At 39.0% G+C, this 232,225-nt stretch overlaps 13 protein-coding genes across 43 annotated transcripts; 9 read left to right on the forward strand and 4 right to left on the reverse strand.

Annotated features, from left to right (window-relative positions):
• Positions 1-2,039: 2,039 nt before the first annotated feature.
• On the forward strand, positions 2,040-14,051 carry LOC101175251 (MOB kinase activator 1B). The gene is made up of 6 exons (XM_023960795.2): positions 2,040-2,382; positions 4,334-4,500; positions 8,506-8,599; positions 8,756-8,889; positions 10,389-10,552; positions 12,164-14,051. The coding sequence occupies exons 1-6, from the start codon at positions 2,369-2,371 to the stop codon at positions 12,239-12,241; spliced, it is 651 nt and encodes a 216-aa protein (XP_023816563.1). The 5' UTR covers positions 2,040-2,368; the 3' UTR covers positions 12,242-14,051.
• A 7,793-nt stretch (positions 14,052-21,844) lies between these two features.
• dck (deoxycytidine kinase) lies at positions 21,845-27,777 on the forward strand. Its single transcript, XM_004074515.4, has 7 exons — positions 21,845-22,073; positions 22,326-22,441; positions 23,566-23,759; positions 23,857-24,004; positions 24,092-24,207; positions 24,380-24,479; positions 27,558-27,777. The coding sequence occupies exons 1-7, from the start codon at positions 21,971-21,973 to the stop codon at positions 27,582-27,584; spliced, it is 804 nt and encodes a 267-aa protein (XP_004074563.1). The 5' UTR covers positions 21,845-21,970; the 3' UTR covers positions 27,585-27,777.
• A 384-nt stretch (positions 27,778-28,161) lies between these two features.
• Positions 28,162-66,876, forward strand: LOC101175009 (electrogenic sodium bicarbonate cotransporter 1). 11 transcript variants are annotated; one of them, XM_023960586.2, is made up of 27 exons: positions 28,163-28,497; positions 32,517-32,590; positions 33,969-34,139; positions 41,177-41,309; positions 42,174-42,334; positions 42,419-42,598; positions 44,246-44,341; positions 44,779-44,855; positions 45,675-45,832; positions 45,910-45,997; positions 48,714-48,868; positions 51,862-51,987; positions 52,250-52,424; positions 53,539-53,672; positions 55,365-55,627; positions 58,377-58,438; positions 58,549-58,734; positions 60,127-60,240; positions 60,734-60,895; positions 61,445-61,623; positions 62,352-62,424; positions 63,053-63,121; positions 64,314-64,487; positions 64,555-64,719; positions 64,836-64,926; positions 65,121-65,188; positions 65,279-66,876. In XM_023960586.2, the coding sequence occupies exons 1-26, from the start codon at positions 28,478-28,480 to the stop codon at positions 65,162-65,164; spliced, it is 3,330 nt and encodes a 1,109-aa protein (XP_023816354.1). In that variant the 5' UTR covers positions 28,163-28,477; the 3' UTR covers positions 65,165-65,188; positions 65,279-66,876. The 11 variants fall into 11 exon arrangements, with proteins under 11 accessions (XP_078812085.1, XP_023816354.1, XP_023816353.1 ...); XM_023960585.2 differs by having other exon boundaries at positions 28,164-28,497; positions 65,121-65,192; XM_078955959.1 differs by lacking the exon at positions 44,246-44,341 and having other exon boundaries at positions 28,162-28,497.
• Positions 66,877-73,544: 6,668 nt separating this feature from the next.
• Positions 73,545-78,388, forward strand: LOC101174760 (neuropeptide FF receptor 2-like). 2 transcript variants are annotated; one of them, XM_004074667.4, is made up of 4 exons: positions 73,545-73,696; positions 74,529-74,864; positions 74,948-75,047; positions 77,017-78,388. In XM_004074667.4, exons 2-4 carry the CDS (start codon positions 74,537-74,539, stop codon positions 77,909-77,911), a joined length of 1,323 nt encoding a protein of 440 aa, XP_004074715.2. In that variant the 5' UTR covers positions 73,545-73,696; positions 74,529-74,536; the 3' UTR covers positions 77,912-78,388. The 2 variants fall into 2 exon arrangements, with proteins under 2 accessions (XP_004074715.2, XP_078811635.1); XM_078955509.1 differs by having other exon boundaries at positions 73,565-73,696; positions 74,755-74,864; positions 77,017-78,046.
• Positions 78,389-82,963: 4,575 nt separating this feature from the next.
• Positions 82,964-96,982, reverse strand: LOC101174518 (SWI/SNF-related matrix-associated actin-dependent regulator of chromatin subfamily A member 2). Of its 2 annotated transcripts, none has more exons than XM_020707504.3 (6): positions 96,875-96,982; positions 90,147-90,376; positions 88,589-88,694; positions 85,292-85,393; positions 84,943-85,087; positions 82,964-83,737 (listed from the first exon to the last, which is right to left on the reverse strand). In XM_020707504.3, exons 2-6 carry the CDS (start codon positions 90,341-90,343, stop codon positions 83,625-83,627), a joined length of 663 nt encoding a protein of 220 aa, XP_020563163.1. In that variant the 5' UTR covers positions 90,344-90,376; positions 96,875-96,982; the 3' UTR covers positions 82,964-83,624. The 2 variants fall into 2 exon arrangements, with proteins under 2 accessions (XP_020563163.1, XP_004074714.1); XM_004074666.5 differs by lacking the exon at positions 96,875-96,982 and adding an exon at positions 95,102-95,355.
• A 6,755-nt stretch (positions 96,983-103,737) lies between these two features.
• LOC101174279 (KN motif and ankyrin repeat domain-containing protein 1-like) lies at positions 103,738-117,863 on the reverse strand. Of its 5 annotated transcripts, XM_004074665.4 has the most exons (12): positions 117,648-117,863; positions 117,460-117,536; positions 113,843-116,287; positions 112,267-112,458; positions 111,216-111,318; positions 110,399-110,548; positions 110,227-110,314; positions 108,270-108,489; positions 107,196-107,338; positions 105,944-106,144; positions 105,188-105,283; positions 103,738-105,111 (listed from the first exon to the last, which is right to left on the reverse strand). In XM_004074665.4, exons 2-12 carry the CDS (start codon positions 117,494-117,496, stop codon positions 105,049-105,051), a joined length of 3,738 nt encoding a protein of 1,245 aa, XP_004074713.2. In that variant the 5' UTR covers positions 117,497-117,536; positions 117,648-117,863; the 3' UTR covers positions 103,738-105,048. The 5 variants fall into 5 exon arrangements, with proteins under 5 accessions (XP_004074713.2, XP_011479792.1, XP_011479791.1 ...); XM_011481490.3 differs by having other exon boundaries at positions 108,270-108,486; positions 117,460-117,695; XM_011481489.3 differs by having other exon boundaries at positions 117,460-117,695.
• Positions 117,864-121,920: 4,057 nt separating this feature from the next.
• Positions 121,921-125,682, forward strand: fbp1b (fructose-1,6-bisphosphatase 1b). The gene is made up of 8 exons (XM_004074514.4): positions 121,921-122,220; positions 122,384-122,546; positions 122,649-122,741; positions 124,545-124,685; positions 124,777-124,914; positions 125,025-125,144; positions 125,242-125,431; positions 125,560-125,682. The coding sequence occupies exons 1-7, from the start codon at positions 122,051-122,053 to the stop codon at positions 125,428-125,430; spliced, it is 1,014 nt and encodes a 337-aa protein (XP_004074562.1). The 5' UTR covers positions 121,921-122,050; the 3' UTR covers position 125,431; positions 125,560-125,682.
• A 5,145-nt stretch (positions 125,683-130,827) lies between these two features.
• LOC101156752 (growth arrest-specific protein 1-like) lies at positions 130,828-133,611 on the forward strand. Its single transcript, XM_011481488.4, has one exon. The coding sequence runs from the start codon at positions 132,531-132,533 to the stop codon at positions 133,320-133,322; it is 792 nt and encodes a 263-aa protein (XP_011479790.1). The 5' UTR covers positions 130,828-132,530; the 3' UTR covers positions 133,323-133,611.
• A 5,415-nt stretch (positions 133,612-139,026) lies between these two features.
• On the reverse strand, positions 139,027-148,277 carry c9 (complement component 9). The gene is made up of 11 exons (XM_004074512.4): positions 147,984-148,277; positions 147,810-147,900; positions 146,958-147,108; positions 146,735-146,876; positions 144,516-144,654; positions 144,212-144,433; positions 143,871-144,111; positions 143,666-143,794; positions 141,944-142,119; positions 139,500-139,734; positions 139,027-139,423 (listed from the first exon to the last, which is right to left on the reverse strand). The coding sequence occupies exons 1-11, from the start codon at positions 148,058-148,060 to the stop codon at positions 139,266-139,268; spliced, it is 1,761 nt and encodes a 586-aa protein (XP_004074560.1). The 5' UTR covers positions 148,061-148,277; the 3' UTR covers positions 139,027-139,265.
• Positions 148,278-155,270: 6,993 nt separating this feature from the next.
• dab2 (DAB adaptor protein 2) lies at positions 155,271-164,153 on the forward strand. 7 transcript variants are annotated; one of them, XM_004074664.4, is made up of 15 exons: positions 155,271-155,506; positions 157,012-157,265; positions 159,142-159,281; positions 159,346-159,444; positions 159,521-159,652; positions 159,731-159,814; positions 160,022-160,048; positions 160,119-160,169; positions 160,867-160,929; positions 161,639-162,205; positions 162,586-162,715; positions 162,796-163,407; positions 163,483-163,670; positions 163,767-163,836; positions 163,911-164,153. In XM_004074664.4, exons 2-14 carry the CDS (start codon positions 157,127-157,129, stop codon positions 163,818-163,820), a joined length of 2,286 nt encoding a protein of 761 aa, XP_004074712.1. In that variant the 5' UTR covers positions 155,271-155,506; positions 157,012-157,126; the 3' UTR covers positions 163,821-163,836; positions 163,911-164,153. The 7 variants fall into 7 exon arrangements, with proteins under 7 accessions (XP_004074712.1, XP_011479789.1, XP_078811641.1 ...); XM_078955515.1 differs by lacking the exon at positions 155,271-155,506 and adding an exon at positions 156,021-156,188; XM_078955514.1 differs by lacking the exon at positions 155,271-155,506 and adding an exon at positions 156,222-156,372.
• Positions 164,154-165,359: 1,206 nt separating this feature from the next.
• Positions 165,360-185,851, forward strand: zgc:162472 (uncharacterized). 5 transcript variants are annotated; one of them, XM_023960569.2, is made up of 28 exons: positions 165,360-165,497; positions 167,328-167,519; positions 167,594-168,233; positions 168,309-168,412; positions 168,485-168,550; positions 170,238-170,402; positions 170,483-170,616; positions 170,701-170,795; positions 170,873-170,927; positions 170,998-171,129; positions 171,220-171,432; positions 172,887-172,950; positions 173,030-173,228; positions 173,308-173,420; positions 174,398-174,731; positions 174,864-174,998; positions 177,359-177,395; positions 177,488-177,601; positions 177,706-181,981; positions 182,077-182,189; positions 182,277-182,413; positions 183,572-183,626; positions 183,711-183,855; positions 183,938-184,029; positions 184,664-184,729; positions 184,812-184,980; positions 185,057-185,270; positions 185,343-185,851. In XM_023960569.2, exons 2-28 carry the CDS (start codon positions 167,335-167,337, stop codon positions 185,436-185,438), a joined length of 8,148 nt encoding a protein of 2,715 aa, XP_023816337.1. In that variant the 5' UTR covers positions 165,360-165,497; positions 167,328-167,334; the 3' UTR covers positions 185,439-185,851. The 5 variants fall into 5 exon arrangements, with proteins under 5 accessions (XP_023816337.1, XP_023816338.1, XP_023816339.1 ...); XM_023960570.2 differs by having other exon boundaries at positions 184,815-184,980; XM_023960571.2 differs by lacking the exon at positions 174,864-174,998.
• Positions 185,852-186,119: 268 nt separating this feature from the next.
• Positions 186,120-229,954, forward strand: LOC101173562 (rhotekin-like). 5 transcript variants are annotated; one of them, XR_013659251.1, is made up of 13 exons: positions 186,120-188,116; positions 188,900-189,099; positions 190,006-190,052; positions 190,135-190,188; positions 190,285-190,402; positions 190,481-190,711; positions 192,118-192,212; positions 192,296-192,402; positions 194,483-194,608; positions 196,711-196,855; positions 201,842-201,935; positions 208,276-208,363; positions 214,627-214,869. XR_013659251.1 is itself a non-coding variant. In XM_078955518.1 (13 exons), exons 1-13 carry the CDS (start codon positions 188,099-188,101, stop codon positions 229,834-229,836), a joined length of 1,350 nt encoding a protein of 449 aa, XP_078811644.1. In that variant the 5' UTR covers positions 186,120-188,098; the 3' UTR covers positions 229,837-229,954. The 5 variants fall into 5 exon arrangements, 3 of the variants coding, with proteins under 3 accessions (XP_078811644.1, XP_023816840.1, XP_023816841.1); XM_078955518.1 differs by lacking the exon at positions 214,627-214,869 and adding an exon at positions 229,815-229,954 and having other exon boundaries at positions 201,837-201,935; XM_023961072.2 differs by having other exon boundaries at positions 201,837-201,935; positions 214,627-216,163.
• On the reverse strand, positions 215,858-219,359 carry arid6 (AT-rich interaction domain 6). Its single transcript, XM_020707499.3, has 6 exons — positions 219,182-219,359; positions 218,718-218,869; positions 218,210-218,262; positions 217,968-218,065; positions 217,755-217,884; positions 215,858-217,660 (listed from the first exon to the last, which is right to left on the reverse strand). Exons 2-6 carry the CDS (start codon positions 218,860-218,862, stop codon positions 216,509-216,511), a joined length of 1,578 nt encoding a protein of 525 aa, XP_020563158.1. The 5' UTR covers positions 218,863-218,869; positions 219,182-219,359; the 3' UTR covers positions 215,858-216,508.
• Positions 229,955-232,225: the final 2,271 nt, after the last annotated feature.

The raw sequence follows: 232,225 nt of genomic DNA on the forward strand, positions 1-232,225 counted from the left end.
CTAAACCGGCTCCCAGAATGTTTTACTGTCTACTAGTTGTAAAACAAAAGAAAATGATAAAAAACTTTTGTAAATGTTGTTAATATTATTATTGCAGCTTTTTTTGTTTAGTTTTAAATGAATTGGTTGTAGTAATCTTGATTTTTTATTTATTTACACACCAGCTGATATAAACTCATAAATAAACAAAACTATACAGTATTATGTATTTTAAATTATTATTTATGATGTGTTAATGAATATTTCTTTAGTAATGGATGATTTAGAAGGTTGTTTTAACTGATTTTATGACAAACAGTCCCTTTATTTAACATTGGCTTGATTTTGTTACTTATACCATAAAGTGACAAATCAACCGTTTGGTAGAGCATGTTTTAAAAAAATTATTACAAACAGAAATTTGTTTATTTTTGTTTATCTAAGAACATATTTCTGTTGATTAACGCCTTTACTAATAATTCCAAGTAAGAAAAATATTCCTACCTTTCAAATTTTCATAAAAAGGAAGAAAATGTGTATGATCATTTTCAAGTTGTGACTTGCTTGTCAGTCAAAGACGTTGGGCAAGCAACCACTGACTGACACAGTGCCATCTGTTGGTTTTCTTTAGCTTTGCATGCTTCTACCAATTGGTTGAGATGGCTAAATCAGTTTGAGTTAAGTTAGAAACTTCTCTAATAAAAATATGGTGACTCAAAGTTTGCTCAACCGTTTGGTTGAGCAGGCAGTTAAAGGGTTAAAAAAGATAAAACCTCCCAAAGGTATACATTCGATTTTATAAAGAAAACCAATTCAGTAAGTGGGATATCAAACCACAAAAAAGCATTTTTGCACGTTTACAGGCACAACATGTGTATATAATGTGTACTTTATATTATAAATCCTGTAAACTAAGACAACCAATTTTTCCCTACTGCTAATTTTTTTAAAAACATTTTTTTGATGGACCCAGACCTATCTGATAAGCAGCCACAAAATCAAACTACTACAATAATAATAATGATATTATAATTATTATAAATTTATTTTTCTCCCCAAGAATTGATATTCTGATATCTAAGCAGGACCTGGAAAAACAGATAATGCATTTAGTGCTAAAAGTGCTAAAAAAAAAGTAGAGCACATCGGTCCAGTTCTGAGGTCTTGCTTGTTTATAAAGCTTTGAATGGTTTCATTTGCACTCAGTTTATTTAAATCTAGGTTAAAGACCCACCTGTTGTCAGCTGCATCTGATTAGTTTCTATTTAAATGTTTACATCCGTACTGTTACTTTAAGCTTATTTTATATTCAGTTCCTTTAAAACTTTCTTTCATTTTTTATTTTGATGATCACCCCTTCAATCGTTCTTTTGCATGATTCTTTTAATGTTTATGTAAAGCACATTAAATTGTCTTTGTGCGCAAAAATCTTCTATAAAAACAAACTTGCCTTGCCTTGGAGAGGGCAACTACATGCGAATGTGAATGTTTTTGTCATTTTTGTTTATTTTGCTAATCTCAGCATGGAGAAATACTTTTTTTGGTAATAGGGTAAATAGGAGGAGTACTTGTCAATCATATGAAAACAAACAAACAAACAAAAACAATAAATATAGTGATTAAATTCCACAACCATTGACAAAGTACCTCCAAAAAGATGTGGTTTTGTACTGTTTTTCCAGATGCTCTTGAGCTGTTAAATTTTAAATGTGGTAAGTTTGGCCTTGATGTGTTCAGGTTCTTAATCCAATAAAAACAGCAAGAGGGATGGACCCTGAATGCATCTGTAAGAGGATGCTGACGGTTCTAGCTGCATGGAGGGAGATCAAAAAGCAGATTGATGCAGTTAATGACACCAGCAAAGCAAATGTGACAGAGAAGGATATGAGGAGTGAATTAAATCGGGGAGATAATTCGTTTTAAATAGATTAAAAAAAATAATAATAAACAAACAAAGGCTTACACTCAGTCCCCAATACAAAAACCCATCTCAAAAAGTTGAAATGTCCCTTTAAGGGTGACCCAGTGGCGCTCAACGTTTTCCTCCACTAGATGGCAGCACACACCTGAGCAGTCTCTGTTTGGCGGTGTGACGAAGAAGTGAAACGGCGTCAGTGCGCTGTTGCCTCTCAGCGTACAGATGCAGAAAGAAAGCTGATTCAGTTGGACAAACCAGTTCTTTTTCTTTCTCCGACGAGTTATTATGCGGAATAGCTATATTTAGTTTGGATGTTTCACTAGAACCACTGTGTGGGGGGAAAAAAGGACAACAAAAAGAAAGAGAAAGACGCTTGAGACTTAGTTGTAAAACAATTCCTCGGGTCGGCTCCGGCTCATCTCTTGACTTCATTGCTGTTTTGAGGGACATTTTTCTGCGCTTCTGGGAAACATGAGCTTTCTTTTGTGAGTTTAAGCTTATTGATTTGTTTTCTTTATGTCCTGTACGTGCGCATTTAGTGCACCTTCAACAAGGAAGGAGCCTAGCTATCGACATCATATATCGGGCGCAGACTATTTCCTGAATTGAGACAACTCGTTTTAATTGCCCAACGTGTTTTTTCCCTATTATTATGTAAAATCGCTATATTATTAACTGCGACTCCAAGCTTATTTTAAAAATACAAGGAAATGTGTAAATACTGATTCAAAAAAACAACTGATTACCTTTCGTTGAAACCTGAAACGATACGAATTAAGTGGGCTGTTTTGTGACCTGTGTATTTGCTGGTGACAGCGTTTTTGGAACAGGAGCTAGTTCGGCCCTCATTAGACAAAACAAATAAATCAATCATTTAATGCTGAATTTCAACCTCAGGATAAGGATCTATGTCGAGGACATTTAGCCAATCTGTAACTAGTGACATGTATAGAAAATGTACTGACTAAAAACTGGTGAAGATTTCCACCTTTGAATAAAGAAAAGGTTCAATCATGATGAGCAATACAAGAATTTAATATGAGTTATTGCTACTAATTGATAATTTACCTTCGATTTTAGGTATTAAAACATCAACATAGTAATTAAAAAAAACTTTAACAACGTTCTACTAAAATTACAACGAAGATAAATAATAATTAAACTGTAATTGTTGGTTCTGATGGGGAAAAATAGGCATATTCCTCAGATACTTACCCAGTGTATTTTCAGCTCCTTCAAATTCAATATTCTGCTCTGATAGCAATCTGATGCCTCCTTTTGGGAAGGATTGTGTTTACAGCTCCAAGGCATTTTATAGCTTTTGTTATTTGAAGCAAAAGGACGAGGCGTCTGTGGTTAAAAAGCAACTCCTGCTTCTTGTTGGAAATGGTAACTCCACTTCCACACCTAATATTTCCCACTATAATTAAATAATCTCCTCATCCTAATGCTGCGAAAACCTGTCAATGTTAGCTCTGGAAATGTAACATCTGTTCAAGGTAGCCAGTGATCATTTAAAGACCCACTCCAATGGAAAATTGTGTTTTTAACGTGCTCTTGTCATGGAGGACATATATTAAGAAAATGAAGCGTAGAATTGCATTTCTGAGTGTGTCTTTATTGAAGGGCTGTAAGCTAGCAGTCTCAGGACGGAGGCTGTTATGCAGAAACCATGTCAACCTTTTTTTTTCAATTTTATTGATTTTAATAAAAAGGATCAAAGTGGGACTTAACAAAATGATAAATATAAATGTCAAAGTATGTTGGGGACTTGATGTAACTGTATACATTTATCAAAATGGGTTCTAAATCTCAAAACAAATGTTATTTATCTCTTTTTTTATTTCCTTAGCAGGCTCTTTCATCAAATACAGGTCAAAACTGTAATTTTCCAACTGTCTTATAGTCTCACGTTTACCAACAGTCAGATTATGGGTCCAAAAGTCTAGTCCAGTCACTATGTTGTTTGTGTTGAGTTAGTTTGTTGAAGCCCCTATAGATGAGTCTGAAAAGCATAAAACAGTGCCTTTTCTAAAAGAGAAATCTGCTTATTTGTCTTTAAACTAATAGCGCTCATGTGTTGCAGCAGTACGTTTTTTTTTATTTAGTTCTGGTGAAAGTGTCTCAAAGAGGATATTTTCATATTGTTTTGTCAAATAACAAACTTGTTGACTGAGGCGTCATGCTTTGATGACTCAAAAGTTCTTGTTAAATGGAGCATCAAGAGGAATTCTGAAGCTCTTTAAATGGCCTCATTAGAAGTCCACAAAGAAAGACTAGCTGTTCTCGTCTCTCAATTCAAAGCTCTTTTAACGAGCTTTCTGAAAACAACCCAGATTTTTTTTTTTTTTTTTTGGTGGAGGAACCTCTTACAACATGACGTCTGCCTGCTCGATTGTCACAGTTTGTCCTTGTCTTTTAAAATGTGACTCACAGTGGAAACCGTTCATCCAAAACGTTCAAGCCCAAGAAGAATATCCCGGAGGGCTCTCACCAGTACGAGCTGTTGAAACATGCCGAGGCCACGCTGGGAAGTGGAAACCTGCGCATGGCGGTCATGCTGCCCGACGGTGAAGACTTAAATGAGTGGGTTGCAGTGAATAGTAAGTACTATCCTTCTACTGTATCTTTGTTTCAGACCGCTGAGAGAATGCTTTTGTTTAGCTGACCTACTAATCTGCGTTAGAGTTCTACTGGTTTAGCTTGTTCTTGAACTGTTCTTTAGTCCACCTGATGAGTCAGCTGGCGGCGGAAGTATCAGGGTGTTGGATGTTGGCAGCCTCTCGAATGACTGTGTAGCTTCATTATGGACAGTCTGTGAATGTTAAGTGTGCCGTGAGATCCTTGTTTACTTTTTTTCTGAATTGATGCAAATGACTCGGCGTGGTAGAGGGGGTTTCTTTCATGTCTCTGGATGTTTTCTAGTTTTCTAAAAAGCTACCGCAGACATTTTTTTTATCCCTAACTGCCACTTTGGCAACTTCATTCAGCAGTTTGTGTTTGAGACGATCCCATCACATGAGCGAAAATCTGGCCTGATCAGTTGGTTCTGATTGGAATCAGATGCTGCATCCTGATCAGGGAACGGACATTTCCTCATTATTAGGATCAGTGTTATGCATGTCAACAAATGAAAGCCCTAGTAGAAGTTTCCATATCATGAATGGATCACATGTTATTGCTGTGAACCGCAGCAGAACATGGTTCTAGTTTGAACAGGACTAAAAGGTTCGATAAATTTAGCAGGACATGCACATTTGGACTTTTTGGTCCAATAACTCTTTTGATATATAATTAAAATTGAAAGAAAGTGTCTCTATTGTTTTTTTTAAAGAAAACAATGACATTTGAAGGCATTTCAACAGAAAGACGATTAGATTTTTATTTCTTTTTAATGAGAATTACTCTCTCCGTGCTGCTAACAGAGTGACATGGCTGCTAAGGGACCTTCTTCACAAGCTACAGGAAAATGGGACGTTAAAAAAATCCATGGTTACATTGATACGAGCTCGTCATGAATACTCATCATTAGATCCGTGCTGCAATAATATTTCCAGAAGAAAGTCGTTTTTAATTTTTAAGAATTTTTAATCGCCATCCATCCATTTTCCTCCACTTATCCGATACCGGGTCGCAGTGGGAGAAGTCTAAGCAAAGATCCCCAGACTTCCCTTGCCCGGCCACTTCCTCCATCTCCTCAGGGGGGACCCCGAGGCGTTTCCAGGCCAGCCGAGAGACGTAGTCTCTCAAGCGTGTCCTGGGTCTTCCCCAGGGCCTCCGTCCAGTGGGACATGCCCGTAACACCTCTCCAGGGAGGCGTCCAGGAGGCATCCGTACTAGATGCCCGAGCCACCTCAACGGGCTCCTTTCGATGTGGAGGAGAAGCGGTTCTACTCCGAGCTCTCCGCGGGTGACCGAGCTTCTCACCCTATCTCTAAGGGAGCGCCCAACCACCCTACGGAGGAAGCTCATTTCAGCCGCTTGTATTCGGGACCTCGTTCTTTCGGTTTTGCTTTTTGGCTCAGCTCTGTCTTCACCACAACAGACTGATAAAGCGACCGCATAACTACGGACGCCGCTCTGATCTGCCTGTCAATCTCACGCTCCGGTCTTCCCTCACTCGTGAACAACACCCTAAGGAATTTAAACTCCTCCACCTGGGGCAGGGACCCTCCACCCACTACTACCTTTCTCCGGTCAAGAACCATGGCCTCAGATTTAGCGGTGCTGACCCTCATCTCAGCCGCTTCACACTCGGCCGCAAACCGCCCCAATGCACGCTGGAGGATCTGGCTCGATGAAGCCAACAGGACAACATCATCTGCAAAAAGCAGAGAGGAAATCCTGTGGTCCCCAAACCAGACCCCCTCCGGGCCCTGGCTGTGCCTAGAAATTCTGTCCATAAAACCTGTGAACAGAACCGGGGATAAAGAGCAGCCCTGCCGGAGTCCAACGTGGACCGTGAATTCGTCTGACTTACTGTCGGTTATGCGAACCGAGCTCCTACTCCGGTCATACAGAGACCGCACAGCCCTCAGTAAGGCTCCCTGGACCCCATACTCCCAGAGCACCCCCCACAGGATACCAAGGGGGACGCGGTTGAACGCCTTCTCCAAATCCACAAAACACATATGGACTGGATAAGCGAACTCCCACAATCCCTCCAGCACCCTAGATAAGGTGTACAGCCGGTCCACTGTTCCACGACCAGGACGGAAACCGCACTGTTGTACCTGGATCTGAGGTTCAACTATCGGACGGACTCTCCTCTCCAGTACCCTGGCATAGACTTTCACAGGGAGGCTGAGGAGTGTGATTTCCCCTGAAGTTGGAACACACCCTCCAGTCCCCCTTCTTAAAGAGGGGAACCACCACCCCTGTCTGTGTTTTTAATCACATTGGTTAAAAAATGTTCAAAGGTTCTGAAGGTATAGAGTTACTAGGCCTGCACAATAAATCGCAAATTTATCGTTATCGCGAAATCAAGCTGTGTAGTACGCATTTTGCAAAAGTCAAGTAAATGATGATGTGCTAAAAGAATCTTGGCAACGAATCAAATAAATTCCTCTATGCATTTGACCAATCGGGTGGAAGCCTTTACGTTGTTCGGATGGAGCCATTTGATGTTGAGAGGCCTGCCTCCTATGTAGACTAGGGTCCTTTAGAGTATAATTTCAGTTGACTCTTATATAAATTACACTTTTGCGTTGAAATAGAAATTATGTATTTAGATGTTTTGATATTTGTTTATGTATCGCAAGTTAAATCGTCATAGCAATAATGATCACTAATATCGCATATCGTGAGTTTTTCTCATATGGTGCTGCCCTAAAAGCTACCAAACTGTCTCATGTGACTAATTATCTCCTATTTTACTAGTTAATAGATACATATTTAATTATAGTTGATAGTTGCACTATTGTTCAATCCACTTCACAGGAGTGCACTTTTTAAGTGTTACAAGATAAAATGGGTTAATTTAAAAAAAATCGAGGATAATCTGGATCTGTTTATTTAATTTATTACCTTTTTTAATGTGTTCTTAAAGTATCGGATGGCATCTGGGGCATTGTGAAATATTTGACCTCTTTTATCATTTTACATCGGAGTTTTCCCGTCACAGATTCCGGTGATTACTGCTCAAAATCCGTTAAACTTTCCCCTCCTGGATTATTACTCATAATCATTTCTGTTGTGCTGGTCTTCTAAGTGCACGTCACATGATGACCGTCTAGTTCCGAGGAAGACCGTGATGGTATCAGTGAATAACTGACGAGCATTGGTTATAGCCTGTGTTTCTTCCTGTTCACACAATGAGAGGACTTCAGGAAGTGGAGCCACTTTAAATCGTTCATTCCAAACTGGTGCTGGAATAATAATTGACATGAGCTAATTTAATCACTTGGTGAACACAGCAAACCTTTAGAAGCGTACACAGCAATTTGAGCTTTTATTTTAAGGCACAAATCATGACACAAAGGTTGCAGAAACGTACTGTCACCTTAAAGTGAAATGTCCTGTATGAAATCCATAAATGCATATTTCTATTTTCTATTTTTATTGAATTCATAGATGGGCACAAACGTAGACTTATTGCCTTCCAATGTAATATATAAACCAAGCTTTATCACAGAATATGTCAACAAAAACTGCCTGAAGTTAGGGAAGCATGAAGATAAGTGGCAGATATATAAATACAAGTTAATCAAATAAATAAAAAAAATATATAAATTGTATATTTTTAAATAAAATATTTGATTCTGAAACCAAGAATTAGTTCAGAATCAAATCTTGGGTAAAAAAAAAAAAGCCATAAAAGTTTCAAAACACAACAGAAGAAGACCCCACTGCACAGGTCGTCCACTCGGACATGCAGTAATTCCTCACTCCAGCCCCAGTGCACGTTGATGTGGAGGCCGAGCAGTGGATAGCTGGCTGTGTGCCTGTGGGAATGAGTGCTTACACAGTGTGGGCCACATAGCTGGAGTGTGTCCTGGTCAACAGTTTGGGCGAGGCTGTGGAGTGTAGTGGGCAGCTGCTGCTGTTGGCACAAACGCCGTGTACTTATTTCTGTATTTATCTCTTTTTTTTTCTCTCTTTCCTCTCAGCTGTGGATTTCTTTAACCAGATCAACATGCTGTACGGCACCGTCACAGACTTTTGCACTGAGGAAAAGTGTCCCATCATGTCTGCTGGTCCCAAGTAAGTGAGACACTTCTGTGCTGCTAAACCAGTTTCTTCACAGCCGCCATGCTCAGTAACGCTGGTGTTCTTTGGCACAGCTGAATGCTGCAGATAAATCATGAATTAAAATCACAAGCCTGCGTTAATTCCACACTTACCATGGCTTTTCTGCAGGTATGAGTACCACTGGGCTGACGGAACCAATATCAAGAAACCCATCAAATGCTCCGCCCCTAAATATATCGATTACCTGATGACCTGGGTGCAGGACCAGCTTGACGATGAAACCCTTTTCCCTTCAAAGATCGGTATGCTTCGGCTTCTGCTTTCCGGTCGTCTTGGTTGTTTTCTAGCTGCACTGAACCCTTAGGCCGATCAAAGCTGCTTCAAAACCTTTTGTTTTGAATAGAAAATAATCGACCGCATTCACTGTCACTGCCTGAGAGATCCACTGCTGAGCCATAACTGAGACGCTTCATCCCACTTATCTGACCGTGGAAGGAACTTTTATTTTTGTCGTTTTGGCAAACTTTTGTTCAAGTGGAGATGATTACCGGTACCCCATAATGCATCCATCCATTCATCTTCAGATGAATCCATTTTGGGGTCACTGGGTTTCTGGAGCTACTGGTGGGCAAAGGTGGAGGTCAGCCTGAACAGGTCACCAGTCTGTTGCAGGGTCGCACACTCTCCTACATGCACAATTCTAAGGACAATTTAGAGACACCGGTTGACCTTTGAAGCACGTTTTTGGACTGTGGGAGGAAGTCTGCGTCCCGGGAGGAATCGAACACATGCACAAGAAGAGCATGCAGCGTACCAGCAATGTATTCAAATCTCATTTTAACAGCAAAGTGAATGAAAATTGAAAATTGACTTTAACATTTTCTCGTGGCATTTTTCTGATGATGGACATACATATTAAGGAAATTAAGATCAAATATGCATTTCCAAGCATTTCTTTGTTCAAATTGTAAAGAAAACGAGCGTATTTGCGATGTAAAAAGTACACGGGGTGGGCCACAAGTTCCCTGCTCCAAGCTTTCAGCCACGGGGAGGGGAGGAGCCACAACTCAAAGGCAAACTTTTAGGGGTTTGCTGTTTTGATCATCGCATAATCATTATTAAAAGACCACTGGGAACGATTTGAAAAAAGATCAAAGGTGGACCTTTTTTTTTTTTTTCTCTCCACTGGATGGCAGCCAGTTGAAATAAATGCCAGAGTGGAAGCACTGAATCCGCCCTCTTTAGAGTAATGGCGTTGAATTCACGCTCAAAGAACCTTCAGAGCTGGTGTTTGCTGTGCCAGAAAAGACCACAAGCTTCATTCCCGCTCAGAAGCAGGAACATCCTGATAGCAAGTAAACACCCAACAACAACTTCCTCCTTTTTATGGCCTCAGAATAGACACAGATGTTTGTCGGAAGTATTTTTACCGTTTGACGGGTTGATTCCTTTTTTTTTTTGTCACCTGGAATAGTTTCTTCTGGGAGATGAACGTTTTTTGCTTCACAGAGAGCGACACATGAGCACTTCGCATGTCGCTTCCACGAGGCACATCTGTTTAGCTGCCATGATTGTTCCTTAAATCATGCTATGACCTGCCTGTGAGTGTATTTGCAATCCAGAAGAATGGTTGAGCAAAAGTGCAGCTCATTCCCTCCCATTTTTACATAGATCTGCCAACTGGACATAAACTGAACGCACAGGGTTAAAAAAATAAATCTGGACTGCATATTACTTGATGGTTGGATTTGTAAAGGTTGAGAATCTTTTGTCTAACCTGCGCTGCTTTCTCGCCCACAAGGTGTCCCGTTCAAGAAGAACTTCTTGAATGTGGCGAAGACCATTTTAAAGCGCCTGTTCAGGGTCTATGCTCACATCTACCACCAGCATTTTGACTCGGTCATGCAGCTGCAGGAGGAGGCCCACCTCAACACATCCTTCAAACACTTCATCTTCTTTGTTCAGGTGGGAGATCCGAAACCATCGAGCATGACTCCTCATAGCAGCTGGACGATTTTTGGATATTAGTCACACCACTTTGTGTTTCAACACATGTAAAAAAAAAAAAAAAAAAAAGTGTAGTCATAAAGCTGCATATCCTTTCATCACATTTTGATAAACTCCATTTTCGGTCTGATGAAACGTTTGGCATTTCCTGCTGCTCATGACATCAAAGGAAACTCATTCAGTTAATAAAAGTTACTTTACTTTGCAGAAAGGATGCATTTGCAACCTTTCGCATTTTTTATGTGACTGTTATATCATTTACAACATGACATTTTTAATGTAGATATGGAATTTTTTAACAAATGTCTTTATAATGAATGGCTTGAATACACTCTTTTAAATTAAAATATAATTTCAAAAATATTTATTTTAAAAAATGTTTGTAGTTTTCATCAAAAATGTTCACATTATTACTTTTTATAACTTTGTTTGAGATAAAAACCAAAGTAAATTGAGGCACACAAGTATACAAACACCTCTGGTGAACAAAAATGGAAATGTGAGACATTTAGGGTGTGTTGTTTTTATAAATCCTACTTTTATTTGTCGCTGTCACTGGAAAGACCACGTTTTTAATTGGAAGAACAGTGGGAGAGTTAAAATGTTGTTTGAACATCAATCATTGAGAACTTTTTGGTGTTTTGAGGGTAAGTTTTCCAAACAAAATATACAATTATTGACACTGCAAATATATCAATTTAATTGGTAATTAACGATGTATTCAAGACTAATTATAGTCAAAAACTCGTTTTCTTTTTTTATTGAGTTTGATATACCTTTTTTCGTCATTTAAAAAATGCGAAACATCTCAGCTGTTGTTTAATATATTACATTTATAAATAAGATCTAATGTTTGTGGTTTCGAGAAGAATTATAGTTGTTTTAATGTTTTTTTAAAAAGTTGATTTTCATATCTGATTATCCACTTTGGTTTGTAAATTTCTGCCACAATAATATCTGAAGGGATGATAATAATTCCTCTTTTTTCATTTGTCGCAAGTTTATCAAGTTTCTTTTGGAAATACTTTTTATACAACAGTAATGCAAAGTGGATTAAGCTGAAAAAAATTAATAGATAAATAAACTAACTGTATTCAATCTTAACTAGCAACTCAAAAACTTTTTCCTTTCAATACTTTTACTTGCATTGTTTTATCTGTATGAACTTTCTTTTACTTAAGTTTAACTTAAGTCTTATGTTTTCCATCTTTGATAAAACAGTTTTTCTTTTAAATTCTGTTCCGGAAGGCCTTAAAAAGTCTTAAATTTAACTTGTAGATCAGCAGGAGCCCTGACACAACCAAGCTAGAAGGTTTGTCTTTGGTAAACGGGGTTTCTTGAGGAGGGGAAGTTGTTCATCGGCCTGTAACAGTCAGAAAAACAGGAGACGGTTTTCTTTTTCATTTGTGGTCAAAACTTCTTTCAGTCTCTAGCAGGTCCTGCAACAGTCGGGCTGAAGTTTCCAACTTTTTCTAACTCTTCAAGCCAAAACCGCCCGACATCTCTCTGTAAGAGGTTTCAGGATGTGCCAGAGAAGTGTTTGACTGTTTCTGTTTTTGTCTTTTTCAGGAGTTCAACCTCATCGACAGAAAAGAGCTGGTCCCACTCCAGGAGCTGATTGAGAAACTGACGACCAAAGACAGATAAACAGCATTGTCCCCATTTGTTTTTTTTTATTGTTCCTTCTAGTTTTTGCACAGATACCCACCACCCCCTGGCTGTATGTATGCAGTATATAGTATATTTCCATTTAGGGGAAATGATCTTAAGGCCAGGAAGAAGGAAGGGTTTGGATAGTTTAAGGCAACAGTACTAATTTAATCAGGGATTACAGGTTGAATTGACAAACCGTAGATTATGAATAGAGAAAAAAGGGGTTTAGCTGTTTTAGAAAAAAATCCCTACATGTAGAGTATTTTCTTTTCTTTTTTTTTTTTGTTTTACACTAATGCTCTCTTAGGTTGCACAGATTTTCTTTTTATTTGGATTTTCAGCGGCTCTTTTTCAAGCAGTCAAACACAAGGGAATGAAGCAAAAATACTAAACATCGTTGATGAAGCAGTTTAAGCCTTTTTGGTAGTTATTTTGTTCGACGAGAAGGATTGGGATTCGATTTCTCATTTTGTTCGGTCAATACAAAAACCCTAAGTGCCTAGCATTGGCTCATAATTGCCCTATATCAGAAGATGAAGGCCATACGTGACATATTTCAGGTTTACACCGGGGGGGGGGGGGGGGGGGGGGGGGGGGCGGCCCAACCCCGACGCACCAGATCCACCGGGTTTCCCGGCCATCCCCGCCCCTCTCTCTGCTGGTTAGCCAGAGGGTTTCATGGTTTCACGGCCAATCGTGAAAACAGAGAGCACGCAAGCCGGTGGATCTCAAGGACCAGGGTTGGACAGCCCGGCTGTACGCTACATTTTTCTTTTAGTACTTGGTCTAAAAATGTGCCGCGCCTTTATTTTGTCCAGAAGTCTGCTGAGGGTTCAGTGCAGGCTGTGATACACGAAGGGTGTAGAAGTTGGAGTTGGATGTTTTCCTGTGTGCCCCCCCCCCCATAGACTTTAAGGTAAACTGTACATACATTTCCTCCGATAGATTAGAGTTTGAACTCCCTGCTTGGAAATAAAAAGGAATCTTTCTAGGATTGGGACGTCGCTGCTTCCATCTCAAAGCCATTAAGCACTTTGAACACGTTTCCTATAACCTCTGACTGAATGTCTCTTCCGCATAGACTGCATCATGTGACGCATCGTCTTTCTCCCTCTCCTTTCTCCAAATGAATGTTAAAGAACTGAACCTCTGAAACAGCTAGAAGGCACAAGCGTTGTTTTACTTCACGCTTTTGCGAGGTTTGACTTCGCCGAGCTGCAGACGCACGCTTCCCTCCCCATGTCAAAGTGTAGTTCACTATGCAATAATTGACACTTACGGCCGGCTCTTTGATACTTCACGGCTAATAGAACTTTCTTGACAGTGATTTAATTGGGTGTGACTAAACTAGAAGAACTTTGCTGTTAGCTTTAGTTTCAAAACCATTTTTATACCTGAAATCTGTGAGAAAGAAGTACTAGTGGATGCACCTGTATAAATACTGAGGATTCGACCTGAGTTGAAAGAGTTTCAGCGAGCATGAATGGGTCGCTTTTGATTAAATGAATGCATAGAGTCTTTTTAGAGGCTGCCTCTTTATCTGTATTAGATTTTTGTTTTTGTTTTACTTGTTTATTATCTTGAATTTCTGTTTCCTTGCCTAACTATTATGAATGTTACCGGTCACCAGATTTATGACAGTGTCAGAGAAGCTGTGATGAAAGAAAACAGTTTTTCCCTTCAGTGTCATGAGTGATAAATTGTTTGTACATCTTGGCTTTGTAGGGGTTTTTCGGTCAAACCAATTAATTTATGCTGTTTACAAAGCAAATAAAAAGGTGGTCTTGACTCTTTATCAGAAATATTTAAGAACTTGAAGATGCTTATTTGATTCTAAAAAATGTCTCTTTTTTTCTAAAATGTCTCTTTTGGTATTGTGTATATATATATATATACATTTACTGGTCAAATCAAATCCACATATAGCTGTTTTGTTGCCTGTTGTATAAGTGTGAAATGTGGTTTAAATAGTTCACCTCAAAATATGACATCAAGTACGAGGTAAAACATTTGACATCCATTTAACGGCTTTGATCTCAATTCTAGATTTGTCGAAAATTAAACTCTTAAATTTCACTTTTAGTGAGTAATTCAAATATTCTGCTAAATTATCGCTTTACAAAAGTGGATCCCTATAAAAGTTTCCTAGCTGCCTTTTAAAAATAAAAAGTAAAGTTATCGGCTAATGCGTACAGATCACAGGAACCCCTTAGCAAAAAGTAGTTCAACTGAAATTTATTTTATCAAGTATCCTTGAGTATAACTATAACAAGTATACTATAGACCATGTACGAGGAAATGTAAAAACGAAATACTTAAGACTAAATTGAAACATTTTAAGTTTATACTATATGGATAGGATATAAAAAGTAAACTCTAAATATACTGTCTCTTAGGAAAAACTAAGTATACTTGGACAGTTAAAAATACTTTTTGCTATTAGACTTTATTTTGTTTCTATTTTTTTAAGCCAACAATTGAGCTATCAACAAAAATATACATTTTTATGCAGCTCACCACTGTGTTAACTTCAGTTTAGTTTTTCCAAGATTTGTTTTATAACTGAAATTTTACCAAAATCCCTTTGATTCATTTCCCAAACCTGCTGAATCTCCGGGGATTCACGAGGTTTCTGGAGCCTCTCCCGGCTACTGTTGGGTGCAGGTGGGGTTCACGCCACAAATGTTGCCAGAAATTAAAGATTTTTCAATTAGGACAAAGCTAAAATTCTTTTGAGGCCTTTAAGTCTGAAGTAGGTCAGTGATTAAGACAAAATATGCCCCTAATAATGTTTCAAATACAAAAACACATGCATTTCAAACTTTATTTAGCTCAATTGATGGTTAAAAAAAAGTTTATCTCAGAAAAATATAATTTTATTGTCACAAGAAAAATACTTTTTCTGAAAAGTATATTAACTGTGTGTGGTTAAAAGTGAGGCTTGGTATCTTAACACATTTTAACTATTTACAACTCTATAAGGTTCACTGATTTATGAACAACCCTCAATATGGGTCAGTCAGAATATCCCCTTTTGAAATGGAAGAGTTCATTTGAGTGAAATGTCCTAAAAAGTCAGTCCTTTCAAAAATAGTTCAGCAAATTGAAAAGCATCAGAAAGCTCTGGGGCTTTCTCTGTTATGCAGAGGAAACACTAAAGCATCAATATGGAGATAAGAAATTACCCTGTTAAATTTTAAAGGCAAAACAATAAAAATAAGGGGATATATATATGTACATATATTTAAAAAGAATGCCCCTCTCACCCTCCGCTGGTGGTTTCTCCTCCAAGCTCGGGTCCTCTACCAGAGGCCTGGGAGCTTGAGGGTCCTGCAGTATCTTAGCTATTCCTAGCACTGCGCTTTTCTGGACTGAGAGGTCTGAGGTCTTTCCAGGTATCTGTTGTAGCCACTCCTCCAGCTTGGGGGTTACTGCCCCGAGTGCTCCAATTACCACAGGCACCACTGTCACCTTCACTTTCCATGCTTTCTCCAGTTCTTCTCTGAGTCCCTGGTATTTCTCCAGTTTCTCATGTTCCTTCTTCCTGATGTTCCCATCGCTTGGCACTGCCACATCCACCACAACAGCTTTCCTCTGTTCTTTATCCACCACTACAATGTCTGGTTGGTTCGCCATTACCATCCTATCAGTCTGGATCTGGAAGTCCCACAGGATCTTTGCCCTTTCATTCTCTACCAACTTCGGAGGTGTTTCCCATTTTGACCTTGGGGTTTCCAGTTCATATTCTGCACACATGTTTCTGTATATTATTCCACCCAATGTAAAATTTAAAAATATATATATTAAAAAAAGAAGCGCAGCCGAATTTGATCCCCTGGATTCTTCAGGGTTAAATACCCCAGTAAAATATTTTAAACTTAGACATTAGGCTTCATTTTCACAATAAAAATCCCTTAACATAGTTTCTTTCTTTTTTTTCCTCTATTCTTTGACTTTGCTAAACGTTTGCGCCAAAGAGTTATATCGCAGAGCACGACGCCATCTTGGTGAGGTTGTTGGTGCCCACATGTGAATGCTTTCTATAGCCTTCCTTTAGTCGCATCTAAGTAGCTTATATATATATATATATATATATATATATATATATATATATATATATATATATATATATATATATATATATATATATATATATATATATATATATATAAAAAAACGCCCCTCTCACCCTCCGCGGGTGGTTTCTCCTCCAAGCTCGGGTCCTCTACCAGAGGCCTGGGAGCTTGAGGGTCCTGCGCAGTATCTTAGCTGTTCCTAGCACTGCGCTTTTCTGGACTGAGAGGTCTGAGGTCTTTCCAGGTATCTGTTGTAGCCACTCCTCCAGCTTGGGGGTTACTGCCCCGAGTGCTCCAATTACCACAGGCACCACTGTCACCTTCACTTTCCAGGCTTTCTCCAGTTCTTCTCTGAGTCCCTGGTATTTCTCCAGTTTCTCATGTTCCTTCTTCCTGATGTTTCCATCGCTTGGCACTGCCACATCCACCACAACGGCTTTCCTCTGTTCTTTATCCACCACTACAATGTCTGGTTGGTTTGCCATTACCATCCTATCAGTCTGGATCTGGAAGTCCCACAGGATCTTTGCCCTCTCATTCTCTACCACCTTCGGAGGTGTTTCCCATTTTGACCTTGGGGTTTCCAGTTCATATTCTGCAGACATGTTCCTGTATATTATTCCAGCCACTTGATTGTGGCGCTCCATGTATGCTTTCCCTGCCAGCATCTTACATCCTGCAGTTATGTGCTGGATTGTTTCAGGGGCCTCTTTGCACAGCCTACACCTTGGGTCTTGTCTGGTGTGGTAGATCTGAGCCTCTATCGCTCTGGTGCTCAGGGCTTGTTCCTGAGCTGCCAGGATGAGCGCTTCAGTACTGTCCTGTAGGCCAGCCCTTTCTAGCCATTGGTAGGACTTCTTGATATCAGCCACTTCAGTTATGGTCCGGTGGTACATCCCATGCAGGGGTTTGTCCTCCCATGAGGATCTGTCCTCCAGCACTGTGTCCTCTGCTCTCCATTGCCTGAGACATTCACTGAGCACACTGTCATTTGGGGCCTTGAGCTTGATGTACTCATGCATCTTGGATGTTTCATCCTGGATAGTGGCTTCTACACTCACTAGTCCTCGGCCTCCTTCCTTGCGGCTAGCATACAGTCTCAGTGTGCTGGATTTGGGATGGAACCCTCCATGCATGGTGAGGAGCTTTCGTGTTTTAACATCCGTGGTCTGTATCTCTTCCTTTGGCCATCTTATTATTCCTGCAGGGTATCTGATAACTGGCAGTGCGTAGCTGTTTATTACCCGGGTCTTATTTTTGCCATTGAGCTGGCTTCTCAGGACTTGCCTTACTCGTTGGAGGTATTTAGCTGTTGCAGCTTTCCTTGTTGCCTGCTCCAGGTTGCCATTTGCCTGGGGAATTCCAAGGTACTTGTAACTGTCCTTGATGTCTGTTATTGTTCCTTCTGGGAGTGAGACCCCTCCTGTGTGGACTACCTTGCCTCTCTTTGTCACCATCCGGCTGCATTTCTCGAGCCCGAATGACATCCCAATGTCAGTACTGTAGATCCTGGTGGTGTGGATCAGGGAGTCAATGTCACGCTCGCTCTTAGCATATAGCTTGATGTCATCCATGTAGAGGAGGTGACTGATGTTGGCCCCATTTCTGAGTCGGTATCCATAGCCAGTCTTGTTGATTATTTGGCTGAGGGGGTTCAGACTTATGCAGAACAGCAGTGGGGACAGAGCATCACCTTGGTATATCCCACATTTGATGGACACTTGTGCAAGTGGCTTCCCATTGGCTTCAAGGGTGGTTTTCCACAGCTTCATCGAGTTTCCTATGAAGGCTCTTAGAGTCCTGTTGATGTTGTACAGCTCCAAGCATTCAGTGATCCATGTGTGTGGCATTGAGTCATAGGCCTTCTTGTAATCAATCCAGGCTGTGCACAGGTTGGTGTGTCGTGACTTGCAGTCTTGGGCGACTGTTCTGTCGACCAGGAGTTGGTGTTTGGCTCCTCTGGAGTGTCTACCAATGCCCTTCTGTGTGTTACTCATGAATTGATCCATGTGCCTGTTTATCTTGGTTGCAATGATGCCTGACATGAGCTTCCATGTTGTGGACATGGAAGCTCATGTCAGGCATCATCCCTAACAGAACTCTAACAGAGATGTGAGAACAAGGTTCTGTTAGAATATATATATATATATATATATATATATATATATATATATATATATATATATATATATATATATATAATTTGCATTTGTTGTTGTTAAATAAGAGATACAGTCAGCCTCAAAAGCTCAAACTTTAATGAAAAATGCATAGTTACAGGACTTCTTACAAATAAAAGGAATTATTACAAATGATTTTTAAAAATAATTTCCAAACATTTAGAAGTTTTAGACCTCTTTGACATGTGATTTAAAATTTTTAGAAAATCCCAATAATACGTTATTGATTCTATAATAAATAACAATAATAATAAATTAATAGTAAGTCAATAAAAAATAATAATAATAAATCAATAATAAGTCCAAAAGTCAACAATAGATTAACCCTACTGATTCATGTGAGTGATCAATTTGTGTAACACATTGTATGGTGTCGGGTTTCAATCCAACAGTCTGGCCAGTCTTATCAAAATCTGTTTCCACTAAATGTTTTTTTGATATAGCCAGACTGTATTGCTAGTTGGTACCACAGTGATCCATCTGGGTTAGCTCTTTTGATAGCTAAGGCCCACTTTTTCCTTAAATCTGAATCCATTGGAAACCTGCAAGAAAAGTTCAGTCACTGAGTCAGAAATCTAGTAGTCCTAGTATGCTGTATACAGGTATAACAAAATAAAGTTTACATTTATGTCGACAACAAATTATACGTACATCATGCAGCATCATGCATGTCAACATGTGTACTATTACCCCTATTGCCCCTGCAGCATTAAAAGGAAAAAAAATATAGTACTTACCTGTGAAATATTATGCCTTCCTCCTTCGTGGACTAATTTCTCAGATTTTGGCAGTTGAAACCCGCAAAATGAACTGGCATTTTGCAAAAAATGTGTTCACATGCATGCACTGCAGCAGTTCCTTTACCTCACCAAGATGGCGGTGCTCCCCTCTCATGAAGAATCACGTGACGTCTCCTCTAGCGATTTAGCTCATTGGTTTGCGTGACCTTAATTGAAGGCCAGATTACCTCTGATCCCAAAAGTATTGCAAATTATGTTAGCCTATTCCACAGTAAACTGTATGCCTGTGAACCCAGTGAAGATCCTGACCACATCTTAAACTATAATATACAACAAATACAGGCCTCTGAACGGGATCTTTGTGATTCTATTTTAGAAAATGAAGTACCTTTCTCTATTAACCACCTTAAAAATAACAAATCTCCTGGATCAGATGGATTAACGGCAGAATTTTATAAACAATTTAGTGATAAAATTACCTGAAATAGTTTAGAAAGCATTTAGAAAGATGCTTGTTGAATTTCACTTCCCTAATTGATAAAGCCAAGAAATTGTCAGAGAGACCTGACACTGAGAGGAAGGATTTTACTCTCCAAAGCAGAAGGGATTTCTCGACTAACTTATTCCGCTCTGTCCCTGCACCTTGACAATAAGACTCTTAAATCTATTGACCAAATGTTGCTAAACTTCATCTGGAAAAACCGTATTCATTATTTAAAAAAATCTGTATTACTGAACTCCTATGAAAAACGGAGGCCTTAATTTTCTTGACTTTACTACTTCAGATAATACTTTTAAAATAAACTGAATTAAATAATATTTAAAAAATCCACTCTCCATTTGGAATATTTTCCCTCATCACATGTTTGCTAACGTAGGTGGTCTCCATTTTCTTCTGCCTTGTGATTATAATATCTACAAAATCCCAGGGAAACTCTCTGCTTATCACTGACAGTCTTCTTTCATGGGCACTTATTTATACACACAATTTTTCCCCTCATAAGCTTTTTTATTTGGAATAACAGATATATCCTTTACAAGAACAAATCTTTATTTTACAATAATTGGTTTGATAGTAGTATCCTACTGGAGGGTCAGCTCTTTAACCACAATGGTCAATTACTCAGATATGTAGAATTTAACTTTAAATACAAACCTTTCTGTTCCTCCAAAAGAGTATGCCATTGTTTTTGATGCTGTTACTGAAATCTGTGAACTCTTTAAAAATACTCTACTTGATGAAAACATCTCTAAGTGACACCGCTGTTGGAAAATCTTGTTTCAACTGTGCCCGAAAAAACAAGATTATACGTGCCCTGTTTCAGCAAAATGTAATTTCAGTCAGACAACTCATGCAGTAATATATTTTCACATCCTTGTTTTGCTTTCACATTCTTTGTTTGCATTCAGATTCCTTTAACTTTGCATTTCACATTCCTCTAGTTGGCATTTCACATTCCTCTAGTTGGCATTACACATTCCTTTAGTGGGCATTTCACATTCCTTTAGTTGGAATTTCACATTCCTCTAGTTGGCATTACACATTCCTCTAGTTGGCGTTACATATACCTCTAGTTTACATTACACATTCCTTTGGTTGGCATTTCACATTCTTTTAGTTTGGCATAAGACTCCGTGTAATTCCATGAGACAAATTTCCATAAACTTTTGGGCAATAACTACCCCTAACAGAGCTCACAGGTGGAAGCCGGGGATGAGGGTGGGCGACAAACCCAGCACTGCAGTAAAGAAGGATGAACAGCTTACACACCTGGACTTAAATAGGACGCTGAACAGGTGAGTTAATTAACTGAACCGCCTTAGGGGAGTAACCGAGGTAAACACCTGCCTGAGTTATCTGCACAAAATTGCTCCCAAGGTCGCTCACTTCTGTTCCCTCTGCTGTCTTCTATTGGAGAAAATTCATTTCTGACTTTCCCTGGAAAAATGTTTGGACCCTACATCAGAAATTACTAATCAATAACATGATGAGAGATGTCTCCCACGAACATGCTCAGATATAATAAGACAATTGACCCCAACTGTACTCTTTGTAAAGAACACCCAGAAACAATCAGTCACCTATTTCTGAACTGTAACACTACTAAATAATTATTTGGAAAGAATGTGCACGTTTTATAAATCACAAATCAGATTCACAATTTCAGATGAAATTTGAATAGATCATATTTGGCCTACACGAAAATAAAATAAAACCAAACATAAAATTGGCAATTAATCTAATTGTAATATTTAGTAAATGTTATATTCACAAATCAAAATTTTCTTCATCACAACTATTTTTCCCTGCAATAAATAAATAATTCAAATCTTATTTGCACACTATTTCTAATAGCTTAAACAAAAAGGCCATACGTATTTATGAAAACTGTCCGTCTTTGAACATTTTCAATGCAGAGTAATCTGATTTTGTAATATCTATTTTACAAAACATGTACCATCCCCTGGCATTCTTATTATTATGACTATTATTCTTGTCATGCATTTTTGTTCCATTTGTTTTGAATAATAAAGTAAAAAAAAAAAAAGGTTTGCGTGAGCTTTGTTTACATTGAAGGCAGAACAGCTGTTACTTCCGGGGCGGAGCCTGAGTTATGTTCCGCTTCCTGTCTTATGGTTTAGCCGCCAACTTTTAATTTAGCATTTACCGCCGCAGCTGCAGCTCCCGTTCAGATTAAAAGGAGAAACTGTACTTAATTTCTAGAGATGCCTTTTAATCCGAAAAGACCGTGCCCCGAACCAATGAACGACTCCATGAACGACTCGATGGAGAAAAGGATAAAGCGCATTTCCATCGAGGGCAACATCGGTGAGTGAGTCATTATTGCAAAGTATTCACGAAAAGATAAATAATTATTTTCTAAAAACACATCTACTTTTTTGTGACACTGCCAAAATATGTTTTTAAAACGTTATGCTAAGATTTACGTTGAAATGCTAAATTCTTAGTGCCACTTTTGACGTAACGTTTTCTTTTTAAATCTAAAATACCCCTAATGGTTTTATAGAATTGGTTATTTCCATTCTTTATTAAACTAACTTGGCGAATAATTGTATTTAGCGGCTGGAAAGTCGACGTTTGTGCGCCTTTTGGAGCAGGAGAGCGCGGACTGGGAGGTAGTACCGGAGCCCATCGCTAGGTGGTGCAACGTCCAAACATCAGGGAACGACTTTGAGGTACTTGTCCCCGTCATGACGTGACCACGCCCACTTAAAAGCACTTTAACCCTTGTGCTATCCTAGGCACTTTACCATTGGGAGTTGGGTCATCTAGACCCACTAGACAGTGCGCTGAACCTTTTTTCTTCAATGATTTGTGATCTTCACTGGTGTCCACGGATTACATGAAATCCTTCCACCTTTATCCGTCAATGTGAGGGTGGGGTCATCTAAGATAGCACAAGGGTTAAGTTACAGGAAATTCAGAAGGGTAGCCTAATAATAAATCTTTCCCACACATTTGTTTTCTGAGCATGTATGCAGACAGCTGTCTGCAGAACTGCGCAGCCTTCCTCTGTCTGCGGAGTGCAGCTGTTCAAATATCAGCAGCGGCTGCTGTTAACTGATCACACACCCAAGGGAACGCATGCAGCCCCTCCTGCACAGCTGAGCATGTCACAGCCCACATACACTTGTTTACCTCACACACCCACCAAGTGATATTATCAGGCTCTTTTTGTCTTCTGGTGAGAAGACATGAAAACATTAAATTAGGCATTGTTTTGCTTAAAATGGTGCTTAAGTTATGAACCACAAGAAGTAAGAAGTCAAAGAGGTTATATTACACTGTCAAAGCATCAGAACAAGACAAAGAGGCTTGTCTGAAACAGGAAATATGGGTAACTGAAGACTAGAAAATGTTATGGACCTATAAATCAAAAATTATAGTCAAACTCCAATAAAAACTGTGTTTTTGGTGCCTAGTAGGATGAATAAAATCCATCTGATCTCAGCTGGATAGACTGAAGGTCAACCATGATGCTTTGAAACTAGGATCTGTCTGCTGCAGTTCCTCTGACCTGCAGCTACAGATTCGGCTCCACCTGCTGGTTGCACCTCTTCGAAATTAAAAACAAAAAAAACTGAGTGACTGCAACAGCATTCGTAGATCAAAAGAGGGATCTGATGAAACCCTGAAGCGACTTTGCAAAGTGCAAACAAAAGAAGGTTTGGTGCTTTCATCCTCTGAAAGCGCTGCTGCCGCAGTTGAGTTCTCACTGATGCATTTAGACTTGTTTGGGTTTTTCAGCTGTTAATGGTACCTGCACAGTTATAAAAAACAGAACCCTGTCATGCTGCAGGAGCTGACTGCATCTCAAAGAAGTGGAGGAAATGTCCTGCAGATGATGTACGAGAAGCCAGAGAGGTGGGCCTACACCTTCCAGAGCTACGCCTGCATCAGCCGGGTCCGAGCGCAGATTAAATCCGCCAACGGGAAGCTTCGGGACGCTGAAAACCCCGTGCAGTTTTTCGAGCGATCCATCTACAGCGACCGGTATGCCCCTCGGATCCTGTAGGCTTGTTGCTCAGCGTTAATGTTTTATTTGAAGGTTTTACTATGACACATCCTTTCATTTTTGTGGTTGTTTCAGATACATTTTTGCAGCCAACCTGTATGAGAGTTCATGCCTGAATGAGACGGAGTGGTCTGTGTACCAGGACTGGCACGGCTGGCTGCACAAACAGTTCGGGAAGCACATCGAGCTGGATGGCATCATCTACCTCAGAGCTTCACCGGAGGTACCTTCATCCTGCCTCTGCTTCCGTATCCGTTTTTCTAAACCAAAATTACGGTAGCCTCAATCCAAGCATCCGTGTGTTTTGTAGAAATGTTTGGAGAGATTGCACCTGAGAGGCAGGCAGGAGGAGCAGGACATCCCCCTGGAGTACCTGGAGAAGCTCCACTTCAAACACGAGAGCTGGCTGCAGCACAAAACCATGAAGTGAGTGCTTGATTTATCGTCTGCTCCTGAGTTATAAAAATTTAAGGAAATGAATACATGTTAAAAAAAAAGATTTTTTTCATTGGAGTGGTTCTTTAAATGGCGATTGTGTGGCTTATCTGGTAAACGATTGCACGTCGGCCGCATCAACGTCTGGTTTCTTCTTTCTCAGCATGGATTTTGAGTATCTGAAGGACGTTCCGGTCCTGACCATCGACGTGAACGAAGACTTTAAAGAAAGCGAGAACAAGAGCGCCGACATGATCGAGAAGGTGAGGGACCTCCTTAGAAAGTCGGCGTTCTTTCTGCAGCTCTTTGAACCAAACGAACCCTTTCATGAGTCACGAAAAGATAGTTTTTTAATGAAGTATAGTATTTGGAGGAAGATGAGAGATTTTCACTTGTGTTAAAACCCCAAAATTAAGGATCTATTAAGACAAAACTTTCAAGCTTTCAACTGTGGTGGCATGTGGTCAAAGGCTTTCTCCACGTCGACATGATGGGCGCTCTTCCATGAACCATCAAGGCGTCTGTATGGTGTGGAGCTGACCTGCTGTTCTCGACTGAGACAAAACCACTCCGTCCCTTATGGATCAAATGTTGCACCATCAGCAGAATCCCGCCTGTACTCTGGCGCTGAAGCGCGCCCTCTGCTCTTCTATACTGTAAAGAAAAGAACCTTGTTTTATTTTTTTCTTTTGTTGTTTTTAAATGAATTTTCTCGGCACGTGACGAGGTTTGAAACTACAGGTGCGTCCGAAACGCAGCCTTTTGCTGTAGAACCATCTGGAGGTCTTTCGGTGGTTGCTGTGGTGAAATACTGACGGCTCATGGCGTTCCAAACAGGAAGTGTCTGCTGGCTCCAAGTAGCCAAAATCCCATAGACTTCTTTTAAAGTCTTGCTTGCTACCTTTTTTTTTAAACATTAAAATCCTTGATCATCCACATTTTTTTCATATTTTTGGTTTGTGGTGCAAGTTATTCAAGTTATAAACGGACCAATCAGATACCCATGTCAAACATAAAAAAGAAAACAAAAAAACATTTTTTTGACAGATTTGGTGTAGCCCCATTTCAAGTGGTAGGGGTGTGGCCTTCCAACAAGCTCACTCCTGATTGGCAAGAGTAGTTGCCATAGAAACGTTGACTCTGACCATGTACCTTAACAACAGGACTCTGGCCTGGGTCAAGATGCCCCTTTGGGGATGTATATCACCCCCATGTGGTAATGATTCATAAAGTTGAAATTGAGGTTTTTTAGTAAATCTGTATAAAAATCTTTACTTTTGTGATAACATTTCTTCTAACTGACTGTAGAACATCCATCAGGAATGTGGTTTAACGAGGCTATTTAAACAAAATCAGAACAACGGCCATGCCTGCCTGCTCTACTGTCTACCGTATATTTATTCACAGCAATCAGAGCGTGACATCAGCTGTTGAATGGATGCAGTGGTGCACTCAGTGACCCCACGGTTTTCAATGTCAACTGGACCCACCGTGGGTTTTGACCGTCTTTAATTTTGTGCCGCCATGTTGCATCGGAGCTAGAAATAAAGTTCCACTGTGATCATCTATTGATCTATTTTCAAACCCTTTCCAGTGGTCTTTTCAATTAGGATAATGCTGTTTTTAGCCAAAATCAAAACATCTGTGTCGTTTTCTAGGTTTAGGACATAGTTTCTGCAGAGCGGCAGGAGTTCATTAGAAATGAAGACTGTGGCGTTCAGCGCCGCCCCCTTCCCCTCAGCACTGCAGAGAGATTAGAGTAGGGAGGTTGTGGCTCGCCCAGCATATTTGTTTGCTCCTGATTCAACAAATGGAATAAGAAATACTCTGAAACTCAATGTTGAGCTTCATTTTCTTTACATGTGTCCGTCATCTTCAGAAAAAGGCCACAAGAACATGTTAAAAACACTAATTTCATTGGGTTGGGTCTTTAAGGGAGGAGAGCTTCATAGAATCCTCAAACCTACCCCACTTTTCTGAGATAAACCAGTCCATGTGATGGATGGATGGATGGATGTGTAGGATCAGCTGTCGGTGAGGACTTCTCACATTTGTGGAATCCAGTATAGTTTGCAGAAAAGAGTCGTGAACTCTTCGAGAGGTTTTTCCAACCTTAACGGCTGTGGAAGGTCATCTTTGATTTGAGTTTACATTGACATCATTTTTGGAATTATTAGACTTTTTTTGGACAGTTCACAAATTCCTGTTTCTTTCCATTTTAACTATCGACTGTAAATGAGAACTGGATTGATAAAGTTGCTGGCATGTTGGAGCCTGATGACGGCAGTAAGCGGTATTTGGTCAAGATCAGACGGAGGTCTGTGTTTCTATGACAATTGCTCTCACCAATCAGGAGTGAGCTTGTTGATCATTACACTACCACCTCTGTGTTTGAAGGTTGCTTTGACTTTTTTACTTGAATGTGACCAGTTTGAGTCCAGATGTAACGGGAAGAAAACAGAACATTTGTCCAAAAAATAATCCAGATGTTTATATCATTTTTGTTTGTTTTCCTCAGCAGTGGCTTTATCTTTTACTTCAACTGAATCAGTTTTTTTTAATGAAGTTTTGAGGCCTCCAGCTTGAGTCACTTAGGTCGGTCTGTCACTCCTACGAAGCTTCTATGGTGGTTAAATGTTCCTCCATGTGTGGACGATGGTTCTCGCCGAGGTCTAAACTCTCAATGTCCTCAACCCTTCCAAGCTAAAGCATTCCGAAACAGCAATCTGTTCTTCAATTGATTTAATTATTTTAGGACCTTTCAGAGCTCAGGTTTTACCTAAAGTAAGTTATTAAAAAGCTTTTTTTAAATTAATTTTCAACCACAGAGTCAAAATAAATCTGCCTGATTTATCTGTTTGCAATAATATATTATCTTTGGTAACTAAAATGACCGTTCCAAAGATGCTTTGTGTCTTCAAACGGCCACTGATGCTAGAAAACTCTGATTTTCTTTATTTTGGCTGGAGGGCTATTTTGACAGCCACAGTCTAAAGATCAATTTACTATCTTGTAAAAATGCAAGGTGCTCCATAAATGTTAATTATTGCAAAAACTGCATATCCACAGTGGTGATGTGGAAACTTTTGAAGGACTATGTAGACTAGAAGATCCCTGGTATTGACCTTTCAATTCTGCATCGAACAGGGTTTCATAAATGCAGCGTGAGACACAGAACTGCTTATTAAGCTGTTCTGTGTTGATGGTAAACATTGAGTTTTTATTTTTTCCTCTTCACGGTTTCACTTCCTCTAAAACCACAAGCAGAGTTGGCGTCACGCAAAGCTCTGCACACACGGGTGAGCAACACACCGAGCTGACTGCCGTTTATTCTGTTCCAGGTGAAGGAGTTCTTGAACACTTTGTGAAGATCCGAGGACGTGGTGGATGAATCAGTCGGACAATGTTAGAGGGATATTTGAAGTTCTGTACATTTAAAAAATGATCCGGATGCCTGCACGGTTTTTAAACCTCATGAGTTTTGTTCTTGTTTTTTTATGTGTATTTATCAATTCGTGCAAACTGTCCTTCAACAAAGACAATAAACTTGAAATAATCGCATCCTCTGTGCCTTTTTGTTTAAAATGTGACCAATAGATGGCGCTGCTGTGTCTGAGTTATTTTTGCGCCTCTGCCTGTCTTAATTTGGCAGTGCTAATGGGATTTGTGCAAAAGTACCTTAATAGCTGCTTTTAGTACTTTATTATGAAAACTTATATTTAATCAATGTTAAATTTGTGTAAACTTATAAAAAGTCAGACTTTTTAGATGAGTTTATTGGATTTTTTTTGGTTAAAATAATTTCGATGAGTTGGTAATGAGCTTTTATTTTTTAAGGAACTCAAGATTTCCCCGCGTGACCAAGAGGGGACTCGTGAGGCGTTCCCTGCGCCACCCACAACTAACTTTGTGACCTCCGCCCCCATCCAACCCCTGCGTGACGCCACGCAGGAGGAGGGAAGGCTCTTTAAAAATGGAAAAAGACACGCAGCGCACGAAGAGTCTTTACGCGTTTCCAACGATCCGCAGCCGTAGGATGTTTCCGCGCGCCGCAGCGCAGCCGCGCAGACAGATATGAGGATTGTTTGTTTTGCGTTCAGCTTGATTTGTAGAGTCCAAGAGATCATCCCGGCGAGATAGCCCCCACGGCCGCAGCTTCTTGTTGCTTTCAGACGCTCAAAAAAGCGCCACACTTACTTTGGAGCGTTAAAGACGCCCGTGGAGTTTTGGCACACTTGGACCGGATTTGAAGTTTGGCAACATGAGTTCTGTTAAGAGCAAGTAAGTTGTAGTTTTATTTATAAAGAATATTACCCCCTTTAGCACAGTGGGCCTGCTTTTTAGAGGTATAGTTTACTTATGTGCGTAGGAGGACGACTTTTCTCTGCGTAAATATCCAATTAGCGGATCCCAAAGATCCACACCTGAAAAGCGCGCGCGCGGACTCTTAATCGGGAAAATGGGGAATTCATCGAATGACACCTTTGTCCGGATAAGCCACGCGCGTGGCTATGAATGGACAGTAATCTATCTTCCATGAGCCTGTCACTATCAATTAAGTGTGCGCTCCTGTCCTGTGGTGGATACTGCAAATCCTTATGAATTAAGCCGCGTGTATCATGCCTCACGCTCCATGTGATCTGCGAGCCCAAACGGCGCAAATCCACGCACAACCTGGGCCAGATGGTGCGCCCACGTTGCGCAATGCCGAAGGCGCAATGAATCGTGAGTGTAAAACTTTCCAAACAGCTGGATTCAGCTTGTTTTATTTTTCTGCTTTCAGTCCTTAAAAAGACAGAAAATAAATGATCAGTCCTGTAATGTAATGTCTGAGGAGGAGTGACAGCTGGACTTCTTGTTGTTTCCTTTTTTGTTGAGATAGCAACAGGTCTTTCCCTTTAAGAAAGCCCTTTTCCCCCCCGCTGATTTGCATATCCTGGCACAACTTCTCATCTGAGCGTAAATTCTTCTTCGGAATTATGCAACATGAGTCTTCCTGGTTGCAGAAGTTATCTACAGAGGAAACGAGAGTTTTATTTTATCACAACAAGGCCGTTTTAAATCTTAAACATTCAGAGATTTCTTATCCAAGCCCTTAGGTTGGGCTGGGGTCTTACCCATAGGATAAATGTGGCCTCCGGAGGGCCCATAACTCATGTCTGACAGGCTGCGTCATTCTGTAAAGCAATGGGGATGATCCCTGATCCAGAGCGGCTGATCCCAGGACCTCATGCCCTGCCAGGTTTATCCAGCTTCCTGGGTTCAGAGAAACAAAAGAGAGGAGGTTCGCTCTCATCAGGTGGATGCAACTGCAGTGTAGAGGGAAAAAAAACATTTCTGCAAAGGTAGTCATAACAGGAAATGGATGAGATCAGGATTCCCTTCCCTTTTGGCATGAGTCTTGCTTTTTTTCTCCTCTAGTAACTGATTTCTAACGTGCAAGTCATTCTGACTCTAAATGATGCTTCATCCCTTCCTGTACAATCAAACATGCACCTGTGCTTGGCCTTTGTTTCCTAATCTGGGCCTCCTGTCAGAGTCTTGATGAACTTGGCTCTGCAGAGAGGGGCCCCATCTTCCATCTGCGACATGACCGTCCTCCACAACCGTGCGGCTTCAAACATGTCATTTAAACTGCTGTGCCAGGATCGTTCACTAACAGAAACAAAACGTGGGCAACAGAGTTCTATTGTGTTTTCCGCACCGCAGGGCTAAAGAGAGCATGCGTGCAGAGCAGGACGTGCACATTTGTGCAGAAATGCTGCTTGCATACTTGGTGCGCAGGTCTCTGTGACCTGTTTGATCTCCTGCCGTCATTTCGGGCTGTAGATATCATCTCTACCGGGGACTTCGGATGAGCTCTCTCAGCACTCAAAGTTACAACTTGTATCCTTCCGGACTGTGTTTATTCTGCAGTTTCCCTTTGCTTTATGAGTTGTGTCATCAGGAATGCCCTCCAGCAAGTGGAAACCTGCTGCGTTTGTTGACATTCTTCATCCCAAATCAAATATTTATTGATTGAGGAGAAACTGGTGATAAGGGATATCTCTTAATTTGTGTTTTCCTGAAGGGAAAGAGTTAGTTAAGGTACAGCTTCCTCTTCCTTACTGGCTGCCGGGTGGCTTTACCCTAAAGTTCACCCTTTCAACACTTTTCTGAACCCGGGGAACCACATTCCTTTCAAATGTAATGTGTGAAAAAGAGGTCAAGTCCAAAGGAAGAGACATTTTCAGACCACGTTAGGCGATGCATGTCAGCTTTAACATCCACCAGAAATCACGCTTTTTTTTTTCTAGTCCTACAATAAAAGTTAGTGTTACTTTATTAGGGTCCATTGATGGAGAGAGAGCTTTATTTTCGTTGACTCTTTCGTGACACACACCCTTATACCTGGCAGCTGCCCTGGTACAACGACAGCTCAACCTGGGCTCAACCTGGGGTCACTGAGCCGCTCCTGTAATGCACTGGAATTTAGGGCTTTGCTCATGAGACGTGCCGGTACAACTCCCTGACTGAGCATCAATGGAAAAATTCATAAAATGTTAATTTGTGACTGTTTTATGGTTTTATTGTTTTTTATCAATAGATTTTAATCTTTGAATGTTTTTATGGTTTTATTTGTTTTTTCGGATGTGCTAGTGTTATGGAATAAGCAGCTTTGAACTTCCTTAAGGATAAATAAGGATTCTATTCTATTCTATTCTATTCTATTCTATTCTATTCTATTCTATTCTATTCTATTCTATTCTATTCTATTCTATTCAAGGGGACAACAAAAAGATAACAAATTATTAAACCAGCCAGTTCTGTGACTTTAACCAGAGACCTTGTTTTAACTCTCTTTTCACCTCATGATTTTACTTTATATTATCAGCATATAAGTGTAAAAATTAAAACGAAAAAATTAGGATAAAGAATCACGTTCCTGTTTGTCCAAAAGCTTTCACAGCTCAGAATCTTTTAAAGAAATGTAAACATATTTGGAAAAACTTACATTTCAGTTTTATACTCGTAACCATTTTCAATGAGTTTGGTAAAATTGTAACCTTGAGTTTTAAAGATTCTCTACATTTCTCCTGAGTTCACATATTACAAAAATGCCAAGTATAGCCATTATTTCTTCATTTAAATAAAATTTTTACTCAAAAAAGCTCTTGTTTACAACTCTTTTTGTAAAAATATGCAGATCATATATATTTTTTGAGTTGGAATTTATGTATAATTGATACCAGAAATGTTTGTGATCTGCCTTAAATGATCAATCCCATTACTTTTTCTGTTTTTCTTCTTAACTAATAGGTTTGGATACAGCATATTCTTTTTTAAATGTCTACATATCATATAAGACAATAATGGTATTAGACGTACAGCAAATATATTATGTTAACAGAGCTTTGGTTTTGTAATCACACATCCACTGCCCTTTAAGCCAAACAAGGTGTGCTGGACTAAAGAGAACCGTATAAAAGTTTCTCCAAAAACAAATGTGTTGCTGTTTCATATTTTTCTGCAGCAATGCACCTGCAGAGCTGCGTGTCAGCTTTGTAAATGGCAATGTGGTGTTTTCGGTTGGTTATGACAGGAAACTGATTAAATAACTTTAATTTTGCTATGCATGTTGCGTTTAAATGGGAGTTTAAATTACAAGGCTCTTTTAGACACTTGGCTTTAAATTTCTGCCTTTAACCCCTTTCTTCCCTCACTTTTTAAACTTATTTTTCCCTATTTTCAGTTAGGTTTTCCCTTTTTTGATATTTATTGTTGACATTTTACACATTTTTTGTGATTTTCTTCATGTGGAGTTTACGTTAATTTTCTTAGCATTTATTGGCCAAATTACTGCCACATTTGCGTGTGACATACTGGCTAAACTTCATAAGCAAGACTTTCAGATTTTCCACTGTCACATGAATCAAACATGCATACAGAGAACACCACAGTCAGCTATCTTTTAGTATAATTAACATAAAAGATTGTGTTAGCTGTTTAAAGAGCTGCCAGTTTGTTTTGTTTCTTTGATACCTGACATCATGATGCAATCTCAGGTGATGTTTGCACTTTGAACTTACAGTTTAGAGTTTTATGGCCTATTTCTTGTGTTTATTGAAGCTTAAATGATTAGGATTTTATCACATATGTTTCATAAGAAGAGAATCCCCCAAAAGGCTGTTGAAGCAACAATAAAAAGATAAAGAAACACTTTTTTATTCTGACAGTTACTGGTGTGTAACATGAGAGGTTGGTTTCGCAAATAGCTTTGCAGATGTAAGCATTTTCCCCCCCCCCCATGTTTCTTGTAGAGTGGAGGATGAAGCAGTCGTGGACAGAGGAGCAGCTTTTGTCAAACATATCTGCGATGAAGGGGAAGTAGAGGGTAAGACAAATTCAGACTTCTTTTCATTTATCCTTGCATTTTATCCCACAAGGAGGATAAAAAGCATCCATTTAGACCCCAATTGGTCCCCTCTGGATCCCACACCCTGCACCTTTTCCAGGTGTTTCGCCCTACTGCTAATCAAATCCGTTGTGCAAAATTTGTTTCTCCACATTTGACGAATCCATTGGGCGATTGGTGAGCTGCAGACACAGTCACGATCGAGAAGTATTTGGTGGTTCAACTCCCCCCTAATCCAACCCCTTCATTCCAAGCGTCAAGCAGGGAGGGCATTGGGTCCCATTTTTAGATGACCTGACCATAGATCCATCGACCTCCCAATCTCAGGGCGGACACTCTTCAACCTGTGTGCTGGTTAACCTGGATCAGGGATTCCATCTGAATCGGGACTAAAATCCAATAAATCATCTTGGAGAACGGCAGGGGCATCTGAAAAGCAGGAAGGGGGGGGTTAGATCATGAGGGCCAGTCGGTAACCCCAACTAGTCCTTAAAGACCTAATCTGATGAAGACTGTTTGTTTGTTTTTTACATGTTTTTTTTTCTGATGATGAAGGACAAACAAAGAGCTTATTTGTGATGTAGAACATAAAGTGGGCGAGCCACAACTTCCTGCTCCTCTCCATTCTGACACTGCCACTTATAGACGAATAAATTCACGTACGTCTTTATTTTTTCATCTGAGCTGGAATCCGGCTGAAAACTGTACGCCTGGATCGCTCCGCTTTTGCTCGCCATGCTTCTTTTTGCTCTGGTAATGTGAGAGGCTGTAAGGTAGCAGGAGAGCGTGTAAACAGATGGATGATGGGATGGGCGGGCGGGGTTGCTCAACACCAACAGTACCGTCTACAACTTGGAGGTGAATTTCTAACAAGCTACTGCCACTCAACAGACACTGTCCCAGAAAAGCATAACCATAAGTAAAAGACCGCTGGGGAATGCTTTGAAAATGAATCAAAGGATGATGGGAGTGGATCGTTAAACTTCAGTTGGCTTTGAGCTGATTCCATAAAAGATTTTTTTTCTGAAGATGAGTTTAAAGAGATGTTTACAAAAAATAAAATAGCTTGAGGGTCTTTGGTTGGAACAATTTACCAAAGCAGTGATTTGTTAGTTTCTGCATTTGTTCGATTTCCCATCATTTCCTTTTTATTTGCTTCTTGGAGATGATGGATCATCGTTTACTTATGTGGCTCTTCTGTTGGAAGTAGCCGTGACTTCTGCTATATAATTTTTGCCATTTTACGTCATATTTGACCTCCTTCCTGAGAAAAATGCCTTCAACAGATTATCCACACTTTGAAATAAAACGAAGATGAGCTTCCCCTTTAATTCTGGCTTCTGTCATGCTGTCGCAGGCCACCACACAGTCTACATCGGCGTCCATGTTCCCAAGAGCTACCACCGGAGGAGACGCCACAGGCGCAAGTCCAGTCACAAGGAAAAGCGGGAGCGGGCCGAACATGCTACAGAGGGATACAAGTCTGATGGGGAGAACGATTCCAGCGCGTGCATCCTCAAACCTCTCAGTGAGTACCCATGAATCCGTTTTCACCAACAAATCTGCTGAGAACCTTCTAATCAGAGGGGGGAGGCCTCAGGAGTCAGGAGTCTAGACTTAACACAGGCAAATGGCGCGAGGCTGCAAAGTAATCTGAAAATGACACTGTTCTGGCTGGAAGTGTGTAAAGTTAACACAAAGATGGGCTTATCTGTCACTTTAGTGATTAACAGTTTAGGATTTTTGTGAAAGAATTCCCAGAACTTAATAACTGGGTTAGGCAGGAAAAAATGAGCCCAAGTCTGAACAGAAATGAAAATGCTACACAAGACGCAAACACGTGAATGACGAGAAAGCGATTTTTCACAATAATGAAAAAATAAAAACAAGATAAGATACTGAACATGTTTTATTTCTTCAACAGCTTTAATAAAAGGGTCTATGCGGTGGAATTCCACTTTTTCCACAGAAAAGATTCCAGTAAAAGAATAACATTTGCATCAAACATGTAGCATGTTGGTGCCAGTACTCTCTGAAGTTTTCTGACAATACTCCGTAGATAAAGATCAGCATTTACACGCATGTTTAACATACAACAAGAATCGACGTAACGTGACAACACAGGCCTGTAGGGGTAACGGCCTTTCAGACGTCACGTTGGGATTTGTGTCCAGCAAAACATGCAAACGCTTGTCGTCTAACGGTTTGGTTGACGTTGGCATGGACGCTTGCATGTGAAATGGGTATTAAAGGGAAGGTGCTGGACGGAAACGTGCCAAAATAAGTTGAAGATAAGTGGTAACTGTTGGAGGAAATGAAAGGGATTTCCCTTCGGCTACTGGGAACAATGGCAGCAGACCTTAAGGCTGCGAGGATAAAGGTAACTGCTAGTTCCAATCAGTGTTAAATCTTGGAGAGTATAAATCAAGTAGGTGTTGTCTAAAGTTATTAAATCATTTTTTTTAAGTAACAGTGAATTTGAGTAAACATTATTTTCATAACTCCTTTTTGCATTATAACATTAATCCGAATGGTTTGTTGTTGTAGGAAAAAGGTACAGCTACACTTTTGGAAAAAATAGGAACCCTCCTCTGGAAAAGGCCTCGTCTGACTCACTTGTTTCAGCTGATAACAAGTTCAACTGACAACCTGATCATGGAGACTGACCAAAGTTTTCCATCCCTCTATGTTGTTGTCCCTGTACTGCAAAGGCATTCACAGAACAACTGATTTGTGTGTATACATCCATCCAAAAAAACCCAAAATGTGCTGATATTAAATGGAACAACAGATGAGATGAGACCCAATTATCAGAGCATTTTCAAGGCAAATATATACCCTCTAACTTAACAAAAGCAGGAAGTTTTAAAATAGTTTATTTTTGGTGCCACAAGTTTGTCTGACAGTTTTTAGCATAGAATAGAATAAACTTTATTGATCCAACAAAGCGGAAAATATCTTGGTACAATAGCTCAATAAAAAACAAGCAAATGGAAAAAAAATAACGCTAAAAATGCACATAAAAAATTAAATAAAACAGGACTTGTGTTTTCAAATCTGAGGTATCTAAAAGCTGACAAAAAGAAAGATCTGCAGTCCTTCCTGCAGTGAGGTGTTAGTCTTTCATTGAAGGAGCTCCCTGATAATTGTCTAAACAAAATTTTAAAATCTCCACTTTTCTGGATTTTGTTGGTTTTGGATCACATGGATGATGTAGAACAAATTGTTACAACAAAATTCCTTGTCCCATAATTTTCTAATCATGTTTTCTGTAGCAATAAGGTCTTTTTAATGTGGCATCTGACAAAACGGACATGTATAGCATCCAGGTCCAGTAAAATCAAGCTCAGAAATAATTTTCCTTATATTTTATTAGTTCATCTGCTATTAAAAATCTGTTTTTACCAGATTAATAAAATATTTTTCTACTTATGATTGTGCTGCTAGCTTAGCTCACTGTAGTTTTATTAAAAAAACCTACAGAGATGGACCTGAACACACATTTTTTACTTCCATTCAGTGAACCACATGTGCAGCTGCAGGTTACCACAACTGAGAGGTACTTGGTGCATATGCTACCTTTTTACATTATATATTTAACTTGCAAAGGGTGTTTCTTTTTGTTTCTTTTTTTTTTTTATCAGAACATGGAAGGCGACATTTTTTTAAAATAGTATTTCTCTCCGTACCCAACTTCCTTGTCTCTGGTAATTATTTAACAGCACCAATTGGCTATAGTGGCTTAGAAGACATTTAGAAACCTGTTTTTGATTATATTTGGTTGGATAAAGTAGCCTTGAATTAGTTCATGCGTAACTTGCCCAAAATTTTCGATTTCAAACTGACTTTTGCTGTTTGTGTGTGGTTCAAACATGACATCATGTACTGATGGTACATTGAATCAATACTGAAAAGAAGGGTGGTGGGACCAAACGCGGCACAGAACATTGACTGTAACTGAGAACTGGACAGAGTGTCACGTCCCCTATGCAAAATGATTTCCTTCGCCGGAGTCGGAGTTTCTATGGCAACCACTTTCACCAATCAGGAATGAGCTTTTTGGAAGTCCACGCCCCTACCACTTGAAAGAGGGCTTGGAAGAATCTGTCCAACGTTTTGAAGGTTCGACTTGAGACCGCCTACTTTTTATTTGAGGCATTTGATTAATCAGTTTATAACTTGCAATAAAGAAATATAATTTAAAAGAAAGAGGATTAGAAAGAACATGTTTATGGGATTTTGGCTTCTTGGAGCCAGCAGGTATTTCCTGTTTGTAATGCTGGGGGGGGGGGGGAGTCGCTCAGTCCAGTTATCATACACAGTCAATGACACAGAAGCAAGAGTGAAAGTGAACATGAGCCCACCTCCTGGAGCTGAGTTTACACTAAGGCCCACTTTATCATCATCCTGTATTGCTGCTGGAAATCTGAATTGTAAACAGAGTGGTTGGATTGGCTGAGGGGGCAGGACCCAGCATGCGGTGCAGGAATAAACTTTTTTTTTTGCAGCTGAGCAGCCTCTGTGACCTCGCTGATTTATTTGATGTTGGCTTTGGCTTCCTCTTTGGTGCTTCTGTGCTAGCGCAAGTCCTTATGTCATGTTTACAGTTCTCTAAATGCGTCATGTGGGAAAATGTGAGAGTATGTGACAGAGAAGTGGACTACAGGTATTACGTTAGCAGAATATTTAGGGTGATAGCCACCAGATTTGATAACGTCTGTGCACCAGATGATTTAAAAAAACAAAAACAAAACAAAAAGAAAAGCTTCCATTTTTTACTCCCTGCAGTTTTCCTAAAATTCTTGACAACCAATAATATTTGAATTCTCATTGGTTGCACCAGTTTTGGGTCACGGAGGATGTTACAAAGTCAGCAAATCTTGTGTGCTAAAAACGTCTCATCTCCTCTGGTGGCTTTAGGTTAGATCTTACTCAGCTGTACAAAAGGAGAGGTCCAGGTGTCGTCGTTTCAGAACAGCCGTGCTAATTTAAGCTTTTTCAGGATTAAATGGTTACAGGCCCTGCTCAACCTGCACAGTCTTGAGTTGGAAGCGTCATTAAGAGCCTCTTGTGCTGCTCAGCACGGTTGCGCAACTTTCCTAGAAGAAGTACACCCAAATAATCATTTGGGTTTCCAAAGGATCACCGTTTTTATACCTGCTTGATGTGAAATGAATGGCTTCAGACTGTTGTGTAACAGAGCCCATAGCAAACGTCCTGGTTTCATTTTTGGTGGGAAAATTTCAGAAAGGTAGAGCAAACACTCTTTGAGTTAAAGTCAATATTCTGTCCAACTCAGATCATTATGACTTTTCTTGAAAAGGACAGCAAGCACGTGTTCTTTTGTAAGAGTGTTTTCTTTGTACTTTGTAACCCTTTCAGAAAACTACCAAGGTGTCTTTGATCTCTGTTCCTAAAAAGAATTCATGAATTAAATCGCTCAAATATCAGATTGCAGGTTCAATTCCTGCCTTGCACTCCCATATGTGGGACACAGCCAGTGAATTATTGTGTGAATGTCTGAAGTGCTTTGGGCCTTCAAGGAAAGCACTGTACAAGTAGACACCATTTTAACAGTCAATGTTGGTTTATAACCAACAAACTGAAATTAGTTTCTTTACTTTGTTGGTTTTGAAAAAACCTTAAAATCATTGTCCAGTAAAAAGTCTCTCCATCAGTTTACAGTCTTTTTATTTTAAATGTGAAAATCTAAGAGCCATAATGTTCCTCCACTTCAGTGGTTACTTCATAAATCGCAAAAAAAGCCTCTTTTATTGACTTAAAGACCCAATCTGAAAATTGTGTTATTGTTTTATTGTTTTTTTTAACATGTTCTGTGGCATTCTTCTGACAATGGGGGACATATGTAAAGAAAATTTAGCTCAAAAACTACATTTCTGAGTAAATTAGAAAGGCCATCAGAAAAAGATCTTATTTTCAACGCTGGGTGGGCCACAAGCTCCCTCATCCGAGGGAAGGGGGAAAGGGGGGGGGGGGGGGGGGGGGGGGGGCTGCTGTGAACCAACGGTCCCACCCAAAACTCAGAGGTGAATTTTTTTTTTTTTTTTTTTTTTTTTTTTTTTTTTTTTTTTTTTTTCTTTTTACCTTGTCCTGTCCAACAGCTGGGCAAACAGATGAGAGCTGAGGGCCTCTTGTGTTGGACATATTTTACTTTAACAAGAGGGGTTATTAATCTTCAGACAAACCAAAGGTATGTCTGAATAAACCCCTTTTGTAATTGAGGCCAAACTTTATTAATTTCAAACATGTTTGAAGACCTTTGGTGTTGGACCGGACGGAAAAGGAAAGAGGGGAAGAAGAGAGAGGGACGTTAGAAAGAGGGGGGGAAGGAGGGTGATAGTAGGAGGGGAAGGGGGATAAGACCATGAAGCAGCATAGAGCAACAAGTTTACTGGTTGTTAATCACCATGGTAAGGCTCAAATGCAGTACAAAAAGGGCGGAGCCTGTCCACACACACACCCAAGTGTCAAACACACCTGCTAGTTGCAAAAATGTCCATCTGTCGACATGTACACAAAACAGATAGTGCTCACACGCATACTTATGCCTTAAAACCAACTAGTGTGAAACATTTCAGTCCTTCAGTCACGCAAACCGCCAGTGCAAAGGTGAGCCAACACCCGTGCTCAGGTGAGTGCTCATGTTCTTCTAATATGGATGGTGGAATGTGTAAAGAAGGAAGGAGAGCGCCCAGCCATCCCCACCCCAAGACCCCCACCGCAGCAGCAGCGGCAGCCGGAATCCCCCCACGCCACACGGAAACCGGCAGGGGACAACCGCCGCCCGGGCGACCAAGCCCGCCACCCAGGCCAGGGCCAGCAGGACCGCCGCAAGGCCCCCCAGAGCCAGAGAGCAGGGAGGCACAGAGGGAAAGAGAGGGCCGCCCCAGCCCAACCAGGAGAACAGCCCCCCCGCCGCGCCGGGAGAGCCCAACGCAGGGCCCCACCGGAGAGGGACGCCCACAGCCCCAGATGAGCACCCCACCACCACCCAGGAGTTCCGGGCATCCCCCCGCCCCAACCCCAGGTACGAGCCAGGACCCCCCAAGGGAGACCCGCCCCGCACTCCAGGCAGCCATCCGCCCGGCCCACGGTTGGTCCAGGGAGGAGCAAGGCAGGGGCCCGCCGCCCCCGCCCAGGAGGGGGGAACCCCGGGGAAAAAAGAGGGCCCACAAGGGGTGTTGTAAATATGGCCCGACCAGGCTCGGCCACAGTTGGAAGTTAGGCGGGGCCCAGCGCTCAGGAGCAAGGACCAGAACCCACCCCCCAGGGACACCAACACCCCCGGCTCAGATGTAATGTGAACCCCCCCACCGCGCGGAGAGAGCACCGCCGGGCCCAGGAAGCCGGCACCCCGGGGACACGGCCGCCGCTCCAAAGGGGCCCGTACCCCCCACCAGGGAAGAGGCAGGGGACAGATGGTGGTTCAGAGGTGAATTTTTAATGAACTCCTGCCGCTCTGCAAAAACTGTCCTTGAAAACGACACGGGTTCTTTTATTTTGGCTAAAAACAGCATAATCGTAATTAAAGATTATTGAAGTAGGACTTTAAATACATGAAAGCTTTTGCTTTTGGAAGTTGCTATTCTGTTGTAATCTTATTATTCAAAAAAAAAAAGCAGTTTTTTTAGAGCTTGGAAGAAGCTACCAGTTCTCACCAAAGCTGAAGAAAGGTTCATATCCACCTTTCTGTTGCAGTTCAACTTTGTCTTCTCTGAATCTGTTTTTTGAGCTCATTCATACTGTTGTGATTTTTTTTTTTTTACAGTTTAATGACAACTTAAGAAAGCATTTGTATGATTTCATTTTGAATAATGTAATTGGTTTGGTGAAATGTACGGTTACAAGTGCCAATGCCAAGAAAAACTTTATTCTGAAAAACCAGAAATGTTTTATTTTGAAGACACCTTTTTGGAAACTACAATTTTTCTTCTTCTTTTTTAAGTAGTAATTTCCGGTTTTGACTTTAGATGAAGCAGCAAGTTTGCATCCTGTTTTCTGTTCTATAACAGCTGATCAGGATTGTTCAGGAAACCCATAAGAGCCTCCATCATCTATGCAGAAGCTTTCACTTCATAACACTTACAGTTAAGCAGCCTGACTCCTCATCAACACATTTTATTTGCAGGATTTAGAGGGGGAAAAAAATTAGTTGAGACTGGAAAAACAGCCATAGTCATCTCTGTTGATATTTCACCATCTAAATGTAAAGATTTGAAGGATCTTTTAAAGTGAACATCAAACGTTTAGTTTTTGTGGCCAATTACTTTTTAATTTCTTCAACAATGTAAGAGCCTTAGGTGTAGGGAAAATACCAAAGTACCAATAGATCAGAGGTGGGATTAAGACGCCTTCCTCTTAAGGTTGTTCCCAAATTTAAAGTGTAATTCTATGTGACTTTTTCCGTTTTCATATTTATCATGTTAGTTGTGAAATTTGTACCAAATTAATACAAGTATTTGACTTTTTAGTTGTGATTGTAATGACCGTGGTAAATTTGGAATTAAAAAAACCTGATGGGAATAATTGGTTTTGTTTCTGCAGTTTCTCCAGCTGAGCGGATTCGCTTCATCCTGGGAGAGGAAGACGACGGACCGCCGCCTCCTCAGCTCTTCACAGAGCTGGACGAGCTTTTGTCCGTGGACGGGCAGGAGCTGGAATGGAAGGAGACGTCCAGGTAAGCCTGCGGTACTGAACATCTCGTGTGTGAACCAGCTGCTCCATCAAGCAACTTGTTGTCAAACTTCCTGCTTCCCAATCCCAAGAGTAGAACACAATTCCATCATGATTTGTGTATGTAGTTGGAAATGGGCCATGGTCCAGAAAACTCTTATCTGATTGGGATTTGTAGTACCTTCACTGAGAGAGCAGGAAAAGGCTGAACTCCCACATGGTCCAAATAGGACTAGTTGTTCTTACAGGAACTTGGAGCGTCAGATGAAGTCGATGAACTGAATAATGACCAGTACTCCTCTGCTGTATCTGATGAACATTCTTGGAATTACATCCGTGCACATAATAAGGAATTTTCTAGCTTCCGACAAGCTTATCTTTCGTGATGCCGTCCCCTTTTTTTTTCTTTTTAGGAGTTTAATTTAAAATGAGGGGGAAATTATCTCCATAGTCACCAATCTCTCCTCCCTCAGCTTAGATGTCTGGTCACAGGCCTCTGAGCTGCAGCCAGAAGGATGGACACTCTATCCTTCGAAGAAACCCCATCCTTAGGCCTCAGGAGAATGGTCTTTTGTTGTGGTGACATATGAGGCGTAATTGCGAGATTCCATGTCCCTGAGCTTTACCCTCGGAGTAAAGCTTACTGGTCATGGTAACAAAGTCCTGTTTTATTTTGATAAACCATGTGTGGTCTGGACGTTCAGTCCAGTTCTTCCGTCTGGTGACTCTAAATTTGATCATGCATCTCACTAGTGAATGATCACAGGTTTAAATATGTGCAGATGCCTTCTTCCACATTTGGGCTTAGATATCATGGCATCAAAGCATCCAGAAACAATGCTCACCTTCATCTTATTGCTGTCTTTAGATGGATTAAGTTTGAGGAGAAGGTGGAGAAGGGTGGTGAGCGTTGGAGTAAGCCCCACGTTGCCACGCTGTCTCTGCACAGCTTGATGGAGCTGAAAGCATTCATTGAAAAGGGAACAGTTAAGCTGGACATGGAGGGGACCACCCTGCCGCAGGTGGTCGGTAAGCAGACGCTGCTGCGCGACATTCACAAAAAAACAACAACCTCAAAGAAGCCTCTGAGTTGACCAATGTTTCGCTCTGCAGAGACGATCATCGACAGCCAGGTTGAGTCTGGGCAGCTGAAGGCCAGCCTCAAGGAGAAGGTCATGTACACACTGCTAAGGAAGCATCGCCACCAGACCAAGAAGTCCAATTTCCGTTCACTCGCCGATATCGGAAAGAGTGTCTCCAGTGCAAGTAGGCTGTTCTCAAGCCAGGAGAATGGTAAAAAAAAAAAACACATTTCCAGGCTTCCTCCGTACTAAAATGTTTCCACTCCAATATTTCTGTCCATCTCCGCCTTTGGCTATATATGAAAACTGGACTGACTAACTCCTCCCCTCTCGCGTTCCAAACAGGAAGTGCCTGCTGGTCCCAAGAAGCCAAAATCTCATAAATTACGTTCATAAATGTGACTTGCTAAAAGCATGTTCTTGACACGTGGACATATCAAAGTGGTGCAAATCTTGCTCCAGATTCACAGCTCCATCCTGACTTTGACTATGTCAGAATTCCCACCCTAAACTCTATACAGTGCACTATATTGTGCGTTTTCCATTTTCTAGTGCAGTCCAAATCTACAATTCCCAAAACAAGTCCCCAATTTCCCAGACGTCTTTGCAATAAACCAGTGTGCATTGATGCTCACTAGATCGGCGAATATAGACCACAATGCATTGCTTAAAAAAATGTATTTTTTTAATAAACCATCAACGTTTTTATCTTCAGAAGATGGTGGACTCATAAATAATCGTCGCAAAACCTTCATATTAATTAGATTTTAACTTCATGAAATCAAAGACGTCATATCCGCTGTTTCAAAAAAAAAGTACTAAGCACGGTGTCTGAATTGCTTTTGAAATTCAGGGCTCTATATAGTGCTGCACTATATAGTTTTTTAGAAGTTGGGGGGGTTAGAGTGAGAATTCGGATACAACCTTAGTGTCACATAATTTAGTCTTGGAACAATCCGCAATTAATTTGTCTTCCATGATCAGATTATTTACAAACGGTTGGCACTTCCATGAATTAAAAAGTACGCTCTCCATACCTCACTGCCAAATCTGAATCCCCGATTGGTCAAAGTTCAGCTGGTTTAACTGTTTAACTTGCGTTCAATGGACGCACATTTTCTTCCTATATGTCAAAAACTGACTTAAAAACTTGCGTAGTCAACATGGAATCCCAAAACCCACATAAACAAAAGTGGCCATACGATTGTGTGTTGCATAGGACAATGGAAACAAAGTAATAGACTTTCATTGAAAACTAAACAGCGATTATATTTGCCAGAATCACTATTCTTTTGTGAGACATTTTTTAAATATGCTCTTGGTAATCTTATCATTATTTTTTAACAATAGCAATTTTCCAAGTAATAAACTAGCCAATTAGATGCATCAAAAGTCGGTGGTCTCCCATTGAACGGTTGAAACGGTTGATTGACATGTTCTCTCTGGCCTGCTTTCAAGTGGTAAGGATGTTTCCTCACAACAAGTTTACTCTTGATTGGCGATTTGGTTTCCATAGAAACATTGATTCAGACTGACTTGAACTAATCGCTGCCTAATGGCAAATTTCTGGCTCCAAGATGGTGCCGTCCGTATTGTAAAAAAATAAAAGGCGACTTAATTGACTAATTTTGTTGGAGCTGGTGACATCACACTTGCTCGGTCCAGTTCTCTTATACAGTCAGTGATCTCAGCACTATGATTTCATGGTCTCTAACAAAATCTCTTACTTGACTTTTGCTAACACTTTTTCCTACAACTTCTTTTTTACCTTTTTTCTCCCCCTTTCCCTTTCCTCTTGGATCAATGCTGTCTCTTTCGTCCTGCTATTGGCTGGGGTGGGGGGTGGGGGGCGGCACAGCACGCAGCCCCCTCGACAATCCTGTGCCTTCTTTAACGCCACAAGACTCTCTGGAACCATGTGAGGTCATGAGGAGCTCCAGCGTGGGATACCTTTGTAAGTGAGGTCACTGCCCTCCAGCTTCAAGGCATGTGTGGAGTTTGTGAATGGGGGCAAAAAAGTTCAGAGACCACAAACTGGAAACCACGTGTTGCAACAGTCTTCAGCTTTTTTTCTTGTCTGCTATCTAAAGTAGCATGCAATGTGTTTTTAAATTTTTTTTTTACGTCACTGCACATTACAGTGGGTCAGTCAGTGGGATTACTAATTGGGGTGTCAAAGTTTACACCCTCAATCGGTTGCCAGGAATTGCCTAAGCGTGTGTCAGCAACAGATGTCTCTTTGGACAGCCTGAATGAATGAGCGCCTGGCATTAACCCTAAAGCTTAGCACATTTAGTTGACACTTCTAGCTTTTGTTATTCCTCCTTTCTCCCCCTCCAAAAAAATATCGTCATTTGCTGTTGAGGTAAACTGGGTCTCCCCTCTCTGCAGGTAGTCCAACCCCCTCGCACCGGAACCTCACCTCCAACAGTTTGAGCGATTTCTCAGACAAACCGGAGAAGGATCAGGTATTGCTGCACCCATTTTTACAGCAAAAAACAGATTTTCCCTAATGTCTGTCCTGCAGTTTATCTCACCGGTATCACTCCAAAAGGAACAGCCTATTCAGATAAGAACTTCAAAGAAGCCATTAAACTGTAAGATCTCTTAAAGAAGCGGCGGCCTTCAAATCGTAACACTATAGTTAATCATTTCCTGCACGTTTGTTTACGCCGGTTATATGAATTCATTTTTAAAATGTCTCTTCTATGGAGGCTAAAAATGTCTGACCCCTTTGGGCAGTGACACGAGACTCCGTGATGTCTCGTGGTGTCTGATACTGGGATACTCTCAGGTTCGTGAATCAGGCCTGTTGTGACAAATCCAGCAGACACTCAGACAGATCCCTTTCTTTCTTTGAGATGTTTCTGAGCGCCGTAGCAGCGTTGGAGCATACAGCATTCCATTTTTAGGGGGCTGAGCCTGCTATCAAATCGTGCTAATCCTTCCAGCATTGCAGAAAATCTGAGGAATTCTTTTCACATTGTCTCTCCTTGCTGTGTGGGCTATCTTTTTATTTTATTTTTTTTATTGAGTTCAGAAAGAACACAATGTAGACTTTAGATATGCGCTGCAATAAAGTGTGTCGATTAGATGGCACGAAGTTCAGCTGTGGTTTAGCACATAATTAGAGGACAGGGCAGGAACTGCCTCTTTCTCTGTGCTTGTCCAAAACAGTCAGACTCACTTAAATATATTCTTTTCTATAAAACTCTGATTTTTAACACGTTGTAATCTGAACACTGTGACCTGAAACCTTTTCTTCTCTGCTGCCGCCATCCTAACAGCTGAAGAATAAGTTCATGAAGAAGCTGCCCAGAGATGCTGAGGCATCCAACGTGCTGGTTGGCGAGGTGGATTTCCTGGAAGCACCGTTTGTGGCGTTTGTTCGCCTGCAGCAGGCCGTCATGTTTGGAGCACTCACTGAAGTACCTGTGCCCACAAGGTAGCATATTATTCTGGAACAATTTGTGCTGCAAAACACCAACTCCTCATTTCTGACAATCAGTTTTTGTTCTATAGATTTCTCTTTATCCTATTGGGCCCCAAAGGAAAAGCAAAGTCTTATCGAGAGGTTGGAAGAGCCATTGCTACTCTGATGTCGGATGAGGTCAGTTCTTATGTGAAAAGCCTCTGTTTAATTGTTTTCCAAATGGTAATCTCTGTGCAGTGAAATAATATTGTAGATTTTGCTTTTGGAAGGATTCTGATTTAGATTTTTATTTTTTTTAGTGTCATCCACATAAGGTGCCCAGCCCACATGGACTTACAAAGAGACAAACAATAGACAGACAGGTTTTCCATCATTTTAAATAAAAGGTCTTTGGGCGTTCCCAAGCTTTCAACAAAAAACTTGCCGTTGGAAACACATTAACAAACGTCTCAATCTTTCTTCATCTCACATATCAAACAAATAGAAACCAGAGAACAATTCACTTCTCAGATAGTGATAGATGGGACAATAAAGCAAAAAATGGCTTTCATTTTCTGTTTCATTTAGGTGACAGAGGGTACAAACACGGTTCTCCTGTGGGACAGAAGAGAAAATGTGGAAAATTTGGTTGTTCTGAAAGATTTGTTGAATCTTTAAGTTATACTGTTGTTGAGTATTTTATTGACTTAGTATTTACTACAATAAAGATAAGCTAATGGATATTACGAAGTTGACAACATAAAATTGGGAAGTTTAATCTTTTTATCAACCGTAAATTTTAAATTTGTTTTGTCTAATGTATAGATTTGATAAAGGCATCATTAAAAACTGTAGGTTAGGTTCCAACGATAAAGTCTCTGAATTAATACTCTGTATACAGAGGTTCATTCACTCAGCTACATGTCTTTTCCATTAAACATGCTCCCCTGCGAGCAAAGGTGGGATGATTGCCAGTGATGACAATATCTGTATACATTTGTGGAGATGGGGTTAACTTAAAAGACTATGATAAGGCGTAGCTTGAAGCGATGTCATCACGAGAAGACGGTAAAACTAAGCAATAACGATCTTTCAATTTGACAAGCTAATTGTGATTGATTGGTTTTATGTGTCATGCACACAGTTCCCACTGGCACACAAAGCTACGTTTCAGTACAACCCTTGGGTTATTAGCCTAGATTTGCTATCAAAACCTGTTTGATGATTACAGAGCAGATGACTTTTCAAATTAAAATTCAGCATCTGGCTCAAAACTGTACGGCTGGATAGCTCCAATACAGCTCCCCATTTTGTTGCAGCGGAAGTTTGAGGGATTGTGAGCTAGCGGGAGATCATTTTGATAGATTGGTGGGGTTGCTCAGCACCAAACATCCCACCAACAACTCAAGGCTGAATTTCTAATGAACCACTGCTGCTCTGCAAAAACTATGTCCTAGAAAACAATTTTTTTTTTAAATTTTGGCTAAAATAATAGATCAAAAGATGATTGGCGGGGGACTCTAAATCAAAGGCTAAATGGATAATAATTAATTAAAATTCAAAAATTCTGTGACAAGTAACCAAAAGACTGCAATCAAATTTTGAGCTTAGTTTTCGATGAAGACATGCACTTGGTGACGGTTGAGAGCAATGACTACCTTTTAACACAAATAAACCTCCCAACAGTACCACCGTATGTAACGGCATCAATCTTTAGATGGTTGAAGCTGCAGAGAAAAAACAAACGCAGAAAGTTTCTTTATAGAAATAGGAAAAGGTCGAGTTATAAACTGGAAGAAGTATTTGTTTGTATCTTGTCAGGAATGCAAAGTGCAGAAAGATGTTCAGTGAATCACTGGACAAAGCAATGTAGTCCAACAGCAGCGCAACCAAGGGTTTTGCTCGGGGCGACTAAGGTAAACATTAACTAGGCCTTATCAAAAGGAAAATTTAACTGTAGCCTTAATGATGATAAGGGGGTCTGTCTTCAAACCCGCCCCTTGAAATGAAGGACAAGCTCTGAGTGGTAGCTGTGTAAACAAAAATGTGTTGCTCTTTTTGTAGTACAGTTGGTTACCACAGCTGCCTACAAGCACAGTAACACATTACTATCAGCTCAAAATGGTAAATGAGCAAAGATGCAGTACTCTGACTGAAACTCAGTCCCCCTTCAGCCTGAATAAAAATGAAAAACCTCATGGAAAAATGTTGCTGTCACTCGTAGTTTTAGCTTTTTTAGATGATGCACCAGCGTCTGAAGTGGTTTAGTACCAGTTGTATCCCATTTTGCCAGGTAAAACTATGCAAAGTAGTGTGGTGACTGTACGGAAATCTGCTGTTTTTGATGGATTTTTAGATCGTCTCAAGAACATGGGAGCAAACGGGTCGGGAGATGTTTCAGTTATTCATCACTGGAATGTAATTTAACGTTTCTGTCAGCAGTTGAAGCCAAAAAATTCTCTGGATTGAAACTTCCGTTTTAAATAAACGTGCACATTTTGGTTTGTTTTACGTTTCTTGTATTTGGACCCTAGAATGTTCTCTGTTCTGCCTGGAGCATTGCTCAAAAGCAAATTTTCCCACAGAACTCGGCTCTTCCATCAAATTGCACATTAACAGAATATCCTCAAGTTAAACTTTACCCTCGTGGCTCTCCAGGAACCGTGTTAGTGATACTGGCTTGTCACGTGTTTGGGGTTTTCACCGATCACCTCGTGCTTCTCTGTGCCTTTGACGACAGAAGGATACAGAAAGACAAACTCAAGAGTTACATAATGGCATATTTGGGTCTTGGAAATTTTGGGAGGTCATGCTTTTTTGATTTGCCTCTCTTTTCTTTTGTAGTCTAGATAAATCAAGGAGGAGCTCCATTATTATAATTAAAGAGGCTTCTCGCGTTGCTTTTTGCCTGCAGGTCTTCCATGACATTGCTTACAAAGCAAAGGACAGACAGGACCTGTTGGCTGGAATCGACGAATTTCTGGATGAAGTGATCGTCCTGCCTCCCGGCGAATGGGACCCTGACATCAGGATTGAGCCACCCAAGTCCCTGCCCTCCTCAGACAAAAGGTCTGCTGTAATCCACGGCATAATCCAAATAAACAAAGTCATCAGTGTATTAATGTCCCTTATGTCTCATGGCCTTCATCCCTAAACTAAATCTCCTGTGCTTAGTGTTAGAGTTAAAACTGTTCAACATTTGAGAAAAAACTTACTCACAAATTATTCTTCAGCTTTTATTATTTCATCATTATTAAAGGTGGGCTTTTTTCTTGTCTTAAAGTAAATGTGGAAAAATATTTCAAACAAAGCATGTTCATCACAGACCTTTTACAGAAATGTGCTAGCAAAACACACACTTTCTATTTTTTTCAGCAGACTCCTGGCCAATAAAAAAAATTGCTCCATTTAGGTAGTAGCTTTCAGCTGTCTTTCATGAAAAGTTGTGAACAAAGCTTCCACTGCTGTCTGTCATAAAGAACTTTACAGCCAAAGTTATATTTCACGATCATCGTCATAAATCTAAAAGTTGTTTTCACCTTTCAGGAAATGCAATTAGAATTTCCATGAGGTGAAAACGCAGTTCATACTCTTTGCTGTGCTATGTGGCCTCCTTGGCTTAATCATAGTCCATGAGTTTTCCTGACATCAGGGGCTCAAACAATCAGTCATTTGAACAGGGTAGGATGGAAGGCTTTGTCATAATAGTAACGCAGTGAACTTGGGTTTTGATTTTCACACCATCTAATACAATTGGCAACACTTGACCTAAAAACCTCCCCACAAAAATCCTAATGGCTTTGTTTTTATTGTTTAGCTGAAACTGGACTTGGAATGTCAGCAAACTGACCTGAAAAGTTTGGGTTAAGCCAGAAGTCGTGCAACACCAAATAAGGCCACAAGAATGCTGACTTAAGCAAGTGTGTCACATTGGAGAGCAAAGCAAATCCTAACTTTGTCAGATGTTAAAGTACTCTCAAAAACCAAAAACTAAATGTATATATATAAAAATATAATAGAAAAAAAAATCACATTTTCTTTTGGGGTTCTTTTAGCTTTATGATTGAGTTATCTGTCTTAAAGACTAATTTCACAGACAATTGAAAATGGATTTCTTCCTCAATATCTTTCAAATGGTCTTAGTGTTATTTTTAATGTGTAGAAACGGCACATTTAAATTTTTAGTTTAATTTAATGTTTTACACAAACTTTTATTTTAGCAACAATTCTATCTGAAAAATAGTATCGCATAAAAAATGACAAAACATTAATTTTTTGAAAGGCAAATTGAATTTAAAGTTCTTATAAAATGTACAGATATATACTTTTTTCAATTGACTTATTGTTTTTATGTTTGTCCTACCATTTATTTTAAACACTGAACTTATTTAGTATAAATTTGCATTGTATGTCTGTCTTGCTGTCTTGTCTTGCCCATATACACCCTCCGGTAATGCCCCCTGCACCCTGTCCACTAATTTAGCAGTATCCCACTTTGCTTAAAAGCTGTTGCTTTACGGAAGGGGAAATGTCCATAGTAACCATACAATGTTGTTCATGTAATGAGCTGGTGAATCTGTTTACCAATTTTCAGGCTTTTTCATTAAAGTAATTATTCCCTTTTCCCATAGCAACCAGTGTTTATGCTTACTACGCCGATTGTTAATGAGATATTTCAGGATATGTGAGTTATGTAAACTATAACTTAAATTTAATAAACTTAGTATTAAAGGGATAAAGTACAAGTAAGTCATAACCTAGTGTTCAGGTACTACTAGCTTTGCATGTCTGCCCCTAAAACTTTATTTAGAAAGCGTTTTTTAAGCCTAAGTAACACAAAGTGCTTTACAGAATGAGACAATATTCAAAGTTAAATACCAACAGCAAAACAGAATCTTTAACATAAGAAAGAAAAAAATATGTAAAACGCACTCAAACCCACCAATCTCGATCGGAAAGAAATTTTGATCCGAACGAGTCTGTTCGGGCCAAATTATTCCGAATGGCGTGTTTACATTTTTTTTCTGATCAGGCGTTCATTCAGATTACTTTCGTCCATGTAAATGCAGCGTGGTAATCAGAAATGTTGCACATTCCCAGATTTATCAAATAGCTAAACTATTTAAATATTTTACTTCAGGCTTGTCAAAAGCTTGGCCCGTGGGCAAAATGCAGGCTGCATGAGAATTTCTACCAGCCTGCATGCTCCTGTCATAAAGTCAATAAAATGCCGCCCCCAGCACTTTCTAAAAACCGTAATTTCTTGACTGTGATTGGCTAAATTAAATCATAAGCCATTTTAAATCTGTGGCAATATTACTGCACAACCCTTTGTAGTTCAATTCTGAATTTTGACTGTAAATAAAAAAAATAAAAGTTGACAGCAAGGGCTGCCTCTTCGAGGACAAGTGGAAATTGGAGTACTTTTTCAGTGAGATACAAAAATACAAAATACAAAAAAACTATTTCTGCCTAAAATGCCAAGAGATTGACTGTTTTAAAGACAAGATTAGACATGCTAAAATATGGAGTTCACAATCATTTAGGTGAAATTGTTTGCTTTTCTCTTCTACTACTACTACTTCTACTTAAAGATATTAAACATATGCCATTGCAATACACTTTCGTTCAATTGTTCGTTTGCATTTAGTGTTAATATAAGTGCTCAAACATTGTCAGGCCAAATGTTGGCCCTTACACATTTTGATCCCACCAAATCTGACCCTATTTGAAAAAAGTTTGGACACCCCTGCTTTACTTTAATGCTACCCTAACATGGAGCTATGAATTATGAAGTAATGAATTGTGAATTAACTAGTTGAATGACAGTATATTTGTTTATTTGGTAAAACCTTTTTAGGTATTTGATCTCATTTTTAATGCTTTGATAAATCCTCCACAAAAGGAGCAGCTATCAAATTTTCTGCAGAGAGGCTGAATACTTGCCCTGCTGGGGGTGTTCAGGAACCTCCCCTAGTTGCTCTGAACTCTTTAGGAATAACATACAGAAGTTTTTTTTTATTATGTTTCAACTTATGTAACTTTTTCTTTTTTTTTTTAAGGAAAAACATGTATGCTGGATTAGACGCGCCTCAGATGAACGGCGACACGCCTCACGACACGGGGAACGGAGGAGGTGGCGGCGGGGGAGGCCACGAAGTCGGAGAGGAGCTCCAGTGGACAAAAAAGTAGGAAAATTTTGATGTTTCATAAAATCACGTCCTTCAGTATAAGTTTAAGTTTAATTAGGCTCTATCATGTCTGTATCAGTAAAGGTATGTGATGCTTGAACAAAGAAAGAGCATTTAGGCAGGAATTCTTCCATTAATAAAAACATTTTTCTTTAAAGAACAAGAATGTCTTGGCTGAAATTCTTTTAAAAGCTTCCTTTTCTTTATGAAACGTTTAAAACGGTTTAACTTAAATTGTAAACGGATGTGTTTCTTAAAGGTTTTGTGGGGGTCTTGTCCTCGACGTAAAGAGGAAACTGCCATTCTTCGCCAGCGACTTTGTTGATGCGCTCCACATCCAGTCTCTGTCTGCCATTCTGTTCATTTATCTGGGCACCGTCACCAACGCCATCACGTTTGGAGGCTTGCTTGGAGACGCGACGGAAAACATGCAGGTAAAGCCCCGCCCTCCACCAACAGTCTGCGTTTTAAAGCTGTCTGTCAGAAACGAAAGACTTTGATTATTCTGAATGGATTTCTAAAAGTCCAAATCTGAGCAGTGCCGTGGGGCAAAAGTAATGCAACTCACTGATTAATTATTACAAAAACACATTTGCCCTCCAGAGGCTCAAACGTAACTGCCATTACACTGATTTACAGCTAGTTTAGTGATAGTTAACTTTAATGGCCTTTCATTATAATAAAACATAAGATCTGAAGATAAACAAAATCCCTTTACAGAGGTGAAAGAAAATTCCCTGCGCTCAAAAACATCAAAAGAAATCAGCCCCGTCATGTTGGAAGGTCTTCCAAGGCCGAATCGCACGTCACTCTGTGAAAGCTCCAGATTTGCAGGGGAGATCAGAGCAGAGTTATCTGGACTTTTTATCTGTTGTAAGTGCAACAATGTGATCAAACAGGCTACATCTCAGTGATATGAAAGTGTCCCTGACATTTCACGAAAGGGTGAAGAAACTCTTGTGCACAGCGCTGAGGGGAGGGGGGGGCACTGTGACACTGCAAAATTGCTGTGGAGTTCCTGAAGGGGTGAATCTGAGTCGCGTTCACGGTTTCCATCCCTCCATGTTAACTTAATAAGGAGTCCTCAGCTGATAAGCCATGCTAATTTAGAGCTTAGAGGCTCATTCTGGATCCATCTGTTGTCCCAACTGTTGATTCCCATTTGCAGATCTTTTCCTAACTAATAATAAACAGTTGAAGCTGCGCTCACTCTGGAGGCTGTGTGAGCCAACCGGCGGTTCTTTCTGTCGCACACACACACACACCCACCCTCCATGCAGGGATTTGCCCCTTGCTGTAAATAACCTCAGATCCAGATTACTCAGCCGCTGGAGCCTCAGCACGGCTTCTGAATGACGGCTATCAATCCCGGATCACTCCTCCTCTCTCACTTCCCTCCCAACAGGTCTGATGGGTTTGAAGAACAAAACCTTTTCATGACTTATGAGGGAAAACTCCACAGACAGTGGCGTGAAGTTTACTTTAGATTAGGCACACTCTTTCGAGGAAGTTTGGCCTGCTTGTGTGACGGGTTTTTATGGGTTACAGGGAGTGCTGGAAAGTTTCCTGGGAACGGCGCTGGCCGGAGCGGTGTTCTGCCTGCTGGCGGGTCAGCCGCTGACGATTCTCAGCAGCACAGGCCCGGTGCTCGTCTTTGAACGCCTCCTTTTCACTTTCAGCAGGTGAGCAGCTTCCCGTCCAGGCCATCCCTCGCATGACCTGAAGCGATGGGGTAAGGCTGAGGCTTGATGGGTATTTATAGGCTGCAGTCTTTTCTTATAAGACAGGTGCCAGCGAGAAAATTAACTCTCATTTTAAAGTCAAATTTAACACGTAATCAGCAAAAGCATCCAAACAAAAAATATTTGTATATTATGATCATATATATTTAAATGTCATTTTTTTCATGAAATTCAAATATTTCCTTAAGGTAAAAGCAGTTTTCACATTGAACTGAAACTTTTTAATTAAGGTAAATCATTTTCTGTTGCTAAATCAGTAATAAACAGTTTTTTTAACTCATGTTGAATCACAAAATCACGGCAATAAAGGTGGGAAAAAAAGACATAGAATGAACACTTCCTGTTGCAGAAGCTTCTGTTCCATCTCCAAAACTTGAAGACCATTACTCACATAATTAAAATTTTCTGGAATGTGTGCTGCGGAAATAAAACTAATGCAGCAGTTTTTAAAATTAACATCAAATGATTCCAATGATTAGTAAATTGCTAATTTTAATATAAAATAAATCCTTGATGTGTGTATTTGGACACATAGATAACTCAACAAAGTTTCAGATTTATTTGGAAATTCATTTTTAACAGAGTCAGAAAGGTTTGGACCGCCTGTTCCTCCCTTTTTATAGTCATTTTTCAGTCTTTCCCCCTGTTTTTTAAAGTCCAACCCCAATCATGTTTTTAATCTATTTTCAAAGTGTTTTAAGTGGTATTTTAATTATGATTATGCCTTTTTTTAAATTAAAAACAAAACAAAACTATCACTTTATAGTTTCTGCAGAACAGCAGGAGTTCATCAGAAAATTGCTTCAGAGCTGTGTTTGGGACCGTTGGAGGGGGCGTCCCGCTATCTTACAGCCCCTCACACCCCCAACCTAACATTACTGGTGCAACAAAAACGGCGAGCAGCATCTGAATGGAGCAGGGAGCTCGTGACGTTCCCAGAATAATTCCGACGTCACAAATTCGATCTTTTTGAAATTGCATTTTTTTCATCTACTCCTGTTTCATAGCAATTTAATTGCAGACACTGAATTTTAAGCCTAATTTTTATACATGTCCTCCATCACCTGAAGATGCTACAAGAACATGTTAAAACACAATTTCCATCACAGTGGATCTTTATTTGAGTCAGAATCCAAATTATTTGCGTCAAATGTGCAAAAAAAAGAGCCAATTAGTGATTCATCAGCTCTGCATAAGCATCTGAACTCTAGATCTTTTGTTTTGTCTTATAGAGACATCTAATTAATCATTTACCACTAAGTGGATTTTTTTCATTCTGCATGCCGAGCATAAGAGATAAATCTGTCTCTGCAGAAAAAAGGGAGCAGGAGTAGAAAGTGGATGTTTCTCTGTAAGCAAGACTTTGTTCATGTATGTTCTCTTTCCTCCCTGTGCCAGTCTAACATTACCATACACCATGCTGATTATGTTCCGCTCTGAATTATTCAGTCTTAATTAAACAATGTGAGTGAAGGATGTGGTGGCGTCTGAACGTTTCCAAGCTCTAAGTCAACAGCTGATTCTGACTGATGTACAGCTAAAAAACCTCACTTGTTTCAAGACAGACGTTTTGTCATTCTTGTAGAAATGGATATCCTGATGTCTGACTTTGTGTCCTCTATCCTTCTTCAGAGACAATGACTTTGACTACCTTGAGTTCCGGCTGTGGATCGGCCTGTGGTCGGGTATATTCTGTCTGGTGCTGGTCGCCACGGACGCCAGCTTCCTGGTGCAATATTTTACCCGTTTCACAGAGGAGGGCTTCTCGGCTCTCATCAGCTTCATCTTTATTTATGACGCTTTCAAGAAGATGATCAAACTGGCGCACCACAACCCGATCAACGCGAATTTCAACAGCGATCTCGTCACCCAGTACGACTGCCGCTGCATCCCTGGTACGTCTCAGATGAGAAAACTTGACCTTTTTTTCTTCTTCTTGCCTGATTGTTTTGAGCCGACATTGATAGCAGATAGTCACATTTGGCTCTGCTCAATTTAGCAGGACTTAAGTGTGTTTGCAGTAGAAATAACAAATGATACAGAGATGTGTCAGCCTGTAGATACCACTGTTTACTTTCCCAATAACCCTATCAGAATGAGTGCAGCAACTAATGGGGCAGATCTCAGATCAACATGTTCTAAAAGTGCCGATATGATGGACTTTCTCTGTTTGCACCACGGACATAAAAATGTGACGTGGTGGACGCTTTATGCGGCTGCTACAGAATAGGTCTGTATGATTCCTCTAAAGCTTATCAGGGCCATAAAACCAGAGCTTCATTCACATTTCTTATCTCTCTGGTTTTGGACACAAACACACAGAACTCTTTTAATGTTTCAAACGTAGTTGAGTTAACAGTCGTTACGAAACGTTTGTAAACTTGTCTGTAAAATTTTGTGAATTTGTGAATCTGCCAGCACAGTTCACTTAGCTCTTAGATTTGTTTGTGCTAGCTCTCTTCAGGTCTCTCAGCAGCATTTTATTGTGGTTTTTCTGGACCTTCATCCCCTAAAAACTAAAATCCCATCTTTTGTGACTCATTCTTTTCAAAGTTTTATGTCCTTGTTTTGCTAGCTTAATATTTGCAATCAGACTTCTGTTATTTTTGAAATTAATAGTTATCTCTGTCAGTATTAGGAGTTGTATAAAACACTCCAGGTCATCACTCTACCACAGACATGTTTATCATGAGAAGTGGTTTTGCTGCAAGGCCAAAAATGTCATTGTCTTAGATTCAACTGTCCATACAGAAGACGCTTTTCGTAATTACCTGAAGTCCTTCTGTCAGCTGGTTCTGGGCTTAGACATGGACAAGATGTAAACAATGAATATTGGAACCATCAAAACAAATATTGGAACATTGAAAAATGGTGTTTGGAAATGTATTTTCTATTAACTTTTGTTTGGCTTGACTTTCCACCTGAATGACCAGAAAATGTTCAAACCTTTTGAAGAACTGTTGATGATCAATCAGGACTAAGACTAAGAGAACTAAGAGAACTGGACTAAGTGACCCCTCCCCCTTGGCGTTCCAAACAGGAACCGCCCGCAAGAAGCTAAAATTCCATAGACTTCAACAAAGAAATGAAGAGCAATTGACTCAATTTGGCTGGAGCTGGAAGTAAACCATTTTCGATGGATGACCTCACACTCTCTCGATCCAGTTCTCACATACAGTCAATGATCAGGACTGATGATGAGCAACCACTGGCTGAAACTGACACTAATGCAGGAGATTTTCTAACAAATCCTATCAAAATAAAAAGCTTTAAGAGCTACTTCAACGTAGCTTTGAGTACGGAAACCTCCCTTCATTTTCCCGTAAGCTGCATGGTTCCTTGTTGATGCATCATACATGGGTTTGGCGGAAAGAAACACAGATTTTAGAAAGAAGTTTGTTTTTCTTTTTTTGTAAATTTGCAGAGAGCTGACCTGACAGATCTTTAAAAATGTTTTTTTAAGGGACAAGCATAACAGATTTATTAAAAAAGACTGAATTCAAATTTAACCTTTATTCTGAACATTTTTAAACAATTTTAATGAAGAAAATTACATTTTTAGTTTGTTTTTTGTATTACTTTTTCAGTTATTTTAACCCTGTATTTAGAAGGTATAGTTATTTCTTTAACTTTTTTTTTTGCACTTGAAAATTGGTGAGCCTCTGAAAATTAAATGGGCTCATATCATGTAGCACTATTTACTATTATGATAAATATAAATAAAATGTTGTTTTTCTGGCATAAATAAAACAAACATAAAGAGAACATAACCTTTTTCAAAATATGAGATGTTTTACAACTTTTGACTGAGGTTTACATGACTTTCTTTCAAAATAAAAGACTCCCTGTGTCACTAAGGATCATCTCAGTCCTGCAAATAGTTGTAGGTTGTGTAATGTAAAATTATGATTTAGATTTTTTTTTTTTATATTTGTGGTGCATCAATGCCAGAAATTTGTAAATCTAACGAAAATTATATCTGAGTCAATTAAGTGACTTTTACTGAATTGTTTGAACCGTAAGGCGCACTTGATTTAAAAAACAGACAATCCGACTTATAATCTGGTGCTTCTTAAGTATGATATCTGGTTGTGGTTATGCTACTTACAACAAATGGATTTTTTTGTGGTAAACAGCACTCATGAAGGTGTCAAAACGTTTTAGTTTAATTTTAGTAAACCTGTTGGAACATTTTGGGTACTGTAGTCAGGAACCTCGCAGAGTGATGCGTACTATTTTCAACTGTGAATGAGTTCAATAAAGAACAAATTGGTCTACTTTTTACCTTAGCTACTTAAAAAAAACATTTTATTTTTTTATTAACCAGAGAGCCACAATGGAGGGATCCCAGAGCCACAGGTTGCAGATCTCTGCTCTAGACTTTGACCAATCCTTAAACCAGCTGTGACAAGATTAAATAATAAAGGGAGTACAGACTTGTCAGTCAGATCAATGTAAATTAATTTTTACATTCCCAGCGGCCTCCTTTATATGTTAAATAATAATATAACATCAACCTTGTGGGGCAGTAAAAACTGAAAAGCAGAGAACACGAGCTCTTATTTAGACCTAAAGGAATTTCAAGTGGAAGGTGGATCTTGTCCCAGATTTAAAACATTGTGTATCATTGTTTCTCCTTACTAGGCAACTCATCAGAAGACCTTGATATTTCTGCCTGGACAAACGGTACAGAGGGTGCTGATCTGGTATGTTCTTTTGCCTTTGTTTACCCCCCCCCCCCACACACACACACCAGGATTTACTTTTACTGAAGCTTTTCTTTAATAAAAGTAATGCTTTCTCTCGCCTTCCTCAGCCGGTTAATATTACCTGGGCGTCCCTGACCAAACACGAGTGTGAGAAGTTTGGGGGACAGCTGGTGGGAGAGGTCTGCGACTTTGTGCCTGACATCACCCTGATGTCCTTCATCCTGTTCTTTGGGACCTACACCTGCTCCATGGGTTTGAAGACGTTCAAGACGAGCCGATTCTTCCCCACTACGGTGAGCAACGGGCCTCTGCTCTCACAGAGGATCAGTAGTGTTCCTGCAGACAGGAACACTGGATGAGAACAGCGCTTATCCAAGAAAAACTCAGTCATGACGAAGCACAAAGACATCCAGGGGAAACACCTAAGATCTTTAAAGGACTGTATTTACAATACACAAATTCTGGTTGGCCAGAAGGCGAACATTAAAATCTTTTATTTTTTACCTTGGTGGTAAAAGTTGGATTATCTGCACAAAACCAATTGCTGCCTTCAAACTATTGCTTTTGCAATTAAATCATTTAAAACTTGAAGGACACAAATTCAGATGACCAAGTCTGACTATGAAGGGGTTTGTATTTTTGCTTCTTTGAGTGCCCGTTTACAACCTGTTGAAGTGTTAGTATGAGCAGAAGTTCTTGCCATTGTGACCATATGACATACAGGTCAACCTTTTGACTTTCAGATTGAAGCTCATTTGATAGCAAAGGAAATTGGAGCCAGGTGCAGTTCACAAAATGACCATTAGGGGCTTTCTAATAAAAAAAAGATCCACTTTCACAACAAATAAAATAGTTTACTGTCTGAATTATTTTAAACATTTTTTGTATTTATTAATTTATATAACGGGGACAGTGCACATTAAAAGCATGGCTGCAATGCGCCAGAATTAGCCCAAAGGCCATTTTTCATCTGTAGTCCCCAGGCAGGGGTTAAAATTGTCAATGTGAAACCCTCAAAGCATCAATTAAATACTTTAATAGAAAATATACATCTACAATGAACAATCATTTAATATACATAAAATTATGCACACAGTGAGAAACATAAAAACAAACGTAAAAGACAAAAGGTGACAGATTGAATAAGGAGGGGCAGTCATTAATATAGTTCAATGTAGACATGTTTTATGAACCTCTTTTTTGTGTAGTTGACCTTAAAACTGAACAAACCACTGACCGCAGGTGACCAGTGAGTCTTTATCTCAGGAATGGCATTACTAGCCGTGTACAAATGAGGCGCATTTCAACCAAATCTTAACCCATTGTCAGAAAATAGTGGTAAGGTCATTTTTTGATCAAGATGGCAGTTAAAGAGCTTAATCAGCCCTAGATTCATTCAATGGAATTCTCATTTAGTGTTTGTGGAACGTTTGCTTTTTATAGACTCTCAATGTTGAAATCAAGCATATGTTTTCTCTGGTACTGACTCAAACTGACTTTTAGTCCAGTCAGTCCCTGATCACATGACCTGGTTTTGGTTTGAACCTTTATTAACTACACAAACACCAGTAAAAGGGCTGTTGGTTGAACAGATTCCTGCACCTACAATCATCAATCTGAAATCTGTGTGGAAAGAAAATCTGATGAATTTTAAGTAAACCTGATTTCCCTCCCCCATTTTGCAGGTGAGGAAGCTAATCAGCGACTTTGCCATCATCTTGACCATCCTGCTCTTCTGCGTCGTGGACGCCTTGGTTGGCGTGAACACCCCAAAGCTCATTGTGCCTAGTGAATTTAAGGTAAAAAAAAAACAAAAAAATGCTTTCATTCATAAGTTTGAGTTATTGGGAGGACAGCGGTCTGTTCAGTTTCCTCAAATTACGCGGATAATGATCCCTGTTTCTGCTGGAGAACCTCAGTAATTTATCCAAATCCCAACATAGTGCTCCCTTTGTCGGTTGGCTGTTGGGATAGATATTACTTGAAACTAAGACACTGACATTCTTGGCGATCGCTAAGCTCAAAGGTTTGCCAGCTGACAACACCCCCGGACAGCCAAGCTTTGACAGAGGAGCCGGAAGAACTTGTTTGAATGTGACATGAGAACAGAGGCGTCTTTGTTTCAGTCTTTAATTCCCTGTTCTTTGTCTGAAATGATGCTTTAAATACCATGTAAGCAATGGAGTGGTTTTTTTTTCATTGTTGAAAATTTGAAAAAAGCACCCTTTAGGTGGGTGCATCAACCAGTGTGTGCATCACACACGCCAACCATTGTTTTCTTGTCCTTCACAGCCCACAAGCCCACATAGGGGCTGGTTTATTGCCCCCTTTGGAGGAAACCCCTGGTGGGTGTACCTGGCAGCTGCTCTCCCCGCCCTGCTTGTTACCATTCTAATATTTATGGACCAGCAGATCACTGCTGTGATTATTAACAGGAAAGAGCACAAACTAAAGGTAAGTGCACAGCTTCAACATGCAAAGAATGCTGGGTAATAAAGCTTCTTTAATGCTTCACAGCTGGAGCTATGACTGAAAAAAGAGAATTTTAAACAAAATGGCAAGTAAATTTGTCTTAATAAATTATTGCTAATAAAAGTTAATTTGAAAAAAATCTGCTGTCATCATCTTAACCACACAGGACAAAATAGTTGATACCTCCCTCTTACAAAAGAACCATTTTTTGCAATTTAGTTGTACTGTTGTACCAAGTGTGACTGTACAATGACAATAAAGCTTAATCTTATCTCATCTTAATATCATAAACAAAAAAATATATAATTTAATGAAAGTTGAGTGATGAAATTTTTAACATCTTTGCTGCATCTGTACATTAAAATGTTAATGCTTTGACCATGTTTTGATCTATTTTTGAAGTGTTTCCCCGTTGTGATAAAAAACAGAGCAAATGCTGATCCAAAACAAGGCTATTTTTCATTTCAAAAGCCTCTTGGAAATCATGGACATTATATTTGGAATAATTAATTGAAACTCTTGCCTCTGCAGAAAGGGGCCGGGTATCACCTGGATCTGTTCTGGGTGGCCATCCTGATGATCGTCTGCTCCTTCATGGGCCTGCCGTGGTATGTCGCTGCCACAGTCATTTCCATCGCCCACATCGATTCGCTGAGAATGGAGACGCAGACGTCGGCGCCCGGGGAGCAGCCAAAATTCCTTGGTGTTCGGTGAGTGGAGACAATAACTTGATTAAGGTTTCCAGTACTTCTCATGATCTTTTAAAAAAACACTCTGATAAAAATCATGGTTTGGTGTTTTTAACAGGTTTTGTGACATTTTTCTAACATTTATAAAGAAAATGAAGCTCAAAATTGCATTTCTTTATGCAAATCTTTGTGAACCGCGAGCAGATGACTAAATACTGTTGGAAAAAGAGCTTATTTTTGATGTAGAAACTATGCTTGGCGGGCCACCAGCTGTTTGCTCCACTCCATCCAAGTGGATGCATCAGATGAATGGATCTATTCTAGACGAATAAATCCATGTACGTCTTTGTGTTCCTTGTCTGAGCTGGAATCTGGATCAAAACTGTTCGGCTGGATAGCTTTAATATTGCTCATCCTTTTTGTTGCACTGCTAATGTTAGGCTGTGGTTGTTGTTTTTACTTTTTTCTGGTGATGATGAAACACAGAGCGTAGGCCCATCAAACAAAGTCAAAGCAAACTTTTTTTGTCATTGTTTTATATTAAAAATAGAATGGAGGAGAAAATACCAGAAACAAACTGTAAATCTCACGTTTATTAGGGACAGCAATTTCCTTTTAATTGTTCCCATAGCCGTTTTTTGTTGTCAATATAGTTTCCTCGTTAAAAAAAGATATTTTCACTCCAATAAGCCAAACATTTTCCTTTAAAGACGGAATACTCACGATTTTATTTTCTCTCTCCAATCCAGGGAACAGAGAGTAACCGGTATCTGCGTGTTCCTCCTGACAGGACTCTCTGTCTTCATGGCCCCAATCCTCAAGGTAACTTTCCAACTTTCATAAATTTTCCACTACAGAAGTGAATGACTGTTTGTCTCTTTTAGGACAAACTCCTGTCACATTCCTTCAAATTCAAACCAATCGGTTTTTAATCGCCTGATTAGATGGTCATATGTGATGTGATTCGATGTGAAGGAGGCATGTTTAAGCTGCAGCAGAAGGCCTTTTCATGAAGCTGCCAAACCAAAAAGTGAAAGTTGATGGACCACTGCACCCCCTTGTGGGCCTTTTCTGCACCTACAGAAGTTGCTTCAAGCACTTTCTTGTATCTCTTGTTTCTCAAAACAGTTTTTTACTTTTTGCTAACTTTGTTTTCACATTTTTATGTCCTCTTGTTGTATTTTTTTTTACAGATTTATTTCTGCTCCTAATAAAAGCTTTGTGGCAAAAAGTGAATAAGAGTTTATAAACTTAACATCAGCAGCTGCCAAGTCACAGTATCCCTCAGAAAAGCTGCTTGTGATCTATTTATAACTTTCCACTGACGCCAAGAATGACTTGTTACATGTCATGGTGGTGTGAAAACGGGGACGTTTTTCTGGAATATTTTTTTTTGGCTTAATTCCCGTTTGTCACATTGGTGTGTTTTGTTCTTCTCTCTGTTGTGCAGTTCATTCCCATGCCTGTGCTTTACGGTGTGTTTCTGTACATGGGTGTGGCGTCACTAAAGGGGGTTCAGGTAAGTCGGTTACTGACTGTTAACACATGCTAATGTAAGCACATTATAATTACAGCTCAGTGCAAGGAAGTTTGTTATATTTCATAACTGCCTTCATATTTTACTGTCTGAGGGGTGAAAGAAACTAAAAAGGGTGAAGAATAAAAGTGAATTTGGTCAAATCAAATGGTGAGGAACTTGCATAAAAAGAAAACAATATCCAGAGAGTTAATTAATTAAAAATAAATAAATAATAATAATAAATATTAAAAATAATTAAAAAATTACAAATTTTAATTAAAAATTAAAAATGATATGTATGTATATATGTATGTATGTATGTATGTATGTATGTGTATATATATATATATATATATATATATATATAAAGTTTCTTTTATTCAGTATACTTGAGAATAAGTAAAGCAGAAATATTGATATATAATATAGATCTTGTACATATAGTGTACAACTAGTGTATACTAACTGAATACTTCTTTAAACTAAATTGCAACATTCACAATAAATACATCGTTTACAAAAAACATGTATACTGCCTCAGTCAGTTCTATCATAGACTAGGTATACTAGCCATAGACTTGAAGTATTTTTTAGCTTAGGGTTTGCTGTCCAGGTTTGTTAAAACTTCGGATTTTAGTGGAATTTCTATGGAAATTCCTTTCCTCAAAAATCCAGCTGTCCTCTAGAAAGTAGAATTAGTAGTAGAACGTCTTGGTAAGGCTAGGAAGTTGAGGTTGTTGCTCATTTTAAGCAGCACAGCAGACACAAATAAATGCTGGTGATTTTAATTCATACATTTTCAAATCAACGTGGTTCAATTTAATATCCACTTTTACATTTTCTAGCCAAATGCAACTTTGTTTGGTTAAGAATAGCAGTTTGCTCAGAATTATTGACTTAAATTAAACAAAGGTGGAACTTACATTTGTAAAATTAAATGTTTACCATAAAAACTTCCTACATTTAGTTTTTTGATTAAACCAAAAATGCATGAATTGTTGATTTGTCTCCCTTAACTGAAAAAAACCTTCCATCTTCAGTTTTCATTCCCTCCATCATTGCTTTGTGCTTGTATGAATAGAAACTTTCTGCAGATTTGATTGAATATTGAATAAACGGGAACTTTTACTTCATGATAATCATTTCTGTATGAATCATTTGCTTAATCTTCCTTGTGTTTTTGCACCCACAGTTCATGGATCGCCTGCAGCTGCTCCTCATGCCTGCAAAGCACCAGCCAGACCTGATCTACCTGCGCCACGTCCCCCAGAGGCGCATCCACCTCTTCACCTTCATTCAGGCCCTCTGTCTTGCTCTTCTCTGGATCCTCAAGTCCACCGTGGCTGCTATCGTTTTCCCCGTCATGGTGAGAGACAGATGACGCATGATTGGGTGCGAACAGAGATTTTTAAGCTTCCTCTCTCCGTTGACAGATTTTGGCATTAGTCGCCGTCCGAAAGGCGATGGACTACGTGTTTTCCCAGCACGACCTCAGCTACCTGGATGATGTGATCCCGGAGAAAGACAAGAAGAAAAAAGAGGACGAGAAGAAGAAGAAGAACAAGAAGAAGGGAAGCATCGACAGCGAGATGGAATTTGTAAGTGATATTTTACTTGTTAAAAGAAACGTCTTGTCCTGGTCATCCTCCATTAGATCCTGACCCTCGACAAAACAGTCAGTGAGTGTTAATGTTGTCGCTCCCTCCTCCCACAGTCTGACTACCCCTACCATGACAATATTCCCACTATAAAAATCTCTATGGAAATGGAGCAGGAGCCCATGTTGGCAGATAAATCTGTGTATAGTGAGTATGAGTCGGGGTTTGTTTTGCTCAGAGTTGCTGGAGCTTGGCTTCCCTTGGTTCTGTGGCACTAACCCTCTGGTGCTGACTAGCAGTGAGGTTTTAAACCCTCAAAAAAGGCTTTGCGGTGCTTGGCTTTCTTTTGACCTTTTCTGTGCTTTGAAACCACAAACAGCCTACGTGTTTTCATCCTTCAGGAGATGAGCCGCAGACTTTCTCTAAGCCCCATTCACCGTGCTGAGAGCTACTTTGAATCTCCCACCGTGTAAGTGAGTGAAACTCCCTTTTTGGCGACTCTTTTTGGGAGTTTGCACGGGATGTTTTAACATTGCTTCTTTTTTGTTTGTCTGCGCAGAGATTCCCGCGCCCACGGCTCACCTCGGATTCGGATAGAGCGTGAGGTTTCCGGCTCCCTCTTGAGGAAGCGCTCCGAATCTGAACTGTGAAACACAACAAACAAACCGCTAAATCATCTGCACCGCAGTGCCACTTTATGACGGTGGTTTTTCTTCAACCCCCCCCCCCCCCCCCCCCCCCCCGTGTCATGGAAGTATTTATCTTATATATTGAAGGCACCAAATTTAAACTAACCCTGCAGGGTTTTCTGCAGAAAACGGAAGCACTACTGACGTAATCTGAATGCAGTTTTTACGACTTTATTTCTTGTTAATTTATCAAAGATCTGTCATTGTCAGAGCTCCAGGACTAAACATGATGTAGAGGGATCTTAGTTTTATACTGGAATTTGTTTTGGTTTTGTTTTTAAACATCGAACATAACCAGATTTTTTTGGTACAGTACTGTAAAAGTTCTTGAAACGCAAAAAATCGCGGAGGTACTGCTGAGGATCAGGAGTCCTCCTTTAAATGTCATGAACAAAAGGGCTTCCTTAAGTATGTATTTATTGTTTTATCATGTATTTATTCATGTTAAGATGGTTTTCCTCTTTCCCTCTTTTTTTTATACCCAAGTGAAATGTAAGCTCACAGTAAAATAGCTATAAATTTCAATCATTAAGTAAACGTCTTTGGTGGTTCAGATATCCAGGCAATTTTCACTGATTGAAGAGGTTTATGTAGCTTTCTCTTTGTAGATTGCAGAAGCAAAAAAAAAGTTATATTTTGTGCAACAATTTGAGATCAAACACCGACTGAAATATTTTCTTAAAATATCCCAATTTGTCCGAATCTTCAAATTTCTTCTTTGCCAAAATGAAATTATATAGAAATGCCTTTATTTTGAAGGATTATTTCACCCATGTTTTGTTAGAAATAAAGAGAAACACTGGAAGGGTTTAACTAAACAGCAACAGTTCATAACTGATTATAAATTGTCTTTTGCCGACTCTACAAAGCACAAAATTAAACTAATTTAACTAAAAAAGCAGCCCAAAAACAAATCGTAACAAACAAACAAACAAACAAACAAACAAACCTTTACTAACTTTCTTACTTGTATATCTTTGTAAAACTGAAATCAAAAATAATCACTGTGAGATGTACACTATCCAGATGTGGAAGAACTACTGTTTCATAGATGTAAAAATAAGAATATACCTATTTTCTCCTCAAAATCATAATTTTTGAGACCTTTCTATTCATGCTCCACTTAGATTTCACTTTGCAATCATGTGCAATACTGTTTGGAATCTGTACATTTGTCTGATTGACTGGATCGTGCTTCCATTGCAGATTTAAACACACACAGGTACCAAAAAAACATGGTGGGAAGCTGAAGACTGACCCAAAAACAACACTTGATTCTGATGTCTGTATATTTTGACATCTGACACAATAATTCTTGTATTTTTTGTTTCTTTTAATACAGATACTACACAAACTATTTTGTACAAGCATCTTAAGTGCTCAAATAACTGTATGTTACTCAAAAGAAGTGTTTTTTTATGCAGTAGGGTTTCAAATGAGCAATAAAGTGATCCAAATGATTTTTAAATGTTTTTCTGTATTTATTTCTGGCTTTTTAATGAACCAGTTTTTCTTTAATACATGATTCTGTATATGTTTGTGCATCAAGGCAAATGAGGTATTTTCTATTCCTTTGATTTTATGGTAAAAGACAAATATTTTTACATGTCAAACAATAAAAACATGCACACCTAAACTAAAAAAAGTTTTGTCAGAATCTTACGTTTTTAAGAAAATAAAAGGCCAAAATGAACGTTTGACTCACAGTCGTACAAATACCGAAATTGTAGAGTCTTTCAATTTATGTGTAAAAGAATATGTGTAAAGCAGTTACATTTTTTTTTCATTCATCCAGTTTTATTCTCTAGAGATATTAATGCTTGAAGTAACTGGAAGGAAATCTTTTATGGTTTACTGACATGTCTGCAAACAAGTTTAATATTTTATATAAAGCTGTAGGATGATTTAAATGTAAAAAATTTTGGTAAATTATTTTAAATATCCATAAATATTTAATGAGGTTATGAAACAATAAAATTATATGTGCATGTTTTTTTTCCGACATGTTTTGGGTGATTGTTTTTTTTTATCGTTTAAAGATTCAATAAAAGTTGCATTAATTGTAGCTTTATTTTGAAATTTACCACAGTAAAAGACATATGAAATCATAAATAATATACTTCATTGTCCTGATAGAAATAAAGATGTGATGATTTCCTTTTTTAAAATCTTTTTTTTATATAGCACTTATAAAAGCATGAGCAACCAAAGTGCTTTCCATGACGGCAAATGTAAATAAAATCACTTGACAACAAAAGAAACAGTAAAACAATAAAAGTTAATAAGCTGGCCCACTAAGTCCGGAGTTAAAAGGCTGAGTAAAAAGATGAGTTTGTGCGTTCGTGAATTCTCTGGAGATTTATATGTTAATCCATGCTGCTGTCTGCTTTTAGACAGTTTAGCAAAGAGCTTGCTTTTAGAGCATTACTGTGGAGATGCATGGAGAAACAAACCAAGTCTTTACTGATCCTTTGCCAAAAGGGAAAAGGTTCATCATTATGCAAACGTTCATGTTTGTTTCTATTGGTAGACCAGTTCTTTGGTTTTGGTGAAAGTCTTTCAGCTTCAGAATAAATTTGCAAAATGCTTGCAGTTGGCAACAGTTTTTTCTGCAACATCTCAATGTAAAAAAAAAAGAGGCAAGTTTCAGGTTTTGTCTTAAGAGGGCAGTGTTGCTTTTCAACATAAAAGCTCTTTTATTCTTCAGCATAATAATTAATTTTATCTGTTTCCTCATTTTTTACACACACACACGCACAAAAAGAAACCCTACAACATTTTTTTTAAAGTCCATGACTGAGATCATGTGATTTCTTAAATTACCCACTGAGAACTAAAGGGAATTTTCGCATTTTGATTAAATACTTGTTTTAACACATTTGACCATGTGTCCTCTCTTTTCATTATTTTTCAGCATTCTTTTTCAAAATCTTAACGGTATTCCTGTTGGTCAAAGATCATCTTCACCCTTCACGTAATTTATCCTCAAGAGGTAACTACGTTTATGGCCTCCCTTAAAAAGGATTTTAGAAATATACCGGTATGCTTAAACTTTTTTTTATATATAAAGATGTAGATGTACTGGCAGCTAAAAGCCATTTTGCACATTTGCACAGGGGCTTGTCCATCTAACAGCTTCAGTGTCCTTAATGAACCGTCGGTGTTCACTGAGGCTTCATGCCTCCAATGACATGGTCTCCAAGGCTCACAACATTGTCCAGTGATTACATGTCCAGACTGTCATTTCTCAGTCAAGAGAACCCATTAGTGCATTTTCCCTCAGGGCCTTTCAGGCAGTTTCCTGGACTGGCAACTTGAGCTTTTCTGTCTCCGTGTTTCTTATTAGTCGGTTCAGAGCTTAACAGAGTCCAAATAAATGATAATCGTTGATTTGTTTATTCATTTCTGCTTATATCTATTCTTTTTGTTTTGAATTTGTGTCAGTAAAAGTTGCATAAGTGCTTATCTTCTCAGCCCCTGTGAGGTTAAATGGTGATGGACACTGTCCTGACAAGATAAGGAGGTAAATAGATGTGTTTAAGGCAACATTTAAAGTGGAACATTGTGTTATAAGTGGCCAGCGGGTCTAAGATTTTTTCTTTTTTTGTGGAACTGTAAAAGCAGGAAAAAAAAGATGAACACAGTCTGCAGTTGTGCAATTTATGGTCAGAGTGGAGCAAAAATGAGCTGTCTAGCACTCCGTTTTTTTTTTCTTGAGAAATGACCTTTTTTTTATATGTGCAGAAATTTGAGAAATGCTTCATTTTCCTGCACATTTTTCAATCAAATGTAAGTTCTTCTGTTGTAAGTTTTTCTAAACTTTTAAATAGTTCCCTTTTCACTTGAAACAAGATTTTTTATGAGGAAAAAGTTAATTATTTAGGGAAATAAACTCTTAGTTTCCTGTACCTGCTTATTTTTTTAAGGGTTAAAACAATATTTGAAAACTTTTTGACTTGTAGAAGTGTGACAGCATTTTGTCCCTTTTGCTTTGAATCCAGTTTGAATTGCTGACGTTTTTTGGTTCGTTTTTAATGATTTTAATTATCCTTACTTCTGTTTTGATTTGTTCAGTTTTTTTGGCTAAACTTTGATATAAATGAAAAAGCTAAATTTATTGTTTTATCCATTTGCGCTTCTGTTTTCATGACAAATTAGCTTGATGTGTGTTTGACTCGACTTATGTTTGACAATATTACTTTGACTGATTGGAAGAGAGAAACCTGCTACTCTTTAATATCTGTGAAGTGTTCTCACAATCTATCCTCTAATATGATTTTATTGCTTTTAATAAGTATTTTTATACATAAATGGTCAATAGTTTCTATTCAAGGCCTTTGTGATATTGGAAACATGACAGCAGAGAGCACAAATGCATAAGATGCAATTTCAGATTTTTTTTTGCACATTCACGTTAATGCATCTTACTTATAAATGTAAAAATATTCAGCAAATATTGTTCAATTTAAATTTGATGGTAGAAGAAGGTAAAAATAAAGTTTAAGTGGGTTAAGAGCTAACATTTACGAAAACATTATGACTCACTCTTTGTTTCAAGTTGAATCAATCACTGCTTTTTTCCAACTTCTATGTCTTTTTAAAAGGCCTTACACATTGTTCTCAATGTTACTGCAGCACCAAAGGAGAGGTTTTAACAAATTAAAAGATTCAAATGGTCATATGATTGTTCATTTTGAATCTTAAAAGCTTGCTATACTCCTATAGTGTCATCTTTAATCTTTGAGGTGGTGCTTTAATCTTAAATGTTGGAGTAAAAACTAATGAAATACAGAAAATTAGAAAATAGCACTGAAGGTTTATGCAGAAAGGTCCCTCATGAAAATAGATGAAAATGATCCTGACAGCTTATGTTGTGAGAAATAGGTGAAGGATGTCAGCATTGCAGGCAGGTTCGCAAGCATTACATCATTCCTGAATAGGAGTCACAAACCCATCAAACTCGAGAGAATAAGATTAACTTTGCTGATCCAGAAAAACTTTGAATTTCATAGATACTGAAAAGTTTGACTAAATTGCCTTTGCAAAAAGTCGTCAATTTAAGTGTACTTCAAGTATACTTAGACCAGGGGTGGGCAAACTATGACTTGGGGGCAATATGCAGCCTATCAACATAACTGCAGGGTGGAAGATGCAGGCAGGGAAAGCATACATGGAGCGCCACAATCAAGTGGCTGGAATAATATACAGGAGCATGTGTGCTGATTATGGACTGGACACCCCAAGGTCAAAATGGGAAACACCCCCAAAGGTGGCAGAGAATGAGAGGGCAAAGATCCTGTGGGACTGTGGCTGGGCACTCTCCTTCCTTCTTTTCACGTTCCACCATCTATTTTAGAAAAACATAAACACTCACCTGAGCACAGGTGCTAGCTCACCTTTGCACTAATAGTTTGCGTGATAGAATGAATGAAATATTTCACACTAGTTGGTTTAAAGGCATAAGTATGCGTGTGTGAACACTATCTGTTTTGTGTACATGTTGACATGTGGACATTTCTGCAGCTAGCAGGTGTGTTTATAACATTTGAGTGTGTGTGTGGACAGGCCCCGCCCTTTTTGTACTGCATTTGAACCTTACCGTAAGGATAAACAACCAGTAAACTTGTTGCTTTATGCTGCTTCATTGTCTTATCCCCCCTCCCCTCCTATTATCACCCTCCTAACCCCCCCCCTCTCCAACATCCCTCTCTCTTCTTCCCTTCTTTCCTTTTCCGTCCGGTCCAACACCAAAGATTTTCAAACATGGTTGAAATTAATAAAGTTTGGCCTCAATTACAAAAGGGGTTTATTCCAGAGGTATGTCTGAAGATTTATAACCCCTCTTGTTAAAGTAAAATATGTCCAACACAAGAGGCCCTCAGCTCTCATCTGCCTGCCCAGCTGTTGGACAGGACAAGTTAAAAAAGAAAAAGAACCTGAAAGAAAGATCCTGTGGGACTTCCAGATCCAGTCTGATAGGATGGTAATGGCGAACCAACCAGACATTGTAGTGGTGGATAAAGAACAGAGGAAAGCCGTTGTGGTGGATGTGGCAGTGCCAAGCGATGGGAACATCAGGAAGAAGGAACATGAGAAACTGGAGAAATACCAGGGACTCAGAGAAGAATTGGAGAAAGCCTGGAAAGTGAAGGTGACAGTGGTCCCTGTGGTAATTGGAGCACTCGGGGCAGTAACCCCCAAGCTGGAGGAGTGGTTACAACAGATACCTGGAAAGACCTCAGACCTCTCAGTCCAGAAAAGCGCAGTGCTAGGAACAGCTAAGATACTGCAGGACCCTCAAGCTCCCAGGCCTCTGGTAGAGGACCCGAGCTTGGAGGAGAAACCACCCGCGGAGGGTGAGAGGGGTGTTGTTATATGTACACACACACACACACACACACACACACACACACACACACACACACACACACACACACACACACACACACACACATATATATATATATATATATATAGTCTGCTGCCCCCGCGACCCGGTCCTGGATAAGCGGAGGAAGATGGATGGATGGATGGAGATATATATATATATATATATATATATATAAATATATATATATATATATATATATGTTATATATGATGTTATATATAATGTTATATATGATATAACATTTCTTTTTTTTTTAATATAACATTTCAATTAAAATGAATGCACGCTTTTGTTGTTCAGACAACATTTTTTTCCTTTTTACACGAGTTGGGTCACCAAGACGCTCCGTGCGTCAGACCCTTCCGTCAAATTTCAGAATCTTTTGTGGCCCACGAGTCAAAGAAGCTTGCACAGCCCTGACGTAGCCTTTACTAAAAATGAACCAAAAGTATACTTGAAGTTTACTTTTCATACACTATCTATGTATTGTAAACTTAAAATGCTCAAATTTAGTCTAAAGAAGTATTCAGTGAGTATTTTTCCTACACTACACTAACATGGTCAATAGTATACTGGCTGTACTTCTAGCGTACTTTTTTCCGCACAATGTTCTGACTCATCAAGTTGCCTTTCACAGATGTGTATTTGAGTTTCATAATACACAGACATTACTGTTTTACAATGAGCACTTTAACATGTAAATTTTATTTAAATAAAATGGTAATTTTTGTATTATTTTGTATGCGGCGTAAAGGTAACCCATTAAATTTTTTAATATATTTAGCTACATTGTTACACATTTCCAATTAGCATAGGAAAAAGGCTTCTTATGGAAATTTTAATTTTTATAATTTTAATTTTTGCAGTGAAGGCTGGCAGATTTATGCTAATTCTTACAAGTGGGCTTAACGTTAGAGGGCATGTTCTCATTTATTTCAAAAACAGAACAGCTTTCAGTTTTTAAACATCTACACATTTTGACTTTGGTGTGAGTTATTGTCCAGATTTTTTAACTAAAATTCACAAATTTGATTTCTAAGAACAAATTGAACACACAAATTTGAGGTATTTAGTAGGTACCTAAAGATAAAATTCCTCATTTTTCTATCTATTGGCCACATGCTTGAATTCTAAAGATGGAAATGTGACCAAATCCGCATTTATTTTTAAACAAAAAAAGGGTTTAACTTTGTTAAAAAAAACATCTTAACGTCTCAACTTTAACAGGCAGAAGTTGATTTTAAAGGGGAAGCTTTCACGAGTTTTTCATATGATGTAGGAAGTAAATTTGATGTTTTATTTTAAACCACACATCTCCCATATAACTAATTCCCTGTGGCTTTCTGACAGAGTTGGTGCTGACTGTTGAATCTACCCAACTGTTTTCACAACACAGACAGAAAATTTGTTTTTATTTTGGTTTCTTTCAGACTATTTTTGCCATTTTCCTCATGAAGGGCAAACATGGACAACTGGGGTCCAGCACCAAAAACTTGCCTGGTAAAACTGAAATGTGATCCTTAAAATCAGTGCCAGCACCTGTTTACTGATTTGATCTCAAAGTAAGAAGTAAAACAAAAGCGATTAGTTTCTTTTCCCCTTTGCCTTAACCGTACAATACCCAGTTCACACAGCACATACGAGGGATATGATGGACTTAGGCTGTGCAGCACCCAACCCTTCTCTCCCATGTGAGTCCTGTGTTCTCTCTGTCTTCTATAAATGCAGCAGTAGTTCTGCCTGTCAAGCGCGCAGCGTGGATGTACCGGCTTTCACTTAGGGATGCAGGAGCGCTGCTTTCAGCTCTCAGACAGCAGGATTTCTATTGCATAAAAAAACACCTGACATCTGGAGGGACAGAAGGAAGGATTAAAATTCAAAAATAGCACTTTGAAGGGTAAGAATGCACAAATGAAATGCAAAAAGGATTTTTACTGCGGCTTCTGTTGATGGAAAAAACCTGAATTTTATTTTGAAAAAAGATTTTCAAGCTGCTAAATTATTAAAATAGGGCAAAATCTGTTATTGTCTCTTGATTTTTACAGTAATCTATGAGGTTTTTTTAAACTCTCCCTTTGTATTTACACACATTTTCAGACAGTTCTGCTCTGTATGTGCTAAAACTATTCTTATCCTGGTTTCCTACATTGCTGTACCATAGAAACGGGACAAAACTCTTTGATTGGTGGACGGTTTGCATAAAATAACAGTGTTTTGGGGAATCAATAAGTGCCTGTATTTCCTTAAGAGTGTTTTCTTTCATTACTTCAGCACTTCAGTGGTCTCTTTGAACTGTGAATTCAGTGCCTCTAAAAATGCTGGACAAATTTACATTTTTTGGTACATCTTGTTATCGTAATTTTGCAGAAAAACGTGCGAATACTATCCACATTTCCACAAAGGGTGACAAATGAGTGATAATGTATTCTTGCCTGAAGAGAAGAGAGCAGATTTCAGAGGTGTGAAAATGATACAGAGGTGTGAATGGATGAGGTGAGGACTGAATATGCTTTGTTCTGTAAATTGCCTGAATGTTATAGGGCATGCTCTTGGCCACGTCAGCACATTCAATTAAAAAACCCAGCAGTTCAGTTATTGACATTTTGGGGGGGGTATTTCATTTCATGTGGTAACAATCAATGCTAATATATTTTCCAGTAACTGTTCCCAGTTATATCATGGACTTAATACCCACATAGTTCGTAACACTGTGTCTCTCCTCCTCATAGGTCTCATTATGACAGAACGTCTAGTTTTTAACTCCAGCATGGAGGACTGGGACCCTGATAATTCCTCAGACCAGCAGAAAAAGCCTTTTATCCACCAGAATGTCACCTACGTGGACTTTTACCTCCATAAACCCTCGGTGGCTGCAGTCTTCACCGTCTCCTACCTGCTGATCTTCGTGGTGTGCATGGTAGGAAACGGTGTGGTGTGCTTCATTGTGCTCCGCAGCAAGAACATGCGCACTGTCACCAACCTGTTCATCCTAAACCTTGCCATCAGCGACCTGCTTGTGGGCATCTTCTGCATGCCAACCACGCTGCTGGACAACATCATAACAGGTAAATGTTCTGGCAGGAAATGGATGGAAGATGTGGGCCACTGTTGGTTTCATCATACTTTTACACTTCCCCTCTCTGTGCAGGATGGCCATTTGGCAGCATTGTGTGCAAACTAAGTGGTATGGTTCAAGGGATATCGGTGTCAGCTTCTGTGTTCACGTTGGTTGCCATAGCAGTTGACAGGTAAGCACTGTTCCACCATCTGATCACGGTTATTTTTAAGCATCTGGTTAGGGTTGGTTCACTGACTGTGTTCTGATTGTATTAAAACTAAAATTCATCCATAATTAGGGGCGTGCTGACTGGTGAACTAAAAAAGGATTCAATCATGTCTAGTCCTTTATTGTCATAGATTCATGACCTCAGACTTTATTCGCCCTGTTCAGAATCATATGGCCGACAACAGAGATTATTAGTCTGGTTAATGTATTTCTATGGCCGTCACATTTGCATTTGGCCCATTTCCTAAGGTGGTAATTAGGATCAGTGCACCCATGATTGATTTTAGATGGTTTGGTACAGTTTAAGAAATAGATCCAGCACTGTTCCATTCTCTGGACAAAAATCTACTAGATCCCTCTTGGATCTACAAAGTAGGTTTGCTGATTCTAAAGGTTCTGAAATGAGTGGTTCCTTTTCCTTTCGAGCTAGAGGTAAAACATATTACAGCTGTCTTCACAAGGAGGATCATTTGCCAAAGTAGTATTACCAATTTCAGGAATGAAATACTTTTAAAATTGTAGTTTGACATTATTTAATCTGTCAAACTGGGCAGGTAAACATGGATGTCAGAGGGGATTGTGTAAAGCTGTGTTCCCACCGAACGTGATTCGCTTGTCAGGGTCGTCCAGTTTCAATGTACAGATGCAATTAGATATCCTGCAGCATGTTTTGCACATCCAGAGTTCAAATATGTATTTTGCACCACATCAACCGATCAGGGACTCTGCTTTGGCCTAAGTAATGTTGATGGTTTGATCAGTGGGTGGAGTCCAAAACCAACGTGGAGAAGAATCTCATCGTTCTCTTTAACTTCATAATATTTTTCTTATCATTGAGAAAATAATAAAAATGTTATTCTTATTTTTATTTTTCCCTCCTCGGACTAATGTGGGAGAGCAAGTCATAAAACTGAGAAACACACAGAGAAAGGGAAGTATTGCTAAAAGCGGCTGTCATTCAGACGCAGCTCCTGCAGCAGATGGTGAAGCTCACCATACTAGGAGAGTCTCCGAATGATCCTATGAACCAGGCATGGAGACATGATTACCAATGTCATTCGTGTCTTCCAGGCATTGTAAACGAGACATACAGTCAATGGGAATTTTATTTCTCTGTGTTAGTCTTGGGGCCTTTTTCTTAACATTGCCGGAATTTCCAGGAGCACCTGGCTACAGACATAAATGTCCAGAACTGGAGTACCCCCATACTGCTAAAAAAAAGTGTTTTTGTTTTTTTACATGGCAATCCTAACAGTTATGGTGTCTCTTGTTTTAAGCTTTAATAAAGTTTTTCTAAAGTTCTGAATACTTTTGGGTTAGGGTAAGGTAGGGTAAGGGTAAGGTTATGGTAAGGGTAAGTTGCGTCATTTCTGTTTCTGGCTGATGATGTCTGCAGCCAGAGAATTTTTGACTTATGGAAAAGAAATGCAGAAAAATCAATGAAACATATAATCTTTAAAGAAAAAAAAGAAATGTGGAACAATTTAGCAAAAATTTGGAGAATAATCAAACAAAATGAGGTTGTGTCAAAGTGTCCTTGGATAAGACACTCAACCCCACATTGCTCCTGGTGGCCACAGGTTGTTGCCAGTGTTCAGTGTCTGCATGGGTCAATGGAGCTGTACCTGTAAAGCAGCCCATTGGGCATTCAACAAAGTTAATAAGCACCATATAGGTATACACCAATTACCATTTTAAAGCACTAGGTGTTTAAAAAGTATAAAAAGTTCTTTGTCAAAAATAGTTTAATTTGATTTGATGTGAACTGCAGACTAATTTTAGTTGTAAGAAAACCATGGTGCAGAAGTAAATATCAGAGTGAATCTAAATGATTTTTTTTTACTATTGTTGTGAAGCAGATATCAGTTTTAACCCTTAGAGGCGGTTTATTCTGAAAAAACAGATGGTCTTTTGTTTACTTCCTGTGCTAGGTTTCGCTGCATCGTCTACCCTTTCAGACAGAAGCTGACCATTGGCACCTCAAAGATGATCATTGTCATCATCTGGGTCCTGGCCTTGTTCATCATGTGTCCATCAGGGGTGATGCTGCAGGTCACAGAAGAGCCAACGGTACGAATAGTTGTGGACCACAGGAGCAAGACCCGCCCCTTCTACTGGTGCCGGGAGAATTGGCCCAGTCAGGAGATGCGTAAAATCTACACCACGGTTCTTTTTGCTAACATCTACCTCGCCCCTCTGAATCTTATTGTAATCATGTATGCCCGAATTGGTTTCACCCTCTTCAAGACCACCATTCCCCCCACGAGGGGCAGTGGAAGTGCAACCGGAGAGAGCAGCAGCGCCAACAAACTGAGCATGGACGGAAGGCAAACAATTTCAAGAAAGAAGAAGCGGGTGATCATGATGCTTGTTATCGTTGCTCTGCTCTTCGTTTTGTCTTGGCTGCCTCTGTGGACTCTGATGATGCTAAGCGACTACGCCCGCCTGACTGAGCACCAGTATCGTGTCATTAATATCTATGTGTACCCCTTTGCTCACTGGTTGGCCTTCTTCAACAGCAGTGTCAACCCCATCATCTACGGATTCTTCAACGAGAACTTCCGCAGAGGCTTTCAGGCAGCTTTCAAGTTCCAGCTTTGTTCCATTGATATTGTGCGCCAGAAGACCTTCTCCCATCGGATTAGAGGGAACGCTGTGCTCCCAGTCCAGCCTGCCAGCATAAACAGGCCTGGCTCCAGAGCTGGATCAATGTTAGTACAAAATGGAAAGTACTCACGTAAAGAGGGACAGTCTTTGGCAGGAGAGAACAATGGAAGAGACCAGGATGTAATCATGGAGGATTTAGAAAAGGTGTCACAGATTTAGAAATGGTGACAGAAAATCAGCTACCAGTGACTCAATCTAAAAGTAAAAGCTTTTCTTGTTTGTTCCAAGTGAATGTCCTTTATAACTCAACCGCTTTTCTGGTCAATGGAAGACAGCAACTTAAAAGCTGGTTTAAAAAAAATCTGTACACATCTAATTATAATAGCATAAAAGCTTTTAACAAAGTAAGTGTTTTCATAAAGCAACCTTGGTACTAATGATTTTCTCAAATAACAAAAAAACTGGTAACATCCAAAGTAGCCATGGTAACAGTAGCCAGGTCTCCATGAACACCAAGGCAAAAAAGGAAGAGAAGTCAAGGTTCACAAAGATACAAATGTTCCCAAATTTAAAAAGGGTTTAAATTTAATTCCAACTGGCAAAAGAATCAGCAAATAATTACAAACACCTGTTATCTTTGTTTCTTTTTTGTAAAATGTTTGTTTTTCTATTTAATTAAATCAACAAGGTCACACATTTTGCATTATTGAATTTTTCTTTAATGTTTATTTAACCAGGAATGTCCTATTGAGATTAAAAACCTATTTTTTGGTTAGTTTTGGTCAATAAATTTTCATTTTACAGAACTATTTTTAATTTCTTTTCTTATGCTCTGAAAACTAGACCGTTTTTTGAAATGAATGGAAATAATGGTAAAACACAAAAGGAATTACTGTGAAAACGGTGTGTGCAGTTTACAAATACTGATACATCAGTTTCCAGCTTTGGCCATGTGGTAGAGTGTCTGGACTAAGACAGGAAGGTCACATCCAAGATCAATTGCAGGCCAAGTTATAGCAAAGATTCTAAGGCTGAATCCAAATTTTCCCCCCACGCCTTCAGCTTCTCCCTACCCCTCCAACTGTAGGGGCATTTGAACCAGTCCGTATTTTCCGAGATCTGGCAGCTGCGGGCAAACGTAGATAACTGGTGATTACTGATGATGTATGTCATTGAACAGTAGTAACATTCGAATTTGAAGACACTATTTTTCCATAACTCTCTTTTTGGAGGGCTAAATGTAGGGGTAAGGAGAAGCCAAAAGGGTATGGGAGGTATTCAGATTCTGACTCAGCATTTAGGGGTTGGTTTGGGGGGGTTAAACCACCAAATGATTCCCGAGCATGGCTGTTGGTGTAGCTCACCGCTCCCCCAGGTGATAGCTCAAACAAACAAATTTCACACACCTAGGTGCGTGACAGCTAATGGGACTTTAACTTTAAGTTGATATGCTATGTAACACGGCAGACAATGTTTACATTTGTAGTGCTAACATTGATTGTAGCGCCATAAAGCCATTCATTTCACCAGAAACACTACCACTAAGTATATGTGATTTTCAGAAATCAGAGCTCTGTCTTGGCTTCCTATCGAAAAAAAACCTCCCAACAACAAGCAGATGTCTGTTGGTTTAAAGTCCTGTGACAAGCTAAAAAATGTTTCAAGACAGAGAAAGGTTTTTGGCAAAGTGTCCAATTTTGTATTGAGATGACACCCATCAAATTGGTGTGAGGTCATTCCCATGATGCACTGTTTTATGGCTTGTCAAATGTCAGAAAGCTTTTGTGACTGTACGAGCAACAAGATTTTTGCTTCATAGCTTTTGAAAAGTAACAATTTTGCACTTTTGCATTCCACAACTATATCAATAAAAAGATGGAATCACTGTGTTAGACATAAAGTGACTCGCTTTAAAAACTGGCCAAAATGGCACAAAACAAAATGAAGAAGGCAATTACAAAGCTACAAACACAGCCATAGCATTGATTGTGGAGTTTTCAATGACTTGACATGGTACAGTGTTTGACCTAGAGGGCAAACACTGGTCCAAATGGGGGCTTATGCTGCCTTTTCTGCCAAAGTTGACTATTTTCACGAAAGTTTAGTTTTGATGAGTATTTTAACTTAAAAATGTTGGTAAAGGTATGGAGAGAAACCTGAAAATTTGGGTAGTTTTGAATCACAGACAATCTTTTCGAACAGTCACGTCTTGAAAGCTACATTAAGAGCTGGCTTGTGATGTGTGTTCAAAAAGGTGAGGAAATGTGGGCTCTCGAACGTGCTTTTAGCATGGTGTTCACACTGGACTGTTGCTACCCAATACTAGTGCATGTACTCACCGTCGGAAGAGACTTGGTGTAAAATGTTGGAGCAGTGCAAATCTCATGAACCTTGCTGCTGGCTTTTTCTTTGGCAGCTCTATTCCATTGTGTGAAAGACTTGGGTCATAGAATGCCAGGCGGGCACAAACCACAATTATTAATTTCTTTAAATTTTTATAATTAAAACATTATTGATTTTTCCCAACTTTTTAATGGTTGGCAATTCTGTGCTGTGGAAAAGACACTATCTGCACATCACTGCTAAGTCCCAGTCCGTGATTAGTCAAAATTCAACTGGTTAAACTTATTATGCGCGTTCAATGCCGTTTGGAATGTAAAACCCAAAAACGGACTTGAAAAACCTGTGCGAATAACAGAGTTTTAAATGCCGAAGCCCATACTGCGCACTCACACACGTTTACATAGACTTTCATTGGAACGCGCTTTGCCAAGCCCGGTGTGAATGTAAAATAAGACAGTAACATTATTGGACAAGAATAGTTAATGCAAAGCTCCTGCAGTGGATCAGTTAGTCTGTTTATCAGTTTTCAGTCAGTCAGTCTTGATTAGAGGCTTTGAACCTGTTGTTACAAAGATGACAAATTGTTTAGAAATAACTATAAATTATTCCTTTTTTTGAAGCCTAACCACAAAATCTATTAAAGTCAGCGTGGCAAGCTATCACCAACAATGTTGACACGGTTACTGTTACTTAGTTAATCAATTGTACCATTTATTATTGGGGAGGATACCAATAAGCGTGGACCACATTGTCCATTGATTTTTTTAGCCACATGTATAAAGAGAAAATGGATTCTCCTCCCAGCAGATTTAAGTCACTCCCTAGATCCACGAATCCCTAGAAACCATTAGTTGCTACATCTCAGTGATATATCCATCCAAGGTCTTCCATTAGCTCTTCATGTTGTTTATGTGAGGTGTTCATCAAGAAGGCAGCTGTGCTGCTTTGTTTCCCAGAGCCATTTGCTGTGAGCACATTTACCTTTTAGCTCCTACACACTAAGGATTTTGTTAATCTCTGAACATAGATTTATGAGATGGTTGAAAAGCATATCCGACTTTGTAATTGGCTTGTTTAAATTGAATGAACTCATTCTACCTTTGAACGCTGCTCATTCAGGAATATAAGGCAGAAACTTTAAAGGAAGAGGACATATGAGGAAAACAAAGACTGGAAGTTATTTGTTTGAACTAAATCACTAAACTCTAATCACTCATCTCGATGAGGTATAATCATCAGAAAGACTCATTTTTAGGGATTTTGGGTCATTCCCCAACAATTAGCTTAGGTTGACTTCAGCTTTGCAACAAAAAGACATTTTAGTTTTGAAAGCAAATGTGCACATTTTTAATAGAAACACAAGAGTTACCTGGTTGATAAGGACTTTGATGCCTCTGGCCTCCCAATCCTCCTTGGCTTGTTGAGATGTTTAGATGTTCCCATGGTGACCACTAGAACTGTTGTAGCTGTCTAGGATAATTCTGAGGCTCTTCTGCCCCTTTGTGTCATTGTCTCTGTAACTTGCTGGTGCGAGGCAATCAGCTCTTGTGTTGTATGACGTGTGCTCTGTTTGTACTGTTTGGCGACCTAGCTGGTGGACACTGAGCCATTACTCCAACTCCAGCTATAGTCCTTGGTGTTCAGTTACTTACTTCTTGAAGTCAACAACACCACAATGGTTTTAGGTTGGCTGTGTATGTCATACAACACCATTCCATATTTGTTTACCTATATAAATCACATACATCACACCCAGTCTCTTTTCATCCTATTCTTTAGAGTGCATCCAGACTAGAAAAGGTCTGTTGGTCTGGACAGAGTCCGCTTAATTTAGTCCGGATAGGGTCCTGAACCTTGCATGTTCTTTTTAGACTGAAGTTAGACTCATCAAGATTGTACTATTGTTTAATTTCCTCTCACTTTAGTTCTTTAATATTAGATTTTAATGTTTTTTGTTTTTATTTAGTTACATATAAAACATTTTTTCATTTAGGTCAATGACATTTTTATTTGCTCCTGGTTTCAGGTGTAATCGTTCACAGGTGCTCTTTGTTGTCTCGTTACCTTTTTAGTATGTCATCATGCAAAGCTGTTCTCTGCCTGCAGTTTGTGCTACCTGTTAAGCTCTTGCAGTCTTTATTCTTACGATCTTATTTCTTCTTTTATTTGTATATTTTAAGGTCAATTCAATGAAAGTGAGAGAAAAAGATTCTGGTATTATATATTTAAGTTCCAACAAAACTTAGGGTTTTAAATTCTTACAATGAAACTTTGCCTTTGTGTTCACTCTTTCCAAAAGAAATCTTTCAATTTAAAATAAATATATTTAAAAAAAACTTTGTTTTATCAAAAAAAAAAGTAAAACAAAACTGGATTTTGGCAGAAAATGCCTTAAACTTCTAGTTTTAATTTTACACCGTCCGATTTTTTATTTATTTCTAGTTTCTTAAGTATAGGCTTTTCACAAAAATAGTGCAATGAAAGAATAACCCAAATAATTTTATAATGCATCTAATAAAATAAATAAAAGTAGAAGAGATTTGAAGGGAAAGCTTGGAGGATGTTTCACATTGAGTTTTATAGATTATGTCCAGCAGGTGGAACAAAAGGAGAACCTGTCATTCTCATTTACTCAAACACTTGACCCAACTACATTCAGCTGTTTTTGTACAAAAATATGTTGTTTTCGACACTTTTACCAGTAATGCCTGGATTCAAATATATCATTTTGCTAAAGTGATGGTCAAAATACATGCTCTTCATATGGTCCTCTTGCACCCCCTGTTGGGATGACTTAAAATTACATTTTAGGACAAATCTAGTCAACCATTGTGGGTTTACGTTAGAGGAAAAATTCTCAAAAGTTAAATTGTTGAACAATTTATAATCCATGAGCATTCATTTACCAGCATAAATAGGAAACACCTCGGGATGTTTTGGTCAAATTTATTATGGAACTGACACGTTTCCAGGGATTGTCTTAACAGTGACATCTTCCACTTCCCTCCTCAAACAGCAAAGATGTTATCCACTTGACTGCCTTTTTGACCTATTTAGTGTTTAGAATCTTCACATATTTCATTGATTTTATTTCACTATGCTTAATCTTTAAATCACATCTGAGGATGTTTTCATTATTGTACATTTTCTACAAACTTTTTTGTGTGTGCTTTAATTCTGGCATCCTTTACATTTTTTTTTTTACCAGCTGCTGCTCTGGAGACCAGATTAATTTAATGCTCCCAGGACATAAAAAGGCATATCATACAATCAAATATGCTTGTTAAAAACCGTCTGTGGAAGTGGCATTTTACATAATATCTGCAGAAGCAATCACAGGGACAGAGGCAGATAAACCATATAGTATAATTATAGTAAAAGACAGAAACGGACGAGCACTTTGTGCAGCGACATGTAACTCAAAGAGGTGTGAATCATTGGGAAGAAGTTGGGTAATTGCTTTTTTTTGGTGTGGTCCACTTTTTTTTCTCAAATAGTTTTTGATTTTAAAAAAAGAAATGAAAAAAGATAAAGCAGAGACATGATCAAAAATGTAAAAAAAAAAAAAAAAAAAGCAGGGTCCCTCGGTTCAGCCTTCATCTTTTGAGGCGTTATCTTCTGGGTTTTCATCGCCATCTACATCGTTGTCCAGCCTTTTGGTGTTTTTGCTTCTTTCCTTCATCTGAACTGGCAGAAGTTTCACTGCAAGATGAAAAACAAGACAATGAATTAATCTGACTACTGCTAAGAATAAGCTTTAAAAAATCTGTTTTTTTTCAATTATTCGCGTTTTTTTCAGTGCTTCACAAATCAAGCATAGTTTGCCCAATTTTATGTATTATTCTTATTTCAAACTTGGCTGCTTTTCCTTATTTAATTGTTTTAATCATTAAAAGCTCCATTAATTACTGAATATGTTTATAATTATTTTTCAGTTACAGACTTAAACTATAAAAAGCAAGAAGCTTTTATAGAATTCTTTTTTGGTTAATAAGGATTTAGCACATATATTTTGCAATTTGTTTAACAAATTTTGTTTAATTTCTGTGAACTGTATCAAACATTATTCAGCGTTTATCTTTTTTTTATACAATTGCTTCAGTAGTTTCATATTTGGCATGTACATTAATATTTTACAGTCAATATTCATATAGTTTGAGTTAGTTCTTTTCAGTTTTATTGGCATTTAGTCAGTATGTTAATATTTCTTTCTTTAGCAGTTTTATAACTTCAGGACACTTTCTGTTCTATTAATCTAGTATGTTGTCTTTTAACAGCATTGTTTAATGTTTCTTTTAGGTAAATTTGACTTTCCTAAAGTATATTTAGCTAAATTAAAATTGAAATCCTATTTTATTTACTTGTTAATGTTCTTCTTTTATGTTCGTCAAGTTAGCATATTTTTTAAACTTGTTATCCTTTGTCTTTTTTAAATTAAACAAACATTTCTTTAATCAGAAAGGTCATTTGTGAACCATATTTTATCAAAAATGACTTGCTAAAATAATTCCATACATAATCTTTAAGTATTTTTTATACGTTTCACATTTTAGATGCTTTCAGCTTTTTAAACCAATTTAGGTTTTTGTCTTTTTATTTATTTATTTAAAACTACTGAGTTATTTTTATGTATGCTTTTAGCTTGGGTCACCTATATATTTCTTTTTATTCTTGCATTGTTGAATATTATTTAGTTGTTTCTTTAATGCCACAACTTTTATATAGTTAATTAAATATTATAATAATACTTCTATACCCGTAGCTCTTCAGTTTTAACTGAACTTATTCCAATAATCAGCAATTTAATCTTCTGCAGGAAAGATGTTTAAAGTATTGTGAAATAAGTCTCTGTTGAGACATGGAAATGCATAACTGGGACCTGGTTTTTTTCCAAATGTAGCTCTCACCTGCTGATGGAACAAATTGGTCTTCAGCTGCACCTCCATTATCGCTGTGACTGCCGCCAACGGTCTCCTTCTGTTCCTCGTCTGTGACGATTCTCTGCCTTGCGCTCGTGAAAACAGACTTGATGACAATTGAATCCTCATAGATCTGCATTGGTTGACACACACGCACACACACAGGCACGCACGCACACACACAGGCACGCACACACACACATACATACATACATACAGATAACCAAAGCATGAGATGTCCCTTCTCGCTTTGAGATTCAAACCTATTTACGCCAACAAAATAGACTCTGAGAGGTTCTCTTATTGCCTGAATATAACAAAATGTCCTGAGATTCACCTGGGATCCCTCCAGATTGTAAGTCTGAGCGTTGTGGCACAAAAGGAAAACGTCCTTTTCCAAATCCTCCACACTTCTGTACTTGTGATTACGCACACGCTCCTAAAAAGCAGAAGCAGAATGTGCCATTTTACAATGAAGCAGTCAGGATGAAGGTTTAAAATACTAGGAAAAATCACGATTGTGTCCTATCTACTTGAAAAAAAAAACATAAAAAATAATGGTTCACACAATGATCTGACTAAAGCAAAAATCAAGTTTCATTTTTAAAAAGATGGCATTCTATTACAGAATTTCGATGAAAAAAGTGTGGAAATTTTAAAGAAATAAACACTAATGAGCTAAAGGAAACCAAAGATTCTTATCCTTACATTTAATATCTGGTTCATGGCCATAATTATTAAAAAATGTTCTGTGTTGGGATCAAGAGTTAAATTTTGGAATCTAGGAGTCAAATTATGATATTTCACTTGATTAATTTATAATCTTATTCCGTTGTGTGTGTTTTTTTTTGTAAAGCTGAAGAAGTCTGGTTATGTGTGACAAACAAAAATTTATTTAAAACTAACAATAAATGTAGTTTAGACCTGACGAAACGATCAACATTTCGAAACGATCAACACAGAATACGTAAACCCTGAAGATGATCACATTTGAGCTAACTCTGTATTACAATAGCTGCCCAAACCATAATAGAGCCACCTCTGTGCTTCACAACTGAAGACAGACTGTAAGTATTTAGGCATGTCACTGGTTCTTTTATAAAATAAAATAAAAACTTCTTAAAACTAAGAAAAAAATCTTAAAAAGTAGTAATTTGTTTAATAACAATGTTATTATGAAAATCTGGAATTGGACTTAATCCTCGAAGAGAAAATTTCAGTTTACTATTTTTAAAGCAGGACTGAATCTTTGCTCATCATTTGGATTACTATTTTTTTTTTAAATTTCATCCAGTATAGATGTTTAACACGACAAACAATGAATCATCTTCATCATAAATAATTTTCTAGGCAACACTTTCTTTTACAGTGCAGTACTTAAAGCTTAGTTAAGTGGTATTTACATGGTACTTTCTTTAAAACTAATGGGTACTTACAGGGTATTTACATAGTACTTATCATGGGACCTACTGGGTACTTAAATCGTACTTTTTTTAACTTCTTGTCGGACCCACTGGTTACTTACATGGTACTTTTTTGTGTCTACTTGGTACTTACATGATACTTGCTGTGTATTTATGTGGTACTATTTGGTTCATACTTATGTGGTAACTACTGGGTATTTATAATATACCTACTTGGTATTTATGATGTACACCAGGGGTGTCAAACTCATTTTGGTCCGGGGGCCAAAGTCAGCCCGTCTGATCTCAAGTGGGCCGGATTAGTAACATAAAAGCAAAATAACAGCTTTATTTTTGTTTTTTTACTCAGTTGGAAAAAAAATGCCTCAACCAACATAGTAGCCTAATCACTTGGAGCCAATGGATCTCAAATAAAATTAATTTCACTTCAAAGAAAGTTGGTCTATTCAGTTTTATACGGACTGAATATTTGACATCTGACACTGAAGCAATCCCAATAATAAACTCAAAAGGGGCTACAGAAAAAAACGAAACACCGTGCCTTGAATGTAAATGTCCAAACCATTAAAAATTAAACTAAATCAAACCTGCTAATATTTTGAACATAAGAATTTATCCTCCCTTTCTCTCCTTAAACTTCACACGACCGTCCATATCAGGATTCAAATCCTGTGCAGAAACACATTTACTGTCATTCAACTGTGCAAAACACAATGAAATTTCCAAGAATGTTTTCCTGGTTTCTGCCTGAATTTTGTGATAAAAAACACCTGCCTTCTTCCTGACCTTTGATAGGGCGCCATCAGTGACCAGACTGACATCACATGACCAGTTCACTACAACATTGTCCAGCACAGTAACTAGAGAGCTGACTATTTTATCAGCTGCTGTTATCCATCAACTCAACAAACTCAGCTGTGACGGTCTTTTTAACATCTTTAATAAATATCCACAGCTGTATATATCTGTGATGTTGGTGTTTTCAAAAATAGCAACCGAAAATGCAATAAATGACTGGATTCCTTCAGTTGGCGTCCAAGTCTCCTCAGAAATGTTGGATCTGGAATCGTAATCCTTGACAGACTCATGTTGGCAAAGGTCGACTGCTTTTTGGGGCACAAGTTCACCTCTGAAAAGGGTTTGGATGTTTGCACCAACGTGTTTACAAAAAGGTAGCTGTCATTGCTCCATCACTGATGTCAATGCTGCAGTGAATGCAAATGGTTGTTTTTTCAGTCCGGCTACTAGTTGGTAATGCTTATCTTTTCTTAACTGCAAATGGTGAAACTTTTCTGTATGGTGAGTCTCAGTGGTGCTGAATTTTGTATTCCTTGAACACTGCGACCTGTTGATGACATATCAAGCATGGGAGTTTTGCATTCAGCTTTGTATACACACACACACAAAAAAAAAAAATTATTTTTCCTGGAAAGCTCTTGACTCCACTTCACTTTTTGACAACATTTTGGTCATTATTGTGTCAATACTGATTATCCTTATATCAAGATAACAGTGGTGAGTCTCACATGGAACCAAAGTGCATCTTACCCAGACGCAGAGCTGTTAGGTTTCGCTTTTGGCACGTGCAGAGATATGCTTTTTCACCTGCTTTGCTTTTCCTTTGCTCCCCCTTTTCTTTAAAAAAATCATAACTCGCCACAGGAATGGACTAGAAACTTGCTTTCTTTTTTAAACATCCTTATGATTTTTACTCTTCATGTGTGGGCCGGACTTAACCACCTGACGGGCCGGATACGGCCCGCAGGCCGTATGTTTGACACCCCTGATGTACACACTGGGTTTTTAAATAGTACCTACTGGGTACATGTTGCGTAAATGTATATTTTGTAGTACTTACAACATGTAAGAACAAGGCAAGTACAAATGAAGTACCTTGACTTTATGTTTGCACTCATTGTATGTTTCATGGTATTTACCATGTGTAACAAGATAGAAGGTAAACAGAAACTACATTTGAAGTACTGTGAAAAAAGCCCAGGATTTACATTCTATTTACTTACCAAGTTTATGTGTGTTTCATGGTATTCACCATATGTAAGAGGATTACCTTAATTTAACTTAACTACGCTGTAAGTACTGTGCTGTAAAAGAAAGCGTTACCTGACGTGCTGCATAGAAAACTGCAGGTTAACTGCAGGTCACAGAATGAGTTGTGCGTTTAAATCCTGAGTCCATGCAGTCGCACTCACCCTGATCCTCCTGAAGTCCACGGGCTTCCGGATCAGCTCGTAATACTCTGGCACTTCCTTCTTGGAGGGAAGCTGCACGAAACCTTTACTGATCTGTCGTCCCAACCTGCAAGAACAGGGTCAGCTTCCACATGTACTCCTTTTAGACTGAAACAGCACCAAAATGTTGGTGAAAAGACGTTTTTTAGAACACTTAGACTTGCAGAAAAATACAGATGAATACTCAAAAAGGTTTTGAACTATATACTGTATTTAGGTATAAAGTTCTTTTTAGCTTCAGGCTCAGGTAGATTTTTTTTGCTTCAGCCATTTGTCCTTAAAAGATTAACAAAGTTGGATGATTTCTTTATAAAAACACACAAGGCCAAAAAAGAGACACAAAAAGAGGGTTTGTCACAGCTACAAAGGCCTCAACAAAACTAAAGCGGGTGAAAATACCCTACCTAGGCCAAAACTAAAGTTTTTTTTCATGTTTTTTTAGCAGCTTGATCAAAAATTCTCTTCAACAAGAAGCCATAAACCATTTCAAATCTATGGTGAAAAAACATCTCAAACAATCAGGATTGTTTTTTGAAACTCAACACCACTTTCCTTTACTCAAAAGACTTATTTTTGGAAACAGACAAGTCTGGGAGACGTTACTGAACCCTTGGTTTCAATTTCTGGTACTGGTGGAGACGGACTGTGTCCACGGGCAATAAATGGGCCAACCAGTATGGAGTACACACGTGATCTGCACAAAATATAAAAGTTGTTGGTGAGCCTGTAGAGCGAACGCCTATGCAACACGCAAGGGCTGACGCAGGCACGTTGTAAAAATGTTATATTTCTGTAAAAGCTCTCCCACCCGAAATCGTGCGCACTGTGCATGACTGTTATCCTATTAGTGCTGTTGAAGTGATGAGCAAACACTCCTCCCGGTGCAGTGTCACTGTTAGAAATTAGGAAGTCATACAGTATCACGTGCACACCCTGTGCATGCAGCATTCGCGCACTGTCAGTAGCAAGTATTGATGACTACAGCGTGGCATACGGCCAACGTACAACCACATCACCTTTAAGTCATAAGTGCATCCAACTTACATTCGCTTTCCGACTACTTCAAGATACACTTACCGCTCGCGAGACAATGGTACGTTCCATTATCATGATGTCCCCTGAGGTGGCCGCATGAGCCTCAAGAGAACTGCAAGACACCTGCGCATCTTTTAAGACGTGGCCGCTCCTTTCTACAACCCTCCACGGCCGGACAACTGTACGGGTCAACCCCCATAAGGATGCATGTGACTAAGGCTTTACTAAACTAATTAAACAGTTTATGATCCAAACAAACATCACATAATTCCTGTGGACATGAAGGTCTCATGAGCTTCAGTTTGCCAGAAGCACCTGGTTTATTAAAACATGGTTTGATGATCCTGACAGTCTTTACGGAGCACTGACCTCCATCTCACTAAAACTGGAAACTCAGGTCTAATCTGGAATTCCTGTTTTGGTGAACCATCAGAATCTGCGGTTTCTCCGCAAATTTTTGACTCAAGCATTGAAGGGCCCTCACCCATCCTTGTAGTTCATAACCATGTCCACCAGCATGTTCAGCGTTCTGGTGAGTTCTGGTGGGTTTGGGGGCAGTTTCTCAGCCGGTGGGCGCCCTCTCTTCCTTTTCACTTTTTCGCTGGTTTCTTGCCCCGCCAACAGCTCCTTCTCAACTGGATGATCACCTTTACGCTTCTTCAGGCCCACGTCGTCCTCCATGTCCTCCAGGGAACCGTTCTCTCCTGCTTTAGGCTGCAAATGGAGAAAGCAGCGTGTGAGGGGGGGTGTTGAGAGACTCCAGACATATAGACATAGCCAGGTCACTTCTCTTTTATGTGGATCAATTCATTATTTTACATATTCAGCTCATTTTAACTACTTTGTGTTTAAAATGTGAATCCTAAAATCATTTAGTTCTGTATTTATTTAGTTGTTTTGTTTTACTGTGAAGGAACATTGCATATTAATCAATAACAGTACGATTTTATTATAGCAAAAATTCTAGTTTTCTTTTGTAGTTCCTGGTAATATTTTACAAACAAAAGCCAGAAGCGCTATGAAAAAGTATGTTCAAAAATAAATAAAAATATTTTTAAAAACAGTACAGCAGTTAAATTATTTAGATTCTTTGTCCAAAGCTTCTATCGGTTTATTGATGTGGTGACCTCAATTCCCTGTTGGTGTTTTAGAGTTGAGGTTAGCCTTAATGACCCTCAGAAATGCCTCAGGTTTTGCCGCTTCTGACCTTTTGGGGTTCTTCTGGGACAGAAGAACGGCCAAGAAGCCAGATATAAATCGATGTATGGTAGCCCAGAATGCTCAAAGCCGAAGCTTTTTTTTCTTGTTTTTTGACTGATCTTTTAACCCTGTGAAGCACTTAGGGCTGCTTTGGTAAGAAAAGTGCTTTGAAAATAAGGTTTGATCTTATCAAAAATATTGCATATGCACTGCATAACAATTATCAAAACACTATTTTTAAATGTGCAGTTTGCTTTGTTCTCTAATAATGGTCTTTCTTAATCCACTTTACAATTTGTTCTATTTTATCATTACTCTAATCATCCTTATCAACTTAGTTAATGTTCACTGTATTTATGGAATGAAATGTGACTTAAGTTTGTCTTTTTTTAAATCTGTTTTGTAATAAGTTTGATAAATGTGTGCGATTTTTTTTCTTGTTTTGTCTACAATTAATGCTTGAAATAAACAGAAATCAATCACTCAATCAATCAATCAATTATACTAGCATGCAGTTAAAGAGAAAAAAGCCACGGCATGCTTTCTGCTGGCATTCAAGTTGGTAAAGGCCAGCAAGTCCAGCTTTTAAACGGAAAGCAGCCAGAACAAGTTTGAACACATTTTTTATTATCTCTCATGTGGAGATGACTGACATAAAGTTACTAAAGAATCCTTGAGTCATTCAGGCCATTTTATTTTTCAGTTAAAACATTTTTCTTTAATGTAGCCTAATGGTCCCATGACTGGTTGTCAGATGTAAAGAAAATGAGATGTACTTGGAGGAAACTTACAAAAGTCACGACAGCTGGATTGTCAAATTTAACAAAAAAAACCCAAAAACGCTGGGCTTTATTCATCAGGCATTTTTATTGAAGTCTGTGCTTAGAAGTAATTTATATTGCAATTCTAGCAGTAAAACCCCTGTCCTTTGCTCGAGCAAGGGGACTTCAAGACCATCACTTTATTTAATTACTGAAAGAAAGGAGTGGATCATCAGGATTTATTGAAGTCCCACTCCGATCATCTTTTGATCTATTGTCTTTTAGTTGTAAAAATGTTGGTTTAAGGTTAAATCAATTCAAATTCTAGTACATAGTTGATGTGGCGCGGCATAAGTTCATTTGAAATTTACCTCTAAGTTGAGGGGAGGACTGTTGGTGTGGAGCAACTCCACCCCCCTTGCTGAGAGCTTTATGTTAACACTCTCCTGCTATCTTACAGCTCCTCACTACCCCAATATAACATGTTAATAATAATAATAATAAAAATAATAATAATGGGTTGAATTTATCTGCGCTTTTCCAGTCGCTCAAAGCGCTTACATTGTGTCCATTATACATTCACTCCTCATTCACACTTGGTGATGGTAACTATTAATGTAGCCACAGCTGCCCTGGGACAGACTGACAGAGGCGTGGCTGCCAGTTCACACCTACGGCCCCTCTGACCATCACCGGGACATTCATACACATTCACACCCCAGCGGAGCCACACTGGAGGCAGGGTGCTGGGGTGTCTTGCCCAAGGACACAATGATAGTTGACTGGAGGGGGCAGGGATCTAACCGCCGATCCTTAAATCGTTGGCCGACCTGCTCAACCACCTGAGCCACTGTCGCCCTATCAGTGCAGTGAAAATATCAGTTTGTGTAGAATGTAAAGGTTTGTAAGTTCATTTCAGCTGTGTCACCAGACCCTAAAACAGCAAAATGTGATGGATGTTCTGCTGTTGGAACTGATAGATCCTCAGTCTGAGCCCATCTTAAAGGGATAAGTTTAACCGAACATTTCTAAACGCTGACACAGAAGAAGCCAGTGTTGTTCAACTGATCTTAAATATGGGAGCTGACAGTCCGAGTCATCACCTTCAACCAAACCAATAAGAGGTCGGAGTTCACTGACCGAAACCTCACATTGATCCCGAGAACCACCACAACAGAACTCATTCTGTCATTTGATGCACTGGCTGAAAACAGGCAAACACTGCTCCAAATGATGATTTGGAAGATTTCTTCTTCTTGGAAAAGAAACTGTAATATGAGCCCCATACATTTAAAGCATTTCCTATATAGTTTATCAAGCTTTTACACAAACTTACATTCTACCCCATCCCTATGTCACACTTTACTGCCTATTGTGAAGAGGAAGTATGATATTACCTGTCTTACTATGCACATCTCCTCTGTTTACTCTCCTCCTCATTAGTGAATTCATTTTATTGTTACTGTTACTAACTTATCTATCTTTGACTTGGAATTGATTATTAAAATGTACCTCCTGTTTTTTATGAAACAACTCTCACTCTGTTTCTGCTTAATTGTGGCCTTTAAAACTCTTAAATGTAACCTGTCAGTCACTTGCAGAAGTGTATTAATTGGTTGTTCATATTTATTTGATTTATTGAAATGATCTGGACCAATTATTATTATCTGAAAATATTGTAATTGTTGGTGGTTTTATGGAATCACATTTGAAATGGCTTCTACCATTATGTGTAAATGAAGAAAGGCAGCAGTCCCGAGACAAACCCTTGTGGGACTCCTAAAAGACAATCCAATTAGAGTTCTATTGTTGTTGCAATTTTTGGGTTCAAAGAAGAATAGGTTTCAGTTTTAAATAAAGTAACTATATGGTTAAGAGTGTCAAAATATTTAGAGAAAAAACTCAATGAATACATGTGCACGAGTTTTATGTATTTCAATAGAAATACATTAGGCAGTCTCAAGAACATGTGGTTGTGGATGACCCAAATGTTGGAGGCTAGACAAACCTGAAAGGAAATGAAATGAAATGCGCAAAATAACAAAAATAAAACATTGTGAGGGTTCTGTGTTTTAGTTTGGTTTTTATGTTTTGGTCATGTTCTGAGTTGCCCAGTCAGTCACATCAGTTTCAGGGTAATCATGATCCTCAGCTGTCTTCACTTCAGTTAATTGCCCTAAGCCTATATGAGTGTCTGGTTTTCAGGTCATCTGTTCTGCCTTGTCACCTCTTTGTTTTCCATGGTTTTTTTTTTCTTCATGTTTCAGTTTATTTATTAAATGTTTTAGTTTGTCACCGGCATATTGGGTCCTGTATGCCACCAGTCCCTGACAAATGTAAAACCTGAATAGGAGAAAACCTAAAAAGAGAAACTTTGATGTGGACTAATTGAAATGAAAGACACAGCTGAGTCATGAAATGAAGACGGACAGCAGAAATGGACCTGAATGCAAACAATGGAAAAACAATGACTGATCCTTACAGGAACACTGTTCCTGTATGATCCTGAATGGCAGTTTCTTTATCCAAACTGCATGAACTGAGTTATGCAGGATCATTTTTCAATTTTTTAATATTTGTTGTCTATTTGCCAATTGATACGCAGTTAAATATTTATAATTTAAAAACAATTTCATGGGTGGCCAAAGTTAACCTTTTCTCCTGAATACTAAATCTTTTTTGTGTTCCAAAATAAATGTCACGGTTGCTGAACACGCTCTAAAACTTGAAGATATTTATTTCAATAAAAGCACTTTCCATGTAAAAATAATCTGCAATTCCAAACGCATTTTTTCCCCTTTTTACTTCATGCATACAAAAGGACAAGCATGATTGTTCAGTATGTGCGAGATGCTTTACAATCAGCTACTTTCAGCCATTTCACTGCAGCTTTCCCCCCAAATATCTGCAGCAGCCTGTAATCTCCACAAAGGCAATTAGAGGCCAGAAAGATGAGCATGCTCGCAGCAACAGAAAAAAAGGCAGAACACTGATGCATCAATCATGCAGGGTCGCGCTGCAGAAACAAAAAACAAAACAAAAAGACATGCGGTTTGTTGCAGCAAGAAAAACTACGACTATAATGGCGAGCGAGGATGATCAGCATCGAGGGAAAGTGCCACAAAAACATCGTCCTTTGAAAGCCCCGCGACTCTCTCCGGGGGGGCTGGAGCAGAATACTGGAGGGTAATCCTCAAAGAAGTGTGACACAGCTGATTGACTGCATGCGCCAGCGCGCGGTGTCAGGGGTGCGCGTGCGGCTCCGAGCGTGTGCTATCTCCTGACAAGTCTGCCTCTTCCCTGACTAATCTGGCACCCACCCACCCTCATCTTTCTCTCTTACACACTCCCTCTCCCTGCCCTTACATAAACACACGCGCTCTTTCCCATGCGCGCGCGCGCACATTTTATCCATCTCTTCCCGTGCACCCTGGCCGAATCCCGAGCCTGAGCAGGAAGATGGAAAGGGCATATTTACCTGGCTGCAGTCTGCAGGCTGGCGCGCAGGATCGGCTGCAGCTGTGGGGGAGAGAATTAGCAAACCAGCATAGCGGCGTGCTGCTAGTCTCTTCATCAGCTGATCACTCAGAAGCAGAACCCAGAAGGGGGGAGAAGAAGAAACGCGCTATGTTTTCATATACAAATCAATGGGACTGGGGGGAAACGCCGCTGCCGAATCCATGGCGCGTCCGCAGCTCCTACAAGTCCCTGTCCCTGACTCCTGAAGGCCCCGAGGAAGTCTCCCCCCTGCATGTTTTTAGTATCCACTCCCGCCGGACCCCCTTTCCCCCCTCTACCCCGTTGTTAAAGTTATCCGGTCCATTTTTTTCTTTACTTCTTAAACTTCTCATTTCGTGGATTCATAACTTTGTCCTCTGAGCAGAAATAGTGACTCAAACTGGGAGGAGAGAAAAATCCAGCAGTCATCGTGGCTGCAGAAGCACATCTGGATTCAGTGAATCCATTAGTAAAGTTTTTATGCAGGAAAACAAACGGAAAAAGTCCAAATAAAGAGCCAAAACTAAGTCTGTGTGTTATGGGTGAAGAGTTACAAATGTGAAATTAATTAGTAGTTTAAAGAGTAATTTTATTTCACCACTAGATGCCTAATCAAGAGGTTCTGGTATTTTGCTATTGAACAAAGTCTTACCTTTTTCACAGATTTTTCAAGATTGCAGAGGTTCATCTCTAACATGGTGCGGGGCTTGCGGAATATCTGAGATGTTGTGATTCTGGAACTCAGGAACTCTTGACTATGAATATGCACAAAATGGATGTGCGATAATAAATTTGTCTAAACAGGACAGTTTCGAAAAATCTTGCATTTATCAAAAAAGGTTGTTTGTTCAAGAACACGAATTCAGCTCGTGGGGTTCACACCAGGCAAGCAGCAGCAGGGATGGGACCTTCTTCTTCTTTTGTTTTTATTCTGTTTACTAGTGCATGTATTCCAGCTACAGTTGGAAGAAGCTTGGTGTGTTTGTCAAAATTTGAACCTGGTTTAAGTTTCAACGCGTGTTCAATGGCTGCATGTTTTGTACATAGAGCCTAAGAACAGACTTAAAAACTTGCATAGCGACACATGGATATGAGGGTTTTGAACACAGAAGCTCAAAACGCAGAAATTTACAGAGTGGTTTCATTGAAGGCGGCTGTTTAAAGGCGAGTTGCCACGGCCAGTGTGAATGTAGCTTTAGGGTCCATCCCACTGTCCAAGATTCCTAAGCCAAGCCCATTTGGTCCTTCGGGGTTGATTACCTCACCAGATCCCCTTCTTCTGCCTTGTTCATCCTCCCTACATGGTCTGCCCCCTCCTTTATTCCCACTGCTGGGGTGATTCCATCCCATTTTATCTTGGAATACCTTCCTGATCTCAGTTTTTTATCATTGCCATCCTTATCAACCCGGCTGTTCATATTTGTGAAGCTCTCAAGTCAAATTTTACCTGGATCTCCCTCGGATTTATAGTAATCGATTCCCTTCTTTTTTTCCTCCTCCTCTTCCCAGACAAATCATCTCAACCAGATAAGAGAATTTTACTTTCATGACTCTCATTTGCGACCTTCTGAAAATATAGGGAGTAGGAGACATTGTCATTGCAGTTTTAGTCCCCTCTGGCTAAGAATTTACCCTCAGTTTACTTTCCAGTATCGCAGAGCTGTTAGCCTAGCTTGTGTCAGTCAAGTTTTGTCCTGTCCAAAACTCAAGTGAGATGGATCCTCCTGCAGTTTGCTTCTCCAGAAAGACTTACCTTGTCAGTCTATTTAATCTCCAGCCACCAGCAGACGTGCTCCTGTAGGCGTACCCCCTGCTACTGCTGTGCGCCACCATTCCACTCCCTGGAGCTTTCTATCAAAACTTTGAATCTCACACTCCTAAGTCTCAGTATTGCTGGGTTTGTTCATCCTACAAATATGACATATTTCCGTTCATAGCCATTACTTGGAATTATTTGGATTACGTCAATTGCGTTTTTTTTTGGGGCCTTGAATCAGTGATGAATAGAAACTTCATAAATGACTTGAATGGCACAAGTTAACTGATATTTGTAATACAGAAGTTCTTTCCACTGAAACTTTTTAAAATGTTAATTAGCTACTTCAAAATTCTATTTTTCTTTTACACACAAAGCAGTTTTCAGGTAACACAACTGAGAACCATTTTTAGATTTTGAATTCTCTTCTATGTTGCATTTATTAAATTAATTTTGTAACATTTTTTCCCTAAAATCTGTCTTTTTGCATGATTTTGTAGAATTTAAACAAGTTGATCTACAAAAATTATTGCTTTAACTTAGTTGTAATAGACTTGATTTCAAAAATTGTACATTCTGGTCATTAATATTTACTTTACACTTGAAGAATATTATAATTAAAAATAGAAATAGCTAAAGAGATGTTTCTTCTTATTTTTTATATCAATTTGGGGGGGGGGGGGGGGGGGGGTAATATTGTCATTTTTAGTAAGTTCTAAAAAATTTATTCCAGAGGAACATTTTTACTGTTTCTCAAAACTGATCATGGACAGTTTTAAACTTGAGTCATTTTTTAAATTTATTTATTTTAATATGTTTTTGGTCATCTCTGCATTAAAACCATTTTTCCTAGAACTTCTTTCATCCAAAACTCAGTTCAAACAATTGTAATTTTTTGTTAGAAGCTCTTCTAACTCTGTCAAGAACATTCAGTGCACTTGAGCATGTTGAGTACAAATCCTCTTTAACGCCCTTTGCAGCTTTTGGCAAACAGTAATATTTTGAAATGTCTGTCCCTGACAGAATGATTCAGAGAAGCGACCAGCTTTCCTGGAAAGCTCTCACAAATGACACAAATAAACTTCCACAAGTTTCTTTCACAGAACTAAAGGTTTTTAGAAACCGGTTGGTACTTACACCAAAACAATTGTTTTGTAATAAACAAATACAAAAAACCCAAAGAAAATCAAATTAATATTTGGTGCGTGTACTCTGTTCCTTCAAACTTGTAGAATTAATACTTAAGATAAATTGATTAAATCACTATTAAAGCTGATCTGAACACAGCTTTTCCTCTCTGTAATCTTGTTAAATTATCCAAGCTGTGCAAACTTTTTGGACACTGGACATTTCATTGCTTTTTTGGTGGTCAGTTTCAAATGGTAACTGGAGCCAAGTCAGTTTACTAAGTAACCACACGGAGGGGCAAAAAGTATCAGATTGTGCAAGTTCTGCAACCTAAAACGATGAGATAGGCCAGTAATTTTAATCAAAAAATCAAATCAAAGTTTATTTTAAAAAAAAGCGCTTTGCATACTTTGCACAACTCAAAGCGCTTCAACATTTAAAAAAATAAATAAAATAAAAACAAAAAACCACACAATATTATAATAGAAACACAACCCACCCTTCACCCATCCCACTCCCCTCCATTAACACATATGACTAGTGACCCCAAACACATTGAATACTGATAAAGGTGACTACTACAAGAAAGTTAAGGCTTTGTGTTGCTGTGGGGAAACCGACAAAGCCAGTAATAAAACACTGGGGCTAAAATCATGATAAGATTTTAGCCCTCATAGATATACCTCAACTGTAGGAGACAAAATGAGGCAAAAAAGCCAGAAAATCCCATTGTCTGATTTTTAAATAGTTTATTTGCAAATCATGGTGCAAAATAAGTATTTGGTCATCTACAAATAAGCCACACTTCTGGGTATGACAGACCTGTAACTTCTTCTGTAAGAGGATCCTCTGTCCTGCACTCGTTACCCGTATTAATACCACCTGTGTGAACTCTTTGTCTATGTAAAAGACATCTGTCCAAAACCTCATGCAGTCACACTCCAAACTCCACCATGGCCAAGACCAAAAAACTGTTCATGGACACCAGAAACAATTGTTGACCTGCACCAGGCTGGGAAGACTGAATCTGCAAAAGGTAAGCAGCTTGGTGATGAGAAATCAACTGTGGGAGCAATTATTGGGAAATGGAAGACATTCAAGAAGACAAATGATAATCTCTCTCCATCTGGGGCTCAAAATGATTACAAGAACGCTGAGCGAAAATCCCAGAACCACACGAGGGGACCTAGTGGATGACCTGCAGAGAGCTGGGACCCTAGCAACAAAGGCTACCATCAGTAACACATTACACCGCCAGGGACCGAGATCCTACAGTGCCAGATGTGTCTCCCTGCTAAAGCCAATACATGTACATGCCTGTCCAAAGGTTTTTAGATTTGGATGATCTAGAAGAGGTTGAAACTAAAATAGAACTTTTTAGTAAGAACTCTACTTGTTGTGTTTAGAGGAGAAAGAATGCTGAGTTGCATCCAAAGAACACTTTGCCTACTGCAAAGCATGGGGGTGGAAACATCATGCTTTGGGGCTTATTTCAGCAAGGGGATCAAGATGACTGATGTAAAGAAAAGAATGAATGGGACCATGTATCATCAGATTTTGAGTGAAAACCTTCCATCAGCAAGGGCATTGAAAATGAAACATTACTGGGTCTTTCAGCATGACAACGATCCCAAACACACTGCCTGGGTAATGAAGGAATAGCTTTATTAGAAGCATTTCAAGGTCCTGGGCTGGCCTAGCCAGTATCAATCTTTGGAGGAAGCTGAAAGTCTGTGTTGCCCAGCGACAGCCCCAAAACATCACTGCTCTGGAGGAGATCTGCATGGAGGAATGGAATGGATATTTGGACCCCTTCACATCTTTCACTAATTGGATGAAGTCTTTTTATGTAGATGCCCATCTGCTATGTAGACGAGGGTCATTTGGAGTACAATTTAAGCTATGTTGACTTTTATTTAACTACAACTGTGGCAATAATTAAAAAAAAAATCTTATTTTTTCTTGTATTGCAAGTCATCGCAAAATTGTCAATGAATCTTATTAACACTTTCAGGTATTTGCAAGACATCTATAATGCTAATAAGTATCTCAATAGCAGCTTACACATTAATAAAGCCCATTAATTTGTTAAGTTAGTTTATAAAACTTATTTAAGCTTATTAACACTTAGGCTTGTGTGAGACATCTATAATGCTAATTAATGTCTTACTAGAACCCCAAACAATAATAATAATAATTTGTTAACAAGGTTGTTAATAAATCGTATTAAGCTAATTAACACTGACAAATGTGTTAGGCATCTATAATGCCAATAAATGTATCATTTGCACCTTAAAATATCCTAATAATGATGCTTGTAAATGTACTAATGTACTAATAAATGTCAGCTTGTTAAGGAATCTTAATATAAAGTGTTACCAAAATGGTGAAAAACACAAATGATTTCATCATAGATTGATCACCTGAATGGCAATTCTGCTTTTTCTGCAGGAAAATAAAACTGAAACTGTATTCTTTTCCTCAAAACTTCCTGAAAGTTCTGTCATTTCCTGACGGTTTGGCTCTTTTCCTGCTTTTGATTAAAGCAAGCAAACTCCCTGAAGAGCCCCCCCCTCCCGTTGATTTTTCTCTGAGTCCACACAGATGCATGCAACCATTTCAGAGCTTAAAGACTCAAGATAACATTTCCGTGCTTCCAGGATACGCTAAAGTGTTTGATGAGAACGCTGTCGACAGTCTTATTTTATGGTTTCATAAAAAGAATGAGGTTTCAGAGAAGTGGTATTGATTTGTTTTAGCCGCTGAAAACACAATTTCCCCCTGAAAGCTGTTTTATTCCATGAATGTTAGAGCAAACAGACACTGTTTTACTCAATCTAGATGAAGACAAAGCCCAATGTTGCTGTCTTTCGCTGTCCTTTCTATCTCCCCTTTTTTTTAAAGAGAAAAATAAGATTGAATGAAAACCTTTGTTTTGCAGCTCATTGAGGCTGGACAAACAGCACTGAATACTGTCAATAATAATAATAATACTTAATAAAAATACTAACTATAAAAGGGAGGTTGATTCATACAGAAGGATTTTCATCTATTTTGGGATCAAATGCTTCATTTTTCTCTGTTTTTTAATTAATGAAAAGGAATTTGGCAAAGTAAAGGAAATTTATTTTATAAATTAATTCATTCATTCATCCATCTTCTAAACCCGTTTTGTCCCTTTCAGGCTGCTGGAGCCTATCTTGTGGGCAAAGGCCGGGGACATCCTGGACAGGTCACCAGTCTGTTCCAGGGTCACAATCACACACCCATGCACACTCACATTCACACCTATTGGTGAATTTTGAATTTCTAAATTTACCCCCCCTAGAAAAAATTGAACATTATTAATTCATTTATAAATCTAAGATTTTAAAGGAATGTGAACATATCTTAAAGCATTTTAAGATTTTGTGAGAATTCCATCTACAGATTTATGCTTTTTATCTCTTTTTTGTTCTAAAAATAATTAGCAAATTCTTAGTAATCCCAAATTACTGACTTTTTTTTTTAACTGAATTTGCTTAAATCCTATAGATCTTAATTTAACCCTCAGTATTCTCTAGTGAGTTTACCAATCACACAGGCCGGTTGCAATGAAGTAGTGTGCAAGGAGTGATGGCATCCTCCCCACAGACACATTTCATTTAAGATTTAACGTGAAGGTTTCTAAAAGGTTTTTAGTTTTGACATTTTTGGTTTAAAACGAACATAACAAGAGTTGAAACACATACTTGTGAAAGACTTTACTGCCAAAACAGGCCCCTTAAAAAAGGGTCAAAAGTTCTTACTCCATCGACAGCTTTTCTTTTAATAAGCAAAAATGGGGTAAGAGAAAGAGTTCTTCTTTTAAGGGTTGCATCAGAAAGGGCAGAGTTAAAAGAAAAATAAAACTTTGCCAAATTACCTGTGCTAATCAGTGAAAAGGCTGATTCACTGTGGCGACCCCAGAAGGGATAAGCCGAAACAATTTGACTTTCTTTAAAAAAAATAAAAAAAAGCCAACATTTTACATGATTCAATTCAATTCAATTCAATTCAATTCAATTCAATTCAATTCAATTCAATTCAATTCAATTCAATTCAATTTTATTTGTATAGCCCAAAATCACAACAACAGTCGTCTCGATGGGCTTCGAAGTAAAACATGAACTCAAAAGGATCCTTTTGTTAAATAATTCTTAGGTTACTTTAAGTGTCTGCCAAATCGATCATTTTAAATTATTTTTTAGCTTAGAATCTAATTTTAAGATGCTCCACTCTATAACGAAAACTTCTTTGTTTCTGTCTTTGATTTCTTTTCTGTTTTTTGATCAAAAAGTTAACAAAAATTTTAATTGCTCCAAACAAGATCCTGACTTCAAAACATTCCCTCAGCATGTGGAGAGCACAGGTCTGCACTCAGCTCTGTTTGAAAATCCCAATCGTTTTGGCATCTGATTTGAGATGTTTAGCATTAAAATATCTGTTTTATGGGAAACAGCAGGAGCTTGGAAAAGGGGTGTAGAAACACAAAGACTTTGGGCTCTACGTGCTTGCAAGACGCATTAATCACAGCTAAGCACATGCCAAAAACACATTCACTGGGTTGCCGAGCGCACAGATGTGGTGCACATGCAGAGACACAACTGCTTGCAGATGTTTGGCCTTACTTCCTTTAATATCTGTAAGTCTCGTCATAAATATAAACATTGTTTTTTTTTAGCATGCCAGCTTGAAGCCACTTGAATAATAATAAAAAAAGGCAGATCATATCTGAGAATGATATTCGTAAGACCTAGTTGCCTAACACTACTGTTACCATGGAAACAGGAAGATTTCAGATGCCAGACCTCTTACTGTATTTTATTGCTGTTGCTGGGAATTAACCTACAGAGTGTGTTGAATCACAAATGCAAGAAGTGGAAATGCCCTCGAGTTGCGAGAGACAGAGCGGCTGCAGGCCACAGGGAGGAAGGGCAAAAACTGTAATTCACATCTTTCTCTTCCTGCAAACCTTTCCCTGCCATTTGCACCTCAGGACTCCCTTTTTAAAAGCTCTCAAGAGCTGCAGAATGCATTTGAAGCGAGAACATGAAAAAAGACAAGAGAGCTGAATGATTAAATTGCACTTCTATCAAAAAATGTTAACAGTAATCCCCTTGCGTTTAGAGCTCCAAAATCTAAATGGTGTTTGTTGGGTTATAAATCAATTCTGCAACACAGTATCACTTATGAAATCAGCCACAACTGCAGTCTGAAGGTTATTCGGCATATGTGATAAATGATGCATGACTCAGTGAAATGTAAAATGCTGTTTGAGCCTGCAGTAGAGCACAAAGGAACCACAATAGCCAGACTTTGATCAGTGAGTAAAGACAGAGGAAGACACAACGGGAACGAATAAACACTCTTCTCACAGTTTTCTTTTGAGGTTAAAATTCAACTTCTTTTCCAGGATAATGCTGGAAAAATGAAGACAGATTTGATGCAAGTCAGGACATGCTGCACCTGAAAAGAATATTACACCTGCGAGATGGCGGATGTGGAGAGGTGAACGGATGTCTGTGAAAAGAGACACCAGAGACCCACGGATCAAGACGAGTCCAGTATAATATGAAGGTGCTGATTGCTGACAATGTGAGGCATTTTATTTCAGTTATACTTTTTTATTTATTTAACAAAGGCTGAAAAATGAATAAAAACCGTTTCAGGAATTCTGTGGTCTTTCAAAAAAAAACAACAACAACAACAAATAAGTCAAATTTCTTGTGTTTATTGAAATTAATGCATAAAAAACAATACATGTTTTAAGGGCTGTATTTCAACGTGGACAAGATCATTCTCAAGCACACAAAAGAAAACACCACAAAAATTGGTAGCTTTCTGAAAATTATATAAATGTTATTTTCCCCAAAACCTGTCTGAAAAATTGTTTATGAAAACCTTTGCTGAGCTGTTGTTCTTTAACTTGTAGCTTCAAAAAACATTTGTTGTTCTTGAAGCACAAAGTAAAGATATATATAGTTACGTTATGCCATGCAGAAATAATCTTGTTGTTGCACAACAATTTAGCACATTCATGCATTGATTTGCAAACCCCCAAAGTTTTAATGGCTTGTCAGATATATGTACAATTTTCTACTATCCTCATAAATTTCAGTCATCCCTTCTTACGCTCTCTTTAAACCCTTTATATAAAGTATTTCACTTTCTTCCATGTTTTGTTTCTTTTCAAAATTTCTTCAAGCACCAACTCGGGTTGAACCCCGAGTTGAACCCCAACACAAAGTCTCTTTTTTTCATCTGCTCAAAGACAACATGCTGGACTTCCAATCCTTCCTTCACATCACATGACATCATATGAAAACAAAAACAAAAAAACAACTAGATTGCTGGTTCAAAAGCTGGGAGGACCAAAAACACATGTAGCTGCAGGACATGTTTCTCTGTGCCATGTTCTTGTGGCATTTTTCTGATGATGGAGGACATGTTATAACCCTTGGGCATAACCCTTGTGCTATCCTGCGTGGTCAAGATGACCATTGACGTGTTCTCCCTACCATGACAAAGGTGGATAAAGGTGGAGAGGATTTTATGTAATCCATGGACACCAGTGAAGATCACAAATCATTGATGAAAAAAGGTTCAGCGCACTGTCTAGTGGGTCTAGATGACCTAGGAAAGTGCCTAGGATAGCACAAGGGTTAAAACTGCATTTCTGACTATTTCTTTATTCAAATCGTTGTGAATCAGGGACAGATGAAAACATGCTGTTTGAAAAAGTGCTTATTTGTTCTGTACAAAATACACTGGACAGGCAAAAAGCTCCCTGCTCTGAGCTCTCAGCAACAGGGAAGGGAATGGGGGCGGGGTTGGTACGCCCACAACTCAGAAGCAAACTTCTAATGAACTACTGCAGAACTCTGCAGCCATTAGGTCCAAGAAAATGTCACACGATTTTGGCATAATCATAAATAAAAGTGGATCTTTAAGAAGCTAACTAAAGACTTGAGGTGTTTAAACTTTGATATTCAGCAAGCACCCGTTTATGATGATACATTCCTTCACTCAAACACACTTCTTCCTCCTGAAGATGAGGAGAACCTGCCGCTGCGCCGAGCACCAGCCTGCCAAAGTGCAAAAGAAAAGAACAGTCAAAAAGGACTTGTTTAACTCGTGTGGAGTTTACCAGTGCCGTAATACCCCTGTCTGTCTGGAGAAAGTAGTGTGAGCGTAAAGGAGCACTGCGATGTCACTGTGTCCCGCCTCCAAGGCGATGGACAAGGCCGTGCTTTCATCCTGGTAACGCACAAAATACCTGACGTTAAAATTCCTTTAATATTAGGGAGCAAAAGATTAAAAATCAAACTAAATAGTTTTTCCATTACTTCTAAAACAAGGTTTGATCTTAATAATATTTACTCTGTCTCTGCATAACTTGAGTTGAGTCTGACTTCCCTCACTACTTAGTGCACTATAAAGGGTGTTTGTTATATTGTTGGGATGTCCAAATGTGTAATTACAAAATCCAGTGCCCTGGAAATTTCCCAGAAGCCTCTGTGAAAAACCAGTGTGCATTGATGCTCAACAGATTGGTGGATATAGACCACAATGCACTGCGTTTGAACAATTTGTCATCTGAAAAAAGGTCTGTAAATACATTTTTTATAAACCATTCAAGTTTTCATCATTAGAACACAGTGGATTTATAAATAGTCTTTGTAAAATGTTTAAATTTACAAGGTGTTTACTTCAGATAACGGGTGATGTCCTATTTAAATGAAAAACAATTAGTGAGTATGACTCACTAGTGGAAGGTCCCGCACTATATAGTATTTGAGGGATTAGGGAGTGGTGAAGGAATTTGGACATTGCCTCTGTTCAGGGTTAGATGGGGGGCTTCTGCTACTCGGCTGTAAGCCGGCGTCCCCGGTGGAGAACAGGAAACCATCCACCTACACTGTCAGTCAGGGTGGCATCGCACTCTGGCTGTGCCAGGAGCAGTTTCACAATGTCAGCGTAGCCATGCTCGCTTGCACACATCAGCGCCGTGGAGCCTTCATCGTCGCGGATATTGACATCCGCCCCCTGAGCCAGCAGCGTCTCCACCATGTCCCTCCTGCCGTGACTCACAGCCAACATGAGAGCAGTCTGACCAGCCTGGAGAGCAGACGGGGGAGTCAATCACAGGACTTGGCGAGGGATGACGTTCAGTCTAGACATCTCAGTCATGTTTAAGGATAATTGTATCTCCTATGTGAGCACTTCACACCATAATCATGAAAGCAATTTCCTAGAAACATCTTTTAGTTGTAATTTTATGCCAAGGAGACTGGGCTGATTCTTGACTCGTAAGTCGTAAAATACTGGAACTAATCATAAACTCAGCAAAACAAAACTGTTGATAATTGAGGAGAAAAAAAAACATTTAAGATGCAGTAAATCCTGGAGCGTATTTCTGCTAAAAGCTTTTGTCTAATTTTTAGAGCATTCGTATAATACTAGCTGCGTTATACACATGCGTAAAACTTTATCTAAGTTCTAAGAGTATCGAAAAAACACAAGTACACACTTTCCATTAAATCATAATTAAACCAACTCTAGCAGTAAATCATCATCATCATCATGAAACTAAGAAAAATGTGAACATATTAAGAATGTGGGTGTGGTTAACAAAATACCTCTGTTGCTAAGGAAATCTAGAAATTTTGTTCAGCAGATTCTTGTAAAAATTATATAAACCTGTTTGTCACCCCCAGGCAACCAACAAATAAAATAGTTGGTATGGAAATAAAAATCAAGAGAAAAGCCACCATTAAAAAAAAAGTGTTCTTGTAGTGAATTTGTTACATGCAGCCCTGACCAGGGTGGGAAAAGCAGAAGGGGAGAGTAAATGGCATGAAGCAACTGCTCAGCCACAGGCACACCATACCATGCTGAATGTGGCTTTATTTAAATTTTATCTTTAGTTTAGTTGGAAAGTGATGGAATTTTTCTATCTCTGTTTTTTTTTTAAAGAATGGCCATCAAAATATCCAAATTTGGAGGTTTACTTTAGTTTTCTTCCACTTTTCAAACCTATAAAAACCTACATAAAGTATATGGAAGCCATGGTTACTCAGAACACACTGAAAAGCCCTTTTATTTTGAAGCAAACTTACAGAGTTAGGAAACACAGATTCGGGCCGGACTGAGAGGCTGGCGGACAAACCTGGCTGGCTTTAGCATTGACGTTTCCTGCGGCAAAGAGCTTCTCCACCACCCTCATGTGGTCTGGATTTTCCACGGCTGAGAGGGCAGCCAGCATGATGGGGGTGTAACCTGCTGCGTTCTGCAGATTCACGTTACACACCCCTAGGGGTATGGGGAGCAATATATGACAAACAGGAACAGAAAGAGAAAAATTACCTCCATACATCAAAAAATGGGAATCTAAACTCTCTGGATTCACTTTCACAGAACTTCTGAAAATCATTGTTTTGAGATTGCTCAACTCACACCAGACTGCCCTGAAACAAAGGCTCTGTTTTTATTTTCACTACTAGTAAATTTCATATGTCTTGATTGCAAAGAAGCTTGCCTTCAGGGATGCAATTGTTTGTATTGTGTTTTTTTTTAAGAAAAAAAATCTCTTTTATATCTTTGTGACTTCAGTCTTTGTTTTCTTCTGTTTTTGATTTATCTCTGCAAAGACTTTCCCTTGACTCAGCCTCCTCAGAGTTGCAGCCCAGATCATATATGAATATGACAAAACAGCCCTAAACGTCTTTGCTTTTTACACATATTCTTTGCAATTCTGTTAATTTAAAATAGCCCAAAATACTTTTACATTTATTTTAAATATAAACTTAATAACAAAACTGTATTTTTGCGCTTACTTGAACTTCTTAAATCTTTTTTTAAACAAAATGTTGAACAGCACCTGTGTTCTCCCACTCAATATCATAGATTTTGATGTATTTTCTGTTACAATCTCATGATATTAAGCGAAGCTCTCTAAATGGGGATAATGCTGCCCCCTGGTGGCTGCCTCACGCTCATTGTTTTTATAAACAGCTGCCTCAACAGAGCACTTGTTGCCTCTATGTCAATCAACGGTTAATAATAGTAAAAAAATAAAAATTGCAGCACTGTGTTTGGAGCTGCAGGATTACATGTCTCCATCTGCTTTTTCGTTTTCATTGTAAAAATAAAGAGGAAGTATCTAAATAAAATGATGCTTAAAATTATTATGGGAAGGGAGGTGATAAAATCCAGAACTCAAACTGGCCTGCACTCACAGTACCTGCATCCAGCAGTTTTTTGACAACCTCGAAGTTGGAGTGAGAAAGGCTGTAGTGGAGAGCGGTGTTTCCACTGCCGTCAGCCATGTTGGCGATGTGCTGCAGCACCGAGGTTGAAATGAGCTCAAACATTGATAAGTACTTGTCAACTGTGTCGGGAGAAGCTGACTTGTGGCTGGAAACAGAGAACCACTCCTGACTGATTGTGTGAAGACACTCCTGCTGCACAGAAGAAAATAGCAATGAACTTTGTCGTGAAATAAATCAATTTAAAACAATTAGACCATAAAAGAAGAATAAACTCTGAATAAAGAAAATAGTTAACCCCATGCACTGACTGTACGGGAGAACTGGACTGAGTGGGTGTGACGTCACCCATACAAAACAGCTTACTTCAGAGTCAATTCGGTCACCATTTTTTACAATACAGAAGCCACCATTTGTTGCCAGACGAGGTTAGTATGCAGTGATTAGTCTGACTCGGCCTGAGTCTATGTTTCTATGGAAACTACTGTCGCCAATCAGGAGGGAGCTTGTTAGAAGTCCACACCCTTTCCACTAAAAGTGGACTCAATCTGTTTTAAATATTCGAGGTGGGAGCGAGTGATTACCACATGCTTTTATTGAGGCATCTGATTGGCCGGTTTAAAACTTGAATAACTTGTAATAAAGAAATATCAGGGGGAAAAAAATCAGGATTAATAAGAACATGTTAAAGAAGGAACAAGAACAGTTTTTCTGACAAATAGAAACATTTAGTAATAGCTGTTTATTTCTCTATAGAAATCTATGGAATATTGGCTTCTTAGAGCCAGTGTGGGACACAAGGGAGGAGGGGTCACTCAGTCCAGTTCTTTCATACAGTCAATGGTTAAGCACCCGTATGGGGGGGTTTACCAGGACAGGTGCCTGGCCAACCCTGGTCCTCAAGAGCGTCAACGCTATCTGTTTTCCAGCTCTCCCTGGACTGCTTGATGCTGACAACCATAAATCAGGTGTGTTCAGCCAATCAGGATGTGGAACTACTTGAGTCAGTTAATGAGCAGCAAGTTTGCCATGGAGGACTGGAAAACCAACATAGTGGAGGCTCCTGAGGACCAGGGAAGGCCAGCCCTAGAGCGTCTGGATTTTATGGACGCTCTAGGGCTCGTACGACCACCTCAAGGGACAACATGAAAATGGAGCGTACCACTGGCGTGCGTGGGGTAGGACTGTTGTGAAGTATTTGTCAGGGCAATCGAAGTTGCACACACTTATGACATACGAGTGGTGCTGTCGTACACTGCCCTTACGTCACACTCTAGTCGTTCAAAAGGTGAGAGATCTGGCCCAATACAAATAAATGCTGCAAGCACAGTGTGTGCACGTAGTACATAAGTGCCTGTACGCTCTGACTGTCTAACTTTTTCATTTCTAATAGTCAGGCTGCATGCAATGTGCCCTAATCACGTGAACAGCACCAACAGGCTCCTTATGCAGTGTACAGACTTTTGGAGGTCTTCTACTTCATCCTTACTTACCCTTGTGTGTTGTAAAAGGGTTAGCTACGACCTGTTGCTAGCAGGATGTCCATAGAGAAAAACCGTGTGTGAACATTTTTGCTTTATGGGCTCATTAAGTGGTCTTAAAATTTCATGCTGGCACTTCTCAAAACAATAAAATTGATTTCATTTTTTCCCCAAATCGTTCTAATAAAATCAGTCAGCTTTCTTTAAAAATCAGCAATGCTACAAGAGTAGTTAAAAAGTACACAGCACGTTTCCACTTCTTTCTGAACACAGCCTCCCTCCCCATGCACATTTATTCATCAAGGCTCCACCTCCGCAGACCAAGTCTTGTAACGTGGTGTACTCTATCCACCCGTGAGGGCAGTTGTGACTAAGATTTTTTTTTTAAATGGCACGGTTCTGGAGTCGCTTTCAAACAACTTTCACCTCGATAATTAGGTAAAAATCTTACCAATTCCTTGTTGGACAGGGGTGTGGCTTCGCTCAGATGTGCCTTTAAAATCTGACAAGCTGAAAACATCTTTTCATTTAACCTGTACCTGTAAAGAGCATAAACAAAAGCTCTGAGCTGGATGAGATGATGTTATACTTCATGGTTTAGACCATTTGTGCTTTCACATTACCTCTGTTGTTTGTGTAACTTAGTTGTGTCTTTTAATCGCTTGCTAAACCCTTCTTTCCCTTTTGTCGCTTGGTGTCCTTGTGGAGAAAACTTCCCAAATGTTTCATTTTCTCCTCTTTCTTGTTGCTCTTGTACTAACATAAAGTCTAATCTGAAAGGAAAACATGACAGATCATGACAGGCATTCATTTGTTTTTAAATGGTGTAGACTGTTAACCTTTCAAATTCGTGTTTTTCACTGTTTTATTTATTTAATTATTGTCCAATTCTTTTAGCATTAGTGGACCTTTAGTTATTTTTGAGTTTCCCCCTCTCTAAACATTATTTTTTATTAGCACAGTTTTTAATAAAATCTGCTATTTTTGGCTTCATTAAAGTTTTTTTTAACCTATTCAGCATTTACTACTTATGAAATCAATGTATCAATGTTCTCACTTTTTGAGTCAAATTTGGTTTCCCTACCAATTTTTTTCTGTTTAATTTAGCAATTGCGTCAGGATTTACCTTCAGGATTTATCTTTTTTTGTTTTTTGGTGTTGTTTAACAATATTTTGTCAAGTTTTCCGAATAATTTGTGCTTTTTTTCTGTTGATGCTCGTTGAGGGTTGCATCTATGGACTAAACTTTCATTCCTAAATTAAGCAGGCAGTTAGCAGACCTGTTCTCAAACCACCTCTTTAATGATATAGCCTTTATTCCACTAAATTATTTGAAATTTTAGCAAAAGAGAAAAAAAAACTTACTTAAATATTTCATCAAATCTTTAATCTATACAAGATGTGTTTAATCTAAAGAGGTTATTTAGAAGAAAGACTTACCCTGTTGCTGCTTCCACAAACTTCATGTTCTTCCTGTTGCTGCTGCAGCTCTGGTCACCGCTTGGTTTCTTTATCACAGATTTACACATGTTTGTTGGCTTGTCTAAAGATAAAAATATAGATTTGTTGTTGCAAATACTAATGAAAGCAGCTTTTACTTTAAAAAACATTTTTTATAGTCTAAATCCAATTTGAACTTCTAATGAAAAGAGTTATGTAGGAAAACTGGTTCAAATCCCAATCGTTGCTCAGTTCATTTGCTGCATCTCTCTGGTGTGGTTGCAAGAAAATGTTGAGACACTTAACTTACACACTGATGGGAAGTGAACTGTGATGAAATCATCAGTGGATGATGACATGTAATTTCCACACATAACATAACATTTAGCAGGTTAAGATATTTAACTGCAGATCAGGCTGTTGCTGTGTCAGCACAAGTAATCTGGAAACCAACAAGCCATTAGTGAAAACTCAACGCGTTTAACAGCAAGCTGTTAGATTTGTCCCAAAGTTGATTTATTCAGTCTGCTGCAAAAGTGTCAAAGCTCCTTCTGTTTTACTTTTTTAAATTTGCAAATTAACCCTGGTGTGGTCTGGCATGAATTTAAATGCAGACAAATGATCTAACAGAGCAGAAGTAAACAAAAATAGTAATAAAAAAAAGAAGATTGTGACAAAGTCTAAAACAAACAAATTGATTAACACCAATGATTTCTAGCGTAACTGTTTAAATGTCCTGAAGAAAAAAAACACAACAGGTAGGGAAGGACATGAAAAGGATTTACAGGGTTAAACATTCCTCTAAATGTGAGAGGCAGCATTCTCAGACACTAGATCCTCCTACAAAGTTGTTCAGTTTTAGACCTTCAACCACAAACTACCATGTAGGGTAAAATGACTTTCCAAACCCACCAAAAAAAACAACAACAACAAAAACAGCAGTTTAAATGGGGCCACGAGAGTTGTTTGAAAGTCGAAAATACGAACTAAACAGTGTTCTTTCTTACAACATCCACATATAATGATGGACCAACAAAAGAGGCCTACGCACCTTGTAGAGCTGCGGAGGACGCCTGCTGCTCTAACAGTTGAATCATTCTTTTCACCTCAGAGTTGCTCCGATGGCACATTTCTGCTTCGTTGGTTGTGCTCTGACAGTCTTCATCTAAGGGTTGAGGTGTGGGCAGCATCTCCAGTTTTGCAGCAACAAAATCCAGATGACAACTTTCTGATCGGATTAATTCTGCAAAGCGATGTCGCAATCAGGTTAATTAGGCCTTGGTCAGATACTCAGTCCTGATCCAATACTGGATGCAGTAGCTTGAACAATACGTAAAAATAGTGCAACTATCAACTAGATAAATAGTTAATGATTAACTAGTTAAAATAAAGGTGATAGCCATGTGAGAAAGTTTGGTGACTATAGCTTAGCATCTGCAGAACTATTGAACATTTGTGATAAGATTTGGTTTATTTCCATTAAATATTCATAAAAAGTCAAAATAACTGTTCTAAAACACTGTGGCATAGTACGTTGAGCAGTATTAATGAATAGTTCATATTAATGTTACCATTTGTTAATTTCAGTTATTTTTTGAGAAGATTTTAATTTGATTTTAGATCACTTTTTCCTGGAGCTTGCACTTTGTAGATGGATCTTTGGTATCCGCGTCTGCATTTAATTCTCATTTAAAATAGTTTTTGTAGGTCTTTGTTTGTATTAAAACAAACCAATAGAGACACTTGCTGTTAGTTTTAAACATTTATCAAAAAGTTATTAAGCTCGGATCTCAGAATCTGTGAATATCTTGTTAACTTTAATGAACTGTTGTTGCACGCCTGCTTTATATATTATATATCGTGATTTGTTGATGATATGCAGACTTCTAGTAAATTATTTATCTGAAACAAGTTTGAAATATATAGCGCTGATCATACTAATGAGAATAAAATAAATACCCTGTCCCTCTTCAGGATGCAACATCAGATTTCGATCCAGTCAGAAACGACATGATTAGGCGCAATTTCTGATCACAGGATGAGGACATTTCTATAACATACTTTTAATATTTAGATGCAAATAACACACACATGCAAAATAGCAGTGCTGTATTTTCTACACTTGCAAGCCTTGATTTTTTAAAGAAAAGTGTGTCTTAGAATCCACAGCGCCTTGTGCATGGATTCATTTTGGTTGGGCTTAATGATGTCTAAGTGATTTTGAGAGGTCAAAGCATCAATCTAATTTTTGGATGTAAATGCGGTTAATGTGTAGCGGTGTCGGACGTTTTTTTTACATGATGCTAACAAGGTTGGGAGTTAGCGCAGTCACAGTAATGTTTGTTTTAGCGCCATGTCTGTTTTTTGTCATGCTGTGAACACAGTTAATAAAGTCTGAATGACTGAACGACTTATATTTGACTCTTTTGTTTTGCTTAATGCACCTTATTTATAACATAAGTTTTAAAATAGACCATTCATTGACGGTGTGCCTTATAATTGGGTGCGCTTTATGGGGAGTAAAACTCTGTAAATGAAAGAGGGCTAATTCCCAGTCTAAATTTTAATTGGACATAAAGGTTTAACATTTATTTACAAATTACTTTGAGCAAATTCTGCAAACTTACCCGTTGGTTCAGAGCAAAAACGTTTGTGCTTTTCTTTTCCTTCTTCAGACATAGTGTTGCCGCTTTGCACCGTCTTGGAGGTGCTGTTGCCAACTCCTACTCCCGTGAGCAGGTCTCCGTGCTCACTCAGGAGCCTATGCAACTTGTCTATGTAATGGTTTAGCTCATGGCCTCTCTGGCACTGCTGCGTTGTATGCCCAGACGTACTAGATGTAACTGTAAATTCCTGTACCCTCCCGTCTCCAACCCCAACGCTCTTCGTCTTAACCGGATCAGGAAGATGGGATGGTCCAGAGGCCATGTTCCGAGTTTTCAGTCCAACCAAAAAATTCTCATAAATGCTTGTAAAGCCAACTCCAGAGTCTCGGGTTATCTTGATCACGGTCTCGGGTGTGTCTCTGGAAATACTTTCATGCAGGCTTACAGTATTGACACCAACGCTTCTGTATTCTGTGGTGCACATGAAGTCCCTGACCCTGCTGCCGACAGACACTGTCCGGGTCAAAGTGTGGGTAGTGTTGGTGTGCTTGTCCTGCGTGCTGAGCAGTGTGTTTGTGCTGGAGTCATTAATGAACGCTTGTCTGGTGTTGGTGAAGCGAGACACTAGGTTTGAGACAGTGTTGGTTCGCTGTGAAGATGTGTCAGGAGATGCCATGATTCCCAGATCAACTCCCCTGATAAGATCTGTTGTTACAGACTTAGAAACCATGTCCTTTACCGCACTGTCATTTATAGAAAAATCTCCACAACCTACTGAGAGACATTTAACTTTTTCTTTCTTAAACCAATTGTTCTCAGCTGGCATTTCTGTGTTGCTTCCAGCATCACGGACCTTCATCTCTGTTCCTACTCCAAGGGTGTTAGTGAAAATCTGAATCCCCACAGCTGCATCTTTGTTCTCCACTCGCTCCCGTATCTCCCAGTGGCTCATGGGGAAATCAGGTCCTACACATACAGTTTTCCTCTTTGGTCCACAAGAGACTCCCACATTTTTTACCCCTGTTGCCTCTCCTGTGCTTGCATCTCGAAATTCCGTGTGATTACCGGCTCCCTGGCTTTTTGTGAATGGCTTGATTTCTGTGCCGATACTTGCGGTGGACGGCCTGGCCAAGCAGGCCTTGTCAGCCCGGTTCCTGGCGCCTGCAACATGAAGCTCCAATTTGAGACGAGTCAGTTCTATCTGGAAAGCTGATTCTTTTAACTCTGCCTCTAAGTGGCAAATTCTTTCCTTTAAGGCACCGTTCAGTAGCTGCTGGGCAATAAGCTCTGCCTCCTGTTCAGCATAAATGCCTAGATTAACCTCAGAAACTTCTGTTGCTATGGATCTTGTCTCCACCTGTTCAGTGTGCACAGATTTATCTACCTTTGAAGGTTTAGGAGGGACCATATCTGTATCAGTTCCAACTGCAACAGACTTGGTAGCCTTGCCTTGCACGGAGATTGGACCTTTACCATGCCACACTTGCAAAGGTCCCTCTTTGATGGCCTTTTCCAATGCGTCCATCTCTTCACTTAGTTGCCTCACTTCCTTGAAGTTTCCAGGATCTGCCAGTTCTTCATCAGCACCTTTATCATTCTCACTGTCAGTCATTTCCACATCACACGATCTGTTCCAGATCAAGTTGTTTATATTTTCGTTGTCATTCTGATTCTTCAACTGAGAGTAAAGTTGCCTTTTTTCCTCTTGCAGAACGGAGATCTTTACCTGGAGGACAGGAATCATTTTCACCTGCTCCTCCATCTCCTTCAGCTTTTGCAGCGCTACCACCATCTGGTCACGGACATGTTGGAGGTGCATGGGACCCGACACTGGAGTGCTCCTGCCAGAGCTCTGTGGGCTTAGCTGCAGGCAGCCTGTGCTACCTCTACTTCCTAGAGATGAGCCAAGGTGGACATCTGCATCAGATGAATGGTTGTTGTTGCTCTGATTGTATGCGTTCAGACCTGTGAAAGGGGAGACTGAACCTGGGGAGCTTACACCTCCAAAGCTGGCTAACCGTCTACGGGGAAGAGGCTGAGGTGGTGTCTGACCCACCACATCCTGATTCAAGAGCTTTGAGGTCTCTGTCTTTTCCATTACGCCACTCTGTGAAGATCTTGGAGCTGATTGGGGCTTTGATCCGGAGGGGATCCGAGAAGGACTTGGGTCTTCACTATTGAAGATTTTACTGTCCTGTGAGGAAATGTGTGATGGAGGAAGAGGTGGTCTTCCTCTCGCTGAAGAAGACATGCCCAACAATCTGAAGTCATCACTGCTGGACGATGACAAGGACTCAGCAGAATGCCATTGACTAGAGGAAACTGTCTTTTCTGCATCACTGAGGACCACTCTGGGCCTCCGCTTAAGGCTTAGCCGTTTAATGGTGGCGCCTTTTTGAAATCTGTCCAACTGGTAATTATAATCAACACCAAGATGGGTCGGGATGGCTTCTTCAGCGTTTGGACCTGTTGGACCAACAACGAAATCAGCTTTCATAGTTCACTCCAAAACAAATAACTGTAATGCTACGTACACAGCGGGTGGTAAACACCGGGACTAAACGTGGGTTCTTTATTGCACTTTTAACATATGGGGTTTACAATGGATTGTCACTACCCAATACTCGCTGATGTATTCACAGCTGGAAGAGTTTTATTGCAAAATGTCAAAGCAGTGCAGATCTGGTGAATCTTGCTCTATTCCAATACATGAAAAACTTGATGCCATAGAATTCCTGCCAAGCAGAAAACCACAATTATTAATTTCACGTCACCAGCAAATCCGATTCCCGCATCCGAGTCACAGTTCAGCGTTGTCCCATTTTAGTAGCCAATAAATTCAACCGGTTGAACTTCCAGTGCATGATCAATGAATGCCTGTTCTGTACGTAGAGCCCGTAACCGGACTCAAAAACTTGGATAGTGACTCATGAACCCGAGAGAAATTCAGGTTGACGTGCGTTTACATAGACTTTTCATTGAAAATGGCCGCTTAAAAATGCATTGCCGAGGCTGGTGTAAACGTAGCATAAAAGGAACACAAAACTTGCCAAAAAAGATTCAAACAACATATTTTCAAATAGCAGACACAGTATTGGCAACATTTCTATGAATGCTCAGAACTTCTCACATGAAAAACCTATTTTTAAACAGGTGAAACCATGACTCCAAACTGGTCCAGTCTTACCTCCTCGCTGAGGATGTCCCAATTGAATCCAAAGCTTTCAGATAGCTCTTGACAAAAATTTATCTTAGCCTGTCCCACTAGAAAAGGAGGGACACAGGAGGACTTTGCGCTCTCACAGACACTGTTTTCAGAAGTTTGTTTTTCCTCAAATGGTATGTCTCTCAAGATAGACTGAACCCACTCTGTAATTACTCTGCAGCTCTCCCTCTAAATGGCCCGCCATTCTCTTGGCAAAGGTTTTTTTTTTTTACCACAAACATTTTTTACGTATTTAGACAGTGAGTATGGTAACAAAAAACAAAAAAAAAAAAAACAAGTAAACAATATTTCTGTATGGTAACTACTGATAATTGCAGGCTCAGAAGAGATACTGCTACTGTCTTCTTGTACAAAGAGACCAGGAACATACTTTAAACATTTACATTTTGGTCATTTTTATCAAAAACCTTACCTGAAACAAGCCTCAGTGTGTAGCTGCCTTGAGCCATGATGGTGCTTCAGAAAACCCAAACGGTTCAGAAATCCAAGCTTGGAAAACCAGAAAACAAAACTTTATTTTCCCCTCACATCCTTTTTTTCTTATTCTACAACTTTCCCTGTCTAAGCGCAAGTCCATGAGTCAATAACGGCTAAACTTACTCTGCTGGCTTAGTGGAAATGCAATCCTCGGCAAACACAGTTAATTCTGCAGAACTGCAGGGAGGAAAATGAGCAGCCTCGGTGCACAACCTTGAGTTGGTGCAGCGCTATGTCATATCACTTTCCCATCTGTAAGCAGCTTTTGTTCCCAGGATGATTTAAAGAGCCTTCCTTTAGTTTTTATACTGCAGCATTTTGAAAGGATTTAGTATGTACCTGTAAGGTTAAACAGGAAAGAAACCAAACAAAGTTTGTGATCAGGAAACTAAAAATAAATCACATTAGGTTTTGGGAACCAACAACAAACCATTTAAAACATTCAAAAATCTACACTAAAAAATTTCAAAATGAATCTACAGTCATATAAAACACTTAATTTCATGTCTTTGTGAGTGAGGGAGCCAAAACTTTATTTTTTGGCACTTTTTCTCATTTATAGTTTTATATATTTCACCTTCTTAATCTATGAATTATTAACACCTTGGCAAAAGTAAAAAAAAAACACACTCTTTCCTGCAGTGGGGATATAAAAGGAGATGGAAATGTGGACTGTTTATTTTTGTTAATCGCTATTTTACTACCTTTACGTCACTTTGTCACTATAAGTTTTTTTGGCAGACACCTTTTTCCACCTTTTGTTGAGCAGGTTCTATGGTGTCAAAATAGAGCCTAAAGTATTTTGATTCGCAGATTTGGGGTTTTGATGCGCGGTTTTACTGTTTTGATGCGCAATACTTTAGGCTCTATTTTGACACCATAAGGTTCATCAACTCATTCTAATTAATTCAACATTTTATCCCCTTGTTTCCAGGAAATAAGAAATAAACTCACAAAGGTAATCTCCAGTTAAGAAGGGTTTTTAATTCACACAAACATTTTTCATGTTTTCTTTACCAATGCAAATACATTATCACGTAGTCTTAGCCTGGAATTCATTGAAAAACATGTTTTTTTTCTCACATGAATTTTTCTCTTGTTAGAGTATAATTCAAGAAGTGAAATCTCAATATGTTTAATTAATCAGAGCTTAACTTTAATTGAATTTAGGTGAATTCCCTAAATGTGATGGGTTTTATAATGGTTTTTATATTTTTATGTAATTGTCTCTTGTCTTGCTTTGGGCTTTTATGTGAAGCATTTTGAGTAACAACACTTGTAAAAGTGCTGTACAAATAAAGTTTAAGTTTGATTTGATGATAAATTTGTACTATTTAGGATGGATTTCGTAAGAAACAACTTTTTTAAACTTAATTTAATTAATTGTGTAAATACATGTGTACATTGAACATCAAACTGATTCCACAGAAAAATAGGATCAGCGTAAATGTAATCATTTCAAATGCATTTTTGAATAAAATATTTTTAAATAATTTAATAGTACCATGATGCAGAAATATGTATTTGGCAGCAACACAGACCTGTTACTACTTCTTTAAGAAGCTCAACTATTAATGTCACCTGTTTGAACTGGTTATCTGTCTAAAAAACACCTGTCCACACTTTTAAACAGTCAGACTGCAACCTCTCCATCATGACCAAATAGCTGTCAAAGGACTCCAGGAACAAAAATATTCACCTGAACCAGACTGGGATTGTTCAGGGTAACCAATAAGCAAGCAGCTCACTTACAATCTCCCTCCACCTGGGGTTCAAATGATCTGGAACAGTGAGGAAACAGCCCATAATGACACCGGGGAACTGGTTAATGACCTGGAGAGAGCTGGCACCACAGTCACAAAGGTTATGATAGTAACACATGACATCGTCTTGACCTTTATAATAATTGAAAAGGTATTAATACCACACTACCAGCCTGTGCAATTGTATTCCCAAAACACCATTTTAAAGCATGGGGGTGAAAACATCATGCTATGGGGCTGCTTTTCTGCAAAAGGAGTATGAAGGTTGATCCATTTGAGGGTAAGAATGAATGGGGCCATTTATAGTGAGAATTTGGGGGAAACCTTCTTCCATCATTGAGAGCATTGAGAATGGAACATGGATGGATCTTCCAGCACAAAGGAGTGGCTTCAAAGGCTACGAAATATGTATATATTTATTTTATGTACGTATGCATACATTTACATGCAAACCATTGTATATTTTATAAGTACATACATGTATACAATTCTGAATCATATTATAATTATACTACAATATTGCCAACAATGTGTTTTTAGATACATTAAATGGTTCATTTGTGTGCAAAAAAATGAGTTATTTCATTATATATTCAAATGTATATGGGAGTATGTGTGTATATTTTTGGCTTATACATTATATTTTTTGGTGTGACAAATACAGATCACAAACAAGCCGTTAGATGGAATCGTGAATAATGTGCAACTTTTTGTTTTATGGCTTGAGTTGCCTAAATGGAGCTCAAATCTGACACCTTGTGGCCACTACGAGCAAAAATACAGCTAGATAACTTGCGTCCATGTAATATTATTCATACACTATAAAAAACCGGCACAATTATAGTTTTAGTACTTTTTTTATACTTAAAACCACATGTAAACCATGAATTTGGCCAGTTGTAGAAAACGTAGAAGAGTCTTCTAAGAAACATTTTCATGATACTTGAGCTATTTCAAAATAGATCTAAATGTTGATGAAACCATTTTTTCTAAATTCGAAAGACGGGCCCCTGAAGAGTTGTGACTCCAGATCTTATTTTGTTTAATAGCCTATATCCATTAAATAAATAAAGGTAAGGCATTTTTAAATTAAAGGTTTGTACTTAATTGTATTAAAATTGTATGATGGAGTAGGACCACAATAAAACAAACACAATCAAAGAAGACAAATAAACAAAAGGGAATGAAGTAGTAAAACTGTGAGAAAAAAAGCTGTAAATTAAAAAATAAAAAGTCAGGGTTTTATTAGAATAAAGCTGTAAAATTATTAGAACAATTATGTGAAAAAAAATGAAAATATGAGAGCGAAATTGTAAATGTATGTCATTTGTCATAGTTATTTACATTTTTTTTCTTTCCCAAGAATAAATTTGTAATTTCAAAAAAATTACATCGTAAGCCCACAATTATAAAAAAGTAATATTTTTAAAGCTAAGTATAACATTTTATTTCAGAAAAAGACTGAATTTTTACTTGTAAAATTATGACGTCAATTGCAACTTCATTCTTGAATTTATTTTGTTTATATTTCTACAACTTTTTTCTCATAATTTTACGAATTTATTCACTTTAGATTTTGACCTTTGACTTTATCCTCACAAAATTTGATTTTTTTTTCTTATTTATTTGTTTAATATTTTTCGAAAGCCCTAATACTCCACCATGGTAAAGCAAGAGTAAAGCAACAGTTTTAAAGTAAAGCAACAGTTTTAAACAACAACAAAACGTTTTGTTACTGATCTATACATTTTTTTTCCGTATTAGAAGAATCCCTTCTCAAATAAAGAAAACTGAAATTTACTTTTGTTTTCCACACTTTTAACTTTAAACCCAACAGCGACGCCATGTGGACAAAGTGTGAACAACACTACTTTTTACACGAGGTTATATTGTTTTTTGTCTAGAAGAAAAATCCCACTGGTCCTTCACTGTAAAACTCAAGTAACAAGGTTATTTTGAAAAGGTTTGTGAGGACATATCCTGTAGTTTTCATGCGTTATCTGAAAGACCAAAGTTTAAAAATCACTTTTCTGTTTCTTCAGTAAATTACTATATTCCTTTGACTAGTGAGAACAATTTGTTACTCAAGTTTCGTTAGTTAAATAATGCAAAGGATTTACTTGACAATATCTTAAAGAACAAAGTTCTGGTGCGTTTTCATTTTGTTCTGCAATTCTTCATGCAGAAACTAGCTAATTTGACAGCATACGTGGGAGCAAGGGTCCTCATCTGCAAGAACTGAACTTTAAACTCCCTCAGGATCATGCAGAGAACGCATGTGTGAACCATCTGAGCAAAAACTTGTTTTTAAAAAAAAGGTCTTGGCAAGAGCTTTTTGGAGAAATCTCTAAATGATTTTTGTATCCTGTCTCTCAAAAGCTTTTAAAACCTTTTCAATTAGATTAAATATGATATAAACTCAATTAAAGCTTAGATAGAAGAAAAACCACTTAGAGAATTTCTGATTTTAATGCAAGTCTTGAAAAATATGCATGAAATTGGATAATTGATTTGGTAAAGGTAAAGAAAAATCGATTTTTTTAACCAGAGGCTGATTCAATTACGCTATGTGTCTGTTCAAAACAACACCACCTTTGAACTTTGCTCTTAGCCACAGTGGCGTTCAAACCAGCACCTCATTGGCTGGAAGAGCTTCACACCCCTCCTCATCCCCGTATCTCTGTTCTAGAGTCCACTTTTTAAGTTTTGCAGTCTCCGTCAGCTCCAGCGCTTGCACACTGGGTCCCTCCACCTGCCGGGAAAATGTCTGACAAAGCAGCTTTCGACACCAACGTGCTGACGCTCACCAGGTTTGTTCTGGAGGAGGGCAGGAAGGCCCAGGGAACGGGAGAGCTGACAAACCTGCTCAACTCCATCTGCACAGCGGTCAAAGCCATTTCCTCTGCTGTCAGGAAGGCTGGGATTGCTAACCTGTGAGTAGGACTCTCTTTGTGATCATCGGAGGGTCTTATTTTACAGGGAAAATGTTGAAAGTTTCTTTTCTGTCATACCAAACCGCCAGAGTAGAGGTCAATGTGACAGCAAAACTCCTTTAAGCACTGGTTTAGCGTTCTCCCTGCTCCTCCTTCCTGTCAGGTATGGCATTGCAGGAAGCACCAATGTGACTGGAGACCAGGTGAAGAAGCTGGACGTCCTGTCCAACGATCTAGTCATCAACATGATTAAGTCCTCTTTCAGTGCCTGCGTCCTGGTCTCAGAGGAGGACGAGCATGCCCTCATTGTGGAACCCGATAAGCAAGTGTGTGCCGTAATATCGTTGGTTTGAGTGACAGTACAACCATTCTGATTCATGTTTGCTAGATCAGTTGCTGTATTTTATCCCACTGCTTTCATTTTGCAGGGAAAATACATCGTGTGCTTTGATCCGCTTGATGGTTCCTCCAACATCGACTGCCTGGTCTCCATAGGAACGATTTTTGCCATCTACAAAAAGGTCGGTGTATGAAACCATTCTGTGAATTTGACAGTGGAAGCTGCCCGTAGTTGTACGGTGGCCCTAAAGTTCAAATCAAATTCTGTGGCGATCCCTGACAGGATTTGCCAAAAGGTGAACGACATTTTTTTTTTGATGAAATGAAAGTGATTTCCAGAAATCAAAATGAAACAAAATAAGAAACGTTTGAGCCTTGAAGGAGAGGAATAGCAGATGGAAGGTTTGCTTAACTGTAGTCAAAAGGTGATTAAGCAATCTCTGAACTTTGGCAGTGGCTGTCGTCAGAAGTTTAAAGAAAATTATCTTTTGTCATAAGATAGGGCCATGCTAAATAACTTCCTGTTAAAAACGTGAACAACATCATCCAATCAGGGACATCCCATGACGCCTACCTTTTCTTTTTTTTCTTTTGTATCAATTTTTCAACATTTCATTTTTTTTAATCACTCGTATTTTTTTCAAATGTTTCCTCTTATTAGGCTCATTTTTTCCCAATCCGTTTTTGGTTTCTAGAATTTTTAAAATTTGTTTTGCTATTTTAATTGTTGTTGTGATATTTTGTATGATTTTGCATTGAGTGCATTGTTAATGTGATTTGCACACCTCATTGCTATCAATGGAACAACTTTTTCCATTTTATTTGGGGGATGACAGCATGGACACATCACCTCTGGTTTGAATGTGACTGATATAGGTGGTTTTAAACTTTTCAACCCCAACTTTTCAATAAATGGCCAAGAGGGCCACGGACATGCCTGACAAATGTTTTCAGATACTCAGTCAGACTCTTGATTATCACAAAGAATCACACTTTTCTTTAAGCACCATTTGTATTTGTAATTTTAAAAAATGTCATAAAATTAACTCCCACGCAACATTTGTCTTGAACGTTAAATCGACTCACAGTAAAAAGTCATCAACTAGAATTTGAATGTGTTTATTTCTAGGTTGTTAATACTATTTAAAAAAATATTTTTAGGTTAAATTGAGATTTTTTTCTACAAAAAAAAAGTTCTGCCGTCCAAAAAAATCAAGTGAAAGCCAGTTTAAAATAATCTCCATCAGGTACGATTTTTGGGCTGAAGTGGAATAACTTTTTTCAGAATAACTTGTGATCAGTGGGAAATAAAAAACATTATAAATAAAAAGCTGTTCTTTCATCAAATATTTTTTATTCTGTGCGAAAAGGGGAAGAAAGAGGAAAATAATTTGAATTTAAGCCATGAGCGACATTGTTTTGACCCGCCCTCACTGGTGGAGCAGCTGCTATGAGCCCCTCACTCTCCCCTTCTGCCCTCCCACCCTGGTCAGAGCTGAAGGTGACAACTTAATAAAATAAAAACAAAAAACGTTATTTTTTCTTTAAATGGCAGCTTTTCTGTTGGTTTCATCTCCATAGCAACCATTGTATCTTTTGGTCGCCTGGAGGTGACGTACAGGTCTGTGTCATCTTTAAAGGAATTGGCAAATTAGATTTCCTTGGTGACTGAGGTTTTTTATTAATCCTACCCAAATTCCTTATAAGGTCATATTTTATGTTATGTTGTTTTGTTTGAACTATGAATAAATTTAATTAGATCAATTTTCTCGTAGGCAATGTGGGAGTAATAGATGAACTTTGAGTTTTTGAGTATTTGGCAAAGGTGACATTTTTGCACAAATGCGCAGTTTAAAAAAAAGACGAAAACAATCTGGTCTTTGCAGTCCAATACTGCTGCAGGCCATAACTACAAGGGTGTAAGGCTTTAGTTGGAGTATTTACAATAAAATAATCACTGTCCTGCATTCATGATGTTTTTATAGACATCCAACGGGGATCCATGTGAAAAGGACGCGCTGCAGTCGGGAAGAAACATCGTGGCGGCTGGTTATGCTCTGTATGGCAGCGCCACCATGTTGGTCCTTTCCACGGGTCAGGGAGTGAACGGCTTTATGCTCGACCCCGTAAGGTTTCCCTGAAGTGCATCCAAACTGCTCAGATTTTGCTCCACGCGCAAATGTTGTGTATTTTTCCCCCTGCGTGGATTTCCGGTAGGCGATCGGGGAGTTCATGTTGGTGGATAGAAACGTGAGAATCAAGAAGAAGGGGAAAATCTACAGTTTGAATGAAGGATATGCGCAGCAGTTTTACCCTGATGTGACAGAGTATCTCCAAAAGAAGAAATTCCCTGAGGTAAAGTCAAAGACAAACCATCCAGGGTCAAAAGATTTCTTGTGTTGTTAGACTTTTTAGATTATTTTTTAAATCACAAATAATGCCAGGGATGACTGTTTTGAATCCAGGATGGCTCTGCAGCTTACGGCAGTCGGTATATCGGTTCAATGGTGGCCGACGTTCATAGAACGCTGGTGTATGGAGGAATCTTTCTGTATCCTGCAAATGTTAAGAGCCCCAAGGGCAAGGTGAGATGGTGAAACCCTCAAGACATTTAAGTTTAGAAATGATTAAAAAATAACTAAAAAAAGTATTTCTCCACCATCTTTCTTTCTTGACATTCAGCTGAGACTGCTTTACGAATGCAACCCCATGGCCTTCATCATGGAGCAGGCAGGAGGCATGGCCACGACCGGCTCAGAGAACATTCTGGACATCCAGCCCACGTCCATCCACCAGAGAGTGCCTGTGGTCATGGGATCCCCGGACGATGTGCAAGAGTACATCGCCATCTACAAGAAGCATCACAAATGAGGTAGTAGACGACACCAGCAGACATTGAGACCAAAGTGTGGGGGTTTGTTTGGCAGGTCGGTCCAGTGGCGACAGAGAAAAATCAGAAGCAATGACATTCCTGTTGCTTTTTATCCCGTCTCTCCGCAGAACTGAAGGAGGAAGAGGATCCAGACACTCTGCCTCACACTGGGCTAATTACATCTTGGTACTGCATACTATTTGTAGAAAGATACCCTGTATTTTTTAAATAAAGACAAATGGAAAAAAAAATGTTTGTGTCCTTTACCAAAACCACCATGAGTGTTCAAAGTATAGATTGAAAACATCCCACAATCTGCATTTGTAAAGACTTTATGGCTTAACAACACAGGAATAAAAGATAGATAGATGGTTCATGATGTCCCAGACATGAAAGTTGTAGTCTATCGTCTTTTTATGTGAGCTCTTTAGGAAATAATAAAAAAATTAAAAATAAAATTAAAGTAAACTGAGGATTGAAAAGTTTAAAAATACAACAACTTGTAATAAAAGCTACCTTCTTATACTGTCAGCATCATTGTTATGGACAAACTTTAAATGCAGTATTTCATACCTGCAATGATGCACAATGATTTATTGGTTCATTTAAAGCTATTTAAAAAGAAAGACAATTAAAAAAACATACATTATGTCGACTGTATTTAGGATATTGATTCACAAATTTATTAGAAAATGATAAAGAAAATACTCCTGTCTTCTTGACATTACAATTGCTCCTGATCATATATAGACACACAGTGTTCCTACGTTTATAGCTGGAATTACGGTAACAAAAATGACCTGCAATAGGTGAATTCCACAAAGTAAAGATTATAGATGTATTAAGGTTGGTAAACCTCTCATTACACACTTTACATACTTTTCTCAGACATAAATTTTCTCTCTTGTTTGAACCCTCAAATAAAAACGACGATCTTATCGCAATTGAAGATTTGTGTAAATTTGGCAACTTGAATGCATTCTGTACAGAAGACATGGCACTAAGGAGATGAATTGACAAGGTCAACAGCCAATCAGAAAGTAGAATGCAGTGCACTGTGTAACAAAAGTAAAAAAACAAGAAAAATACTCAGAAAAAAATCTGCAAGACTGCAAAAGGTGAGCCACAATATAGTGAGAGAACGCTATATGTGCACCTATACATATAGTGCTCACATATCACATAAATAGAATCCATTAACCCTTTAACACCGGAGAGGTTGCTGGCAACATCTAAATAAATACCATACACTTTTTAATGCAATCAATGAAAATCAGCGGATTCTCACTCAGAGAAAACCAGCTTTGCACATCAGCATAAAGACGCCTTTTCGCCACATCAGTATCAGTGGATTTATGTTGATTATGTAAACACCTCACTTCTGTAAAATGTTGCACATCAGCACAAAGCTGCTTTTCCCAGCGTCAGAATCAGTTGAAATTACATTAACCGAAGAGTTAGTTCAAGAGTTATGGTAGTCAAAAGAATGTAAACACTGGAGCTAAAGCTTTGGTGTTAAGGAGTAAATATTATGGCAATCAAATAGTTTAATTAACCAAATAAATTTTGTTGGAAAAGGAGTGGAAAGAAGTGGACTTCTATTTTTCTGTCAGGTTCTCCTCTATCATTTGGTTTCCCTTGAATTAAGAAACAGAAGAACTCAAAAGTTCAAAAAGCTGATTTCCCCCCCCCCCCCCCCCCATGTTTCCTCTGGTCCAGAGTGCAAGTAAATTTTCACAACTGCCTAACAAAATGACCTAACGATGGAAACAAACTGTGGTTCAGAAAAAACGTATTAAATATTTGGTAGGATTGGGGTGCCCTAATAATCAAGAGCCCAGAGCCCCTAAAAGCTTTTGAAACACCCCTGTCCATGTGGCAGAATGTGGTTAATTTTATTACGGCTTAGAGCCAATGTCTCTTGTTTGCAAAGAAAGACTTTGTTACATTACTGTGTCCGAGGGTTGATTTTATCCCTGTCTTACAAAAAGTGTCAGAAATGTATAAAGTGTCCTTGATGTCTATCAAACATGACAAAATATCAAGTGAAAACATTCAACAAAGAAAGAAAACGCATTAAAACCCAAGTTATACAAAACATTTAAATCAACCAAAAGCACAAAAGCAGACTTTTGATTTAAAAAAGGATGCTAAGCTCTGTTAAAAGAGCTTCTTTCCATAAATATGAAGTCTAAACAATAAATTATGGTGCTCCACTTCTCTGGATGAAATCCATCCAGTCTGGTTTTTTTTACCAAAGTGGGGCCTCTTGCTTTGTGGACGACTGTTTGGGAGAGTCAGCAGTCAGAAACCTTGTGAGACACACAAGCATTTTTCAAGCATACTTGTTTATTTTGGTTTTGCTCAGACGCTGGATGATTTCAGTTTAGAAAGTGTGGCGGAGCAGCACCGTCCCTCTGTCTGAGCGAGCGCAGTGATCACACACACCTGCATGGGGGTGCACGCATACACGCCATATACAAACCATAATGTCTTACTAATTACCATTCATATATCATAATTTAATCTTTGGGGGCAAACTTGGTTATCACTAGTTTTCAGCATATACTTATATACGAAAGTTTACTCATGGTGGCTAGCATCACAGCGTCTTATAAAATTCATTTGTTTATGTATTTGTTGATTGAAACTGAGACACCCACGAGCTGAGCGCTCTGAGGTTGCAACCCAGCCTCAGCCAGACTTTACCTCCAGTGGCCCCATGGTAAATGGAGTTTGAGAACGCTGATCTACAATGACAGAAAGCTACAACTACAATTCTTTGGCCTCTGAACAAATCAACCAATCAGCAGCCTTCCACTGTCACCCAATCAGTGGGCTGCTTGGACCAGCCAATCAGATGCCTGACATCTCCTCCAGGAAAACTGAAAAAAACAAAACAACAAGTTAACAGGCGAAGGTTATCCTCAGAATTTCCTAAAATAAATGATTAAGCCAGCACAAGCAACAAGCTGTTTTATTCCATGTTCCATTTGCTCTGGTTTCTGGTTTTTAGAATTTGCCTATTAATGGGCTTCGGTCTGTTGGCAAAAATGTATAAATAAATAAATCATTTTATTGAGTAACAACGCTGTAATGAAATACATACTGTAAATGAGCATATTTTGGGTATTTTACGCAATTTGTCTTGTCTCCTTCTCCGTACTGTAGAATAAAGAAACACTTGTTTGCTTTTTCTGGTATGGATATCATGCATACTTATTCAACAAATCAAAGTTTATAGTGACATGGTGGAACATAAACCAATTTATATAATACTAGATATGTTTCTCGTGTAATGACAACATAGTGGTTAATTTGGTAGCATTATAGGCATTTCATTTGTTTTATTTTAAAAAGGCCAGTAATATAATTTTTTGTTTTTGTTTTTGTGGTTGTGATCTTTAATATGTTTTTGTGTTTGTTGGTGTGATTTGGAATTCAGGGCCACCGTAGGAACAAGTCGTTTCAAAGCTAAAAATTCTGCATCCAGTTGATTTGTTTTCAAAGCTGAAAAAAAAGCTGTTCAGTTGTTTTCTTAAAAATGAGTTATGACTCTTCTTTTGAGAGAAAAAATGGACAAAGGATAGTGTTCACAAGCTGAAAGTACCAATAGAAAAAACAGCAATAAAAAAGGCACCGGCACATATTTGCTATTCTCTGTTTTTCCTAACTCCCCCTCCCCTCTTGGCCTCTCTCCGGGTTTGGAGCTCTTGAATCCAAAGTCGAGTGAATTATTCTGGCAGCGCTGTTTGTGTAATGACTTCTGACAGCAGTGGAGACAAACTGAGGAGTATGTCTGTCTCTGCATGAGTATTTGCGAATCCGCTCCAGGGAACCGCATTCCAATTCTGGAAACACCATCACATGCAAGTTGTTGTTAACGTATCTACGTGCAGTTTGAAATAGATGAGAAGAAGGGAGTCTGAGTGTCGCATTGAAAAAAAATCTAAAAACCTTGGCATTAAGGAGAAGAATATATGGAGATATAATTTAAGAGGCATAGTTATGGTGGGGGGAGCAGCTGCAGGCTTCACTGAATCCGTCCATTGTTCTTATCTGGCCTCCCTCCAGGCATAATTGGATTTTAGTTCTGCAACGCATTACGAACCCCCTTAAAAGTGCAAGTGTGCCTTGGCCAAGTTCTTGAGCGTGCTCTCAGTTATAGACAAAAAAGCCTTGTTGAGCTTTACTCACAGGAGAGTTGGAGGTACACAAAAGCTGCCGCCTTCAGAAAAAGAAAAGCAACATTTCTGTTCAAGTGCTGATTTTAGTCTCAGTGGTTTGCAGTGATGTCAGGTTCTCATGTGCTGAAAAAGACTGCTGCAGATCAGCGTTTGGGCTTTTTGTGATTTCCACTTTGTTGCCGCCTTAAATCACAAGTGCAGTCAGACTGTCGGGCTGGAACTAGATGAATGAAAAAGGGAATTTTTGGCTTAAAAAACTCCAATATGTTTCTTTTGACTTCTCCTTAATCTCTTTAATTGGAATTTGGGGTCCAAATGCCCCTCGAGAGGTGCCAGATCTTGATGTAAATACTTTGGTGATGTGAAAGGATCGAGGAAATGTTTTCTAAAACATTTTCGGGTTCTGTTGTTGAATGGCTCCAATTCATCTTTCTTTGCATTTCTGTTGTGCTTGCTGCTTGTTTTTATGGTATTTTTCTGCACTTCAAGAGGAAATTCCCATTTGCCTCAAAAGTGAAGAAAAACAGACAACTGGTTAGTGTCATCATTTTCTACGGAGAGGAGTTTGGTACTTTCCCAGCAGCCCAGATGGTAATTCATCAGATATTTTCTGGAGAATTCATAGAATTTGAGTGAAAAACAGATATGTCCATGTCCAGATATGCATGGTGGTGCAGTGGTCACTCTTGCTTCACAGAAAAAAATGTGATATGATTTCTATGTGTCTTTTAATTCCTGAATAAGCAACATTAATATGCTGAAATGTAAAGTAAAAAGAATTCCTGGAAGCAAAGAGGAATGTATTCAGCGGAAAAAAAGGAGTAAAAGAAGTAAGAAAAAAAAGTGTTTCCATAACTGGCCCTGAAGGCCAGTTTTTATCCACAAGCCCTGTTTTCCATCAAGAGGGAGATAAATAAGTTTATTTTTTACAGTGTGTCTCTGTTAGCCAAAATACCCAGACTATGTGTTGCAAGCCTCCAAATGTCAGTAAAATGTCAAACTTTCTTATAGAGCCTGATTCAAAATGAGAGCGGGATCCTTCCTTAAAACCACAAGCACAAATGTCACAGTGATTTGTGCCAGAAAACTCTGCAGAGCTCACGCTCGCAAAACCATCATACAAGTTTTCTCTCAAGAGCAGTAACAAAATAAGAGTTTGGTGCCTTCCTGCCAGAATGTTTTTGGATGGAACTGCAGCTGAAATTTTTTTTTTCCTGATTTTTCAACAAGCCAACAATTGATTCAGTGCTGAATATAAACAGATTTGTGACTTTATTTCCCCTTTTAAGTAATAGAATTACAGAATTTTAAATGCAAATGTGTTTCAGCAGGAAGGGAAGTTGGAACTCTGAAAAAATTAGACATTAATCTAATAGTGTACACAGTTTTTTAATCGGAATTATTAAGTCAAACAGACAAAGAAAAAATGTGTGAAACAATCAACAATGTTTTTAAAATAAATGTTAAAAAGCGAGAAACATTCAATCATAATCTAAAAAAGAAGTGGCAAGTTTACGTTGTATGCTGGAAATTAAACTTGTTTAAAGGTAAAACTGTGACACAAAATGTGGTAGGAAAGAGTGAACTCTCAAATTAGATTAAGAATTTTGAGAATTTTTTAAATTAACTCAGATATCTGACTCTTTTCCTTGTTCCAGACCAGATTATCAGAATTATGAATAAAGAAAAAATAAATCAGAATTCTGAGTGAAGCCAACAGTTAAAAAGTCCGAATGCTACAAAAAAAACTTGATTGAAATGTTGGAAAAGGTCAGAAAGTGAATATCAGAAAAGATCGGAACTCTCCAATTACAATCAGCATTTAGAGAGATGTATGTCTCAAATTTTGCAAACATAAATCAGGACCTTTTTCCAAAAAATAAAAATTAAATTAAATTTAAAAAAGGAGGAGGCAAGGAATCTTGAGATGGAAAGTTGTGATAAAAAAAGTTTCAATTTTCTTCATATTTTTTGTAAAAACGTTTTTGTAAAAAATATTTTGTCCAGATTCCCACAATCAATATTAAGATCCATGGTCTTTGCTTTAAAGTCCCTCTGATCTCTCTCTTTTACACGCTCTCCGGCTAGCTTCCAGCCCCTCACACCTCCAGTCGAACATTACCGGTGCAACAAAAATGGTGAGCATTGGAGCTATCCAGAGGTACAGTTTTGATCCAGATTCCAGCTCAGACGAGGAAAACAAAGACGTAAAAGGATCTAATCGGTTACAAGAGCATGCATCAGAATGGAGTAGAGCAGGAAGCTTGTGGCTCATCCAAAGTATTCTCTACAAAACATATTTTTTTTCATCTGCTCCAGATTCACAACGATTTGAATAAAGAAATACTCAGCAATGCAATTTCATGCTTCATTTTCTGAACATATGTCCTCCATTATGAGAACAATTCCACAATAACATGTTAAAAACCCACCATTCTTATGGGTTTTCATGAACTGAGATTTAGGCCAGTGTTGTCTGGAGGGGTGTATTCAAATCCTGCACTGACGTCAGATGCTGATTCTCCATAAAGGCCCCTACTCTCAGCGCTGAAGCAGCTTGATGAAGCTCCCGCTGCAGCCACTCCTTGCTGTGCGTCACCGTCGCACATGACTCTCCACAGCCCAGCTGACCAATCACACGCTGCTGCTGCAGAGGCTGATCCAGTTTGGAAAAACGGGGTTTAACTTAGGAAGAAGTTTCGTTTTGGACTTTTGGAGGACTTAAAGTGCTGCTGTTGCTACATAAGAGCAGACGTTCCTGGACAAAGAAAGAAAGTTTGGATTTGGAAACTTTTGAAACCCTACCGGAACTGCTTGTTGTAGAGATCATCATTCACGGGGGTTGTAGCTCCTCAGCCAGCTGGCCTGATGGGGAATCATGGAGACGCCCTGGAACAATCTTACAGGATCCAATGTTTGACGTTGTCTTGGATGAAATGATCGGCTTTTCCTCATTGATGGAGCGGGCGCCACTTCTGTCATGGCTTGTGTTCATTTTCATCCTTGGGAACTGTTTCGGTTCTCCGAATCCCAACCACCGTCTGGTTTGTTGGAGAGCCATCCTCAAGTGTCATGCGGAGCCGGAGTGCCATTACGCGTACGATCAGTACCTTTACGCGTGCGCGTCCGTGCTCAGTGGTGAGCGGAAGAAGTGTGCGAGCCACTGCATCTCCTCTCTGATCCAGCTCAATCTGACCCGGAGCGGTCCGGCTTTGGAGGACTGCGACTGCGCCACGGACCCGCGCTGCAGGAGGACCAAACAGGCCATCGAGCCGTGCATGCCGCGGACGAGCACCATGGGCTGCACGGAGGCCCGGCTGCAGTGCGGGCTGGACCCGGCCTGCAGCTCTGCCATGAAGGATTACCTCTTCCACTGCCGGAAGCTGTTTGGAGGGCAGAGGTGCACGGAAAGCTGCCGCAGGACCATAGCGAGCATGCGCTCCATCCCCAAAGCACAGCAGCTGGACACGTGCGTGTGCGACGGCACCGAGAGGAACATCTGCGAGTACATCAAAGTGAGCATGAGGACTTTATGCTTTGATTTCAGAGAGGGCAGCGGGTTTGCCGACTCAGATGAGGATGATGGAGAGGACGAATATTTCGAACCGGAGGATTATCCAAATGTGGAAAACGCATGCGCCTCTGCGCCTTTTCTGACGCTCAGTAACACCCTGACAATCATTTTTGCTTCCAAATTCATCTAAAAGTACTCGTCTGAGATTTTCCTCAAATTTGAGAAGTTTTGTCAACACGTTTAAACTAAGAGTGTTGTCTAAAGTTATTCTGTGAGGAGAGTTGGACAGCCTTTCTGTCTTGGGAAAAACTGACACCTGACCTTAAAGTGCCTATAAGCTTTTTAAGTCCACGCTTTTCATGAAAAGAACCAAAGTTGATGACCCCTGCAGATCTGAGAAAGAAGCTCTTAAAAGTGTGACACTTGTTCTTAGATGAATTTTTGCAGAAGGAATAAAATGTTAGTTTCTTCCTCCCTAAGGGATAATTCTGTCCTTTTTTGTCTAAAAAGTCACAAATAAGGTTGACTGTTGAATGACTTTATTTGTGGTTGATCATTGTTGATATTGGCTCATTTTGAACAATCGGACCTAACCTTTTTCCAAATCAAAATAATACAAATAGAACATTATTAGAACATTCTAGCACACTGTATGGTCACATTTCAAAGGTAAATTCAAAGTGTTTCCACACATTGAACTGTGACGATGGCTTGATCAGTTTTTGCTGCATCACACGTGTTGTGGCACTTGGTGTTTTATATTATTGTAAAATAACATGCCTCATTCCAAATGGTATGGTATAGATTGATTTATTGAAAAGATTTCATAAAGGGATAAATTGTATGAATAATAGGAACATAAATTAATTCAACGATTAAGTCGATCAATTCTTGCATTTCTAGTATTTAGTGTTTTTTTAAACTCTATTTGATTTAAGATTTAAAAGATGTAGTCCCTGAACAAATAAACAAGTAAAATGTAAACTGTGCCCTCCTCAAAGCAGTTAAGGTCTCTTTTATGGAATTCTCCATGGTTAAATGTTGTCACGGTGCAGATTTCAGCCTCTCCGATGCCTCTTTAAACCCCTGATGGCAGCCATGCCTTTCAGGAGAAAGAGTTAAGTCCCGGGGGCCATTGATTGGATGAGGAGTCGAGTGGCACCTCTGTCATGCAGATGCGAAATACTAAAATGGTGCAGCGACACAATGTGGGGGCACTTCATTCAGGCTGTTTCTCTGTCACTCTTCTGGTGAAGTGAGGGGGGCGGTGGAAAGCAAGCTGACAGCTGTACTTGAAAACGACGCAGGAGTTATGTGGGAGAGTTCAGCTTTACTTCTGACCCTCTTAGCACAGCTGATCGTATCAAAACATTTACGGGACATCTTCAACCTAAAAACCATTATAACCAAAGGTATAAAATCTGCTTCTGTCCCTTTGGGAGAAAAGCTTCTTGGCCCAAGCAATAAAAACTCAAATTTTACTAACTTTCCTGGAAATAGTGATGGATATTTGGCATCTGTTGGGCTTCAAGCATTAGATTACCCCTCAAATGTTCTTATTAGCTTTTGGATTTTGAGAAAAGTAGGATTTTGGTGGTTTTTTTCCACAATAAAAAACTTAATGGTCCCTGGGGGCTTTAGTTCTAAGACCCTCATTTGGACATTACAGCTCTTGCTGGGCCAACAGCCTCGCACCCTGCTTCAAGTCAAATATGTCCTTGGTTACATCAAAGAAAAGAAAAACAGTCAGTGTTTAAATAAGCAACTTTTGGTTGCCAGCTGTCATTTTTCTTGTTTTCTAGACTAAAGTAATTTGGATTTTAAAATGTAAAATAACACTTCTCCCTCCAGAAGTTATCTAAATTTGGCAAAGTATTTTAAAACTGGGAATGTAGTCTTCGATTTTTTTTGTTTCCTGTTGGCTTCAAGAAAATTCCAAATCATTTAACCCAAACTTTTTAAGCTAATATTAGATCTGTGGTTCACGTCTCAATTTCCAACATATGAAAGTATTCTTGAGTTAATTGCAGACATTAACTCAGCCAAAAATGCGATTCTTACATTATAGTGGGGAAATAGAAAAACTAAGAAAACAGTCCAAAAAAAAAAGATAAAAAACGTTTCTTTTTCCTTCACACTAAAAACTCCATAAATAAAAATAATCCAAGTTAGATTGTTTTTAACCCACTCCGAGGTTAAAAAGGGACTAACTTTTTACCATTTCTTTTTCTCCTTAAAAAAAAAAGAGTAAAAAAACAAAACATAAATTGTGTTTAAATCAGACCGCAATAACCCCAAAAGCCTGTTTTGCTCCAAAATTAACCCAGAAATATATCCCAACTTTTAAAGAAATGTGAATATTAAAGATCTTCTCTGATCATTGCTTGATCTATTTTCAATGCTTTTTGGGTGTCTTTCAATTCTGATTATGCTGTATTTAGAAATTTGCCTCAGAGTTGTGGGTGGCGCTCCTTTCCCTCTCTGTTGCAGGGAGCTCTCTATTTACACGCTCTCCTGCTAGCTTACAGCCCCTCACTCCCCCAACCTAACATTACAGGTGCAATAAAAAAGGGAGAGCAATATTGGAGCTATCCAGCCGCAGAGTCATGAGTCAGATCCCAGTTTGGACAAGAAAAAGAAGAAGTAGGCTAAATGGGTTTAGTTGTCTACAAGTGGATGCATCAGAATGGAGGCGAGCGGAGCTTCTGACCCGAACAGTGAATTTTCTACAGCACCAACACGATCTTTTTTCAACTGCATTTTTCCATTTGCTCCTGATTCACAACGATTTCAATAAAGAAATACTCAGAAGTGCAATTTTGAGCTTAATTTTCTCAATGTGTGTCCTCCATCGTCAGAAAAAGGCCACAAGAACTTGTTAAAAAAAAACAAAAAACATACATTTTTAATGATTTAAGTAAGAAATAACAGAGGCTTCTTCCTTAAAAACAAAAGTTATGAAACTTACCTCAACCTTAACATCCAAACACTGTTTCTCCAGAACAATTTAAAGAGGCGAACATATTTTTCTCTGCAGCTGTGAATGTTTTCTAAGGTGAAACACTTGCAGACCCCTGAGTTAGTTAAGCATTCATAACCCACCACAGTTCACAGTTTTAATGAGATCAAAGACGTGGGAAAGCATGAAGGGGCAAAGGCAGCATGCATGCAGCTGGAAGCTGCTTGTTATGTGTGCTTAAGCAGAAGTATTTGATAAGCAGCAGCTGCACGGATAAGATCATCACTGATGATTTCTTGGAGTTTTGAGTTTTCCGGACACTAATAATGATTTTTCCTTTAATTTTTCACACACAACTTTCTGGGAAAAACAGAATTTTAAGAGTTTAGATGGAGAAACATCTGTCTAGATTTACTTAAGGACAAATTTCTGTTATCATTTTGGAAAAAAAAGGTGGATTTGGTCAAATCTAAGAGAACTGTCTCGACATCAGTGACCCAAAATAATTGAAGGTTGGGGGGGGCTCGAGGAAGGGAGGCTTTAGACTAGTGGGAAAAGTGGAGGAAGGGTTGATTTATGATGGGAGGTTGATGGGGGGGAAGGGGTCAGTTGAATGGCGAGGGGATTTTAAGCCTCCCTGAGTGACGTCGTCCAATCAGAGGGCTTTTCCCTCACCACCGAGGAGGGGGGAACACAAAACGGAGCTGACAAGGGGCATAACTTCATTTCCACGCTGCTGGGGACAGCTGTGTGGAGTAATCCACCATAACAGCCCTTTAAAACTTCAATACCTTTGGTGACCTGGGAAAGCAGATGGGGGGTGTGGGGGTGTGTGTGAAGGCACTTAAGAGGGCACAGAGGGGTCGCACTTTCACGCTTTTGTTAAAAATAAATAATCTCCCTCCTGCTACTCTTTAACTGCAAAGACAACAAAACTAAACGGTTTTGAAAAGTTTTGAATCCATCCTCCATTAAGGAATAACTCGGATTAAAACCAAAGTGGTCCAAAATCTTAAAACCCAGAATATAGAATATAGGAGTGGGGGGCTAGGTACGGGGAGGGGGGGCCTCTTTTGTAATTTTTGTGCTTGTTTATTTTAATCGTCATACTTGTTTTTATATCTTGTTGTGTTTTAATGTAAAGCACTTTGTGTTATATTTTTATATGAAAAGTGCTTTATAATAAAGTTTTGATTAGATTTGATTTGATTGAATACAATTTTAAAAAACAAAAGCAGAGTTTGTTTAGTTAAAAAAAAAATATTTGAAATATTTGAGAAACACTTGTATTGCTGAAGGAGGAGTCAATAGTTGAAGAGGGGTTCATTATTTTGTCCAAACTATTCTCCCGATGCCTGAGGAAGAACAAAACTTTCTGCTAAGAGAATGACTCCCTGTCTGTGGTGAATGGGGCCTCCCTGGAGCTCAATAAGGTCCCATCTTTTACTTGCTGACACCCTAAAGGCCAGGGGCCAACACCCCCAGCGGTTAGATCTTAAGTAAGCATTCAAACCAAAACACTTCTTTCTTTAACAGGCAAACAGATGGATTTTTGGATGAAGATAGAAGTATAGAAAAACTCCTTGGTTAGATCACGATACGCATTTGTTGACATACACTTCAGCTTCAAGAATTTGATGCCTTGCTGTTTTTTTTATAGGTTTGCCCCCTAAAAGAAATTGACAGCCTGTCATCCAAATGGTAGGTTCATTTGAACAGTGAGAGATAGAAAATCACAACAAAAATCAAAAACAATATTTTAAGGGTGTTGCCACAAAGTAGTGAGTCTTTTTGACCAGGGGAAATGAAGCAATTAAATACATTTTCCCTCGACTGTATCTTGTCAGTTTTTTGTTCAATAAAGATTTAAAAAGAGCTTTCAAAAATCTGTTTATGTTGTGCAAGCCCCTTAGCAGTTAACTGAGGGCCTTCTGTGTCATTTGCCATAAATTGTGTGGAGTTTTAGAGCAAAAGCAAGCACCTCGATAGACCAAAATGTTACAAAAAAGTTCTCCAAGACAATTATCAGAAGTCAGAGCTCTTTCTCCCCCTCTGGGGAACCATCTCCAGAGTTTTAACCACACTACATCTCCCAGCAACCCCAGTACACATTTCCGAGAGGCCGCACACCTGACTCTCATTTATTCCATCAATCACAGCATACTTAAACACTTCACTGAGCCTCATGCACTGCTGTTTATTCTTTGTGCCACTCTGCCTTAATTACTGAGTGTTCTAGTCAGCCCTGAGCTTCTGCTTTCCTGACCCTGTTCTGTCTCTGTCTCTGTCTCTGTTCGCTTGCTGCCTGCCCTGAATCTTGCCTGGACCCTGACTTCTCCCCTCATTCCTTTGATGCTCCCTTACCTGTTGTTGACCACCGTCTGCCTGACCCCTATTTAGCTTTGTGGTCTTTTAACTGAGCTAATAAACCTGCTGCATTTGAATCCAGCCGTCTGCCTGTTTTGTAACACAAATATGATCTTCTGTCCAGCAATGATATGTAGGATTCGCATCTCTTCCGAGATGGTTGAAAAATTGACATTTTTTTAAACTGTAAATGTCAATCCAGTAAATGTAACTCAGTTTTTACTTTCTTAGTTTAAAAATATTTCTATTGCGGAATAAATTTCTTTGCATTTTCATTTTCTCACTTTTTATGGAAAAGTGTGATATACTTTATGTTTGCAAAAGCTAAACAACCAGTCTTCAAAAAAGAGACTATTTAAAGTAAAAAATTATTTTTAGTTCATGGATTCTTGTGCAGACATGAAAGAGTTTTCACAGTCTGCTAAAAGAATAAAAAAGATTCTCTTGTTTTGATTAAGAACACCACCTTAATCTCTGCATGACCTAGTGCTGCTTTTCTCTTGTTCTTCACTCATCTGGTTCTCATTTGCGCTGCGCAACAATCACGTATGTGTCATAAAAAGTGAGATTCAGATCAAAACTGTGGCTTTATTTTACCCAAGAATGTGAACAAATTTCAGAGATTATAATAGAAATCATAATTACTGCAATGCTACTGCTTATCCTTTTACTTAAAACATATCAGATGACCTATTAATCGGGATTAATGTTTATTTTTAAGTTTCATAAACAATGTTTTGCTTGTCCTTCATCTGCACTTGTTTGCTCTTATGACCAAAATCTCAAAGGACATCTTTCAGAATTCGCTTAGCAGTATTCGTCACTGTTGGTGTCTCCTGTACACGACGCTCCAGGGACTCCATCTGTTTTGCAGAACCGAGTTCTGCTGCGTTTTCCTCCACTGCAGCTGGACCAGGTTGACCAGCAGGACCAGTTACCCAGTTGATCCACCGTAGGTCTTGTTGCTAATATAAAATTAAAAAGTTAACACATACCAAAATAAATTGGTACATAGATATACTTGGATAATGCATGTCCTACCCGGGCCTTTATTTTTGTCTGGTTTGAAGTTCTGGCAGGCCGAGCCCTCAAAAACATCGGGGCAGATGCAAATGCACTTTCCCTCTAGCAGAGCAAGAGTGCCTCCATTTTGACAGGGCTTGCATTTGCACACGTTGTATTCAGCCATGTAGTCCTGTGTGGCCCGTTTCAGGTTTTCGATCCTGGCATTTGAATCTGGCATATTCGGTGGAACCAGCATATAAATGGGTTCCGGCTGAAAATAAAAACGGGGATGTGAGTTATCTCACACTGGAACGTGGAAGCAACGTGGTTTATTGACTTCATGACAGCACAATATCTTTTTTTTTTTTTCATTTGTTTGCTAAGTTGTACATTTAATGCAAATGTAACAGACTCTGAACTGGTTAAAACTAAAGCTTAAGCTGGGCTACTCTCACTTTTTTAATGTTGCAAGGTGTTTCGTTCTATTATCTCTAAATAAAAAAAAGAAGTGTGCCATTAAGTATTGCTTCAGCTTCTTAGCCCTTTTACAGCAGAGCTTTGGCTTCAGTGTTTACATTCTTTTGACTACCGTAGCTGTTTACCCATTTAACAAAAAACAGAAAGAATCAGGAGAGGAAGAAAGAAGAAGCAGCCTTGTCCTGATGTGCACCTCTACAGGTGTAGAGACAACATACTTTGTGGGTTTAATTCTAATTTCTAAGCGTTTGTGAAAGGATTATATAGAGTAGTTGTTTAGGCAAAGCAGTGGCGCCGACCACTACTGCTGCATCTTAAGCACAACCACAAGAAGAGACAAAAAATAATAAAAGTTAGGGGAGAAATCTGCGGGTAAAAATCTTGTTAACCCTTGTGCTATCTTAGATGACCCCACCCTTACATTGACGTGTTCTCCCTACCATGACAAAGGTGGATAAAGGTGGAAAGTGTTCATGTAATCCATGGACACCAGTGAGGTTCACAAATCATTGAAGAAAAAGGTTCAGAGCATTGTCTAGTGGGTCTAGATGACCCAACTCCCAATGTTAAAGTGCCTAGGATAGCACAAGGGTTATAGACCTAATATATGGTGGCTATGAAGTTCAAATTATATTAGCAAATCACTCAACACAAAAACATTTCAAAGATCACAACGTAAATTAAAAAGGCAAAATTCATATAAAAAAACACAGCATTACAATTTTGAAAGCAAAATAAATTCCAGAAACCAAAACCTAAGAAACGAAAAAACAAAAACAAAAAAAGTACCCAGAAAAGGTAGGTACTGAGGGGCATCACTGATTGGATGATGACATCCAGCATCACTTCTTGTCAAATGACTTTCAGTTGAAATGATGGACCAACATCAGATCCAATCAGTGATGTTCTTGTATCTACCTCTTCTGGTTTCTTATTGAATTACAATTTTAAAAATTTCATTTTGATTTCTGAAAATTACTTGTGCTTTCCCAAATGCTTTTTTTCATTTTTACAGAAATCGAAAAAGATAGTCACTATAGGACATCGCTGATAGGTCGATGACGTTTGTCCATCATTTAAACTGAAAGTTATTTGACATGAAGCAATACTGGATGTCATTATCCAATAAGTGATGACCTATGGTACCTACCTTTTTACGGTTTCTTATTGTATTACAATTTTCAACATTTCATTTTGTCACCAATATAAAACGACCAATCTAAAATTCCAAAGCTCCACCCTCTTCCAAAACTTCAGACTTTAACAGCAGGTGGTACCAGAGGCCATATTGACAAACTATTCCCAAAACCTATTACAATACATAGACATGGACAGATTTTTGAACAGATGGGTAATATACAGTACTGTGGCCAAATCCTCATTATAATCCCATATCAAGTGTTTATGGGGGAGAGGGAGGGGTTAAGGGTGGCTTGGGTTTTTATTTGAATACTTGTATATGTTTATGTTCTGCGCACTGCATGAAAAGTTTGATTTACTGTACACAGAGAACAAAAAAAAAAACAAAGAAAAATCGAATTGTTTCAGACTGTTTAGTGTGAATATCACCTTTTTTGTTTAAAATTGTCATAACTGTTTTGTTAAATTTTGGCCTATGAGACTCATGTCTATTATCATTTCCATTTGTATAGTGATTACACTGCAGCAGGTTGGGCTATACATAACCACTCTTCTAAATGTTCTGTGGGTGGCACTGGTATGGAGCCAGTAAAGAATCTTCTTTCTCTTTTGGCCTGTCCCATCAGCTGCATGGTTAACTTGGTAATGTTTTACGCTGGATGCCCTTCCTGACACAACCCTTTCAATTAATCTGGGCTTGGGACTGGCACACAGAGGTGGAGAAGGGAATAGGGAGCAGCCTGGATTCGAGCCCTGGTACCACGGACGGAAGGTGCTGCAAACCAGCACGAGCTAAACCGGCTCCTGGAGCCAGTAAAGAATGATTGTGTTTTATCTTTACGTTTCCAGCGTCTCCATCGTACCTCGCTGCTCAGCAGTGCAGGGGCATCTGCGATGGACCGAGCCCAGAACTGATATGTTCCGATGTCCATTATCCCCTCTTTGTTTAGCTTGCCTCTCATGGCAACAGCACTTTCCATATTTCCTCCTCTGACAGATGTCACAACCTTATCCACCACTGCTTTTCCATCAGTGTCAGCTGTAAAACAAAAATGCGAGAAGCCCATTAATTTAACTCATTTACATGTTTACAATATTCTCATTGGAAAATTAAAAAATAACTCAACCCCTTGAAAACATTGAGAGTGATTAAAACATGTGGTCCCAGCAGCAAAACATTACGTTTCATGAACCTGGCAAGTGCGATGGATCTACAATTGGCGGGACTAGCAAGATCATGAGTTTAAACAAGGGTAATGGGTCTTATTTTGAAAATCCAGCAGCTCTCCTGACTTCATGTTGAAATTTTCATTTTTTTTATCAGAGACTAATGTAATTCAGTTGCAGTACTGAAGCAAATGAGCTTTAAAATCTGCAGCACTCACTGACTTGAGTGAGTCTTTGGCAACCATTTGTTAAGACTAACCACTACCTTCTGTTACTACATTCAAAGTTCCACTCTGATCATCTTTTGATCTATTTTCAAAGCGTTCCTTGTGGTTTTTTATTTATGATTAAATAATTTTAAGCCGAAATTTAGAAATACTGTCATTTTCTAGAACATTGTTTCTGCAGGAGTTCATTAGAAATTCCTGTCTGAGTTGTGGAAAGGGCTGTTGATGCAAAGTAACCCTGACTCCCTCCTCCTCCCCACTGCTGAGAGCTCTCTGTTTACACTGTCTCCTGCTGGCATGCAGCCCCTCACACCCCCAACCCAACGTTAGCGGTACAACAAAAAGGTAGAGCAATATTGGAGTTACAGTTTTGTGCCAGATCCCAGCTAAGACTGGGAAAACCAACATTTGGATGCATCAGAATGGAGCGGAGCAGGGAGTTTAGGGTGTTTTCTATGTAACTAAAATTGTCTTTTTTCGTCTCCTCCTGATTCATGTCCTGCTGCAAGCTGAACAGAGGGGATGATGGACATCGGAACATGTCAGTTCTTGGCTCGGTCCACCGCAGATTCCCCTTGCACTGCTGAACAGCGAGATACGAAGGAGACGCTGGGAACTCAAAGATAAAACACCTCCTGCATGTAGGTTTTAATGCACATTCAAACTATCAGGTTTGATTCGCACCAAGGTTCGATGGCAAAATGTGAAAGCTCATCTGAAGCGTGGTGCGGCTTACTTGAGAACTACGGGTGTCTATTTAATTGAGGGTATAAAACTGAACTATTTTTTTACTTGTGCATTTCATGGCGGGGGGCAAAAAACAGTCCACAGTGCAAAAGAAGAATCACAACAATCGGGAATTGTCTGAGAGGTTAAAGACAGCCGTGAGAAGATACAGGTATTTAATACAACATAGTGTTTGGCGATTCGCAGGACTAAACACTTTTTTGTGGTTTTATTTTTTTTATTTTGGTCAGATGATACCGCCCCCAAGTGAGCTAGATTTTGGGCAGCGGACATTTTTTTCTTTTTAAATTTACCAGATGAAGCTGCGAAAAATATTAAAATTCTCTACTACTTCAATCAAGTCCACTCAATCGTCTATTTTCACTCTAGTCTGTGTGTAAAGTCTAAGTAAATGATGACAATACAGATAAAAACGAGAATTATGACTGATTATATCAGGCTAACCTTGTGTTATTTCCTTGGGGTTGTCGCATCCCTCAGGTTTTACGTGACCTGAAACATCGACCCCTGGGACCCCAAAATCTGCTGTAATGCCTGCTTTGATGCACTGTTGAAGGGTTCGCTCTGTAATTTCTGCAAGAAACATACAAAAAATATAAGTTTTCGGGTAACATATACCCACAAAGAGATCCGTTTCTGGTGCACATACGTTTTGTCTTGATGGTATCCTGGTTTAGAACATAGACTAAGTCGTATTCACCACCTGACTTTCCATTTTTCGTGTAGTGGGTTCCATAGTCCTCCAGGAAGGCAAAGTAAATACCCTTTTCATACTCAACAGGCAAAGACTGGACATGTTTCAGGAATTCATCTGCGAGTTGGAGCTCACGGGAGCGCATCCTGTAGGTGCTCATCTGCACTCTGCCTTTTACTCTCATAAAGCTCTTGTTCTGAGAATATGATGGAAGAATGGAATATTTAATTGTTCTTGGTTTTGCTGTTAAAGGTGAAATCTCAGGGAACTTTCTATAAGTGTTGGATGGTACCTACCTTTATGGTGGTGTATTCCGTGACCTCCTTCAGCATGTTTTGCCTTGAAAATCCAAGGTCTGCTCCAATAGTTCCAGACAGATTGGACATAGATGGTTCAGATGGGCTAAGTTTTACGTTGAACCCTGCATCAAGTTTAAACGTCTTATCCTGTATCATGGTCTTCAGAAGGCTGTGCGTGTTCTCGTAGATTTCTCTGGAGACGGTCTCCTCCACCAGAGTCTGGAGGAGCAGAAGGAATTCAGTAGCACGTCAGAATCCTTCATCTGTCCAGTTTGACCTTCTGAAATGAGTAAAATCCTACCTCATAATTGAGGACACCGACGTTCCAAGGAAGCCTGTCATAATTCCCTTTGTTTGGATTTCTGACACGGTCACACCTCCCATTAAAGTAGTCATTGTTGAAGGGGTTCATTCGAGGATTAGCACCCAAAATGTTGATCCTGGTGTATAAAGGTAGAAGTGACTGATTCAAAAGTTAAACAACGAACATTCAGAGCACTTGCAGCATCGCTCCATTGTGACTTCAAACGTTAAATGCCAAGCAGTAACACTTTTTTCAAACAAAACAGTTGTCAGTAAATAAGATTGTGGCTCTACAAGACTGTGGAAACCAGTGAAAGGATCTGGGCTGAGTTTACGGTTTATCTACCAAGATGTAACTCGGTAGAGTTTTGACGATAATGAATGACAAACCCAGAGAGCTGTTGCATGGTGCTCTTATTTTGGTAATCGCCACTCTTCTCCCTTTAAATCAGGCTGATCATTCTCAACTGCCAGGTTCAGTATTTAACCTTTGGTGAGCCACATATTTACCCGCTCAGTCAGTATTTCTAGTGACTTATTCCAAGGTTTTTGATCTCGCTCAAAGCCTGTTCCACCTCATATTGTTGAATTTCCCTTCTGGTTTCAGACTCTGTACTTTGCATGTTGGATTGCCCAATGAGTTATATGTTTATGTTCTCTGTGGAAGAGGACTGGGTACTGAATAGACCTCCACAGCCAATGAGTTGTATAGATAGGCTAGTCGCTGCACTTCAACATGGAAAGTTGAATGCCATATTGGAAAGGGCAATACATGTATGCCAGCTCACTGCTGTGCAGCAATAATAGCGCAAACAGAGCTGGAAAACAAGGATGTGACTTTTCATTATTAGACAGCTAATAAAAGAGAACTTGTAGAAAACTTTTTAGGAAAATCTGAGTGAGTTTACTCTGAACGGTAAACATTGAGGCTGAACTTGATGATGGTAATGTTAACACGTTTACCAAGCCTGTTCAACGTCAATGGTATCATTAGACTTCTAGAAACTATTTCCACGTTTTCTGGCAGGACCCGCATATTGTTTTGTTTTTGGTGGAGGACCTTATTATTTGTATGTGTGTTCACCCTCAGATCAGTTGAGCATGAGGAATATAAACTAACCAGTTCTCTCTCAGTAGCAGCGAGTAAAGAAGGAAGAGACATACTAATTAAAATTGTGCTGCTTCGAAACTAGTATTTGATTCTGCATTTGTCATCACTTTTCTTGTGCATTTGACGAAATAAGTATTAAGGTGGGAAAACTTGAAGTGCCCGTTTGAAGCCTGATGGAAAATAATAGCAATTGTAATGATGATTTTGTTTTTTTGGGGTTACAAAATTATTTTCAATTACAAGATATGATTTTTGTGGACGCGTACAGTATGCACCACATCAATAATGCCAACCTTGGACTCTCTCTTCAGTCTCATCTGGTGCATTCAGAGTCAAATGTTTGGTCAACATCAGACCAAACCCCCTTTTCTTTTTGTTTAGGAAGGTAGGTAGGTACTGTGCATTTTGGAAAAAGTTAATCAAACAGATTAAATAAATCCGAAGAAGTGCTAATGTGGGAGGGAAAACAATGTAGGGTCAAATTCGAATCAGCTTAAAGTAAACGAAAAAACAGAAAAAAATGTAATGACTGTTTTAGACTCGAAAGTATGCATTGTAAACTTGAAGGTATTATTGAAAATGAATGAATAAATAAATAAATAAATGTATAAATTAAAAAAATCCATTTTTCTTTTAAGTTTACACAATTCCTTTTTCTAATTTACAATTTTATTTTTCACATTTTCAATAATTCCTTCAAGTTTACAATGTGTACCTTAGAGTGAAAAATATTTTTTTAATATTCCCTTTTTTTTTCTAATTTACAATCTGATTTTCCTTAACTTTAAGCTGATCAAAATTTTACCCCATAAAAATGTCTTATGAGTGAAGGTGCAGACAGGAGATCAATGTGTTTTTCAATATATGGTAGTCGGAGGACTTGCAGAACTCATAAGCTTTCCTTTTCAGTCCTCGTTTTAAAATTCAGAGCCAATTTGTGGCAATACTGCCCCCACAAGAGCAGATCATGCAACTGTGTGACACTTTCAGGAGCGTGACAGTGAACAGAAGGGTGAGCATTTTTTTTTTTTTTTAAATATGAATGGGTCTTTTGAAAATGAGTTGGTTAGGCTGCATTTGTGTGAAAATGTTTCAGCTGCTCTTACCCATATCCTGCTGTCCTGCCTTGTTCATTGTTAATGAGAACTGTTTGACCACAGGGTTTCCGCACAGGGTCGCAGTCTTCATCTGATCCATCCTCACAGTCATAGTCCCCATTGCACATTAACCTTTTCTTGATACATTTTCCTTTAAAAAAAATACATGATGCTTAAAACCTTGAACATAAAAGCTGCAGAATGTTGCAGATGGGATGTGAGGCTGCAGTACTTGATTCACACTCGAACTCAATGTCTGAGCAAGGGATGGCAGTCGGGTTCACGCACGCCTCAGATGTTGTGCAAGCCGTACTTTCACCTATTGATCCCTGGCAAGCATCACCCCTAAACTGGCCAAACACTTCTATGGCCCGAGAACGCCTCTGAGGGGATCAAAAAACAAACACGATGCTGTGCAATCTCCCCCCAAAATGATATGCATTCAAGAAAATAAAGATGCAGCTTTTTATAAACAGGATTCAAGCCGTAGAGAGAGAAGCCGAAAACCAGAAAGAAGACATTTAGGTGTGATAAACTAGACAAAGTGATGTTCAAATCAGGTAAAACCTGTCATTATTTGACATTAAAATAAAAAATATAGCATAAAATTATGATATTTACTTATTTTAAAAGTTACAGTTTTTGAGTTTTGTGTTTATTTATTTTTAATTTATTTCAGTTTATTTAATCTGACTGTGCTTTGAATGCCGTCTCGTTAGAAGTCGGACTCTGAATAGAAAGGATAATTTCCTAAAAATGTGTTTTAAGTCTTTTAAGAAGATGAACCAGCCCACAGAGGAGCTTTATTTGCTAACAATTAATGAAAAAAACTGAGGCTGAGGTTAAACAAGAATATATAGAAAAAAAAGCTAAATTAACCATTTATAATTACAGCACGTAACCAAAAAAGTAGAAAAAGAATCAAACTGTTGGTTTGAAAGTGAATATTTACATTGCATCACTTTGTAGCTATGTCAAAAATCTTTTCATAAAGCTAAAAGAAAGGGTCTCAAACAGTAATAATATCAACTGGGAAATTAGATTTTGTTGCCTTGGGTTGTGGAAGCAGACTTCATAGACGTACTCTGATCTTTGTGCAGGGATCACAAGTCGTCCACTCTGACCAGCGGCTCCAGACACAGTTAATAGGTGGTGGGTCAGGAATCTCTACAGCCCTGCGAGAAGCACATTTTACGTTCTGAGATGATAAAACAGAAGAAGAAAAAAAGGATTTTTGCTGCTGGTGGCACAAACGTACGCTCCTCCTCTAAAGAATCCCAGAAGTAGACATAGACTGCAGAAGCCCAGCTGAAGCGCGACCTCGATTCTCATCATGAATCTTTGAAGGGACAAACAGAGTCCTGCTCTATGTAGTCTGTTCACATAGCTTTTGGTTAATGATTGTCCACCTACATTGCTAACAATCAATCATTTAGATTTCAGATTCAGGATTATTGATTAGAAGTCTGGAAAAACTGAATAGTAATATTGTTTTTTTTATATTGACAGAATAGGTTACGATTTAATTTTCTAATTTATGTCTTACTGTGTCATTGGTGGAAACAAACAAATATAGGAAGACTGAAGAATAGAATTCAATTGAGTGTATTTAAAGTTAATAATTCAAAATCTTTTTTTATTTGCAGCAAACCTAAAGAAACAAATACTGCAAAAACAAGCTTAAACTAAACATTTGAACAACTTTTTTTTTTTTAAATATTTTTTTCTTCTTTCCCTCTCTCAAAAGGTCTAACCAAGCCACAGTTGAAAATAAGAATACTGCTCTTAATCTGTCTTACCTGGACAAATAAAGGTTAAATTAAAAACAAAAAAAACAGTCATTTCTAAGTTGCATAGACGCTCTCTAATCTGAGCATTTGTAAATGCTTGCTTTTCCAAGATTGGGCAACCATACTGTGCTAGGGAAAGGACAGCAAATATTTAAACAGATTATTCTTTGATACTTGGTCATTTTAAACAGATTATTCTTTGATACTTGGTCATTTTAGATATCTGTTTTTTTTTACTTGTTATATCATGAATGATTTTAATTTTAATTTTATTTGTTTTGGGTGTATAGTGGCAAATTGACCTTGAGTCTAAGATAATAAACATTCTTCTTTTCCTCCACTGTAACACATTGGAATTTACTAGATTTTGTTTTCAAAATAAAAGAAAAAAATATATACTACTGTGATTCAACTTTTCATGCATTTTCATGTCTGCATTCAAAACATACTGTAAAAGGTTAGACCAGGGGTCTGCAGGTCAGCTCTAATCAAGACCACATATAGGGGCATGGGCAAGGCAAGTGCTGTGATTGCTCCCCCCAACTGTAATGCCTCGCAAAAATCCAAAATTAACTGAATAAACTTTTTTCCGAACCCACAAAAAAACAAACAGAGAAATATATATTATAAAGGAAACAAAACATAAGAGTGGACAGATGGACAAATAGATGAAATAAATTGAAGATGAATGCAGCCCCAACAGAAACAAACTAGTGTCTTGCTTGTGCCGGTCAGGAAGAGGATTCAACACAAAACATATAAGACATATCAAATAGATCAAAGGAGAGGACAGATGTATGGATAGCTGATGTGGTATGCTGATAGCATGATTTTATAAGCATTTTAGGGGCTTAAAGAGATATGGCACCCCCAACTCACCCAGAAATAGTTTTTTTTCCACAAATAAAACATAAAGATGGGCTTTTTTTTATTCAAAATAGTATATACCTTTTCTACAGAGATATACATGACTTCTTACACAGGATCATCTCAATTCAGCAAATGTAATTGTTGGTAGGTAGTCGGATGTAATTTGCTATTTAAAAAACGTTATTTTTTAAACACTACTTTTTCAAATTTAAAACATGTTCATATTATTTAACTAGATAGAGTGCCAGAATGGAGGGGTAATAGAGCCACATGTGGCTGTGGGGCTTCAGGTTGCAGATAAAATTGTGCTGCAGTGTAAACCCTTGACCACAAGGTGACAACATTGAGAGCTGAAATTCAAAAGAGCTCAAACAAAACTCTAACTTGTTTTTGCTGAAGTTGAAAATGTGTGTAAATGCCTCACATGCTTTGCTGCATACTTTCAAATTAAAGCTTTCCTTTATGTTAAAGTGCATTTTTCTTTAGGACTGTCTAACGCAGTTCTTGCTCAATATACAGGAAGTTTTGAACTGTTGCACTCTGCCATGTGATCCGGGAAGCTTTTGCTGAGTCTGCAGCATGGCATTCTACAAAAGCAGGGAGTGCGGTGCAGAGTGTGTGAGAGGCCTTAAAAAGTAAGAGCAGAACTCATCCCACTGAAGAGAGGAGACAGTTTGACACAGAATGGGTCAAATCAGCTGAATCGTGGAGCTGACGAACCCCTGATGTGACACTTCATGATGACAAGTGTTTCCCTGCTGACTTGAACAAACACAAGCAGACTTTTTCCCTGTCCAAAGTTAATCTTTGCCTGCTTCTGTGAGAGGCATAGATGTGGCCGTGGCTCAGTGGAGAGGCACAAATATGTGCTGAAGTCACCACTTTTATGAGTTTCCTCCTAACTTTGTCAGGAAACCAGAGGGTAGGTAAAGCGCTTGGCCAATATTTCTCCTGACTAGGAAGACTTCCTGTTTTTCAGAGTGGGGGTGGGGGGCTGTAAGAGTGTGGAAACAGTTTTACTGTAATTTAGAGACAGCGTTTCTTTGTTTCTCATCTCTACGTACGGAAGAAATTGATGAGGTGATCCTTTGCCATTTGGTATTTTTAGAGTGAGCTGCAGAAGAAAAGAGCAGGAAAGTGGGACACAGAGGATAAAAATCTCAAAAGGCCTTAATTACAGACGGTAGATAACAGGCTATGGTGGCGTCTGGCTGTGGCTGCAGCCAGTTCCACCGTCTACGCCCAAAAATGTTCAGACTGCATGGCCTTCCTGTCAGAAATTAGAGAAAGATGCTTTCCAGGAGACTTTTCCAACAGTCTGGGATGATTTATGATCAGTTTATTTGTTGGATTTGCGCAAAATGTGCTTGCTTTTATTTGTATTTGTTATTACAGGCATCTAACATCTGCAGAAAGTTCATCTCTAAATAAAAGGTCGGTCTGGTGACCAAAGGGGTGGTGGTGGTAATTCTTGGCTTCTCACTAATCTGATTTCCAAGGGTTCAGCTCCTAAAATCCAGCCTCTGTCAGCAGAGCACAGGATACAAAGCTGGGAAAGACATCCTTCCGCTGTTGTCTTTGCTCTCATCCGTCAGCTCGGCAGCACAAATTTGCATCAGATCTACTCTTTGGTTTTTTCACCTGTGTCGTATTTGAAGATGCATATTTGACCTGAAGGAGCAGTGGTGTATTACTATGTTGCTATTACCCAAAAGCAACTTTTATTTTGATGAAAGCTCTTGAAAGGTCAAGGGTTTGAAGGTCGTTGTGTTAAAGACCCACTCCAATGAGAATCATGTTTTTGGTGATTTTACCTTGTTCTTGTGCATTTTTCTGATGATGGTGGACACATAAAAAAAAACAATCTCATAATTCCATTTCTGAGTATTTTTTTATTTTTATTAAAATCATTGTGAACCAAAAGCAAATGAAAAAAGTCATTTGAAAAAAAGGCTGGGTCAAAAGCTCCCTACTCTGAGCGACGGGGAGGGTAAAGGGGTTGGGTTTTTCTGTGCCAACAACAGTTCCAGCGGTTCCCCCCACAACTCAGATACGACATTCCAATGCCGCTTTGCAGAAATGATGTCCTAGAAAACGACACAGATTTTTTAATTTTCCCTGAAAACGACATAATCGTTGAGTGTATAAAAATACATTGAGTGTAAAAATGTACTAAAATGAACAAAAGTTTCATCAAAAGCATCAAGTCGCTTTTTGCTAAAATAGACTCCCTGCTTAAATTTGTCTGTTGTCTGTTTCAAGAGCTTTTATGAGCCATTTGTGTCATCATCTGAACTCTCATATTGTGTTCGGGTCAAAATTGTGTATTCAACACAGTGAATACACAATTAGTGTTTAAATAAAAAAAGAGATTGTTCATAGCTGTTCAACCACTCAAGTTTACAGAAGTGAAACTTGTGAGTTCATGAAGAACAGCCCTTGTGACGTCCCTGCTCATGTTGGCACAGATGATAGAGTTGACCCTTTACCAGGGTTTTCTGTTGTTAAAGATTTTAACTCTCCAAGTTAGTCACTATGTTGAATACAGTGGGTGTTTATGTTGTACTTTTTTCTCAGTTTACACCAACATTTCAGTTCATCTAATAATTATCCCAAACAACAATCAGTTGATGCCTCTGGAAACGCAAACATTTCCTGTGTGACGAGTGGATTTTCACTCTGGGAACAGAACAGCTGCCCCCTGACTGCTTAGAGCTGCAAATATGAAAACTGTCATTACTGGATCACACTGCAGCATCTAAAGCCAAATACACATTCATGTGAAGGAAGTTGATGACCCATTTGCAGCCAAGTGTTTACTGTAATTGCAGTCAGATTAGTGTGAGGCAGGGGAAATGTCATGCCTGCTTCTCTGCCCTCAGGGTCCTCCCTGATGCCTCTGTGTTCTTTCATAATATTGACCTCAATTACTTTAATGTAGAGTTACGAGTTGTAGTTTACTAGTCATCAAACGGTTGTGGACCTACATTTTTACCACTAATGCTAAATGAAAAGCAAAGTATTAGTCACAGGGTCTCTTTATTGGAGAGTAAGTCCACTTAACATGATATACTTATCAAAGCAAAACATATAGATTTCTATTTATAACAGATGTGTCTTTATCTCCCTAATGTCCCACTGCTTGCAATTCAGAATTGTAAACAGCATAGTTACTGCAACCTAAATCTTAGTGTCAAACCAATGTCTTTGAGTATAGGGTGTAATATTTTACTGTTTCATGGCTTGATTGGGTAAACATTAGAAACGCCAAAGTTCTCGGTGTAAAACTGAACTGAATGTTTTTCGCCATTGAACCAAATCATTCCGAAAATGAATCATGGCATCCCTATGGATAGAAGTCTTTTGACTTTTTTCCTTTATAAGTCATACAAAAATGATTTGGAATTGTCAGATAAGAGCAAAATGGTACAAGGATTCAGATCATCAAACTCATTTTTTGTTGTGCAAAGACAATCCAAATGAACACAATGCAAAAAGTTTAAAACATCCCAGTTAGTAAATTGCAGGTTGTTTTGCTTGAGTGGGGTTTGACGCAAAGCTTGAAATGCTGCAGCAGTGTGTTGAATTTCAATTGTGTACATTTCAGAACTACATGTTACGGGCCTGGGCTTTGTTAGTGTGTTTGTTTGCCCCTTTTCTCCTCTTCCTGCACAGGTGAAGGTGTTTGACAGTCAGAGGACAGAGATAAAAGATCTGCCGTAGGAGCTCTTGAGGTGACTCTTTCTCTGGGGCTTCCTGCCACATCCAGATCCCCTGCTGCAGATTTGTGTCTTTTAATCTACTCCTCTGCAGGCACTCATCTGTTTAGTTCCATTTGTTTAATCTAATTTACAAACATACATTTTATCCCCAGACACACATGCAATAATACGTCTTCATGCTTTCTGTTATTTTTGTTGTTGGTTCTTCTTTAAACATATTAAAAGTACTTCGAGTTCAAAAAACCGGCTTCGTCTCCCCTCTTATTTGTCATTGTCAATAGCCAATTGTAACAAATTGGTGTCCTCTCTGGGATCTGAACCCAAGCTCTGTGTCACCGAACTGAGAATCGTACCTCTACCTTTTTAAAAGGCATGAAATATACTACTTAAAATAAGTTATGAATACTGTGGAAAAACTCAGTAATTGTTGTACACATAGTGTTTGTTTCATTTCACAGACTTTCGGGATAGGGAGGTATTAATATTGGTATGATAAACACACCACATTCAGTATTTTCCACATAATGGTCTCACTGTGTACAGTGTGTCTCACTTATTGGAACCAAAACCAAAAACCTCTAAAAGAAAAACCTTGATTTTGCCAAAAAGTTGTTCTAAATTCTTCATTCAAAAAGCCATGAACACACAACGTTGCTTAACAGACCAGCGTCGCCACCTGCCCATAGCACGCTTTCAGGTTGGGAGGGGAGAGTCAGATGTGGCAGGTGAACTTGGTGAGTCTCAAAGTGTCATCAGGAGACTTGCATCAAGATACAGGACTACTGGCAGAGTTTGTGGCAGACCCAGGACCACAACGATGACCAGAACCTAAGGATCTCTGCATTCAGACATGGTTTAGCAAACACTGCTCAGCTCCAGGCCCGTTTACCAGATGTGAGGGGTACTAGGGTTTCCAGGCAAACCATTCACAACCAACTCCACCGCTTTGACTTGAATGCCAAACAACCGTTGCAGGTGACTCCACTGACACCAAGACACTGCTGTGAACGTTTGTAGTAGACACTGGACAATGGACAATGCAGCAATGGTCTACTGTCCTGTTCATTGACGAGTGTTGGGTCATCTAAGAAACGATGATCGTCAGCAATGGTGGAGAGGGTAAGGTGAGTGATACTCTAAGGTCAACATGGTCCCCTGGCTTTACTTTGGTGGAGGGGGTGCGACAATCTTCAGGCATCACCAGTCACCGCATAACCGATTTTAGTTTTTGTAGATCTTTGCACATTCTTTCATCATGTAACCATTATCGTCCCCGAATTCCACCAGCACACTCCGAATCATTCATGGATGATGATGCAACATGGTACCAGAATTGTCACAGCTGGACTTCAGGAAGTCAGAGTGCCTCATATGGTATTGCCAGCAATGACCCCTGACCTGAACCCCATAGAGCATGTCTGGAACCAGCTGAAGCAAAGACTGGATGATTGTACCTCACTTTCAAAACTGCAGAACTACATTGTTGGAGAGTGTATTGCATTTCCTTGGAACAAGATCGTGAGGCTAGTGAAGAGCATTAGACATCGCTGTCAAGCTGTCATTGTAGCAAATGGTAGAATTACCTGCTACCGACATGGTCTTTATTTCTTATTAGGACAATCTTTCTTATTATCTTAATTTTTGTGGTAACAAATATTAAACTACTACTTCTCATTCATTATTAGTGATATCAGAGGGAACTTTTACGTATTTCGTTACAATTCAGACCAAACATACCTAACATTTGTGTGTAGATGCTGATCAAAGTTATTACTGATGATTTCCATACTTTTATTAATTACTTAAAGCTCTCTTTGTCTGTCTGTGTAAAGGCAGTGCAGGAACACAGTGTCATCCCAAACCCTCGCAAAACCTAATTTTGCAGCTGATAACAGTCAAAAAATTTATCACATGCAAAGAAATGGCAGAAAAAGTCAAAGTATCCTTAAAGGAAACTGACAGAAGAAGGTTTGGAGACTCAAAGAAACAATCAGAGGAGACGTTTTTGGGATACGTAGAGTTTTTCAGCTTCAGTTGGATCTTTTTGAGCACATTTTTAAAGAAGTTCCATAAAACAAACCACACTAAACCTATAACAAAATAAGATTTCCTATACAGTTTGGTCTGGGTTCATCTGGTACATTCTGGTTTAGAGACCGCCCCCCCCCCCTCCCCTCCCCTGCCAGCTGAAATCAGCAACAAGTCTTCTGTCCTGTCAGTGACGGAGGGGTTAACGGGAGCGCGCAGACGTCTCTCCTCTCCTTTTCTCTGCGTCTGATTCAAAAGCTGCTACTGATTGGACTGATTTTTGCAGCTGAGCCACTGAAGGCGCCGCGGGGCAAAAACACCGCTGTTGTGTCTGCGGGAAATCGAACGTCTCACTGCGCGCTTTCATACAGGTACGCGTCTCTGGATTCCTCCATGAGTGCAGCAGGTTTTAAACTTTAAAATTCCAACATGATGAAGGATTCTATGGCTGTCACTGAGACAATTCAGCATCACTTTTTTCTGTTTTGGGTCTATTTTCAGCTTCCTCGGAAATTAGGTTTCATTTGCGCAAACGTGCGCGCGTCTCCAAAACCACAGAAGGCTCTTTGTTTGAAGCTATGTTTCGTTTGGGGGTTCGCCTCTCCTGCCTGTTCACACCGGGCCTGTGCTGTTTCACCACCTCATTCACATGCAGGCTGACTCATTCCCTGATTTCCTCCAGATGTGCTGCCCTTTTCCCTGACTGCTCACTATTGTGACATCTCTTTCTTTGCTGACGGAGATCATTTGGCTCCTGTTTAATGCTTTAGCGCATCTCCTGATGGTTAAAAAGTAAACTTTTAAGCTCAAATCTTCAGAAAAGGCTGACATCACACCTTTTTTTTATTGGGCTCCTCCTGCTTTGATGAGCAAGTGCAGTCAGGCTGGGCATGATGAGTGAGTGAAGCATCCACTGGTGTTTAAAGGTTAAACATGTAATTAAAAAGTTGATTTACTTAGAAAATAAGCACAGATGAGTAAAAAGTAAGACATTTATTGCTTTATAGTCCAGCAGGAACTTGTGAGTGTCCAGCTCAGGTGTTGCTTATACAGGTAATTAAACCCCAGCTGCTCTGCTCTGACCAAATTCTTTCATTTTGGGTAGTGTTTTCTTTTGAGACAGACTTTTCATCCTTCTGCTGATTTAACTTTATATATATATAATTACTGTTGATTTTCATTTCTACTCCTGAGCATCACGAGATCCTCTCACCGCTTAGGGTAAAATTAACTCCAGGTAATTGCTCAACCTTTGCTCATTCCCAACCTTTGGTCTGCTGCTGTGCTCCAGCTCTTTACATTACTGTTGTGGTTGCTGTAGTGTCTGCAGCCCCTCGGAAAAGGTAGGAGCTCCTGCTGCTGTTTCGGTCAAATTTGAGTAGTTTTTGGTTGTTCTATTTTGATTTGGCTGAATGCACCTTTTAGTTTGGGATCCCAAACGGACTTATTAGGGCTTTAAATATGGTGGTAATCTACTAAAAATATAATTTAAACTATAAACAAGAGTATTTGTGGAGTGAGTGCTTAAATGTTAATTTCCCTTGGAGTGTCAGGGTGCAACCAGCAGGGCTTTTTATGGATGTGAGGTTTGGTTATGCTGACAGATTTCGGAAGAAGTGACTTGAGCGTGTCATCCTGAGGATGTTTCACTACTTTAAAGTCAAACTGCTGACACAGCTTCTTTTTTTTTTTTTTAAAGAGTGGAATGAGTTTGGATCTCATGAGTGTGATGTTTTATTGGTCATGTGTCTTGTTCTGGTGCTGTAAACCTTTACTGGTGGGGATGAAGATTTTCTGCCTATTGTGTGCAAATAAAAAAGAAATCCTCTAGGAAATCAGTTTTTAACGTCAAAAATATCTACCTGTGTCGTTTTAGGCGGAGAGGCATGCGCGGGTGTTGAAGGCCTCATTTTCCCTTCATCGCCTGCTCCCTCCAACCCGGAGCTGCTGTTTGCTTTACCCCAGGTTGTCACTCGTTCGAGTCCCCCGCCATGTCTGCAGAGGTGGAAACCAGCGCGCCCGCAACTGTCGATCCAAGCTCCCAGACTGCGGACTCGACCCCCGGGACCCCACCCACGTCCCCCAGCACGGCCACATCCAGGGTCCCGTTCAAGAGGGAAAAGAAGAAAAGTGAGTTATGAATCTGAATCGTTTTCTTATTTTATTGTTTTGTGTCACTTGTCTGCTCTGATTGGACCCCTTCTCCACCCTTGGAAAGCTCCACCCACTTTCTGAATTAACCATCGTTGGTCTCTCTTTGGCTCAAATGTCAGCTGGAACAGTTCGTACATTTTCAGAAAACTTGTTTGATTAACTTTTCTGAAAATGTACGAACTTTAAGGCAGCAGTTTTTGTTCTTCAGTACTTCAAGGACGAGTGTCAGCTGACAGTTGAGAGGATATAAAACTGTCAAAAGGAAACTTTAGTTTTTTTTTTAAATCTCTTCACTACTGCACAAGTATATGGCTTTACGTCCATGTTAATGCTTGGCTGTTGCATAATCTGGAGTAAATGGCCTTTGCTAATGAATCTAAAAGCAGAAGGTCAAGTTTTGGGGGCTAAAGCTAAACTTAAAGCCAAAAGCTTCATGCCTCCATTGTTCTCAAAGCAAAATACAGTCTTATGTTTTTAACAAGGGTGGCAAAATTTATCCATGCATTTTAAATAGTCCTCTTATTTTAATATATGAAGTTATAATACTTGAAGGAAGTCTCTTAATGGTTTAGTAAGGTTCCTAAAATTTTGTTTTTTACCTTTTCACATGATGGGCTGCCCTCCTTTCAGGTTGGGGCATTTCTGGGGTTCACTTTACGTCAAACCGTTAGATTAACAGTAATAATGTGGTCGGTGGCATGCTAAATAATACATTTTGGTAGCCATATGATTTTTTTTTCTTCCGAAATGTATTGTTTAATTAAATTTAAATAGAATCTTCAGCTTAAGCCAATAATCATTTTCCCCCTGTTTGTATTTTTCTTCTTACCTAACTTATTTGTTTTTCTGCACCCTTGGGTTTTTACAAATACATCAAGTAGAAAAGAACAAATCTTTGATTTCCACAAAGGGGAAGTTACTTTGTTGCTTAATTACAAACGGCAAATGGATAACAGGACCGAAAATGCACCAATAAAAAAAAAAAGACAAACATCTGAGGCATTGTTGTCTAATGGCTGAAGGTAAAAGATCTGCAAATGTGCTCCTTCCTTCAGCGAGGTGTTAAAATCTCTGACAGAAAGCTCCTTAGTGCATCCCAGTCTCATGCAGAGGAGGAAGAAGAGGGTTGTTCCTCATGTTTTGTATTTTCCCTAACATCCTCCTCTCACCCACCACAGTTACAGACTCGAAGGGACATCCCAATAGGTAGTCACACCTCCACAGCCCTGCACTTGTTACCATCTGATAAATCTCGATAGGCTCCAAAGTCAGCAATACATAAAAGCAAGGAAATGGACTGATCATATAAGACAAAAACTAGAGTTGTGCACAAAAGCAAGGCTTTTTTTTTTAAAGAGTAATCTTATAAGTCACGATGAAGCTGCATCCTTGAAAATCTCTTTAGTCTTTTTTTGTTATTAAAAACTGTCAATATATTTTGAGAGGAAATTGTGTATAAATGTAAAAATGCCTAAAATCCAAACATGGAAATTTTTCCAATTTATTTAGATAAGTGTATGTATTCTGGACAGTAAACTCAGTTTTTTCACAGAAATAATTGCATTCCGTCTTAACCTTTTGTCTCGACCAGCTCAATAATAACGAGGCAACTTGTGGTTTGCTTCCGTTTCAATAAAGCCGGCATTCTCCAGGAAGTCCCGTCTGCTCTGAATATGAAGCTGCTAGTCAGCCTTTGATTTCACATGGAGCTGCTGGCCATGCATCAAAAAATGTAAAAAAAAAAGTTGCTGACTGGATAATACAATAGTTGAGCTGCAGTTTGGTCTCTATCCTTATAGAGTAGATTTTTGAACACAAGTCTTACTCTGTGGATCCCTGAAATTTTCCGTAGCTCCAGAGAAGACAGACGATTACCTGCTGAGCAGGTTTCAGGGAGATGGGGTGAGGTACAAGGCCAAGCTGATCGGCATCGACGACGTTCCAGAGGCCCGAGGAGACAAGATGTGCCAAGATTCCATGATGAAACTGAAGGTAAAGCTGGAATTTTGCTGTGATCTTCTATGAAAACGATTTGAATTTGTTTGCTTGCCTGCAGGGAATGGCAGTAGCTGCTCGGTCTCAGGGCAAACATAAACAGAGGATCTGGGTCAACATCTCAATGTCTGGTCTAAAGATCATTGATGAGAAATCAGGAGTAAGTCCCACTGACTTCCAGCCTTAAGGGCTTCATGTCTTCGTGCTTATTTGGTGTTTTCCTCTTTTCTTTCCAGGTGATCGAGCATGAGCATGCGGTGAATAAGATCTCCTTCATTGCCAGAGATGTGACGGACAACAGGGCTTTTGGATACGTGTGTGGAGCAGAGGGTCAGCATCAGTTCTTCGCCATAAAGACCGCGCAACAGGTAAGGCTCAGAAGTTCACAGATTAAAAGAAAACTGCAAAAATGAAGCAACTTTTTACTTTTTTTTTCTTTTTTGCAGGCGGAGCCTTTGGTCATCGACCTGAAAGACCTTTTCCAGGTGATCTTTAACGTGAAGAAAAAAGAAGCAGAGTCTTCGCAGAAGGTAACGTCTGCGTTCAGATGGCAGTTTTTTTTTCTCCTTAAAGAAAAGCCTTGCATGTGTTGGACAGGAAATGCTCTCTTTGAAAGTCAACACTGCCTCTCTGTGTTCCTGCAGTGAATCACATCCTCCAGACATTCCACTCCAATGACGTGTTTGTGTGTGTGTGTGTTTAAGAAAACCGCCTTAACAGTATGCTTCTGTTTTCAGGGTGAAAACGGCAGCGTTGTAGTCGAGGTAAGCTCTTGAATTTTGTTCTTCTTCAGACATTGTTTGTTTCAACTCCTAACTTTTTTTATTTTTTTAGAATGGAGGTGATGCCTTGATGGGTGTAGACAATGGAGTAAAAACTGCTCAGGTGAGTTGTTTATTTTTATTTTTTTCAGCTAAAAGATGCACTCCAATGTAAATCATGTCTTTTAATATGTTGTGTTTTTCTGATAATGGAGGACATATGTAAAGAAAATTAAGCCTTAAATTACATTTCTGTATGTTTCTGTATTCTTATTGTTGTGAATCAGGAACAGACAAAACACAGATTGAACTACAGATTGTAGTTTTTGCATAGGAACTATGCTGGGTGGACCACAAGCTCCCTGCTCTGCTCTATTCGGATGCAGCCGCCTGTAGACGAATAGATCCATGTACATCTTTGTTTTCCTTGTCTGAGATGGCATCTGGCTTAAAACTGTACAGCTGGATGGCTCCGATTTTGCTCACCATTTTGCTGCACTGTTAATGTTAGGTTGGGGGGTGTGAGGGGCTGTAAGCTAGCAGGAGAGAGTTTAAACAGGAGTCTCAGCCAAAAGGAGGGGGGCAATAGTCCTGCCCATAACTCTGAGATTAATTTCTAATGAACTCCTGCTACTCTGCAGAAACGGTCCTAGAAAACGTCAGGTCTTTTAATTTTGGCTAAAACATAATCATAATTAAAAGGCTACTGAGAACGGATTGAAAGTTGATCAAAAGATGATCGGAGTGGGACTTCAACAATAAATATGTATTAATGAAATTGAATTCAAAAACAAATTGAACTTTTTTTGGTTGAAATTTAGCCAGTAGAGCAGCTGGATCTCTTTGGAGACATGTCGACTCCTCCAGACGTCCAGGCTCCCAATGTAAGTTCAGACACATATTTTTAAATTTCATTACCTTTTCTTTGTTTTTTTTTATTTTAATTTTTTTTAATTTTTATTGTATCAAGACAGACTTACCCAAATAATTCTACAAGTGTTTTCTAGATGTGTAAACAAACAAAAAAAATTCTGTTTTTCTTTTCTTTTTTTCTGCCATTTCTGTTCAGGATTTTTCTTGTAATTTTTGTTCTATAAAAATAATTTATCAAAGTCAAAAAATCAAATGCTTTCTTCAGATTTGTGTTCATTTCAGTTCAAAGCTGTTCCATGTAGAATATTTGCTAAATTCAGTCAAATTAAATCATTTAAACCAGTGGGGTCCAAAAAGTGACCAAACTGCAAAAAAAATAAATCCTAAATTAAAATTTTCCACAACGAAGTCTTGGTTTAAGAAAACATGTCTTAGTGACATATTTTTCTTCTTAAAATTAATTTTGGTAAACTATTTTTTTCTTCCCACATTGTCAGACTTAATTATTTATGTAAGGAGAATTCTTAGAATTTTAAGAATTTTGATTTATTTCTAGGGTGGCTGTTTATTTTCCAAATTGGACTATGAGCTACATTTAAATGTTCTTCTACATGCAGCAGAACTTGAACAATCATTCCTTCTCCTCATCATGTGATTCATTGATTTTATAACATGATTGTCTGCAGAAGTGATTCATGAATCTTGTTTCATCTTAACCAGGACTCTAATGAAACGCTCTTGCTGGACTTTTCTGCTGAAGTTGACGACAATCAGAATTGCATAAAAGGAAATTCTTTTCTAGCCTTTGGCCTCGGCTCTGTGACGTCTCCCGATGCCAATCCCTTTTCTTCAAAGTTTGGTTACTTCCCCGCTCCTGACAGTGACCCTTTTAGAGATGACCCTCTCGCTAAATCGGCAGGTGACGCCCCCGTTTCCCCCAGTGACTATCTGAAACACCTCACTGGTGGCTCCACTAAGACTGTTTGTAACGGCGAGATGAACGGCGAGGCAGAAATTGGTCACCGAGGTATTGGGTTGTCTGGAAAAACCATTAGCCTTGCTCTTAACGATGGACAGTGGCCACTAGGCGGCAGCATAGCTCAAGGCAGTGGGATCACCTTGACAGACGGGAATGAGACCATTCTGTCAAACAAAAACCCATTTTCTGACCCGTCTCTGAAAACCTCCGTCTTAAACGGCGTAACTCCACGTCCGGAAGTGGATTCGGTTGTCCTGAGCCCGCCCCCGCAGAGCTCTAAGTCCGGACGAGGGCGACGGAATGCAAAGGTGAAACGACACGGTCAGATGGATCGCAAGTGGGGTTGCATGGGTTGAGCAAAAAAGCCTTTTTTTTTGTGGCACGAGGTGCACTAACATCCCGAGCTTTGGGTGGTGGACAGACTTTAGAAACTTCACACCTGCAGCTGAGGTTCTTTTGACACTTGTTGGTGCATGAACTGATGCTTCCACGCTTCTTTGCCTGAATTTCTGAAATGTCTCCTTCACTCATTTCTGCTCATCTGTCTTTCTAACCCTGATGCTTCAGTGATGAAAGCTCTGGTGAGTTGTGAGGCACGTTCTGACCACTTTGTTTTTCACAGCTTAGTTCTTCACGCTGGTTCTTGGGGGTGTAACTTGACCTAAAATGTTTAATATTTTCTGGTTAGTCGGGATCAAGTGACCTGTTTGGGACAGAACTCTTTACCACTCCTTCCCATTCTGAGGGTTCATCTGTCCCGGCTGACCTTTTCAACAACATGCCTGCAAATTCACCCCCCTCCACCATCGCTGCTCTGGGTAATCTATAAAACAATGTTGGCTTTTCTTCTCAGTCTGTGCCTTTTTTTTAAATTTAATCTTTTTATTCCCTTTTTCAGGAAATCTTCAGTTGGGCTTCCCTGCTACCACAACTGTCCATCCTGTTGGTATGTGGGGAGCCTCTCCTGCTGCGCCAGCCATGTTCCCCATGCCAGGGGTGGCCGCTCCGGGCCCCAGACCCAGTTTCATGCCGCAGCCTGCCTTTGGGCCTCCCATGGTGGCCCCGGCATGGCCTCAGCAGATGCCACCACAGTTCAATGCCCCACCCTTGTCTCCACCTCATCTCTCCTGGGGCCAACATGCCGCATCCAATCCCTTCCAACAGGGTGCTTTCCCAGCAATGGGAGACCAGGGAGGTCCAGCACGGCCCCCTCCGAGGGCCCCTGTCAAGCAAGCGCCTCCCAAAGTGGAGAACAGTGCCTTCACAGCTCTGGATCCTCTGGGAGATAAGGATAAGAAAACCGGAAAGGATATGTTTAAAGACTTCCAGCTGGCTAAACCTCCTGCCATCCCTGCAAGGAAAGGGGAGCTTGCTGCCAACGCTGCTGCACCCCCCAGCAGCAAAGATCCAGGGGCTTTTGATCAGTACTTTACCAGTAAAGTGGGGGTGGCTCAGGATGCAGCAGATCAAGACGACTTCGATATCAACCAGATTCCGTTAGCTAACAACGGTAAACTCTCTGAATCTTGACTTTACACTTTCCCGTGTTCGGCTATCGTTGACTGTGTCGTGTGTTTTTGTTTAGGTGCTTCCAAAGCCCCTCCTGCTCAAGCTGCTGCCCCGGCTCCGCTCTTTAACCCCGATCTCCTCGATTCTGCCTTCTCTTCTGTCGGGAACAGTTCAGCGCAGCCGGCGAGCGTCAACCAGGATATGTTTGATCAGGCATTCGGAGCTCCAAATTCTAATCCTTTTGGAGCGCCGCCCATAGCTGTGGTATAAAGAAACTGTTTTTTTTCTTCTTCTCCCCCAGTATGAAATGCTGATATGGAATAAAACTCATCTTCCCTCTGCTTCTTGTTTTTCTGCCAGAATTCTGCTTCAACTGATGCTTTTGGAGATGCATTTGGAAACCCTTTTGCTTGACCTCAAGTTTGACAGAGTATGTCTGGGTTTTTTTCTGTTCTCTTTATATTTTCTGTATTAAAACATTTAATTGACTTATTTTTTAAACAGATAAAAAGAATGAGACAAACATCGGAGATCTTCCCATCTAAGACCTTTTGATGACAAGCTGCTCTGTGCAAGACAATCCAAGAACGCCTCCTCTTTTCCCGACTCCCCTTTACTTTAGTTCTGTTGCCCACTGATTTAAAAAAGAAAAGTAAATGTCGTTATCTGCTGAAAGAAACGTGTGTAAAAGAAAATTTGTGGTTCCACTGCTGATGTTTGTTAAAGAAATAAATCATAATAATGCTACACGGTCTCAGATTTGTTTTTGGTCTGTCAGAAAAAGAAGTTTCAGCATACAGATATCAACATTTTAATTCTAGGATTTTACTTTATTTCTTTTTAATTGACTCTCAAATTGTAGTTATAATTACCTGGACTTTTCTTTTCCAAACGCTGATCTTCTGTGGATTTTAAATTGTACAGAACAATTTAAAAAAACTAATTTTAGGGGGACTATTTAAGATACTTGAGGGAAAGTTAATTTATCTTTTAACTATTTGTCTTTTAGATTTCCACATCCTATAGTCGTGTCCATGACATTGATTTGATTTATGGCTGGCAATAATTTAAGATGCCCTAATTTAAGATTTGTTTTGCTGTCCCAGTTCTTGATAATCCTATAAGGTTCAATGAATGAACTTTAAACCCAAAACTATACAGGTTTTGTAAATTTGAAATGGTAACAGGAAATATAGATATTATAGATGTTAAAAAAATGTGAGAAGCACTTATCAATTGTCTTAAATGATGCTGTTCTTTTAAATGTGTTTTGTCTTTGTTATTCGTTTGTATTGCTGAAGTTGCACTGATCTCGTAGACGTCAAAAATAGGATGTCCATTTTTGCTTTCATATAACTACATCAGTAACCAGCGAGTTACCTTATGCATAATTTTACACATCTGGGGCGGAGCACATTTCAATTTTTGAGTTATAAGTATTATTGACAAAGATAAAAAAAGATGATCATGCTTTTTCGGTATCAATAATGTAATAACAATAAACTAAAAAAACGGTTTGAAATACATAATTTAGATCCTTTCATTTGTATTTGCTGTCTATTCTGTTGTTCTCATTTGCCACCCTTCCAAAGTCTTCTGCCCTCTTCCTGGCCCCCCTTATAAAATGTTCTAGCTCTGCCACTGTAGCACGTTTATGTGGGAAAATGTGCCTTCTTTCAGAGATGAGCATGCAATCTTAATAGATGAAGACAAAAATTTGAATAAAATGAACCTTAGGGAGATCAAAACAGATTTTTTGACTATATTTTCTTGTGTTGTCATCTGTATTATGTATTATTACATTTTACCTAAATTTACTGCTTAAAGTGTAGTCCCCATCAGAAATTAAACTGACCCCCCAACCCCCAAAAAGGCTAACCTCAAAGAAGAAATCCATCATCGCACTGATCTTACCTAATGTAACCACGTTGATACTTTTAACTACATTTCCCACAATTCCATTGAATCGCAGGAATATGACGTCACAAGAATAATGGCGGATTAGATTGTGCATGGGGTCCGCTATCCGCCTTCCTCCTCCTCGACACCGAAGTGTTTATTTCAGCAGGAGAGACGCTTTTTCTGCTCCAGGTATGTTACTTTAGGAAAATTTGGTTGAATTAACTACTTAAAGCTCTCTTTATTTTAGGTTTTTAACAAGATATAGAAGAGTTTTTGACTCTGACAGTGGTGGTGTAGCTGTTTAGACAAGAGTTAGCTTATTGCTTTTTTTTTTTAGTTGTTTACGTTTTGTCAAAACGAATGCAAGAGTTTAGCTGTATATAGGTTCTTTTTCGCATTTATTGTATCTATCTAACATAAATACGAAACTAATAACCTATGGCATGAACCTTTTTCGGAGCCTTATTGGGAGATAACTGTCACAAATATGCCTGACAGGCAGTTGACGTCATACTTCTTGATGTGAAGATGGAGCATTATTTATCTAGATAATTATTATATTTTATTCAATAAAATTGTTTTCTGCATTAAGTACAACAACACTGGTTAAAGTCATTGACTGTGAGAGAACTGGACTGAAGGACCCCTTATATAAACAGCTATTACTCAGTCATTATATTTGTCAGAATACCATTCTTGCTATGCTACCTTTCTTCTTTGAATTGGTCTTTTATTTTTTTTTTAGCACATTTCTTTTCTATACTGTGAGTTCGTCAAGTTTTAAACTGATCAATCAGACGTCTACATATAAGTATGTGGTCTCACGTCCTACAGTCAAAGTGTTCGGTTGATAGATTTTGTGGAGCCCACTTCTAAGTGGTAGGGGTGTGGACTTCCAACAAGCTCATTCCTGGTTGGTGGAAGGCGTTAGTAATTAGTAATGTTTACTGCCGATGACGCCTGGATCCAACATGGTGACATCCGTATCGCAAATAAATGGTGACTGAAATGACTTAATTTAAATGGGCTGAAAGGAAGTAATTTTCTATGGGTGATGTCACACTCACTCAGTCCAGTTCTATTATACTGTCAATGGTTAAAGTCCCCAACAAAGCTGGATTTTTTTCAAGTATTCAAATTAGCTAAGTCTTAATTAGGTAATGCTTTTGAATAAATTGGAGATGAATGATACCAATACGCAGATTTAGTTTCATCTTTATTCTTGTGGGAAAAACAAAACTTAAAACCCCATAAATATGTTTTTGTTCTCTTTAGCAGTGTTTTTTCTGAGTTTTTTTTAATTTTTACTTGATATAAATCACAAGTCTGTATTACCAAAATGCAGTTATTGTTATCGAAGTGTATTCAATAAGATGTATTAAACGCAAAGAAAAAAGGATTTTATAGTCCTTCATATTTCTATCTACTCAGTGTGTAACCTGGGCCTATGTAGATGAAAACAGAGCTAAAATCCTGGCTATTTTAATTGTTTTTTTTTTACCCTAATTAGGGGAAGTTGAATAATTTGTTTGGCAGACCTGACCATTTCTCAAGGCACACTGATGTACCGCAGTTAAGAAACGCTGGTCCATAGACTTCCATAGTAACATCTTTTCAAATTAAACTGGTAATATATATCTATATAAATTAATTACATGTGTGATAATTTTTGTTGAAAAAAGCAAAAGAGAAGCCGTGTGTGTGGGGTTTGGAGATTATTTAGTGTCTCTCAGTCAGAAGCTCCTGGTTTGAATTGATTTTGCGGCTTCATCCTATTGTGCAGAGTAATGTTTGAGATGGTTTTTGGGAGCAGAAGTGACTGTAAGCAAGTGTTGTTGCACATATTTGTGTATAACGTTGTCGAACTGGTAACCTGTCCAGGGTTCACTCTATCTTCACACCTTCAGAGACAGCGGAGAACGGCTGAAGAAACCTGTGACCTTAGGAAAAACTAAGGTTGCAGGTGGTTTTCGGGTTATCCTGTTGGAGATCTGACCGGCTTCGCGTTCGTGTCTTCAGGTCAAAAATGTTCCGGCGGTCACGATTTAGCGTTCGCCCAAATGTCGGCACTGCAGGGAGAACTGCTGCGACACCTCAGGAAAGTCCTGCTGCAAAACAAGAGACTGGTGGGACTGCAAAAGAGGCCAGCGAGGGCAGCTGTGTGCCTGATGAGTCAAATGCACCCCCATTAGAAAAAAACCCAACTTCAGGGTGAGTGACGGCCGTTCTTAAAAGACGGGACAGGGTTTTATCACTGGGTTGTAATGTTTTGTGTAACGTTTCAGGGACGGCGTTGACCAGAACGGTGATGGCTCCAACTCCTCAGCAGCCCTCCAAAGGAGGAAACGCTTTTCCATCAAGCCTAAAGTTGCACCGGGTCGCCCTTCCGCTCCCCCGCGGACTCCAAAGTCCCCCATCAAAGCCGCCTCTGCGCCCCTCAGTGAAACACCTTCCTCTGAGATGGAGAAACCATCAACATCCAGCCAAGCTGGGACCGCTACAGCCCCCAACAGACTCCTGTCCCCAAGGACTCGAAGGCACTCTGATAACAGCAAACAGCACAAGCCGCAACCCAAACTCACTCCTCCGCCCTCTGAAACTCCAGCTGTTTCTGTGGCTGAAGACTCACCTGAGCAAACTCCTCCGGCAGCAGACGGCAGCAAGAAACCGGAAAGCACATCACGGAGTCACCCTAAAGAAGTTGCCCCCAGAGTGCCTGATAAAGTTCCTCCTTCTCTTCCCGACAAGGCAGCCACAGAAATTTCGGAGAAAGCCCGAGCTCTGGTGTCGTCCAAAACTGCGGGATCACTGCCGTCGTCAGCACTTTACCTGAGCAGACTCCTCAACAGCCCTTTGGATGTGCAGCGGCTGGTGAAAGCACAGAAGCTCCGAGAGCTGCTCAGGAGGGAGAGGAGCAAAGAAAAGGTGAGGTTTTTTTTTTTAAGCATCATCCATTTCATCATTTAGGTGCAGATCAAACAGCTGCTTTCACATTCACAGAGCATTAAAAGAGCTAAAGCCAGATGTAAGGAGTTTGATTTAGATCCCACCAAAATGACAATGAGGGACCTGATCCATTATCTTCCAACGTCTAACCCCATGACGTAAGTGCAGTTTCAGCTCTAAAGATGGAGTTGTAAAGAGTGTTGATAAAATGGGAACTTTTTCTCTTTTAGGTCTGTTTTGGACGACTCGGTTGAGGAGAATGAGACTGAGGTTCCTCCTGCAGTGGAAAGACAAGAGTACGTTCATGTTTTCATTATCATCTTGTTTGGTTTATAGTTTTGAAAAACAATAGGGTTCAATATAGACATTCGGAAAATGTTTTACTAATGAAAGTGTTATTTGGATAAAGTTGCTATAAAAAATATTTTTTCATGTTGAAATCTTATTTTTATGTTTGATGATTCAAAAACCAGAAGGATGGTGGGCTTATGTTTTTGTAGCTTTATCCTGGTTTTGGCTCTTGTATCCTAGCAACAAGATCTTTGGATGTAATGGCTCTTTAAACAGCTGCTGATTATTATTATTTTTTTTATAATATATTTTTGGACTTAACAAGAGCTGGATTTTATTTTATTTTATTCTATTTTATTAATTTAATGTTTTATGTGGCATTTGACCGACTGGCAACAAGGGAGGTAGCGTGTTTAAAACATGAAAAGATTTTATTTATTTACTGACTTACTTACTTATCTGTTTATATACATTGTATTTATTTGTCTGTTTGTGTTTTATTTATCTGTTTTATTTATTTATTTTGTTTCCCACAAAACAATAAAACACACAGACTTATGTTTTTTGGGGGGTTAACAACAAAAGAGCAACAGAAAGAAGAAGTTTGATTATTTCTGCCCCCTTTTTGGTTAGTAATAAAGCCATTGGTATACTTTTGATTCTTTCATAACAATAATGAAAAAGGAAAACAACACAACAGATGGCAAATATCAACACATTTATTAGTTTGAACATGTAATAACATATAGACAAAATTACCTTCATTTCCTGTTGTTCTTATTTTCGAAATATTACATTTTCAACATATTTTTAAAATTATATTTATTCATTTGGCCTGTTTTATTTGTGGTTGTAGATCATTCCATAATCTGATACTCTGTACTGTAACCACATCTTTATTTAACTTTGGTTCTAAATCGTTTTAAATTGTTTTGTTGTCTTTTTTCACATTTATTTTGTATATCATAACATAAACATTTATGATGCACTTTATGCATTAAATTTAAAATACTATATTTCACTCAATCTGCAAATTTTATTATCTTTGTTTAAAAAAAGAACGAGGTTAGTTGGTGCTTTTAGTTATTTCAGTGAAGAGGAGATCTCCATCCTGGTGACTGAGCTGCAGCTTTTAGTGGATAATCTAGGTTTAAATTGTTTTTTTTCTCATTGTTCACACCTTAATTAAACCTGGATTTTTGTGTATTTGGATTATTCTCCTGTCTGTAAATGTAACGGCTTTGTTTGTTTGTTTGTGGGTTAAATGTCAGGAAACTCTTGACCCCAGTTTTCCTACCAACAACCATAATGTTGTCGTCAACTAGAGCCCCTGTTGTTGCTTTAAGGTGGAGGTTGCAGCTAAAAGTGTTGGCAGAATTCTGTCAGGACTCTGCTTTAGAGTGATCCACCAGCCTAAACATTAAAATACAATACAATCTGTTTAAAATTATTATTTTATTAATGTATTCTTGTTGTTTCATAAACACCAAAGTACTCATAAAAGTTGAAAATGTTTCTGCTCATTTGTCAAAAATAAATGTGTGCAAAAATACTGACCACAATGAAAGCCAACAAATATGACACGGTTTGCAGAGTTGATCACTTTTTATCAACCGTGTTTTTATGGTTTATATCACAGGTTTATTTGGGTTTGTTTCTGTGTTGACTTGGTTTTTCGTCTCATCTCTGAAGGCCTCCAGAACGAGCTCAGGAGCCTCCGGCTCCTCCGCCTATGAAAGTGGTTTCAAGTGAAGAGGAGGGAGCAGCGTGTGAGGAAGAGGAAGAGCAGGAGGAAGAAATTATGGTTCCTCAGGTCAAAGTGGCAGAAGATGGTTCCCTGATTATTGACGAGGAAAGGTCAGGAGAGCTCCAGAAACAAGGACTTTAACTTTTTCCTTTGTGTTTCTGGTTAAAAATGTTCTCATTTTGAATCTCAGTTTAACGGTGGAAGTCCTGCGGTCCAAAGGTCCCAACACCATTCAGGACCGAGACCCCATCTTTGAGCGCGGCTCCACAACAACATACTCAAGTTTCAGAAAAGGCACCTACACGAAACCTTGGTCCATTGAAGGTACGAGTGATCCGGCAGACGTCAAAGTTTTCTGTGTTGTTTTTTTTCCTGATTAACGAAATGTTCTGTTTTGGTCTTCGTCAGAGACAGACATGTTCTACCTGGCCATCAGCATGGTGGGGACGGACTTCTCCATGATCTGTCAGCTCTTCACTCACAGAGCTCGGTCAGAGATAAAGGTCAGTGATGGGAGCTGGTCTGCTCTTTAGAAAAAAAAAACCTGACTTACAGTCTCAGTAAAAACGTTTCCTTTCAGAACAAGTTCAAAAGAGAAGAGCGGGAGAATTCATGGAGGATCGACAAAGCCTTCAGTGAGCATCGCAGCTTCCTGCCTTTGCTTGTGGTAATAGATTAACCCTGAATCTGATGACTGTTACACAGGAGAGAGGCGTAAACTGGACATTGAGTACTTTTCGAAGTTGCTGGAAAAAGTGTTGGAAGTTCAGAGAGACCGGAAGAAACTCAAAAAGATTTCGGAGAACACCTCCGGGAAGTGCAAGAAAAAGCCGAAACGTAATCTGGTTTTGTTCTTTTTTCATTTCCTCATGTTTTTACAACTTGCATGAGCTGAGTTTTGTTCTTTTTTAAATCTAACCTGTGCAGGTAAACAATCTGCTAAGAAGCTGAGCGATGTGGAGGAGGAGGAGGAGGAGGAGGAAGAGGAGTTTCTAATGCCTGAGTTGGAAGGAGAGAAAGAGAACGAGGACCAGAGTAACGAAGGAGAAGCGGCTGCTGTGAAGTCGGGGAGAAAACGCAAAAAGAATAATCGAGCAGAAGCCTTGATTGAGGAACCGAGTGACAAGAAAAACAAAACAGGTCTGGAGAGACAAACGATTCTTTTTCAAGATATTACAATAGTATAAAAAATTCAGAAAGGGTACTTCTGTTTTACAAAAAAAAAAAACTGATATTTTATCGTCCCTTTTGTATTTCTTGTGCTGCAAAAAGGAAAAAAAAAAACACATTCTGGTTAGTTGTCAAAAACCCAAATGTAATAGAAAATTATATAGATTTTATTGAAAAAGCTAAGCATAAAGCATGGGCGCATCTGGGGTTTGGTAACAAACACTATGGTTACTTTTACTGAGGGAAATTTTTTTTTTTTATTCTACCTACATATTAGGCCTGCACAATAAATCGCACATTTATTGTTATCGCGAAATCAAGCTGTGCAATATGCATTTCGCAAAAGACGGCGAAAACTGCAATAAATGGTTGCCTTCAATGTGCTGAAACAATCTTATGGCAGCTTGAAGTATTTAATGAATCAAATAAAGCAATTTTTCCTTTTGACCAATCAGATTCACCCCTTCACGTTGTTGACCAATCGGAAGGAGCCCTTTTATGATAGATGTTCGCCTCCTATGAAGACGAGGGTCATTTGGAGTGTAATTTTTAAACTGTTTTATTGAAATGGAGATTATGTTTTTTTTTTTTTTTGCTAGTTGTTCATATACCGCAAGTTATATCGTCATCGCAATATTGATAGACAACTTTATTTATCCATTTGGGAGGTTCCTGCATGGAAATTGACAAAATGATCACTAATATCGCGTGTTTTCCATTTATCGTGCTGCCCTACTACATATCTATGTAAGCAAATGTTTTGTGTGCAATTGTATCTGTTTTCTACCAAAAACCCACTTTTGTTTAGTTTAAAAAGAGATGTTTGCGTAGAGCCCTTCTGGTCACTGCTATGGTTTTTAAAGACGCACTCTGAATAAGATTGGTGTTTTTAACGTGTTCTTGTGCCATTTGTCTGATGATGGAGGACATATTTTAAAAATGACTCTTTATTTAATTTTAAATAAATTGTTGTGTCAGGCGCACACAAAAAAAAAATGCTGTTTAAAAAACAAAAAACAACTCAGAGGCAAATTTCTGATGAACTACTGCTGCTCTGCAGAAACTATGTCCTAGAAAATGACAGTTTATTCATTAAGTTTTTCATGTTTTGGTTAAAATGGCATAATTATAACCAAACACGTCTGGGAATGCCCTTATGTTTTTCAGAGTGGGTCTTTAACTGAAAACCATTCATGAGTGTTAGCCGCTACAAGTGAAACTTGATTGAAACCTTTACTTTGCTGCAGAAAAAAATTGTTTCAGATTTTTTTTTTTTTTTAGAAAGCTAAATCACGGTGGAAAGAAATGGGTTTGGACCCAAATTCTTATGCTGTGGAAACTGCTTCTTATAAAATAAAGAAGTCAAAATTAGAAGTTTTTTTAATTTAGATTTTGTGCTAAATTCAGCTTTTCTCTCATCTCAGATGAAGCAGGCGTACCTGAAGACTGTGAAGCAGCACATCCTGAGGAGCTCCCCACTGCAGACACGTAAAAAAATACAAAATAAATCAACAGTGTTTAAAAATGAAACGTTTATTGCATAACTTAAAACGTATTTTGTGTTTAGGGCGGACAAGACTGAAAATGTGAAGACAGCTAAGGATGCAGCCATCAAACCAGCCAAGCTCTGCAGAGGCAGAGCACCAAATCCACTGGTACCTTTGGGTCTGAAGCGCGGCAAAAAGCCTCTGCCTTCTGCAAAGGCCAAAGGCACTGAGGAAGAAAACCGGGAGGAGACAGGGAGGGAAGGAGCTGATCAGGAGCAGGTAATTCTCCTTTTTTCCAGTCGACTTATCCTCCTTATCTGTTTGGACTTTTCTAGTCTGACATTTTGTGATATATCAGGGAGAAAGTGAAAATGAAGCCCAGCTGAGCCAAGAAAGGAAGAGGAAGGGTGATGGTGATGTTTCTTCTGAGGGTGAGGAAGATGCTGCAGTTAAACCTCAGAGGCCCACACGGTACGACATTCAAGTGTTATACTTTTACAAAAAACAAAGTTTTATTTCTCAAAAATGCTGTTTTGATGCTGTGTGATGAGGATGTTCTGACCCAAAGACAATAAAAGAAATTTCTGCCTTCATGGTTTGAGCTGAATGTGACTAATCTTTAAAAAAAAAAAAAAAATGTTTTTTTTCAAATGGCGGCTTTTTGTTGGTTTTATCTCCATAGCAACCATATTATTTTTGGGTCGTCTGAGCTTGACGAATAGGTCTACTAATTTTTAAAAGAATCGGCATGAGTAAACTTTTGGATTTCCTTGGCAACGGAGGTTTCTTGTTAACTACACCCACATTCCTAATACAGTCATATTGTATTTTGTATGTTTTTATTAAGCCTGAGGCAACGATTCATGTATTACATTTTTATAATATTCTGGTAAAAAATGTGCGAGGAACATGATGGGGGCCACTTTTGTGAACTCGCCTTGAAACATCATATAATATCCGCAGACTTTAAAAACCAATGTCCCCCCCCCCCCCCCCCCAAGTAGCTTCCCAGTTATGCTTGAGGAGTCAGGAGGCGATAGATTGAAGATGAATTTAAATTTGTAACTGGTACTAAAGGAGATTTTTAAAAAAAATTAATAAAGATGGCGGCTTCTTCCTGAGGTTAAAGGTCAATGAAACTTGGGTTTAGCTGTAGGCCTAAGATGGAGGCCTATGTGAATTTTTGTGAAGAGCACTTGAACAAAAGTTATTTATTTTCCCCACATTGTGGTAAAATGTGGGGAAAACCTCTGTTGGATGTTCTCGAAACGTTTGTTTTGGTTTTATAATAGATTTAGACTTTTGTTTTGAGCCCCATAAAAGATTTTGACACAGTAAGAAAGAGGTTCAGGACATCTGCGGGATGGAATAAAAACCACAAAAGCATTTGATGTCAAAAACTGGAGAGTCCTAAAATTCAACAGCTTTAATTTGTCTGCTTTCTTCAGATACGGCCGAGTGCCCAAACCCGTCCAGCCCTTGATGTACGCCGCCAAAGACGATTTGCACTCGCCTGCATCCTCTGACACGTCCAAAGGTCCCGCCAAGAGGGGAAAGTCGGTGGAACCTCCACCAGTGCAGAAGTCCAAGAAGCCCAAACTGGTCACCCTGAGGTCGTCCAGGTCAGAGTTTAGTGACGAGGAGAACGAAAACGAGTGGGAGGAGGAGGAGCACCACCTCACCCGTAGCTCCAGTCGAGAGGGCGACGCTCACGGCTTCGTTCAGAGCAGCCTGCACGCCTCCAACACCGAGATTTCAGAGGTGGATGACACCATGGTGGAGGTAAGGAGACCAGCTTCCCCCATGCATACTGTCCATAAACATCCATCTTCTTCATCACATGTTTATGTCATCCCACATTGTTTTGTACCATTTCAAACAATGCACTCTCGACTCCTCCCATCCCACACTTAGCTTGATATCTTGGACAGTATGCCCGATGTGCTGGGCCTTTCCCAAGATGCACTGTGTGCTGACTCCACCTGTCAGCAGGCAGATCATGACACAGGCACTTCTGAACCCAGTGAGCACCAGCTGGACCTGCTTGTTGTAAGTCACGAGTGTCAAAAGTTTTTGCGCCAGCTTTACACTTCCCAGTTACAGTTATAATTTTGTTTATGTGTTTTTCTTTCTAGTTTGTGGCCTTTGTGGTAACTTTTTGTGTTTTGCATTGACATTCTATTGTTGCTTTTTAGCATAATTGAATATCCTTTGGGTGTTTTGCTGACAGATTTACGTGTGTGAGCCCAAATGAGTATTTATTCCAAGTGGTCAAATTTAGCTCTTTGAAGACCCACTCCAAACGTCTTGTGATCTATTGTGAAAGTGTCCTCAGTGGTTTTTTAATCATGATTAAATTGTTTTTATCTAATTAAAAAAAAACCTGTTGTTTTCTAGGATATAGTTTCTGCATTGCAGCAGTAGTTTATTAGACATTTGCATCCGAGTTGAGGGCGGGACTGTTGGCGTGGAGATACCTTGCTCTCCCTCCCTGTTGCAGAGAGCTCTAGGTTTACACTGTCTCCGGCTATCTTACAGCCCCTCACACCCTCAACCTAACTTTACAGGCGCAAGAAAAAGGGTGAGCTGTATTAGAGGTATCCAGTTGTACAGTTTTGTGTCAGATGCAGCTCGAAGACGTACATGGATCTTGTCATCTACAAGTGGATGCATCAGAATGGAGCAGAATGTGGCTCATTCCTTACAGCTTCTACATCACAACTCCGAGCTTTTTCAAACTACATTTGGTCTGGCCCTGATTCACAACAATAAGTATTAAAAATACTCAAAAATGTTCTATATTTGTTGTCTATCATCAGAAAAATGCCAGTACATGTTAAAGATGTAAAAAACACGATTTTTATTGGAGTAGTTCTTTACAAACAAATGTTTCCTTTGAAACTAATGCAGTTTGAAATCAGGAAATACCACAAAAAACAAATAGACAAAATTCTAAAAGCATGTTGATTTAGACATTCAGTTCACCAAGCTACCACTAGGTGGCACTGTAAACAAACAAACAACTTTTAAACTTATTTTGCAAGTATCTGAAACCTAACCAATAGCAGTTATGGTGCGATAGGATCACAGACACTAAAAGAATGTCCAACCACCACGGAGGAAGGCAGGGACATGTTTGAGGCTCGCTGTGAAATCGGCATTGAATCTGTTTCAAGGGGCCCTAAAAGGTTTAAAAAGTCCTAAATGTTGCTTGTAAAAGCTGATAGCTGAGCATCCAACACACTTCTATCACATATTATCTCATAACATATTATTATCACCTATGGTTATGGTTTATAGAAGTGTCCTTTAACCAGATCTTGGATAGCAGGTTAAGCCATATATCACAATTAATATTACAAATAACAGTCAGAGACGTAGGTTGTGTCAGAAGAAGTCTAGACGAAAAACCAGTGTCTTTTAAATTTTTAATAAACCATCAATGTTTTATCTTCATAAGACAATGGATTCATAAATGACTGTCAGGAAACGCTCATATCAATAAGATTTTCACTTCTTAAAATTGATGCCGTCACATTTTCGCCGATTTAAAAAAATAAAAGTGAGCATGGTGTCAGAATTGCTTTTCCAGCGCACTATATAGTTTTTTAGTAGTTATGGAGTAGGGTGGGAATTTGGACGCAGCCATACAGGTGAATGACTTTTCTTTTTTTGTTATTTTCAAAACTAAATTTCAAAGAGATACAAATTACAAAACAGTTAAAAACGCCTCCAGCTTGGCAACAACTGGATACTAAGTTATCTCAAATCTCAAGCAGGCAGAGGCCCCAAACATGCCTGATGTGCTAAATTTCTCAAATAACTTTACACAGTTCAGCTGAAGGGAGATGACAGATGCAAACATTTTTATTTAATCTTTTTGAAGACACAGTCGGTTTCCAAGCAGCAGGAAGAAAGGCATTAAATCACATTACAGTCCTGGATTTCCACTTACCAAGCAGCAAATGTTTTCTTCCATTGTTCACGTGCAAGAAAAATATATTTTTGTTCTGATCTGACTTCTTGATAACAAGTCAGATTTTGTTGGTTATAGATAAGATGTTCCTCATAGATAAACTTCAACTCTGAGAAATGGAATGTAAATAAAGGAATCCAGGAAATCACGTTGATATTTAAAAAAAAAAAAAAGATTTTATTTGTATAATGGCGTATAAAAGTATTTGGTCGATAAGAAAATCTCACCTCATTACCGTACTTCAGCTTTTTGAAAGATACAGAAGGGCCTTCTCCTCTTTCTGTTTGTGACAAACTAAGCTGCCTGATGTCTGATAAGGTGTTTTGTCTGTCATCAATAAAAAAACAAAAATTGTGTAATTCCAGCAGCTGCACTTGTTAACCCCGTTTCATGCTTGGAAATATAGTCATAGATTTGTTTTTTTTCCCTGCAGGATGTTATAGACTTCATTTCCTCAGAACAAGCTGAAGGTATGCGACTTGTTCTTTTTGTTTGTTTTTGTCTTAGGAGCCTCCGGTACATGATACCATAAATTAAATTGCACTTTTCATGTTTCTTTCAGTGTCTCAGAATGAGAGCTACACTGAAGCAGCTCAAACCCTTTTGACCATTGGTAACCGAGCTCAAATTTCTCAGTCAGCACAAAGTGGAGAGACCTTAGAAGAATGCACTGCAGGTATGCAACCAAAAAAACAAAACAAAAACAGCAGCCCCGCTTCCTCTGTTGGTGTAGGCTGTCTCCTGCCTTGGAAAGTTACATTCCGTTGTATTTGATTGCAGGAACATCAGTTGGTGTCAGTGAGTTCACATATGCACAAGAGGAGATTTTGACAGTGTCACCCCAGAAAAAGATCCCTCCTGGGAAATCTGCAGATCAGAAAGTGACATCGCCTTCCACCGAAAAGCTCCAGAGTGCTGAAGTGGACAGCAATAACTCGCTTCCCGTTGACACAAGTGATCAGAATGTTGATCAATTGGGTTGTAAATCTGGAGATAAGTCTTCACTTATAAAGGTGAAGCCTAAACCAAACCTCGGTCACAGCTCAAGGACTGCAAAACCGGTATCTCACACCGAGATGTCGACAGAAGGGGGAGCTGGAAGAAGGTGCTCAGTTGCTCAATGTGTTTCTCAAGATAATGAGACATCAGTTTCTGCTGAAGAAACAACCCCAGGAATATCAGCTTCTGCTGCAGCATTGTTTAAAGATAACACTTCCTCTCAGCGCGGCTGCTTGGATCAGGTTGAAACTGGTGCAGCAGATCAGAATCTCCTGAAAAGCCAGAGTCAGACTGTAATTCAGTCACAGTCGGGGCCTCCTGTAGAGTCCAAGGCAGGCTTAAATAAACCAGTTGAAGCAGTGCCAGAGGTTAAAAAAGCGTCAAGCACCGATCCCAGCCCAGTTCCAGACAGAACCAGCAAACCTCAACCCTCAGCTGCAGACAACTCTTCTGTGAGTCACACAGGAGAAGGTGATGTCAAAAGTCCTTCTCAGCCCAGAGGCAGACTGCCAAAAGTCAAACCCAAACCAATCCTACTGCAGACGTCAAGAATAGCTAGATCCAAACGGCAAACTACTGAAGGGGTGGCAGAGAAAGAGTCAATTGAAAGTCAGAATACTTCAACCAAAATGCCAGCAGAACTTCCAGATGAACGAACTATAAGTGAGGAGACAAGAAGTCTTAAATCTCTAAATCAAGCAGCACCTGATCAGAGCGCTACAGAAGCTCTGATCTCTGCCAAAGTCGTGCCTGAGCTCTGTGTGGAGCAGACCAGCAAAGACTCTGAAGCCACTTCTGAAACTGTGTTAACTGAACAAACAGACCCGGAACTACCAGCTCCACATGGGTCACATTTGGGTTCAGAAGGAAAAGAAGATTCTGCTGCAGCTGCTGAAGCAACCTCCAATCAAGATGAAAAAAAAACGGGATCTTCTCAGTCAAGAAAGGGTCGACTACAAAAGGTTAAACCCAAACCAAACATACCACAGTTGTTGAGAGGTGCAAGATCCAAAGCTCAGAACACAGAAGATGCCGTCCAAAAAAATCCGGAGCTTACCAAAAACCCATCTGTAGAGGCGGAACCACAAACAAAACTCACACAAGAACTGTCTGCAAATAGGGAGATAAAGACAAAAGATGGAGTTGAAGATCAAAAAGAATTGGGTGGAGCACCATCAGGTCAAGGTCCTACAAAAACCCAGAATCTCTCCATCGAGTCCAGTTTGGAGCAGGCAACTGGAGATGCACCGTCAATTCCTGATTTAACAAAAGAAAGTGCAGCATCCCGTGTTGAAGATCCAGTTTTAAAGGCCTGTGAGGTCACAGAACCAGAACCACAACAAGGGCTACATTTGGATTTTATTGAAAGTGAAAATTCAGCTTCTTTAAATAAGTCTGTAGAAGAGTTGGCAGTCATGCAAAAAGAGGAAAAATCTTTGCCAACAGGTCAGACAAAGAGAGATCGACTGTCAAAAATCAAACCAAACCTTCAAACATCAAGAGCTGCAAGACCTCAAACCACTGAAGAAGCTACGCAAAAATACTTGTTTCCAGGTGAAGGACCTGATTTCAGAAAGAAGGTGGAACCAGAACAGGAACTGGATCTCTCTGTAAATGAAGACACACGGAGAGAGGCTGGATTTGTAGACCCCAATGTATCAACAGACCAGAGCACCAAAGAAAGCCCAAATCCCTGTGAAGATCAGCCTGAGCCATGTAAGGAGCAAACCATGAGAGATAAAGGAGCAACGTCTGAATCAGCTCCAGAAAATCTGTCATACTGTTTTGGGCTACAGTCAAATGTGGAGCCAGGAAAAAGTGGAAAGCCTTCAGCAGCAGCAGCAGAGAAGCTGACATCTGGTCCAGAAGAGGAACCAAGTGCATCTGATGAAAGGAAGAAGGGTCAAATCCAAAAACGTAAACCCAAACCAAACCTGGTACAGACATCAAGAGTTCTGAGGTCCAAATTCTCAAAAGATTCACAGGATAAAAACTCAAGTTCCATAATAGAACCCAAAGTCCGTGAAGATGCCATGTCATTGGTGGAAGCAACCCTGTCTTTGGACAGTCAACCTGAAACTGTTCCTTCTTCAACAGTACAGCCTATTATGACTTTAGACTCAACATCCACTCCATTAACAGACTCTTCTTCAAATGAAGAGCAAAGGGAATTAACTGAACTGGATTCGATTGATATGATTGCAGAAATATCAGATCAGAGCACCACAGAGAACCAGAACTTCCCTGAAGTCCAGATTGGTATTGCCAGAGTTGAAGAATCTCCGACGGAGTTCTCTGATAAAAACCTAAAATCTCATATTGAACCAACTGATTCAAGAGTTCCAGAGGCACCAAAGCTGGGTTTGGATCCAACTTCATCTGTTGCAGGGCCTCCAGCCGTCAAACAAGGTTCTGAAGTTGCATCTTCTTGTTTATCAGTGAGGAACAGATTATCAAAAATTAAACCCAAACCCAACTTGACAAAAACCTCAAGACCTGCAAGATTGAGACCTCAGATCTCAAAAGAATCAGCACAAAGTTCTGAATCCTGCAAAAAGTTTGAACCAGAAAACAGCAGCATCTCCAATTCTGCTTCAGGTTCAGAACAGTCCCAGACTGAATTCCCTACAGAAGAGAAACATCCTGGACATGTAGATCCGGCGGACACGGATGCAGCCACAACAGGTTGCAGTGCTCCAAAGAAACAGAACATCTGTCAAGTCCTGCTGGAAGAACAAACATCTGCAGACCAGGAATCGGCCTCTGAGATGAGAGAGGAAGCATCTCCGGTTGGGAAGTCACCAGATGTTCGGCATTTATCTGCACAGGCGTGTTCAGAAGAAGCTGAGTCAAACGCTAAGTTTAGGAGATTACAGAAAATTCGCCCCAAACCGAATTTACCAAATAAATCAAGAACGGCAAGAATTGGAACACCAACCATAAATGACCCAAAGGAAAAAGATTTGAGTGAAACTCAATTTGAACAAGACTTGATTGAACAAACATCTGCTGAGAAAGCTGCAGGAAACCAGAACATCTCTGAAGTTCCCAATGAAGATCAGACCACTGGAAAAATTGAGGAAATATCCTCTTTTGTTGAGGTGAGAAATTTAGCATGTGAAGAAGCAGAAGAGGGAGAAGTGTCCTTTGTGGGGCAGAAGCTCCATCTTGCTGCATCAGGAACCAAGCAACATGTTGGTGAAGAGGCTGAAGCTGCATCTACGTCTCAATCCAAGAGGAGGCGTTTTCAGAAACCTAAACCAAACCTCCCTGTGACATCAAAAGGCGCTAAATCTAAACCCGAAGTCCCTAAAGAGCCAGTCCAACTCACGCTCGCTATGAAGCAACCACAGATCTCCACCTCCAAATCTATGGAGCAACCACAGATCTCTATTTCTAAATCTGTGGAGCAACCTCAGATCTCCATCTCTAAATCTGTGGAGCAACCTCAGATCTCCATCTCTAAATCTGTGGAGCAACCTCAGATCTCTATTTCTAAATCTGTGGAGCAACCTCAGATCTCCATCTCTAAATCTGTGGAGCAACCTCAGATCTCCATCTCCAAATCTTCTGACCGCTCAACATCAAAAGAAGATGGTCAGTTTGTGTTGACTTCTCATAAAATCAAAAGTTCAGTTGCGGAACCGTTTGTCGAATTGAGCCCATCTCATAAATTTGTAGAGGAATCAACCTCCGAGTGCAAGACAAATGTTGAACAAGTCTCCAATTCAGAGCAAAATCTTCTTCAGAGAAGACCAAGGCTTTCCAGAGTCAGACCCAAACCTAATCTAGAATCATCCAGTCGAGCTTCGCGGCGAAAAGTTCAGCCAGGTGACGGTTCCAAACCTTCAGGTGAAACTTCCACACCTCCAAGTGGCCTTAAGACATCAGTGGAGATGGAACCAGGTGGAGAAAAAATGGACAGTGAAGGTCCAGCTGAGAGGGACTTGATAGATTCATCTGCAGCTGTGGATGCTAAGGTCTCAACACAAGTCGGTTGTACATCAACCTCCAAAGCCAGGTCGGTCAGTGCAGAGGGACACTCCTCAACCCAAAGGTAACCGTGACCTTCTGCCCTCAAGAAGGTTCATGCTGACATATACTGAAAATGTGGATTTAATCCAGTAATGATGTTCTTCTATTCTTTTAAAGTATTGATTCTGCTGAATCAGAAGCAGCTGACTCTTCTGAGACGTCAAATAAAGCTCCTCAACCTCCCAACATCACGTGCAGCAGTCTTGCACAGCGCAGACAGACGGATGCAGGTTTGATTCTGCTAAATTGAATGGCTAAAGCTGGGATAAACAACTTTATGAACTCCAAAATTATGAATATTTTCTTCTTTTCCATAGATTCTGGCACTAGCTCGAGGACAGCTGCGTTGGAGCCTCGCCCTGGCAGTCGATGGCCAGTAGGTGGAGACATTGATGAGACGAGAGACAAATCGTCCTGTCTAGATCCTGCTTCTCAAGAAGTGTCATCCACGCAAGTGAGATAATAATACGTCACTCAGTCTTAGCAATTCATTTCTAACAAGTTATTTGAAGATAATTTGGCTTTTTTAATTTGATTGTTTTGGATTGTTTCATCTCCGGACTTCTTGAATTGAAACCCTTATTTCATGTTTTTGTTCTGAATTTTGGCGAAGAGAAAATCTCGTTTCCTTTTAAACTCTAATCTGTTTTTTTTAATCTTATTTGCATATTGTGTGGCAAACAATTCTTATGGGCTTTATGCATTATTTTAAAATGCTTTGATCAACTAAATCTTTACATTAAATATGCATAAGGTCAGGGCTTTTAACCCAGTGGCTACCAGGACATTGACATCGGGTGATAGAGATTATGGTGACATCATTTCCGCTCCAGAACATCGCCTGTTGTTGGCGCCGCCTGAGTCATCCCTCCTCTGTTGTGGCGTTCAGTAGCAGTGATGAAGATCTTCCAAAGTTTGGTACATCAGAGGAGGGATAATATGGGAGGCGCCGACAACAGTCACTGTTCTATAGCTGAACTGACGTCAACATAACCTACGTTTCCAATGTCAATCGTGTCTCTAGAAGCCAGTGGGCTCAAAGCCCCGCCCCACGTAAAATTAGGCTCAACTAGGAAAACATAAAATCTGAATTGAAACTGTAAATTGAGGAATTAAAGCAAAGGGTGAGAAAAAACAAGTTGAAAATACAAAACAGCAGCTTTTACAAAGAAATATATATTTTATATTCATCAGGATAACTTTGTAAACAGTTAATGCTAGCCGTTAAGAGCAATTCTTCCATTTATCCATTAGTTAAAATTGTATTTTTCTCTAAAAAAAAGAGGAATTTACTAGTTTTTGTTCAGATTTCATTACAGCTCTTTAAATATTTGCATTTTATATTCAAAAGTTAACATTTTTAAAATGGCATAAAAGGTGCTTAAGCACTGAAATATTAAAGAAAATCCTGCGGTGACCTTTGAGGTTGAAGTACTTCATGTTGTTTTCAGATCATCAGTGTCTGAAATGTTCACATTTGGAACACTTGTGGTAAAAAAGGTGTATCGAACCAACAAAACCCTGCATTAAGTTACCGCTTTGATCTGAGGCGGAGTTTCAAATCTGCTGCTACCTTTCCTCAACTGTCTCCCTTTGATTCCTTAAACCCCAGAATACGTCTGCTTTAAATCCGGAGGGGATCCACACTTATCCGCTTCTGATGGAGAGTAAGTCGTTCTTCTACCGCCGCGGCTTTGTTTGAAGTGTTTCCGTTAAACGCCTTCTCTTTTTATTTTAATTTTTTTTGTCAGTGCTGCCCGAGCAGGTGCCTTCAGATCCGGATGAACCGTTCTTCGTCCTTTCTCTGATGGAGATCCCGGGGGAGGAGGCGGTAACCAGCGTGGCCGAGAAGCCGCCCCATCACCCCGTCGCAGATGCTGTCACGCTGCGGCCGTGGTTAGTGCTGCTGCTGCCCCCTTCGGCCGAATGGAGTTTGTTTCATCTGCCGTCGGAGCTTACAACCTTCTCCCCTGTGTAGGGATTCTGGAGAGAGTTCCACAGCAGCAGCAGGAGAGAAGTCCGTCTCTGGCGTCTCTACAAAAAGTGCAGAAACAAGTTCTGCATCTGAAGGTGAAGCTGCAAATCAAATCAAACTTTATTTATAACACTTTGCATACTCATGTCGCTCAAAGTGCTACATATATATCTATATATATATATATATATATATATATATATATATATGACTTTCACACATAAACAAAATTATGAAACACATACAATACCCACAAAAGGCTGACCTTTTTCTTTAGAAATACCTTTGTAGGTCATTGTTTGCATGAGGACTAAACACAAGATAAGCTGTTGGCTTAAACGTTTATTAGAAGAGTTATTGAGTCAGTAAGTCTGAACCGATGAATATCTTGCCAATTTTACCAAACTGGTTTTGTGAGCCTCCTGCTGAAACTAGAGCTGCGCTTTACGGCAGTAAAAGGCCGTGATCCGTTCATGACCTGCACACTTCTAGTAGGGCATTTATTTTAAAGAATAAGCTTGAAATATACCGCGCCGATCAAAGTAATAAAAAAAAAATATCGGATACCGGGTCGAGTCTGAAACTATGTGATTGGGCCAGATTTACTGTGGCTGCAGGGTGATCCTCCACAAAGTGAGCTGGTTGATCAAATTTTTATTTTTTTTCCTGTTTTTTTCATTTTTTTATGCCTTATTGTTGAGTCTTACGGTTTTTAACGTTTTAAACCAGAAAAACCTGCAGAAAGTCTGGACACCTTTGTTGCCAGAGAGACGGACGCAGCAGCTGAGAATAAAGGTATTCAGAACATTTTTCTTTCAAATGCTTATAATAATAAACATTTTATTTTTCTGTATTTATTTTTATTGCCTCTTTTTAGCAGCTATTTCAACAAGGAGAAGAAGAACTAAAGCTGAAGCTACCGTCAGCCAGAGAAGTGACGCTGAAGCCGCTTATGACCCACGAAGTTGTAAAAAAGGGAAAAATTTGAAGAAATCTGACAGCAGTTTGGGCTCCAAAAAAAGTAACAGAAGCGGTCATCAGACTAGGTAAGGGATTTTTTTATATATTAACAATTTGTCAATGATATTACCTGTTAAGATCTAGTTTTTCTTTCACTTACAGAAAAGCAAAAGACGTTTCCCATGAATCAAAAACGTCACCCAGCGATTCCCCTGCTGCGAAGGGGAAGACGTCTGCTAAGAAAGCAGCTTCTGCGTCACGTGAAGATGCCGCACCAACCAAAGTCCGTTCAGCTCCTGTGGGGTCGCAGTCCAGACCCACCGCCGACCACACACCCGGCACCTCAACTCCCAGCTCCACCCTCCGCACCGCCCGGGTAAGACGGTAACAAGCGGCTAAAAACATGTCATTTCTTTTCTCTCATTTGGGTTTGTGTTGATCTTTGCAGGAAGGCTGTGCTGAGATCAGCTCAGCAGAGGAGGAGCCCACCAGCGTGTCGCAGTACTTCATTAGTGACATTTTCACAGAAGTGGATGAGTCATGAACATCGGATTCTCATTTAAAGAAGCTCCTGTTTTTTAGTCTTAGTTGTGATGTTTTTATAGTCCAATACATTCCCCCCCCCCACTGGCACTTTGGATTTGTTTTGGAGTTGAAATCAGTGCTTTTTGAAAATGCACTTAGACGATAAATGCTAAAGTTTGAAAGCTAAAGCGGCGGCAGCTGAATGTTTCAGTTCAGCCCCAAATTTTACTCAACTGTGAAAATGTAAATATGTTGTGTGTTTCATTTTGTACTTGATGCCACTTTCTAAATTGTGTACAGCTTTATACAACCCTCTTGTGTACATAATTTTATTTAGTTAAGCAAACTCCATCAAAGGTGAATTTATGGATGTTTCCATGAATGGTTGACGAGTAACAGTTAGTGGTTTACAATAAATCAAGATAAACACTTGATTGGGTATTTTATTTGACTTTTTTATGTGTTTCTTTATATTTAATTTATAACTGTAGAGACTGAAACATGCATTAAACGATTAGGCTTAATTATTTAAAAACAAGTGGAAGTTCAATGATTATTTTAAAAATAAATTCTCTCACAATAACTCAAAGCTGGTTGTCATAAGAGAATATCTAAACCAGTACTTGTACCATCAATATGAAGGAAAAAATGTTTCAGTTGTACAGAAATTGGTTCTGCAGTGTAAAATAATTAAAATAACATTTTAGATGAATGTAATTCAAATGTTACACTGTAATAATCGAAAGCAATACCTCCTTGATCTATAAAAGTGTTTGTTTTTTTGTAGATCAATAGGTTGAGATACTGCAGGTTAAATACTTATTTTATTGAACTTGAAAGAAATTATATTTCCTGTTATCTTTTTGTTACTTTATCATAATGCAACACACAGGCTTCACAAACAATAAAGCTATTTCAACTGTAAATTTATTAAATAAACTGATGTAACTATTGAGATCTTTCGATTACAGTTACACATCTCAGCCAGTAGGGGGTGCTGCTGCGTCGCGCACAAATTATTTCTGCAGATAATTACATTTTCCTGAAATCCAATAAACTTCATTTGTTGTTAAATTTTTTGTTATTAACAACAGGTCAGTTAAAAGATGTTTTAGCAAAAAAGAAAATTAAATAGAAATCAAATTAAAAACTTTTAAAAAGTAAGTGAGAAAAATAGTTTGAAGTATAAAGCTGCTATAAGTGATTATACTTTGCTTTAAGAAAATACAATTAGTTATTTTTGTATTTTAACATCCTTTTTTCTTAAAGAGAAGTACTAAAATGAAACAAAGCAAAAATAAATGTATAACTAGTGCCGCCAAGTTTCTACCTCAGATTGTTCTGTAAAAGTAGGAACTTTTAATCCAACAAGTCATCTCACTTTCGTTCTATAATTTCATGTTTTCTGGAGACAAAATGCATACATGTTAATATACCATTATTATAAGAAGTGTTAAACACATACTCATATTTCAGTCTCTATTAATAAATAACTTTACTAAGTAGCATATCGACTTTATGGAACCAAGATTCCAAAATTCAGAAGTTAAACTTCCTCATGAGTCAAATTCCTAATAGATTTTTTTCTTAAATTGATTTTAAAACTCTTTATTTGAAGACCTCTTCAATTCCATGTAAACTATTCTGTAGTTTAACTCCACATAGTGAAACAAACGCTAGTTTTTGCGGTTTGCACACCCATAGAATGACATTTCAGACTTTTAAAGCCAATTTAAAGCCCATTTTCCCTCCCAGTGTATAGCTTTTCTGTGGTTTTATCATTGAATAACATCTATAATTTTATAAAAGTCAGAAAATGTGAGTCATTTGGATTTTATGAGCAATAGATTAGTGGGATCACGATAACACATTGCGCTGTAACTTTAAAAAAGGCTTTCCACAGTAGCTTTTACAGATGTATTAAAAGCTGAATGGAAGTCATACAAAAGCATTTGGGCTTTTCTATACAGCGAATTAACCTTATTTAAACATCAGATCTGACTCATTCTGACCTTTAATCCATCTTCCACATAAACATTTGAGACTTAATATAGGTTTTCTTCCACCGTTTGGATTTAGAATTGATTTATTTCAAGTACTAAAAACAAAAGAAGACAAATAAAAGATAAATAGATACACACACACAATGATTAGTCATGACTTGATTGGAAAAATTAAAAATAATACACTTAGATAAATGGTGCCATTCTAAATTCTTTTAATCATAAATAGACTTTTGCACATGTACATATACAATACATGAAATATTGACTCAAATGTAAATTTTGTTAAAAAAAGACCCCTACTATGCTTAATTTAACTTTTCATTGTTTTAGGTAGTTATTATAAACCAGTCATGTTTATGCTATAAATGCACAAAAAGAAACGTGTGCCTAAAATAAGTACAATCCTTTAATTTTATTTATGATCTAAAAGTACAAATCAGATCAACATTTGGTACTGTATGGGAGCTTTGGAGAAAAAAGTATTGGAGTCTAAAGCTCCTCATGTATGGAGGCTTAAGAGTGTTTTGATCTCTGTTGAGTAACTAGCTGCTCGGTCTGCAAATCTGTTCTAAATCCAGTTCCAGTCACCTGTGGGATTAGCTCCTTCATTCAGCAAACTGCCTGACTGTGCAGAGACCGGAACAGAACCCCAGCAGCTCTGCAGAGGAGGACCATGAACGACGCCGCACAGGTCAGTGAGAGGAGAGGAGTTTGTCGGCTGCAGTTCACCACAGCGAGTACACTCGCTTTATACCATTAGCTTTTGTTTTTAGAATTTTTGATGTAAATTAGCTTTAAAACAAGTTTTTCTTGTCTTTTTCTGATAATTGTTGAGGAAAAGGTTGCTGATCAAACCCCCCCCCAAAAAAAAATTGAATTTCCTTGAATTCTGTACTTTTCCATACTGCAGTGAAGAAGTTCATTTGAAATGACAGACTCTAATGTTTACGATTTCAAACAATGCAGCACAGCCTGTGCTCAGAAAAGGGAGCAGAGTTATGTAACGTGTTCTGATCCCTAAAGCTGAGCTTTCTGAAATAAACCGGAATCCACATGTTCATTAGGAAATGTGTAAAATGGTTTTAGACAACAATGATGGGATTTGTTCCTTTTAAATGATGGGATTAGGCAACACCTGGAGAAAACCCAGAATTTTAAACCATGCCTAAATTAACTGTATTTACCTCTGCAACTCGTTAAATTTTTCTTTTATTGCTTAATTGATTCTATTCTTTTATTTTTATTGTTTATTATCCCATTGTTTAATGATTTTATTTGATTTGATGTTAAGGACTTTGGTTGCCTCTACTTTTACGAGTGCTATACAAATAATAAATTGATAGATTGATTTTGGAGTTAGACGGTTTTTCTTTTTCTTTTTTGGTGAAAGAGTTTGACACAAGCAGGGTCATGATGTTTTTATCGGGTCACACAGAAGCTGAAACCTTTGCTGTCCTCTACAAATTTCCTGCAGGATGGCAAGGTGCTGCAGCAGATTGAAAGGGAGGTGCGGATGCGGGAAGGGGCCAGTAAACTTCTGGCTGCCTGTTCCCAAAAGGATCAGGCCCTGGAGGCCTCCAAGAGTCTGCTGACCTGCAACGCCCGCATTCTGGCTCTGCTCAGCCAGCTGCAGAAGATCCGGAAAGCGCAGATCCTGGAGCGGGCCGGACTCAGGTCAGATGGGGATCCAGACTCGTTGAATGTGAGGCTAAACAAAGGTGTACGAAGTCTTTGTGAAGAGGAAGAAACTGTTCAAGACCCACTTCTTTTTTTTTTTTATCACCTTTTAATCTATTTTTAAAGCGTCCACAGTGGTCTTTTATTTTTTTTTGTAGGACATAGTTTCTGCAGGGCATCAGGAGTTTGCCTCTGAGTTGTAGGTGGGGCTATTGACATGGAGCAACCCGCCCCCCTTTCCCTCTTTTCACCTCTGTTTTACAAACTTTACATCACAAACACTGTACAATCTTCTTTAAACTGCATTTTTTTGTCTGCTACTAATTTGCAACAATTATATAAATAATTGTAAAATTGTAAATAAAGAAAAAAAAGATTATTAAAAAACAATGAAAAGAAATTAATAACAACAATAAATTAATAATAATAATAATAACAATAATCGTCATTATATTATTATTATTAATAATAATAACAACAACAACAATAATAATAATAATAGCAATTAATATTATTATTATTATAAATAGAAAATAAAATAATAGTAAAAAATACATATAATAATACAAAGAATTACAAAAAAATAAACAAAATAAATGGTAACATAAATTAAATGAATACAAAATATAATAAAGACTCAGGAATGCTTTTTTTGTAAGGGTAGTTTTCTTTATATTTCAGCATCAGAAAAATGCTGCAAGATCATGTTAAAAACAGCAATAACACAAAATTTTCATCAAAGTGGGTCTTTAAACTTTGTAAAAGCATATTTTTCCGCATTTTACCTCCTTTTTTCCATCATTTCATGCCATCAAGTGATCCCATCTTTTGAAATGCCAGTTGTTTTTTTTTTTCAAATGAAAATTCTAAAAGTTGATCAAAAGTTGAACTATAACCCTCCAGATCTGCAGAGGATGCTGCACCATGCACTGGAAAAGTTGCGCTTTCAGGTCAGCAAAGTCTAAACATGTTTCCTTTCATTTTTTTAAAGTTTTGTTTAAAATTTCTGCGATCACGATTTGTGCTTTCTAGATTTGCGGTTTCCCCTCATGTGGAAAGACTCAGAGTACTTTAAAAACAAAGGAGGTACAGCAGACTGTTGAACTCTTAAATAATTATAGACATAAAGCACTGAACAATGAGGAAAAGTAAACGTCAAAAAGTGTTTTTCTGTCTTTTCAGAGCTCCATCGCTGTGCCGTGTTCTGCCTTCTGTGGTGTGACTCAGAAATCCACGACACTGACATCGTGATGGTGGACAGGACTTTGACAGACATCTGTTTTGAAGAGCCCATCATATTGTAAGTTCCTTCATTACCTGTAAGTTTTTTTAGAGAAGTCGAGGTTCATCTCAACCGAGTGGAAATGTCTGTGCGCAGCGACGAGGTGGGCCCAGAGTTCCAGCTCCGTGTGGAGCTGTACAGCAGCTGTGTGGTCGAGGACGCCTCCCCGGCGGTTCTGGCCATCAAGAAAGGCACTTTCCTGGGAGGCTCATTGGGATACTCGTCAGGAAAGAAGATCCGAGCTGCGTTTGAGTCCGCAGCTGGGTGTGGATCTGTTGGAGGCGATGGGAGGCCTGGATATTCATCCTCTCTTGAGCAGTCTCCAGTGTGAGCATTAAACTAATTCAAAGATTTTAAGGGGGTTTTATGGTTAAAAAAATACAGTAAGTCACTTAATTGGCTCTGATTCAATTTTGGTTTTTGAGATTTGTGTTTTTTATGTTTTTAACGCGTTTTTGCTGTTTGTCTGGTTTTTAGGACAGAAATGAAAACTTTAAATAGCAATACTCAGTTTTTTTCTAAAGAAATCGTTGTGGGAGCAAAACGAAAAAGGCCGTTTGAAAAAAGAATTGTATTGGTGAAGCAGGAACTACAACAGACAAGCTCCCTGCATCCATTTGCAGACAAATACAACCATGTAGGTGTTGGTTCTCCTTGTCTGAGCTGGCATCTGACCCAAAACTCTACATCTGGATAGCTCCAATATTGCTCGCCATTTTTGGTACACCGTTAATGTTAGCTTGGGGGTGTGAGGGGGCTGCTCTGTACCTGACCGTGTACCTCGTCTATGCTCCTGCTCCCACACCTGGGTGTGGATCCTGTCTCCGGCTCGACTCGCGCCCCTGACTGTCCCCCCAACTCCGGCTGGATGAAGCTCGTCTGCTGGACTTTAAATGTGTAGTTGTAGATTTAGATAAGTTAATTCTTCTCTAAGAGTTCTGGTAAATCGCCTGTCCGTCCTGGGGGAGTATCCCTCCTTCATGTGGGCACCCCTGAGGTTTCTTCGTTTTTTCCGGAATCCGTTTTTTTTAGGAGTTTTTCCTTACCGCGAAGGAGGGTCTAAGGGCAGGGATGCCAGTATGGCTTAGTCAGTTTTTTAGTTCAATTTGGTATTTTTCTATTGAACTCTTTGTATTCATGATCCTTTTGAGTTCATGTTTCACTTTATCAATTACCGATACGAAGCCCATTGAGACGACTGTTGTTGTGAATTTGGGCTATACAAATAAAATTGAATTGAACTGAAATTGAATTGAAACAGAGAGGGACAGGGGGGAAGGGGGTTGCTCTGCACCAAAAGTCCTGCCCACAATTGAGAGAGGGGAATTTCCAATGAACTCCTGACGCTGTGAAACTATATCCTAGAAAACAACACAGGTTTTTTGATTTTGCTCAAAAGCGGCATCTTATTCTTCTGCCACCTGTGACAGAGGTTGGGACATATGCCACATAAGAGCTCTTGGGGGTTCAATGTCAGTGCCTGCCTTGTAGGGCTGGGTGCATTTTTTCTTTGGATATGGCCAATCCATTGCCATCGTCTGTTGGAAACGTATTGCTCTACTGGTTACTGCTCCATTTTTTCCCATAACTCTTGTTTGCTGATGATGTTGGGCCAGCGCACCTTCCTAATAATGGCCCAATCATAATTAAGTGCTTTTAAAACAGATCAAAATATGATGGGAGTGGGACTTGTTAAAGGATGCTTTAACATCTCAAGTGTCTTCTCTCCAAAGGGGACCAAAATACAACCTTCTGGCTCACACAACTCTGACTATCGAAAATGTACTGGATGGGTTCAAGACCCACGATTTGACCGTTTTAGCTACAGGTGATTTTCTTTAAACCCTCTTTTTTTTTAGGTTTTGGTTGCTCTTAATCCTAATTTGTTTTGTTTTTTTGTTTGTTTTCCAGAGGACAGCCCCTTCTGGTTGCCCTTGTATGGAAACCTGTGCTGTCGCTTAGTTGCTCAGCCTCTTTGTATGACCCAACCAGTGATGAGTGGTCAACTCACGGTTAAGGTGATCACCTAAATGTTTTTAATAGAAACACATCACAATCACAATTCTTCTTTTTCTGTTGCATGTTTGAGGGAACATGCCACATAAAACCAAAATAGCCACCCTTAATATCTGGGGAAAAGGCATTTTGGGCACATTAAATGACCCCTCCCTCCAAAAGAGTGGTGACATCCCAGCAAGCGAAACTATCAAAAAAATCTATTAGGCCAAAATTTCAGATGGCACGCAAAATAAGTAGTTCAAAACACACGTGTCCTGTATAGCCAAAGGAAGTTTTAAAAATATTATGGGATGGCAACAGGACCTACAGCTTGGCAGCCAAGTGTGAAATTTGGCGATTTTCACATTTTCCCACAATATAAGAAAAAAATACTTTGTTCAAGTGATCGTCTCAAAATTTCACACTCCACCAGATAGAGGCAGTGTCCGAATTCCCACCCTAATCCTTAAATACAGCAGGACTGTCCAGTGCCCTGGATTTTATAAGCAATTCGGACACAATTCTCGCTACTATTTTTTAAAATGGTGAATATTATGTCATCGATTTCCCGAAGTTAAAATCTAATTGATAGGAGCGTTTTGCGATGACTTTTTATGAATTCACTGAGTTCTGAAGATGAAACGCTGAAGGTTTATTTAAAAAATGTAAATACATTTTTTCAAATATCAACATTTTTCAAATATTAATGGATTAGATTTCTCTGTGCTTTTTCTTGTTGCTCAAAGCGCTCACATTGTGTCCATTATTCATTCATTCCTCATTCATACTTGGTGATAGTAACTACTAATATAGCCTCAGCTGCTAATATAGACTGACAGAGGCGTGGCTGCCAGTTCGCGCCTACGGCCCCTCTGACCATCACCGGGATCATTCACACACATTCACACACCTGTGGAGCCACACTGGAGGCAGGGGGGGTGAGGTGTCTTGCCCAAGGACACAACGACAGCTTTCTGGGGGGGAGCAGGGATCGAACCGCCGACGCTTCGGTCATATGACGACATGCCTCTACCACCTGAGCCACTGATTTGGATTTGGACAGCACTACAAAACAGAGATCGCACTATATAATGAGTAGGGAAGGAATTTTGACAAAGCCCAAGTCTACAAACACGATCAAAGTTTTGTTGACCTTTAACCATGCAAAGGGGCAGCTATCTTGATTATGTATGTATGTATGTATGTATGTATGTATGTATGTACGTATGTATGTACGTATGTATGTACGTATGTATGTACGTATGTATGTATGTACGTACGTACGTATGTACGTACGTACGTATGTACGTACGTACGTATGTATGTATGTACGTATGTATGTATGTATGTATTTTTAAATCACCTTTACACCTGCTACACATTTAAACTCCTCCAAGGGATTTCAATCTATTGCTTTCTAACTCTTTGAGCTTCACTTGGAAGCTATTTGGAGAGAAAAAATTCTGGTTTTAAAATGTATAGATTTTGAATGGCGTTCGCATGGCGTGCTGTTGCTCACACGTTTTTTACTGCAATATTGTGAAGCTGAACCAAACAATATGACTGCATTAGAAATGTGTGCATAGTTAACAAAAATCTCGGTTACCGAGAAAAATAAAAAAAAGTTCATTTTTGCCAATTTGTCTAAAAACTACAAACCTGTTTGTCTCCCTGAGACGACCCAAAAGTAAAATGGTTACTATGGAGACAAAACCAACAGAAAAGCAGGCATTTTGAAAAATAAAATTCAAAATGGGAGAGATGTGTAGAGTGAGGGGCGTGTAACAGCTCAGCCAGTGAGGCCAGTTCAGAGAGGGGTGTGGCGTGTAGCGTCTGCATCATCATAACATATAAATCATATTTCGATGAATCACGATTCAATGTGATTCAGTACGACTGAAACCAATTTAGATAATTTGAGCGCAGTTTTATTCAATTAGGCATATTTATTAAGCAGCAGTTTAAAACTAAATGCTTTCCGTTTTACACAAGAACCCCCATCAAACCACAAACTGAAAAATAATTCAGATGGTTGTGTTCATTATGGATCTAAATTGCTACAAGCAGTCATTGTGTTTCTTCACGTTTGCTCTTTCTCAGCTGAAAGACTCCAACATTTGGGAAAACATCCACGCTGACCTCAAGGGGCAAACTCTCCGCTGTTATCAAACTAAAGAAGACCTGGAGTCTGGGAACAACCTGATGCTTCTAATTCCAATCAGGAAGGTGAGTTCTTTCCAGAAAAGCTGTAAAAGACGTGAGGTTTTGGCTCCTTCCTCTTCCTACAGCTTGATGCAGAAGCCACCAGAGGGCAGTGGTGAGTCAACACAGACAGACACAGACAGGAGCGCACCTTGCACAATCACACACACCTGTTTGTCAGGACCGAGTGCAAACCAGAAATGGGCAACAGTGCATGACAAAAAGATTTTTCTGCTTTGTTTTGTTTTGCTTTAAGGCATATCTGTGTGTCTCTTATTTATCTGATAGATGTAGCACGCTGTTCCTTCCTGTAATTATTTTTTTCTTCCGATAAACCCATCTCATAGTTCTGGTAAAATAAATAAAACTACTAAAACTAACCAACCAAAATAACTTAATTTTAACTATGAATTTATTATCAAAGGAAACTTCTAACTATGTTCCCATTAATTTAAATCCCCTTTTCCCTCCCTTTTTTTGCTTCAGTGCACTGCCAGTCTTTTTATTATTATATATTTTAAAATAAACAAATTCTCTGCAGCTGCTTTGTTTTTTATTTTAGTGTCCATATCTTCCCACAATTTCTAGCCTTCCTCTGAAAGGTATGCTGGCTTAACCTTGCTTTTGAGTTTTATTTTGAAAATTTGACAACTCCTGTATGTATGTCAATTGTAATCTTCCAAAAATTCTTCCCTATTCTTATATATAAAAGCTAATTTTATGCATAAAGCTTACAATTTTAACAATATTTGACATTTGCTTCTTGGTTTTAAACCACATTAGATGGATAAAGAAATAATTACCATTTTCTGAATTATGTGTATGTTTTAAGATGTACTCTAAAATGTAAAACTACATTTACACTGAATTTTTGTAATAACAAATCAAGTTAAAATCCCTCAAAACCTCAATATTCACTCAAATTAATGTTTTAAAAGTTTTTCTCACTTGTTATCGAACAACTGATCACATGCTGCACATTGAAATGAGGACAGAACAATACAAGATAGGAATTTTTGATTGTACATAAAACTTGCCAAGCACAAAAATCCCCCTTTGGCATTTGTTTCTCCCGTTTGCAATAAAGAGGTCAGTTCCTTCAGATACGCCAAAAGAGATCTTTATCATTTTACAATCCATCAAAATCTCCTCACAAATCAATAAGGACGAGCTGGAAAAACCTGCTTATTAAATTCAAAGTCATTGTGGAAACTGAAAAAGAAAAGAACAGTGTTTGTAATTTGGAAGTTTTTGCAAAACCGGCCATATGTAACGTTGACTTATATTTTATTTATCTATTAATTTTTCCCAAAAAGTGTCTTAGATTTACTAGAACTTTTTTTTAAAACACTAAATTGCTGTTTTTTCTGCTGTTATTTCCAGTAAATTATTAGCAATTCTTTATATGACTCTTTAAAATAATCTTCATAAATAAACTTAAAAAAATGCATTTCATAACTTTGTTTGTGTCTGAATTCTCTACTACATAGTGCACTACAAAGTGTGTTCCCCATTTTGCAGAGCTGTCCAAATCTACAACTTAAAAAAATCCAGTGGCCTAGAAATTTCCCAGAAGTCTCTGCATGCATCAATGCTTGGTGATTGGTAGATATAGACCCCAATGCATTGCGTTTGAACAATTCTTGTGGTAAAAAAAAGTATTTTAATTTAGTTTGTGCACAAACCATCCGAGTTTTTTATCATCAGAATCAGTGGATTCATTAATATTCGAAAAATGTTCATATTTATTTGTTTTTTACTCCGGGAGAATTGGTGATTTCATTATTGTTTACAAATGTTTAAATATTTTTTATATAACAGTATGATATGGAGATGAGATTAAGCATTTCTACCTGAAAAAAGTGCAGAGGATTACGCAATAAGGTTGGGTTTATGACTTTATGTGGGCTCAGTTACAAAAACAAACAATACAATGATTTGTTTTCTTACAAGATAAAAGGTGTTTTTATCGAAAATTATATTTTTACTTGGGTGTGTTAAGAAAATTGGTTTTACTTTAATTGCATTCATTCATTAATATAGCTTGAATTACATTAAAAGTAAAAAACATAACAAATTAAAATCTTCACAAAAACTCATTTGTGTGTTGTTGTTTTTTTTACTAGGATACTTGCATCTGCGAGTCGGAAGGATACATATGCATCAATGGACAGCCTCAAAGGAACAATGCAGCCTTTGCCATTTCTGCACACAGTCCTGAAGACACGCAGCGCTGGCACGAGGCCCTGCGGCAACATCTCTACAACCTGGGTAGGGTATAGATGAACAATTATAATCTTGAAGACAGTGAAGACAGTTCCAGCATATTCTCTCTGGGTAGGGCAATATTCCAGTTAATACAGAGGAGTTTTGTTTTTCCTGTACAGCAAGTTAAAATAGAGTCAAATTACATAGACAAACAAAAACACAGAACAACTGAACACTAAAGTTATTTAACACGAATAAAAGTCAGTAAGAATCACTATAAAATTCTAGCAAAGATCTCGCGCCACTTGTCTGATTCAGAACTTTGTAAGTTAAAAAAGCTGCCACACTGTTTTTAATCAGAGTTTTTATTTAATGCATATGCAAGCAGAGTGCCAGAGCGCACTCCAACGTCATTCCTGCATGTTTATTTTCACCCTGGTGGTACTTTATAATAACCTGCCTCCATATGAGAGCTGTAGCACCCACATACACAGGAATGCACATATAAAACAATGACTTATGAATTATTATATTCATGACTCAGCGGCAAATATTTGGTGTCAGTTTACAGCAAAACCCATAAGGAAGTCTGTGTTTGCCAGGAAAAACGAGGACAACTCATCAGTCAGGCGTGCTGCATCCTCGCTGACATCAGTAACTGATCAGACAAATAAGGCCTGAAGGGATCTTGAGTTTTTCTATGACTTTACATAATTTTTGCTGTGACCCTGTCTTTAGCCTCAAAGTGCCAGAATTTATCCTCGCAACCCGATAAAATAGAATAGACAGAGTTGTAGCAGATATGTGCAAGTAAATGGCAACATTGGGCTAGTTCAGGGGTCTGTTGCCTCGGCTCCAGAGCCACATGTATCTCTTTTACCTCTCCATTTAGGGAAAGAAATTTAAAAAGTAGCTGTAAAGTAAAAAGTTAGTAGTAAAGTTAAAAGACAAAAATTTAAACGTAATTCAATCCATAGACAAACAGTAGAAGGACATGTCATAAGTCAAACTAAAACATTTTGCAGACTTTTGAGCACCGTGTACCACAGAAAATCAATTGGAGGTCAGGAAGCACAACCAGAATTTAGGTGCACTGGATTAGAAGGCAGATTTTCTATTGTTAAACAAATTCAAAGATTTTAAGTGTGTTCTGTGGTTCAGAAAATACAGTAAGTTTCCCTTAATTAGCTCTGATTCAATATTGGTTAATGAGATTTACAAATTTCTGTCCAAGATGCACCAGACAGTATGGGAAAAGTTGTGCATAGTTTTTTTTTTTTAGTCACTGCTGACACCAGACTACATAGAATACATAGAGATGATTTTATGGAACAGGGTGTCTTTTATTTTGGAAAGAAGTCATTTGACCCTCTCTCAAGTTATAAACTAGATCATATTTTGAAAAGACGCTGTTTCCTATTTAAGTTTATTTATAAAAAAAAAACAGCTCATCTATATTTATCATGATAACATTGATACAAAGCAATGTTTTATTTTGAAGGAAGACTTGGTTGTTGTCAAATGGCTCTTTAGGTTTCTTAGTTGTAAATTGGCATTAAAGTGGCATTCGAAAGCCAAAAATTTGTAAATTCATATGTTTTCTTATGAACCCTAACGGAAAGTGGCTTGAAACAACATTTTTTAGAAAAGGGGGGCTCTGCTGCGGGGCTGAATACTAAAAGAGCCATTTGGTCCAGTTTCTTACTGACCAAAATCCAGCAAGAGCCACAAAGTCCCACCTGACCATTTAGAGAAGAAAAACCCACTTTAAACATGATAGTTTGAGGTTTTGCAGATTGCACTGACAAATAAATAAGAAGACAAATTGAAATGAAAATGGAACACCTAGTGCTATTGTTAAAATTTAGCAACTCTCATGGAAAAAGGATAAAACACCACAGATGTAAAAGAAATGAGAAAGGTGTCTGGGTGTAAACATATCAAGAGATAATTGGCTTCGTTTTTTGGCAAACCAAGAATACCATTGTTGAAAAAATACGAACGGAGATTTTATAAAACCCCAAATTTCAAACAAGCACATGTTGGTGCCCCATCCATGTTGGTGCCCCATCCATGTTGGGGCACCAACATGGATGGGGCACCAGCATATCTTTTGGTTTTGCCCCAAAGTTATTCCCTTTTTGAAGATTATCCTTCAGGTTATTACCAGGACCCTGGGCTAGAAAATCAAAAGTTTTTAAAAATTGCAAAATATTTTTAGTCAAAATTTCCTAGCCGCGTGCAAGAAAACAATTACAAGACAAAGACATAACAGATTCACTCATCAGCTCAGCAGGAATTGAAAAAATGTGTGAAGGTGATACGTTACGGAACAGCAAAATTTGTTGATGTGGTTTGCCCTTAAGGGCCACTGTAGATATGCATTCAGGAAGAACTTTGTCAAAGAAATGGACAATCTGCACAAAGACAATATCATAAGAACTTGGAGAATGTTAAAAAAACAACCTGTTGAGCCGTTGCAATCCGATGTTTTATTTTCGGTTTTATTTTGCAGATTTGTTTTCTTGTCCTGCATTTAGCTTTTATGGATTGACAACTGATTAAAAAAGAAAAATACAATATTTGTTTATAAAATAGGACTTTTAAATGCTTACATTTAAATAAATGAATATGATATAAAAATGCAGTAATAAAGTTAAAATTTTAACTTCTTTTATTCTTGACAGAAGCACAAGTTCCTTTCAAAATAAAATAAACCTTGGGTCAAAATAAGTCTCTTTTTGTGCTGCAGCAGATTTACAGAGTTAAAATGCAAGAAAGCCAAGTTGAACTTGACGTTTTCTATCATTATGACTTCATTGTGGCTTCATCCTTTTTTTGTTTTTACTATAAAATATAAACATGACAACATTGATGTAGAATCCAACTAAATGCATGCAAATACAACTTTATACTTAAGCCTCCGGACAGCAACTAGACACTGTTTTCTGCATCCTGATTGGCTGATTTGCTTCTTAATCTTGCCTGTGCTGTCCGTACAGAATGTATTCAGTTTGCCAAATCTAAACAAATCTTTGATCTCGAGGAGATCTTTGTTTTCATTCTATAATAATTTTTATTTCAATGTGAACATTGAGAGTTTCACCAAGAGAGACAAGTGTAAAAAGTTCTGGTTTGTCTGAGAAAAGTATAGAAAGTGTGTAGTGAAGAGTTGTACAGCCTTAAAGTATCTGTAGTCCTACTTAGTTCAACTTAGGTTATTTTTAAGAACATGACCCCCACAATAAACAAGGGAACACTATAGCAGTTAGTTGATAACGTCTATACAGTAGTTTGTGAAATTGAACCCTTTCACAGAGGCTCTAAATAATTTTGACATCTCACGAAGCAATAAGCATTTTTGTTAAAGGGTTTAACTGAGAGTTGAGTGACACTTTTTGTTGTTACTTTCATTCGTAAATGAAAGCATTATCTGTTTGTTTAAAAATAAAGATGGCGGATGTATGAGCAATGTAACATAAAAAAAATAAAGGTGGGTGGACAGACAGTGTTAGCATGTTTATACTTTAAAAACTGATTAGCTGGTGGCAAACATGCTGAACATGCTAAACATCCACCTATTCCCTAATGTCGGGCAGAACCAAAAGCATAGAAATTGCAGTTCCTCATGTGACCACCAGGAGCTGGTTTCAGAAGCAATTTTGCATTTATTCCCATGAGAAAGGTCCAAGTTTAAAGCCACTAATGGACCTTAAAAAAAACTTGTACATCACTTTGTCTGACTGTTGTAGAATAGACCTAAAGAATGTTTTGGTATAAATTGTGTAACTTTTAGTGAACAAAGATTGACCTTTGAACCAATGAACCAATTAGAATACGACCCTGCATTTGCAACAGGGTTCGAACACACTAACAATTGATGTTGAGAGAAGAAAAATAAGAAATCTGTTCCTTAAACCTAGAACATTTTCGCTATAAAAGGTTACACCATCACTTTTGCCGGGTGATTTCTACCCGATATCATGTCAATCAAAACATCATCCCCCAGATTAAGTGTAAACTTGATCTTTGCTGCCGTGGATATTAAATCTGAAGACAGTGTAAAAAAAAATTCTCCAAGTTTATTGTTTTTTTTGCTGAGTGAATTTGTCTCTAACTTATGTCCTCAGCTGCTTGTAGTTTTAAACCTGCTTCAAGGTGAATGTCACAGTTTTGCTCCTTTTTAAAGCCCCGATGGGAAAGTGTGTGTTTTGTGCAGAAACCATTCAAAACATGTAAACCGTAACCATGCAGAAGGAATTCAGATATTCACCCTGATATAAACATTTTTGCATGACTACTCTGTGTCAAGAGTCAAATTCCCTTTCACTTTGAATGTGTTGGGTATTTATTACAAACGAATGAATTTTAATATCTTGCCAAAGGACATAATGACAGTTGACTGGGGGTAGTGGGGATCGAACAATCGACCCATCAATCATTCGCCGACCAGCTCAACTACCGGAGCCAAGACTGACAATAGAAAAGCCAATCCTTCTTTCCTTGTATATTGTTATATTTGTAAAACTGTAATTGTAAAAATCTATCCTGTCAAGCTTAATACTTGTTGTATTTAGGGCAATACAAGTAGTCTCCCAGTTTTAGTAACAGATTTGATTTGTAATTTCATTATCATTTCACATTTCAGTATTGTTCTGATGGGATATTTGGTTTGTTTTGCTTAAAAGAAACATTCTTTATCCAGCCAACTCTACTTTTCAAATCAGTTTTTAATTATACAGTGCCTGTCAAACACCTTCTCAGAATAACAAAGTAGCTTTAAAGGATATAAAACTGCCAAGGACCAAAAACAAAATATTCAAATGAAACCAAATATCTGATTGGGCTTTCACCTCCTTGAGACTGACATGTGGCAAAACAGGTGCCTCATTCTCTCTGAGCATTTGAATAATATTTTTGGCTTTCGAATGCCACTTTAATGCCAGTTGCTTACTGGAAATTTTGACAGCTTAATTGCTGTTATTAAGTCTGCCTCTTTTCCTTTTCCTGCTATAGAAATTGACTTGTAAATTGAATTTTCCAGAACAGTGGAAGCACTCCTGTGACCAGCTCATGAAGATCGAAGTGCCGAAATCAAAGAAACCCAGCCCGCTACTGCAAGGATCTCTTTTTCATGAAATAGGTAATGACAAGCAGAGTGACAACTTGCACTTCATTTCTTTGTTGATGCATGCCAATCAGAACACAACTCCCAGGCTTACCATCAATCAACAAACCACCATGCATAACTTTCCTTCAGGCTCTTTTAGTATTGCATTCCATTCAATCCCATTCTATTCAATGAGGTTCTGGTGTTTGTTCATTCCGAACAAAAGGATGTTTTGAAGTCAGACATTTCAATGTTTAAATCCTGAGAAAGCTATATGTGCTGTTGCTTGGAAAGGAATATGACAAAGCTAGGATAACGATCTCCCGTGTACCACATGTGAAAGGAAAACAGCCTTGGTAGTCTATAACCACGCAGCTCATACTTTTTGGATAGAAAATGAAAATACATACTTTATTTATCCCTGAAAGTAAAATTCTTTTACGGCAGTCGACCTTGCCAGCACCAGTTAAAGTGTCACTCCAATCTGAACTCTTTTAATCTATTTTCAAATTGTCCCCAGTAGTCTTTCAATTATTATTATGCCGTCTTTAGACCAAATCTAAAAACCTGTGTCGTTTTCTAGGACAAAGTTTCTGCAGAGCCACACTTGCCTCTGAAGTGTTGGTGGGACCATTGGTGCACAGCAACCCCGCCCCCCTTCCCCTTTCCATTGCTATTGTGGCTCTGTTTACATGCCCCCCACTGGCTTAGGTCTCCTCACACCCCCAAATTAACATTAGCGGTCCAATGAAAATGGCGAGCAATTTTGTTGCTATCCAGCTGCACAGTGTTGAGTCAGATGGCAGTTCAGATGAGGAAAACAATTATGTACATAAATCTAATCGTCTACGATTGGATGCATCGGAATGAGCAGGGAGCTTGTGGCCCACCCACTGTATTTGTACCACACAAATGCAATCTTTTTAAAAAAAATTTTTTTCGCCGCCTCCTGATTCACAACAATTTAAATAAAGGAATACTCTGTAGTGCAATTTTAAGCTTAATTGTCTCAAGATATGTTGGAAAAATGCCACAAGAACGTGTTAAAAACACCAAAACACAATTTTCATTAGAGTTGGTCTTTAAAGGGGGAGATTACATGAGGAAGGAGCATACCATGGAGGCAGAAAAAAAAAACCATACATCAGCACTACTTGTTGAATTGATACTCAGGAGTAGTACAGAAAAATCTCAATACAGAACATGGTACACATTATGTGGGATTGGGTGGTTAGGGGGTAGGTGTAGAAGAACCGGCGACAAGATAGTGAAGCAACTTGTCTGTGTTCTGCAAGCCAGCGCACGTCAGACTGAATATTTTACCCACTGGAGCGCAGAATTTCTGGGAGCCCTAAGGGCATTGTGCCCTCAGCAAAGGAGAGTCTGATTACATAGTAATAATTCTTGGCACTTGTTTTTTATCTACTAGCTGTATTGTTGATTGGTCTGACTGACTGTATGACGAGGCTTTTAGGTCCAAAAAAACTGTTTAATTGGATTTCAGATTCCTCCGATTCGAGCAGAACGTTTCTCCAAATTGTCGTCCTGTTTGCGTACCACCTAAAAGACCGCAAGCACTCTGCCCCTGTTGGGCAACTAGGAATACACAAGCTAGTTTAGATTAGCGACAGTCCAGTATGAACTCCATATGCTAAAACCATCACATCGCAGGCTTGGTGTGGACTGTTTGTCTCTAAGCAAAGATCCAACACCCCACTTCACAGTTATCAGCTTTGAAACTGCCAGAAATTCTTTAGTCCCAGTTGTCAGAAAAGTTATTATCAATAATCTGAATAGGTGCAACATCTTTCACAGGGAGCTGGGATAGACACATCAGCCCCCACTTGCACCGTGGATCATTGGTGTATCCAGCCGCAAAAGTCCCAGTCAAACAAGGCACATAGAGAAGGGATTGTTCATCGAAATCAAAGACCAACTTACCAAATCCCTTTTCCGAGTGAGAAAGGCCAGTTAGGGTGCAAAAAGATTGGAACATGCAGGCACAGATTCTCAGAGGAATAAGACAGCGGTAAGGAAATAACACAGGAGGAACAGAAAGAGTTTTTGACCCTGGCTAGAGCTAGAAGTAAAAGGATAGCAATGCTTGTGTACATAATCTTCTTGAAGAGAAGCACCTATTTGTACCACATGCATCGTGATGTTACCAATCACCATTCTGTTCATTTTGTGCTGATAGGTCTGTTTGTGTTCAGGAGAATTTCATAGCATTTATGTGATATTAAAGGGCTTAGTATTACGTAATATTGTTGGCACCTTCGAGGTTTAACAATTAATAGACAATGTTTTCCTTGATCGGAAATAGATCAGCAGATGAAGACACTAAATTTAGATCCAAAAGGAAATGATTGCTTGATTGATAACTTTGTAAAACATTACTTCTTGGCAATAAATTATGGACTACCTGGGAACTAGTTTATTTTTCTTTTTACATGGTTTCAGATCCTTATTTACGCAAAAGTATTTTTATAAACTGCAAACTTTTCAAAAGGTTAATGTTGGCTGCCTTTAATTAGTCTCAATATTAATTTGGAGCGGCTGTAAACTCACAAAAGTCTTTAGCTCATGAATTAGTATGCATTTTCAGGTAAAACCTATTCCAGCTTTGGGAACTCTCGGAGCATACAGTATACCCCTTCCATATCTGCCCTTAACCCCCATATTCACGGGTGTTAGGGACCATCTGCAAATAGGCAGAATCCGTGAATACGGAGAACCCCAACCCCCACGCCCACTGCCGAAGAATGTCAGAATGAAGAATGTTACTTATCAAAAACCTTTCTGAAAAATTTCTGATGCTTTGTAATAGATTTATTCAAGAACATTGGAATATTGCTCAACTTCAAGGTTTTTTTTTATTCAGAGCAATTGACTTTACCGTTGCATACTTTACCAAACATGCCTTAAAGACCGGAGCCTGTGCTTCCTCCATCATCAATTAAGTGCGAGAGGGTATCTTCTTCCAGAAGAGGCCGGATTCATCCATCATTCCTTTAACCAGATTATAATTATTCTCCGCAATTATCTTCCTCAGTGTATCAGGATATTTTCCGTCTGCTTCTGATGCGATCTTTCCATGCAGGGGCACAAACTTCGGTTGGTAGCGATTCAGGACCTGGTCTCTTGCTCTCTGTGAAATATTGTTTAGCAATGGGCAAGGAAGCCGTCGGGCCGGCGTGCTCTTCATCTCTTCTCTCCTCAGAAATTCCCACAGCACTTCCTTCCTTCCTTCAAAAGTCTCACACAAGCGTCTTGAGTTGTATGAGTTTTTGTGATGAACTGGAGGAATCCACAAATACGTGAAAAAGTGAATATTGAAATGCAAATAAGCGGGAGAACACTGTATTTTCATAGAACAGTAACCCCATTTTAGAGCATTTATAGAAAATAATACGGAACCAGCTGTTTCCTTTGGAGCAAGTCTTTTGTTTTTTTTGTTTAGTAAGGAAACCTGAGAAGTACTGCTGCAGGCCTGTTCATATCATGCCTAAAATAAAAGAGGAACTCAACAAAAGCCAGAAAGCAAGTCCTATAAGTTTAATAAGTAAAGTCCACACAGAGTTTGGAAAATATACAACAACAAACAATACAAAGGACGAGAAAAACACCTAGAGAAAATACAGAGACACTGATGACTAAGAAATAGTTCCCTAAATACAAACCAGACCGTCATCCACAAAACAGAATGCAGGGCAACTGTCCAATGCTGATAACAGATGACTCTCTTTCACTGGTTTAAGTTTACTCGCATGAAAGACTGAATTGATCCTCAAAGTGCGGTGGGGGCACGATTTAACTGTTACAAGGTTGATCATTTACAACAACATAGGGGCGCCTCTGCAGAGGTAAGCCACATCCTGTTCCCCCACTATGTACTTGGGAATAGCGATCCTATGTTGATTAGCTTTTGTGATGAACCTCTCCTTGCTGTAGCTAATTGAGAAACCTCTCCAGGTGTGTCTGCGTTGCTTGAGGAGTGCTGCAGGACCCTGACTGTTTTTGGTGGATAAGGGGTTGATAACCTGGCAGGGAAAAAACCTGTGGAGTTGATCAAAAGGTTATTGAAATATTCAACCCAAGTGCAATGGTTCTTGGAGAACACAGCTTGTAGCTTAGACTGCAAGTCTTTTGAACAGTTTGTTGAATTGGACCAGTTTGTTTCTAGTTGCCTTCTCAATGACGCCAGAGCGTACAGTGTTCAGACATCAGAAATGTTCTGCGTGCAATCTGCGTGCATTCTCTTCTGGGTTCTTTCGAGTGAATGACCTCAGGCAAGTTGAGAAAAAAATGAGGCACACTAAAACCTGGGTCACATATCCCTAAATGCCACTATTCTGCAAATCCAACTGGTGTCCATGGGGCAGCATTTATAATTAAGAGGCGGCAGTCAAAGTTCCTGTAGGTGCTACGATAGCCAGACCTATAGCATTTGCAAGCAAGTCCCTCAGTTTTGTTCAGTCGAAATATCCTTTGCGTAGATTGGAGTTTTTCACATTTAAGTGGGCAGTGTGTAATATATTTCACTATTGGTTAAAGGGTCATCAGTTCACCGTGTGGATGGATAATAACCCATTAACTTATATTTTGTCCAAAGCTTGTCTGGATGCGTGTGAGCAGAGGCTAAACTTGCTCCAGAGATCCTCGTTGGCCTTTTGAATGTAGGAGTGTGATTGAGTTTTTCTTGTTTGATGTTAAAAGTGTTTGCAACACTTTCGTAATGCTGTCTTTTTGTTGCCATTGTTTTTTTCCTGGAGTCATGTATTACAGTTGCATTTGTATGTGATATGTAAGTGGGCATATTCTTTTCCCCATGTGTTGGACGGGTTTAGGCCATTCCTTTCTTCACGCTGATCCTTTAAAATACTTTTTAAACTGGGATTTGAAACTGTAATTGTATTGTATCTATTCCTCAGAGTGTTGGGACCGGTGTGTTTGGGTTCCTTTATACATGCTTTATTTTGTGTAATTCTAGCGGGGTGAATGTAACGGGTTCACAATGTATTGTATAATTACACACAATTTTATTTTATTTATTTTATATCTGGCAATTGAGTTGTATGCCATTAGGGTCCTTCAGACCTGGGTATAAGAAGTTGATGCCCCCCCCCCCCCCCCTTCCCTTTCTGCTGTTTTCTAATCGGGAAGAGTTTTGGGCATTATCTGAGCGCAGCACGTGTTGACGCCATATTATGTTATGAACAGATAATAAACCAGACTGCTCCAAGAAAGTTCATCCGGTGTCTCGTGGCTTCCTGAGGTTTTCACAACACAACGCAGAGCACTAACGAGAGAGACGGTTACACTTGCTGGGTTTCTTGGGAGGCATATTGTCTACAAAATAAAATATGTGCCACTTTTTTTGTACCCCGGGGCTACCGGGTGGCTGGCCAGTGACACTGGCGTTCATCCGGAGACATTTACACATCGGCCGGCCAGCGATCTGGCTGCTACCCGATTTCATAGTGACGTCATCCCTGCCCAACTGACTGAAACTTGACTGCCGCGCCTACATTCATGACCATGAAAACTGTTGGCAATCTCCCCACACTGTCTTTGCAACCGACTGGGCAATCGAGATCGACGTATTAGCCCCCCTATCTACATTATTTAATTGTTTTATTTTGTTGTGTAAAGGAAACATTTATTTTTTATTTGTAGTGGTTTGTCATAAAACAAAACCAATAAGCTTCAATAAATCTGCAAACTAAAGATGACAATAAAACTTGTGATGTGAAACAACTATATCATAAAACAGATCAATATCAAGAAAATGTCAGTTTCTGGCTTTATGACTTTGCAACATTTATACCAATACACCTGTTACTTAGAAATAACATAGAACCAAAAGAGTGAAGAATGTTAGGCCTTTACCTTCCCTACCAGCACATTCATCAAAACCTGTGCACTTGTCAACACCTGCTGCCACAATTTCCCAAATTTGAATATTATGTTTATCTGCATTAATCTGAAGAGGCAACGATCCCGGAAAGCAGTCAAACTTGTTCAGCAAACAGTCGAAAACATCACAGAACCTAAAGAACAACGAACCAGAAGCTGTCACTGTTTAATTTTCTGCACCAAGGAACAACACGTGAGGCACGCAGAATAAATAGATTTCACAACCAAAGGTTAAAAATTCCCAGTAGGTAAATGTTGGCATTGTATTACCAAATATTTCATCAATTACATGGGCAATGAAACTGAACAAAAAGAAAAAGAAAACAAGGAATCAAAAAAGAAAATACATGCCACCGACTTCACCCGTCAGTCTTCTCAAATTTCACAAAACCTCTGATGAATGCTGTGATAACGCAAATGGTCTATGAAAATCCGTTTATTTCCTCTTCATTACCAGTAACGCCGTCTTCCCCGAGAAAGGGCCCTGTGAATCCAGATCTGTCAAGTGAGATCCGCACATTGCTCTCCTCCTACTACAAGGAAAGGTAGGACTTTTAGCACTTGAGGCTTCACAAACTTAAATTTGGGAAGTTGTAATGTGCAAAACATTATGTTTCAAACTTAGTTGCATCAGTTCTAACCAGTCAACAAAAATATCTATACGTACTGTTTCAAGAAAAGAATAAAAAAAACCTCACTCAATTAGAAGAAATATGTCGCTGAAGACTCACATTCATCCAGGTTGATTCCATCATAGTAGTAGGTTTAGGGGTTGTCTTGTCAATTCTGAATTGACAAAGCCTTTTGGATAAGAGGTGAAATGTCTTACAACGTACGTAAGTCCGGATGACAACCCCTAAACCTACTACTATGATCTTTACACAATGGCTTTGCTTACGTCATGTCAGAGCAAATGTTTCATCAAGTACAGGAATATTTCTGCAGTTACATGATCATTATACGTGTAACTGGCACTTCTACCTCCTTTATTCATGGAGGTGGAAGGGATACACACGTCATTGTCCACAGCTGATGTGTGCAGCTCTGACGAATAGACAATCCCTTGCTATCATGTCCTCTGTGCTATGCAGATAAGTTTACCTAAAAATTAGGTGTATGAACAATGTGTCAAATTATGCATGGAAAATACTACAAAAATTATTTTGAATTGTTTTGGGATTTTTACCTCTTTGAGATATGTTGTATTTTAAGAAATCCAAAATAGTTTTGTGTCAATATTTTGAGTTTGCCTGTTTCCCCTGTCATGCCACGTACATGGTGGGCATGTGTCACGCGTCCAGTAACACGCCGAACACGTTCTTGGATTTTCGCATACAATCGCTACCCGATACTAGCGTATGTACCTAGAGTTGAAAGAGGCTTGGTGTGAACAGTCGAAGCAGGGAAAATCTTGTGAATGTTGCACATGGCTTTTTCCTTCATACCGATTCATGAAAGACTTGGTGTCATGTAATTTTGGCTTGGCAAATACTGCAACTATTAATTTCTTCTCTGATCAACAGTTGGCACCTCTGTAAGTTAAAAGGACGCTATCCATAAGTCACTACCAAATCTGAGTTCCTGATTGGTCAACTTTCAACCCATGTTCAATGACATAGTACGTAAAGCCCGAAAGCGGACTTAAAAACGTAAGAAGTGACATGTCAAAGCAAGAGTCCTGAACACGGAAGGCCAAAACAGGCATTTACAAAAATGTTTCTTTAGAAGTGGCTGCTTGAATCTTAGTTGCTGCAACCGGTGTGAACATGGTTGCTCACTGTTTAACCACAGTGTTGACATTCTTTCGACAACCATTATTCCTGCATTTTGGGAGGAAATAAAGGATTGCAAGAGACAGTTCCTTCGTATTTTACATTTTCTTTTGTATGTTTTACCATCAACAACATGTCTGCTTCAGGTCAGGGGGTGTGAGCTCCCATTCCTCTTCAGATATCATTAAGCAGTGCCTTTTCCTTTTTCACTCTAACCCCTGGAGCAGTTATGAAAGTAGAGTAAGACAATTAGTCATGGTAGTAGTTCATATTTCAATTTAAAAAGAAAAGAAGAAGAACACGGGCATAATTCAAAGAAGTAACAATAAAGAAAGGGTTCTCCCTTTGGCTAATGGGTTTTAATACAGTTGCAGGTTATTACAACAGTCAGAGGACCAACAAGAAAGACTCACAAAAACTCTCAGATCAATAAAAATGAAGCTTTAGATCTAAAAACATGAATCATAGTCGGACTCACTTTCCAAAACCGCATGAGAAATTCATTATTGGACCTAGATATAATGTTTTCCTCTATATTCTAAGTTAAGTGGGTGTTTTAACAGTACATTCTTTGTAGAAAAAGTAATTGTTTAACTTTCGTTTCATAATTTCTTGAAACACAAACACGTTTTTGAAGCTGGTTAGTTAAATTTTTGTGTGGGAGGAAGATAAGGTAGATCCCATGTGATCAGGTTTTAGATCTGTTTGTTGTCCGTTGAATGCGGTCAGTGTGAAAATCGGTTGAAGAAATTCTTTGACAAAATTCAGGCCAATGCACGCAAATATTTAATTTTTCCCCTTGTGTCATGCACCATTCATTCCCAGTACTTTAAAAAAACTATTGAGCCTTTCTTTTTTGTTTTGTTTTTAGTGTTTATCACACTTCACACAAATTTAAACAATCTAAAGAATAATTGGTGTAGATAAGTGTTTTGCTCCAGAACAAGATTCTCTCAAATGGATTTTACGATACAGCGCAGAATAATTGTTAAAATCCCAAGGTCAAAGCAGATCATACCATCATATCACTTCCACTATGTCTGACTGATACAAGGTTGTCCTTATTAAAAAGGGCTTTTGTGAGGATACAATTTGACTCAGCGTCTCACCAAGTTTAGGACAGAAAAAGACCATCTATGCCCATCATCTTTTGGCCGAGAGAAAAGATGGTCATGGATCCCGTTAGCAAAGATGAGGTGTGGTGCGGCTGTTTTTCTTAACCCTTTAACCCTTGTGCTATCCTAGGCACTTTAACGTTGGGAGTTGGGTCATCTAGACCCACTAGACAGTGCTCTGAACCTTTTTTCTTCAATGATTTGTGATCTTCACCGGTGTCCATGGATTACATGAAATCTTTCCACCTTTATCCACCTTTGTCATGGTAGGGAGAACACGTCAATGTAAGGGTGGGGTCATCTAAGATAGCACAAGGGTTACCAGCGGAGATGTTGCAGGTAATAACTATAGATACCACAAGCTCTCCGACATACTGTAACACTTTGACCGTTTACGCCACGGGTGCCCAATTCCAGGCCTCGAGGGCCGGCCTCCTGCTAGTTTCCCGGAAGCCCTGCCTTGTCTGCTGTTGATTACCTAGATCATGTTTAGCCAATAAAGAGCTTTAATGGCAGGATGGTTGGAAAACTTGTAGGACATCAGCCCTCGAGGCCTGGATATGGACACCCCTGGTTTACCCGATCAAAGTCTATCCGCTGATTCTGACGTGGAGAGAAGCTAATTTTTAAAGGTTCAATGCTGCTTTGCACCACGACAGAATCAGATGAATTATGTTGATAAAATGACTTCACTGTTGTAAAGTCTTGCATATCAGCACAAAGCTGCTTTTCTCCACTGGAATTTGGGTAATTGCGTAAACCATTGAAGATTTATTATAGTCAAAAAATGTCAAACATTGAGCTAAAGTCTCACTCCGATCATATTTTGATCTACTGTAAAAGCATTCCTAGTGGTCTTTTAAAAATGATTATTTCGATTTTAGTCAAAATCATTTTTAAAAAGTCACGTTTTGGATGTAGTTTCTAATGCAGTAGTTAATTAGAAAATTCCCCTCTGAGTTTTAGCCAGGACTGTTGGTGCGGAGTAAGCCCGGCAGTGATGCTTGGACATCACTGCCAGCAAGCAGCAGATGTCCTCCTAGCACCCTACCCGCCAATTTTAACCGCACCTTAGACATTTAGGGCCCCTTGGTGGGGAGGGTGAGGGGACATCACTGTGAGTAATCAGGAGATGTCCCCTCAGTGCCCTACCCGCTACTTTTAACTGCACCCCACTTAGTACACACACCCCTCCCCCCTCAAAATATACATTCCAACATACACGCACACACATTTTGCAAGGAAGTGGGGACCTAGGACCATCTGCCCCTTACCCCTTCCCTGGTGGGGGGTACGGGGCCCCTGGCAACGGCGGCCGTGTCCCCTGGGTGCCGGTTTCCTGGCCCCAGCGGTACTCTCTCCGCGCGCGCGGGGGGGTCACATTACACCTGGGCTGGGGGTGTCCGTGTCCCTGGCGGGTGGGTTCTGGTCCTTGCCCCTGGGCGCTGGGCCCCGCCAAATTTCCAACTGTGGCCGAGCCTTGTCGGGCCATGTTTACAACACCCCTTGTGGGCCCCCTTTTTTCCCCGGGGTGCTCCCCTCCTGGGCGGGGGCGTCTGGCCCCTGCCTTGCTCCTCCCTGGACCAACCGTGGGCCGGGTGGGTGGCTACCTGGAGTGCGGAGTGGGTCTCTCTTGGGGGGTCCTGGCTCGCACCTGGGGTTGGGGCGGGGGGATGCCCGGAACTCCTGGGTGGTGATGGGGTGCTCGTCTGGGGCTGTGGGTGCCCTTCTCGGGTGGGGCCCTGCGTTGGGGTCTTCCGGCGCGGCGGGGGGGCTGCTCTCCTGGTTGGGCTGGGGCGGCAGTCTCTCTCCCCCCATACCTCGTTGCTCTCTGGTTCTGGGGGCCTCGCAGCGGTCCTGCTGGCCCTGGCCTGGGTGGCGGATTTGGTCGCCCGGGGGGCAGTTGTTCCCTGCCTGCTGCCGTGTGGCGTTGGGGGGTTCCGGCTGCCGCTGCTGCTGCGGCGGGGGTCTTGGTGTGGGGGTGGCTGGGCACTCCCCCTCCTTCTTTTCACATTCCACCATCCATTTTAGAAGAACATAAACACTCACCTGAGCACAGGTGTTAGCTCACCTTTGCACTAATAGTTTGCATGATTGAATGAATGAAATATTTCACACTAGTTGGTTTTAAGGCATAAGTATGCGTGTGAACACTATCTGTTTTGTGTACATGTCGACATGTGGACATTTTTGCAGCTAGCAGGTGTGTTGATAACATTGGAGTGTGTGTGTGGACAGGCCCCGCCCTTTTTATACTACATTTGAACCTTGCCGTAATGATAAACAACCAGTAAACTTGCTGCTCTACGCTGCTTCATGGTTTTATCCCCCCCCTCCTACTATCACCCTCCTACCCCCCCCCCCCCTAACATCCCTCTCTCTTCTTCCCTTCTTTCCTTTTCCGTCCGGTCCAACACCAGAGATTTTCAAACATGATCGAAATCAATAAAGTTTGGCCTCAATTACAAAAGGGGTTTATTCAGACATACCTTTGGTTTGTCTGAAGATTAATAACCCCTATTGTTAAAGTAAAATATGTCCAACACAAGAGGCCCTCAGTTCTCATCTGCCTGCCCAGCTGTTAGACAGGACAAGTAAAAAAATAAATAAATAAATAAAAACACCAAAAAACACAATTTTCATCAGTGTGGGTCTCAAAAAGAAGGCAAAGATCAGCTTGGACTTGTAAAAGCTGGAAGCTGGACGCCCATGTCTGTGTTCCCTGATGTGTATTTTTGAGGTCATTTTAAAGTATTTTGCATCCTTACATGTGCATCCCGCTGATATCAAGGTCAACCAGCATCTGCTCCATGCACACTCTATTTATGTCAGTTTCCGTCTGTTCTCATTTTAGATTCCTGTTTCTAAAGTATAATGCATAAAAAATTTCCTTTTTTTTAGCTTACAATAAAGGATATGTAGGGCACACGTTTAACTTTTAAGAAACCAAACAAATCACAGTCGACAGCAGAATGAATCACAACAATGTCATTCATGACTGAACACATGATGTAACAGCTTTTGGACAAGCCCTACTGAGACTAAATCACATAATGGTCCATTTGTACAAAACAGGCTTTACCGTGAGACAACTGTATGCAATTTGACCTCTTTTGCCAACGAGCAAACAAAGGTTGCAAGTTTAAGTTTGCACTAATAGCTGCTTTTGTTCAAGCGTGTGTCTGTGTACAAGGAAAGGCCACAGAGCGGACATGGGAACAGGTTTTGCAGCCTGCTTTGATAGCTGATAAATAGAAACCAGCAGCCTGGCATCTCAGCAGAATTCCACTCTTACAATACAATCTTTGTTTTACTTAAAAACCTGTTGTTTGCGCAGGTTTGTGGTTTCCTTAAGCAGAGTCCTATTGTCTCAAACTGTGTGACCGTGTGCCATCAATACACCTGTCATTGCCCAATCTTTTTTATAGATAAATACAACTCAAATGACGTTATTTTGAGCAGAGAGATCATCTTTGAATCTCAAGAAAAACACTCAAGTGTCTTTAAAAATCTTTTGAACAAAAAAATAACTAATCCTGCAAAGTGTGTTAAACACTGCAACCTTTCAGCAGATAGCTGATAAAGCCTGTGCATTTTTTTGGTGCCGGTCTGGAATCACCAGTTGTACGATTGCTTCCAGTAACTTTTACTCTTGTGTTCCTCCAAAAATAACATCGTCATGCCGGCTTTTATTGGGGCGAGGATTGTTAAATAAAAACGGTTTTAACTGTCTCTTGAAGCCGGGAATGTTTAATGGAGGCATTTTCCAGAGAGCGTTTATCAGAAACAGGGTGGAAGTGAATTTTTTGCATTGTCACCTGCTAAAATAATTGGGAAGAGAGCCAGGACGGTTGACACGCTGTTGAATGACACTGTTATTGTTGTCTTTAAGTTTGATTGACGCTTTTCTTCATTTTACAGTCATTAATTTCCCGACAAGACAACTCCAAATGGAAACGGAAATGATGAAGAACTGCCGTCACTAAGGGATCACAAGATGTGTGGTGTTGAACCTTCAACCTCTGTTTTTTTGTTTTTTTCATGAGAAAAACAATCAAAGTGGGAAAAAAAAAACGTAACTATACTTAAGTTATAGTTATAGTTGCAAAAGATGTACATAATAAAACTAAAGTCAAATAAACACTTGTTCTCATTCCGGTTTAATGCTTGCCTGCGGCCGACCTTTATTTCTGAATTTGCCACACGGGTGCCAACTTTATCAACAAAGACAACAAAAGAGGATTTCTATGATCACAGCTAACAAATAAGAAAACTAAAGGGATAATAGGGGTTTTAACTGCTCCCTGGATCTGTCAAAATGAATTTGTTAAAGCATTTCTGGGCTTGAATGTCATTGCGAAACACATGTGTGAGATGCAGTATAGCTTCAAGCTTCAGGGCGTCATCACTTTGATAATTGTCCTGCTGTCAACATCAGGAGATTGAAAAAACATAACACGTCTACCACAAAAATCCAGAAACAGAATTCCGCATTTGTGCTGATGATCCGTCCCACATTGTTCCTTCTTTAATGGCCTTTTAAATCCCACGAACTATAATTACTATTATATATATATATATAATTTGCGCAAAGCATTCAGCGTCTGGTGGGAGTGTCTGCTGTTTTTATGCTGCCGTCATTTCAAAGGAAAAAAAAAATGCATTGCACGCTTTGATTCAAAGGGTAAAAATTAAAATAATTATAGTTTGGACTTCCACCATTTATTCCAAAAGCAGTTTAAATATTCTGAGTGTGTCTTTTTAAAATATACTTTAGATTAATGTCATTTTACAGAATAGCTGTCAACCAAAGGGAAGATTTGAAAAAAAAAAAAAAAACTCTATAGAAGGCTTTCATACATGTGGGAGTTTTAATATTAATATATTTTACGTATTCACTGATTTTTAATAATATAGCCTAATATTTTAGGCTTTTTAAAAAATGTTTTTTTTTTTAACATTTTGGTGTTTTTCTCTGTCCAATAAGTCCCACAGTTAGAACAAAAAGATTATATTTTTAGGTCACTGTGAAGAATAAAATAATATAGATAGATATATATATATATCAAAATATAATTATTTTTATTTGACAAAACCTATTGTTAATTTGTGATGTGTTCCAAAGTGAGTAATACACAAAAAACACGATTCATGCATTTTAACACATTTATTAATATTTAAATCATTACAGAATATTTACAGGATCAGCAAATGACACTTATGTGCACTTTAATTAGATAAAAATCACTTCATAATACATATTTAATTTTTTCCCCTCAAATATCTGCTACATTTAGTTTTTTGTAAAATGGATTTACTTTTGTTAGCTTTACAATATCAAGTTAAACGTCACGATAAAAAAAATTTAAAAAAGAGAAAAGAGCTTTTCAGATACTTCCTTTCTTTGTTTCTTTTTTTCTAAAAGTGTTTTTGGTGCATTATTTTGAGGACGAAAGTTTCACTTTAGAAGCCACATAAATTCAGATTATGTGACCAGGAATAAAGTCCTTAATCCTCAAGAATAAGGAGTTTGGAAAATAGCTTCAAATATGGAATAGCTTCCTTTCAAATACAAACTTTTTTTGGCAGCAAGAGCCAATTTTATTTTGAAAATGAAGTCTTTGGTTTAGACTTAAAGCTTATGTTCATGTTCATGTTCTGTACCTGGCACTAATACTGAAGTTAAACGTTGATTTATTGCTCTCAATGTGCGAAACTCCTCTGCTGTACTGCAAGTGTAACTTCACTAATCAAGTTTTTAAGAATTAGCTTCAGCGTGGTGTTGGTTCTTTCCATCTTAGCTTCACGAAGTGCTCAAGATGATTTTCCTCAGCTTCACGAGCTCCTCGCTGGAGAGCTCCAGCTCAGAGCTGGGGTTCATCAGCCGGCCTGGAGGCTTTCTCTCGCCTCTCTGCTCCTCCTCCTGAACTTCACAGAGTCTGGAGGAAGCGTGAGAGGACACTCTGGTCTGTGTGACGTCCCGGTGACGATGGGCATCCTGCAGAGGCCAGACACTCTTCATGTTGCTGCTCGAAGGGAAGGGTTTGTAGTTTTTGTAGTTTTGGCTCCGGCTGGAACTGTTCGCCTCGTCCTTCTGGCTTAAATCCTCGGCTGAGTTCTGCCGTTTCATGTAAAATATCTCGCCTGAGGGAAGAGCGTCAACGTCAGAGCAGCTCTTCTGTCCAGAGGAATCCTCGGGATTGAGGGAAGGGCGCAACATGGCAGAGGGGCCACACGATTTGATCAATTTATAAAAGACAGACAGTGGTACTTCAAATTCCATCCTTCCTTCTCCTGGTTGAGGAAGCCTGCACTGAATGTCGCTGGCAAAAGGCTTCCATTCTTCCTGAACTGTCTGTTTGTCTTCTGCTTGTTCGAGCAAAGAGCTTGATTTTGGAGAGCTCGGTTTTCGGGCCCCCTTGTCAGCTTCCGTTGTAAGGGCAGAGCTGCCTTTGGGGCTGTGTGGCGGTGTGCAAGCTTTCACAACACGGGCTTTCTTTGCTTTTGGAGGGTATGAAAAAGCTGTGTCTTCTTCACTAGAGTCACTAGCGTCTTCATTTCTAACTACCCCTGAATGACATGGGGCATAGAGTGGGGAGGGTTGGTTCAAAAACTTTGGACCCTTGTTGGAAGCCGGCGGGGAAAACGATGACGCCGGACTCTCAGAGTCGCAGCTGGATGCCTTTGTGCTCAGATTCAGGGGTTCATTCGGTCTAAACAAGGACATGTACTGCTCTGCCAGTCGCCGCAAGTCCATCAGTGACTGGTTGGTGTGCTGGTCAACAGTTGGTGGCTGAAACTGGTGGGTGGGTTTGAGGGCAGGGTGTTGAGGGAGTAACACTGAGGGAGTAAGGGGAAAGATAGGGGGTAGAAATGGCTGACTTGGTGGATAGAACTGCGGGAAGTGTAGAGGCAAAGAGTGGAGGTAGGGATCGAATTGGAAACTGTAAGGTCCCTAAAAAAAAACACAAAAATTATCATTAAAATTTAAATCTAAATACAAAAAAGCTACATTTCCCATCATTCTCAGTGTGGAAATGGAAACCCACCTGAGGGGACAGTAGCCTGCGCTTCGACGGCCTCTGCCCACTGGAGCTGTCCTTGTCATGAAAGGGTTTTGGCTGAGGCACAGCGTTTATTAAAATGCCCTTCAAGTGGCACTCATATGGTAAGAGGAGCCTAAAATAACAGCAAGTGAATGAGACACGGCGCTCACAGAAAACTCCACAGGCTGGAATAGGAGCATGCGTGGTCCTGCTTACCGCTCATAGTGCCTGCGAGTGCAGGTCGCAGCGCTCGTGCTCCGCGGGTTTCCGCCCAGAATGTTGTAGACTTGCTTCCACAGCTGATGGGAAGTGACCTAAGGCAAAGCAGGACAGTTTACGATTTCTGTGTTGCAAAAGTGCAAAGAACAATCTAAACCTGTCAAACATTTTGACCTGGAATTTAAAACATTTCAATTAGTCACGTGAAGTCAACACGGATGTTCAGACATGCTGTTTACCTTGTGGTAGCCCCCCAAGTCATTGACGGTCTTGAACATCACAAATAAATCAACTGCAAAAACACACAAGAGTTTTACGTTAATTCTCTTCTATTTTTCACTTGTTTTCTTAAAAAGAAAACATTAGAAGGATTTAGATCACAATTTACAATTATTCAAATCACAGTTTTCTGTTTATGTTGACAGCTGGCAAAAAGGAAAAGCCTTATGGGTACCTGAGATAATCCAAAATAATATTTTAGCTTTAACACATGCCACTTTTATGGTTTTTTTTGAAGAACAGTGACATAATTCAATAAAATGTGGTTGTGGATTTAAGAACAGAATAAAAATGTAGTGGTTCCACCAAGGTATTTTTTTTATCGTGTTACCATAGCTCTATTAAAAACAGCATAGATGATAAATAACAATATTTGTTTTACTCCTTTTGGTTTCAACAACAACAATAATAAGATGTGAATGTTAAAACACAAATGTTCTCCAAAATAAAAAAAAATAAAAATCATACTTTGCTTAAAGCCCAGGTTAGGGATCCTCTCTATTGGAGTGTCTCTCTTCTTCATGAAAATGTAGAGATCTTTGAGGAACTTTTCCTCTGTGATGTCCTCCATCTGGTCTCTGGTTTCGTCTTCTGGAAGTTTTGTCTGCTCCATTTTTTTTCTAAATAAAAAAAATAAAAACATATTTTTTTCTTGTTTTATCTGTAATTAGCCTGATGGAATGACATACAATGACATACAATTCAAAACAGAAACCCACCTGTCGCTATACTTGATATACAAAGTAATAAAGTATTGTCTTTTATTTAAAATTTATCTCAAATTTATAAGTAAAAAGTTCCCCCTCACTATCTCTATTTTGTAAAGGTAAAATTACAAGAAAAGTACTTTTTCTTGGTACTTTTACAACCTGTGTAAAACCAAAATTCAATAAAAAAGGATCAACCCGATTTAAAAAAAAATGACTCCTCACCTCTGAGATGATAAAAGTGGATCCAATTATCGCATTGCTTGATGGGTAATTACAAAAAAAACGCACAAGTCTGAGTTTTTAAGAAAGACAAAAATTCCTGCAGCCCCACCACTTCAGACACTTTCTCCCCGCTGGTATCTTTGCAACAATGAGAGAAACCTGCACAGGCTGTGTGTTTATTGTCACGACATCCTACCCAGAATTTTATATGGCAGAACCAGTTCAACTTGCTTCCAGCATCTACAGGAAAACGGTAAGACACACCCCCGCAAATTAGAAAAATGCAAAGAAACACAGTTTGAGCAGGAATATTAAATGACAACTGCTGTCTTTCGGATTGTTCAGATCCATTTTTAAAGTTTTTTTTTATGTAGTCAACCTCAAAAACTGTTAATTTGATCGCATGGTAATCATTTAACCCAAAGACGCAACTTGTTTTAAACTGTTTTAAAGTAAATCTGAATTTCTGATCCAATTTATGGCAAAAATTGACAAAATAGGTTGTTTTAAGAAAAATTGTCAAACCAGGCAAGGAGCAGGAATTTGGGCGACTGGAGAAGAAAACTTATAAGGGGAGGAAACCTCCAGCAGAACAAGACTCTGTAAGAGTGACCACCTGCCCAAATTAATAAGAGTCAGAAAACACTGAAACTCTGACATCATCTGTTCAAAGACACTTTAGAAACAGACAGACAGACAGAAAACTAGGTGAAAGAGCAGCAGTCTGGACTATAGCACCATCCTAACTAAAATTATCATATATATTTTTTTATCTTTTACTGTGTTTCTCGTAAATCCAGAAGTAATCAGGAAAGAATTTGATCTATTCTTGATAGTTTCCTCCTCTTTATTTATGGCTGCTAATGAGTCACTGTTTACCTTTCATTATTTTTTTTCTCAATGCTTTTGCGGTTTCTTGGGCCAAAGTATTTGAGCCGTTCAGCCAAAAGAGGCGGGATTTCTTCAAAATGTCAATTTGCATTCTTACAGACATAAAAACATTTGTTATGCATTTTTAATGCCTTTTTTAATTACTATTTAGCAGAAAACACATTATTATTTTCTAATTACTATGTCGATGGTTCTAATTTTTTTTGGTTGCTTGAAGTTATAAATACGTAATGACATTAAATAGTTTATCAGAAATGTTTTTCTTTAAAATAAAATAAATGTTTATTGGAGTGATGACACGTCCCCCTACATCAAGATTTTGCCCAAAGTTCTGCACGTTTAACCCTTGTGCTATCTTAGATGACCCCACCCTTACTTTGACGTGTTCTCCCTACCATGACAAAGGTGGATAAAGGTGGAAAGATTTCATGTAATCCATGGACACCAGTGAAGATCACAAATCATCGAAGAAAAAAGGTTCAGAGCACTGTCTAGTGGGTCTAGATGACCCAACTCCCAATGTTAAAGTGCCTAGGATAGCACAAGGGTTAACGCCATCCAAAGTGTTTCATTCAGGCAGAAAGGTTTCATATGTAGCACCTTTTATAAGCTATTCAAATTGCTTTGCAGCAGGCAGGACAAATAGAATACTAGACTGAAAAATCCCTTGAATAAAATAGTCAGAAAACAGCAACGGTTTAAGTTAAAATATAAATAGACATCATCAGGAAGCTGCTTCCATCTGTGTGCAGCAAGGTGACAGTTGAAAAATTTATAAACTAACAGCCATATATTTTTGAGGATTGTATTTTTTTTGTTGACATTCTGTTTTTGTTTTCTTCTGTCACAGTGACACCAGGTTCGTGTTTCTCAGCATCCGCAGCTGTCTTTACTGAAGTTGATCATCTTCTGTGTATTTAAGTGTCACGTTGTCAGCAAAGTCATGTCTTCATTCTTATCTCAACAGGCAGCTTCATTGACGATGCAATACAACATGCCACTTTGCAGTGTGATGTAGTCATTTAAAGAAAATTAGGAGATCCTATAAGGTCTGTACATTTTCACACATGTCGGTATCGGGATGCATACACATTTAAAATCAATTTTAACATCACTAAGTGACCCAAGTGATATAATTTAACATTAGAAATGTTTTTAAGCCTATTTTTAAACTTTCTTTGAAATGTAGTTTCAGAAGAATGTAGTTTTTGTTTTTGTTTAGGTTTAGACATTTCACACGTAAGACACATTTAAGGGACTGGTAGATGCCACAAAAAAGGTGTCTCAATGATGATTTCAGCCAAAGGAGCAAAAACAGCTAAAAGGAAGTCCAAACTATATTTGACCTTCAATATACCTTTTTGTTCAGATTGCTTATGCTTAAATGCATTTATTTGTTAGAGTATCCTACATTTTTGGTCTAACACAGTCAGTGCTGATATCTGTATTTCTCTAGCAATCTGTTCTTTGCGTGTTTAATTTATTTTTTATCAGACACTGGTTTGTTTTGTAATGTAAAACGTACCGACATGTTTCGGTGGAATGTCTTCCACCTTCATCAGGGTCGTCATCAGGTGGTAGTGTGTGACGTCTTTAAAAAACAGCTGATTGTAACTGAGGCGGAATCACCTGTCAAACTTTGACAAGTGACTCCGCCCCTTGATGTCCGTTTTACATTCGGTACGTTTGTCGGTACGTTTTACATTACAAAACAAACCAGTGTCTGATAAAAAATAAATTAAACACGCAGTATAATCTTATAGACACAATGAACCTCTTTGAATCAATCTGTTCTTTACTCCATTCTTCTTGTTTCCAAACAATGACTTTTATCCTTTTCTTGTTTAACTGAAGGAAGTTTAGCTCTTAGCAAAGGTGAATGGTCCATTGTGGTTTGGTGTCAGAACTCGCCTGTGCACCTGTAGTGTTCAGGATTTGACTCAGAGGGAGTGTGTACGGGTTGCTTAGCAGAGTCACAAGAACCCAGATTTATGATCACCATTAGAAAACAACCGAACCACTGTCTGCATAATAGGATCTGACCCAACTGTGGACTCTGTGAAATAATCCCGCCCACTTCCCAGCCTGTCAAGAAGTATTTTATGGTCCACAGTAACAAAGGCTGCACTGATTCTAAAAACGCCAAGATTGATGTTTTTCCTGAGTCACTGTTGACACTGATGCTGTTTAGCACTTTAGGAAGGGCAGTCTCGATTCCATGATGCATTCTAAAGCTTTTAAATAAATAAAAAAGTGTAGTATTTAAAGGTATTATTATTGAATGTAAGTTTTTTTCTTAAATAGGAAACATAAAATAAGTAAAAGAAAAAAATTCCCAAATCTTATTTGAATCTTTATTCGTTTTAGTGTAATAAAAATTAGTCAAGTTTATAAATTCTTGGGTTCTTAAAGAAAAGATGTATCTGTTTTAAATTGAATCCAACTAAAATCAAAGAGTTTCATTTCAGAACAAAAGGTTTTAATCAGAAAGAAATACTTATAATTGTTAGTTAAGTAGTTATAGTCATGAAATGATGTAAATAACTTAACTAGAATCCTCAGTTAGCAGGGAGACATTACTTTGTGTTTCGAGCGTACAGCATGCATCAGAGAGGAAAACATATAAAATTCCAGGCGAACCACAAATAAACGTTACTGCCAAGATACACAGAAACATTGCAAGAGTGTGAGAAAATAGAATACAAGGAAAGCTGCAACAGCTAAATACCTCCAACGAGTAAGGCAAGTCCTGAGAAGCCAGCTCAATGGCAAGAACAAGACCCAGGAAATAAACAGCTATGCACTGCCAGTAATCATATACCCTGCAGGAATAATAAGATAGCCAAAGGAAGAGATACAGACCACGGATGTTAAGACACGAAAGCTCCTCACCATGCATGGAGGGTTCCATCCCAAATCCAGCACCCTGAGACTGTATGCTAGCCGCAAGGAAGGAGGCAGAGGACTAGTGAGTGTATATATATATATATATATGTCCTCAATTATCAGAATAATTCTACAAGAATGTGTTGAAAACAACAAAAACACAATTTTCATTGGAGTGGGTCTTTAAATAGGTTTACTTTACCATAAAATGATCTAGTTCTCCTAATTTAGGCCTTCCACAAACAGTAACATTTTTATTTTAATACCTCAAGGCGAGTTGGCAGTGTAAAGCAGGGTAGAGGTGGGGTTTTGTGCCCTGTATCAGTTAATATGCCTATTATTCTAAAAAAATAAAAATAAATCATAACTTGTAGGAGCAGTGATTTTCATTCATCCATTCAGTTTTTAACCTGTCATGTCCACACCTGGTGTGAGTTTGCAGGTGATGCTGGATTTTGATTATCTTCAGCCTGCATATAAACACCTCAGTTTCAGTTCTCTCTCATTTTTTAAGAAAGTGATCTGTACATTTGTTTTGTCCTGACATTTGCTTTTTTTTTCCCTTAAAAAAAGATGTGCATTCAAGGAAGACGTGCTTCTGTCCTTCACTAACCTCCATCATCAGATCCATAAAACCTATCATTGTATTCAGAAATGTAGTTTTTAAAATTTCTGCTTAAACAAAGGACGTCTGGAAACTAAGCGAAGTGTAATATGAGGGTGTGACTTTAAATTCCTACAGTCAGGACCAATACCTGAAAACCTAAATTGCTGTTGAGTGATGAGATGCTTTGCTTTTTTAGGCATGCATTCCCGCATGCACTTTGTGAAATTTTTCCCTGTCTGCAACAACATTCGTTTTTGTCTGTCATTCACAGCCTTGGCAACAAGAATTTGAATGGCACCATCTTTATTAAAACAACACCTGCAGAAATTGTATTTCAGGACAACCAAACAAGGGTAAAAATGTCCCAGAATTGTCCCAGTCTATCAGACATCACTAATGTGAAAAAGGGCACATTGCATTACAATACCATCTAGAAATAACTGCAGCTCATCTAAAATATGTCATCTTAGAAATAAGAGAAATAAAATATTTCAATCCAATATGTGGCCATAAAACTCTTTCTGTGGAGTAAAAGCTGATTTTTAGTAAGTCAATTTTTGAACCATTAGAATGGTCAAACCATGACGTTTGGATAAAAATGTGTCGACAAGATCAGTAAAAAACCCACAAGCCTAGTCTGACTTGGTTCACAGTCTGGAGTCAGAAATATTGAATGGAGTTCTTATCGGCAATGCAAAGTTTTATGTATGCATGTTTCCAGGATCAGTGTTTGCAAAAAAACTGCTAAGTTGGGTAGATTGGACTCTAAAAGTTGTATCTTTTTAAACCTTGCGCTATCTTAGATGACCCCATCCTTACATTGACGTGTTCTCCCTACCATGACAAAGGTGGATAAAGGTGGAAAGATTTCATGTAATCCATGGAAATCAGTGAAGATCACAAATCATTGAAGAAAAAAGGTTCAGAGCACTGTCTAGTGGGTCTAGATGACCCAACTCCCAATGTTAAAGTGCCTAGGATAGCACAAGGGTTACAAACTGTTATAGACAGTGAACGCTTAATGAAAAAGCGACTAAGATGACTACCTCTTAAAATCTCATTTGCCAGAAGTTACATAAGTGTCATTTATCATACGAACCAGTTGTTTGCTGCTGGACATGCATGCCAAATCCTTTTGTCACAATGTTGTATCATAGATTGCTAACTGGTGAAAAAGTTTGCAACTGTTTCAGCAGTTAGCTTTTTGAGCAGTCTCACCTGCCCAGATTCACCTGCAAAATTTAGTTTAAAAAAGAAATGAATTAAATTAAATGAATATCAATTTTTTAGACAAGTTTATTCTAGGATTACTTTTAATTGTCTTTCTATTGTCATTAAAGATGCTTTATTTTTAATTACTTCATTTTTTAAATTTCTCACCGACTTTCTGATTACCGTACATTGGTGCCAGTTTGTGACTCATTTAGTCTTTTTTATCTGCTCAGAGGGTGCTGGTGATCCAGGAGAGTATGACACCGTGGCTAAAGAATCATATAGTATTTGCTGTAGCAATTTAACCCTTGTGCTATCTTAGATGACCCCACCCTTACATTGACGTGTTCTTCCTACCATGACAAAGGTGGATAAAGGTGGAAAGATTTCATGTAATCCATGGACACCAGTGAAGATCACAAATCATCGAAGAAAAAAGGTTCAGCGCACTGTCTAGTGGGTCTAAATGACCCAACTCCCAATATTAAAGCACAAGGGTTAAGTGAAACTGTCCAGCTATTCTTTAATATTGTTTAGCTTTATATTCTAAATGGAGTATTACTTGTCTAAACTCTGGAATTTGTGGAGACATGTTGCTGCAGTGATCTCCACTGAGACAGAGAGATTTTTAAAAGATAAAGAAGATTTCTACAAACAGGTTATCCATGTATTTTTTCAGAAGGAGATTTTCATGGGCTTGTTTTTTAAGTAAAGATAATTTTGGGAGATTTTTTTTCTAAGCTACAGTTTATAGCATAAAAAAGAAAATGTTGAAATGACATTTTATGAATTAAATTTTATACAACAGACTTTTTCTTTATAAAACTTGGAAACATTTAACTGTTGCAAATCAAATTTGTAAATCTGACTGACGTCAGTGCCTCACCAGCCGTGACCCTCTCCGCACGTCACTGGTGACTGGACTGTGTGCATACGGTTTGCAGAATACATCGTCATTGATCAGCCTCAAAGGCTGCATTTTAAAAAAATGTTTCTCTTCATTTCTGACACATGGATTTAAGTTGAGAACGTTTTGAGAAAACAACTTTTTGCAAATTTTAAACATTGGAGAACACAGGAGTGCGATCCTGGAAGTTATGGGCAAATGTTTTCAGATCCAAATTATTATTATTTTTTTTTATCTCCATAAGTATTTTAATGGGAATGAATGGTATTAGAAATAATCAATTCATTAAACTTTATTAGCCTTGTTTTGAGCCAGTTTAGCTCGTGCTGGTTTGCGGCGCCTTCCATCCGTGAAACCCGAGTTCGACTCCGGGCTGCTCCCTGTTCCCTTCTCTACCTCTGCCGGTTCCAAGCCCGGTTTGAGAAGGTTGCGTCAGGAAGGGCATCCGGCGTAAAACATTGCCAAATCTACCATGCGACTCGTTCGCTGTGGCGACCCCTGATGGGAGAAGCCGAAAGTGGAAGAAGTATTAGCCTTGTTTTGCTTATGCACTCTTCACAATATTGCCAGTATGTTTTGTTCTTCTTACTTACTTTATCCACAAACATTAAAGAGCAAAATGTACGTAGTTGTATTGACCAGTATGAACTGTTTGTTTTTGTCTCTGGTGATGCAGAAAACGAGTAACATCCAGAGTGTGCCTCGTAGTGAAGCTGTAGAAGAAGGCAGGGACCATCAATAAAGTAATAATAATAGATTTTATTTGTTAGGCACCTTTCTAGGAACCCAATGTCGCCGTACATGAAAACACCCCAAACAAACAATAGCAGTTTCTCAGTAACTCACCCTAAATCATCTCAACAACATCAAGAGTACTCATTATTGTAAAAAAAACCTCAACAGAAATCCCTAATGTCATAACTCTAGAGTGAACCAGCATGTTCGAGGAATGCAAGTTGTGAGCGCCTCCTTATCTCCTCGCTTTAGGAAAACAACTGTTGTAGTCGGTTATTAAAGTATCTATAAATCAATTTTCTAAACCCACTTAATTCTTTCTGGGGTCCCAGGGTTGCTGGAGCCTTTTCCCAACTACTGTTGGATAAAGAGAGGGGGCACCCTAGATAGTTTGTCAGTCTGTCCGAGAGCCAAACACCCTCACATTCACTCCTAAGGGAAAGTTTGGTCACCAATGAACCTGTGAAGCAGGATTTTTGGAGTGAGACAACAGTAAGACAACATGTACAAGGAATACATGCAAACTGAAACAAAGAAAGGACAAAGCTAGGATTTAAAATAGGGCCTTCTCCCTGTGAGCTTAGAGTGGTGACACTACATTACCATGCATTCACATTATTCCAGGTAGACCGCCAGCTCTCTCCGTGGAGTCCAACTGATAGCAGAGGTAGGTCACAATCCCCTGCCCAGAGGTAGGGCAAAATGGGGATCCCTGAAAATTGGATGATAAGCGAGGACCGACCAGGCTCTCTTGATTTAGTGATGTTGAAAAATGTGATGTGATCCCCAGCTTAAAACATACTCATGGATCCCCTGGCCCATGAAGCCAATGTCCAAAGGTCACAACCACCACAGCAACTGGTTTCCCCAAAGAAGGAATAGGGTAGGAGACAGAGGATCAATAGCAATCACCATCTCATGTAATTTGTATTGGCAGCCATGTTGCAGAAGTACAGTGGTTGATATCTAATTGGTAGATCGCAAGTTTACTTTCCCACCCTGTCCACCTATTTGTCAAAGAAGTGTCCTTGGGAAAGGTACAGAACCCTGTATTGCTCTTGGTGGGGGTTAGCTCCGGTGAATGTGTGCTTGCATGCGTAAACGGGACTGTGACTGTAAATAGTCTTGGATCTTTTAAGAAGGTTGTCTAAGTGTACATCATTTACAAATTATTGGATTGTAAGTGTGTATAGTGTGCTGGAGTAAGGAGAGTTTTCAGTAAAAACAGGTGGATGGAGCAGTGTGAGGACATCTCCTGTTTCTTTGCAGTGGTGTCCAAACGGCCCCATCAAATAGCACTATATGCCTACTGGGCTATTGAAACAAGGCTGGGAGGCAGCACAGAGCCGCCTCCCAGCAGCAACCTAGCCTGGAGGAACCCACACCCAAGTAGCCAAACCCGCAAACTGCACCACACAAAACTATACAATACAAACCTAATGAAGCAACAGTTCTTCCCTGCAGGATTTGCACCTCTGAATTACGTGGAGTCTCTTACAACAGAGACTACACTTGGGCCACAGGTCAACCCAAAGATCCCCCATGACAACCGTCTGGACCCAGAGGACACACGCAGCTGTTACATTTTTACACACAGTCAAACTTGGATTTAGGCATTTTATCACTACAGATCTTTGAACATGAAACCCATTGAATCACGTCCAAGACATTTGTCACCAAGCCTCGGGTTTCATGTGAGGAATGACGGTTCTTTCTTGGTAATGATCCCAGACCTCTTCAAAGAAACTTAGCAAGAAGTGTGTTCATAACCATCTAAATTATACAGTTTATTTTTTTTATCTAAATGTAAAGTCCCAAAATAGCCGCTTTAATATTCTATTCGTTTTGTGCCAGCTATGATGAACTTAGACAGTTGCATTTCATGGCCTGAAAAAATTACTTGAATCACCGATAGTTCCAAATTGTTTACGTAGCTCATCAGCACTCACGTGATTTAGGTTTCCGGATTGCAAAATCTTTTCTTCCAGGAAGCATAGCAGTAAACAAAAAGGACACCTATGCTGGTGTACACAAAAAACATTTAAAGTTATCCTAATATGCCCACATTGACACATATTCCTCAAAAGGAGTGCTACCTTTTATCCCACAGACATACAAAAGTCCCTTTATATATGTGTATTCCTTGACTCAACACATAAACATGTAGAACTCAAATTCAAACAAAAGGTGAATATGATATATTATACAATGTGTACAGTGCAACATTAACAATCACGGGTTAATCCTGAAGGATTGTAAAGGTATGTCACTTTGTCTTAGCAAATCCCCTCTTTGAAAAAAGCTTCACACAAAGGAAGTAGGTTATTGAAACAGAGAGCTATTTTGTTTTTTTCCCCGAATGATATTCAAACAAAATAATCTGAAGAATGGTTAAGTCAGACATATTTTTTAAAACAGGTGGCTCCTTTATGGGTCAGTAAAGTGTAAATTGAACAAGCTTTTGTCTCTGAGCTCAGAGTCGAGGCTCTTCAGCCTAATTCAGAAAAGGATCAAACGTCATCAGAAACGGTAACGCTTGTTGGATCTTCTAAAGGAGGGCCCTTACACGACCAAAGCATGACAGTGAGGGAGAGAAAAAACATTCCTTAATAAGACAATGTCGCCATTCATGACATGGTCTCCTTGCTTTCACAACAGCCTTTGCATTCCAGGTAGTCAGTAAACAGAAACGCTGAGCATTCAGAGGAGAACATCTGACTTTGCTCTCCATCTGACCCCGCAAGATCTATCAATCTGCTTGTTTTGCAGCTACTGTATATCTAACCTGTCTACTCTGCAGCCTGTGATTTACCTGTTATTATTCGCAGCTTTTCTACAAAATGATCATCGAGTGATATCAGCATCACACATGCTCCACAATAGGTTGAATGCAAACATGTCAGAACTCATAGTATTTTTCTACGCATCAGTGAGATCACTAGCATTGGTGAACAATAAATACCTGTTTGAGAAAAAAGCTCTGTCTGTATCCAAACAATGACTTCTTCAAAGAAGGGCTTGGCTATTTCAACAAAACAATGCCAAGCTAGGTTGCCTGACACGACTCATCGGGAAGACGCAAAACTTTCTGCAAAAAACTGGCCATCTGCACTGAAGACCTGAAACCCAGTGATCAGTTGTGGACAATGAAACAAAAACTGTCCTAGAAATAAAGAATCAGTCTCCCAAATCGAGACAATAGGGCCGCATTTTACCTTGAAAATGAAGGAAGTGCTCTGTGTGTTTGAGGAGGTGTTGAACAATGAAGCATAGGTATGCCGCTGTGCAACTTTCTTTCTGAATGAGTAATATGCATTACATTCACATAGAGATGTATTGTTCAAATAAACTGCAAAGTCGGTAACATAATTTTTTAAAATTATCTTTTGTTTCAGGTCCCCCAGCCGGGACTTATAAGGGCCTTCTTTCTGTGAGGCAAGAGAGCTTAACCACTGCGCCACAGTGAAGCCCCAGTCTGGCTTGGTACGATGTAATGGGGATCCATTTATTCCAAACCTCAGCCCGACCATGGGGGCCATTGCCACAGGGAACGCTCAACAGCTCAGGGCCCGCTTTACGACTATCAGACCACAGAGCAGGACCTCAGCTGGCCTGATGAGAACGGGCACCGCAACAACAGCACCCCCTACAGGCGGAGCCGGTAGTGCCCCAGAACAATGGATCCCGGAGAGGAAGCACTGGAGTGAGAAAATACTTCAGTATATAAATAATAATAATAAAATATTAAAATAGGATATAACAATAATGGAAAAGATCAAATAAACTAGAAGGAGCTGCATTTCCAGAAGAAAATGCAGGGTTTAATGCTATACTGCTGAATTAAAATGAAACTTATAGGGTAATAATTGGCAAAAAGTAAATAAGTATATAAATAAAGAAATGGCCAAAGTTGACCATAAATAAAGTGAACACAGCACAATAACAAAAAAGATATGTTTGTTAAAAATGCGTACACCGGGTATCGAACCGGCGAGCTTCTGCACCATGGATTCGCCATGTATTTCAATGGAGGAAAAAATCCTGGAAATCCTGGAATATCTTGATAAGTACAAGGATTTGAAGGAGCAAATGTCACAGCTGGAAAAAGCTGAAAGAGCTGAAAATTCTGATAGCTGAATGGTTAAAATAGCTGAAAAATTGTAGAAGGAGTAAAGTGCCAAAAGCCTTCAATGCTTTATAGAACTCAACCGATAAAAAAATAAAGGCATTAGAAATGATTAAAACATAATCTTGAATATCATGAATCTAATAATTAGAAAAAGGGTAGTATTTTAAATAAAAATAGTCCTTACATAATTAAAACAGTGTCATAAGTAGAGAAAGTAGAGAAATTCATAAATACATAAAGAATAAAATAATCAAGCAAATACAAAAGTCATGTGAAAGATATATTAAAAAGTTGGGTCTTGTACCTCTTCTTAAAAATCTCTACAGTCTCTGAGGCTCTCCAGCAGGCTGTTCCACAGTTGAGGGTCGTAATGGTGGAATGAGGCCTCACCCTGTGTTTTGGTCCTCACCTTAAGAAGCCAGTGCCAGAGGACTGCAGGGTTCATATCTTCAAAAGCAAATCGGTTAAATATGATGGCTCAAGACCATTAAAGCATTTCTAAACCATTAAGAGAACTTTAAAATCAAGTTTAAACATTTCCTGTCACAAAGATATTGAACCCAATGACCTAAATGAGGAGAATATTATTAGACAATATTCTAACATTAACATGCTTAAATGTGTTGGATAAATAGGAATATTGCAACAAGAATAATTAAAATATTACAGAGGATAAATAAAACAATAATAGTGGATGAGAATGTGGTTCATCTGCAAATGAAGATTAAACACAACTTTCATCCAAGTCACCTCTTTCACAACTATGTTTAGCCAATTGGAATTCTTTTCCACACAAGTGATTGTAGTCTTGTAGTCTATGCAGCTTTCATAGAGAGGGAGGTTGTAAATATCAATTTTTACACTAACAAACTTTTTCCGTGCTCAACCTCTTTCCTAAATGTTTGTCTCCATCATTTAAGGGGTGGGAGTCATGAATGGGACTGGGGTTCTGTGTAAGTTGGAGGTTTTGGGGGGTGGGAAAGGGGGCTTTATTTTAATTGTTATTTTGTTGTTGTTGTTCTATGTTTTTCTTCTTGTGTTAAGTACTTTGTGTTTTGTTCTATATGAAAAGTGCTACATAAATAAGGTTTGATTTGTTTGTGATCTTATATTTTTCATTACTTGTTTAATTTTATTAAAATAGTATTTTTAGATCACACTTTCCAAGGGTCAATTATCAGAATCGACAAAGGACATCATCTCTGTGTACTTGGTAATGAAGTTTGAATTTCAAAATAAAAGTCTCCACTATGTTGGGGATCTTTCAAGACTTAAAAGAAAACTGTCTTGTAGTAGTGGCAACATTTAAGGTTGTAAGAAAGAAGAAAAATAAAAATCACAAGTAATACGAAAGAGAAATGTATGTAAATGAAAGAACTCATTAAAAAATACTTTCAAGTTTGCTCTGAGAAAAAAAAAACTCAAGCTACAACATGTTTCTGATTTCAACACTTTACTGCTGGAATTGGACATGACACGATAGCATATGTGAGATTCCTTCAGGTGGTTTGTACACAATACCAGTTACTAAAGCTTAGTGCACAAAAACCTGTTGTTTCAGTAATGACCGCAGATTGAAATGCATTGGAGTCAGCATTGTGATTTAGTTAATGGTGTTTCACTACTAGCAAAAGAGAATAAAGATGGTGAATGGATAGAGTTTACTATTCCAAAACT

The sequence above is a fragment of the Oryzias latipes genome, chromosome 12 (genome assembly GCF_053564925.1).
Source record: "Oryzias latipes strain Hd-rR chromosome 12, Olatipes_Hd-rR_3.1".
Taxonomy (NCBI): Eukaryota; Metazoa; Chordata; class Actinopteri; order Beloniformes; family Adrianichthyidae; genus Oryzias; species Oryzias latipes.

Excerpts from the sequence above, each read along its gene's own strand:
- LOC101174518 (XM_004074666.5), bottom strand. The coding sequence starts at position 95,197 with ATGAAGAGACTAGCAGCACGCCGCTATGCTGGTTTGCTAATTCTCTCC. Across the intron at positions 88,695-90,146 it reads GTTATGAACTACAAGGATGG|GTTGGGACGACAGATCAGTA; the intron begins GTGAGGGCCCTT and ends CTGTTCTTGCAG. Across the intron at positions 85,394-88,588 it reads TGGACTTCAGGAGGATCAGG|GAGCGTGTGCGTAATCACAA; the intron begins GTGAGTGCGACT and ends TCTGCTTTTTAG.
- fbp1b (XM_004074514.4), top strand. The coding sequence starts at position 122,051 with ATGTCTGACAAAGCAGCTTTCGACACCAACGTGCTGACGCTCACCAGG. Across the intron at positions 122,547-122,648 it reads TTGTGGAACCCGATAAGCAA|GGAAAATACATCGTGTGCTT; the intron begins GTGTGTGCCGTA and ends TTCATTTTGCAG. Across the intron at positions 122,742-124,544 it reads TTTTTGCCATCTACAAAAAG|ACATCCAACGGGGATCCATG; the intron begins GTCGGTGTATGA and ends ATGTTTTTATAG.
- dab2 (XM_004074664.4), top strand. The coding sequence starts at position 157,127 with ATGTCTGCAGAGGTGGAAACCAGCGCGCCCGCAACTGTCGATCCAAGC. Across the intron at positions 159,815-160,021 it reads AAGCAGAGTCTTCGCAGAAG|GGTGAAAACGGCAGCGTTGT; the intron begins GTAACGTCTGCG and ends TTCTGTTTTCAG. Across the intron at positions 163,671-163,766 it reads GAGCGCCGCCCATAGCTGTG|AATTCTGCTTCAACTGATGC; the intron begins GTATAAAGAAAC and ends TTTTTCTGCCAG.
- LOC101174279 (XM_004074665.4), bottom strand. The coding sequence starts at position 117,496 with ATGGCTCAAGGCAGCTACACACTGAGGCTTGTTTCAG. Across the intron at positions 116,288-117,459 it reads CACACTGAGGCTTGTTTCAG|GTCCAAACGCTGAAGAAGCC; the intron begins GTAAGGTTTTTG and ends TTGGTCCAACAG. Across the intron at positions 106,145-107,195 it reads TCAATGCTAAAGCCAGCCAG|GCTGGTCAGACTGCTCTCAT; the intron begins GTTTGTCCGCCA and ends TCTGCTCTCCAG.
- dck (XM_004074515.4), top strand. The coding sequence starts at position 21,971 with ATGCCTTTTAATCCGAAAAGACCGTGCCCCGAACCAATGAACGACTCC. Across the intron at positions 23,760-23,856 it reads CGATCCATCTACAGCGACCG|ATACATTTTTGCAGCCAACC; the intron begins GTATGCCCCTCG and ends TGGTTGTTTCAG. Across the intron at positions 24,480-27,557 it reads GCGCCGACATGATCGAGAAG|GTGAAGGAGTTCTTGAACAC; the intron begins GTGAGGGACCTC and ends ATTCTGTTCCAG.
- LOC101174760 (XM_004074667.4), top strand. The coding sequence starts at position 74,537 with ATGACAGAACGTCTAGTTTTTAACTCCAGCATGGAGGACTGGGACCCT. Across the intron at positions 74,865-74,947 it reads GCTGGACAACATCATAACAG|GATGGCCATTTGGCAGCATT; the intron begins GTAAATGTTCTG and ends CTCTCTGTGCAG. Across the intron at positions 75,048-77,016 it reads GTTGCCATAGCAGTTGACAG|GTTTCGCTGCATCGTCTACC; the intron begins GTAAGCACTGTT and ends TTCCTGTGCTAG.
- c9 (XM_004074512.4), bottom strand. The coding sequence starts at position 148,060 with ATGATGAGAATCGAGGTCGCGCTTCAGCTGGGCTTCTGCAGTCTATGT. Across the intron at positions 147,109-147,809 it reads ATCCCTGCACAAAGATCAGA|AGGCGTTCTCGGGCCATAGA; the intron begins GTACGTCTATGA and ends TGATCCCCTCAG. Across the intron at positions 143,795-143,870 it reads GGATACCATCAAGACAAAAC|AAATTACAGAGCGAACCCTT; the intron begins GTATGTGCACCA and ends TGTTTCTTGCAG.
- LOC101156752 (XM_011481488.4), top strand. The coding sequence starts at position 132,531 with ATGTTTGACGTTGTCTTGGATGAAATGATCGGCTTTTCCTCATTGATG.
- LOC101173562 (XM_078955518.1), top strand. Across the intron at positions 190,189-190,284 it reads GTACTTTAAAAACAAAGGAG|AGCTCCATCGCTGTGCCGTG; the intron begins GTACAGCAGACT and ends CTGTCTTTTCAG. Across the intron at positions 196,856-201,836 it reads GCAACATCTCTACAACCTGG|AACAGTGGAAGCACTCCTGT; the intron begins GTAGGGTATAGA and ends TGAATTTTCCAG.
- zgc:162472 (XM_023960569.2), top strand. The coding sequence starts at position 167,335 with ATGTTCCGGCGGTCACGATTTAGCGTTCGCCCAAATGTCGGCACTGCA. Across the intron at positions 177,602-177,705 it reads CTTAGAAGAATGCACTGCAG|GAACATCAGTTGGTGTCAGT; the intron begins GTATGCAACCAA and ends ATTTGATTGCAG. Across the intron at positions 182,414-183,571 it reads AAGAAGTGTCATCCACGCAA|AATACGTCTGCTTTAAATCC; the intron begins GTGAGATAATAA and ends CTTAAACCCCAG.
- arid6 (XM_020707499.3), bottom strand. The coding sequence starts at position 218,862 with ATGGAGCAGACAAAACTTCCAGAAGACGAAACCAGAGACCAGATGGAG. Across the intron at positions 218,263-218,717 it reads TAACCTGGGCTTTAAGCAAA|TTGATTTATTTGTGATGTTC; the intron begins GTATGATTTTTA and ends GTGTTTTTGCAG. Across the intron at positions 217,885-217,967 it reads ACTCGCAGGCACTATGAGCG|GCTCCTCTTACCATATGAGT; the intron begins GTAAGCAGGACC and ends CTGTTATTTTAG.
- LOC101175009 (XM_023960584.2), top strand. The coding sequence starts at position 28,478 with ATGAGTTCTGTTAAGAGCAA. Across the intron at positions 44,856-45,674 it reads ACAAACCGGAGAAGGATCAG|CTGAAGAATAAGTTCATGAA; the intron begins GTATTGCTGCAC and ends CCATCCTAACAG. Across the intron at positions 51,988-52,249 it reads GAGCTCCAGTGGACAAAAAA|GTTTTGTGGGGGTCTTGTCC; the intron begins GTAGGAAAATTT and ends TGTTTCTTAAAG.
- LOC101175251 (XM_023960795.2), top strand. Across the intron at positions 4,501-8,505 it reads TGAGTGGGTTGCAGTGAATA|CTGTGGATTTCTTTAACCAG; the intron begins GTAAGTACTATC and ends CTTTCCTCTCAG. Across the intron at positions 10,553-12,163 it reads ACTTCATCTTCTTTGTTCAG|GAGTTCAACCTCATCGACAG; the intron begins GTGGGAGATCCG and ends TGTCTTTTTCAG.